At 43.4% G+C, this 231,367-nt stretch overlaps 2 protein-coding genes across 2 annotated transcripts in view; both read left to right on the top strand.

Moving 5' to 3' along the window:
- The window catches only part of LOC112108271 (cyclin-G-associated kinase), an 88,603-nt gene extending 80,937 nt beyond the window's left edge, over nt 1–7,666 (top strand). Inside the window, exons 25-27 of the mRNA XM_024202330.2 lie at nt 1,171–1,319; nt 3,457–3,633; nt 6,916–7,666. Coding sequence (XP_024058098.2) covers nt 1,171–1,319; nt 3,457–3,633; nt 6,916–7,017 — 428 coding nt within the window. The 3' untranslated portion in view covers nt 7,018–7,666. The remainder of the gene's footprint in view (nt 1–1,170; nt 1,320–3,456; nt 3,634–6,915) is intronic.
- Nucleotides 7,667–78,386: 70,720 nt separating this feature from the next.
- Nucleotides 78,387–199,587, top strand: LOC113409439 (GPI ethanolamine phosphate transferase 2-like). The gene is made up of 13 exons (XM_026663352.1): nt 78,387–78,579; nt 81,057–81,262; nt 97,151–97,360; nt 99,706–99,894; nt 104,732–104,873; nt 109,595–109,807; nt 124,785–125,002; nt 131,376–131,657; nt 142,018–142,472; nt 152,979–153,170; nt 165,184–165,493; nt 169,830–169,993; nt 199,161–199,587. Exons 1-13 carry the CDS (start codon nt 78,420–78,422, stop codon nt 199,384–199,386), a joined length of 2,967 nt encoding a protein of 988 aa, XP_026519137.1. The 5' UTR covers nt 78,387–78,419; the 3' UTR covers nt 199,387–199,587.
- Nucleotides 199,588–231,367: the final 31,780 nt, after the last annotated feature.

The following is a 231,367-nucleotide window of genomic DNA, read 5'->3' as shown; positions in this document are numbered from 1 at the left end:
CCACATTTCAGGAAAGATGTGGACAAATTGGAGAAAGTCCAGAGAAGAGCAACAAAAATGATTAAAGGTCTAGAAAACATGATCTCTGAGGGAATATTGCAAAAATTGGGTTTGTTTAGTCTGAAGCAGAGAAGACTGATAGGAGACATAACAGTTTTCAAGTACATAAAAGATTGTTATAAGGAGGAGGGAGAAAAATTGTTTTTGTTAACCTCTGAGGATAGGACAAGAAGCAATGGGCTTAAATTGCACCAAGGGAGGTTTAGGTTGGACATTAGGAAAAACTTCCTGTCAGGGTAGTTAAGCACTGGAATAAATTGCCTAGGGAGATTGTCTAACCTGCTCTTAAACATCTCCAGTGATGGAGATTCCACAAACACCTGTCCGGGATGGTCTAGATCAAGCGTGCAGGGGACTGGACTAGATGAGCTCTCGAGGTCCCTTCCAGTCCTACGATTCTGTGATTCTACACAATTCTTTATTGGCATAGCAGTACCTCCCCCTGTCTACATGGCTGCCCACCCTGACTGCCCCCCTCAGAACCTCCCACCCATCCAACTCCCCCTGCTCCTTGTCCCCTGACTGCCCCTTCCCGGGACCCCTGCCCCTAACTGCCCCCCGGGATCCCACCCCCTTATCTAGCCCCCCTGCTCCCTGTCCCCTGACTGCCCTCTCAACCCCTATCCACATCCCAGCCCCCTGACAGGCACCCCGGGACTCCCACTCCCAACCCTCCCTGTTCCCCATCCCCTGACCGTCCCCCCAGAACCTCCGCCCCATCCAACCACCCCCTCCTCCCTGATGGCCCCCCAGGATCCCCTGCTCCCTTACCCAACCCCCTCCCGCTCCCCGCCCCTTGCGGCTGCGAGCTCCTGCTGCTGGTGACACCCGGCCAGAGCCAGCTGTGCTGCCCAGCGGGAGCGGCAGGCCAGAGCACGGCCCATGTGGCTGCAGGGGAGGGGCCAGGAACTAGGCTCCCCAGGCAGGATGGTCCCGCAGGCCAGATGTGGCCCGTAGGCCGTAGTTTGCCCACGTCTGCCCTACATGCTGCTGTCAGGGAATGTGCAGCGTAGACATACCCATAGTGTGGTACACTTGTTACCTCTGTCATGATCCTGTACCAGTAAGCATTTTCTTCCATTATTTTTTCTTTTCTTTTTCTTTTAACAGGACAAAAGCCAAAAGTTTCAGAAAATGATTTTGAGGATCTATTATCTAATCAAGGATTTTCAGCTAAATCTGACAAAAAAGGAACCAAGACAATTGCCGAGATGAGAAAGCAAGAAATGTCTAAAGACATGGACCCCTTAAAATTAAAGGTTTGATGTTTAATAATAAAAACCGTTGTTTTGATTCAAATATAAACATAATTCTGTTACTTCCTACTATTGATGGTAGAATGGGGGAGGATACAGTGAAGGATAAAAGAGAAACTGAAGGGATACAAAGATGGTAAAAATTGATAATAAAATTTTACATGTGTTTCCACCCATGTGCGGAATAACTCGGAGGAACCTACTGGTCTTAATGCATGAATGTATATCCTAATTGGTTAGCGTAACCAAGATACAGTGGACAACTGGGGTATCAGTACAGAAGAGAATGATTTGCTCAGGAGAGAGGGTTTGTTCTGTATTGGCATGCTTTGAAGTGCAGATGGTGGTAAAACTCCTCTCTCAAGTGTATGATAAGATAAAAAGGAGCAAAAAAAGAAAGGGTAACTTATGCTGTGGCTCATCTGTTACAGGCCACCTAATCCAGAAGGGGAGGTGGACAAGGTAATCCTAGAACAGATCTAACGCCCGTTTCACAAGAAATGATTGTAAAAGGATTTTGAGACTTTGAAAATGACTAGGTAAAATCTCATGGAGAAATTGAATATGGGGGAGAAGAGTGTGAGAGAGCTGGACAGTTCTAAAGAACATAATTACGAACTCAGCTGAAAACAAACCAAGATACAAACAAGTAAAATCCTGATGTGTGTGAACTGAAGTTTTACATCTAATGCAGGATTTTCTCCCATAGGGAGTACAAGGGCCTGGGTTTCCCATTTCATTAAAGAGCACGTCTTGGTACAGACTTGGCTAGACAAGCACAACTCACTTTTTGACTATGGAGAAGATGGGAGGGTGCATTTCTGGTCTGTGCCAAACTGGGAGAGCTTGGGTCAAAAGGTTTTCATTGCTGTCAGGTCCACTCTTTGGCAGCTAGAGCCTTGTTTTATTACCTTTTCTCCAATCAAGTGCAGTTTCACTAGTGCCCTTTCAGCGAAGGGGTTCAGGGCTATGGTGCTGTGATGGCTGTGTCTGATAATACAAAATTACGGCTTGTGGAGAACAAAAACTACTTGAGAATCACTTTCTTAGGGCAGGTCATTCATTCTCCTCCCAGTGGCTCTCTGCCCCTTTATCAAATCCACTGAAAATGGACTATTTCAACTTGTATTAAAATTACTCTTTCCAGTCTCCAGGGTGGCATCACCCCCATGTGTATTCTGATCCGATTTTGTATTTCTTCCTGGTACATTACTTGCAGATAAGGTTAAATGGTAACATTTACTATTTAGTTTTGTAAAACATTGTGAGGATAAAGTACGTAGTTCTGAACAATATTAATAGAAATAATCTCTGGGAGGAAGTGGGGAAATCAGCGTATTGATGGCATATTCCAACTCGTGTCCATAGGTTGGGTTGAATGCTTTTTTATGTAAAATACTATAAATAAAAAATAGAGCCTTTTACCTGCCATCACCGGTGTTAGTAGGGGAGCTGGGAGATATTCCATACTGTGATATTACAATTTAGAGAGACTCCCCTTACTGCCATAAGGATTCTATATTGATTGATGTAAAGATCATTCTATAAAATCAACTAAGAAAAGGGCATTGTTAGCCAATTGTAGTTCAAGGGGCAATCTAGTACAGAAAACTTCAATTTACTCAAGCAAGCCATATGAGTGTACAAGTCTCAAAACAGCTTAAGATCCTTACCTGAAATTTACAAGTAAAACAAGATTTCTAGCACTGGAATGGACAACCTGTGTTACCATGGGATTAATTAGTGTAACTAAAATGAATATTCTGCCATGGTTACTTTGTTCAGATCACTCCTTGTCATCTATTATACAGTTTTTACACTTAACTTGTTAATAATTCAGTTCTCTTGGAATGATTCCTATCTAAGAAAGAGCCAAATAAATAACTACATATAAACATGCTGGTCCTCGGCTAGCAGACTTGATATATCACTGTTGGGTTCCAAGGCTAAGCATGGTGTCCACTCTGTGGAATTTGGATGCACGATTAAGATCATATTTGTAAAGTGCTCTCAAAACTTTTGAAGCCCAAGGTCCAATTGTCTTGTTTTCAATGATGGGAGAGTAAAGTATCTTCAAGCGAATTGGAAGCACCATTTAAGGCAGCTGCAGTCAGTTTGAATTTTTCTAATTTTGTTTCAGATTCTAGATTGGATTGAAGGAAAAGAGAGAAATATAAGAGCATTAATATCCACTCTTCACACTGTGCTCTGGGAAGGGGAGAACAAGTGGAAGCCAGTTGGCATGGCAGACCTAGTTACCCCTGAACAAGTAAAGAAGTACTATAGGAAGGCAGTACTTGTGGTTCATCCAGATAAGGTGAGTAGTTTTCTTGGGTATGTTAAAGGCTATTTATCAAACTGGTATTACCAAATGTGACAGACCCAGACCAGTGGGGTACAGGAGTCTGGTAGAGGGCAAATATACTGGTCACTGGATGAGTAGTTTTCTGTTCCCTGAGTGACCAGAGCAGGGACTGCACTAGAGTAATCAGGAACCTGCTAGAACCAGTTAAGGCAGGCAGGCTAATTAGGACACCTGGAGCCAATTAAGAAACTGCTAGAATCAATTAAGGCAGGCTAATCAGGTCACCTGGGTTTTAAAAAGGAGCTCACTTCAGTTTGTGGTGCGAGTGTGAGGCGCTGGGAGCAAGAGGCGTAAGGAGCTGAGAGGGTGAGGGTGTGCTGCTGGAGGACTGAGGAGCACAAGCGTTATCAGACACCAGGAGGAAGGTCCTGTGGTGAGAATAAGGAAGGTGTTTGGAGGAGGCCATGGGGAAGTAGCCCAGGGAGTTGTAGCTGTCATGCAGCTGTTACAGGAGGCACTATAGACAGCTGCAGTCCACAGGGCCCTGGGCTGGAACCCGGAGTAGAGGGCGGGCCCGGGTTCCCCCCAAACTTCCCAATTGACCTGGACTGTGGGTTCTTCCAGAGGGGAAAGTCTCTGGGCTGTTCCCCAACCCTAATGGTGAATCTCTGAGGCAAGAAAATCCGCCAATAAGCGCAGGACCCACCAAGATAGAGGAGGAACTTTGTCACACAAATTAATTCTGCAATCCTAAAAGGAAAATCTGCTAAGCTTCCTGCTTTTGAACAGACACCCGCGCAAGCACGGCAAGGCTCGGTGGGGAAGGGTTTGATATTGGCAGGGACAATAGGCTAGTTTCTGGGCATTTTTTCAGTCCACTTTTCTGCTGTACGGTTATTGTGTTGAACTCTGGCACTTCTAAGGTGGCAGCATCAGACTGTGGAGATAAGGATCTCCAGGGAAAGGAGAGAGAAGAGGGTCTCCAGCAGCTGGGCTGGACAGTAGTGCTTAGTGCTGCCTTACCCATCAGCACCTGTTTGGTGAAGGAGGAATGAAGTGGAATGGATTCCCTTCAGATGCAAAGGTTGAGAAGCACTTTTACCACCACTCATATTATCATTCACTAGACCCAGCTACATGGGTGCTTGGCCAGCCACATGCTCTGCCTTCCTTCCGTTTGTTCTGTTGTCTTCTGAAGTTAGCACACCAATGAGACCGTACAGTACAGGAATTCAAGTCTCACTCCTCATCCATAACACAGTGATGAGGTGTCAGAGCAGCCGGGGCTGAGTCCTGCCCTCACCTGAACTCCTGCCCGTCTGGGTCCCACTCGGGTCAGTCTGAGAAAAGCCCAGTTACTGGAGCAGAGTTCTGTTAGGTTCTGGACATCTGCCAACCAAAATGCAGATCAGTGTAATCGGTGCTTAATCTCTACTTCTTGAATGGGTCTTGGGGAGGGTCCTCCAACTCCCAGGCCTCCCAGAGATTTCAATGGTCCCATGTAAGCCACAGCAAACTGGATATAAAATCTGCTGAAAGGTCCTGGTGGGAATTATGTGGCAGCTTCCAATTAAAAAAAAAAAAATACAAAAAAAGAATAATCCAATAAGCACAGTAGTCCCGATGTAAATGGTGATTATATCTACAATATCTGTAGTGTCAGCAATAACACTCCTATAAAAAGCAACAGAGGCTCTAGACCAGCAACACCATCACAGGACCTAACCAGATCAGCTCCATCATCACCGGCTCATTCACCTGCACGTCCACCAATGTTATATATGCCATCATGTGCCAGCAACGCCCCTCTGCTATGTACATTGGCCAAACTGGACAGTCACTACGCAAGAGGATAAATGGACACAAGTCAGATATCAGGAATGGTAATATACAAAAACCTGTAGGAGAACACTTCAACCTCCCTGGCCACATGTAAAGGTAAATGTAAATGTAAAGATGTAAAGGTAGCCATCTTACAGCAAAAAAACTTCAGGATCAGACTCCAAAGAGAAACTGCTGAGCTCCAGTTCATTTGCAAATTTGACACCATCAGATCAGGATTAAACAAAGACTGTGAATGGCTTTCCAACTACAGAAGCAGTTTCTCCTCCCTTGGTGTTCACACCTCAACTGCTAGCAGAGCACCTCACCCTCCTTGATTGAACTAACCTCGTTATCTCCATGCTGATTTATACCTGCCTCTGGAGATTTCCATTACTTGCGTCTGATGAAGTGGGCATTCGCCCACGAAAGCTTATGCTCCAATACTTCTGTTAGTCTTAAAGGTGCTACAGGACCCTCTGTTGCTTTATACAGATTCAGACTAACACGGCTACCCCTCTTTTACTTGACTCCTGTAAAAATATTAGGGCAGTTCACCCCTTTCAGGCCTCCTGTTCGTGGCTGTGTACAGATGTAGGAAGATAACATTGCATCTCTTGCACTTGGTTCACATTTTCATTCTTTTCTAACAACGAGAGCAAGAATTAAGAAATTTTTAAAAAAAGAAAACTCCGATTCTGGAGCATAATCCCGCAGCAACGTCTGGGGTTGCAGAATACACGGGGCCTTGTGTTTATGCCCATCTGAGCCAGGATGAGTTAAAATGGAGCAGGTGGTGTATCTGCAGTATTGCTGTGCACGCACTGGTTCCCCAGACCAATTTAGATTGAGGTCTGTGCTGCGACAGCAGAACTTCCTCCATGACTTGGTGTATTCCTTTGAGGGTAAAAAGCCTAGGAGTGTTCATAGTCAGCAGTGCATGTTCAACTAGGAAAGTCGGACTCCAGCATAAAAGAATTTAACAGCGTTCTTGGAAATCGCTCTTCAGTTGCATTGTGGGGTACTAATGTAAGAGCTGCCGTGCAGTAGTTTCTACCTAAATTAGTTTTTATTTCATTTTTAAAGAGCCACTTGCTGAAAATGAAGATCATTAGCTATTAACTCCTTTAATACAAGATGGAAACTTTAGTACGACTTCAGTTACACTGAGCAGATTAGACTAAAAATTTGAAGCGATGCAGGCAAATTATAATCCCTCAGTGCCATTTAAACTCTGACTTTGGTATATATGAGGATTTGGGGGAAAAGGGAATTACAGGTTCTGGATGAAAAAGCCACACAAACTTACAGCACTATATAACAAATAAAAGTAAACAGAAAGAGGCTAAACAAGAGACTGTGTGTGAATTTCACTGTTAGTAAAATGCAGTTTTTTCTCAAGCCCTGCTGCAACTCTTCACATTCTTTAGACTTCTGCAGTAAGCTTCTAATACCTGCTCTGTTTGTTTACAGGCCACAGGACAGCCTTATGAACAGTATGCCAAAATGATCTTCATGGAGTTGAGTGATGCATGGTCAGAGTTTGAAAACCAGGGATCAAAATCCCTTTTCTAAAACTTCATCTGTACGGGATTTTCAAAATGTATGTGCAGCAAAATGGAGTGGAGTATTGTTAGTCTGAATTTCTTATCTCTAGGATTTAGGAAAGATTTTTGCATGATTTCAGCACAGTTTGAAATCATACACTCAGAAGTGGGTGATACATTTTGTAAGATGCAGAATCCAAAACATACACAGATGCACTCAGAAAACAGCTGCTCAGTGCTTCAGAATCTTAGCCTGAGAACAGATCTTTCCATTCCGGTTTAAATATGGTGAAATAGAAATAACTTTAATGATGTCCACTGATTTTTGGCGTAATGGTATCAAAAGCGTAAGCCATTCCAAATCCACTGATTTTTTTTATTTTTCTTTAAAAGAAACACACAACCTCAATTTGTACTTTATATTTTCAATAGTTATATGATTTGATTTTGATGTTTGGTGCCGTCGCCTTATTCTAAGTGCTTTAGTTATATTATCAGCAGTGAATTTGCTCAGCATATCTTTTTGTTGAATCTATAAGAGGTGTACATTTTCATCTGTATTTTGTGTAATCATTCAGATAATCATTCTGTAAATAATTAAAATATTTTCTGACAATACCTGTGTTCCTTACAATGAATTGACAGTTGCTTAGCCAAAAAGCTCCCAGTTATGGGAAAGTCAGCCAGGGTTGTTCTTGATTTTTTTTTTTATTTTATTATTATTTTTTTAATGCATATCATGAACCTGGAAATAAATCTTAGCTTTAATATAAGGACTGCACATTCTAACTTTTTGTTATTTATTATGAACTTTAGAAAGGCACAACTATGACTAGCGTTTATTTTCCTACTCTGTGAATTTCAGCTTTTACTCGTATTTTTTTTTCCAGTGGAATGTGCCTTCCATTGGCGTTATAAATACCATACTAGAAAAAATGTTGACAGTCATTTATTCCGAAACTTGAAATGTGAGCACAAAACCGTTTACTCTGCTTTGATTTGTCTGTTTTAACTGAGTCAATGTTATATTGTTAGCTATCCTCTTGAAAGCATTTCCTGTGCTTATGCTGACAGTGGGATACTTATGTTGCATGTCTGAGAACTTGATTTTTAGAAGCCTGCATGCACATAGCTATGTATGCAAAGAACCAACCAGTGTGTATAGTTAGGACATCATATACTTGATGTACACTGTGAGTGCATTGGCTGGTGCAAGCCTAGTTGAGAACACAGCGTGAGAACACAGCTCACTGCACTGTTTCTCATCTCTTTAAAAAAGAAACAAAAATTAACATGTACAAGTATATGGATAATTGAATACGAACGACCAATGACTATTGTACAGTATTGTATAACTCCAAACTGTAAATCCCAGTTCCTGGGGCTAGTTTGCAAATGTTTGTTGGAGTGATATTTAAATTTTGGTGACAGTCTCTTGCACTGGAGCTTTGCTACCCAAGTAGCTTAAAAGATGTATTTTTAATCAATTTGCCTTTGCATCCAATTTGGATTCTTAACTGCGAAAGGGGCTGCAGTGACATCAAGGTAGCTGTCTTACAATGAGCATCTTATAATTTTTCTATTCCGATTATCCCACAATTTGCATGAAATGAGGCTTTCCACTGCCAAATCGACATCACAGTGAATGGGTTGGAGAAGAGGTTGGTTGGGGGGGTGGGTACACTTTACAGGCTCCCACCAAACTCAGATACAACACAGTTGAACTGTTACCTCTGTATGTAATGTGTGTACATATATTCGGTCACTGTGAATTTTGAAAGAGTGGAGGAGGATTATTGAACTCTGATCTGAAATGCAAAGTATGGCCTTATGCCGGCACAGCTCTGAATTAGCCTTAATCTCATTGGTTCTTCTTTGAGTGCTTGCTCACATCGATTCCATTCTGGGTGTGTGCGCATCCACATGCACAGTTGTCAGAGAGTTTTGCCTTAGCTGTATCCGTAGGGTTGGCTGTGGTGCCTTCTGGAGTGCCACGCTCATGCATCGGTACATCAGGCACCAACAGCCCTACGCCCTCTCAGTTCCTTCTTGCCGCCTGTGCTGGTTGGTCCAAGTGCCTCGCAGGTGGTCAGTGGTTCTTTCCCTTTGAGTTACAGCTGTAAATAGTTTTGTTTAATGTAGATTAGTTAGTAAGTAGCCGTTAAGTACTGCAGTTAGTCCGTAAGGGTCCCGGTGGGGACTTTGCCCCAGGCAGGGCAAGCCCCAGTCACCGGGTTTTAAGCCCTGCCTGTTAGTGACCTGCATGGCAGCTGTCTGAAGTGCCTGGGGGAATCCCAGGTAAAAGAAAAGTGTTACATCTGTAAGCACTTTTGTCCCAAGACACAGAAAGAATGCGACATTCGTTTGAAGGCCCTCCTCATGGAGGCTGCTCTCCAGCCTCAGAGCTGTCCTAGCTGGATGCAACTCCCAGCACTTTGGGCTCTGTGTGTAGTGCACCCCTGGCACCGGGCTCGACCCGGCACCGATCCCCAAGAAGAAGTCTAAAAAGCAGGAACCAGCACTGAGCAAGATGGACCATGGGGCATTGGGTAAAGGACCCTGTTTTGGCCACTGGCCCATGCCAGAGCCCCAGGGGGACATGTCCCTGAGGAGACCACCTACCCCCCAAGGGATCTGCCACTGATTCCAGGGAGCGGTAGGGGACCCAGACTTATGGCGGAGTTAATGCCTTCCCCGCTCCCAGCGCTGAGAAAGCAAAGGACATCGTGTGTGGCGATGGACCCAGCAAAGGCTCTCTACGAGAGAAAGCCAGCCATGAAAGCCTCCCAGAAGGCGAGTGAATGCTGCCGGTTTCTGGAGCTGAAGCAGAACTCCTTGTTGCTGAGTCCCTGGTTTCCGCATTAGCCCAGGTCAGCGGTTCACCACCACAGATCGCCAGCACTGCCCTCCTGGTTTCCATCCTCTCATTGGCTCCAATTCACTGCGCTTCCCCTTGGCCTCTCCTTGGCACCGCGAGTATTTACAAAATGCCTGGCCCCAATAGTCGCTTACTTGAGGCATCGGGGGGGCCCAGGTCTATCCTTATCTCAACGATTGGCTCATCAAGGGCAGGTCGCGGGATCAAGTGCAGAACAGTCTCTTGATCTGGTGCGTTCCACCAGTCACGACCTGGGCCTGTTAGTGAACGAAAAGAAATCGACCCTCATACCAGTGCAACGAATAGAGTTTATTGAGGCAATCCTCAACTCCACACGGGTTCCTTCTGGAGTCCCTTTTCCAAGCCATTTCGGATGTGATTTCCTGTATAAGGGGCCACCTGCTCACCACTGCCCGCACTTGCCTATGGTGGCTAGGCCACATGGCTGCCTGTACTTACATGGTCCGTCATGCCCAGCTCCACCTCCGGCCGCTGCAGGCTTGGTTGGCATCAGTCTATATCCCCAACAGGCATGACCTCGATCTGGTAGTCAAGGTGCCGGACCACACCCAGTCATCACTGGCATGGTGGTTGGACCCCCTCCATTGGCATTGCAGGGAGTTCCCTTGGCGGTCCCATCGCTAACTCTGGTTTCCGACGTCTTGGACCTGGGCTGGGGGACCCACCTGGGTGAGCTCAGTACACAAGGCTGCTGGTTGGGGTTTGACTGCTCTCTCCACATAAATGTCAGGGAGCTCAGAGCGGTTTGCCTGGCCTGTCAGGCTTCTCGGTCCCACTTACAAGGCAAAGTGGTTCAAGTCCTGATGGACGACATCACCATGATGTTTTATATCAACAAAAGCAAGACGGAGCCAGGTCACCAGCCCTCTGCTAGGAAGCCCTCCAGCTCTGGGCCTTCTGTGTGCAGCATGCTATTCATCTGCTGGCAGCGCACCGCCCCGGAACCAGGAACATGTTAGCAGCTTGCCTCAGCAGAGCCTTGTCGTCTGTCCACGAATGGTCACTCCACCCCGAGGTGATCAGCGGGATCTTCTGAAAGTGGGGATCTCCCCAGGTGGACTTGTTCACAACTGGACAGAACAGGAAATGCCATCTGTTCTGCTCATTTCGGGGGATCAACAGGGGCTCCTTGTCGGACGCCGCCTTACTTCCGTGGTCGGGGCTCTGATGTACACTTTCCCACCAGTGTAGTTGCGTCACAGAGTCCTCATGAAGATAAATGGACAAGGCCAAGGTTATCCTGATGGCCCTGGCTTGGCCTCGGCACACTGATGGACCTGTTGGCGATGTCCCTGCTGCAGCTGCCCCTCTGGCTGGATCTTCTGTCCCAGAATCACGGCAGGCTCCTGCACCCGAATCTGACAGCGCTGCACCTACTGCTTGGTTGCTGCATGGTTAACTGCTGAAGAGCAGGAGTGGTCGGCCCACATCCAGCAGATCCTACTGGGTAGTAAAAAGCCCTCCACTAGAGCAACCTTCCTGGCCAAATGGAAACTATTCACGTGCCTCGGCCCTAGGGGTTAGGCCTGAGCAGGCCTTGCTGCAGTCGATCCTGGACTACCTTGTGCATCTCAAGCTCCATCAATTAAGGTCCACTTAGCCGCCATATCAGCCTTTCACCCTCCGTTCCAGGGCAGATCAGTCTTCGCTCATAACATGACAGTCTGGTTCTTGAAAGGTCTGGAGTGACTTTATCCCCAGGTCTGGGACCAAGTCCCTCTGTGGGACCTGAATCTGGTGCTTGCCAGGCTCAGGAGAGCTCCCTTCGAGCCCTTGGCATCCTGTTCCCTTCTTCTGCTCTCCTGCAAGCTGTCATTCCTGGTGGCGATAACTTCTGCCTGAAGGGTCTCTGAGATTTGGGCACTTACCTCGGGCCTGTCCTATACAGTGTTTTTCATGGACAAGGTCCAGCTGCAGCCGCATCCGGCTTTCCTGCCCAAGGTGGTTTCGCAATTTCACATGAGCCAGGACATATTTTTGCCAGTCTTCTTCCTGAAGCCTCATAAGTCTGAGGAGGAACATAGGTTGCACTCCCTGCAAGCCTTCTACATCGAGAGGACCAAGCCATTCCGCAAGTCGCCACCATGGCCAATAGGATGAAAGGTCGTCCAGTGTCCACCTAGAGAATTTAATCATGGATCACTGCCTGCATCCGATTTTGCTATCATCAGGCAAAAGTGCCTCCACCGGCGATTTGTAACCACCCACTGAACTAGAGTACAAGCCTTGGCAGCGGCCTTCCTGGCCCATGTGCCAATTCTAAACATCTGCAGGGCCGCCACCTGGTCATCCATTCACACATTCACATCTCACTATGCACTTACCCAGCAAGCCCGAGACAATGCTGGCTTCGGTAGAGCAGTATTACAAGCTGCACATCCGTTAATTCTGAGACCACCTCCGGGAATACTGCTTGTGAGTCACTTAGAATGGGATCGACATGAGCAAGCACTCGAAGAATTAAAAATGGTTACCTACCTTTTCACATCTGCTCTTGGAGAGGGAAGGGGGGAGGGATAGCTCAATGGTTTGAGCATTGGCCTGCTAAACCCAGGATTGTGAGTTCAATCCTTGAGGGGCCCATTTAGGGATCTGGGGCAAAAATCTGTCTGGGGATTGGTCCTGCCTTGAGCAGGGGGTTGGACTAGATGACCTCCTGAGGTCCCTTCCAACCCTGATATTCTATGATTCTGTGTGTTGCTCATGTCCATTCCATTACCTACCCACCTGCCCCTCTGTCGGAGTTGCCGGCAAGAAGGAACTGAGAGGGCATAGGGCCTCTGGCGCCTGATATACCGACATATGAGCATGGCACTCCAGAGGGCGCCACAGCTGGCCCTACAAACACCACTAAGGCAAAAGTCTCTGACAACTGTGCATGTGGGTGCGCACAAAGCTAGAGTGGAATGGACATGAGAAACTCACTTTACATGTTTGGGGCCCTTCATACTACTTGTATACAAGGCCTATTTTCATGAAATTTAGGGTCCTCTTGGAAGGGCTGAAGTATTAAGATTATAAGGACTTTTACAAATCTATCTGGGGCAAGGTAATGTAAAGCAATGTAAGTTGTATACGCGGGGGGTGGGGAAGGGTGGTTTGGACCATTAGGCAGTAGTGTATTTTTAAACTTTGTTGGGCCAGGACATTCAGGGACCTTTTTAAAGGGAGGTTGTCCATTTTAAAATCATGTAGCAAAGAAAAAAAACAACACAAGTATAGCAACTAAGATTACTGTAACGGAAAAGGTTAGAGAACTATTTTTTTCTGTTTACTTTGTGTATTTCACAGCACTTCATGTGCAGTCACTTTCACGCTTTCTCTTGTATCATCAGTGTGCGGGTTTTGGGGGCAGCCACAGGGAGCAATTGAAAATAATAAAAATTGGCGAGGTGAGGGAAGGACAAGTACAGGACCAGAAACTCAAGTCAGTTTGAAATGTGGCTAGGTTTCCAGTGTGGTGTCCTTTGAAGTCTAGGAGAGCTGGGGAGTGTGGTAGTGGATTTTTAAGAAAAGACCAGTTCTGCCAGTTACTGTGAAGTCTTTGTGAAGTAATGGAGTATGGAGAGGCGATATGAATAACAAACAGCATAGGGTTTCCCCCTTAACCAATGTGGGGTACTGCAAGGAATGAGTTGCCTGCCTTTCACCCAAGTTGTCTCCATTTAATTGATGGGTGAAGTGATAGAGATGTATGAAGTCTTTGGGGATGGAAGATGCTGTATGGATGTGTAATTAGTAAATCTTGCTAGAGACACTTGATTGCCTTTGACTGAACTTTTTATTATGGGATACAAGAATGTATATAGTAGACAGTGGGTTTCAGTAAAGAACTGTTCATGTTTCCGTTTGTGGGTTTTCAGAAATCACAATCATCATCACTGTTGAAATGCCACAGCCTCTAGTACAAGGAGCAGCGGATCTCCACCATGGCTGGGGACAGGAAGTGCCACCACTGCACACGGTGCTTAATCTTACAAAACCTGTCCCGGGACCTTTTAATGTCAACGCAGCACAGCCATGACTTCTGGGCATCAGTATTTAATCCTGGGTACCTAGAGTTAGGCACCTAAAATAAGTGGCCTAATCTTCAAAGGACTGAGCCCTGCAGTTCCTGTGGAAGTGAACAGAGTGATTAGCACTTGATCTCTTTCACTAAGCTGCCCAGCCTTAGGCACCCCGACTTGAAAACACCAGCCTCTGTTCTTTAGTGTTTCAGCAGAAATACCTCAACTCAGGAAACTGCAGGGAACTTAAATGATGCACCTCAAAGAAAGGAAGAGCTGAGCTGCCCCATCTCAGAATCAGATGGTGGAGGGTGACTTAAATATTTGAGACCAGTGTATGAAACACGTGCCCATTCCCTGCTGGTTTCTGTTTAGAAGTTCAAATGAAGTTCTAGCAAGTTAGTGTTCTGAACTGAGACTGTAAACAGCAGAGTAGCTTCTCCGAGAAAGTGCCATCAACGTAATGATTAAAGGCTAGACAAAGCTAAGTATTCAATAATGATTGGTAGTGTATTGGGAAGGGCAGACACCTGGTGACGGTTCTGTGTCGCTTCTAATTCTGACATCATTCCTTTCCCTAGATGTTATACTGGGTGAGGTGAGCAGGGCCTTTTCAGGCCTAACTGCCATAATGAGCAGCAAGTAGTGAAGTGTCGGGGCAAGACTGACTTTTAGCCCTAATGACCCCCAAAGCGCCAGTTACAGGTCAGGAGACCTTGGTCTGTAACTGGCCCAGATGACCAGCATGCACACAATTGTCACCCAGGAAATAGTTATACTGAAAGAAAAGCCAGTGGGGGAACCCTCCCCCCCCCCACTGGGACACATTCTTTCTATTGGTTGAATGTTGTGATTAAATTAATCTTTGATGAAACAATTACGCATGACACACCCACAGTCCAAAAGATACACATCTAAATACATGTCCTAATTGAAAAGAATGCAGCCATTTTAGTTAGTCTTTTCCTACAGCCAGACACAGTGTGGCTGGAGTGTGTAAGTGGCTAGTGAGTACACGTCTCGAGGAACCGCTGAGTTCAGTGCTGTTTTTCTTTTACCTAGAATGGCATTAGCAGAATAAGTTAGTCGGGTATTTAACAGTTGTATTAAGGAGTAATGGTGATTAAATTAGGAAAAACTGACAAACACTTTGGAAAAGCTATTCCTAATTTTATTGTTTAACCCTGGTTAAAGATTCGATGTACAGTAGAACCTCACTAGGGTCTTGCTTTTCAGAAGTTCTAGGTGTTCCAGTTTCCATTCTCTCCAGAGGAAGTTTTGGGGGCCCACTGATGCGAAGGGGGAGGCATTTGAGCCCGTTAGTGATGTTTACAAGCAGTTAGCGCTAGGGAGCAGGAGTAGTGCTGATCAGTTGCAGAGAACCATGTCACCCTGCTCCCTCTTGCCCCTGGCTGAGGCCTGATCCACAGCTACTTTTATTTACATCGCAACAAGTGTGTGCTAGGCCCTTGAGAAGCAAGAGAAAAACAGCCCTTTCCCGAAAGCTTGCAAGGAGTTTAATGGCGAGAGGATGGAAAATGAAAAATAAATGAGCAATAAATAAGATCTAGCAAGAGCAGGTCCATCAACTTCTGCTCCTAATGAGACTGAAGTGGCAGCAGGAGCCTCTGTTTGCTCCCTCTGCAGCTGGAGCAGAAGTAGACATGTGACACCACTCAGTAATCCCAACCTCACTGGTCTGTAGCCCAGTGCCCTGCAAACCCCTTTCTTCGTGCTTGGAACCTCACTGGTAACTAGGGTGACCAGAGGTCCTGATTTTATAGGGACAGTCCCGATATTTGGGGCTTTTTCTTATATAGGTTCCTATTACTCCCCACTCTCTGTCCCGATGTTTCACACTTGCTATCTGGTCACCTTACTGGTAATGCAAACCTGCAATGAGATTTCAGTTTAACTGCAGCCCTTACAATTCATTACAAAATGCAATGCACTGGATGCACCAGCTAATCCTGCTGGCAGATGCATGCCTTCAGCCATACTGAAATGTTGCGTGTTTACCTTCTCACTTGTTAACTGCTCATTTAAATGTAAACGGTAGCTCTTCTCGCTGGACTGCCCCTTACTGGTTGCGTTGTTCTCTCCCCTTCCTCCTCAGCATCTCATTCCCAAGCACGTTAAGTCTTTAAAATTAGAACAAGTACCCATCACAACTTGATTTTATATGCTCTGTTAGTAACTCAGCATGTGGTGCTTCGTCATCAAAAATATTTAGCGAGACAAGGTGGGTGAGGTAATACCCCTTTTTGGGGGGGGGGGAACCAACTTCTGTTACTGAAAGACAGGCTTTCGAACCCCGCAGAGCTCTTCTTCAGGTTAGTCCAATAAAGGATATTACCTCACCCACCCTGTCTCTCAAATACCCTGGGACCCACACGGCTATAACTACACTACATAAAAAATGTTTAGAGCATTTTAGAGTCTGAGGTAAAACTGAAGGTAACAATGTGCACTTAAGAGTTAGAAACAAACAATTGTCCCCTGAGAAGTTAATTTGATATCCATCACAGATGAATTGAAGTTCATACAGATTACCGGCCTGTTGATGTAGTCATGTATTATGTCTTAAACTTTGCACTTGCTGTGTTTGCAAAAGTGGTATTCCGTCTGGTTATCCACTGTATTTCAGTCTACAAGCAGTGCAGCTTCTAAAGACCACACTTGGTATACTGAACTGTAATGCTTTGTGGTTTGTATCTGGAGTCCTTTCAGGCCTACTGTGAATGAAAAGCAACCATCTTTGTATGTTATCAGTTCATGGCTGCAGCCACAAAGGAGTTAGTCCTTGACAAAGTCAACACTGCTGTAGTGCAGGAGCAAACTTAAGAGGATGTAGCGTAAATCATCGTGGAGGAGCAGAGGTCAACAGCCCGATTCTAAACTCACTTAAAATACTAGTGTAAAAAAGTCACTGCTACTCCATTGACTGCGGTGGAATTATTCATGCCTTGCACCATCATCATCAAATGCAGAATCAGAGGCTAAGACTTATATAGTCTCTGGTCTTCAGCTGTTTTCAGAGCAGCACTGCCTGCCTGCAATCAGTTAAATCCAGGACCAAGGCCTAGCTGCAGGGACCATTTTTGGTGAGTGGGGCAGTGAGGGAAGGGAATATACAATGTGAAAGTGAGGGACAGTTCTAGTCATTTTTTCTGGGGCAATAAACTGTAGACAATAGGAATTTGTCAGCTCTGTAGGGTAGGGCAATTGAGCTGTGACTATAGATCTGACCCAAAGGAGAGCTGACAGTGAAGGCGTGGTTAAGAATGGTTCAGTGTACTTTAAAGATGACCTAAAAGGAGGGCAATATCTTCCTGAAAGTGTGTGTGGTGGTGATGATGAAATCCGCTTACTTTTTCTTTAACTGTAAGAACACCAGGCAAGCCAAGCCTGGCCTTTCCTACTTTGGCTTGAGAACTCTGACATATCCAATAGGAATAGTGATTTAGAATTGAGCATTTTGGTATTTTCATCCATTGCTAGCCATATAGAATCATTAACAGAGAAGTCTTTTCTCCCTAGTGAGTGTTAGCTATGGAGTTAAGTAGGCCACCGAAAGAACAGTCTGATTAAATAGCCCTTCCACTTTGTCACTTCTTTCCTCCAGCAAAGAAGGTAGGCAGGACCTGAAATTGTCATCTTGAGCCATACTGGCCAGGAGGGATGTGAGCATAAATAGCAATAGCAGGGACACTTTCAGTCCTCCTTCATCCATCAGCCAAACAGGCAAGTCGTCTTTCCCTTTGCACTTCTCAGTGTCAAGTGAACTGCTGCTCCTTTAGTGCTCACACTCACTAGATGGAATTGGGGGTTTTTTACCTCCTCTTAGAAGAGCTGGCTTTGTGCCATGAGCAGAATGAGTTCCTCTCCAAGCAGAGTTTGTTCTCTCAAAGTTGTGTTCTGGGCATTAAGATTTTGCACAAATACGGGCCTGACCTGGGAGGTGCTGAGGACTTGCAATTCTCAAAGTCATTGGGACTCTCAAATGTTCAGCGTCTCCGGATCAGGCTTTTAATTTTCCAGCCACTGGCAATGTAGGCCCAATAGTTTCATTTGCTGCCTATGAAAAATAGTTGCAGGGTCTTAGGAGTTTAATTGATTTTAAAAGTGATTCACTTATATAAGTTCTACACTTAGTTTTCCAAGAATTTCTTTATCACAAATACTTTGATATTGTGAACGAGGTTAAAATAAAACTTTAACGTTTTGGTCTTGCACTTTTCTTTGTGGGTCAGCTGATGTTTTTCTGTTGGAGTTGAAGGTAATCAGCCTTCAAAATCACTAATAAGAATGTGTCACTTTTCCACTGCTTTAGTCTACTCCTAGTGCAGAAATCTTTTAACTACCAGAGATGTGTATTCAGAATGTTTAGCAATGGTCATAGAATATTGAAATCTGTGTATTAAGGTAAGAGAATAACAAATGGACTATGGTCCTAATCTCTTTGAATCTTGCATAATTCGCTTAACCCCTGTTTAAGATAAGTGTATTGCCAGACTGGTGGTTATACTGCCTCACATTTTAAAACCGACACTCCAAAAATATGAATGCAATTGTTCTATGAAGGATGCATTTTCTGATTGAAGTTTTTTGATGAAGTGTTGCAAAACAGGATGGAGAGGCATCTAGAAACCTCTCTTTAATTGAATGTACTGTATATTTGCAATTTAGTCTTCTAGCATCTAAATTAGGAAGATTTAAATCACTTGGAGATACTTTGTGTAATTTTATGTAGTTGCTAGTGTACTTTTTATTTGAGTTTTTTGTTTTCTGAGTGGAAGGACAAAGGAAGGTTGTACCTTGTTTTTGGCATCTTTATCAGGAAATGCAATGTATCAAGTCATTTTGCTACTAGTGAAATGAAAATCTATACATGTGTATGTATATAAAGGAAATAGTCTAAGATTAAACCTTGTAAACAAAAAATGAATGGGCTATTAATGTTGGGCACAACGTTTTTGAACAAAACACTTTGTTTGAAATGTGACATGATTCAATCAATGATCAATTAAAACAAAACAAACACAGTTTCTGCCTATTTCTTTGTTTAAAAGAAGAGGAAAGAACTTAACTTTTCCTCACAAAACTTATTTTCGAAGCCTCTTTAAATGTTTCTGTATTACATTAGGCAGGCAAGGTGGGTTACAATTAAGCAAGCCTCATACTTGCAGTTACACCCTTATGTAGACTGTGTGACGGGTTCGGTCACAGAGACCCCCTTGGGACTGTCACCTGATGTGCTGCAATTACCTCTGAGTCCATTTTCCCTGCCACCTTGGGACTCCAGAACCCTGCCTTGTTGAGCCAGACACACTAGCCGGCTGCAACACAGACCCAGGTCTGGTCCATGCCCCCAAAGCTGCAGACTTTAACCAAAAACTGCTCAGCAGGTTACCTGTCCCCAGCACCCAGACACCCAGCTCCCAATGGGATCCAAACCCCAAATAAATCCGTTTTACTCTGTATAAAGCTTATGCAGAGTAAACTCATAAATTGTCTGCCCTCTATAACTCTGATAGAGAGATATGCACCGCTGTTTGCTCCCCCAGGTATTAATCACTTACTCTGGATTTATTAATAAACAAAAGTGAGTTTATTAAGTATAAAACGTAGGATTTAAGTGGTTTCAAGTAATAACAGACAGAAAAAAGTAAGTCACCAAGCAAAATAAAACAAAACACGCAAGTCTAAGCCTAATACATTAAGAAACTGATTACAGGTAAATTTCACCCTCAGAGATGTTCCAGTAAGCTTCTTTCACAGACTAGACTCCTTCCTAGTCTGGGCCCAATCCTTTCCCCTGGTACAGACCTTGTTAGTTCCAGCAGGCATCTTAAGTGGAAAGCAGGGCCTTTCTCATGACTGGAACCCTCTTTGTCCTGCTCCATCCCCTTTTATAGCTTTGGCACAAGGCGGGAATCTTGTGTGTCTCTGGGTCCCCACCCCTCTTTCTAAATGGAAAAGTACCAGGTTTAAGATGGATTCCAGTTTAGGTGACATGATCACATGTCCTGTCAGACCTCATTCTTCATTACCCAGGAGCTGGCTGACACATACACAGGAAGGCTTGCAGGTAAACAGAGCCATTCACAGTTCATTGATTCTGAAGCACCTTTAATGGCTTCCACTTAATATGTCTACATCAGTAATACAATTTTATATCTTATTCTCCTAACTCCAGACATAGAAATAATACATGCAAACAAATAGAATGAACACACTCAGTAGATCATACGCTTTGTAATGATACCTTACAAGAGAACTTTTGCATGAAGCATATTCCAGTCACATCATATTTATACTCATAAGCATATTTCCATAAAACATTATGGAGTGCAACGTGACAGATTGATTGAGTTCCCTGAGTGGATAGGTGAAGATGGGCTTTCAACGATCCAGTTTAAAGATGCTCCAATGGGGGCAGAATGTGGAGGGTCCAGAGAGCTTCCTGCCCTATAGCATGTGAGGCAGAGAGCAGAGTACCTGGTATCCTTGGGCGGGGGTCATCTCTCAGCTGGAAGGGATGGGAGTAACTCCCCTCAGTTCTTGGTTGGCTGTGAAGGGGGGGGGGGTCAGAGTGGTCTGAGGCTGCTTCCTCTAGCACCCGGCTGCAGTCAGCTCCCCACCTTGCTTGGCCTCCTGCCCACTCACCTCCAGGCTCTAAGGGTCTATGGAGCCAGGCCTGGCCTGAAAGCAGCAGCTTCCCTTCTCCCGTCCCCCAACGGCTTGAGGTGCGAGGCACCTGGGAAGGGGGAGCTTCTGGGGATAGGGACACACCACAGTGAGGACTACATGGGCTTGGGGGAGAGGGAAGAGGAGCCCTGGAGGGTCCAGGCAGGGGACGAGGGGTAGGAGCAGCCCTGGAGGAAGCAAGGGACAGTATGGGGGAGGGCAGAGTCAGGAGCTGCTTTGGGGGGGGCAGCTGGATGATTGGTGCAGCAAAGAGAAGGCGAATGGGCTGCTCTGGGGGAAGGGCAACATCTGGATTCCAGGGGAGGCTGCTATGGGAGCATCAGTAGGGGGTCCTCCAATGGATAACTGTGTGAGCTTCACACATCTGTCACAATTAGATTTCTGAGGGGTTTCTCAGAACCTTTCCGTCAATGGTGAAGTTCACATTTCAGTGGAATCTCTATTTTGTTCTATCATGTCTCACTAAGAGTCCCTTGAGTCACTGGCCACGTGCTCTGTGGCTTGTCGGTCAGTGACAGTGGCCTTTCTGATAGCTATAACATCAGCTAGAAGAGTCAGAGAACTGGAAGCGCTTATGGTGGGTCCACCATATACCACCTTCTATTAAGAAAAGGTCTTGCTACACCCCCACCTCAGGTTACTACCCAAGGTAGTTTCCAAGTTTCATATACGTCAGGTCATCCACTTACCTGCATTTTTTCCTAAACCACATGCCTCAGAAGAGGAGAGAAGGCTGCATTCTCTGGACATCTAAAGGGCTTTGGCCTTTTACCTGCAAAGAACAAAAGACAGTAGGAGGACACCTAAACTGTTTGTTTCCATAGCAGAAGGATCAAGAGGTCAACCTATATCAGCTCAGAGACTTTTGAAATGGATCTTGGGTTGTATTATTCTTTGTTACCAACTAGTTGGTATCCCTTCACCATCCCAGAAAGGGTAAAAGCTCATTCCACCAGGGGCAAGCTCCTTCAGCTGCATCTCTGAGAGATGTACCTGTACTAGAAATATGTAGGGCAGCTGCTTGGAGCTCTTTGCATACCTCCCTGAGACACTACGCCCTGGGTCAGTCGTCAACTGCAGCTATGGTTGTGGAGATGGCAGTACTACAGTCAGCTAACACCTGTCTGTGTCCTCACACCCAGGATCTATTTGACCATTGCTTGTTAATCTCCCGTATGTTGAATACACCTAAGGACCATCACTGGAAGAAGAAATGAAGGTTACTTACCTATCACTGGAGGTTCTTTGAGATATGTGGTCCCTATCTAGATCCCAATACCTGCCTGCCGTCCTCTCTGTTGCAGATTTGTTACTCTGCAGTCAGAATGGGAAACTAGAGAGGCATTGGCCCACCCCATCCTTTATGCCCTGGGTTGGGAGTGCAAAGAGAGCTACGGTGCATGTGCAGGTCAATGGATGCTGCTTGCAAGAAATTCTAGACTCAGTCACATGATGTGCATGCATACCCATGTGTGGAATACACACAGGGACAGCACATCTCGAAGAACCTCCAGTTACAAGTACATAATCTCCATTTTTTGATCCTCAATTATTTCCTCCCTTCCCTCCCTCCCCCCCCCACGACTTCTCTAGCACTGGAGTTGGAGAGTGGTGGTTTGTAAAAGATTAATGCCATGACTTGTAATTTTGTAAATGTTTCCTTACCTGATATATTTCCCCCATAACTCCCTTCATTATCAAATCGTAACTCTCTGGGTCAGTCTGTTAAACACCTTTGAAACTGTAGCAGCACCCTTGAACCGCTTCCTTCCTTCGTCTGTCTTGTGTAGCTTGTTCCCATTGACGCAGTCAGTCTCATTGTGATAAGCCTCCCACCAACTTTCCATTCTGCATCCTTTAACATGTCTTCTCCCACACTCCTTGCCTTTGTCGGTAGTCACTTAAGTAGATAATAACTTTTAGTCTTAGTTGATCTTTTGCAGAACATTGTCTTTCTGTCATTCTAACTGTAATCATTTCAGATTCTTTAACATAAAACCCTCCGCCCCTCACATCCATTTAACAAGCCCTCAGAGTTTTGAACCCAGCTGGTTGGCACCCATCTGTTTAAATGAGGACCATCGAGACTCAACCAGCCTCCCATCACAGAAGGCGTTTACAGTGTTCCACAAGTTGTTCTCTCCACAATAGACTTGTCTCCAGTCAATCCTTTCATTATTCATAAAGAATAATCTGCTGAACTCAGCTACGTTCACACTCTTCAGTTCTCCTGCCAGATTCCTGTCTTTGACTCATGTCATTCCTCCCCGCGTTGACTACATGCTATGCAGCATTGCACAACTTAACTAGGGATTTGGTGGATTCTCCAGCTTTTTGTAGTTTTTAAATCAACACTGAAGGTCGTCTTAAGAGAGATGCTACAGCTCAAACAGGTTCTGCGCTTGATGCCCAAAGTTACTGGGTGAGGTTCTTTGGCCTGTGTTATGCAGAGGTAAGTCGGAGTAGAATATCATAATGGTCTCTTCTGGCCTTAGTCTATAGATCTATGTTTGGGCCCACCGTTCGTCGGGGACTGATTCTGCCACTCTCACGCCGCAAGCCGTCCAACTTAAGTCAAGGGCACTATTTGTGAAGTAACATGTTACTTAGCACGTGGGCAGCAGAATCTGGTGCAATGAAAACACACGTGTTCTGCTGAGAGATAGCAACTGAAGTGTTTTTCACAGGTTGGATGGTTGACCGTTCTATATCCTGAGAATGCCCTTATTCTCAAGCAATCCCAAGTATATTTATCCATAGGTAGATTTTAGAGTTTGAGTCAAAAACCTTGTGACAGCAGATTTGATGGACTCAGAATAGTGATTTTCTTTGTGACCTCTAATATGTTTAAGGTATCGACTATGAAACATGCTTGTTGATATTTACTTTACTGAACAAGCTGAAGCAAATATTCAATAGTTAAAGCTGATTATATAAATAATCCACTTTAGTTTTGGAATATGGTGTTCTTGGAGTGCTGAATAAAATATAGTATTCAATAAGCATGCGGCAGTGCCCTGTTATTTCTGCATAGAAATGTTATTTAAAGAAATAAGACAGCTACACTCACTGTATTTGATGCTCATTAATGTAAAATTTGATGTCTTGCAAAGTGCTCCATTTCCATTAGATTAATGCCGTTTGAGTTCAATACTTTCATCTGCCTTTTCTTCAGGTCAGTTCCTGACAGATTCTCAACACATTTCTAATCGGCATTAGTTGGATCTTGTCAATTTCATTATGAATGTCTAAAATGCTAAGTGATGTTGACAGCCTTGCTGGCAATTGCTAATGGAGTATTTGACCCTGAGTTTCTACCATCATTGGTGCTTTCATTTCCAGCATCTTGATTTCCATTTAACTCTTGGAGAATTTCCATGACAATAGCTTTACCAGTCTTGGTTTCAAAACACAAGTCATTATCGGCAAAATGGATGCAAGAACAAGCATCAACTTGTGGTTAGTAGCATTGGAAGCAGATTCATGATTTCCTACTTGTTCTGTTGGGAGTCAAGAAGCTAATGAGAGATGCCTGCTTCACTGACAGAGAGAGTTTTGTGAGCACGATAGCGGTAGTGGTCTCAGCTACAGAGACAGTGTTGGAGACAGAGAGCTCCCCTACAAATTCTAGCACATCAGTAGCATTACATCAGCTGAACCAACACTAGTTGATTAAACCTGGTCCTTCCAGAGCAAAATACTGTTACCTAGCAACTGCTGGATTCTATTGTGCCTTGAGTGCACAGGCCATGGCTGGATGTGATGCAGAGCTGAACTGCTCTGGGGGAAGCACCGGGAGGCATCCTACCTCCCTAATTCCCCCAGCCCTCTGTTACTCATCTTTCTAGTATGCAACATAGACCTTGTCTGCACACCAGTTCCACGCCATATGCCTATGCCTTGGGAGGCAGGACCATCACCTTCAGTGGAATTTCAATATAATGGGCCAAATTCAGACACAGTGAAAGCTGTGAATGTCCTTAGTAATTTTACTCTATCCAAGCAGAAAGAAATCGGGGGTTAAATTCTGACGCCAAATCAGTTGGCCATTCAAACAGGAACACGCTAACCCTGAGAAAGCATCATGAATGTGTGCCCATCCCATACACAGCCCTCTCTGTGTTTCTCTTTATTACCAGCATTTTACAGTCCTTCCCGTTCTATGATCGTTTAATAGATTCCAAGGCCAGAAGGGACCATTGTGATCAGTTTGTCTGACCTCCTCTATAACAGAGGCCGTAGGACTTCCCCACAATAATTCCTGTCTGAACGAGAGTAGATCTTTTAGAAAAACATCCAGTCTTGATTTAAAAGGTGCCGGTGATGGAGAATCCATGACAACCTTCAAATAAGGCCTTTAAATATTAAAAAGTTATGCGGTTGGAGAGAATCAGTCCACCTTCTTCTTTTTCAATACCCCTGCAAGAGTCCTCTTCTGTGAAGCATGCCCGTGTTAATCCACCACTTTAGGAGAGATTTTACTCATTTTAAAAAACACAGTGCCCAGTCCTGGCACCACCACTCTGCCATGACTCCAGCATCTCCTGGTGCTGCATCGCTCTGAATTGTTGTCTGTCATCTTTCGCGTGTAATCCCCTGGGGTGAAGGACCGTCTTCCTCTACTGAGCAACACTAACTTCCCTCTGCTAGGAGGGCAGTAGGCCACACTGTTGCAATGTGCTGGGAGCAATCTACATACAGAATGATTCAGTCCCCTGCCCCAAAAAGCTTACAGTACAGGAAATTACAGCTAAAAAGGCAGAGGCTTAATAGAATCCTGTTCTGTGCTCAGTTTTTTATATGTACAATATACTTTGTTAGATGTGCCACTGCTATCCAGCTGCCCCGGCCTCTCAATTATTAATTGGCCTTGTAGGCCTCAAAGAGTAGCAGCCTTGCAGATCAGTTTGCAGAGAATGTTACATGTGTACAGAGAAAGAAGGTTCAAAGACACTCGTTAGAAGTACACAAAGCTAGCACTGGTGGCAGAACAGAGGGGACCACAGGAAAGATAGCTAGAGAGATAGTCACCCATGCCTCCGAAGGCAAAGCAGATTGAAACTGATACAGTGGAAATGGGGGAGCAAGTACAGGGATTCAAGGTCTGTCAAGCAGCACACATGCTGAAAGACAAAATCTACAGGAGAAACAAAGATAGCCCCTTCCAATTTCTACTGCATGGAAACCCTGATCCCCCACGACCACAAATCTACAGCTATCGACACAAATGGAAGACAGGTGCAGTCAGAGAAACATTGGAGTTTGACAATTCCTTGAATAACAAAGCACATGAATATAAACTGGTATAATATTTTTTTTTAAATGGAATACATTTCTTAGCGTATACTGCCACCTCCTGGCCTGAAAGGGCAAATTCCTATCAATTCTAGCTGGGGGAAAGTCATTGTGCAAAGAGCTGGCTTGCTTTTACTAGCATTTTTCTCTGAGTTTGCACCACATGCATGAACTCCGTTTGACTCCGTAACCTTTTTATAGGAAAGTCTATCACTGTTTGGATGTCTGGTAACTTGGCTCCCATCCTATGAATAGCCAATGGAGTTTCCAGCGAAATCAGCTTTTCTGTTTATTTCCCTGCCCAGGCAGGATTGTTCCTTGTAGGACAGAAGCCCTGGCAAACTTCCGATATCATTTTAAATGTTTCAAGCCCTCGGGTTTCTGCCAACTTTCCTCACAAGTCCACTAAACAATGTAACAGCTTGCTCAGCAGGAAGATTTTATTGTTGAATCTTCCCCCCACCCTCCTTTAAAATTTAATCCCAAAACTCCCAGTCAGGCCCCCTTGAACAACTACATTTTTTCTCCCTCTGTGATGTTTATCAGATCAGATCCCCCTTGTTCATCACCTAGCCCAGCTATACACATTTTGTACAGCAAGGCTATCTGCATTCCCCTGGCCATTTCTGCTGCCTTCTCGGTCATTTGTCTAGCCTGGAGGCATCTGGAATTGAATGCAGTATTCCAGGTGTGATTCCACCGTAGCTGTCGGGGTCGTTTTGGTTGTCGTGCCTATGTCACATAGCACGCAACACGGAAATGTGACAACAGCCTTACTGTCCTCTCATGTACATGAAAGGAAATGGGAGGAAAAGATAAAGCACTTGGGTACCTCCAGGCAAGAGAAACCTCAACAAGTGAAAGGGAGCGAAGAGCAACAGAAATGGTAAGGGAGGGGAGGGGAGACTGAGCTAAGAGAGACTTGCAGTGGGGGACTAAATGAGGAGTAAGGGGGAATATGAGTAAAATCTGCAAGAATTTAAAGAACGTAAAACTAAGGCTGGCGAGCAGCTATTTAGAGTGGTTCAAGGCACAGAGCTATTTGCAATGGGATGAAGTAAAGGGGAAGTGTAGGTTCAACACCAAAAACATTCTTTGGCCAGTGCAAGCTGAAAGCACGGCCGTCTTTTCAGGCAGGATGGCTCAAGCCCTGCCCTTCGCTTCCCAATGGGGTTGTGCAGAGCTGCTCAGAGGGACCGGCTGCTTTTAAGTACAACTTTGACTGTACTTAGGCAATACAGTCACTCATCGTTCAGCTCTTCGTTTCTTGGTCTGCAAGGAGTTTCACCGCGTTCTCCACCGCTTTTGTCTGACTGGGAAAAGTAGGATTAGGAATTTTCCTTTGGAATTTGGCTGTCCCCTCTTCCTCAACGCTTTCCAATCCACTGTATGTCTAAAAACACAGAGGGGCCAGACCATGGCGTGTGATAAGACTCCTTTATGCTGCTCTGATGATGGAAGTGTGGCTATGCCCATGCCCTACCAGTGCAGCTGAGAACCCCCCAACATGGGGGAAATCACTGGGAGACGTAATCAAGCTCTATATCATCCCCTTCTATCCCCCCTGCTTATACTTCTCAAATACTCCTCCTTTCAAAAGACATCATTCTTGACTTTCAAAGTTCCCTACAGTCTAAAAGAATGCTCCCCTCCCATTTGATAAATTATTTACCCCTAAAAGAAACTGAGCTTATTGGAAGTCATGTCCACTAAGAGGCAAAATCCTACAGCTTTTTAACTTTCTTGCATAAATAATTTCATATCCCTCATTTTGGTTGTCACACATTGCATCCCACAATTCAGCCTTGGCTGGCAGAGAGGTATACGCATTCCTGCTATGGGGGCCAGGTCTGAAGGGATGTTGGCCAGAGTGCAGCTCATCAGCATAATGGCCACCGTAGGCAGCCGTAAATTAGAATAGCCTTGAGGCTGCTCTGAATTATGCTGCAAGTTGAACTGGCCCTCAGTTTCTCTGAGGATGGAAGGAATGCAAAAGTGATGGGGTTCAGGCACACATGAGGATCAGGGCTCTGAGTCTCTTCTGTCATCCAGCTGTATTTTTGCTGTGTAGGAAATTAGGAAAAAATAGAATAAAGTTGCATTGGAAGCAGATCCTAAAGAGAAAAGTGGTTAAACTGAAATAGTCAATTGCAAATAGAATAAAATAGATTTAGTTTCTATTTTCTTACACTCCCACTATGAATGCCCCAAGGTTTGCCTATCCCTAGTATTAAACATTTTAGAATAATGAGCACTAGTAACACTATGTAATGATACAAGTACTTGATGAAATCTGCTGTCTGGTAAATTCAGTAACTCCATTGACTCTGAAGGGATTACTCTGGATTGACACTGGTGTAACTGAGATGAGAATCTGGCCTAGTGTGAATAGTTATCACCGTAAGTCATTAATAATGCCTTAAAATCAAACACTTAGAGATTTGCCCAGAGGGAGGGCTGGAAATTCTCCTGCATCATTAATATGATCAAGTATGTTGTGTACAGTAAACAAAATGAGATAAGCTTTAAAGTCTAATTCCGTTGGTGTCAAGTGTAATGTAGCTGCTGTGGCGGATACAGATGATGTGGGTTTTTTAAATTTCAACACTATGCAAATAGTGTTACACGATTATTGTCAAGGGTGAACATCATTTAAGCAGACGGAAAGACAAGTCACTATGATCTATCATGGCTTTTAATGATTTCTTTACACTTGTGGCCAACATTGTGATACAAATACATCTCCCATGACCCCTCTCATAAAACAAGTATTTAGTATTTTATCAAGAATGAGCAGAGATAACAGCAAAAGCAGTCATAAGAGCAGGAGGAAGGCTGACGTTTCTACGGGGATGATAAACTAAACTTTTGAGCCATATGCTTCTGAAGGGCCATCTACTGATTATTACTTAATTTGGTCAGATGAAGGGGAGAGCAGATTTAACTGTTACTTCATTAAAAAACTGAAATATTTTTGCCTTTGTATGTGATTTGACATTATTGTATTCTGCTTTCATTATGGTCACCCTAGCATCTGAAATAGCACGCATATCTTATTACACTAATTAAAAGCAAATAGTCAACACAAGGAGTGCAGGAATTTAAGCGTGAACTTTTTTTTTCAATACCCAGTGGAAGAATAATTGTTTGTAGTTAGAGTTCCAGATGAAAATTCTGTACATCCCTTATTCTAGGGTAGGGCTAGATCCTGGGTATAATCAACACCTTTTGTACTTTATTCTGCCCTCCTGTGACAGGGCAGGCTCCTCTTCCTCACAGGCTTGGATACCTCTGTGAGTTTCCTTAACGTTACCACCATCAAGTCCCCCATCACAATCTCATGCAGTGCTTCTAGTTTAGTGTCCTTCAGCCTTGTCTCCAGGAAGAGGAAGCACTTTCAGCGGCCAGAGACCGACTTTTCCATGGGCTCTGCTAGACTCTCCCTCCATTTTGCACTTCCTTCCTATGCTTTTAACGAGCCTCCCCAGCTGGTGGGATAATTAGCTCCTTGGCTCATCAATCCCCAGTCTGCTTAGGCAGTTTAGTACTCTCCTCCCCCATCAAGCCTTTCCCGGTGGAGCTAATTAATGCTTAAATGATGAGAGTGCTGGGTCAGCGACCGGCTCTCAGCATTCTGTCACACACCGTATTTATATTTGAGGCTATACAGTAATGAAGCAAAGCATGGGATCCACCTTCCTCATGATGCACATCTAGTTGCAACTCACGCTAGTTTGAGGAAAGGACTAGCTCTTAGTCATCAGGAATAAAAATAGCCACACTGGATCAGACCAAAGGCCCATCTAGCCCAGTATCCTGTCTTCCAACAGTGGCCAATGCCAGGTGCCCCAGAGGGAATGAACAGAACAAGTAATCGTCAAGTGATCCATCCCCTGTCGCCCATTCCCAGCTTCTGGCAAACAGAGGCTAGGGACACCATCCCTGCCCATCCTGGCTAATAGCCATTGATGGACCTATCCTCCATGAACTTATCTAGTTTTTTTTTTAACCCTGTTATAGTCTTGGCCTTCACAACATCCTCTGGCAAAGAGTTCCATAGGTTGACGGTATGTTGTGTGAAGAAATACTTCCTTTTGTTTGTTTTAAATCTGCTGCCTATTAATTTCATTTGGTGACCCCTCCCACCCCCCGTTCTTGTATTATGAGAAGGAATAAATAACACTTCCTCATTTACTTTTTCCACGCCAGTCATGATTTTACAGACCTCTATCATATCCCCCTTAGTCATCTCTTTTCCAAGCTGAAAAGTCCCAATCTTATTAATCTCTCCTCATACGGTAGCCGTTCCATACCCCTAATTATTTTTGTTGCCCTTTTCTGAACCTTTTCCAATTTCAAAATATCTTTTTTGAGATGGGGCAACCACATCTGCACACAATATTCAAGATATGGGTGTACAATGGATTTATATAGAGGCAATATGATGTTTTCTGTCTTATCTATCCCTTTCTTAATGACTCCCAACATTCTGTTCGCTTTTTTGACTGCTGCTGCACATTGAGTGGATGTTTTCAGAGAACTATCCAAGATCTCTCTCTCGAGTGGCAATAGCTAATTTAGACCCCATCATTTCATATGTATAGTTTGGATTATGTTTTCCAATGTGAATTACCCCCAATAGGCACAACACTAATGCTTGTCCAGTTGCTCCAGTTCCCAAAGATGCTTTGCTTCTTTTTGGGCAAAACTGAGATCCCCTTACTAATGTTGGAAAGTACTTTGCACCACATGGAATCAGTAGGGCTGCTCTGTGTGAGTAAAGGGATCAGAATTTAGTCCTTTGTAGCTCTCATGGCCTGTCGGTCTCTTTCCTCCAATGACAATTCTCCATTTCTCTCAGCTTCACACCATGGATTCTTTACACCCAAAGGGGACTGAGCTAGTGGTGCTGGTTAGCTGGGAAACCATCCCCCCTCACTTTCTCATCCCCTTGCTGAACTTCCACTGTTTCCTTCACCCTTGAATCACATACAAAATGCTCTAATTCGGTCTGCCCTTGACAGTTCATAGAACCCAAATATAAGTCCATTAAATAGTCCGAACAAACTTGTTAGTTTAAAGTAATCATAGAACATTTACAACACCTATAATGGGTCTAATTCATTCTTAGCAGAATTGATTTCAGTCTAGTTACACCAGGGATTAATTTCCCCCAATGGATAAATATTTTTAATGATTTCGTTTTCACTAAACCGAAGTACGGGCCTAATCCAGCTCCCACTGAAGTGAGCGGCAAAACTTGCACTGAATGCAGTGGGCGCAGAATTGGATTTGGTAACTACTCCACTGTATCTAGCAATGCCGTCGTGCCAACTCTTGGGATTTGTAGAGCAAATTTCACAGTATTTGTTGTTTTTCCTTAAAGCCCCAGCTCTGATTGAGCTAGCAGCTAAAAATAGAAGGTTCGCTGCTGTGGAGCAAGGGGCTAGCTCCTCTGAGTATGTGCCTGAAGTTTAGGCTAGGTATATATCAGCTCCCACTGCTCATGCTGCCACGGCTATAATTCTATTCTTAGCACGCTCGCTCAATCAAAGCTTGCGCGGTACATCTGCTAGAGCTGGGAATTACACCCCTAATTTGACATACTCTGAATCACTGACGTGCTTTGGAAAAGCTCACCCTTCACTGGCCTGCACATGGGTTTAGGAGTCCCACTTTAGGTCCCTATCACTGAAAGGTTTTGCCTGTGTGCGCACTAATTCTGTTCATGTATTAAAGCCCAGATTTTTAAAGGCATTTAGGCGTTGATGTGTTCAGCATTGCACTGCTTAACTGATTTAGAAGCCTAATCTCATTTTCAAAAGTGATTTAGGCACTTCAGAGCCTAAAACCCATCTACTCAATAAGCTGAGCGCAGCAACACCTCATACCTTTAAAAATCTAGTAAAAGTCAAGTTTGCTTTTGTTTTGACGTGATAAAGGTTTTATGATACAGTACTAAGAAAAGTATTAATAAATATCCAATTTTAGCCCAGTGCTGAAAACACTATTTTTGCTTATCTCTCAGCACATGAGTAGTCCCCATGTAGTCAAATGGGATTATTCATATGAGCAAAGTTACATAGCTGCACAGGTGTTTGCCGGATCAGGGCTTTGATTGTCAATTAAATGATTTATGTATTGTCTACGGGAGTGTGAAAGATTCAAGTGGCACTCTACTAGTAGTATCATTTAAAACACTGCATTTATAATTTACTTAATTATAAATCTTCATCCGAAGTTGCAATAGCTCAAGTTTGTTTTACAAAGCTGCAACTGGATTTAAATCCACGAGGAGTGGTTTAAATCACTGATATAAAGCCCTCTACCCAGCTTCAATCCCCAAACTCCTCTCAGCCTTCCTCGTGCTGCCCCTGGTCCTGCTGCTGCGTTGTACCATAGAGGATCCGAGCAAAGGAAAACCAAAACAAGCGTGTCCCATTTAAGAAGGTCTCACGGACGGATCATTCTTAATGGACTTCGTAAGGCTCTTTCCTCAGGGCTCCCAGACTTAGTCAGCAAACAAAAGTCTCTGGACCCAATCTGGGAGTTGCGGGGAGAACCTCGCAACATGCATAACTCCTAGTCTCCTCTTCCTGTTCCTGCTTAACCGCCCAGCCCCAGGGCAGAGCAGGAGGCTTCCTTGGCTGGTTGTAGGCTCCAGCCTCTTGGCCTCTTCCCCTCCCTCTCACCTGCCTCGGGAGGAGTTCTCAGCTCAGTGAGTGGCCCCCTGCCTGCTGCATAGCCCTGGGACAGTACATTCTCAGTCCCAGCCAAAACCATACTGTTGGGAAGTACCATATGCCATAGTTGGTGTAACCCCGAAGCTAAGCAGAAGCGTTCAAGCTGAGAATGAACCCTGCACTCAGGGCATCTGTCATCTTCCCAACATGTAGTTTCTTACAGCCATGTATTTATTTCTTAATGTCTAATATCATACGGAACTGGAAGTGACAGCCAATGAAGGGTGCTAGTCAGTCACAGTACTCCCCCAGTTCTTTGCCCCAGCCCCCCACAAGTTATTCAATTCCCTGCACTCTGGTTGTGAGGGCCTGATTTGCATAATCAGTGATTATGCAAATCCCTGTCCTCTGATTTGCTGACCGTCACTATTACCCAGTCAAATTACAGGGCTTTGCATGATCACGGCATGGTTTTTGAGCCATCTGTGAAAATGTAAATCTTGGTACTCTGGCTATTTTAATCCCTTCACTCCAGCGGGCAGAAGTTGCTGCTCTAAGTAGAAGTGAGTCAGTCATTGCTTAAACCAGAGGTGGGCAAACTACGGCCCACGGGACTGTCCTGCCCGGCCCCCGAGCTCCTGGCCTGGGAGTCTACCCTGGCCCCTCCCCCGCAGCCTCAGCTCGCTCCGCCGCCGGCGCAATGCTCTGGGCGGTGGGGCTGTGAGCTCCTGGGACAGCGCAGCTGCAGAGCCTGGCCTGACCCGGTCTCTCTGCTGCGTGGTGGCAGCAGCGTGGCCCAGCTCCAGCCGGGCGGCACGGCTGTAGTGCCGTCAGCCACCGGTGCTCCAGGCAGCGTGGTAAGGGAGCAAGGGGGGTTGGATAGAGGGCACGGGAGTTCGAGGTGGTGGTCGGGGGAGGGGGTGTGGATAGAGGTTGGAGTGGTCGGGGGGGAACAGGGGGTTGAATGGGGGTCGGGGTCCTGGAGTCAGGAAGGAGGGGGGGGTTGGGGCGGCAGGGGGCAGTCAGAGGCAGGGGTCCCGGGGGGGAAGGGGCGCGTGTCAGGAATGAGAGGAGGGGTTGGATGGGGCAGCGGGGGTACGGGGGCAGTCAGGAGATAGAGAGCAGGGGTGTGTGTATGGGGCAGGGGTCCCAGAAGGGCCATCAGGGAACAGGTGGGGTTGGATGGGGCAGGAGTCCTGGGGGGGCAGATAGGAGGTGGGGGCCGGGCCATGACCGCCTCCCCTAACCGGTCCTCCATACAATTTACGAAACCCAATGCAGCCCTCTGGCCAAAAAGTTTGCCCACCCCGGTCTAACCAGTAAATACATTCTTGTACGACTAATACCTATTTTGAACAAAACTAACATCCAGGTGATCTGGGTTGGGTTCCAGCTCTGAGCTTGTCAGTTCTTAGCTAACGCCTGTGGCCTTGGCCAGAGCTGGGACATTGCCAGTGCAATCCTTGGTCAGTTACTAATGATAGGATTCGCTAGGGTAGATGCCTCTTGCCAATCTGCAAAATCCTGGCTGTCAGACCCAGCTGATGCAGCCTCATCTCTGTCATTAGCACATGCTGATTATCATCCACCCCTTCTCTTCCTTTCCGGAAACAGCTTCTCCTATCTGGCAATACGGAGGATAATTCCCTAACAGACTTGTCAGACTGTGTTGCAGAGGTATTGCTAGTTTTATGGCTAGGAAGGTTTCCATTGCTGTGAAATGCGATAAATGCAACACGTGTACATTAGCATCTGGGGAAAGTTGGAGGTTGAATCCAAAGGAAGGGGTTTGTTACTCTGAATAAGAGATACAGCTAGGTTAAATCGGCTGTTAGATCATGAAGTAATTAGCGTTTCCAAGTGTGTCCTAATTTCAGACACAAGACTGGAAACACAAGATGTGCAGAAAATGATGGGTTATGTTTTTGAAAAAAGACATTTGAATTGAGCCATATAGGAAGAGGCATTCTCTCATCTCCCAGAGCGAAATGATCACCTAGTCAGTAAGAGCAATTTGTACAAAGATGCAAAAGGAAATTTCCCTCAAGGGATGATTACGTTAAGGGGACTTCAGACAACTCTTAGTGAAATAGGAATATGTGGAGGCTGATTTAAAGAGGTGCTTATTTTGCTAGCATTGAATTCACTTTCTGATCTAAGCAGAGCCTTTGTAATAGTCTCTTTGTTCTCAAGTAGATGCCATTTGATGCTATTTGACTTTGGTCACTTGCTCTTTTAGTTTCTTGTCAGAGTTTTGCCAGCATTTCCCTTCATGTTTTAACTTTCTTGACATCATTTTGATTTAACAGTGTGAGGGTTTAAAAAAAAATTTTTTTTTAAGTACTTAGGCGGCGTTTTATTGAAATGAACTGGTTTCAATCATTAAAAATATTTGACATGCTTAACATGTTGAGAGGACTTTGGAGAAAAGCATATCAATTAGAGAACTCCCCAGTTCCCTGCACATGGTTTATAAACGGATGGCAGATTGCCTATGCACAGATGGCACTTAAACCGCACTAACATTTATGGAAAAACAGGCAGGCTTAGCCGCTATTCTAACAGTAGCAGATTGAATTGCATTCTAATGCTGTTGAAGGGAGAGGGTCATATTGTCTCCTGCGTGTGTAAAATGCTCACATTCAAGAGTGGAAGCTGAATTGCCCCCTGATTCTTTCAGCTGCTTCGGTGGTTAGCGATCTCCCCTGGAGAACTAGATTGACCTGGAAACCTCTGGCTACCTTCTATACCTCCCCAAATGTGATCATCTCAGAAGATCCAGCAGAGGCCCAACCATCCCGATGGTGGCTGTGTGACCCCATTCTACCGCCCAGCTGCTGTGGAAACACAGGTCCTGCAGAGCCATGTTCCTACAAGTTCTGCAGCCCCAATAAACCCTGTTTATTTGGACAGACGTTGTGAAGGGAAGGGGGAAGACAGTGATGCGGTTATTTCATCTTAGCCCAGGAATCCCCATCGGGGCAGAGAGAGAAGCAAGTGGCCAGGTCTCCTAATATTTATCCCAAATCTTGTAATCTTTCTTTAAAACAGGTACCCATGGTCTCTTGATTCCTGAAATGCAACATGTGAAGGTCTGTAAGCAGACTCACCCAGTGGCGCCTCCTGCTGGTCGTCCGTGGGAATTAGCTCACCAGCCCTCTGTTGGCCAGTGATCCGCTACCGCTGAGCCCCCATGTCCCTCTCCCAGACCCCAGTGCCCCTTTCTCTGGGTTGCTGCCCCCCTGGCAGTAACCCTCTCACACTCAGGTTCTGGGTCTCCCCACCTCGCCTCGGTGACTGGTGCAGTAGCCCAGACTATCTAGCCCCCTTTCACTGGGGCAGCCTGCAGTATAAGCCACTCATCACAGGCAAAGGGGTTCAGGACCTGCTGCCTCCCCATGAGCTGCCCCATTGCAACCCTGCACCTATTCGGCCTATAGTCAGGCCTGCAGCCTGGGGCTTTCCCGGCCGGAGCTCCCGGCTCCCCTGGCCCTTCCCCCAATCTAAGTAGGTCCCTGCAGCCAGGCCCTTCTCCCTCTACAAGCAGAGGGAGACTGACTGAGCTTCTGGTTCACAGCCTCTTATATAGGGGCCAGCTGGGCCTGATTGGGGCATGGCCACAGCTGAGCTTACTTTCCCCAGTCAGTCCAGGCTTCTTGCCCCAGCCACAGCCCTCTCCTGGGCTGTTTCAACCATAGAATTTCAGGGTTGGAAGGGATCTCAGGAGGTATCTAGTCTAACCCCCTGCTCAAAGCAGGACCAACCCCCAACTAAATCCCCAAATCCCTAAATGACCCCCTCAAGGATTGAGCTTACAACCCTACGTTTAGCAGGCCAATGCACAAACCACTGAGCTATCCCTCTCCCATGACTGCCACTGGCACTGAAAACACAGGTGATCTAGGAACCTGAAAATGGACCTCTAGGGGAGGCTGGAAATGGAGCAGCCCATGCACCTTTCTCAGAACACTTTCCAAAAAGATTAAGACATTAATAATAATAATAAAAAAGCCTTGTAAGAGAATAAGAAACCTCCCGGTGCGAGTCTGGATTTAATAATTTGCATTCTCACCAAGCAAAATTTGACAGAGGCCAATAAAGATGCACCAGATCCATAGGGCCCTGACTGCTCATCAAACACACGACGTACAAAAAAAGATTTGAAGAGCCAGCATCGCTGCTGAAAAGAAAACAAAACCGTGTTACCCCTTCCCATGCTCGCCATGACGGAGCGCCCGGTTCTGCCTCCCATGGCCATGTCAACAGTGTCTCTGCTAGATAAAATCCAAGTCTGGATGTGTTGTTACGTAGCGTTCGCAGAAACTATTTTTAAAAACTATCTACCAAGCAGCCCTGGGCTCGGCTTCCCCTGGCAGAGGTGCTGGTTTCCATGGCGGCCCACCTGTTTCAGTTGTTAGCTCTTCAGGGCAGACCCTTGTATTGATGCCAGGGCCATAGTAGAGGGCCGCATGTCCAGTTGCTGACACACGCCGAGCTGGCAGCTGGCGTGAAAGGCAGGCGCGCAGTCTCTGTCCCTGAACTTGTAGCCGTTTTACAGGGTACTGCCACTAACCCTACCTGTGATTGGTAATTTCTCTACGCTGCTCCTCCTCCTTCTTGCCATTGTTTTAGTAGTTTCATTTCAACAAAAGCTTCCCCTTGACAGGGCCCATTTGGTGCTGCAGGCAGGGGACCATGAGCATTGTCCAACTCAGCCATTCCTCACTCCTTTCCTCCCTCCTGGAACCCTGACCCCGCTGCCTGCCTTGGTCGTCTCTCCGCTCGCCAGTGCCCGCCTGGTGCTGAAGGCAGGGGAATCTCTCTCCCTGCAGCACCGAATGGGCACTGTTTAGATGAACGAGACAGTTCTGACTGGGCAAAGGTGGCCGGTTTTGTTTGAGCCAGTACAGTGTGGAGGGAAGGAGCCACAAATCTCCAGCCTCGCGCCTACTTGGCCAATTCAGCCCCTGACCTGAAGCAGCCCCGGTTACTCGTCCTGAACCACCCGCATCCACCGACTCTGTGAAAGTCACCTGCATTTTCATTTGCTGACTCACTTCAACCAATGGGATTAAAGTATGCAAATGAACAGGAGACAGCAAATTATGACTGGCTGAGTGACCCCTGATATCACAGTGCTCATCTGCCTGCAGCAGGAGCGCCGCCAGCTTTTCTGCTGCCCTAGGCGGCGGAAGGACCTGCCCCGAAATGCCGCCCCCCACAGAGGCGGTGGAAGGTCCTGCCGCCGAAATACCACCGCGGTTGCCGCCCTCCAAATTGTAGCATTCTAGGCGACCGCCTAGGTCGCCTAATGGGTTGCGCCGGCCCTGGTCTGCAGCAAAAAAACACTGTGTGGAAATCTGACTTTTCTTGTTTTCTGATTGTCTTGTCTGTGCCTGCGGTGGATCAGCTCCCTGAATCCACCAGCCTCTGGCCACACAGGCTCTGCCTTCCAGGCCTCACGCTCTCTGTAGAGGTTCGCGATAGGCCTACACCAACCCCAGAGTCCTCCACACATTCCCTGTAGTGCCTGGTCCTTGATCCATTGAGCACTCCCAGAACTCTCGGGTTCACTCCTCCCAAAGGAACAGGATCACCACTCTGTTTAACACACCGCACTTCTATAACAGAGTGGAAACAAGAACGCGTTTATTATCAAAGAACAGAGGCTCAACTAATTAGAGAGTGAGAATACTGGAAACAAGCGGTTACATATAAAACAAAATCATAGCAGGCTTTCTAGAGCCTAAACTTAACTTGCTAAACTTTACTTGTCTCCTGCAAGATGGTGTACCCCAAGTCCTTCTGCCAGAGCTTTCAGCGAACTTGGCTGAGGTCCTTTCTCCTATGATCAGGCCTGTTGATAGCCTGTCCTCACAGTTTGATGGTTCAGCTGCACCAACATATAATCATAGAATATCAGGGTTGGAAGGGACCTCAGGAGGTCACCTATTCCAACCGCCTGCTCAAAGCAGGACCAACCCCAAATAATCATCCCAGCCAGGACTTTCTCAAGCTGGGTCTTAAAAACCTATAGTTTCAAAAACTCATTGTTTTACCTCTAAACAGGATAACCACTGCTGGTTTTGTTTTTTCCTACACCCCCTGCAATCTATTGATTAGCATGTCGCTCAGACTGTAAATGGGCATCTACCATGAGCCAGGCAATATTCAATTTGCACATGACCAGCCAGAGCGAGGTAAGTGTCTCTTCTCCCCCTGCCTGACTGGAGAACGTGGTCACCTCTTGGGGACTTGCCTTTGCTCACAGCCCTGGAGAACATAATTTGTAGTATGTATACATAACTAGGGACCTACCAAATTCACGGCCCATTTTGGTCAATTTCACGGTCATAGGATTTTTAAAATTGTAAATTTCATGATTTCAGCTATTTCAATCTGAAATGTCAGAGTGTTGTCATTGTAGGGGTCCTGACCCAAAAAGGAGTTGTGGAGAGATTGCAAGGTTATTGGTGGGGGGAAGGGGTTGTGGTATTGCCATCCTTACTTTTGCGCTGCTGCAGGTGGAGGCGCTGCCTTCAGAGCTGGGTGGCCAGAGATTGGCGGCTGCTGCCTGGGACCCCAGCTCTGAAGGCAGAGCCATTGCCAGCAGCAGCGCAGAAGTAAGGATGGCCTGGTATGGTATTGCCACCCTTACTTCTGCACTTCTACCTGCAGAGCTGGGCCCTCAGTCAGCAGCCGCCCTTCTCCAGCCGCCCAGCTCTGAAGGCAGCAGCACGGAAGTAAGAGTGGAATAGTATAGTATTGCCACCCTTACTTCTGTGCTGCAGCTGGCGGGGCACTGCCTTCACAGCTGGGCGCCCGGCCAATCACCACCGCTCTCCGGCCACCCAACTCTGAAGGCAGCGCAGAAGTAAGGGAGGTAATACCACAATCCTCCCCTAAAATAATCCTTGTGATCCCGCCGCAACTTCCTTTTTGGTCAGGATCCCCCAGTTTGAGAAACTCTGGTGTTCCCTGTGAAATTGGTACAGTATAGGGTAAAAGCACACAAAAGACCAGATTTCATGGTCCATGACATGTTTTTCATGGCCATGAATTTGCTAGGGCCCTATATATAACCCTTCACATGTTTGCCACAAATACATCTTGCAGTGATTTGTGATGACCAGCGTGACATGGGCTTTCAATACAGGCCGTGCATGGCTCTCTTGCGTGAAGTGGTAGATAGATACCAGACCCAGGGGATCCTTGGAACGCTTATGTACCCCTGTGTCCTCTGCCTGTTGACACCAAGAGGTCTTTGGGTCACAGCGATTTATTGTGTTTCCACTGATGGTTGTTAACTTTTCACTCCAATCTCATCTTTTTCTCAGTCCTTTTCAGCATTTGTTTTTCTGCTCTTCCAACACTTCCCTTTTCCTCTTTTTATTTTCTTCTTTCCCATCCCTCATTGTCCCTATTTCTCCATCTTCCTGCTAAATCCACTTATTCCATCTTCCTCCTGGAATGTCTTCATACAGGAGCTGAGCCCAAGTTCCTCTTTCCTAATTGGGTCCCTTCCCTCTCCTGGGCTCTCTCCCCCTTTGATAACCCACTTACTACTTTCTTTAGGGTCTTTCCCCCTTCAGTTTTCACCTTCAAGTCTCTCGGGATAGGCCTCCCCTTGTCATCCTTTCCACCTCCCAGTCCCTTTCCGCACCTCTTCCCTCACCCAGTCTCCTTGTCTCTACTCAGTGTCTCCCTGGCTATCCGCCGCCCCACTGAAATCTCACTTCTCCACATACATCCACGGATTCCAAAGCCAGAAGGGACCGTTATGGTCACCTAACCCAGTGGTGCCCAGCCTTATTACACAGGAGGGCCATATAATAGGGTTAACATCCGTCCGTATTTCCCCGGACATGTCCGGCTTTTGCGTATCTAAATAGCCGTCCGGGAGGAATTGGTAACAAGGTTAAAATGTCCGGGGTTTTTTTCTCCCTCGCCTCCCTCCCTCCTGTTACCACCTGAGGGGCTCGAGGCGGACTTCAAATGGTCCGTTGGCCAGGTGTGCTTAGCACCAATAAAGACACCGAGGGGAGAAAGCAAGCCAAGTTTATTTCAGAGCTCTGAAATGACACTAGGAGACCAGCATGTCTCAAATCCAGTGCAACAAATACAAATAACTTTTACCTTTTTATACCCCAAGCTGTTTCTGTGTAAGTCTTTGTCTATTACTCCCTCTTACTACTCCCACCCCTCCCTTCTCTAGCCGTTACAATTAGAAAAGTTCCCATACGCCTGCTTATCTTTCGGCCTTGCAAGGCCTGTTTACAACAGCTGCCTGCTAGAAAAGCTGACCCTTACATTTCTACTTCAGCCTATAAGCAGTTAGCCTAAAAGTAGGTGAGAGTTCACAAGATGGAGTCTGGGGGTTCAGATAGGCCCAGAGCAAAAGAGCTTCATCGACACTTTGGCCTTCCACTCTCCCGAGTTACCTGGTAGCTATGCCCAGTGGCCCCCAACACTCCCTTCCATGCAGAGTGCGGCTGCTGATTGGGCGGCTGGGCCGATTGACCCGCTCCCATTGGCCTCCAGCAGCCAGAGCCCTCTCTGCTCCCCCCTCCCTCTGTCTGCAGCCCTGTGTAACACACAAACCGACCCACTGGGCAGCGTGTTTTGCAAACATGTGGAGCCAGAATGGTAAGGGGAGTCCGGAGGGGCAGTCAGGGAGCGGAGGAGTGTTGGATGGGTCCCCGGCCTCCACCTGCCACCCCCCCTCCGCGCATCCCCCCCCCCCGTGGGGCCTCCCCTCCCTGCCTGCCTCTCCCTTGCCTGCTTGTACTGCCAGAGCCGGCAGCAACTGCTGTCTGCTGCCCCCGGGTCCTAGCGTCCCCCATCCACTGATGGGAAGACAGGCTGCCCTTACCCTGCCCTTCCACCCTAGCCCCGAGCCTCTCCAACGCCCCAAACCCCTCAGCCCCAGCCCTCATCCCCCCGCACCCTAATCCTCTGCCCCAGCCCTGAGCCCCCTCCTGCATCATGAACCCCTCATCCCCAACCCCAGCCAGAGCCCTCATCCCCCCACACCCTAATCCTCTGTTCCATCCCTGAGCCCCCTCCTGCATCATGAACCCCTCATCCTCAGCCCCACAGCCCTCACCCCTGCATCCCCTCCTATCCCCAAACTCCCTCCCCCCTTCCCACACACACCCTCCTGCCCTTAAACTCCCTCCCAAAGCCTGCACCCCCTCCCTTTGCACCGCCTCCCACCCCCAAACTCCATCCCAGAGCCTGCACCCCTCACCCCCTCCTGCACACCCACCCCCTGCCCCAGCCCGGAGCCTGCACCCAGCACCCAAACTCTATCCCAGAGCCTGCACCCTGCACCCCTCCTGCACCCTAATCCCCAGCCCAGGACCCGCACCCCAGACCTCCTCCCCCAACCAACCCCCCTCCCAGAGCCTTAGGCAGGTGGGGGGGGGGATTCTGGGCACCACCAAAATTTCTATAACCCTGCCACCCATGTGAGTGGATAAGGGTCGGGGCAGTCAGGGGACAAGAAGCAGGGGGGGTTGGGGTTCTGAGGGGGGCAGTCAGGGGGTGGGAAGTGGGAGGGAATGGATGGGGGCGGGGCGGGGCTAGGACGGGGCTTCCCCCCCAGTGTCCTCTTTTTTGATTGTGGAAATATGGTAACCTTACCATATAAACCTAACCACAACCTTGTGTGGGCCAAACAGATCCTACATATTTTAATAAGAGTTAAGGTCACCTGTATTGATTCATATTTTAAGTTCAGCTTGTTTCATATGGAGTTAGATAGGTTGTTTCTGTTGTGGAAGTGGAAAAAAGCGCAGACATCTTAGTCTTCTAGGAAGAGCAAGAGTCGGGCTAACTCTAACAGCTAATAACGCGAGACTTCCAGGCAGGGCCTGGACGAGTGGAAAAGAACTGTAAGAGAGGTTGTTTTGACCTTGTGTTAGATAAGAATGGAACGCAGACTATAGCAAGAACTGCTGAGAAAAGTGAGATATCAGGAAGGAATATCTATAAACAAAATGCATGATCATTACTGTGTGTAACAAAAGGTATAAATGCTTGCCTTCACTGTTTATCTTTTGGGAGACCTGCTGTTGTGCACTCTCCCCCTTCCAATATTGCTTGAGAATAAACTGCCTCTGACCTGTTGCAACCAACCTAAGAGCGAAAACAGTTATTCTCCCACACTGTGTACAATATTGTCTGTTTACACACTTGTGTAAACTAAAATGAGGTAAACATGATGCCAAAATGCTAATAAATCCGCCATTGGTATTTGTGCTCAAGATGGCTGGTACTTACACGGGTGCAGTGAATGAGGCTATTCATTTAGTAACCCCATGAGCATTCATTTTTCTTAGCTTGCAAATCTGAAAATAGTGCTCATTGCCCTTTAAGAAATACAGCATTATGAGAGTGTGGGATTACGTACTGGTGTGAGTGTAATTAAGGTGCAGGTATTTTCATTACTTTGTCTCACTCAGATAGAAATGTTTGCAGAGTTGCCAAAGGGATCAGTCATTTCAGTGAATGAAACCCCAATTTATCTTTTTGCAAATTTAAAAAAAAACAAGACGACGACGATTTGGCAAGATTGAAACTTCCAACCTAGTTTCTCAATTTTCCATAAAAAGCAACCTGGTAAAGTAGTCCCACTATCATCAAGGAGTCTGCCCTTGTTGCTGTCTTAGCCTTTCTGGCATCTGGATTCTTATCTTGAGTGGGTTAAGTGAAAGCAGAGATCGAAGTTTTGATTCCTTGAAAAATAACAAGGGGAAAGTTGCTTTAAATATCACTTGGTTACCAGTGTTACAGCAACAAACTAACAGGAACCAAGCTGTAAGAAATGAGACTAGCTGATGTTAACTTGTCATGGAAGTGCTAGAGCAAGCTAGCAAATATTTCAAATAACTTGATGTACAAAAAGACTCCTCTTCATTATTATCGCAGAGCGATGTCATCGGAGCCAGTGCTTCAGGAACTGCTCCTAGGTAATTGGAGCCGTTCACTCCCACAATTATTCTCCTCACGCTCTGTGTTCCAGGATTCACAAAATCGCACTGCTTCTAATATTCTAAAACTATGCAGCCTCGAGCCTGGGGAATTGGGCTCTGCAGACTGTCGGCAGCAGTCTGCCTCATTTGGCTATTCTGAGAGCCCAGACCCAGTGCCCTCCTTAAATAAAATGTATTAAGATAGGCCCATGTCTTACTTCTAATTGGCTAGTGGCTAAAGAACAGGAAATCGTTCCTGCAGGGCACTTCCTATTGAGAGATTCTTGGCCTATATGTAAATCCTTTCGTTTTCAGTTTAAACCAATTTTTACCGAAAAAATCCTGGATTTTACAAAAAGTATTATTCATTTTTTTTCGATTTTCACCCTACTTTTGTATCATTCAAATATATAAAAAAATAACTTGTTTTATTGGGAAAATACAATTAATTGCATGAGAAATATGTATTATGATACATTAGTCTGTGTGTATGTGCAAAGCTGCCCGTTGAAGTCAGGCTCTGTGTTAGTCTAGAAGATACACCCAATAAACAAATAGGCAGCATGCAAGCTCTGAAGAGTGCGTGCATCTGAACGTTCTGATGAATCTCATGCCCACCACGGACACGTTTCAAGCTGTTAGCAGATAAGTGTTTAAAGATCTGACACACTAAAATGGGAAGAAAACGAAATCTGTGTCAGAATACGTTTCAGAACACAAGGAAGTATTCGAAAGTTTGAAAAAAACAAAAACAGGAGAAGAGGATGAAGATGAGTGTACACACTGCAAATATGGCCCAATTATTAAATGTAAATATTTATAGGCTAATAGTTTGAAGTCTACAACAGTAAACTGTTGATTCAAATGAAAAGTTTTATTTGGGGATTAGAGATGTATTGTTTTCTTAAACTCAGAGTTGGCATTGTGTTTGGAGTTCTATTTTAGTTCTGCAGCAAACCACATTGAATTCCATTCATCAAATTATTAATCTACGGAATACTTCCCCCCCCCGTCCTTTTGTCCACCAATATAAAACCCAATATTTACCCAGAAAAATTAATAGTTTTTTTGCTCCGATTTTCATTATTGTAATAATAAACACCTATAAATTCCTGGGGAAAATTAAATAAAATAAAATAAAATTAAAACTGAAAATGAAGGACCCTACCTATATGTTCCATGCCTCATATGAGCAGGTTGTGTGTTGTGGCACAGGATAGCAGCTTGGCTTTCAGTGCTAAAAGACCCACTTGGGTATGTGTTTTTCAGTGTAGCTTGCTTCCGTGGTCTTGGGTGAGGTGTCTATTTCATGTTCCCTGTTTGGAAAATGGAGGTGACAATGCTTACCTTTCTTTGCAGCGCACTTTGAGATCTACAGAGGAAAAGTGTTGTATACGTGCTTATAAAGGCTCTCTACTGGTTGCTAATAACCTTGCTGCATAAATTGATCTAGTCTGATACCACAACGCACTTCAGTCCAGCAATGACATAAAATCCAACCGCTCAAAGTTTAAAACGGTGAAGGGAAACATATGAAAGTAATTAACCATTGTAGCAGACTGGCATGTGGTAGATTCTCCGTCGCTTAGTCTTTAAATCGAGATTGGATGTTTTTCTAAAAAAGATGCTGCAGTTCAGCCATGAGCTATTGGGCTTGGTGCAGGAATCACTGAGTGAAATTCTAGGTCCTGTGATGCAGGAGGTCAGCCTACACCATCAAAATGGTCCCTCCTGGCCTTGAAATCTAGGCAATTAATTTACATGGTTAGCTCTGTTGTACTGGGGTTTAGTGGCTTGCAAGAGCCACATATTTGTGCACAAAAAGAGGCTGTGCATATGCATCTTTGAAACTCCAGGCCCCTTTCTATGTGCACTGCTGTCAGGTAGGTGTGTGTGTGCTCTCTCTGTGTGCTGTCCAAACCCTGCAAAGATTCAGCAGACCTTGACAGTACTACTCGGAAAGAATGACCACTGGCATGGTTCAGCGACAAAGGCGCTCAGCCAGATTTATTGCCCACAAGATACTGGCTCCATGGTAACGGGTACACTAAGACAAGAGTCTTCAGTGGCAAGGAACATCTCATCCTTGGGGGAATTTCTGCTGTTCCCAAGGCTGCACAAATGGTAAAGGCGAGGCATCCTAATATTTATAGACTGAGATAAACAACTCTCATGCCATCTTACATGTTTCAAGACAACTGCTTGTGACCTCCCCTTGTATCATGCTCCAGGTGTCTCTGGCACAAAATCCCTATTCATTACTTCTAGTAGACCCTCTTATCTGGCACTAGGCCAGCATGTCCCTGGGCTAATCTTTTGGAGTATGTTCTCACACATACCCAGTATCCGTCGCTTCTTCGGAGTGCCTGTGTTTCAGCCGTGCTAGCAGTACCTTTGCCAAGGTCATGTAGTGAACTTGTAAACATCTGCTTTAATACACGGCCCAACTTTGGTTCACAGCCTCAGGTTCAGGCCTCAGCTCTTGCCCTAGGCGCTCTCTTTCTCCTCTGTGCATCTAACGAGAAATGAAAGCGCTTGGGGCCCCGCTGATTTCCATGAGTGTGTGTTGCTCTGATTGGGATGCTTGCCCCACTGTGAAGTTTTCCGAGTACAGAATTTGAACCCTTTTATCCTGAAAATATTTTAAGTCTTATAAGTGCAGGAAATTTCTCTTGCTATTTTCAGATTTTTCTAGAGGAGGAACCCTGGAGACAACTGACTTTTTTTTTTTTTTTTTGAGTCTCCCCAAAATTTCTTACAGCCTCCCAATCTCTCCTTAGTTAATTACAGGCCTGGGAATGAGGTGCCATGTCTCCTGGCTGCATAGAGCAGGGATTGGCAGTAAGCACATCACTAAGATTGAGCCTGGCCTTTAAGATTGTATTGCAGTGTGGACGTGTCCACAAGCAGCTCTCTTATCTCACCCCCCACCTTGGGTAGCCCACATAAGAGATGTCCCTGTGATCAAGGCAGGCCCGCTGACAGGGGGCAAAGGGGGCAATTGCCCAGGGGCCCAGATGATTTAAAAGGGCCCAGTGCTGCCACCGCTGTCAGTGCAGTGGGGCTAAGCCAGGTTTCCTGCCTGCCCTCACTCCACACCATTCCCGGAAGCGGCCGGAACGGCCCTATGGCCCCGGGTGGGGCAGGGAGTCTCTGCGCACTGCCCCCACCCCCAGCGCTGACTCCGCAGCTCTCATTGACCAGAAACTGCAGACAATGGGAGCTGCGGGGGTGGTGCCTGTGGGCAGTGGTGTGCGGAGACCCCCTGAACCTCCCACCTAGGAGCCTCTGCCAGAGGGGTGTGCTGGTCGCTTTCGGGAGCCACGCGAGGTAAGTGCCGACTCCCTGACCTCCTCCTGCACCCCAACCCTCTGCCCCAGCCTAAAGCCTGCACCCAAACTCCCCCCCAGAGCCTGCACCCCCCCGCACCCAAACACCCTTCCATAGTCCGACCCCTCACCCCCTCCCACACCCAAACTCCCTCCCAGAGCCTGCACCCTGCACCCCCTCCCGCATCCCAACCCCCTGCCCCAGCCTGGTGAAAGTGAATGAGGGTAGGGGAGAGCGAGTGACAGAGGGAGGGGGGAGGGCGTGAACAGGGGGTGGGGCCTTGGAGAAAGGGCGGGTCAGGGGCGTGGTCTCAGGAAAGGGGTGGGGCAAGGGTCCTTGGGTTTGCGCAATTAGACAGTTGGCAACCCTACGGGGCGGGCACGTGGGAGCCGTGGCCGTGCCGGAAGAGGGTGCCCAGCAGCGCAGCCGGCCGCTCGCTGGGTACTAGCCAGCGCAGGCGCAGCGCCGCCCAAATGTTAGGTGGACTGCGGGCGTGGCTTGTGTGTGCGTGGGGGCCCATTGGCTGTTCTGCCCTGGGACCCGGAATTGCTGTCGGAGGGCCTGTATCAGGGGAAAACAGGGTCTTCTCCCTTCCTTCACCCCTGGGGGTATATATAGCACCCAGAGGGGATGGGACAAAAGCAATGCCCTTTCCACCCAACACCAGTGTCCTGAAGGGGACTGAGGTAGCAAAGGAAGTAGGCCGTGACCTCTGAAGGGAGGCAGCAGCTGATGTGCTCACCTTCTTCGCCAGCAAGCTCAGAAATTTTGCCTCCTTGAGCTCCCACAGGGACGGTGCAGGTCTGCACTGCCCCTGGAGAAAACCCGGTGCAACTGTGGGCCTTTTTGCTACGCATTTTTGAGAACTCTTGTTCACATCTGGCAGAAATGTAGTAAGTCACATGTTGTTAAGTGGTTTTAAATGTATGTAAGGCAGCCTAATTTGATGTAATTTAAATGCCAAGAGGCTGGAAGGCATAAACTACAAGGGCTTAAACTCCAGTCTGAATTTGGTTTTCGGTGTTCAGGAAGTCATTAAGTACAGCTGGATGAGTCAGACCTTGAGTATGAGATTGACGGATTCTGTAGCTGTCTAGACAGCAACCAACTATATCACTGAAGTGAGAAGGTCATTTAGAAATGTGCAAGGTTTTTCTTTGACCTCGACTCAAAACTACATTGTCTGGTATGTTTCTTCCACCTTTATTCTTCAGTAAGGATGGTGATGATTTACTCCAAAGTCAGTGCAAAGAGTGTTTACCAGGGGAGGACATCTTTTAGCTGTAGCTTAGACTCCATCCACATTCCACCGCTGAAGAGTTAAAGTTGCAGTCTATAGTAAATGGTGGATTTATTGTTAGATCCATAGTTGTTCCTCATTATTGAACATTTGCATCTTATTTCTAGTCTGAATAGCTTAGCTCTAGCTTCCAACCACTGGATCTCAATCTACTTTTTTTTGTTCGATTCAAGAGCCCTCTAATATCAGAAATCTCTATCCCCCGGGGGAACTTGTAAACTGATCAAAATACTTCAACCGTCTCTTACACTGAGGGTATGTCTACACTACGAGGGTAGTTCGATTTCACTTAAATCGAATATGTGGAATCGATATTACAAAGTCGAACGTGTGTGTCCACACTAAGGACAGTAATTCGACTTTGTGAGTCCACACTAACGGGGCAAGCGTCGACATTGGAAGCGGTGCACTGTGGGCAGCTATCCCACAGTTCCCGCAGTCCCCGCTGCCCATTGGAATTCTGCGTCGAGCCGCCAATGCCTTCTGGGTAAAAAAATGTGTAGAGGGTGCTTTTGGGTAACTGTCGTCATCCGTCCATCACTACCGACCTCCCTCCCTCCCTGAAAGCGCCGGCGGGAAATCAGTTCGCGCACTTTTCTGATCAGTGACAGCGCGGACGCCACAGCACTGCGAGCATGGATCCCGCTGCGACCATCGCTGCAGTTGTGGCCATTCTCAACGCCTCGCAGCTTATCATACACCTTTCCCTGAGGCAGATGCAGAGAAATCAGGCGAGGAGGCTACGGCACCGCCGTGATGGCCTGAAGTCGGAGAGTAGCACAGAGCTGTCAGAAACCATGAGACCCAGTGCCCAGGACATCACGGTGGCAATGGGTCATGTGGATATTGTGGAACGGCGATTCTGGGCCCGGGAAACAAGCACGGACTGGTGGGACCGCATAGTGCTGCAGGTCTGGGATGAATCCCAGTGGCTGCGAAACTTTCGCATGCGGAAGGGGACTTTCCTCGAACTTTGTGAGTTGCTGTCCCCTGCCCTGAAGCGCAATGACACCCGGATGCGAGCAGCCCTGACTGTCCAGAAGCGAGTGGCCATAGCCCTCTGGAAGCTTGCAACGCCGGACAGCTACCGGTGAGTCGCAAACCACTTTGGTGTGGGCAAATCTACCGTGGGGGTTGTTGTGATGCAAGTAGCCAACGCAATCGTTAAGGTACTGCTCTCAAAGGTAGTGACCCTGGGAAACGCGCAGGTCATCATAGATGGCTTCGCCGCGATGGGATTCCCAAACTGCGGTGGGGCTATAGATGGGACTCACATCCCTATCCTGGGACCGGACCACCAGGCCAGCCAGTACATTAACAGAAAGGGCTACTTTTCAATGGTGCTGCAAGCACTGGTGGACCATAGGGGACGTTTTACCAACATCAACGTCGGATGGCCGGGCAAGGTTCATGATGCTCGCGTGTTCAGGAACTCTGGTCTGTTTAGACGGCTGCAGGAAGGTATTTACTTCCCGGACCACAAAATAACTCTTGGGGATGTGGAGATGATCCTCAGTGATCCTCGGGGACCCAGCATACCCGCTAATGCCCTGGCTCATGAAGCCCTATACTGGCGCCCTGGACACAGAAAAAGAACTGTTCAACTACCGTCTGAGCAAGTGCAGAATGGTGGTGGAGTGTGCTTTTGGCCGTCTCAAGGGGAGATGGAGAAGCTTACTGACTCGCTGTGACCTCAGCGAAACCAATATCCCCATTGTTATAGCAGCTTGCTGTGTGCTCCACAATCTCTGTGAGAGCAAGGGGGAGACCTTTATGGCGGGGTGGGAGGTTGAGGCAAATAGCCTGGCTGCTGATTACGCCCAGCCAGACAGCCGGGCGATTAGAAGATCCCAGCGGGATGCGCTGTGCATCCGGGAGGCTTTGAAAGCTAGGTTCCTGACTGAGCAGGGTAACCAGTGACTGTTAAGTTTGTGGACACAGAAGCTGAACCTGCCCCCGTTTCTTTACCCAGTTTATGTTGACTATCCTCTCCAGCTACATACCCCCTTCACCCCCTTCCCAAAAAATAAAATCTGTTCTGTTTTGTTAATGAACACCGTTGTCTTTATTACTGTTTTCGCGGGAATGTTTTAAACCGGGGACGCAGACTGTGGCGGGGGGCGGGTTTAGTGTTCTGATGCAAATGATGCTTCTAAACTCCAGGAATGACAGGCTCCGCAGTGGTGGACTGGTTGTTTCAACGGAGCCTGCCAGCACTCCTGGGGGGGACTGCGTGTATGTGTCGGCTAGGTGACTTTCTGGCAGTGGGAGGAGGGTTACAGATCCCCTGCTGCGTGGCTCTGTGATCCAGGATAAGGACCGCTGCATAAGATCAGTAACTGCCCTCCCCCGCCACAAAGTCACAGAGCAACCCCCCTCCCCCACAGAACATGAAAACCACCTCCCAAACTGACCAGGGTAACTAGTGACTGCACTGTGTATGTGTCCTGATGCTGGACCTGCCCCCGCCTCTGTACCCTGCTAAAGGTGACTGTCCTGTCCAATTACCAAGCACCTTCCCCCCCTTCAGACAGACTCTCCTCCAAAAGAAAATCATGGAAACAGTAATTAACAGAAACGAATATTTTATTATGAACCACACATGAAACGGGGGGGGGGGAAACTTGTGTGAGGTGGGTAGGAAAGGACTTTTCAAATTTTGAGCAGTCTGCAGGGGTTGACTGAAAGTTTTAACGGCCCTTGCCGCCCCTCCTTCTTTGGACTTTGGGTGAGGGGGGTATGGGACTTGGTGGCGGGGGAGGGCGGTTAGAGAGAGACTGCAGCGGGGCTCTGTCCTCCTGCCTCCGGTCTTGCAGAACATCCACAAGGCGCCGGAGCATGTCCGTTTGCTCCCTCATTAGTCCAAGCAGCGTTTGAGTCGCCTGCTGGTCCTCTTGACGCCACCTCTCCTCCCGTTCCATGATTGCTCGGTGCATTTGGGACAAGTTCTCCCTCCACTGTGTCTGCTGGGCTGCCTGGGCTCGGGAGCAGCCCATTAGTTCTGAGAACATGTCCTCACGCGTCTTCTTCTTCCTCCGCCTAATCTGCGCTAGCCTCTGGGAGTGTGATGCCAGGCTGGGTTGGGAGACAGTCGCAGATGTGTCTGTGGGAATGGGAAAAAGGGAGTGAATTCCTGAGACAGATAAATTTTGTTGTGAACAAAGAAAATAGTCTTTCTCTGTGAACAAGACCATGCACTGCACCTCTCACATGCGCACTCAGGACAAGGTCGAATTTTCGGCCCTCGCCTTCAGTGCCTGGGGTCTTGCACTGCCGATCTGAGAAGCGGGGCAGGACACCTGAACTTCTGTAGCAGGCAAACATGGTAAGCCGTAGACTTGTGGCTGCTTAAAACTTTAATAGTAGCACTGGCCTCCTTTCACATTGAAAGCAATGCCAGTCTCTGCTGGCAGCAATTAGGCTAGCATGAACTCTGCCCCTGTCCCACCCCCTCGCGGCTGTCCCAGGGAAAGATCCCTGTATGCTGCCTCTCTCCCTCCACCGCGTGGCTGTAAAGCAGTCCCAATACTAACATTCCCCTCCCTAATTCAAAGCAGGGCATCATAAGCGACATCACCCTCATGAGGATCTCGGACAGCGAGAAGGAACGCATGCTTAGGGAAAGCATGCAAAAACCAGGGCCGTATGCTGCCATGCTCTGCCGTGCGATGATCCCAGAATACTTGATTGTGTCGTGGCGGGGAAACGTCTCGTACCATGGGGGACCAAATAAGATCGCCCTACCCAGGAACCTGATGAACAGGCTGGAAAAGTACCTCCATGAGACCTACGAAGAGTTCTCCCATGAGGATTTCGCCTCTATCCCCGGCCATATTGACCGGATTTTGGCGTAGGTGCACTGGCAGGAAGTAAAGAGTGGAGCGTCTTTGGCTGGAGAATCATGAAAAACCGGACATTGTTTGATTTTTTTTAAATAGTTGGGACTAAAGTTAAGCGCCTAAGGCAAAGAAATCATGAAAAACCCACTGTTAATATTATAAATATTCCAGTTCTGTTGTACATAAAAGTTTAGATGTTTAAATCACTTCATGAAAAACACATTGTTAATATTATAAATATTCCAGTTCTGTTAAAAAATAAATGTTTAGATGTTTAAAGCACTTACTGCTTGATCCTTCCCCTGATTCTGTGTCCGGGCTAACGGCTGGGGACGGTTGGTAGGGGATCTCGGTAAGGGTGATGAAGAGCTCCTGGCTGTCGGGGAAATCAGCGGTGCCAGCGCTGTCGACTGCCTCGTCCTCCTCATCTCCTTCTTCATCTTCCCCGTCCGCTAACATGTCTGACGAGGAACCGGCCGCGGACAATATCCCATCCTCAGAGTCCACGGTCAGTGGTGGGGTAGTGGTGGCGGCCGCACCTAGGATGGAATGCAGTGCCTCGTAGAAACGTGATGTGTGGGGCTGGGATCCGGAGCGTCCGTTTGCCTCTTTGGTTTTTTGGTAGCCTTGTCTCAGCTCCTTGATTTTCACGCGGCACTGCGTTGCATCCCGGCTGTATCCTCTCTCTGCCATGGCTTTTGAGATCTTCTCGTAGATCTTAGCATTCCTTCTTTTGGAGCGCAGCTCTGAAAGCACGGACTCATCGCCCCACACAGCGATGAGATCCAAGACTTCCCGATCAGTCCATGCTGGGGCCCTCTTTCTATTCTGAGATTGCACGGGCATCTCTGCTGGAGAGCTCTGCATCGTTGCCAGTGCTGCTGAGCTTGCCACGATGTCCAAAGAGGAAGTGAGATTCAAACTGCCCAGACAGGAAAGGGAATTCAAATTTTGCCGGGGCTTTTCCTGTGTGGCTGGTCAGAGCATCCGAGCTCGGACTGCTGTCCAGAGCGTCAACAGAGTGGTGCACTGTGGGATAGCTCCTGGAGCTATTAGCGTCGATTTCCATCCACACCTAGCCTAATTCGATATGGCCATTTCGAATTTAGCGCTACTCCTCTCGTTGGGGAGGAGTACAGAAGTCGAATTTAAGAGAGCTCTATGTCGAACTAAATAGCTTCGTGGTGTGGACGGGTGCAGGGTTAATTCGATGTAACAGCACTAAATTCGACATAAAAGCCTAGTGTAGACCAGGCCTGAGATTCTTTAGTCTCTCACTGTGCGGCATGTTTTCCAGCTCATGAATCATTCTTGTCACCCCTTCCTGAACACCCCTTCCAATTTTACACCCTTGTTGAAGTGTGACTACCAGAGCTGAACACGGTGTTCCAGTAACGGGCTCACTAACAGGAGCGCCGCCAGCTTTTCTGCCGCCCTAGCCGGCGGAAGGTCCTGCCCCGAAATGCCGCCCCCCCACAGAGGCGGCGGAAGGTCCAGCCTCCGAAATACCGCCACGGTCGCCGCCCCCCAAATTGTAGCGCCCTAGGTGACCGCCTAGGTCGCCTAATGGGTTGCGCCGGCCCTGCTCACTAATGCCATGTGATAGCAGAGCAGCCACTCAAGGTTGAGCCTCGCTTACTGGTTAAAGGAAGACCAATTAGAAATGCTCTGAAATTCATATGCTGACTCTGATTGCCCTGAAAATTGCTGTGCCTCATGGGGATGCAGGGTAGAGCTGGTGGCCCAAATTTAGGGTCATTTGAGCAAGGGGTTCCCAAAATACAGACCCCAAATCATGTCTTTACAAAATCACGTGTTTCTTAGCTTTCTTTTGTGGGTGTGCCTATCTGGGGCTCTAAGGCTCTGATCCGCCTCAAACGGGTTTCACCCACTCAGGATTGAGTTCAGCTAGGATGGCAGCTCCAGCCCCTGTGGGGAAGCAAAAGTTATTGACAGTTAAATTTAGAACTCCAGCTTGGTTTGAGCCAAACTGACATGCCAGAGGGTGAAATGCTCATGTGCAGCAAGTCTATGGCTCTGCTAATGCCATATAGGGTTTGCAGCCAGGCTCTTGTTACAGTAACTGCGGTTCAAGGTTTTTGCATATTGGGAGCTCAAGTCCTATTCTTGGCAGTTTTCAGAGAATGTGTGTTGTGCACATTAATTGCTCTGTTTGCATTCTGCGGGGGCTCCTTTTGGACACTGTGTCTTGGGACCAAAGTTTCTAGTTTGATATTTTAAAGTCCTCTGAAATCCACATGCAGACTTATTTTACTTTAGATGAGTGTTGTCAAGGAGGGAGGGACAGCTCAGTGGTTTGAGCATTGGCCTGCTAAACCCAGGGTTATGAGCTCTAATCCTTGAGGGAGCCACTTAGGGATCTGGGGCAAAATCAGTACTTGGTCCTGCTAGTGAAGGTAGGGGGTTGGACTCAATGACCTTTCAGGGTCTCTTCCAGCTCTATGAGATAGGTATATCTCCATATATTATTTAGGCGGGGAGGTTTGAGCACTGGCCTGCTAAGCCCAGGGTTGTGGGTTCAATCTTTGAGGGGGCCATTTAGAGATCTGGGGCAAAAATCTGTCTGGGGATTGGTCCTGCTTTGAGCAGGGGGTTGGACTAGATGACCTCATTTTTCTATGATTAAAAAGATTAATTCTGATTAATCACACTGTTAATCAATAATAGAATACCATTTATTTAAATATTTTTGGATGTTTTCTACATTTTCAGATATATTGATTTCAATTACAACACAGAATACAAAGTGTACAGTGCTCACTTTATATTTATTTTTGGTTACAAGTATTTGCACTGTAAAAAACAAAAGAACTAGTATTTTTCAATTCACCAAATACAAGTACTGTAGTGCAATCTCATTATCATGGAAATTGAATTTACAAATGTAGAATCATGTATACAAAATGCATTTAAAAATAAAACACAGTAAAGATAAGATAAGAAAAAATAGGGAAATTAATGCTTAAAAACTTAACAGGGTTGCCCAGTGGTGCCTTGTGCCTTTCCAGAGCATCAGGTTCAGTGACACTCAGACCTCTGAAAACCAGGAAACGAAGAGTTAAAGTACATGCCTTCCTTCAATGCAAACTTATGTCTGCCCCATGGAGCTGGCACTAGTCACTGGGTGTGGGTCAGTAAAGGTGGTGCCGTCATAAGTAGACATGAAAGACTAAGAATCTGCCGTTGTTTGTGTTGCATTCCCTATGGTTGAACTGCAGCATTTACCGGTTGCATTCACTGTGTTAGGTGGGGCTGTACCAAATGCTGAGGGGGGAGTGATTGGAGCAGGTTGGAGCAGTTGTCACTGTGATGTGAGGACAGGCGCACATGTACCTTGAGAAATCAAGCATCCCTCCTTTCAGCCCTGAATTCTGTAGGTTGTGTCAGTAGCAGTGCATGGGGTTGTCTTGTCTCGGGATCGTCAGCACTTTGGTGGTATATGATTGATCTCTGGGACTTAGTGAGGGGTAAGTGAAGGCCATGTCTCAGATGAAATTGTCAGGGCCAGGAGGAAGGGATGGTAACGTTTTGCAAGTCTGGGGTGGGCTGTGTTTGTCTGAGTGTAGGCCAAGAGTAGGTAACTGCTGTTCACTATGCCTGACCTAAATGTGAGTTTTGCCTTTGCAAAGAGAAGGTGTGTCAGACCAGTGGCTCTCAACTTTTCCAGACTACTGTACCCCTTTCAGGAGTCTGATTTGTCTTGTATACCCCAAGTTTCACCTTACTTCAAAACTACTTGCTTATAAAATCAGATATAAACATACAAAAGTGTGCCTGCACGCTATCACTGAAAAATTGCTGACTTTCTAATTTTTACCATATAATTATAAATCAATTGAAATATAAATATAGTACTTACATGTCAATGTATAATATATAGAGCAGTATAAACAAGACATTGTATAAAAACAACAAGGAGTCCGGTGGCACCTTAAAGACTAACAGATTTATTTGGGCATAAGCTTTCGTGGGTAAAAAACCTCACTTCTTCAGATGCATCGAAAAGTGAGGTTTTTTTACCCATGAAAGCTTATGCCCAAATAAATCTGTTAGTCTTTAAGGTGCCATGGGACTCCTTGTTGTTTTTGTGGATACAGACTAACACGGCTATCCCCCAATACAAGACATTGTATGACATTTTAGTTTGTACTGACTTTGCAAGTGCTTTTTAGGTAGCTTGTTGTAAAACTAGGCTAATATCTAGATGAGTTGATGTACCCCCTGGAAGATCTCTGCTCGTGTGTTCTGTTCCCAGAGTGTTCTGTAGCATCTGGATGGGCAAAGTGCTAACATGTGTGATTGGCATGGTGGGAGCGGTGTGTACTGTAGCTTTGTATTTTGTGATTTTTTTCAGAACTTTGTGTTACCTTCACTTCTCGTTTCTTGGTTTTGAGAGGTTTGAGTGTAGCTGAACTCAATTTTCTGGAAAGGTTTGAGGCATGCCTGGGCAGTCTTAATTCTATGTTAATGACGTTGGACAGTTAATACAAAGCTAATGTCACCTTCCTGTTTCTACTTGATAATTTCCCTGCTTATGCATATTTGTCCTTTTAGATATAACATCACACTGGAAGCTCGCGTTCAGTCAGTTACCTACTGTTATTCCCTAGTCCCTTTCAGTGCCAGTACGTTGCACGATACTCTCTCCCCATCTTGTATGTGCAACCAGTATTCTGTGCTCCTAGTCGTATGACTATGCATGTCCCACCTTATCAAGTGTTTCAGATCTACCGGCAAAGCTGACCTGTCCCTACTCCACCAATTGCTGTCAGCTGCAAATTATACCAGCACTGATGTTATATTTTCTTCCACACCATTAATAAAGATATTGAATAGAATTTGGTCAAGAACAGATCCCTGTGGGACCCCACAAGAAACACCCCAATTGGATGCCAATTCCCCATGTGAAATTACTTTTTGTGATTTAGCTAATCAGTTTTTAATCCACTTAATATAGGCTATATTCATTTTGTATAGTGCAAACTCCTTATCAGAATATCATGAGGAACTGAGAGAGACAAGGCGGGTGAGGTAATATTTTACTGGCCCAGCTTCTCTTGGTGAAAGAGACAAGCTGAAGAAGAATAGCTCTGTGGAACTTGACAGCTCGTCTCTTTCACCAAGAGAAGTTGGTCCAGTAAAAGATATTACCTCACCCACTTGTCTCTCTAATATCCTGGGACCAGCACAGTTTCAACAACACTGCAAACATGAGGTACCAAGCCAAATATCTTACAGAGGTCTAAAAATACTATATCAAGTCATCTACTAAATTTGTAATCTCGTCAAAATGCCATATCAAATTTGTCTGACAAGATGTATTTTCCAGAAAACAACATTGATTGGAATTAATTATACTACATCTATGAATTCTTTACCAATTGCATTCCATATCCGTCTTTCTCTGATTTTTGTCCAGGATCCATGTCATGCGAATCGCCTTTAGCTACCCAGGTTATCCTGTTTGCCCTTTTAAAATATGGTCATGACATTAGTTTATCCCCCAATGTCTGGAATTTCCCCAGTGTTCCAAGATTTGTTAAAGATCAACATTAATGGTTCAGATTGCTTCCCGGCTAATTCTTTTAGTACTCTTGAGTGCAAGTTATCCAGCCTTGCTGATTTAAAAAAAAAATAACTTTAATAACTGCTGTTTAACAATCTCCTCGTTACTGATGGAATGGAAAGTGTTTCTTTATCAGTAAAAGATAAATCATCCTGTTTCTTTCCAAATACAGAACAGAACCATTTATTGATTACTTTTGCCTTTTCTGCATAGTGAAGTCTGTGAGAATTCTTGACTACAGGTGGTTAAAATAGGTTCCTTCTCCTCTCCACGAAATTTTTGATGTAAACAAAACTAATTAGCCTACATTTTCCAAAGAAAATTTTGATTTGTGCCAAAAATCCAAAACACAAAATATTTCAATTCAGAAATGCTACTGTGGTGCCTCATGGGAATTATACATCTGATTCCTCAAGCTTCTGTTCCCACCTATAGGCTGGACTCCCTGGTCAGAGTACAGTCTCTCATGATGCACCATGGTCTCCCCTCTTGGACAAGGGAACAGTTGCCTCATGGGAGATAGTCCAGCCAGAGAGCACAGACCACAGAAAATGGGGCCATAAGGAAAATAAACTACATTTCCCATGAAGCACTGTGACTAAAATATTTTAGTCCGTCAAAAACTCAAATCTCCATCAAATAGTTTTGGTGGACATTTTTCAACCAGCCCTGTTTTTGACATGTGTACAGTCCCCCACCCCCAACTAACTCACTCATTTCAATTAATAGAGTTGTACCATGCAAATTAACTGGAGAAGAATAAAGGTGATTGACTGAGTTACCTTGGTCCCAATAACTATTTACCATCTGAGCTGTTGACCTGGTCCTGTCTATATTGGTGATATATATACACCTATCTCATAGAACTGGAAGGAACCCTGAAAGGTCATTGAGTCCAGCCCCCTGCCTTTACTAGCAGGACCAAGTGCTGATTTCTGCCTCAGATCCCTAAGTGCCCCCCTCAAGGATTGAACTCACAACCCTGGGTTTAGCAGACCAATGCTCAACCCACTGAGCTATCCCTCCCCCCTGGTGCTACCACTTATGCTTAAGGGTGCCTGACACTTTACATTATAAGACTCAGTTCCTTACAATTTTGCCAAACTAACTGTTCAGGGTGACACTTCCCATGCTAGGTGTTTGCCTCTGGCTGAATTTTTGTGTGTGGAAAATTTCAGATAAAATGGTTAAGCCTTATGAGAACATGATTAGGGAGAAATACGTTTTGCCCATGTTTAAAAAAAATATATATATATGATGACCTCTTCTTTGAGAAGCTTCCGTATCTCCATGCTCTGCAGCAGGGACTTGACATTTGGCCAAGAGTGGCCTTTATATCAGGGACAGTCCCTTTGCCGTCCTAGTAATAATCCACCCAAATCTGGCTAGGTTGTCACCCTTAGGAAAGAATCTGTTCGCACATGCTGTGTGGAGATTTAGAGCTTTGCAGCTAATTTCCTCTGATGATCCTGTCTGCACTAAGCATGCTCCAACCCAGGGCTGCAGGGGCTGTCCCGTTTTTTCACAGTTGCTATCTGGTCACCCTACTCCCAGTGCTCCTTCCTATTAGCACCCAGGCAACAGGAAGGAAGGGGTAGGAAGGATGGTTTGCTGGTGCTTGAGGGAGCCTGGCTTGGCGTACTCTCTGTTGTTGGAAGTGCTTCTGCCTTGGGGGTAATAAGACACTGAGGCTATTTACCAGGTTCAGGGCATGGTATAACTGAATCATGATTAGGGTTTTTGCCAACGTCGTGTGTTGGCGGGGGGAGGAGGCAGGGAGCGGAACCCACACACCAGTAAGATATAGCTATGCCAGCAAAAGTCCTCGTGAAGATGCAGTTACACTGGCAAAAAGGGCTTCTGCTCATATAGCTTCTTTTGCGTATTGAACTGTGTAGACCTGCCCTCAGCTATATCTGAATGGAATTGCATGGGAGGAGGAAAAAAGACACTTCTGTAGCCTGAGGTGTGTCCCTTTGCTGAATAGCAAAGGCCTGCTGCAAAGAGCGGGCGTGTTAAGAAAAGATCACAAGAATCCTTTCTAGTGGAAAGTGTTAGGCATTGTCACTGCCGGATCCCCCTCTAGTATGTCCAATATAACTAGCACATCCAGCTGTATTTCATTCTCTCAGCTCCTGATGATGCGTCTATGGAAGGGCTCAGCACATCTTTTAATTTATTAAATTGCTGCAGCTTTAGACTGGCATCCTTCACTGCCCAGTAATTGCCTCCCTAGAGTTCAGACCATTGAACGCCTGTACTTTTTGTGTAGTTCTCATTCCCACCGTGTCGTTGGTTGTCCTAAAGGGCTGGCATTTACTTGAATCAGTAATCTACATTACTGATTACCAGAGGCTTGATGTGATGTGAATTCTATTCCTTACACTTCCGTCTATGAGGCTGCATTTGGTTCATTATTTAAATTCAAACCTAGTAACGTGTGCATTATGGTTCAAAAGCATCCTCAGAGCTATAGATATGCTTGCACAGAATGAGGAAAGTAGCAAAGCAATGGAAACTTTAGGGGGAGACTCAAGCAATTGTTGTATCCTAGAGAAACTAAAGCAGTGAGTTTCCACAATGGGGGTCAGGGGAGTGTAGCCACAAAGCAGCGTACATGGCTCAGAAGATGCTAGGGAGTACAGATTCTCTCTCTCTTTGCCTCATCCCTCATGCAACAGACTGACTTGAGCTTTGCTTGCAATATCAAAACCTGGTGTTACAATCAGGTTGAAGATACTCCTGGAACTCTCCTCTAGCTCATCCCCAATTCAGAGACAACCAGTCTGTCTCTTTCAAAGAGATCTACACGTTGTCCTCGTGCCAGGCACACCAACCTGAAAATCAACCCCCCATTTATATTTTCACCCTTGATGTTTATTGAACGATGAAATTAGACGCCATGAGACTGACAGATTTCAGGCCCAAGGGGAAAGGTCTGTATTGTGAACATTGTCTGTTAATGTATCAGAATCATTCTTTGGTGTCTTTATTTTAATCTAAATGATCAAGCTATTTGGAATGTTCAAATGAGGGGCAGCTGCACATTCTCATTAGCTCCCTAGCTGTATATTTCCTACGCTTCAGGGAACAGGTTGCTCAGGATCATGCAGAGAGTATGGTACAAATTATTATACAACCCGCCTCTTTCAAATAGTTTCATTGACTTTAGTAGCACGACTTGCATGAGAAAGCAGTGCTAGGTTCAGACCACATCTGAGGAAAACAGTTTAGCTTTTAAAGAGTTAAATTTTTTCAGTATTTTAGTTTAAAAAAAAAAAGAAGAGGAGGAAATCTATTGTTTTCAACTGGAAAAAAAAATCCTAAATCCTAATAATTAGGCTTCACATGGTAATGAGAGGGGAGTGTTCTTATGTTAACAGACCTTGCACATTGAAGAACACACTGTAACTTTATTTTATTTTCTTGTGACTTACTCTGATGGCCTCTTAAGGGGTGTATGCACTAGGGGGAAATTTGGACCAGTAATTCTCCACTTCTGGAAGCTGGAGCAGTGTCGTTATGGCTGCGGAGTGTTTTTTTATCACCGACAGGTGAGAGGACAATAGTAAAAATACCTGGGCCCTGTCTATACTCCAGCTTCTATCAGTGCCATTGAAGAGGTGGAGAAGGTACACATGAAAATAAATGTAAATGGTATTGCATGCTAACTGGTGCCATTCCATAACAGTCCTCATGCAAAACTCCCACTGGGAGGCACTTTGAAGTGTTCCGTACAAGCACAGGAAAACAATGCTCTGGAGGGCTTTGTAACACACTACAGTTTAGGTTGGTATAACTTATGTTGCTTAGGGGTGTAAATAAGCCACCCCCCCCGAGCGACGTAAGTTACACCGGCCAAAGCTCCGGTGTGGACAGCGCTATGTCGGCAGGAGAGCTTCTCCCGCTGTCATAGCTACCGCTGCTCACGGGGGCTGGAGTAATTAAGTCAACAGGAGAGCTCTCTCCCGTCGGCTCAGAGTGTCTGCACTCACAGCGCTACGGTGGTGGAACTGCAACAGTGTCGCTGTGCCGCTGTAAGCTCTGTAGTGTAGCAGTAGCCTTGTGAGGTCACTCCCTTTAGTGCTGAAGTTCCCTGTGTTCCGTACAAATATGGTGTCCCCCTCCCTTTTATTGTTGAAAATTATTTCCGCCAGAAGCAAAATAGAATCGCTGCTGACAGTAAGGAACATCAGCTGTGGTTAGATGCATGTTGCTTTCTTTCAGAGCCGTTTTGATTGTTAATTCAGAGCCAGATACTGCAACCTGTGTTCATGCTGATTAGTACCTTGCTCCAATAAGAACACTCACAGAATAAGGTTCTATTCGGTGTGAGTAAGAGCGGCAAAATCTGTCTGAGCTTTATTGCTCCTTTTCTGATGCCATTGTGACAGCCTTACAAGGTTTTTCTTGTGTGTTGTCTTTTTTGCTCGCAACAGTGTATGGTCATTGAAGAAATACTGTATTATTCATTTGAAGATGCAGTTCTTCTTGAGGGAGCTGTTTCAAACAATAAGTGTTGACTCACTGCGCCAAGAATTGACAAATTAGAAACATAAAGGCAGAGTTGCTTCTTGGGAACCAGGTGTAGGTGTTTGGGCTGAGTTTTCTGGAAGAGGGGATTGGCTGTGTGTCATTTCTGACCATCTCTGTCCAAGGACTGATGTATATAGTGCAACTAGTTTATTTGTACAAAGATACCCACATTCTGCATCGCTTATTTCACCTGCAATGAGAAACTGACCTGCGCTGCAGGCCCTGAATTCTGTAACTATTCAGCAGAAAGCATTTAGTGGTATTTGAATGGGTGAACTCAGATTTCACTCCTTGTTCTGTTTAATGCTATGTTAAACAAATATTGTTTTGCTTGGGACTCTGCTGCATCTATATGTCTCCCCAGTACCAGAATTCTGTGGGGCTTGAGGACACCTGTCCTGTTTCTTAATAAGACTATCCACACGTTAGTAAAGCCACTGATGAAACTGAAAGTGAGCTGTTTAAAGCAATTCCCATTTTTAACAATACACTGAGTAGCTAGACGCTTCAGGTCAAAGAGAGACCTAGATTTTCCCTGCTCTGGCTCATTATTTTGAAACTGATTCTCTGCAGGAAGACAATATAATAGCTTGATGCTTAAAGACCTAATGCAAAACCCCTTGAAGTCAATGGGAGTCTTCCCACTGATATTACTGCCTTTGGACCAGGTCCCAAGGGCACACTTCTGAAGCACTGTGTGGTATTTAGGCTGAGTAGATCCCATTAGAGTGCAAACCTCATGTGGTTCCTTAAAAACATTACGGAATTCTACATCAGTCTCCAAAAATACAGTATTCATTCTGTTGCAAGTTACATTGTTTTGGACCATTACTGTTCAGTATACAGAAAATAGTACTCTAAGTAACATACTTCAAAATTCTAATCCATGATCACTTAGCAAGACTCGGACTAGTGAAATTACTTAACCCACCGCTATCTTGTAAAGTCCCAGGATGTTGATGCTAGCATTGCTTTAACCTATGACATTCTTTGCTTGAATGCCGTAAGACCAGCTTGGAATGTGATCTGCTAAATCAGTTAAAATAGCAGAGGTAGGTATTTTAAAGGCACTGACCTAATGAACAATGTAGTTGGGCAATCTAGCTTTTTACGCTGCGGTCGCTTTTCTCAATCTTTGACATGTCGCGGAACAGTGCGCATCAAGTGCTTGCTAACCTCCAGGGAAGGTTTTAGAGCTTTCTTTTTGGCCCAAGAAACCTAGAATTCATATGCCCTTCCTTCTAAAAATAAGTTTTGCAAATGGTAAAGTTGATAAAATAGCTTAACTGGAACCCTTCAGTCCTTGTGATATTGTTAGACATATCGGTGTATTTAATGCTTGTGGAATGTGAAGACGAATCAGCAGCCTTGGAGAGGAGTGATGTGGAGAAGACCTCCTGATGCTTCTATGTCCATGTGTGTTTTGTGCATGGATATCTGCAGTAGCAGGGGTGAATCTAACTGTGGCCAGGTTGATAAATGCCTATCAGGCACCCCACCAGTTTACACAGGAATTTTTGTTCAAGTTCCACTGAAATCGGTGAGAGCCTAGGCTTTGGGACTGGCCCAGAGAGTGCTGCAACCCTTTGATGTATGCTGGGTAGCCCAGCTCAGCTGAGTTTTCTCTAGCTGCACTGTACTGGGGTCCTCCTTCCCCTCCTTTCTCCCTGCAGGCCCGCTCTCCGCTGGCTTGCTCATGCACTCTGCATTTGAATGAGTGCTTGCTTTTTGTTCAGGGTTAACCTTACAAATGTTTTAACATCTAGGGCTGTTCAGATCAGAGAAAGAGATGCCATTTAAATTACATTGCATAAATTATCTGCTAAATAAGCAAGTTTGAATCACATGTAGATGTAAGCAGAGTCAGGATGAGCTCTACCCTGACATCTGGTGGTGAATTGTGGCGAGTTGTGGAAAAGAACTTCAGGGGCTGATCTTGTTTGCATAGGCACACCCACCCCGCCTAGCCTGAGCCCACGGCAGCCCAAATGGTCACTTTGACTGCTGTGGGATCCCCAGTTTCTCTGTTATTGGGGCAGGAAGAATAAAGTGTTGTTACCCTGATTATGTGAATCAAGGGCAGTAGAACTGTACTTGGCATTTTCTGATGGAGGGACTCGCCATCAACTAAGTAGCACTCGCTAGACAAGGGACATGGGTTCCAAAACCCAGAGAATTGAGAGAGGCTGGAGAGAGGTATTTGTACCTGATGGCATGGGTCCCTTTTGAGGGCCTGAGACACCAATTACACCTCCTTCTCTCTCTCTCTCTCTCTCCCTCCCCCCCCCCCCCCCCCTATCAGAGCTAATCTTGATTCTATTAGGAGTCTAGTTACAGGCTGCTGAGCTGAATTCACCTTAGGCCAGTGGTGCACTAGCACTGGGGCTCCCCCTACTACACGCTGAATTCACTGAGTGCTGTGTTAAGTAGTGGGGGGGCCTGAAGATATATGGCTGAGCAGCTGGTGGAGCGGTGCAGTTGGCGGGACAGCTGGTGGAGCAGAGCGGCTGGTGGAGCGGCGCAGTTGGCGGGATGGCTGGAGCGGCTTATGGGACGGCTGGTGGAGTGGAGCAGCTCACGGTGAAGGCTGCAGCAGAACCCCACGGAGAGGTGGGGCAGTTGGCCTTGGACCACGTAAGGTGCCCCTTAACACCCCTGGGTGGGGGGCATTTCCACCCAGGCTGGAAGGTAAAACTCTGCAGATAAACTTTTGAACTCTGGGGCTGCACCGACCAGGGACAGAGACTTTTGGGGTGTTGGACTTTTGGGACTTTGGGGTGATCTTTTGGGTTGTTGGACTTAAGACCCTGAGGGGAAAAGGACACTGCCAGACTTACTTGGGGGTGGGTCTTTTGCTCATGATTTGTGTTATGAATCCTGTTTGAAGTGTTTCCCCAACATAATGCCGCATTGTTTCCCTCCTTTATTAAAAGGATTTTGCTACACTCAGACTCCGTGCTTGCGAGAGGGGAAGTATTGCCTCTTAGAGGCGCCCGGGGGTGGTGTGTAATTGTCCCAGGTCACTGGGTGGGGGCTCGAGCCGGTTTTGCATTGTGTTATTGAAACAGAACCCCTAGACACTGAACCTGGCCCTTGTTGCTGCCAACTCAGACAGGCAGAAGGGTTACATAATAAAGCTCCTGATTCAAAATCTATACACTGGCATCAACCCTAATTTAGAAGGGTCTCAATAGGGAGCCTTAGGAGATATTAATATAAAATAAATTAACAAATTTAAAAAAATCCACAACAGACTAAACATGCTTCCGCTCGGTGGCCAAGAAAGTCAGTTTAATCGTACATAGTGAGAAGTTGCTGAAATATTAACACACTCAGTGATATCAGTGTGCGATGGTTCTCGAGGGACCCAGGACTGTGAGTCACCTGGTTACCCACCGCTTCCCTTGTGAGGGAGACTTGGATGTGCTTCACTGGGTGTCAGCTCGTTAGCCACCCACGCGCTCTCCTCTGTGCTGTGCCAGCCCTTACTTTGCTTTGCAATAACAATAGGTGCACCCCGGTTCTTTTGGAGCTTCCAATCCCTTAGCCACAGAACAGTCACATAAATACCAGGTCTGCTGTCCCTAAGGGGACAGGGCACACATCAGCTCTGGATCAGCACCTTGCTCAGTGTCACAGCGCTGAGATATATTTATAGTGAAAACGAGGATACATTTTTATTACCAAAGATTAAAGAGAGAATGAGTAAGGATAATGGAAATAAAAGATTACATATAAAACAAAATTGTAGCAAGCTTTCTAGAGACTAAACTCAACTAAGAAGTTACTCTTGTCTAAAGAAATTTATCTCGCCCCAAAAATCCTCTGAAGTATCTCAACCAAGGCTGGTTGCGATCCCGTTTTCATGAATGTCAACACACTGCCTGTTTACTTCCTAGGTGCAGGATGATGGGATGTCATCTTTGTTCCCCGAATATAGCCCAGCAAACCTTTGAAGTGTTTCTCCAGATAAGGTTCCTTTTCTGAAATTCTTACAATCCTTCACCGGCATTCAGCTTAAACAGATGATGGGACACTCACTGTGAATGAGACAATACTTAATGTACACTTCAACAGAAAGACAGGTGAATAAACATCTCTTGGACAGAAATCCCGTTTGTCAACTCTGACATGATACAGACTTTGACATGTTTTCAGTGTATACACATAACTCCTTAAATAGTATCTGTACATTCATTTCACAAAGACATTAATGACCATTGTGCCTGGCTTCCATGTGAGAACTCACATGACACACTTTTTGGTGAACCAGACAGCACACACCAGAATCAGGACATTCCGGTAACCCCCTGGCCAGTTGTCCTTAAAAGGTTCTCGGGTCATGTAGTGTAAACATCCTTAGAAATTTATGGAGAAATATTGAAGGAACATTGCTCTCCTGTAGCCCCCTCCCTTTCCCTTCTGTGCATGTCCCGGCACAAATTATTTAGGGAGGTTGTGGAATCCCTGTCATTGGAGGTTTTTAAGAATAGGTTGGACAAACACCTGTCAGGGATGTTCTAGTTAATACTCAGTGCTGCCTCAGCGCAGGGAGCTGGACTAGATGACCTATCAAGGTCCCTTCCAGTCCTACATTTCTATGATTCTGTGCCCATGCTCCCACGAGCTTCCCTCCCTGTCAGTCCATTTTCCCCTACACACTCCCTCACCCCCCACATCACTATCTTTCCCTTTTGATTCCACTGCCCTTCATGTTCACCTACACCTCACAGTTCCTCCAGACTGTTTACGGTACTGCCATTTTTCCAGGGGTGGACAGGCTGCCTTCATTTTTTGGGACATTGGGAGATGATGGCCATCTTTGTTAACTGTAGCCTGTAACTTCTTCCTCGATGAGCTGTAAGGGAATGGCAGCTATCTTAACTGATGGTGGTTTGTGGCCTCAGTTCCAGTGAGAACAATAGGAGATGGCAGCAGTCTTTAAGAATGGCAATTTGTGAGTTCTTCCTTAAGGAAATTTTTGTGTGCCAGCCTTTGCTGAAGGTTGAGCTTTCATTATGAAGCATGATGGCAAAACAGATTGAATCCTAAATCTATTAAACAGCTATTGCACCAGCTTTTCTCCAGACTCACTCCCTCTGCTAAAACTGGTGTAGCTGTCCACAGTTTTAAAGACACACATTGACAAGGAAACAGGGTGAAATCCCGACAAGTTTCAGCCAGAGACTAATTTCAAACAATTCATATTAAAAATCTATTGAAAGAAACCAAATCAAAATATATAGAACGTTCAAAGGACATAAAAACGAACATTGAAGACTCAAACTTGTAAGTCGCCTACACATAGTATTAAAACAGGAATTTATGCTCCATTTTAAGCCCATTTCAGAATGGAACAGCAACTCTGGTCTCACAACCAGCACCTTCATACCAGTCTCAGATAATATCAGTGTCTTTTGTGACAGTTCTAACACCATAGTTTCCTGGTACCGGTATATCAGAAATGTGATTGTTTGACATTTAGAGATATAATATCACTATTCTTTTGCTAATATTCCTGAATTTGGATTATTTATCATACATCTTACTCTCTTCCACGTGAATGTTTTTTTACATAGCCATTGACTATTCTTCTTACTATTAGAATATATTGCTATATAAATTGAATATCAGATTAAAAGATTTGGCTATTGTCAAAATGCTAGCCTATTACAGTTTAACAGAAAACAATTATATATCCAACAAAACTATTCTTGCTGATTAAATGATTAACAATAATTGAACACTTCATCAGTTCCGAAAGCTAAGTATTTTAGCCTTGAAGTTTGTTTTCTGCACATTTTCAACAACATAGTTCTGAATATCTCAATAATGTCCATTCCATTGCAAAATACTTAGATTAGTGGCACACTGAATGGAGAATGAGTGTGGAGCAGAAGACCGGGCAAGCCAGAGAGTGGAGGGGCAGCAAAGCAGAAAAAGGCTCATTTTTTGCATTTAAGGTTGAATTTTGAACCTGAAGTGAGTGCAAACTGTTTCTACCTAAAAGTTCAAAAATTCCAACGTGGACAAACGTGATTTTTTTTTTTAAATACCACAATTTTAGAGCTACTCTCATGATTCAGGAAAATTGATTCATCACTTCTGACATGCAGGTGTTTAATGAATATCACAAGAGTATTACTTCTTACTTGGACAACAAACGGAATGTTAGTGCAATTCCTAGCTTGTGCTACAGAAAAAGTAGGGGGAAAGAAGCTTTCCTGTCAGTCTCCTTTAAACAAAGCATTATGGGAAAGGGGCAGAGCTTAGAAACCCTATATAATGGAGGTGGTTCGGCCATAATCTGTATTTCTGAGAGTAGCATCGAGGCAGTAAGTGCTGTCTGAATGACTTTGAAAGACGAGAGTTCTGAGAGTAAATAGGTAAAGGCTTGAAGGTCCTTCTTGATGAGCATATTAATGCTGTGCTTGCCAAGTCTTTGGCTCATTAAGCATCGTAGGGAACTGGAATATAGGTAAATTACTGTCTTTTCTTGCAATGAACATTTTTGTTTTTATCTACCCCGTGTATGTTTTCCTTTCCTGAAGCAGGGCAGTAATGAGTAGGACTGCAGTTCCCAAACTTTTTGCCTGCATAACCCCATTCTGAAACGTATTGAGTCCCACAACCCTATATGGGGCCTTCGCAGACCCCCACCAGAAATACGTGCTCTACAAAATGGTGTCCTCCATCCAGCATAACCTTGCCCGTATACTAGAGGACCTCTAGTTTGGGAACCACTGGCGTACGACCTACTGACTCACTGCTGCAATCATTGACAAACTGCAGGAAAGAGTCTTATAGGTGTATTGCTTTTCCCTAAGTGGTGATGTGGTTATTGTATGTAAAATATGATTCCCAAAGTGCATACTTTAGTTAAGAATCCTGTAAACAAGTTGCATATTTAATGTGTACTAGCCTCATTCCAATTTTCAATCTGAATACCTAAAAATAGACCAAATAAGAGACTGTATATTAAGATGAATAAACTTCTTATGCTAGAAATCGTACTGTGTTTATTCACAGTGAAAAAGGAGCTGAGAAAAAAACCTGTATGCTAAAAATCAATACGTTTCCTGCATTCATATCTTAGAAATACTACATGATTATGGTGTCACAGAAATCAACAGCTTCTAAGACAAGATAAGTGTCTTAATGTGTTAATATTTTTAAGCTAGAGTTAGCCGTTGTTTTTGGCAGTGGGCTAATATAACATCAGGGCTTTAAGTCAGTCAAGATCAGGGTTATTGAGTACTTGGCTGTTCTTGTATCTCCTTGTGAATTTCAAAAGAAACTAGAAGTCTTAAATGAATAGTTGAGGTAAGAGAAAGGTGCACGTGTGATGGGGAAAACACTTGTCTGTGAGTTATTACCTGGGACTATAATTCTGATGAATTTCTATTTCAGTAATTCATTTATTTAAATTTCTAACTACAGCATCTTAATTGAGTTTATTATAGTAGTGCATAGGGCTCCGTGGTGCCAGGTGCTGTACAGACAGCCCCTGCCATGTAGAACTTGCAACTGAAACAGGCAAGACAGAAAAAGGGCTGGGGAAAGGGATATAACATACAAGAAGAGTAATCACCGTGATGGGGGCAAATATGGGCCATGATTTTATTGCAGTGTGGGTGTTAGTCAGGAGGTGATTAACTAAACAGAAGAACAAAGGAAGGGGGAGGGGTAACAGGTAAGGAGGACAGCAGGGGAGGGGAGGAAGCTAAGGGGCAGCTGTGGATTGAGGCTTAAGCTAAGAGACTGGGGAAGGAGTAGGACGGGGTTTGGGGCAAACAGCCAGTAGTCAGCACAAGGCAGAGCAAGACCACGTCAACACTGTAGGGAAGGTTATCCGTGGCTGTCTGTTCTTACTCATGCTGCCTCTGCAGCAGCTCAGCTGGCTCAGACTCTGGGTGGCTCTTCCCTGCAGTTTCCGTCCTAAAGGCTACATGACTGGAATAATGTTAGTAATTGATAGGAGAGCTGCTGGGTGCTCCGCACTCTTCAAAATCAGGTCACTTATTAAAGGGCCTAGATGTGGATTCGGTGAATAACCTTAGGCACCCATGTTTTTAACCTGTTGTCCTAAGGGCTTTATTTGAAGTTCATTAGAGCCAATGAAAAGACTGACATTGGCCTCATCTGACCTGAAATGCACTTGCTAAGATCAGGTAGAGTACAAGCATATAGATGATTCTTTCCGTTCTGCCAAAATATCTCCATGTGAACCTGCAGTACCACTGCTATTCTAACACAGACAGGGACCCTCGTAAGCACAGACTGATATTCACACCTCAGGACAATTTAGCGCGTACAAATAGGGACCAAGATGATGCTACCAAGCTCCCTTTCCCTTGTCATTTTGACTCCTGTGGCAACTGATGAGTTTACCTACTGCACCATGTAGTTCTTTCAATTTGTTTAATCTACAGGTTTGCTTTCCTTTCTTTTTTTAAAAAAAATCATTCTAACAGCAAGCCCAGGAGCTATGTCTTTTCACCCATTAGTCTTTAGCCTGCAGGACACAAACCAAATGGCTCTCACTTCCTGCAGGTGGTTGTTAGAGGCTTTCACAGCCTTTGATTGCTTCTGAAGCACTCAATTCCAAATCCTATTACGCTTATGTGGGGCCACTTGCCTTAGTATCTGAAACTGAACATGGGGTGTGAGGGGAAGTCACCCTTTGTTTGTGGGTAAAGCTATTGTATAATTCTGCTGCCTCCTTCACTTATGGGATTAAAATGTCCCCTTTGTAGTGGGGTTTAAAATGACAAGCCATGCGCCTCGTCTTTCACCTCAATCACTACAAAGCCTTTGAGACTTCCACTGCAGTACCATGAAGTAGAGATTCGCACTTCAGTGGACTGCCTTAGATAACCCTTTTGATGCTCTGGCTCTGTTTAAACCAGCAGACTTGACATGCATACAATTTGCCAGGTACTAAAGAATGGAAAGATGGTAAAAGTTACCTTATGTCCTTTTGGATTTTCTGATGAAACGGTAATTCTTGGGGATTGTATTGTAACAGCTAAATACTGCCAAGAGTATTATTTCATAAATGTGTCTCTCAACTGATACAGTATATGCCCTGTGTATAAAAGGAGGATGGCTCTCCTGTTCATACTTGATTTTATTCAGAGGCTTGTGCACAGAGCAAGTGGTGTCCTCCCTCCACCCCTATCGCCTCTCCAAGTACATTGTCTAATTTCCTAGTGACAACTTTGCAAGTAGCACTTTGGTTAGAGAGAGAGGATGTTTGTTCTACCAGCAGCATAGGAGACGTCAACTTTTCTGTTGGGACTGAAGACAGAGAATTCCTGTGGGAGTGAAATGCTATAGAGCAAATCCTCGGGGTGTTCAAAGAGCAAGATGGTATAGAGTAGATCCTGACAAGTTATTAACTCAACAGCCGGTGTAAAGATCTGAGAGGAAAACTAAACAGGAGTTTCCAAAGGAGACTAAGCTCTGGAAGGGAAATGCAGAGCAAGAAATTGACAAAAAGGAGAGACATCAGCAAAGCAATAATATTAGGCAAAGATATTTAGACTAGAAGGGGAGGGCTTGTCTACACGAGGGGTTTAATTCACAGCGTGACGTGCATAGTTAATGCACAATACGTAAACCACACTAATAGTGTGCACACGGGATGGCTGTGCCCTCTTTCAGTTCACATCATTGGGTACACACAGTGGGGGCCTTACTGTGTACTATGCATGGGGCATTCTTGGAGGGTATCCCATGGTCCTTTGCTTTGCTGCTGAGCTATGTGCATTCTGCCATATTTATCGCTGCACATTAGGGGATGTATAGTGGAAGCCAGTGACATTCTGGAACTTAAGGTCAAATTTAAAAAAGATCCCATGATTCTGATGGGTTTGGACTTTGCCCGCTATGCCGCTGAGCAAATAAGAGGACTACAGTCGCGGCTTCTCCAGCAGGAGCAGTTTCAGCAGCGCGGAGGAAGGGGGACGAAGGCGAGGATGATAGTGAGCAGCTGCTAGTACAGAAGCTCTTATGGGAGCAGCTTCTCAGGGTACAGCACCATTTCTGGGCTTGGGAAACCAGCATCGACTGGTGGGAAAGGATCATTCTGTAGCCCTGGGATGACCAGCAATGGCGACAGAACTTCAGGATGGTGAAGGCAACCTTATTTGAGATCTGTGCTGAACTAGCCCTGGAGTTGCAGTGACAGCATGCCAACATGAGGTACCAGCTTTGCCATCAGGAAGTTGGCCACCCCTGAATGCAACTTGTCCATAGCCAACCAATTCAGCTTAGGGAGGTGGACTGCTGGAGCCATTGTCACATAGGTGTGTGATGTGATGCACAAGGGACTGTTGTACCAGGTTATAAAGCTGGGTAACAGGAGATTATTGATGGCTTTGCACGTATGGGGCTCCCAAACTGTATTGGGGCAGTTGCTGGGACCCATGTGCCTATCACTTGCTCCTCACACCAGGGCTCAGAGCTTATAAACAGAATGGGATATTTCTTCTTGGTGCTCCAAGAGCCAGTTGACCATTGTGGCAGGCTTACAGGCCTGGAAGGGTCCATGATGCTAGGATCTTTTGGAACTCAACTCTATTTACATCAATGAATGAATACAGGACAGTCTGCCTCCATGATCACTGTGGGCGATGAAATTATTAATAAAAATTATTATGAAATTAATAGGCAGTAGGTTTAAAACAAATAAAAGGAAGTTCTTCTTCACACAGCGCACAGTCAACTTGTGGAACTCCTTATCTGAGGAGGTTGTGAAGGCTAGGACTACAACAGCGTTTAAAAGAGAACTGGATAAATTCATGGAGGTTAAGTCCATTAATGGCTATTAGCCACAATGGGTAAGGAATGGTGTCCCTAGACTCTGTTTTTCATAGGGTGGAGATGGATGGCAGGAGAGAGATCACTTGATCATTACCTGTTGGGTTCACTCCCTCTGGGGCACCTGGCATTGGCCACTGTCGGCAGACAGGATACTGGGCTAGATGGACCTTTGGTCTGACCCAGTACGGCCGTTCTTATGTATGTTCTTATGGGCATTGATGGTGTGGAGACTGCTCTGGATATCCTGAGAGATCTGTCTGATCTTCTGCTTCCCTGGCTCATAAAGCCATTCAGAGAGCACCTGGACAGAAGGAAAGAACTGTTTCACTATCGCCTCAGCATTGGCAGAATGACAGTGGAGTGTGTGTTTGGCCGTCTGGAAGGAAGGTGGTGCTGGTTGTGGAATAAGTTGGACGCTGCAGAAAAGTACTTGCCAAGAATATTGCAGCATGCTGTAGTTTGCACAATATTTGTAGGAGTAAAGGAGAAAGCCTTCATGATGGGTGGGAGGCTGAGGTGCAGAGACTTGCCCAGCAGTTTGAGCAGCCGGCAAAGCATCCAACAGAGAGCCCATTTCTTTGACTTTGAGTCTGAGGCCTAAAGATGTGCAGCTGCACATCCCGCTGCTATCCCAGGGGGCGAGGAGGGACTGGATTGTGAGCATGGCTCTCTCTTTTATGCGTGGTAGACGTGGCCCATGGTGGCACTCTTCCTTTCAGCTTGTGTCTGCGCCTCAATACTTGGTAAAAACCGATGACTTGTGCAAAATTCAGACGTACTATGTAAAATGCATTGCTGAGTCTTTGTGACTGAATTTTTATACGGTTTTTATTATTAAACAATGATTTATTATATAACAACCAGAAAGAGGACTTTAATTAAAACAACAGTGAAATGAAGCTTTAAAGTGACACAGGACATGCCAATGGGGGGGATGCTCCAGTTGACAGGTGAGTACATGCCATGCATCCTTTGCTTCTTGTTCCTGGGCCTTCTGGTTTGGAGTGTCAGGGCTCAAAGTTATCAGAGGCTTGGAAGAACTGCGCTCCCAGTTGCAATTGTTCTTGTTGCCTTGAGTTTGGGCCGGGGAGAGGAATGGCCTCTGGGAGCATGGCTGCAGGAGTACAGTCAGGAACATAGCTCGCATTCCCAGTACCCTGTGTTGTCCAGGAGCTACAGAACATGGCGGGGTCTGGTTGAGGGCACTGGATTGTCTGTGTGCTCACTACCAGCATGCCCTGCAGCAGAGCACGCTAACTCTGTCTTGTCTCCTCGAGTTGCCTCTGCATCTCCCTGTCTTTCTCTACAGTACCATGGCAATGCTGGCTTTGACCACTGCAACGATCTCTGGCCTTTTCAATGCTCTCTTTGGATAGTTCTCTGGGTTTTATCCTCTGTCACGTCAAATACAACCCCCTCCTCTCCAGTATCAATTTTTGCAGGGAGTCTGCAGTGAAGCTGCAAATGTTTCATCCTGAGTTTTCCGTTTCTTCCCCTTCAGATTAGCCAGCCGCTCAGCCATTGGTAAAAGCCCTGTCCGGACATTGCAGGTGCTGTGGCTGTGGGACCAGGACAAAACCACAAGCGGTTATTGTTCACATTCCAGAGAGGCTACAACAGAATTTTTTTAAACAAGCATTTATGACTTCCCATCCCTGATATTCTTCCCAGCTGTGATGGGATGTACAAACCCCACACTGGACAATAAGGGGTTAAGGAATTGCTCTGGGCCCTGACAGCCCCACCCCACTGTAGCAAATGCACAACTGGAGGAGGAGTTAAAAGGCAGGGGAGGGGAGCAGGTCATTTGGTGTCTGCTCAGGGAAGAGAGCAGACCTGCGACTTGCAACTCCAGAAGCAAAGAGCTGAGGAAAGGCAGAATCCCTCCCTAAACAGCTGCCTAGTGGTCCCTCCCTGAGGTGAAGGGAGGACCTGCTGCAGAGACAGCCTGAGAGGGAAGCATTCCCCTCTCCCTTTCATACGAACTCTGCACTTGGTTAATCCCCCTTTATTTTTGTTCAAACTACCCCAGCAGGGGAAAGCCCTTGGCCTAAGCTGGCCCAGGAGGCTGGGCCATACCGCCGGTGGAGGCAGTTGCTGCCCGAGAGGGTGCCTTTTGGTGAGCAGACATCCCTCCCTCACACCACCTAAACCCAGACAGGTTTCAGAGTAGCAGCTGTGTTAGTCTGTATCAGCAAAAAGAACAGGAGTACTTGTGGCACCTTAAAGTCTAACAAATTTATTTGAGCATAATCTTTCGTGGGCTCACTTTAAGAGATGACTCTCATTATAGTGTGTATGGTAACACCCATTGTTTCATGTTCTCTGTGTATATCTATCTATCTATCTTCCTACTGTATTTTCCACTGCATGCATCCGAAGAAGTGGGTTTTAGCCCACGAAAGCTTATGCTCAAATAAATTTGTTAGTCTCTAAGGTGCCACAAGTACTCCTGTTCTTTTTTCTAAACCCAGACAGTGATTTTGGGACAATCATGGGGGGTGGGGGATGTGCTAGAAAGTGGCTCAGAGAGGGCCACCTTGGGCAGCCCCGGTTGTCAGAGCACTGACAGCTCTCAAAGGGCCCTGGGTCGGAGCCTGGTGGAGTGGGAGGGCCCAGGCTCCCCTCCCCACAACCTCCTTGTACGTCACAGGCCATTGTGCCTTGGAGGCTGTGGGGGTTGGAAATTATGTTCCCAGTTTGGTTTTTGCTGTGCCTTGGAGGTGCTTATGTGGTACAGGATAGGTTAGTGGGGGGCATCTGGGGATGAGCTGGATAGTAATCCCCTCTCCATTGCTTCAAGCTGCCCTGGCGCTCCATGATGTTACACTGAGGTGGGTGCCTAGGAGGCAGCCAGTGGCCTTATTCAAAAAGGCAAAGGGCAGACCAGCGAGACTTGGTGAATAACTTCACAGCCTGATGGTTCCCCCGGAAGTGCAGCAGGAGTGGAAGGGAATTGCGAGCCCTACCGAGGACAATGACCTCACACCATCAGACCTAAATTGAGCAATTTCTCCATCTTAGATGCTGCTTTATCTCCACTGCAGATATACTGAAACTGCAGGGAGAAACTGATTGGTTTCTGCACTGACAGTTTGATGCATGAACTGCTCCTAGTCTGTCTCTATGTAAGCCTGCAAATAGCTATTCAGAGTTGTTCAGCTTGGCTAGCCCTAAGGTTTTCCTGTATGAATGCCTATTACAGGCTATTTATGCCTGAAATGGCAGCTGTATGACATGCAATGTCCACACCTACATCCTGTAAACTAAGAACACTAACCAAACTTCTTTTCCTAGAACCACTGTCTCAAACTGCTGAATTTCGCACAATTGAATGTTTTCATTATTCAAATATGCTGAGGAAGGGGAGGGGAAGTGGGGTACAAGTTGCAGCTGCTCTATACTGCTGAAGTTATTTTGAGCAGGTGAATGGGGTTTGGGGATGTTCACCAGGCTGGACAGATGCAGGGAGAAGAAAGGAATTAGGTAGATTGGTATGTGCCCTCCATAGCATGGGCTTGAAAAGAGTCAAGAGTCAGGGCTTTAGCATGAGTCAGAAGTCAACTGCCTGGCCAGGACAGACGCCATTCTGAAAAAGTGTATGGGGTGGGCAGTCTGGGGGTGTAGTGCACGGGCGGACTGCAGGAGAGAGGTGGGGGCTGAGGACTCAGAAAAGCTCCTAGCTTGTATGGAGCATGTGGCACCCAGAACAGAAGTTAGCACAGCAGCACAGTATAATAAATTGTAAAGATAAATACTTAATATACAGACATTCTCTCCACCCAATCTGCCTTCTCAGTCCTGGCCTGGGTTTTGGCTGGAGATTGGACTTGCTTCCTACATGGCTACCTTCACAGAGAGCTCTTCACTGTCTTCCTTGTGTTCCTCCTCCCATGACTCTTGCTACTCATCCTCGGGGGTTTGGAAGGTAGAGAGGGGGCAACAGGGTCCATAATGCTTGGTGGCAGTGTAATTGTTCAAAATCCTGTCCATCTCCTCAAGAATAAATAAATTAATGGAGATATCCTATCTCCTAGAACTGGAAGGGACCTTGAAAGGTTATCAAGTCCAGCCCCCTGCCTTCACTAGCAGGACCAAGTACTGATTTTGCCCCAGATCCCTAAGTGGCCCCCTCAAGGATTGAACTCACAACCCTGGATTTAACAGGCCAATGCTCAATGGAGAGATTACACTTTCACTTCCACCCCATTGCCTGGTTTTAACATAAATCCTCCTGAGGTCTTTGCTCTTTATCCAGCACTGGACAGTGTCCCGGTTGTGACCCCTGGCAGACATCTCCTTAACAATCGTCACAAAAAAGATCTTTATTCTGCAGGGCTGTCCACAAGATCTTGCTGCACCCCCACTTCTCCTCAGGTGGCAACGAGATCCAGGTTCTCAGCATGACTCCAAGCAGCTGCTTGATGCCTGTTGTAGGACTTTTGGAGTAATATCACAGCAATGGAGATATAGCTAAATCCAGGAGCAAATGGGCAAATTCTGGCCTCGTGTCAGTTTTTAAATGAGAGGGGGAATATCTGGTCAACTTGATGCCAGAGCAGCAGCTGGCATGCAGATCCAGACAGGTCATTAACATGTCGCAGCCGGAGGACTGCCAAAGCAATGCATGGCAGCATTGCGTGCACATGAACAATACACAAAACGAATTCAATTCGCATTGAGCAACATCCCCTTTGAAAGAAGATTCCAGTGTGGTGGGCTGACACCGCTGGCTATTTCCTCTAGCCTCTCCTTTCCCAATCCCGTTCCCCGCAGGCCGGGTAGCGTCCAGGGAACTGGGTGCCGCTGGGTTCCTGTCGCTTGACCAGACTCGGCGTTGCCCAGGTTTCTCTGCCCTTGCCGCTGCGTGCCCAGCACAACCCGCTCCCTCGCTTGCCACTGTTCACTAACACATGCTGGGCACGTGGCAGGACCTCCTGCCAGGCCCCGGAAGGCACGTGCGTGTAAATGACCGGCCCTAGCCCCAGGCTGTGCCGGCCTTAGCCTAGATAGTCACACCCATGGCCAGTGCCTTTGGCCACGCAGCCGCTCACTGCCCCCGGCCCCGGCGTGAGGCAAATGTCAGCCGCTGCTGTGGGGCTGCAAGGACCAGGCGGCGACACCAGTGACTCCTCCCAGTCGCTACAAGACGGCTGGGCAAGATTGGGGGGAGGCGGCAACGCGGATTGATCCCTGCACCGCTCCATAGAGCAGGGGGCTGTGGAAGGGGCTGCTGGGAGCTGTAGTTTTCTGAGTGGCTCTTCCGGCCTCGGGCCGGTTTAGCGCTGAGGTTCGGTTTGTTTTGCAGGCGGAGGCTGCCGGTTGGTTAGTCACGAGCCAATCGCAGCGCTGGCTGAGCCGAGCCGGGGCCGCCCCGCCCCCTTCACCTGAGCCGGTCGGGCTGGGAGCGCGGCTGTCCCGGGGCCGCCCAGCGCCGAGGATGCGGCTGCGCTCGGGGGTCTTCGCCGCCGGCTGCCTCCTGGTGCAGGCGCTCGGGGTGGGGCTGTTCCTCCGGGGCTTCTTCCCGGTGCCCGTGAGATCCCTGCCCCGGAGAGAGGCCCGCGGGGTCCCGCCCGCTGAGCCGCCCCCGCCCGGCCCAGGTAACCAGCCCCGGCCCCCGCCGGTCTCCTTCCCCCGCCCGCCCCGGGTAACCATCCCCATCCCCCGCCGGCCTCTCCTTCCCCGGTCCGGCCCTGGTAACCAGCCCCTTCCCCCGCCCGGCCTCTCCTTTCCCCGCCCGGCCCAGGTAACCATCCCCCGCCGTCCTCTTCTTTCCCCGCCCGGGTAATCCGCTCGGCCCGGGTAACCAGCCCCATCCCCCACCTGACCGGGTAACCAGCCCCGGCCCGGCCTCTCCTTCCCCCGCCTGGCCCGGGTAACCATCCCACACCTGAGCTGGATAACTGCCCCCGCTATCCTCTTCTTCCCCCGTCTGGCCCAGGTAACCACCCGGCCCAGGTAACCCTCTCCCATCGTCCTCTCCTTCCCTAGCCCGGGTAATCTGCCCGGGGCCAGGTAACCACCCCCCACCGTTCTCGCTTTCCCCTGTCTGGGTCAGGTAATTGGCCCGCCTATTCCCCACCTGGCCCGGGTATCCGGCCCGCCCCTTCCCCCGGCTGGCCTAAGTAACCAAGACCTCCCACCCCTCTCCCATCCCCTGCTTGGCCGGGGCAGCCCTCAGTCCCTCCTTCTGCTGCCTGGCCCAGGTAATCACCCCACTTAGGTATAATCATCTCTCCTGCCACCGTCCTCCCTGTTCACTCCTTCCACTGCCCTGTCTAGGTAAGCAGCCTGTCCCCCCTTCTCCTTTCCCTGGTCTGGTCCGGTCCAGGTGACCGATTCCCCTCAACCCTTCTTTTTCCTTCTGGCCTTGCCTAGGTAGTCAGCTCCTCTTCCACTTCCCCTACCCCAGCTTGGCCCAGGTAACCAGCCCCTCTCCTGCTTCCAATCCCCTGCTCTGCCCAGGTAACCTGCATAGGTAATCGTGCCCCCATCCCCTGCCTTCCTGGGCCCTTGCTCACTTTTCCTTCTTAACCAACCTTGTCAGATCTAGTTATTGAAAATCCTTGGGTGCATCATTAGCACGTGCACATGGAGAGTCTGCCCTTGCTCCTTGCACTATTTTTGTACATGGATCACACTCATCCATGTTCATTTGAGACATTAATTCCTTTCCATCACAGGTCACCTATGTTTGCCATAGTCCCCGTACCTTTTATTAGAACAGCTCCATTCATATTGTTCTAATTAACAGCTTGACAGCAATTCCATTATTAATCCCTTTTACAGGTGGTTAGAATTTGGCTTTAAAAATTTGCTTTGGGCTGGAAGCAGGAAAACAAGATCCAGGAGCCCAAGTGTTTGGGGTCTTTTTGGTTTATTTGGTTTTATGATTGATGAGAGAGAATAAACCCAGCCGGAGCTGAGGCATTGACAGAGGAAAGAAAATAAAGTTTAATTTGACTGGTCCTTTGTCTTCCTATCAGCTGGACAAGGAGCAGCAGTGGTAGCCTGGGCCAGAGCTGAGCATGAAGCAAGCTGGGTTCAAATGTCTGCTCTGGGCCAGCCATCAGTAAGACCCCCCCGCCCACACACACCTTAGCCCACCAACCCCCCTATTGCCCAGGGGATAGGACTGGCCCACCTCCTCCCTGTGCCTCTCTGGAATGGGACTGGACCACTAGCTCCCCACAAGGAGGTGGAAGTGGGGCTGTTGCCACAGCTTTTTGCTTCTGTGAAACTTGACTGCTCTTGTTACGTTGCCGCTGTCTGTGAAGTGACCATATGATTAGTACTTGTTTCAGTTGAATCCCTATTTTGTTCTTTACATAACCATATATAAAAGCACAGGCACAATAGGATTCCAGATAACCATATTTTCTAAATATACACAACATACAAGGAAGTTGTATATAAAAACTACAAGCTGGCTTCTAAAACACAAAATGCAGTGGCAGCCACTAGAGGGCTCACAAGCCGTTTTACCCAATTTCTACTCACTACATCTAGCACTTCCCCTCAACGATGGGCACCACTGCTGGTCAGTGCATTATTGGGACCTAAGTCAGACTAAAGACCACGTGGACTGAATCTTTTGATTTCATGAAGCCAAGGTGGATATGGATAGACATAGATTCCAGCTGCAGGTGAACTGAAAACAGTACAGTCCTGTCTTGTTTACAGTGAAAACCAGAACATGCCCAGTCAAATACTGGTACACCCCTACCTCGATATAACGCTGTCCTCGGGAGCCAAAAAATCTTACTGTGTTATAGGTGAAACCACGTTATATTGAACTTGCTTTGGTCCCCCGGAGTGCGCAGCCCCGCCCCCCGGAGCACTGCTTTACCGCGTTATATCCGAATTCGTGTTATATCGGGTTGCGTTATATCGAGGTAGCGGTGTATTAGACTGGAATTTCAAATCTTGAAAACGTGGGCTGACTTTCTAACTTTAAATTGCAGTCACTGGCAATTACAGCTATTGCAGAAGTCTTATGTGAAGTGCTGATCATTTTTGTTGTGGACCCTTAACTTGCATTGATGCTTTACACATTTTATGTTTACATTTATTTTAGGAGTGACTTCTAATTGGACCAAGATTCCATCACCCCTTTTCAAAAAAGCGGTCATTGTGTTGATAGATGCTTTGAGAGATGATTTTGTGTTTGGATCAAAGGGTAAACAGTTCATGCCCTACACTACACAACTTGTTGAAAAAGGAACATGCCACAGTTTCATTGCTGAAGCGAAGCCACCCACTGTCACCATGCCTCGAATTAAGGTAAGCAGTCTCATTTTGGTTATCTTAATGTGTTGTAATTTCTTAGTCATTGATCCTGGTTGCTCCCAAGTATCATTGTGTCCTACCCAGCCAGGGATGCAAGTTAGCATGGCACCTTGTTCTCCTTGCCCTAGTGTTACAGAAGTTGAGAATTGAAAGGATGTTATCTTCCCATCGCCTACAGCGATACTTGAACGACTGTAATTGCAGCCTTTATTGGCTGAAGAGGAGGATTGGTGCTCCGGCGGGATTCTCCTTTCTATTTTCAAGATTTGGCAATATCCCTACATTCTCAATCTCACTCCTCTAATAAGCTTAAGAGCACTCTTGCTGCAGTATCGCTATCGGAACTATTTTTTGTTGTAATGGTGACAGAGAAACATGGCCACCAGTAGGTTCTAATTTAGCTCCCACAAGTTTCCTTGCAAGTTGGAGAGGGGAAGCCATAAAGAAAGGCAGAGGATGGTTATGAAGCTGAAGAGACTTGATGGGAGGAGAAATGACAATGGTTACCACTTCTTAAACTAGTGAATCTTTACATATTAGCTCCACAATTGACAATGTAAGAGCTGGTGGTATTACAAGTAGCTTTATTTAGGTAATTTTTACTGTTGTTATGGAGAGGCAGTAGCCTTTCTCGTTTGCCAATTGCTTCCATTTTAAAAGCCTGCTCTCTAGTCCCTCCTTGTCACTTTGGGTGGGAAAACTGATTTGACCTAAAATCCAGATTTATTCTAGAATGTTTTTGCAAAGTTTTTAAAGAAAAATTGATCCAACTGAGTGTCAGGTCACTACAATCAAATTGTGGATGTTTGTTTAATACTTAATTCTCAGTGCGTCTCAGCCATAGAGCTCCGTTCTTTATGAAGTAAGGTGCCACTCGCCTCATTTTACAGAGGGGGGGAAACTGAGGCACAGAGGTGAAATTACTTTTTGTAGGTCAGCTCGCAGGCTAATAGCCAAACAAGGAATAGAACGCAGGTTGCCACAGTCTTGGTCTAGTGGTTTTCATTGCCTCTTGTTTCCTTAGTATAAAACTTGCTTTTCATTACCACTTCAAACTCTTCATATGTTATTAAGTATCTTTTGAAAATGTGCAACAGTGACATTTAAAGAAAATAGCTCGTAAAGTAAAGTTGAAATTTATTGTTGAGTGTTGGGGGCCAGTCCTGCTCCCACTGATTTCAATGCGAGATCTTCTGTCATTGATTTCAGTGGGAGCAGGATAGGGCACTGCTTGAGTATATTATTCTCATACTCTTTCTAAGGTACTAAGCAAGGGGTTTCTCTCTAACTGATAATTAGCAGAGCTTTTTCTGTAGCTTTAGGAAGGGCCTATAGCTTTGGAGCTGTACAACCAGAATTGTAGGCCCAAAGGTGCAGGTTGGTCGATTACTATGAAGAGTATAGCCGCCTTGATGCCTGTTCATTCAGATGCTGATCTAGGTATGGTTATGTTCTTGTGATGGCATGGGTTGTCTTTGGAAACTGAGATACAGTTTGTTGTTTTTGGCATGCTGTTAGCAGCGGGGTCTGTGGTACCTTACTATTTCTTGAAATCATTACTCATAGATATTAAAGCTGGGGAGAGGCAGGTTAGATCTCTCGCTTGCTCCCCAGGTATCTACTTCTGGAGATGGGAACAGTAGTCTATCACCGCTGTCTGGGTCCTGTTGGAAAGAATAACTGAAGTCGTAACACACTGAATAGTTGACTTCCAGCATACTCAATAAATGAGTGAGCAGCACCTTTCTATTGACTGTCTGAGGCTGTGGAGGGAGTTAGTATGAGCATTGATAAATGGCCAGTACCCATTGCAAAGAGGAGACAATCATTAGTAGTGCTAGGATCGTCTGCGCTGTGTCCTGGTCTGAAGCCAGATTCTTCAGCATCCAGGATGCCTGAAGATGTCTTGTTTTTCTGGAGCTTCAGTGTTTCTTGCTAGGAAAGAGAGGCTGAATGTGGGCAATAGTTGGAGAGGTTTGCTCCTCTGAAAGAGGTATTCATTATTTTTCCCAGCACAGGACACAGTTTTTCCTTGCTGGCTTTCACCAGAGAGGGTGTGATGGGAGACACTAGCTCTGTTCAGCAGGAGTGATGACTTTGAATATTTTTCAGATTCTGGGGTTTCATTGTACGTGACAGGCCCAAACTCCATGAGAAATAGCAGAGAGATTAATACTAAATGGTCTAGTTTAGGAAGGTCAGCCTTGGTGAGTTTCTTTCAAATTTAGTTGATCTTTTCTGTAGAATAGGTTGAGAGCTCTCTGCAATTGTCAGTGCTTGGGTCCAGCGATTGGTTAGTTCACTAGACAAAATTGTTCTGCCATCCATGATTTTATGGTTTTGATGGACTAGAAGTAATGTTCTTTACTGTGGCAGCATAGTCTTGCAAAAGTCAGTGTTCATTGTGGGTGCATTCTGATTGGATTGTGGACATAGGTGTACTTGTTTACTTGTGTACTTCAGCTGATTTAATCTGGTGGTGAACCACGCCATGGTGATCATTGGAGCTGATTTGGGGTTAAGACACTGACAGTTTTTGATGCATGGTGATTGTATTACTCTACCAGCTTGTTGCCCAGTGGTCTTATAGTGGGGTGATATTGTTTCCTACGATGATCTGAAAATATCAAAGATAATTGATTCCATCATATGGTGGGGTTAGAGAAACCTCTGATCTTTACCTGGCTGAGAGAGTTTGTTGGACCAGGAGAGCAGTGTACTGGGTCCCCAATGTTCACTCCGACTTTGAAGATCAGATCCAGTGTCACTCCTCAGGTAGTCTGAGTGAAGACCCTGATAATCTTGGGGACAGAAGATTGTGTGCTAGGGAGTTGTGGTTTCTGTTTAAATGTAAGTTACAGTGAGTCTTTGAAACCACAGCCCTATTGTAGGCATGAAGTCTATTACAACTAAATATTAGTTCTACATGTCTCTGATGTCCTGCTTGGGGTACTCAGAACCGTAAGCCACTGCATTACCCCCAATCAACCTCAGCAGGAAAGACCTTTTGCTGCTGCTTTGACACGCCACTTCATCTACCTTGTCAGTCCAAATCTTTCCTTGCAGGTAACAATCAACAAACTCCAATTCACAAGTTCCCCAGAGACATCTCTCTGCAGTGTCCAGTCCCTCTCACTAGCCACTGTTAGAAGTTAAGTTCACTGCCTCCAAAGAGACAGCGCGCACAGCAGCTTACTAGTTTAGTTGAAGACTCAAAATTCACTTCAATGTACGACAGAGATTTTTTTTATAATAAAACCCGAATAAGCTTATTAACAAAGAGCAGAGATTTAAGTGATAAGTAAGAATAAAAGAAACAAGTGTGGTTACAAGTAAAACAAAATAAAACAAGTTTTTCTGGTGACTAAAACTTAATTTCAGCAAGTTACTATCTTTGTTTAAACAGATTTCTGGCCTATATTACTTGGTCTGCTTCAGACTCCCAGGATTCTATATGGATAGAGACCTTTTTAATATTTTTAATGAAATAAATACTTCTGGGAATTGTGTGATTATGGAAGATGTTAATTTCTCAGATATAGATTGGAGGACAAGTGCTACTAATAATGGTAGGGCCCAGATATTCCTGGATGTGATAGCTGACAGATTCTTCACCAAATAGTCACCAAGCCAAGAAGAGGTAATTTTGTTTTGGTAAGTAGCAAGGACCTCACAGAAGAACTTGTTGTAGAGGACAACCTTGATTGGAGTGATCATGAATTAGTTTAGTTTCAGCTAAATGGAAGGATAAACAAAGTAGGTCAGTAACTGGGGTCCTTGATTTCAAAAGGGCAATTAAAAAAAATTAAGGGAATTACTTAGGGAAGTGGACTGAACTGAAGAACTCGAAGATCTGAACGTGGAGCAGGCTTGGAATTACTTTAAGTCAGAGCTGCAGAAACTATCTGGAGCCTACATCCCAAGCTAGGGAAAAAAAATTGTAGGGAAGGGTTGCAGATCAAAGTGGATGAACAAGCATGTCAGACAAGTTACTAAGGCTAGGTCTACACTGGGGGGGGATCGATTTAAGATACGCAAATTCAGCTACGCGAATAGCGTAGCTGAATTCGACGTATCCTATTCGACTCACCCCGCTGTGAGGACGGCGGCAAATCGACCGCCGTGGCTTCCCCATCGACAGCGCTTATGCCTCCTGACGAGGTGGGAGTACGCGCGTCGATTCGGGGATCCATTTATCCGTCTAGATGAGACGCGATAAATCGATCCCCGAGAGATCGATTTCTACCCGCCCGGATCGGCGGGTAGAAAGTGTAGACTAGCCCTAAGAGAAAGCAAAAAGCTTACAAGGATTTGAAGGGATGGTTCAGCGTGGAATGCTCCCTCCTGGAGGTCAGAAAGTCCTCTTGTATGTTCTTGAAAACTGGAGTAATAGAAATGGGATGAAATTTAATAGTGTAAAGTCATGCATTTAGGGACCAACAAGAATTTTTGCTATAAGCTGGGGCGATATCAGTTGGAAACAACGGAGGAGAAAGACCTGGGTGTATTGGTCGATCACAGGATAACTCTGAGCTGCCAATGTGATGCGGCAGTGAAAAAGGCTAATGTAATCCTTGGATGCATCAGTAGAGATAAGGAAGTGTTATTACCAATATACAAGGCGCTGGTGAGACCTCCTGTGGAATTATGGGTGCAGTTCTGGTCTCCCATGTTTAAGAAAGACTAATTCAAACTGGCACAGGTGCAGAGAGGGGCTACTAGGATGATCAGAGGAATGGAGATCCTCTGTGCAGGAGACTTAAGGAGCTTGGCTTGTTTAGTTTAACAAAATGAAGGTTGAGGGGGAGATATGGTTGGTGTCGATTAAATAAAGAGGGATAAATACCAGGGAAGGAGAGCAATTATTTAAGTTAAGGGCCAATGTTGGCACTGGTACAAATAGCTATAAACTGGCCATCAACAAGTTTAGGCTTTAAATTAGATGAAAGTTTCTAGCCAGCAGAGGAGTGAAGTTCTGGAACAGTCTTCCAAGGGTAGTAGTGGCAAAAAAATCTAACTTGTTTCAAGACTGAGCTTGATAAGTTTATGGAGGGGATGGTATGATCAGGTGCCTACAATGATCTATGGCACATCCGTGATGACTATTAGAAAATATCTCCAACCCTTGGTGATGGGACACTGGATGGGGAGGACTCTGACTTGCATCTGAAAATTCTTTCCCAGGTGTCTGGCCCAGATGCTCAATGTCTAACTGATCGCCATATTTGGAGTCAGATTCTCCCCCAGGTCAGATTGGCAGAAACTCTGGGTTTTTTTGCCTTCCTCTGCAACTTGGGACGTGGGTCACTTGCTAATTTGAACTAGAATAAATGGTGGATTCTCTGTAACTTGAAGTTTTTTTAAATCAAGATTTTAGGACTTCAGTAACTCAGCCAAAGGTTAAGGGTCTATTACAGGAGTGGGTGGGTGAGGTTCTGGGGCCTGCGATGTGCAAGATGCCAGACTAGATAATCATGATGGTCCCTTCTCACTTTAAAATCTGGGTCAGTTTCCTGCTATTCTTTCCTTCCAGGCCAAGAGGATCCAGCTTTCATAGGCTCACAGGGCACTGAACCCTGAGTCCCTTCAATGATGGATAACTAAAACATCTCTGTTCCCACTTATATTAGTTAATTGTCTCTGTTTAAAGAGCCATGAAGATTTCCTGGGGTGCAGATTCGGTCCCATGGTGTGATTGTTAAGCGGTCTTCTCCCCTGCTTGTTTAGCTTGATGGCTTTGCTTACCTTTATATATAAAGGTGAATGCATTGTCCTCTGCCTGTGATTACACTGATTAGATAAGTGCACATTCCTTGGTCTAGGGCAGGCTGGGCTTATGTGCTTCGTGCGAAACATATATTAGGAACCTATTTCCAGCGCACGTCTCAAACTCTTTCTATACACTTTGCACCTAGACCACACAATGATTTTTGGAACCAGCATGTTACCAGGTTGCATATGATCCTTCACGTGACACCTTTTAAATACAGATTATGACAACCGTGTGTTGGGGCAATGTGTGTCAGGCCTGATGTGAGTTATAGTATGGTGTGCCATCTGCCAGTTGGTATCTAGGGGTGCCCAGGCTCACTGTCATACTCACTGCTATTAAACTCCCAAAGTCTCAAACAGCAATTGTGAGTACTTCATGAAAAATGTAATCAATTGTTTAAATATATTGTCCGAACAGTATCTGTTAAAAGGTGCTGAAATCAAGATGTTGAAATCTAAGTCAGAGTTCAAGCATTTCTTTGTATTAGAGAAAAATGTGTTTGTGAGTTGTGTAAGCTTTATGTACTTAACTATTCATTTTTTTGCTTTTAGTGCTTAGATTATGTAAATAATTTGGTAAGAAACTCTATAGTCACTTAGCAACCATAACTGTCTTTTGAAACCAAGATTATTATTATTTTTTTAATAATATGACTTTAAAATGTCTCTCCAATACTTTGGTTGCATGATTGGAATGTATGCTGTATAGAAGCTTTGTTTCAAAGAACAAAAGTTAAAATTAAACAGAATAAATATTACATGAGGAGGGAACTAACTTCTCAAGTTTCTTTTCCAGCTGGGTTGTTGAAATTCCTTGTTCTCAAAATTCCATGGCAATTGTGGAATTAGGGTCTTTATTCTTCCGCAGAATCAAATGTTTGTTTAAAAAATGAAAAAGCTTGCATCCCTTCTAGTTGCATAGCTAGGTAGTTAGTTCTCATGCTGTCTATGCAGCATAGACGCCACAGAATGCATTACCGGCCTCCATTATGTTCTGTCCTGAACCAAACCCGGTGTATTACAAGGTAGAATGCCTGCTAGGGACAGATGTCTGATGCTGTCCAACCATCATATTTTAGGTCTTCTGGGGATGCCTGTGTGTGTCTTTTCCATCCTGCTTTCATTGGATTCAAGTCAAAGATGATTCTCACAGGGAAGATTGGTCATTTTCTCTGAATGCCTACCATACTACCTTAGAGAGCATTGAGCGACCGTTTGAGAGAGCTGGACCTAATTAGTTAGAAGATGGCTTTCTTCATTTGACTTGAATTTGAACCATTTTATGTTTTCAGTCCTCAGAGATGCTTCATTTGAGTGGCGTCCAAATGTCTCTTCAATCTAAACAGTGAGGGGCCATGTTTCAGTCCCATAGGTCAGGAATCAGGCCATCGAAGCATTGTATATCCTCGTCCCCATCTTGTCTCTACTGATCAAGATGTTTGGTTTGCAAGACGTTCTTGATGAAGCGCCCCATTACTGATAACACTTTTGCAGTGTAAGCTTCAAGTTCTTTTGCTGCCCATGTTATCCAAAACAGAGCCCAGATAGGTGAAATTGCTGACAATCTGTACTGGGTGGTCATCCACTAAATGCTAGAGCCCACAGCCTGTTCAAAGTTGCCAACTAGAATAATTTTGGTTTTGCCCCAATTAATTTTCAGGCCGACTTTTGCAAGTGAACTTTCCAGGGGTTTAGGTACTGCAGTCAGCTTGTCCATTGATTCAACGACTAGTGCTGTGTTGTTGGCAAAATCAGCGTCAGTTTGGTTCTTTGTATTTTAGGCTGTTACGAACTGCCCTTCCCCCAGAGCAATTCATTCAAGTTCGAGAGAGACCAGGTGGCTTTAACAATTTGTTGAAGACTACAGTGAGACCTAAATACATGATCATAGGCTACAATTATAGTGAGTAAGTAAAATCTCACTTCCTGCCGGGTGGCCTGGTGAGGCATACTGGCTGCAGTCAGATGAATCTGTTTCTCTGTCTAGAGTCTGTCACCACTTCACCATACCCCACAGAGAAGCTTTTAACACACTTTATATACTATAGGCAACACATGCGCCCTATGACAGGCATGCCCTAATCATGGCTCCCCCATTGCTGGAAAACCTGAAACACATACTAAAAAGATAATATTAAAAACAAGAAAGGGTAAAGGTCCTCACCGCAGGGAAAAAGGAGTGTCTCAGGGTGTGGCCTGTTTCGGGGCTATTCCAGTCTCCTAACAATGCGTATGCCTGAATGACATTTACTTAGTGTGTGGTCAAGCTCATAGTCTGTGATGGCATTGAAGAGTTCTGGGGCAGCGACACATCCTTGTTGAGCATCTGACCTAATTTGCAAGAAGGCGATTCTTTTCCTGTTTACAAGAACACAGTCTGAGGTGTTGTCATTTAAGAGCTGGAATGTTCTACAATACTTGTCAGAGAGGCCTGCGAGTTTCAAGGTCAGCCAGATTGATTCCCTGTCAGAGTCAAACTCTGCCTTGATATCCACAAATACAATGTGAATGGGGTGCTTGAATTCTCTTGTTTTCTCAACAAGCTGTCGTGCTGTGAAATTTGTTCTGTCATGGAACAGCCAAGAGTAAAGCCAGCTTGGGGTCTTCTCTTGCTCCTTAATATATCAGCAGCTTGGGCCAACAAGACCAAAGTAAAAACTTTCCCAGCGATGGCTAGAAGAGTTAATGCCACAATAGTTAAAACAATCTTTCTACAGCTGTAAAATAATGCCTTTTTGCCCGTTGGACAGGACTGACGCTGGCCCCCAGATAACATTGGATGGCATCTGGAGCCACAAAAGAACAGCTGGGCCAGGGCTTTTTAACAGTTCCGCAGGAATTCCACAGATTCCTGCTGCCCTAGTTCCATTAACCTTCGTTATGGATTGTGATGCTGTATGATTGAAATAGGACCATGTGTATCATTGATAATTGCCACCGTTAGACAATTGCAACAAAACTTTTGTACAAAGTATATCATGTAAGGCAGGGGTGGGCAAACTTTTTGGCCCGAGGGCTAGATTTGGGAATAGAAATTGTATGGCGGGCCATGAATACTCACAAAATTGGGGTTGGGGTGCGGGAGGGGGTGAGAGCTCTGGTTGGGGGTGCGGGCTCTGGGGTGGGACTGGGGATAAGGGGTTTAGGGTGCAGGAGGGTGCTCTGGGCTGGGATCAAGGAGTTTGGAGGGCGGGAGGGGGATCAGGGCTGGGGCAGGGGGTTGGGGCGAGGGGAGAGGCTCAGGGGTGCAGGCTCTGAGCGGTGCTTACCTCAAGCGGCTCCCGGAAGCAGCGGGATGTCCCTTCTCGGGCTCCTACGCGAGGTGCAGCCAGGTGGCTCTGCACTCTGCCTCATCCACAGGCACCGCCCCTGCAGTTCCCATTGGAGCGCTGGAGGGGGCCATTGGAGCTCGTAGGAGCTGGAGCGGGGCCATGCTGTGTCTTCCGGGAGCCGTCTGGTGCAGCCCCCCACCCTGTGCCCCGGCTGGAGCACCGGAGCGGGGGAACTGCCAGATCCCGCTCCCTAGCGGGAGCTCGCGGGCCAGCTTAAAACGGCTCGTGGGCTGGATTCGGCCCACAGGCCATAGTTTGCCCACTCCTGATGTAAGGTGTCAATGGAAAAGTTACGATGTGCTAAAAATGATTATCCTGTTTAAATCCATGTATCATCACTGTATCTGAAGTTATGAATATTGGCTATATATATCTGCATCCCAGATGTATGTTTGTGGGGGTAACACTCACCAGATAAAATCTACATTGAAGCCAGACAGCTTTATGTTGATGGCCCTTCAAGGGCAATTAACTCTCACAGTGGGCCATAGAAGAAGCTCATCCCGCCTGGGGAGCCTTCCTGTGGATGCCCCAGCCAGAATATGGGTAATGGCTGCCCCTGAGAGTCAGCAAGCCATGTAAGGAAATGTGACTTGCTCACATGACCCTGGACTCCATCTTGTGCCAATAATTTACCACAAACTGAAACCTGTGAGCTTTGTTTGGGACAGTAAAATTCTCTCTGTGACGGGTTAGACACCCTTGCTGGGATGTCACCTGATGTACTGGGATGTCACTGAGCTTGCCTGCTCCACTAGCCTGTGCTCCCTCTCTCTGTTTTGCTGAATTAGGCTCTCCGGCCTCTGGCAGCACACACACACAGGTAGGGACGCACCAGCTGTAGAATCTGACAGAGTCTGCAAACAGCTCTCTATGAGAAGATTCAGCTAGGAAATGGCCCAGCATTCAAGTGCAGCTCCCCTCTGGAAAGTACACCCAAACTGATATTGTCTTGCACTGTAGAGAAATTTATACAACATAAGCTCATAAATTTGCCCCCTCTCTCAATGTGGAGGAAGATACGCTCAACTTCTTACACCCCCCCCCCCCGGTTATAAATTGCACAAACTGAGTTTAATAATAAACAAAAACAAGAACACACCCAATTGTAATTGTTACATAGTCAATATTCCTAACTTTAGATACAGAAATGATACATGCATACAAATTGGAAAATCACATTCAGTAAATTATAACCTTTCCAATTATACCTTACAAGACCCATCTTGTATAAAATATGTTATGCCACATTTGTATCATAAGCATATTTCCATAAGAATATGGGGTGTAACGTCCCACCATCCACATGGCAAAGGCTATGAAAGACCCTGGAAATATCTCCATCTTGCCTGTTTCATGCTCTGGCCTGTGGATTTATAACAGAAAAGAGCATATTGAGTATGACCTGAGGACCTTCCCATCTTTTAGAAGTTACCAGAGATTTTAGAAGCCAGCACTCTGTAACATCATTGTACAAGCTCTGAATGAGTGACCTTTCTCATAGGTAAGGTTGTGCAAATGTTTATATAAGGAAGCGATGTTGTTCCTGGCTGAAGCTTCTTGAGAGCGATAGTCTTGGCTTCCATAAAAGCTTTGCAGTCAGTGTGTGTGGCTTTGTTGCTGTGATGCATAGCCAGAAAGGGTTAAACAGCTTGCAGGCTAATTGACCCAGAGTCAACCATTAGAGACGTTAGAAAAGTGTGTGAATGGTAATTAGGGCCACTCCATGCTAGATAGGCTAGAACTTTGAAATGCAACCCTGTATTGTTAGAGAATTGGAGGTGATACTAATTGTATGTGTATATGTGGTGGGTTGGGTCACAGAAACCCCCTTGGGGACTGCCACCTGACGTGTTGAGACTACCTCTGAGCCTGCTTTCCCTGCCAACTTGGGACTTCAGTGCCCTGCCTGGTTTGAGCCAGACACGCTAGCTTGCTACAAACCCTGACCCATGTCTGAACAATGTCCCACAAACTGCAGGCTTAACTGAAAACAGCTTAAGAAGTGTTCCTGTCTTCAACATTCAGATGCCCAACTCCCAATGGGGTCCAAACCCCAAATAAATCCGTTTTACCCTGTATAAAGCTTATACAGGGTAAACTCATAAATTGTTCACCCTCTATAACACTGATAGAGAGATATGCACAGCTGTTTGCCCCCCCCCGTATTAATGCATACTCTTGGTTAATTAATAAGTAAAAAGTGATTTTATTAAATACAAAAAGTAGGATTTAAGTGGTTCCAAGTAATAACAGACAGAACAAAGTGAATTACCAAGCAAAATAAAATAAAACACGCAAGTCTAAACCTAATACGGTAAGAAAGTGATTACAGACAAAATCTCACCCTCAGAGATGTTCCAGTAAGCTTCTTTTACAGATTAGCTTCCTTCTAGTCTGGGCACAGCAGTCACTCACACCCCTCTGGTTACTGTCCTTTGTTCCAATTTCTTTCAGGTATCCTTTAGGGGTGGAGAGGCTATCTCTTGAGCCAGCTGAAAACCAGATGGAGGGGTCTCCCAGGGGATTAAATAGATTTTCTCTTGTGGGTGCAGACTCCCTCCTCTCTCCTATGCAAAATCCAGCTCCAAGATGGAGTTTTGGAGTCACATGGGCAAGTTACATGTCCATGCATGACTCAGTTTTTACAGGCAGCAGCCATTGCTCACATGCTATCTTGAATGTCTCCAGGAAGACTTCTTATGTGGATTGAAGTCTTCCAAGATCCATTGTTCGTTAAGTGTTTCTTGATTGGGCCCTTAACTTGCAAATTCCTTTCTAAAGAAGCTGACCAAATGCCTTACTAAGGCTACTTAAAATCAAACAAGTACACAGCTAATATTCACAACTTCGAATACAAAAATGATACATGCATACGAATAGGATGAATATATGCAGTAGATCATAACCTTTGCAGAGATGTGTTACATGGCATATCTAGCATAAAACATATTCCAGTTATGTCATATTTACATTCATAAGCATATTTCCATAAAGCATTATGGGGTGCAACGTCACAGGGTACTTATATCTTGTTAAATGTTAGCCATATAAACAGACAGTTTCTGTCTCACTATAGCTATTGATTCAGAGATCAAAAGGGAATATTATTTAAATGAACTGTAAATCTAGGATATCACTGTGTTCGTCTCTCTTTGAAATGTATAGCAAATCACCTGAGACTGATGGAAAATGGGCAATTACTTTATGTTAATCTGTGTAGATAATTTTTGGTGATGCTTAGGAAATGGGTCCTCTTCAGAGGCCCCATGAGTGCCTATTGTTCGCCTATGGACTCCAAGCTGTGCCTCGGGTCCCAATCCTTTTTATCTCAGATTTGCTTGATGCTTCATGCAGGGGAAGCTTAAACGCAAGACTGAGATCTCCAGTCCTAACCTGGAATCACCCTGAATGTGAACATTGGACTATAACCTATGGACTATTTCTGAAATAACTCTTTGCAACTACAAAGCTCACCATCTCCACTATGGATCTAATCTCAAGAACTGTACTCATGTCTGTATGTATATTGATCTTTTAACCAATACTCTTTTCTTTTTTAATACATTTTAGTTTAGTTAATAAGAATTGGGTGTCAGCGTGTATTTGGGTAAGATCTGAAATATCCATTAATCTGGGAGGTAATGTGTCTGATCCTTTGGGATTGGTAGAATGTTTTTATATGATTTGAGTTGGGTGTCTGGGTGGAGGCCTAAGGCTGGATTACTTTAAGGGGACTGTGTTGTTGGCTTCTGGGTAACCAGTGAGGTATTATAGAAGCTGTTTTGTGCTGGCTTGGTAAATCTAAGTATTGGAATATCCACCAGCTTTGGGGATTGTCTGCTCCATTCTTTGCAGTTCACCCTAATTGAGTGACCTCAGCTGTCTCTCCTGGGACTCTGGTCAAAGTTGCGAACGCAGTTTGGGTTACGATATGACCATATCTCTTCTCAAAGAAGCAATGTGATGTTGTTCAATGATGGTTAAGTTAACAGAAATCCAGGGCTGCTTGGCTCTCTTTTTTTGGAACCAGTGATGATCATAGCAGCATTAGTTATCTGGATCTGAAGCCCATACAGGTGGATTTAGCATCGGTATATTCTAGCTGGGTCTCAAACTTGTTCAGTTTCAACTGCGTAGTGATGATTCATTTTTAGGGTAGATAATTTGACTGTTGGTAACCGTGGTGCTTTGCATACACTTTTTACTCTAAAATGGAAATTTGCAGAGAATAACTTGTGTTCGGTGTTGCTGCGCTCAGCAGACCAGTAAGTCTGCAAAACTAACCAACAATATTATAGACTGTAATATAAAGAAAATGGTAGGGTCCTAGAATTTCATTCATAGTAAAACTCTTAATCACTTGAATTTTTCCCTCCTGATTCATGCTATTTGTACACAAACCTGGAGGCTGTCTTAAATTATTTCATCTCCGATAAAAAGTTTGAGTACACTTAACATCAAAGAATCCCACTGCTTCTGCCCAGATAACTATAGCTTTATAAAAGATGCAAACATAAAGAAAACAACATTGCAAGATACAGCAACTTCCTAGCCAAACATGCGTTGTCAATTGTAGACCATTATGTCTGTTCTCAGAATAAAAAATTAAATGCAATAAAATAATTCAGTACATAAATAGTCTTCTGTACCTATATTGGAATCCTTAGTGAGGGCTGTACTTTTCTCTGCTTTGGCTAACAGTCTGATATTTGTAGACCAGCAGAGGCATAAACAATACTTTATCACTGTAAACACTTACTTCCATGAAAACAAGAAGGCTTCTGCTTCCTTGGGCTGAAACTTTCTCACTTTGCAAATTTTTTTTGGCAGCTGTCTCTGGGCTGATGTTTGAAAACTTCTGTGCCCCCTCAAATATTTATTTTTAGACTGTTCTTTAGAAACTCTTGCCATCCATGATTAATACACCTTTCCCTTATTCCTAAATTTTGTTCCCTCTTTTGAATGTATTAGAACTTTTTTTTTTTAATTGAGTCATCCTTAACATTTGGTAAGGTTCCACAAAATCGGTTAAATCAGGAATCTTTTTTGTTGCTACTCAGAGCACAGTTTGTGAATATTCCTGTCCCTAATTGAGGCCGAGAGCTTAGTAGGATTTTTTTTAAATGACATTGTTATGGATTGTAAATTTTTTTATCCTTACGTGATGTAAGTGTAGAAGCTTTTACTATTGGCTGTGTCCGTGTGGGCTTAAACACAACTATTGCCTGGGCTTTCCCCTATGTGAAAATGATCTATTATGGGATTTCTTGTACCTTCATGTAGCTAGTGTTAGAGACAGGGTACAGGACTAGATGCCCTCTGGTATGGCAATTTGTTGTGATGCTGAACTAGCGGTTAAGGAACCAGGAGGCTGGTTGACCTGAAAGCAACCCTTAGGAGGACATATTAGAAGAGTATTGAAATGGTAAACAGGGCATTGCTTGTAGGGGCCATGTTACATAGACTAGAGTCCTAGATATGTAGGTCTGTATTGTTAGAGGATTAAAAGTAGATAGTAATTGTATTTGTCTGTTTACCTATATCTTGTTAAAATTTTAACATGATCTAATTAGCTTGTAGGTGCTAAATTTCTGTTCCTGCCTATAATGTTGCATTGCTGTATTCCATTGATTCAGAGATCAAAAGGGGATATCATTTAAGTGATACTTGCGGTGTAATATTATTGCCTTAATTTCTCTTTGAAATTTGTGATTTTGCATAGTAAAACTACCTGTGAACTGTTTGAATGATTAATTGCCTTATGCTAATGAATGCAACTAGTTACCAGTGTATGCCTAGGAAACAAAGGTTAGCTTCAGAGCAACACTGTACATTATCTATTCTTCATCCAAGGAAGGCCTGCTGTGATCATTTGCTGCAAAGAGGCTTATCCACTGAGCTTCAAGCTATAAAGGAAGTTTTCGGCCTGATCCTTGCTATCTCAGATCTGCTTAAACTTTGACTTGGAAAGTCTAAATCTGTAAGACTGAGGTCTGCAGTCTGCTCTGGATTAACCCTGCGATTTTCATGCAAGAATTTGAACAAATTCTGCACATAGACTGCCTATTGGACTATAACCTTTTAAATTGATTCCAAAATGATTTTTACAAATCAGCAGCCTCACCATCTCTGCTATGAAACTGACCTAAGGACTTTACTCATATCTGTATGTATAATGATCTTTAACCATAGAAACTTTTTTTTCTTTATTAATAAATCTTAGATTTAGTTAATAAGGATTGGCAGTAAGTGTGTATTTGGGTAAGATCTGAAATATTCATTGACCTGATGGGTAATGTGACCAGGTCTCTTCGGGTTGGTAGATCTTTATATATAATAAGGTTTAACCCTCACTATATTAGACTTGGCTGTCTGGGTGGGAGCCAAAGGCTGGATTGCTTAAAGAGAACTGTGTTTTGGCTTCTTGGTAACCAGGAAGGCATTACAGAAGCTGTTTGGTTACTAGCTTGGTGAAACCTAATTATCGATTAAGCCACCAGTTGTGGGGATCGTCTGCCCTATTCTTTGCAGTTTGCCCTGAATGAGCATTCTCAGTATAGACCCTCCAGCGACCACAGTTCGAGACAGGATACTGGACTCTGGTGTGGCAATTCATGGGTTAATTCATTTATTTTTAGGCTTTGACATTGTAAGCCTGATTCTCCCCCCCACTCCACACCTGGCCACTGTTAATTGTACCTCATTATTTTTTCACACAAGTATCAAATACTTCTTTAGCTTCTGCTGTTTACTTTACTTTACTTTATTTTTCTAGGCTTTGATGACTGGTAGCATACCTGGCTTCATTGATGTTATCATGAACCTTAATTCTCCAGCACTCTTGGAAGACAACCTGATATGGCAGGCAAAAACAGCTGGGAAAAGAATAATCTTTTATGGTGACGACACTTGGGTTAAACTGTTTCCAAAGCATTTTGTGGAATATGATGGAACAACATCATTTTTTGTGTCAGATTATACTGAGGTAAGACGCTTTTACAAAGTCAAATTATATATTGAGTGCACACATTTTTCAAACCTTTAGTGAACACTTTCTTCTCAAAAACCATTGGCCATGTTTTGGAGTATGCAAGACATTGGCTACTAATTGAAAACTCGACTGATATACCCTATTTTAAAAAAGTATTCACAGTATGAAACTAGGGATTTTGCTGTTCCCATGAATTTCATGTGGAAGGTGCTTGGATACTATAATCATGGGGGAGCAATAGAAAACCTTTAGTATAGCTGATGTTCAATTAAAAAAACAGTTTTTCCAGGCCTAATTAACTCAAAAAGAGTAAGCATATGCCATTTCGTTTGTCCATTAATGTGCAGGAGGTCTGTGAATAACTCCTCTTTAATATTCATGTGATTTACCCACAAAGCTTTGTCGTGGTGGGAGACTAGATCATTTTGTGGAATTTTAAACAAAGCTAGACATGTTTTCAGTCCACTCACCTATCCCATAGTACAAACCAATATTAAAAAGTCTATTAGTATAGCTAGGATCTCTGATCATGCAGCTATCAAAAATATCCAGTTTTGTCTAGATTGTCATGTGCTCTAACATGGCTGTGTACTGGCATAGGAGGGATGAAGGGTTCCGTCCACTTGTGCAGTCCTGTAAAGGCTACCCATGTTGCAGCTTTGGGTGCTTAAGCAAGCCCAGGGGCTCCCTCCTCTGAGCAACTGGTTGCAGAAGGCCAGGGGTGTGGTAGCCAGCTGGCTGCATGGGGGCAGTGTACAGCTCCTACATGAGTGCTGCAAACTATTCTTCCCTGCACCCATTCCATTGCAATGCAGGAGCCCTGGGAGGAACTGTGGTTCTTAAACAAAATGCCTCTTTGTGCTCCTATGGGGCAGTGCAGTGGCAGATGTAAGCAGGATACTGCACCGGTTTGTTCCTTTTACATAAGCCTGTTTGTGCTAAACTCTCCATCTTGTTCTAAAGGATCAGATTACAGTGGCAGGGATTGAACGATTTCGGGGTTGGAAGTCTGGGACTAGTGGCAAAAGTGCAGTCACAGTGTTGAAGGTTTGATTTCTCACAAATCACCAACAACAGAAATTAATGCAGTTGAACATTAGAAAACAGGGTCTCCTGCCACACACCTATCACCTCCCCCCACACACATTGCCCTCTCCTGGCCAGTTGTCTGTCTTTGCACCTTAAAAATCATGTAAGTCTAATTACTGTGTTCTGTTCCCCCACTTCATTTCTGACATGATTTTAGTGGCTTAAAGGACTACCAAAGCTAGAATCAGTGCTATATGCCATGCCAAATTTTTAATCCCATTGTATAGATAGTATTAGAAAGCATTGATTTTGTATAGCTCCTGTGGCTCATGCGATTATTTTAGCAAAAAGGGAGGAGGGAAGTAATCGAGTTTTGAAGTCACTTGTTTTCATGTGTTGAATGTTACACTGGAAAAACTTCCACAATTTCAGTTAATATTTGGAAATTGTGATTCCTTCTTCCAGTAAACCGTGAGACCGTTAGGTGGCTCCTGCCATAAGTATTTTCTATTTCCATGTTTGAAAAGCTAACTCTCTTCTTTTTTGTTAGGCCTACAGGAGTTAGTGGAAATTGTTTTTTCACCACTTAACTACATTAGATACACATTGCTCCTCTAGAAACGTTGACATGATCTGAAGTTTTCAGTGTGTATTATTCCATTGTTACAAGACCTTGATTGCTCAATAGACAAGTTAGTATTGAACTGAATGTTTACATAGCTTTTCTTTTGAAATGAGAAGAACTTAGAATGAATGTAAAACTCAAAATGGGCTGTCAAACTGAGTAGAAAGTTTAAAAACTTTAAATTGTATCGAGAGTGAATAAGAAGGGCGGGGCTGGGCTCCTCCAATAAAAACCAGTAGAAGCACAAAAGAGTTAATATTAGACAGTACTCCCTACTGACCAGTAGGGAAGGAGATAGAGGTGAAAGACGGGAGTAAGGGAGGAAAATTAGTTAAAAGGTTAAACTGTTCTTTTTTTTAAGAAAAGGAATGCCCTTCAGTGGCTTGACAGCCCTGTTTTCTTTGATTTTTATATATACATCTTATCTGTTTTGGGGTCTCTTCAGCTGAAAGGGGTGAAGCGGGGACCAAGACTTTTAAAACTGGGTACCTACAGTTAGGTTCCGGGTTTCAAGCTGATTTACACAGCAAATATGATTTTCAAAATTGGTGAGCACCCTGCAGTTCTCACTTAACTTCTATGGAACTTGAACGTGTGGTGCCAAATGAAGCAACTTAATTTTCCTTTACTTGTAGTAGAATAGGAAGATGTGATTTTTCTAAAATGTTTTGCTTTCATCTACAAGGTCGATGATAACGTTACCAGGCATTTGGATAATGTCTTAAAAAGAGAAGACTGGGATATACTAATACTTCACTACCTAGGATTGGACCATATTGGTCATCTGACTGGACCAAACAGCCCTTTGGTGGGACCAAAGCTTTATGAAATGGATAACATCCTCAAGAAGATTCATACTTCACTCCTCTCAAAGGTGAAATACTTACTTCTGGACACAAATCTAATAGTGATAGACTAACACAGCTGTAATATTCCCGGAAGACTAAGGTGATAGTTATTTCAGTATACTTCAAATTGGAGTGTCTTACTCTCCAGGAAATATGTACTGCTGTAGCAATATTTCCTGTTTTTAAAGATTTTACTTTCACAACTTTTATTAACAGATGTTCTTGAGTACACTGGCCAAGACTTTGAAAAGCAGATGCCTAAAGTTAGGTGCCTAAAGGCATATTTAGGCTCCTAAATATAACCTGCTTTTCAAAAGTGGTGGTGAGCACCCAGGAGCTGCTATTGAAGTCATAGGAAGAAAAGACTGTCAAAACTCTGCAGGATCAGGTCCTATTTTAAAATGTTCAAGCTATTACAATACTATACAAGCACAATCAGTCAAATGTGATAAAGAGTATCAACCTAAATAACTTGAATTTGGGTGCAATGTATTTCCATTCTGCGATGCTAGCAATAGTGCGTATGTTTCAGATCAATGTTAACACACAAGAACACTCAGTTAAAGTTCAGCTCTAACTAACACAAAGCTACAAAAATGAGGAAATGAAGTTAAAGCATCTAACAGAACTCCACTGAAAGCTGCTACTTTGCTACTAGAACCATCATGTGCTAGGACTCCTGGGGTTATTCTGTGCCAAAAAGTTAAAAATTCTGCGTACCATATTTTATTTGTCAAAATAACACTATCATCATGCCAGTTTCACTCATTTTGGTAATTTATTTCAAAATACCTGTCAGCAAGTATGTCTGTAACAATACAGACAACAAAAAAGATTCAGGAAATGTTTTTTGACAAATAGATTCCTTACTAGGCATCTTAATACAAAATTTTGAGTAATAATTCATTTAATCCACAATACAGAAATGTGTTTCCTGCACCCTTTGGAAGCAGTGAAAAGGCTTGGGGGAGTCAGGGGTAATGGAGGAGCTGAGGGAGAGGAAAATAATTGCTTGGGAAGGAGCCTGGGAGTGAACTTGGAGGGTTGTTTGGTGTGGGTGGGAGAAGTATGGAACAGTTTGGGGGTTTTTGGGGGGGAGGGATTGTTCTAGAGTTGGGGAGCCTCCTCCATGTAGACGCTGGTTGACTCCTAGCCTCTCCCATTCAGTCAGGCACATCTGCCCCTGTCCCCATGTGTCCCTGCATCTCCACTCCCCATTCAGCCAGACATAGCTGCCCCTGCCCCCTTGTGGTCCTGCATCCTCACACCCATTCAGCCCCGGCTCAATGTTAGCCTCCCACTAGCTCCTGTGCTCCTGCCCCAGTCTGTCCTCCCCACTAGCCCATCTGTGTGACCCCCCCCCCCCAGCAGCCTTGTGTGCCCTGCTCTGTCCGTCCACCCCATATGTTGTGCCTCCTCACCTGACTCCGCAGGCAGGGCGCTGCGAGGAAGGCAGCCTCCCTCTCCGCAGCTGCTCTGGCCTGAGAGCCAGCTGCCCTCTCTTCTGGTGTTGCATCAGCCCCTGGTAGGCAAAAGGTGTAACTACAGCATGATCCCTCTTGCAGCTTTCCTTTGCCTTCCTTTCAGAATCAATTATTCAGCAGGGGAGGGGGAAATCTGTAGGGAACATTAATTCTGCGCTTGTGTAGTGGCGCAGAATTCCCCCAGTAGTACATTACTGTAGACATACTGCAACCTTAACTCTGTCCCAGCAGGAATGCCAGTTTCCCAGCACTTCAACACCAGCACCACCACAAATAGCTCTGCCTTCATCACCTCTATCCTTTCTGCACAGTTCTGGGGAATCACACTCCTTAATACATGGCGTGGGAGGGGAAAGTGGGTGCTGGAAAGCTGTTACCCTTACTGGGGCAGAGTTATGGTGGTGTATTGTCTGTGGTGAAGTTTGTTTCTAGGTGGAGGAACTGAGAGTATATACGGTTGAATGACTTGACTTCATTTCCTTGCTCTTATGCTTTTGTTGATATGATGTGTAATGAAATTTGAACTGACAGTTTATGTATTTTCCAGTCTTAAGATTGAGAGGATCTCTAGCCAAAACAGTGTCTACTTTCACAAAGCCCAGGATTTTTGTGGAAGTGCCCAGCAAAAAAGTCAAAATCCTCAAAGCTACCTAGTTGGCTCAGGAGCGCCACTAAAATAAAAGGGACACTTTCACAAAGAATCCCTTCATCATGAAAGTAGTTGCTGCTTTGAAGATTTTCCTCTGTAACACAGCACAAATGCTCATGGACTAGAAAAACAATTTCCTTCCACTCTATAAGGCCCCTGTTTTAGGCAGAGGGCACAGCTGGAAGCATGTGACAAACAGGGCCGGCTCTGGCTTTTTTGCCGCCCTAGGCAAAAAAGCCAGCGGCTGCCCCCCCCCCATTGCGGCAGGGGCTCTCCGCTCTCCCTGGCGGCCAGAGAGCCCCCGGCAGCCAGAGCGCCGGGAGGAGGGCAGCAAGCCCGGCCGGGGCCCCGCTCTCCCCACAGGCCGGAGCACAGGGGAGGGCGGCGAGCCCGCTGCGTATCCGCTCTCCCTGGCGGCCGGAGCGCCGCGGGGAGGGCGGCGAGCCCAGTCGCGGCCCTGCTCTCGGGCCGGGGCGCCCCGCCGTGCCGCCCCCCTCCAGGCGCCGCCCCAAGCACATGCTTGGTGGGCTGGTGCCTGGAGCCGGCCCTGGTGACAAAAGCCAATATTATACTGCAATCCTAATGTTCAAAAGTGCAGCTGATTTTTTTCTGAAAACGAAAGTTGTGTGTTCTACTTAGGTGGTTTTTTGTTGTTGTTTTTTTTGGTTGACTCCAAGGCTAGTAGTTTCGGAAAGGCTCTCCTCCACAGCAACGCCTCCGTTCACGAAGAACAGGACTAACTCCTGAGCTAGCTGATTACTCTAAAAGATCCTAGTATTTGTTAGAGTAGCTATTGTTTTGTCTCGGATCCTTTTCTCTTTTGAAACCATTCATTTGGCTCAAGAGCTCCACGCTTGATTTGGCCGACCAGTTTAATCACATCCAGAATCATCAGCATGGTAGCTGTTGTTTTTAGGGTGACCAGACGTCCCGATAAAATTGGGACTGTCCCAATATTTAGGCGTTTGTCCCGCGTCCCGAGCAATGTTTGGTGGGGACGCAATTTGTCCCAATATTTTGCACTCCTGGTGTGTTTTTTTTCCCCCTCCGCCGGTGGGACTCCGTTGTTGTTGTTTTTTTTGCTCTGCCGCCGGGACCCCGCCGCCCCCCATGTGTCCCAATATTTTCTTCTTCCCATCTGGTCACCCTAGTTGTTTTCAGGAAGATCATTATTTCCATGAAACGGAGTTTATTCAGGAATGGAGTTGCTGAACCTGAAGTATGGTTTCATGAAAAACATAACTTCTCAATGCAGTAGTTAATCCTTTGTTGAAAGTCTTCTAATGCTCACAAGTGCCCCTGAACTGGTAACATGCAGTTTGTGCGCACTGCTTTAGCCTTCAACTTTGGATGCAGGAAAAGTTACTGAGAGCATAAAATAAAGTAGTGTTACACTCTTTAATTGTTATAAAGATTTCTGCATACAGCATCAAAGAGAAGTAGCTATTGTAAATCAAGTTTTCTGTTAGCACTTAAGGATTCAGTTATAAGGTTTTTTTGGGTAAATAATAGTATAACCCCAGAAAGACTCCCAAACTCTGTATGTACAATTTTTCAGTTTTATGTTTATATTTTAAGCTAGAAGGACCCAAAAAATCCTGAGACTCAAAACCGACTTCTTAAGATCAATTTTTAATTGATTAGAACTCAAGCATATTGATTTTCTCTAAGGTTTATCAAAATTCACGCTTGGTTTAGTTTTTGGTGTGAAAGTATCTGCCCCACATTTTCATCAGAGGTTGAACTATTTTCAGTGCAAAATAGAAAACCGACCTTCCATATGGTGTTGGAATGGCCTGGCATAATTCATTAATAGATAACCAATAGAGTTGTTAATATGCAAATATAACCCTAAAAGCTTTAGGACTTTTTGAAAAATATAAAACTTATAAAACCACTTACTCAAACAGAGCAAGTATTGCATTTATCATTGGAGACTACAAATATACCATGTCTGATTTTTACATTAAGGACAAAATAACTTTTCTTCAGTTTTTATTTTAATTTATTAGCTCAACTCATTGGAGGGTTTCACTTAAACTCCCTCTGCTTCTCCCCTCCCACAACAAAAATAAATCGTGTCGGATATCTGCCTGAAGACATCTGAGTCATGAGTGAATGGAAAGAGGATATTGGAATGTAAATACCTTCTAAAAGTTCATTAGACTTCACCTTGATTTTAGGTTCTTGTCCTAATATACAATACATGATTAATATTGACGATTACTTGTTCTGCTAATTCAGTCTGTGTGTCCTTCGAATCTATTTAAATCCTGTTGTTTTTTTTTTCTTACCAGGAGATACAGACTAGATTATATCATCTTTAATTCCTTTATGAACTCTTAAATCCTGATGGGGTACTCCTTGATTTTCTAGCAACATTGTCAAGAGGCTGACTAGACCTTGATCAGTTTTTCTCTTTTGGAAAACAAACAAACAAAAACATTACGTTAAGAAGTAAGTTTTTTCCTCTGCTATCCTTGCTTTAAGACTTCAAAATTAAGGAAAAGAGTGGAAGCAGTGTCAAAATCCGGCATGCTGGCAGTGTACCTGTACTGCAGGCAGCAGTTGCTGAGTGCATCTCTGCTAACCTGCTCTGGAAGCAGAGCCATTTTAAAAACAAATTATTAGAGGAAATATTTTTATTAAAATGGTAAAAATAATAAAATTATTCTGAAGCATGTGCATGTCTGATATTACTGAAGCCTTTTTTTTTCCTGCGAGTTGCAGGAAGAAGAATCTTCTTTGCCCAACTTACTTATTGTGTGTGGTGATCATGGGATGTCCGAAACAGGCAGTCATGGAGGTTCCTCAGAGGAAGAAGTTCAGACACCTCTGCTATTTATCAGCTCTGCTTTTGAAAAGAGAAATGGTAAGTGTCACAGATCCTAGCGAGTGCTCCTTTCTGGCCACCCACTAGGACTGCTGTGAGTAGGGTCACCATATGTCTGGGTTTTCCCAGATACGACCTACCTCTTCTTTTGGTCCTCTGATCTCTGTCCAAGCAGATTTTTGAAATGTGAACAAGTGTCCATAATTTCTTCTTGCTCATCCTTTTTCCAACATTGATTCTGGTAGAACTGCAATTCCTGATGTGCCCTAATAGCAGCATGTGTGTTTACTGGTTTACCACCCTTACTTCCGCGCTGCTGCTGGTGGCGGCGCTGCCTTCAGAGCTGGGCAACTGGAGAACAGCAGCTGTTGGCTGGGTGCTCAGTTTCCCCAGCTCCAGTTCATCCTCTGAGTCCCTTTATAGACTCCTGCTGGGGTCGCCTGCTTCTTTTGTTGTGCCTTTATGTAATTTTCCACAGCTGTCAAACCCCCTTCCCTTTCGACAAGGGGAAGAAGTGTCTTCCATCTAGAACAAACCCATTGTCCCAAGATGCTTTACTCTGAATAGATAGTTGTTGAGTGCAGATCACTTACCATTATCTCTGGCCTGGTGAAGACATGACACAATCATGCTAATTCATGGTGGATCCACATACACGTAGGCTTTCCTTGACACGGTAACTTCATGATACAATTTCATAAAATATCCACACTTCAGAAGTGGTACAGACAGAACCCCCACTTTGTCACGGTAAGGATTGAAGAATTTCAGTCTTATTGTATTAAAAAAACCTATTCAGAACTGTATGATTGTAGGTGATTTTTAAAGTCTTTTAGAATATGCTTTCATCTCTAGTTTAGTTCATAATGGCTCTAAACTTTCAGGTTCAAAGCTTTGTTATACATTGGTGTAGAGCGTTAAGTTACATAAGACACTTTCTCTTTACAGACAGTTTAACAAGGTTTTGCGTTAGTAGAGAAATAAACTGTAACGCATTGGCCATGTGTGTTTACTATCCTTGGTGTGCATTGATGTCCTGCTAAAACATGACCTCTGTGTTTTAGCCTCTTAAGAAACAATCTGTTTTCCATGTGGCCATCACTTTAGGACTGGCTAACTTCCTAAAGGATTCAGGAGTCTATTAAAGGGGTCTTCTCTGAAGAGGTAGGCTGATTATTGGCCACTAGGAGACAAGATTGGAACTGAATTCCTGCTTGAAGTGAGTTCTGCCTAACCTAGCCTTTCCCTGAGAAGAACTTCTTCCTGCCCTTCTCTTGTGCCCCAGATCAGTGGTGGGGGAGTAAATGTCCATTCCTGGTCTGAGTGGGAAGATTAAAGACTGGAGTGGTGGTGTTGGGGAGAGAAGTGGAGCTCTTGCTGTAGAGGCGCAAGAGGTTGAAATACTGACAATGTGGATGCCTGGCTCCAATCCCTGAATGCAGAATGCTGAGCATGAGTGTAGTCATTCTTTTGGTCAAGTTTCTAATTGTACAGCACTAAAGGTTTTTCTGATTGACACCACATTCCACTGTGAAAAGTGCATTGATCCATAGTAAGAGGAAAAGGGAGGGAATGTCATAGTGGCTTGTTTGTGTTTATAAAGATATTTATTCTATGGTTTGCATAACTTTTAATTACATTCAAACACTTTGTCCAAATAATCAATTAAATTAAGTTACAGTGAGATAAATTTGCTCTTCCATATCACTCTGTCCCCTGGCTCCCACCACCCATTTGCTATGACATCTGACTTTCTTGCTTTTAAATCTTGCCCTCAGATACTTGGCTTAGTCCTCTTGCTGGAGGTTACTTCAGCACAGCTGATGCACTTCCATCTGCAGAGCTGGTGTCCAGCTGATGCACTCAACACTGTGTCAACAAGGGCAGTTGGGTTGCTTTCAGATATTGAAATAACCAAATCAAGAGCTGATTGTTGCTCCCAGTTACATTTTATCAATGTCAGCTGCATGACACCTTGAAGAGCCTTGTGAAATTATGGCATTTTGTCCCTTGATATTTGTGTTACTAATAGTGAGTCTTGCAACTCATATGTAGCTTTCCCTTGCTATCTGTTCTCTCTCTAGTTGGAATTTTAGTCACTCTTTTTTTAAATGGTCTTACTCTTGCAAATGAGCAAATAATTCAGGCTATGTTTAATTTGGTAGATCTGGTTTATGCAAATTGGGTAATCCTACTGGCAGTTATATTTGAATTAGTGTGCTGGTCAAGTATTACTTGTGTAACCTATTAGGGAGATGCAAATCCCAATTGCTACTAAATAAGTTTGGTATAATCTACATATCAACCAGTTGTTACCAATCAAGTATACCAGTGGGTAACTTTTTGTCTTTAATGACATTCTGAAAGTTGCTGAGACTAGCGTGCAAGGATTACATGAAAGAAGATTTAAGGATTGTAGGTGGCATTTTGAATGAGCATGGGAATAAATAGGAACGGTCTGTGACATTCTGCTTAGGACTCCCAGAACTGTAAGCCACTGTTATCCCTCTGTCTCAGCAAATGAGAGCTTTGTTGCTGCTAAACTATGCATCAGGCCCCTGACCAGCAGCCTGTCTGCCTTGCCAGCAAACTCCTCAAGGCTCTGCCAGTTTAAATCTTGCCTTACAGGTAACAATCTGTGAACATGAGTTCCCCAGAGATGTCTCCCTGCAGTGTCCATTCTCTCTCGCTGAACACCCACAGAAATTGTTTCCTGCCTCCAGACACATCAGTCTGTTAGATTTGCTGAAGACTCTCACGTAGTTCAATATAACAGTGCTGAGATGGTTTGTAGTAAAACTAAGAAAAAGTTTATTAATGAGGAACAGAGGCCATGTCTACACTTCCACTTATGTCGGCAAAACCTATGTCGCTCAGGGGTGTGAGAAAAGCACCCCCCCCAGGGACATACGTTTTGCTAGCATAAGTGCTCGTATGCACAGCATTATGTTGGTTGGAGACACTCTCCTGCCTACATAGCTACCACCTCTCATTTAGGTGGTTTTATTATGTCGACGGGAGAGCTCTCTCCTGTAGGCATAGTGCAGCTACACGAGCGGCTTTACAGTGGCACAACTGTATCAGTACAACTGTGCTGCTGTAAACTTGCTAGTGTAGACATGACCAGAGATTTAAGTGATTCTAAGCAAGAATAAAAGACAGTTACGGTTACAAACAAAACATGTTTTCAGTCACTAAAACTTAATTTTAGCAAGTTACAATCTTTACACAAGCAGGTTTCTCACTTAGATCAAGTTACCAGCAGCTCCTGCCTTTCAGGCCAAGAGAATCCCCTGTTCATATGCTCAGAGGGTTCTGTTCCCTATGTCTTCTAAGTCATAGCTAACTCCAATGGCTTTTTGCTCCCTTGTATTTTCCAAAGTCCATTGTCTTTGCCTTAAGAGTCAGGGTGATCTGCTGGGAAGCAGGATTCAGACTCTGGGGCCCCCAAGTGTCTGAACTAAGCTGATTTCACATCCTCCTCATAATTTGCTCCTCTTCCGGGTTTGATTACTTTGTTTACCTTCTGTGTAATTGTACACGGAGGGGAGACGGGAGGGGCCGGGGGCTAGCCTCCCCGGCTGGGAGCTCAAGGGCCGGGGAGGACGGTCCTGTGGGCCGTAGTTTGCCCTCCTCTGCTTTAGATACATATTATGGCAACAGTGTGTTGGGGACACTGTGTGTGTGTCAGGCCTGATATAAGTTGCAGTATGGTGGACCCTCTGCCAGTTGGCGTTAAGGGGCTCTTAGGGTCACGCCATCAAAGCAAGACTAAAAATGAGATGAGAACTTCTAATGCTCTTACAAGGAGCTATAAGACTAATAGATACTGTAGTGATCTTTTTTCACGAAGTGTATTTATTTATAGCAAGACCCATCTTGGCTATTCTTGTATACACAAGCACTTCAAGTATCTTTTAAAATGCTGTCATGTAGCTTGCAAGGCGCACACAAGGAAACACTGATAGTTTTCCAAAAAGTCAGAGCCTGACACAGCAAGCGTTTAAGCTCATATGTACGCACACAGTAGCACTTACGTGAGTGAAGTTATTCATGTGTTGAAAGGTCTATGGGATTGGCCTTGAGGCCCTAATCCTGCACGCGGCAGCACGTGATGGTCCCCTGTGCAAAGCCTCATTGAAATCATTAGGCCTGCTTATGTGGAATAGCAGAATTGCAGCCTTAGTTCCTCCTGTTTAAATCTCTTGTGCTTTTTGCCTAGCATGTTGGAGCCCAGATATTAAGTCAGTCTTTGGGTGTCATCTCAATACAGATAAGTTTCAAGAAAACGATGAATATACATTATTTCAAATTATTAGTCACAGAATTTTTTAAATCCGAGAATAGTTCACAGTGTACACTTCAGTGAATGTCACCTCCAACTTCGTTAGTGTTTTATATAGTACAGGGATTGTCATGCACTTTCATAATGTGGACCACAACTTAGTTCCAAGATGGTTTCATGGACCACCCTGTCCTATTCATAATTACATGCATGCTTGCTAAAACTACAATAATTACTAATGTGGAAGAGTAACGTTACGTAAGAATTTAATAACACTTTTGCTGTCCTCTGTTGCGGTGCAGCAGCTGGAAAGGAAGAGGAGCTAGACTGTGACCAACGTTTTTTTTAAGCAGACCCTGGTTTGGGAACATATCTGATCTAGTACATGAGCACATTCAGAGACTACCCAAGCTTGCAGCTCCACCTTCCAAATCAGAATCATTTTGTAATATAAGTATTCTCCTTCTTCTTCTAGGCCCTTTAAAACAGCCAGAACTTGTGCAACAGATGGACTTAGCTGCTACGTTGGCAATAGGTCTTGGCCTGCCAATTTCAAGAAACAATGTTGGGAATATTATACTCTCCATTATAGAAGGGAAACCAATGAGAGAACAACTAAGGTTCTTGCATTTAAATGGGTTCCAGCTTAGTAGACTACTTCAGGAGAACATGCCTACATATGAAAAAGGTAAGTCAATTAAAGTGTCCTGTTTCTCTGTCAGCAGGAGACACTTAAACTTCAATTTGGGGTTTTTAGGAATAAGAACACGACTCACCAGTACAAACTAATAGGTCAGTTGAGGTGAGTTCTGAGAACAGTACATACTAAATTAAGCATATTAGTGTTTGTTATTGCATGCCGTTTTAAATTAAGGTTCATAGATATGGGGTCAAGCTGCTAACCAAAGGGCGAGAGACACGATCAAATAAAGTAGGCATCTCAAGTAAATTCAGATGTGACTGAAGTTCTATATGTAAATCCATGAATTGAGGCACTCTGTGCAGGGGCTACTGACTTACTGATGTAATTAAAGAAATAATACCAAACTTTAGTGTTATGATAGCACATGTTTCTCAATGGAGAAACATTAAAGAAATTAGTAGCTGAGAATATATAGAGGCCTCATTCATCACTGTCAAAGCCAGCATAGAAATCTGTTGCTTGCTACTAGCACCTAGGGTTATTTAAGAGAAGAGACTGTTCTCTAGCAGAGGGGAGAAAACTAAAGCTGTCAAAGAAATGTAGATTTCCCCTCCTCCCACCAACAAAATCCCCAGCATATCAAAGGCAAAGGGAGCATTTGTGTAAGAGACATTATATTTCTTGTACAAGATGCCTCCTTTTGGTCTACCCTCTGCACCCAGTCTTAAGAAATGGCAGATGGTCACAAGTTATGTGTATATATACTCGTTCATGGACAAAAAGGTAGTCAGTGCCCAGTACAGAGAAACAGACCCATGCATAACTTGCTAGCTGTTGGAAAGGATTCAAACACAGCAGTTCAAAATCCGGAACTTTTTGAATCTACTGCAGAGAATTGCTGACTTGGGGTCAAAAAGGCATGACTCTGGCCATAATTATACCATCATGGTAAAAATTTGCAAAGAACAAAAACCTCTTAGTATCAATGATCATCTGTAACCAGTTATCCCCAGTGAATAGCTGGTGCTATGCAATCTCCTGAATGGGATTTCTCAATGTGCTTGCAGAGGCAATGCAAAATTAAGTGTCATTCGTGGATCACACCCAAACGGGTCTTTGTGGGCAGGCAAGTACAAATGTGCTGAAAGCCAGTCCAGTTTTCACTCTCAGCCAATCATGCACACTCACTATGGAAACAATCCTGAATGGAGGAGAGCATACCTAGAGGGTGAATTCCCCAAATCGAAGTACTTATTCCTTCAGCTTACTTGGACAGCTCTATCAGTTGCATGTTTGGAAAAAGAAAACATAGACATGGCCATGTGGGGTCAGACCAGTGGTTCATTGTCCAGTATCGTGTCTGACAGTGGCCAGTAAAGGTGCAAGAGACCCTGTAGTGAGCAGTTATGGCATAACATTCCCTTTGGCAAGTTTCCTCCTACCTCCTGTTAGAGGTTGGCTTCCGAGCTGAAGCACAAGTATCTCTTCCTCCCAAACCTGGGAGTAACCAGAGGTCAAAGCTTCTCTGTGGCAGTGGATATTATGCCCCAGGCACAGAAAGATGTAATGCGTTTCAGGACCATTCATACAAAGGATATAGAAAAGAATTCAGGTCTTCCTCCTACTTCTCCACTGGTCCAGAAGGCATTTCTGTGAACTTCATAGACAGCCCGTGACACCTCCGGGAAAGACTAGACTTTTTATAGCAGGGACCCCATTTCATTAGGACCTGAACCACCTATAATTAACATCCTGTAGCTTTGTACAGTGCTGTTTGTTGTACAGCAATGGGTCCTACAACTAAGCACCATAACAAAGTGGGTAGCTGCCCTTGCTGCTATTAGAGCTTGAGAAACCTTTATGCTCAAGGTAAATTCTTCTTTCCATAATTCCTGGAAAATAGTTATCCCATTTTGTTTCAATCCTTAGCACGCCTTTAGAAGTGGGTGGCATAAATGGGCACTCCAAGAGCAATAAAAAATCTCAAGCATATGAAGTGAACACACCAATTGTTCCTTGTTCATCTCATTCCAACCAAAATGCCAGGCCTTAAGGCCTCAAAGTTGCATCAGGCAAGATGTTAAAATCTTGCACCAGTTTACATGCTAAGTATCTGGGATACCATTCATGGAGGTTTTCAAGATACCTGACAGTGTGGGAGACAAATCTGAGGCTCATCAGAGGAAGTCTTGCAATTTAGGCTTCTATTCCTCTATAGAAGCCTCCTTTGGTAGAAAAAGGTGTGACTGTATTGGATCTCACATACTTTAAGTTACAAGGATTTGCTTTTTAGGGGCAACTTCTGTTTCTGCTGATAATTCTGCCATAATAACGAAGTCTGCTTTATCCTTTATCCCTATGTCTGTGAATCACTGCTCACTGCTTCCCGCTTGTGATGAATGAGAAGAGAAGCTGTGCAGCAGAATGAGAAATTTCTTGCCTGCTAATTTTCTTTCTCTTAGCAGATTCTCTTCTTGTTCAGCCCACTATGGTAGTCTGGTAAATGACTGGAATAGAAAATAATTTTTTTTCTCTAAAGAGAGACTTGAAGGCAATTTATATATTTAGGTTAGTTAATGTAATTTCAAGTTGTCTGAATGCTAATAGGTTGCTGGAGGGCTTCTACAGGTTTTAAAAAATTCTTCTAGTGGCCTGAGTTGAACAGCAGGGCTTAGATCATAAGAACATAAGAACGGCCCTACTGGGTCAGACCAAGGGTCCATCTAGCCCAATATCCTGTCTTCCGACAGTGGTCAGTGCAGGGTGCCCCAGAGGGAATGAACAGAACACGTAATCATCAAGTGATCCATCCCCTGTCTCTCATTCCCAGCTTCTGGCAACTGGAGCCTTGAGTACCAGTTGGATCGCCTCTGAATTCTACAGAGGAGATGCATTTCTTATTTGTGATGGAGAAGCTGCTAACCAAAAATTAGCAGGGATAAGAAACTTTTCATTCAAGGAGGAGATTGGTTGTGAGTTGAAGTTTGCAAACACTGTGTTTTGGCCAGTTAAAAACTATGATGCCTTGAGTAATTTCAGATGATGGATATAAATATAAAGTAACACACTTTTCTAAAAGTAGTCTGAACTTTTCTTGTCCCTTGAGTCCAAAAGCAGTAGGATCTTTTGAAGGGGAAAATGATCAAGGAGTAACTGAGGCTAAGGTAGTGAACTGAAAAAAAATCTGTCCAGTGTGTAGCGTCAGCAATAAATGTATTAAATATGATGCTTGGGTGCCTGAAAAAAGGTAGGTGTGTGTGTGTAGATATGTACGTATATCATCGGGAATTCCTCGAAGTTGAGGATGATTGTCTTTCATGGATTGTCCATTTCAAATGATCTGTGAATCCGTTGATGACTGATAAGGCCTATTCTGGAGCTGCAGACTCTGCCACATTGCAGACGTGTTTCCGAGCAGGGCGGGTGATCTTGGGGTATTAGTTCGGGCCATACCACGCACTCTCTCACATCTGTTCTTCCGTTACATGTAGTCGCATCTAATTTTCAAAGTGCTGAGTTCCCTGTCTCAAGCAGTTCCTCCATTGTTGTCGGTCCTGGGTTATAAATTCCCACAAGTTGACGTTAACGTTGAATTTCCTCCTGTTAGCCTTGAGGACATCCCTGTAACTTTTTTTTTCTGCCCTCCTCTGAGGTTTTTCTGCCTTGGCTGAGTTGAGAGTAGAAGACTTGTTTTGGCAGTCTGGAATCAGGCATCCTGACAAAGTGGCTTGCACAGCGAAGTTGATGATAAATAATAATGGCCTCAATGCTCGTAATATTAGCTTGTGAGAGGACGCTGATGTTCGTGTGTCTATCATCCCATTTGATTGCAGAATGTTATGCATACAGCATTGATACTTCTCCAGCGCCTTAAGATGTGTCATGTATGTTGTCCACCTTTCAGCCCCATACTGTAGGGTGGGGATCACACCGTTTTACAGACCATGAGTTTGGCTTTGGTTCTGATGTCGCAATCTTCAAACACCTTCTTTTTCAGATGACCAAGAACTTGGCTTGCACATTTGAGATGATACTGGATGTCTTCATCAATATCATACCAATGTCTGTGAGAGATGGATTCCAAGATATGGGAAGCGTGCAACATTCCCTAGAGGGTTATTGTGGATCTGTATTGCTGTTGCTGGGAATTGTGCACCAGAAGCTTGCTGATGGAGGACCTTTGTTTTCTGGATGTTAAGTGCCAGTCCCATTTTCTGATATGCTTCAGCAAAGATGTTGATGATGGCTTGAAGATCTGTTTCCGAGTGAGCATGCACTACAGTGTTGTCAGCATACTGAAGCTCGATGACTGAAGTTGGCGATGTTTTGATTCTGGATTGGAAGTGGCCAAAGTTCAACAGTTTGCCATCCATTCAGTAGATTAGCTGCACTCCTACCAGTATCTTATCAGTGATCAAATAAAGCATTGCAGCAAGGAAGATGGAGAAGAATGTCGGGGCAGTGACACGGCCCTGATAAACGCCTGTCTTAACCTTAAAAGGAAGCTGTGGTAGATGCATTACAGAGGATGACAGTTTGTGTGTCATCATGAAGGAGCCGAAGAATGGTGACAAATTTTGGTAGACATCCATACTTTAGAAGGCTTTTCCACAACACTTCTCTGTTAATGGAGTCAAAGGCTTTTGTCAGGTCAATGAATGCCTGGGATAGTGGTCTGTGGTGGTCTCTACATTTTTCCTGCAGCTGGCAAGCTGTGAGGATCATGTCAATAGTGCCTCTAGATGATCTAAACCCACACTGAGATTCAGGAAGAATGTCTTCTGCAAGAGAGAAGAGGCCGGTTCAGGAGAAGTCTTGCGAGTCTTTCCTGCAGTTGCTAACAGAGAAATTCATCTATAATTTCCAAAGTCGGATTCATCTCCTTTTTTGAAAATCGTCACAATCATAGCATCTCTAAATTCAAATAGGATTTTCTCATGGTTCCAGATTTTCAAAGCAAGATTGTGTAGTTGTGAGGTGAGTTCCTCTCCCCCCGCTTGTAAATTTCTGTAGCGATTCCATCAACTCCAGGTGCCTTGTTGTTCTTCATCTGCTTAATAGCTCTGCACACTTCTTCCAGGGTTGGAGGTATTCCAAATTCATCTCTGATCGGGTGTTGTGGGATCAAGGTGAAGACACTGTCATCAACAGCAGAATCCTGATTGAGGAGATCTTTGAAGTGTTGCTTCCAGTGTGCGTTGATGGCTTCCATTTTTTTGATCAACTCCCCTCCATCTTTAGATCTCAGGGGGGTTGGCCTTGGATGCATGGGCCATAAATGGTTTAAACAGCATTAAAGAAGCCATGCATATCATGGGTTTCAGCGAGAAGTTGAAGCTCATTTGATTTATCCAGCCACCATCTGTTCTTCATGTCATTAATTTTTTTGGAACTCTACCTTTGCTTGTTGGTGAGCTGACTTCTTTTGCACAGAGTTGCTGCTGTTCTGCCAGACACAAAAGGTCTTATTTATGATCTGTTTGTAGAATAATATGCCGTCAGCTGCAGTACTGTGTCCTACATTGGTTATTTCATCTTAAAGACAAATGAAAACGAAAAGTGTGTCGTCTTCACATTTTCTTTGGAAGAAGCTATAGTGAGATGGATGGGGGGTAGGGGTACGGAGACATAGCCAGTCTTGCACTAATAGGAGGAGTACACAAGTGTTATCTATCTTCATGTATATTACATCATACAAATTTAATGAACAATATAGGGAAAGTAGATTAGGAACTTACTTTGCTCATAAAATTATATTGAAAGGTGGCACAGAAAACATTCTGACAGCTCTACTTTGTTGTAAGAGCATAGGTATCTGAATAACTCGTTGAAGGACAAAGGAATCTTCAAGCTAAAAATCAATTTTTAGGTACATTAAAGTTAAATGTTAAATGAAAATTCTGAAACTGAACTGCGGAGTTCATCACTTTGAGGGGAAGAGTTAATAGAAACTGACATAGGAGCAATGGAGTGGCTTCTTTTGGAAGAGGGGAGCCCAGACAGTTGATAGAGGACTCTGAACATGCAGTGTCAAGATGGGAAGAAAGAGGAGAGCCTGGAAGGAGTTTAGCTACACATAAACATGTGGTTTGGAGTGAGTGACTTCCTGAACTGAAAGATGACAGCTGTGGGTTGATGGTACACATGAATGCTCACTTCCCAAAGTGTGCATGTTACGAATGACATGCAAGTTGGTTGTTTCTGTACAATGTAAATAACTGTGGGGGAGTGAACTATTTTGCAAAAATACTAGTTTGCTTAAAGCACGATTGCATTTGCTTCAGTGATGAGTTACATTTTAGGCCTAAAACTAAAATGAAACTCTTCAGTTAATGTCTAATATTGACTTTGTTTTAGGTATGTGGATTAAATGAAAACACAAGGGGGGGAGGGATAGCTCAGTGGTTTGAGCATTGGCCTGCTAAACCCAGGGTTGTGAGTTCAGTCCTTGAGGGGGCCACTTAGGGATCTGGGGCAAAAATCTGTCTGGGGATTGGTCCTGCTTTGAGCAGGGGGTTAGACTAGATGACCTCCTGAGGTCCCTTCCAACCTTGATATTCTATGATTTTATGATTCCTAATGGAGTCAAACAATGGTGAAATTGAAGCCACTTTTTATTCTCCGATCCCCTTCTTAGATCTGTCCAGTTTACAATTGGTGCTGGTTGTCACTGGGCCCAAGGAGGAGTTTTGGTAGTTTGATATCAGCCAGATGCCAGGGAAGCCCAGCCATTCTTGTGTCGTAGTCTGAGCGGAAGCCAGGTGTAAAGGATGCTAACATAGTTCTGTGCCGACAAAATATTCCCCTGTGCTTGGGGAATCCATAGAATCAAAAGACTGGAAGGGACCCGGAGAGGTCATCTAGTCCAGTCCCCTGCACTCATGGCAGACTAAGTATTGGCTAGACCATCCCTGACAAGTGTTTGTCTAACCTGCTCTTAAAAATCTCTAATGACAGAGATTCCACAATCTCCCTAGGCAATTTATTCCAGTGCTTAACCACCCTGACAGTTAGGAAGTTTTTCCTAATGTCCAGCCTAAACGTCCCTTGCTGCAATTTAAACACATTGCTTCTTGTCCTATCCTCAGAGGTTAACAAGAACAATTTACCTCCCTCCTTCTTGTAACAACCTTTTATGTACTTGAAAACTGTTATCATGTCCCCTCTTGATCTTCTCTTCTCCAGACAAACCAAACCCAGTTTTTTCAGTCTTCTCTCAGAGGTCATGTTTTCTAGCCCTTGAATCATTTTTGTTGCTCTTCTCTGGATTTTCTCCAATTTGTTTACATCTTTCCTGAAATGTGGCACCCAGAATTGACACAATACTCCAGTTGAGGCCTAATCAGCATGAAGTAGAGCAGATGAATTACCTTTGGTGTCTTGCTTTCAACACTCCTGCTAATACATCCCAGAATGTTGGCTTTTTTTGCAACAGTGTTACACTGCTGACTCATATTTAGCTTGTGGTCCACTATGATTCCCAGATCCCTTTCCGCTGTACTCCTTCTTCCGAGGCAGTCATTTCCCATTTTGTATGAAGACTCTTGTCACTGGGGCAGCTGTTTTTGAGGCAGTGTTTGACCATTGGAGCAGTACAAAGCCACCCAATGTAATGGAAGATGTGGTCATTGAGTGGCCACATACACCCGGTATGCAGAGATCATCTTGGCCTAGATTCCAGGAAGACTTTGTTCCTCCCTGAATCAAAAGGCCTCTTTTCTTCAACTCAGAGGCTAAAAGGCTTGTGTCCTTAATGAGGCCCAGCTGTCAGCCCCTCCCTCCCGACTGACCGCTTATGAACTTCCCTGGGGGACAGATAATTCAAGCTTTGTCCAGGGAAATTCACTAGCCCCTTCCTCCCAGTTTTGGCTGAGGTTTTACATGGATTTCCATTAGTGTGTGTCACTGAAGTGAGTTTTAAGTGTGGATTTGTGTTGAGTGAGCAGGTCTCACTCCAGGGGCAGGATGGATCTAAAGACATAAGCAATAACATGGAAAAGGAACAGGAGAATGGAAGACAAGAGCATGATGAGAAAGGAGGCTCAGGGTGGAGAGAGTGGGAAGAAATGAGAGCTACAGATTAGTCCTCCCCCTTTTTAAGTTAAATAAGACTTTGAAACTCTTTCCTATGATTTATACCATAAAATCGTGTCTTACATAATTATCTCATGGAGCTTGGTCAAAAGCTTGTTTTATATTATTCTTTGAGGCCCTCGATGTTTCAGTGGAAATACAAATGCATTACGTAATGTTACTTCAGTTACTCTAGGAGAGCAATCTTCCTACTGTCAGAAAATGAAATGTCCTAGGGAGCTTGTATAGTGTGTGTGTGTGTGAATGGAAGTACTTAATTCTGAATTAACATGCCTAATTACAGCCACATTAAAGAGCTACCTATTGCTTGAATCCTGCTCTTAACCAGGGGATCTGCAAGACATTGAGACAGCGTAAGCTGCACATTGGGAGTGCATGTTACAAAATCTAGTAAAATAGAACTTGACATGCTCAGTGATCTACAACAAACTGAATTCAGCAGGAGGACCTAAAAGATAAGTGATTAAGGGCCGTGGAAAAAATAACTTCATCTGAAGAAAAGTTAGCCCAGAGTCTTTTAAGGTTATAACCATACCATAATTGCAAATGTAAATGTTTGAACTACCTCAAAAAACTTAAATGAACAAATTGTCTTATGTTTGATGATCATTTTTTTTTCTTGTAAATCTGCTGTATCCAATCCACTATATAGCAGTCAGGAATAAAATCCAACCAGAATTCTTAAATCTCCATGACCCAGATATGTCCACCATAGTGCTGTTACTAATGCATTGAATTTAAGCATTTTCTTCTATCTTTGCTTGAGAAGGTAGGACTTACAGGGCCACAAGGACATTAACCTATATATTAGTTTCTTATATAGCTTCCTTAGAACTGGATTATTTGCAGTTGTCAAATTGTGGTTAGATTCAACTGTTTTTAAAAATAAATTTATTTGGAATAATAAAGATGGAGAATTAATGTTGACATGTTAAAAAATCCAGTGCAAAAATATAAACAATATTGCTCTTAAGCATTGTGACGTTCCCCTCTGGTGTTGGCTGGACCGGTGATGTGCTAGGTCATTCCAATCCTGGACTCTGGGAGCCAAACTTACCCTGCTCTGCTGTGAGAACCCCACTCCTGGGCTGTTCACGCACAATGTTTCATGTCATTGCTGATAAGACACATTTGGGCCGCAATGCAACTGTGAAGAATCACGTCAATTTCCTGCTGATGCTGTTCTGGAATGGTGTGGGCAGAGATTCAGTAGAGGGAGAGAGGAGGTTCCAAAGAAGGAGGCTGGTGAAGGAATAGAATGGAATCTTTTCCTCATTATGTGTACGTGCTTGGACCCTTGGTCACCTTTTCTCAATTCTTCTCCCATCTTCTTTCTGCATCTAGAAGGCTTGGGGTGAGAGGTAAAGTAAGGAGTTCTTGGAGCAGCCAGCACTCCTCTGGGTTCATAAGGAGGAAAGAGAAAGTTTCTTCTCCTTTTCAGCTGCCAGAAGTGAGTGCAGGTTCAGACTGATCATGTATACTAGACGGGCTGATATGAAAGACGTAGCTGTGGTTACAACATTTAGGTATCTGGCCAAGCCTCACACTTAACTAATCCATAAGTCAGCGGTTCTCAAACTTTAGTAACCCGAGGACCCCCGTTTTGATTTAAAAATTTGCCGTGGACTCCGCTCAGCCCCAGACCCCGCCCCCACTCCACCTCTTCCCCCAAGTCCCACCCCTACTCCTCCTCTTCCCTGCCTCTTCCCTCCCCCCATGCCAGCATGCAGGAGGTGCTGGGAAGGAGGGGGAGGAGTTGATCAGTGGGGCCAGCAGCCCCGGACATGATTCCGCCCCCTTCCCCGAGCGCGCCCCGTTCCTCCCCCTCCCTCCCAGTGCCTCCTGCACACCAGGGAATAGCTGTTCCCCGGCGTGTAGGAGGTGCTGGGAAGGAGGGGGAGGAGTTGATCAGCAGGGCCTGCGGACCCCCAGGGGTCCCTGGACCCCAGTCGGTGAAATGCTGCCATAAGTGAAAATGGTACAGAAGGAAAAATTAGCAGAGGAAAAGTTTAATATCTTTGTAGTATTAAGTCTCAAACCAGGCAATGTATATAAATGGAGATTTGTTTCAGGGTAGAAGTGGCTGTACACACCACATAATAAAATGGCTGACAGTGATCACAACAATAAGGGGATTTTGGATGGCAATATAAAGGCCTTCAGTAGTCTACACTGAAAAATAACTGTAAAAAGGGCATTGTGATGTTCCATTTGTTATTCAAGATTCAATATTAAGTAAAGTTTCTAAGTTCAGCCAGTCATGTAAATTGAATCTGGGCTCTTCTGTTCTCATGTATTATTCCTCAAACGATTCCGCAGGCCAAATGAGTGCAGTCAGTTACACTTTTGCAACATTGTCTTCAATAGGATTGCACAGCTGTAACTGACAAACTCACTAAAGAGTTTTGTTGCTGCAGAAGAAAAAGAATTTAGCTCACTCTTCTAGCTGCGGCTCTGCCGGGCTAATGGGAGTAAAAGGTTGTATTAAAAAAAGCAAAGAATCCCTGTCCCTAAAGTAAGCAGCTGTAACTGAATATATACAAGGAGCAGATGGGCCCGAGTGAGCAAGTGCCATTTTTACCCAGTCACTCTTCAGAGTTGAAAAACCCTTTGATTCCAGCGACTTCTATCTTTGTGCTGGAAGTACTGGTTTGAATTGTAACCGCTGGAATAAATTTAGCTGAAATCATCTGTAATCTTAGAAAATTATGCACCAAAAATTCATGGATGGAATTCTTAATTTCACAACTGTTGCAGGCTACTTTAGAAGGTATTTGGTGAGAGTAAGGAAAATACCTTCAAGTCTAACAGTCATTATTGCAAACTTTGCAGGAACTCTGCTTTGAGATGGGAATCTATCCGAGAGTACTAGGCAACTTTAGTGCTTGGTAGCAGGGGCCACGTGGACAGTTAGTTTACAGCAGGCTAGCATGGAATAGACTTGCACTCCAGGTTGCCGTACACTAATTGTTTGTATAGAGGAGCCCTTATTCATTTACTATTAATGCAACAAATACTTCTGCTGCTTATTTCAACTGAAATATTGAGTGGATGTTTCTTTGACACCATATTGTCTGTAACTTTCTTGAAACAAAATTTGATGTAACTTAATAAACTAGATGCTTTCCATCCTAGAGTGTGGAGAAAAACTGAATTTGTAGGGAGTTGGTTAAAATCCAGCGGTAAAGATGGTGGCACTTGTGTCTCCGGGGCGGGGGGAGTACTAAAACTCTTATTCAGATGTTTATAGAGAGTAAATGAGTTTCTACAATGGAAAAACTAGCAGTTATCTTCTGAGTCTCAAATCTTCCTGAGAGCACCGAGGAAGATGAGTCTTGGAATAACAGATCTTCCATTCTCTCTGAAAAAGTCCATTTTGTCTTTGCAAATATCAAATATTTCTTCTTTCAGTCACATTAGCCTTTGCAGTATTGGTAGGTAGTTCAACTCTGTTTTATTTTAAATTATGGTTTGAGATAGCTATTGTTAGGCTTAAAAGCACAGTTTGTTTGAAGAGAAGAAACTACAGGGAGCTTGAAAACCATACACTTAACAGCCTGAAGATTAAGGTGTTACTGGCCAGTATGGAAAAAATTGTCTTGCCACACAATTCAAAACTCCCTGCGAATGGCTAAGATGTATTTTCCTTGTGTACTGCTCACCCTGTACTGAACTTATTGTCAATCAACTTTATATTATAAATACTCTGAAAGCATAACAGAAATAAGAAAAGTAGTAACTTTTTACTCTTCCTGTCTTTACTTCACTTTATATTTTCCTGTAACAGAAAATGTGTTTTACAATAGTGTCTGGAAGTTCCAACAGATTATACAGTGCTGTCCCAAATAGCTCCAGGCCCAAGTGCTTACAAACCAAATGAACAAGACGGGATGGAGGATCACCCCCATTTTATAGATGGGGTTTTAAAGCACAGATTAAGTGACTTGCCCAAGGTTACACATCAAGTCTGTGGATCCAGGAATTAAACCCAGGTCTCTTGTGTTCCAGTTCAGTGTCCTATCTACAAGAACATGGCATATCGTTCCTGTTTTGTCCTCAGTGTTAGTTTTTTCTTTCTCTGCCCTTTATGTCCTCCTTCCTACGTAGTTTCAGAGCTGCTGTATTTTCTGGATCGTATTGATGGCCTGCGAAAGGCTGCTTTGCGCGACTCTGGCCAAAAAAAAACCCTACCTTTTTAGCTTGACTTAGAGTCAGTGGAGTATTCTCCCAGCATGAGATGAATCCTCTGGTCTAGGGTTGCTGTAGCTCTTAAGTCACTCCCCCACCTGGCCCAGGGGTAAAGGGCTGGGCTAGAGGAAAGGGGGCATGGCCCGGGTATTCCAACACGTTGCTGGCCATGGGCACTGATAGAAAATATGGGATGGCCACTGTCCAGAGACAATGACCAGTTGAAAAACAATCTTTTGCAGGCTGCTGGAAGGGACAGCGTGCATAGTTTCCTACCAAAATGTTTGAGGCCTCCATCTTTCATATCAGACTTTCACTAATTAGTGCGTGACACCCTTAAAGCAACACCCTCTGACTTCTTGAAGGGAGAGGGCACGTTCTTTTCCTTCAACAGCTTGGCAGCTGTGTAGGTGCATCTCTGTCACCCTCCTTGTTCCTGAAATTTCTACCTCCTGAGCGGGGTGGCAGTTTCTCTGATAGGATTTTCCCCGCAGCTTCAGTTTGAGTCTTTCACTCCAGCTCTTGCCTTTGCTACTGCTCCTAGATTAGCAGTCAGTTTTACTTTTGCTTACAGGTTTCTGAATAGCAGCAGTTTTCACTTCTGCAGCTTGACAAACCAGCAGGAGCAGGGGCACCAGCTCTGTGTGCAGACTTGGGAGGATTACAGTTCCTCAATTCACAATTCACATTTGGAAACTTATCTTTGCAACCATAAGCGTTAGAAACTTCATTTTTAAAATGAAAACTTAGATTCTACAGAAGATGTTGGTACTTGCCTGATAAAGCATCCTACTTTCCCGAGGGTACGTTAACTTTTTAAGGCCTTGAAAATGCATGTTTTCATGGCCATCGCTTGGGCAAAGCCAGTGACTCTGAAAACCGCCCCTAAAACAATTTTGTTGGGGGTTGTTTCTCAAGTTGTTCCTTTCAAAACTTTGATTTGCTGAAATTTGTTTTTCTTGATACTAGAAAATCGATTGACCCTAGCTAAGAGACTAAAGAAGTTTAGCTTATTTAGTTTATCCAAGAGACATGTAGGAGATAACTTGACTACAGATTGCTAGTACATACATGGGTAGAAGACTTGATAGAGGGTTCTTTAATTTATCAGACAGACATAAGATTCAGTTGCTGGAAGCTGAAGCTAAGAAAACTGAGACTAAAATAAGGTAATGAACCATTGGAGCAATTTACCTAGGGATGTGGTAGCTTCTGTCACTTGAAGTCTTTAAATCCAGATGAAATCTCTCTCCAAAAGATGTGCCCTACCTCAACAAGAAGTGATGGATTGGATGCAGGAACTGAACCATTTAGTGAAATTCTATGGCCTGTGTTGCGCACAAGGTCGGACTAACTGATCATAATCCCTTCACTTTTCACACACTCAGTTTTAAAAGGCTTGACGATCAGGCTGAAGTCTCCATGTCTTGGAAATATCTTGGCTATCGTAGCTTCCTTAATAGTATGCTCCTAAGAAACAGGACTTTTCTGTGAAACTATAACCTTTAAAAGGGATTAATTCCAGTAGAGAACCTTGGGAACTTGCAAACATACAGTACCAAGATTTTCAGAAGTCTAGGATTTTGGGAATCTGTCTTGAAAGGGACCTGATTCTCAGATGGTAGGTAATCTGACAAATCAGGCCACTTGCAGTGTTTCAGGTTGGACACCCTAAAAGTGAGGCATGGAAAATCACTTCTGAAATTATTGACCGCATGATGTAACAGTTCATGTTTCTACTAATTTTATTTGGCTCTATCAGGTGAAATTACAGAAATGTGTATGTTGGGGACTTGATTGCAGAGATCAGGGAATGATACTCAGTGAAAAAAGATTGAATGGCTGTGTGTTTCTGTATTGCTGGCAAATCTGAGTCTATTGAATTCAACAATTTCACGTTTTTATTGATACTAATAAAAAGTGTTTGAAAAAAACATTTTAAAAGGATTTCTTTTCAGGGATGCAGTCTAATATTAGTCTCACAGTACCTATGTCCACTTCTAAATGAGAGATTGGCTTTACCTGTATGCTTTATGCTTGTCCACTGATTAGAGCTCTAACAAACTCGTTCTTTACCATCAATAGTGTAAGTTACATGCTCTATATTGCAAAAAAACATTTCGAATATGCTGCATAGAACCCAGAAAACAAGCCGTGTCTTATTGGACAGTGAGACAAATATGGAAAATTTCACATTTAAATCAGAAAAGGCATTGTTGGCAGTGTTACTGTTTAAAACTAAAATAAAATAGTCCATATCACATTATATACAAATTCCTGCTGCTTTGCCCACACAAGTTGAAGGAAGGAACTGAGGTTCCCTCTAGAGAACCACCAACAGATGATATCCAGCTTGGCCTATACTGATTATGGATAACTAGTGATCCTAATGGAGAACATATGAGTTCTGACAGGGCTTAAGTACATAAGTATATAAGTGAGTGTCAGTTTGGAAAGTTCTTCTAATTTTTTATAGGTTTTTCGTTTTCAGTAGGTTTACTTATTTTCAACTTTGAGGGCTTCACTGTTTCATTGTTCGGGGATTAATCAGTCTTATTCTGGGGTAACTATCTCATTATAGACTTGATTGCCTATTTAGGATTTATATCTTTCTCGGTGTGAAATTACAATTGTTTTAGGTCCTGAAGCAAGGTTTTCCTGGGAAGTGTAAAAATATAATCAGGACTCTGATAATTACTAATTTACTTACTGATACTTTTACCTTTTTTTTTCTTACTAGATCCTGGATTTGAGCATTTTAAGATAGCAGAAAAATCCCATGGGAATTGGATCAAGCTCTACCTAGAGGGAAATAATTCAGAAGTCCTCTTAAACCTTGGCAAAAAGGTCCTTAAGCAATATTTAGAGGCTCTGAAGATCCTGAGTTCTTCACTAAGCAAGCAAGTGGCACAATACGACATGTATTCAATGACGGTGGGGACTGTGATAGTCCTGGAGGTATGAATTGATAAGTTTAGGAAAGAGGTTATATGATGGCATTGCCTGTGCTAGGGGAGAATGGACTTGACCCAGGAGGTCCCTTCCCAATTTATGTTCTTGTGAATTCACATCTCGTTATGAAGCGGCTAAGAACAGAAACTTTCAATTTGCTCTTTTGACTACATATGATTACTGCTGGAAATTGGGAACTGTTTCACAGTGTTAACTCTTTCCCATTGAAAGATGAAGTATAATTTTTTAACACACCAAAATTATTTTATGGGATAAGTGTCAGGAAGCTTTTGGTATAATCTCTTTGGTTTACTCTTTCTATGCTTTGATATTTACAGTAAGTGTGCAGATGTGCTCCAACTTTAACTGCTCTTGTATCCACTAGCCTAGATTGCTTCACGAACAGAGCTGCTCTATATAAAAGCATAGAGCAGCTATGCCAACGTTCTGTTTGTGCCTAATGATGATGTAAAGTTCACATTTCAGGAGTCAGGGTCAAATTCTCAGATGTAGGAACATTTATTCTTTGTACTTAAAGGTGTAATCTTGGGAAAGGAGTGCTTCCTGCAAGGAGCTCAGTGCCCTCAACTCCTGCTTAAGAGCTTCTGCAGGAGCTGAGAGTACTCAGCACCTCACAGGACTGGGCCATAAAAATAGCAAATACCATCTTTGGTATGGAGCCTGGAACAGGCTATTTGTAGGGTTTTTTTTTAATGTGGATAATTATTAGGGCTGTCGATTAATCGCAGTTAACTCACACGATTAACTCAAAATTAATTGCGATTAAAAAAATTTATTGCAGTTTTAATCACACTGTTAAACAATAGAATACCAATTGAAATTTATTAAATATTTTTGGAAGTTTTTCTACATTTTCAAATATATTGATTTCAGTTGCAACACAGAATACAAAGTGTACAGTGCTCACTTTATACTATTTTTTATTACAGATATTTGCACTGTAAAAATGATAAACAAGAAATAGTATTTTTCAATTTGCCTCATACAAGTACTGTAGTGCAATCTCTTTATCGTGAAAGTGCAACTTACAAATGCAGATTTTTTTTGTTACATAACTGCATTAAAAAACAAAACAGTGTAAAACTTCAAAGCCTACAAGTCCTCCTCCTTGTTCAGCCAATTGCTAAGACAAACAAGTTTGTTTACATTTATGGGAGATAATGCTGCCTGCTTCTTATTTACAACGTCTCCTGAAAGTGAGAACAGGCGTTCTCATGGCACTTTTGTAGCCAGCATTGCAAGGTATTTACATGCCAGATATTCTAAACAGTCATATGCCCCTTCATGCTTCGGCCACCATTCCAGAAGACATGCTTCCATGCTGGTGACGCTCATTTAAAAAAATGTGTCAATTAAATTTGTGACTGACAATTCTCCCCCGAGGAGTTATGTCTTCTGCTCTGTTTTACCTGCATTCTGCCATATATTTCATGTTATAGCAGTCTCAGATGGTGACCCAGCACATGTTGTTCATTTTAAGAATGCTTTCACTGCACATTTGACAAAATGCAAAGAAGGTACCTGTGACGAGTTGGATCACAGAAACCCCCTTGGGAGCTGCCACCTGATGTGCAAAGACTACCCCTGCTTCTGTTTTCCCTGCCAGCTCAGGACTCCAGCACCCTGTCTTGCTGAACCAGACACTCCTGTCTGGCTCCAGACACAAACCCAGGGTCTGAATCACTTGTCCCAAAGCTGCAAGTTTACCTGAAAACAGCTCATAGAAGTGTGCTTGTCTTTAGCACTCAGATGCCCAACTCCCAATGGGGTCTAAACCCAGATAAATCCGTTTTACCCTGCATAAAGCTTATGCAGAGTAAACTGATAAATTGTTCGCCCTCTATAACACTGATAGAGAGGTATGCACAGTTGTTTGCTCCCCCAGGTATTAATACATACTCTGAGTAAATTACTAAATAAAAAGTGATTTTATTAAATACAGACAGTAGGATTTAAGTGGTTCCAAGTAGTAACAGACAGAACAAAGTAAGTCACCAAGCAAAATAAAATAAAATGCGCAAATCTATGTCTAATCAAACTAAATACAGATGATTTCCTCACCAGTTCCAGAGCACTCTCTTTTACAGGCTAACCTCCTTTTAGCCTGGGTCCAGCAATCTCTCACACCCCCTGTAGTTACTGTCCTTTGTTTCAGTCTCCTTCATGTATCCTGGGGGGGGTGGGGGGTGGAGAGGCTTCTTCTTTAGCCAGCTGAAGACAAACTGGAGGGGTCTCCCACAGGTTTAAATAGACTCTCTCTTGTGGGTGGAGACCTCCCTCCTATGCAAAGTCCAGCTCCAAGATGGAGTTTTGGAGTCACCCGGGCAAGTCACATGCCCCTGCATGACTCAGTCTTTACAGGCCGACGCCATTGTCCACATGGTATCTTGCATGTCTCCAGGAAGGCTTCTTATGTGGATTGGAGCATTCCAAGATGCATTGTTCTCCAAGTGTTTCCTGATCAGATACTTAACCTGGCGAATTCCTTCCTAAAGAAGCTGACCAAATGCCTCCCAAAGCTTACTTAGAAACCAAGCAAGCATACAGCCCATATTCTTAACCTCAAGTAGAAAATGATATACATGTACAAATAGGATGAATAGATATAGTAGACCATAACCTTTACGGAGATATATTACATGGCACAGGCAGCACAAAACATATTCCGGTTATGTCATACATACGTTTATAAGCACCCTCCCCATAAAGCCTTATGGGGTACACTGTCACAGTACCAATGTGAAATTTCTAAAGATAGCTACAGCACTTGACCCAAGGTTTAAGAATCTGAAGTGCTTTCCAAAATCAGAGAGGGACGAGGTGTGGAGCATGCTTTCAGAGGTCTTAAAAGAGCAACACTCCGATGTGGAAACTACAGAATCCAAACCACCAAAAAAGAAAATGAGCCTTCTGCTGGTGGCGTCTGACTCAGACGATGAAAATGAGCATGTGTCGATCCGCACTGCTGGAGATAGTTATCGAGCAGAACTCAACATCAGTATGGATGCATGTCCTCTGAAATGGTGGTCAAAGCAAGAAGGGATATACAAATCTTCAGTGCATTTGGCACGTAAATGTCTTGCGACTCCAGCTACAACAGTGCCATGTGAATGCCTGTTCTTACTTTTAGGTGATGTTGTCAACAAGAAGCGGGCAGCATTGTCTTTTGCAAATGTAAACAAACTTGTTTGAGCGATTGGCTGAACAGGAAGTACACCTCTACCCTGATATAACGCGGTCCTTGGGAGCTAAAAAATCTCACCGCCTTATAGGTGAGACCGCGTTCTATTGGGTTTGGTCCGGTAGGGCGTACCAGCAAGAGCCGGTACGCCGTGCCGGACTGGACCGGCTTCCCCGGTGGTGATTTAAAGGGCCCGGTGCTCCAGCTGCTGTGGGGAGCCCTGTGCCCTTTAAATCATCGCCAGAGCTACGGCAGCGGGGCTCGGGTGGCGCTTTAAAGGGCCCGGGGCTCCCCGCTGCTTTACCACGTTATATCCGAATTCGTGTTATATCGGGTCGCGTTCTATCAGGGTAGAGGTGTAGTACTGAGTGGACTTGTAGGCTCTAAAGTTTTACATTTTATTTTTGAGTGCAGTTATTTTTTTGTACATAATTCTACATTTGTAAGTTCAACTTTCACGATAAAGGGATAGCACTACAGTATTTGTGTTAGGTGAATTGAAAAATACTATTTCTTTTTCTTTTTTTACAGTGCAAATATTTGTAATCAAAAATAAATATAAAGTGAGCAGTGTACACTTTGTATTTTGTGTTGTAATTGAAATCAATATATCTGAAATGTAAAAAAATCCAAAAATATGTAAATCAATGGTATTCTATTATTATTTAATGGCACGATTCATCTTTTTAATTGCGCGACAGCCCTACCTCCTAGGTTTAAAAAAATTCCATCATGTCGGATCACATTGACACCCACATAGGTCATCACAGTGTTTAAAACCTGTAGATCCACAGCACTTGAGTTAATGGAACAACTGGTGGTAATGGTATTGGATTAGCCATTATAGGGAGATGAGGCAACATTTGGGTTTCACACTATTTGCTGACAGAGGAATGCTGAGGCTCAGGAAATACTAGATTTTATGCCAGGTTCCATAGTGGCATATAATCTAATGTTTATACAGACTCTTGTGCCCCTGGCCTCCCTGCTCCTTCCAGCCTGTCCTTGTCCGTCTCCCTCCTCAGCGCTTCATGCCTCTGTATTAGTCAGGTGGCTTCCTCTTCTATTACCAGTACTGGGGAGTATTGAGAGCCCAGGATAGTCTCCCTGCTTTTAATTCTTCTGCTTGGTGCTACAACAGTCCCTGATTGCCAAGAGAACCAATTGCAAAGATAGTCCTGCTCATCCCCTGCAGTCCTGAGATGAAGTCTGTGCACTGTTGATCTGTGGGGTAGCACATGCGTTGTGCGGTCAGCATGTAGGAACTGTGAGGGGTTGGAGCATGCTCAGTACAGATGAAATCTTCCGAGAATGTAGCTGTTGTACTCTACTAAATCTCTACTGAGCATGTGTGAACTGAGGTTTTGAGGATCAGAACTTGTCCAAATATGAATGAATTTTCACAAAGATGGCGAAAAGCACATCCCTGTCACTAGGGGGACCCTGGCCAAATTTCAAGTCTCTGATCCAAAGTATGGAGGCACTAGAGCTTCTCAACAAAATGGTTAAGAATTTTTTAACATGGGCAAAATATCAATATGAGAAACAGCTGTGATTTTGCTGAGACTTTAAAAAAAAGAAAATTCATCCTGAGGCAAACAGCAAACATGGAAAATTTCAGCCTAAACCATTAGTTTGGTGAGGTTATAAGAAACTGAAAATAGGGCATTAGAATGGAAAGGGCTGGGTAAAACAAGGTCTTAGAATGGAAAACACCAGGCAAGTAGTTGATTGTGCGATTAACTACATAGGCACTTTATAACCACTTTATAATAACCTGCCCTCTGTAAATCTGCTCCTCTCTAACCATAGAGGAGAAAATGGAGGGTCACTGTGGCGTTACGGGTTTGGGTCAATTTCTGCAGGTATCTTAGTTCTTTTGTCCTTAATGTCCATAATGGCAATTTTAGCTCATAACTAGATGAGTGATATATTTTCCAAGCGTTAATTTCAGAAGAGCCGATGGATCAGACATTTCTCCCCACCTTTGTCGGGCTACATTATAAACTCTTTGTTGCAGACTCTCTCTGTTTATGTGTATGTCCAGCACCCACCACCCTGGAGCCCTGATCTTAGTTGGGGTCTCTAGGCACTAAACAACAATTGTAATATTAAATAATGTGGAAGTATATGTGTTAGTGCATGCTAGAGGTGTACACATGAATACACGTGTGTATCTGCATGTAGGTGTGGGAGTCCATTTCCATAGATTTATTTATACAGGTATCTGGACAGGTGCATTTCTGTGGTTTTGCTCTATGGATTTGTATTTGGGCTTCAGGAGTGGGTCTTTAATAGACCCATTGCAGCTGTGTTAATGTGTGGTCCTAATTCCACACATAAAATTACAATAACTTTAGTGAACAAAAAACATGGAGCTAGTTACAAAAAATGAGAAGAGGGCAGGGAAAGAATCATGAAAACCTTTGTGAAATTTGATTTTTTTAAAAATTACCCTTTTTGACTATTTTGCTGCCAGCTCTAGTGTCCTGTAACAATTAAAAGATGAACTTAGCATAACACATCTGTCAAAACAGTAATATGCGTGTTTGGTCCTTGCAGTGAAAATGAGCATGTGAGAGAGGGTGGGGGAGAGCAAGCAACAGAGGGAGAGAGGATGGAGTGAGCAGGGAAGTGGGGCCTCAGGAAGGGGTGGGGCAAGGGCGGGGCCTTGGAAGGGGTGGGGTAGTGGGCGGGGCAAGGGTGTTTGGTTTTCTGGAATTAGAAAGTTGGCAACCCAACAGAAGGGCCGCCAATGCACCTGGAGTGGCGCTCCCATAGGGGGACACATCTCAAAAAACTGCAGTTACTGCATAGGGTGAGCAATCATTTCTTCATACTAGAAACCATATTCTGCAAACCCTCCCTGTTCAGGGATGCCATTGAAATCAGTGGGAGTTTTGTATATTGAGGACTTGCAGGATTTCTGTGCCACAGTTTGTATATCACTTTAAAAACACTATAATATGTAAGTGTATCCTTCAGTTACAATTGGCATAAAGCTGCCCAGTCTGGCATGTACCTTCCATCACACACAACCTTGTTGCAAAATATATTTACTAGCAGTGCAGTATGGAAAACAACAACACTGTTTTCCTTTGAACGTTTGCTCTATACTCTATCTGTAGTTTTGAATCTATCTAGTGACCATCTCAATATTTTTGCTCTCTTTTCTAGGTTCTGCTTCTGCTTTTGCTCAGCATGCCAAAAGCACTGAGCAGCAGGGCTGAATTTGAAGTGCCACTCTCCCCTCCGCTGTTTTCTCTGCTGTTTTACTTGATGTGCCTGATGCTCTGTGCAGTTCATGTAATTGTATGCACATCAGCGGAAAGCTTGTGCTATTTCTGCAGTATATCATGGTTAATGGCAGTTGGAGTGATGATGCTGATTTCTGCACTTATGTGTGTAATTTTATCCGCCTTTGGAAAGATGCTTGAGAATCCCAAACTTCCAGCTAAGGTGAGACCACTCTTCAAGAAATATAGTTGAAGCCTTTTGCTGTTTATGATGTATCCTTGAGCAAAGTCTTATCTGAAGTTCCTGGTGTATGCTAAAGGTATAGTATAATTTGAACCCACTTAAAGAGAGTAACATTGAAATGCGATACAGTCACTATGGCATCATACTGATTACTGTAATGAAGATTGTAAAAAGTGTTCATTTTCACATTACTTTAAGAAATGTTCTAATGAGTGTAATTTTGCATTTGATTTACTAGATTAGAAACAATTTATGCAGCACACTAGTTACATGCCTCGTACGCTATGACACTTGCATATACAACTAAAGCAGTTTGGGTGATGTCAAAATACTGCACACTGAAGATAACTGGTTGTATTTTCCAGATACTTGGAACATGACAACATTTTGAGTAAGAAAACAGGCATCGTTAGCTTTTTAGTTTCATAAAACAAATTCAGAGGTTTTAAAACCACATCAGCTATATGAAACTGACTGCCCCTCCTCAGCAGGTGGTAATAATGGAAAAATCAATTAATATTTAATACAGAAGCTGTATGGTTTCCCTTACTGTCTTGATTGTAAAAAGAATCATTGGTTCTGTGGTCTGATAGCTGGCTGGCAGCAAATACTTGGTAAAGTAATGAACTAATCAACGAATGGACAGATCTGCTGAGCGAGACCCCCGATTGTACAGTCTACTCTTGAAAAGGAATGTTGATCTCAAAATGGCCTATACACACTTCAGTCATCTCTGAATTTTCTTACTTAGGCTTTGACTTTTAGCTTTTATTTTATTTACTATGAAATAAGGAAATATATTTCTTAGATTAATGTTGCTTTAACTAAAAGTAGTCTGATCTTGACACTGCTAACATTTCATAGTGCCTTAATAGTCTCTGCTGAGATGGAAACATTTACTCATGGTGAGCAGTGCTGGGTACTCTTTTTCTTTCTACAGTTTTCCACATTTTTTCATAGTCCCAATTCCTCCTCCTCCCCCCCTCCCCCAATTTTATAAATAGCAACAAGCCAAAAAATAATGGTTAGTACTTGGAGAAAGTTGCTTACCTGTAACTTGAGTTCGTATAGATTATCAGTGAAGATCCCCACACTCCAACAGGTGGAAGGGGCTGAGGATAAGCAGAGAGCCATGTTCCTTTATATAGCATTGTATTAAGCGTTCCGTTACTCAAGGCAAGAATGCCTCTCCCATCTGACGAAGTGGGTATTCACCCACGAAAGCTTATGCTCCAATACATCTGTTAGTCTTAAAGGTGCCACAGGACTCTCTGTTGCTTTTTACAGATCCAGGCTAACACGGCTACCTCTCTGATACTTCTCCCATCCCTGTGGTTGGTTTGCCGGAAGGTTCTTGGAAGGATTAGATTTGTATTGGTAAATGTTGGTGTACACACACAGACACACAATTTCCACTGATGATGATCAAAATTTATAATAGGCAAAGTAAGAAAAATGCTGCTTGAGAACTTTAAATTAGAGTCCCACCTTAATGTATGTAAAATGTGTTATAATCCTGGCATTAGTGGAGCTGGAGCAGTGGCACATTTAGGTAGGTTTAAATTTTCGAATCTCGGCATCTACTGTCATTAAATATATTATCCATTGAATTTATTAAAAGAAATCAAATTCTGCCAAGCCTAGGCATATACTCAAAAGTGTGCATTTGTACTGATCTGCTCAAAGTCAGGTTAAAGGGAACTTTTTTTTTTCTTGAGCCAATGAGTCGCTTCACTTACAAGCACAACACAAATTCATGTAGCTTTAGGGCTGCAGAAGTTCTTCTTTTGCTGTCTCGAGTTTTATGTGTGACTGAAGATGTTTCCTTGAAAATATCCTAAAATGCATAGCAAAGAAATTAGGCAATAAGGTTAAGATGTTAATCTCATGATGACCAGAAAATTGAGTTAAGCTTCGTGTCAGAGTCCTTACTCCTTGCACAAAAGCATTGTGACAAATCTGTCAACACTTAATCAGGAAACACTGGTCATGCTAGTCTGCTCCTAATCTTCCCTCGCCTCTTTTCTTGATTGCTACAGACAACACCACCATTCCTACCTGTCACTCAGGCCATAACCTGGGTGACATGTTCAACTTGGGCATTTCTGTAGGTCCTCATACCCAGGACACATCTCAATCTTGCAGATTCTTTCAGCATAATATAAGTTACAGCTTAAAATTATTGTCCAAGCTCTGTCATCTTGTGTCTCGATTGCTGCAACATCCCTTTCTCTGGCCTTGACAAATCTTGTGCTGCTCATATCCATTCAGAATGCTGCTTCAAATATCATTTTACTAGCCTGTTGCTTTGTCCATGTCCTCCCTCCACATGCTTGCTCTTTTCTATAGCAGTTCGTCTTCGCTTTCAGGGTCCATCACAGTCAGTCCACGCCCTACCTATCATTTCTCATTCACTATTGGGATGTCAACCCCCATCTCTGAATGGTCCATGATGCCAGCCTTCCTTGGTGGTTTTTAGAGGATGCTAATAACTTTGGAGGTGTATGTCTACACCAGTGATGGCTTATGTATGTATAGAGGGCACTGGGGCACCGCCCCTCCTGTAAAAGTCCACACAAATACGTGTGTGTCACTAAATATGAATGGAGAACACAGCAACTATATTCTGTTATCAATTTGTATTTAATAACAGCCTCCAGGTGTCCTTCTCCATCGCCCCCGTGGTACGTGCGCAGACTGTGCGGTGAAGGTCTGACAGGAGGCAAGCCACTGGGATTTTGAATGGGGGCAATTTGAGTGTAACACTTTACAGTGCTGTATAATCACTGCAGCCTGTGGGTTGGGCAGTGAATCCAACGCCTCGGACCCCACTCAAAATCCTTCACTGTGCAGTCTGTGGGGGAAGAAGCTGGAGGAGAAGTTGACCAGGAGCTAAGGAATCAGGAAGAAAGGCCAAATGGGCAGAAGAGCCACCGTTCCGAGCTGGTAAATCTGTTGCTCCCAGCCTAGGGAAGAGGGAGCCCGAAGGACTTGTGGCTAATAGTGAACTTTCGGGGGGCAGGCAGGGCAGTGAGTAAGCACCAGGGTCTGGGGAGAAGGGAGGAATTAGGGTAAAGAGAGGAGGGAGACTTCAGGGGCCAGGGCCAAGCGGGGTGAGAATTGGGGGGGGAAGAGCTCCCAGAGAGCTGGGGCTAAGGGGAGAGTTATGGTGTGGAGAGCCCCAGGCATTTCTACTATACCTCACTTGTGCCAAGGTTGACCAGCTGCCACTTGTCAACACTTGAGCTGGAAGTGAGCCTTCCAGCCCGGGTAGACAGGCTCTCACGCTAGCCAGGCGAGCATTGTGGCTTGAGCAGCAGTTTGGGCTCTCAAACCTCCCCCGCTTCTCCCCTCCAACTGGGTCTGAGCTTGGGTGGCTAGACAAAGTCTCTGCTAGAGCCACAACATCCACACTGCTGTTTTTAGAGTGCTAGCTGGATCCCCGCTTGCATGAGTCTGCGTCTTTTGGGAGGCTTTCTCCCTGCTGCAGTGTAGTCATACCACGAAAAACTGAAAAATAAACATTAAAATGGAATGCGTCTGACGAAGTGGGTATTCACCCACGAAAGCTTATGCTCCAATACTTCTGTTAGTCTATAAGGTGCCACAGGACTCTTTGTCTCATTAAAATGGAAGTTGTTCAACAGTTTCCAGATGTTTGACTTTCAAGTCATGCTGGAAGACTTGCATGTTTTCCCACGCGTTGCCTAAGGGCCTGGGTTAAATGGGGGAGTGGATTTCGCAGGTTGAGGTGCAGCAGCGTCTGTTGGATAGGGACATTTTTGAGACTGTCAATCCAAGGGAAATTTTTGTATATCATGTTTTGTAAAGAAATGTTGAAGGTTTGTCTACACTGCACTTGGAGGTGTGATTGACGCATATGTACATATACCTGAGCTGGCTTTAATTTAGCTAGCGTGATCTCAATAGCAGTGAAGCTGTGGGAGCACAAACTTCAGCACAGGCTGGCTCCCTGTGTAATAGTACCCAGGGGACTGGGTGGGCTTGCAGCAGCATTGGCGCTATTGATAGTCACGCTGCATTAAAGCTAGCTCAGGTATGTCTACACATGCTTCATTCCCATCTCCAGTTGCAGATGCTTAGACAGATGCTTTTAATTGAAATATATAAAGATGGATTGCTAGAGGTGTACACGAGTAGACATGAATTACAAATAGTACTATAAAATCATTTCCTTTCTTCCTTGCATTACGGTATCACAGAGGTTCTCAAACTAGGGAGCAGGGTGCAGAGTATATTCTGGGGCGGGGGGGGCATTGAGAAGCTTTTTGGGGGGAAAATAAAGCTTACTTGCCCCCATTTTATCCACAGCAATGAATAACTAGCAAAGTTGATTCCTCCACACATATCAATAGGGGTCTACTTAAATCACAGTGAAATCACACATTTTTTGTGGGTTGGTTAGGGCATAAAGAGCAAATTCCTTGGATGAGTTCATACAGTTATATATTCCATGCCACTCTTACTTCTGTGCTGCGGCTGCTGAGGGCTGTACTGCCTTCAGAGCTGGGCGCCTGGCCAGCAGCTGCCTGTCTCCACTCTGCCTTCAGAGCGGGGTGGCTGGAGAGCGGCAGCTGCTGGCTGGGTGCCCATATCTGAGGGAAGCACTGCCGCCAGCAGCACAGAAGTAGGGGTGTGGCAGTACCTTACTGTTTTTAATATTTAGTGAAACTTGCATGGTTTTTTTAATTGGTATATGTACTTGTGTGCCGGGAGTGAGGGGCATCCATACTACAGACACACACAAGTGTGGGGCGTGATCAAGTAAGTTTGAGAACCACTGCAATATCTGATCTCAGGATTCTGCAGGAACTGAGATGACATCTCAAATACTGAGAGGGCAAGGAAGGCTGTTCTTTTCCAGTTTCAGAGTTTGATGTTGCCAGTGTAGAGCCTAGAACATGCATCTTGTTAGGTTGAATAAATCCCTCTTCCAAATGTATGCTTTACAATACAAATATATATGTATTCAAGACCATCTGTTAATGGCTTCAGATCTTTTATATACATTATATATATATAAATATATATATTTATATTTTAAATAAAGCATTTCAGTTCATATCTCTGAAGAAAGTCTCTGAAGTACATGTCCTTCAATGTGGCTTTTTTCCTGTGCTTGAATGTAGGAGCTGATTATCAGGTTTATGAATTTTCTGGAGATTATAATGCTCTAGGCAGTGTTAACATCTGCTTCCTGGATGCTATAAATAACTTTTGATTAGTACATCTTTTCACAATCACTTGCTCCCTCAGTGACATGTAAAGCTTTAAATAGTGCTGCAGTCCTTTATAAATCCTAGCAAATCTTCAAAATGTTCACTTATTTGTGTAGTGCCTCAATTCAAAGTTACTGGATTGTCTTGAAGTATAATGCACCGGACCCTCTCTAGAACGCGGGGTTTAGGATCCATGCGCGGGCCCGCATTAACTCGGGGACCGCGTTACTATGGATTCCAATGAAGGTAATTAAATTTGGGATCCATGTGCAGTCCCGCGCTATAAGCGATTTCGTGCTTTATAGAGGCGCGTTCTAGCGAGGGTCCGCCGTATGTAGTTTTCCTGTTTGTAGTCATGTTTTGCTATTTCTCTTAAAAATTGGGGCCAGCCTAAGTAAGGGACATTTTGAAAGTGCAGAGAATGCAACAGCTCTGGAGTATTACTTCCATTAATAAAATGCAATTCAAATAAATTCTATTTCATTGAATTTTTGCCTTCTGCTTAATTTTTATTGGTTTCCCCCATATGGTATTTTTTTATCTCCTGTTTAATTACCAAAGCACCAAATTGCAGTTCACGTTAAGACCTTTTCTTTCATTCTTACTACCTTTAAAAAAAAAAAAAAAAAAAAAAAAAGTATGAATGAGATGGTGCAGCGATTGGTAGCTTTGAAATGTGATCCCAGCATTCCCGAAAAACCTTATTGGGAACAGTGGTAATCAATGCTGTTCCGTGGAAGGTAGCACAGTTGGAAATACAGATTAGCTCACTTTGTGTCCAAATGAGCAGAATCCAAGAACATGACTTCTGGAATGTTAGACTCTTTACTAACATCCCTCAAACCTTATAATTTCTAGTCTGAAAAGTGACTGTGTAAAAATGACTTACTCATTTAGTCACTGATATTTACTTGAGTAAAAAATAACTCTCTATTGTACTGTCAGCCCTCCAGAAGCTGCACGGCTTTGTGAGTGAACTGTATTTTTCTGCCCCACATGTTAACAGAAATGTTCATTTCAATTGCAAGCGCCTGTGCATTCCCATTGTCTAATTATGTCCTAGTTGCCACCATTGGGTTAATCAGTGTAAGAGAATTGCACCGAGAACTTATTTGGGCTGCAAAATTTTTACTACTCGTGGTGACGCACAAACTAGAAAGAACCCGACTTGACTTGCAGATACTAGGTTGGCTTTGCAAGCCTGCTGCTTAGAAAATCCATATTTATAAATTAAGGATTCCATATACAGTTTGCTTGATATAATGAGGGTGTCAGACCTTTATGGTGTTGTGTACCAGCAATGACTAGAACATTAATGGGGGTTGAAGATGCTCAAGAGTTTGAAGGATTGAGCCCTAATCGTGGTACCCCACAATGCTTTTACAAAATCCATTTCAGGGTAGTTTTTATTAAGTCAGTTACTGACACAGAAATCTAAATTTAGTATTCCATGAGTCAAGGCATAGCTAACCTTTAATGATGACATTCAGTAATGAGGCAGAGTTTTATTTTGTACGTGCTTTCTGTGTGAGGGAGTGTGGGGTTGATCACTGAATGTGTCCCTCTCTCAGGAACAGTAGAGTTGTGTGTGTATGGGGGAACTGTCTGCGGGAGCAGAAGGAGAAAACAGGGTTATTGTTATGGAGGTCAGGAGGATATGCCCTTAGGGGAACAGGTCCATTTGACAGTGATGTGTAAAGAACCCTGTTTGCTGATCCTGGTGAGGTAGGTGAACTTCTGTTGTACTCAGTTAGTGCCATTAGCTTCCCATTTAACCATTCCTGCCATTTAAACAACAAAACATATACCAAAGCTTTGTTAATTCACCATATTTATTTATATATTATGTTCCTATCCTCTACCCCATTTTGACTTCTAGTTGTAAGCCTTCGAGAACAGGAATTATCTTACCTAAATCTGTACAATGCCCAGCGCAATGGGGCTCCAGTCCTGATTGGCGTCTTGAAGCACTACCATAATGTTTATTAATAGTCAGAAAAGCCACAACAATGCAACCAGGATTAATATCAGTCCTGATTAATCTATTTTTCTTACTGTTTCCTAGACCTTGAGAGTGCATGAGATGTGCTGATGTGCAGAGGGGTTGTTTGGTTACTAGTGTAATTCTGCTGAAGTAATTGGCGCTGCAACAGGAGTATTTTGTCACACTAAGCTGCTGCACTGAAACTGTATTCACATGGGCATAGAAATGGAGCAAGTTTGGAGAAACACCAGAAACTTTCCCATTAGTTTGATTGCTCCCATAAAGTTGTTTCATGATTCCGCAGTGACTTTACATTTCAGTTGTTTCCAATTTATGAAGCTTACTGTTGTGTCAAGGGCACCTGGGTTGGTGCTGATAACCATAAGGTACGAGACATAAATACATATATATATTTCTGTAAAAGGAGCGTTAAATCTTTAAAAGAAGACACATAAATTGTCTGATAGGAGGGTGAAGGGATCTGAGATTCCTGTAGCTTCTGGGGGCACGGGTTGACGACATTGGTCCCTTAAATACAGAACTGAATGCATTGGCGTTGCTGTGACTTAAATCTCCTGTGGTCTAATGACATGCTTACGCACAATTTGGTCTCAATGCATTTTCACTCTTTGGGTCTCTCTGCTGAGACTGTTAAACAAGAGGTTAGTGCTAATGCTGGTGGTTGTTGTGATATAACCTAATCTGTTATCTGGAATGAGTAAGTATTGTACATAATCCACCAAACAGGCTTCAGATGATAGTAAGTTTAGATCACTGACTTGGGATGTATTTCAGCTGGAAAATCTCATTCAGTTGAAATTTGAAGTCTGTATCATCATCTGTAATTTTAATTTGTAAATGCAGAAGTTTTGGTGTAATGTGCTCCCTTACCCCCCGACCATACACACACGCGGTCCATGCTGTTAGTATGAATTAATAATATCTAATACGTACTTCAGGTACATCACCTGCCCTGTTTACTCAGCTCACGAACTCCAGGCGGTGAATAACAAAGACTACATTTAGACTTTGCACAGCTTGGTTCCCACAAATCAAAACTCCAGATTAGTCTTAATTAGATGCTGAGGCTAAACTTGTTTATTACCTGCTACCTGATTAGATATAGGTTTAATTTTTGGGTGAAAATTCATAACTTGTTAGCAAATCTTACAAGGTAAGCCAACATTTTGGAGTCTGTATTGGAAAACATGGAGATAGTCAACATCATGAGAGTTAAAAATCTGATATACATGGTCTACTTCTGAAGTCAGTACTTAATGGCACATAAACAATAACTATGTCCAATAGTTACCACACAGCAGTATCTGAGATAATTAAGATACTTTGTAAGTACAGGAAAAAATTATGATCTCTCACATACAGTACTAATGTTTAATTGTTGGCAAATGTTTTTCTGATAGAGATTAAACCCTGCAGTGGTTACTAGGACAAGCTATTTAAAGTGAAATCACTGACCATGCAAAACCAAATGTGCTGAGCACAAACTAGTTTTCTTTTAAGCATCTCAGGGTTGAACTGTGTCTCCTCCATGTAATCAGAACTGTCAAATTAACTGTTGGAGGTGCTTGTTCCTGGGCGAACACTTTTTAAATTTAATAACAGCTGCTTAGAGTCGAAAAACTTGATTGCTTAGCTAGGCTGACATGTAACTCTCTTCACAGGGTGCCCGGTTTTCCACACACCACAGCCAGTGCTTTTAGCAAGGTACTCTATGCAACAAAATATTACGTCCTGGGCCACTGCAGCTAGTCACCATCTTTAGATACAATGACTTGACCATTACGTTAATTTTCAACCATGTCAAATAGCACAGTAAACTGTAGTGTGTGCTTTCCATACACACTGCCTTTCTCTTACCCTCACAGCTGTGGCCTGTTGCTTAGGAAATTAAATCCATTCTGAAGTGAGCTACACCAGTGGTCTTCAGACTTCATGATTTTATATGTTTAATAGAATATCACTTTACTTTCCTTGGTTGTCTGTTGTAAGGGAGAGAGGTCTAAAAAAAACCTAAAGCTTAGAAATCATAGTGCAGTATACACAGTTTTGGGGAAAGTACATTTGACTAGTCTGTATAAAGTTCCTGGATATTCAGTGCTTTTTTAAAGTCCGCTCACAAGGTCAAGTGTAGGAGCGCTTAGCTAAGAAAATGAATCTACAGAATATACATTCAGAGAACTTTGTTTTTAAATATAAATAATTTACCATGTTTGGGATTTGGCTTTAAAATGGTCTCTGTACTGAAAAGTATCAATAGTTCGTATTCGCGATAGGTTGTTTCTTTAGTGTATTTCCCAACCGAGAAAATTACTTAAAATGAAAATAAAGCATTGTTCGGGCAGCACTTCTCCCAAAGTGCTCATTGGCATGCTTCGCGAGTATATAGCCCTCTCTTCCCAGCCGTGGGCATTGAGGATAGTTCCGTGTAGCTGCAGTGAGCAGAAAATTGAAATAATGAAGAAATCAGGCCAAGAGTATTGTTGTAGCCACATAGAACATGTGAAATACATATTTAAACACTCACTAGTTAACAGACTCTTTATCATGAAATAAATACACAGTTCCGTTTGCAAGGTAACAATAGGCGGTAAGATGTCTGAAATAGCTGCTGGTAATTTGAGATGATTTTTTCACTTTATCAAGCCAAGAATGGCTAGGGCACTAGAGCGGTGCTTGTTAATGGTATCTCTACTCAGTTTTTGATTGCTGCAAGAGTTCTATTTTTAGATCTACTGATGTGCAACAAGAAAGAGCTGCTCCACGCCTTCTGTCACACGATTGTAGAGAACCTGAAGCTGAAGTGTGCATTGGTGATTATTCAGAGAGACGTTCGTTACCTTGAGGAGATATAAAATGATTTAAAATAGTATCATTAAATGTGTTATGATGCATTCTCAGTGGATTACACTAAAATTAACCTTATTTAAGAGTAAAAAGTGCAGAAAATGCCATTGAGAAAAATTACATAATTTTGTCTTTTTTGCTTAGGATTTGTTGTCACTGAACAAGTCGCTGTAAGCACATTTTAAACACACACTGAAGTAATGATATGTTTTTCAGATTATTTCACCAATGACACATTTTCTGTTCACAGAACCCAGCTGTCTCCAATTCCAGCTGGTCAGAACTAGATGTACTCATGTTGGCAGGAACTGTTGCCCATGCTGTGAGCCTGGGAGCAAGCAGCTTCGTTGAAGAGGAGCACCAAACCTGGTATTTTCTTATCAATACTCTTTGCCTGGCACTGTGCCAGGAAATTTGTAGACACTACTTTCTTGTGAAAGAATGTGATCTTCAGCTTAGTACTGCTGTGAAGCAAAATTTTGAAGATATTGAGGAAACCGCCCAGTGCAGGAATGTTGATATACCATCATGTGACTCAAAACTGGGCAAAGTCACCTCTTCAGGTGAATTTCTAAAAGGCTCAGAAAAGTGGATGGGTTTAGCAAGTCCATGGATCATCCTTATTTGCTGTCGGTTACTTCGTTCATTAAATCAGACGGGAGTTCAGTGGGCTCATCGACCCGACTTTGGACATTGGTTGACAAGGTGGGTATCTGAGTTGGATAATAGTTACTACTTACTTAAAAGGTCATGTCTGTCTTTGTGTTTAGCTAAGGGGATAATGATTTAATATTCTGTTGGAGTAGTTGTCCTGTGTAATGTATTTACCACCACTAGGCTACTGTCCTTAGCCGTAATCAAAATTTATAATCTAATCCTTGAAAAGTTGAAACATGGTTTTTTTTATCAGCGATTTAATGTTCTTCAATAACTAAGTCAACAGTGGCTGGCATAGTATATAGAGACTCGTGTAATAGAATTAATGTATATTAAAGCAGAACATTCAATGCGTAATTCCTAACTTTACTAAGTTAGTAAAGTGGTACATGTAGGTACCAATGACATAGGGAAGTATAAGAGAGAGGTCCTGGAAGCCAAATTTAGGCTGCTAGATAAGAGATTGAAGTCCAGGACCTCCATGGTAGCATTCTCTGAGATGCTCCCAGTTCCACGTGCAGGGCCAGGCAGAACTGCAGAGTCTCAATGCGTGGATGAGACGATGGTGTAGGGAGGAGGGGTTTAGATTTATTAGGAACTGGGGAAACTTTTGGGAAAGGAGGAGCCTATACAGGAAGGATGGGCTCCACCTAAACCAAAATGGAACCAGATTGCTGGCACTTAACATTAAAAAGGTCGTAGAGCATTTTTTAAACTAAGGGCTGGGGGAAAGCCGACAGGTGCGGAGGAGCACGTGGTTTAGACATCCCTTAGGGGAGTATCTATTAATAGAGAATCCCTAGGTCCTAGTGAGGATGAGAGGATGGAAAATGGTAAAATAATAGGAAATAAGCAGTGAGAGGCAAAAAGGCATACTTTAAAAGTGGAAGTTAAATCCTAGTGAGGAAAAGAGAAAGGAGCATAAACACTGGCAAATAAAGCATAAAAATACAATTAGGACGGCCAAAAAAGAATTTGAGGAACAGTTCGCCAAAGACTCAAAAAGTAATAGTCAATGTTTTTTTAAGTACATCAGAAGCAGGAAGCTGCTAAACACCAATGGGGCCACTGGATGATTGAGGTGCTAAAGGAACACTCAAAGACAATAAGGCCATAGCGGAGAAACTGAATGAATTCTTTGCATAGGTCTTCACAGCTGAGGATGAGGGAGATTCCCAAATCTGAGCCATTCTTTTTAGGTGACAGATCTGAAGAACTGTCCCAGATTGAGGTATCATTAGAGGAGGTTTGGGAACAAATTGATAAATTAAACCGCAATAAGTCACCAGGACCAGATGGTATTCACCCAAGAGTTCTGAAGGAACTCAAATGTGAAATTGCAGAACTACTAACTGTAGTCTGTAACCTATCATTTATATCAGCTTCTGTACCAGATGACTGGAGGATAGTTAATGTGATGCCAATCTTTAAAAAGGGCTCCAGAGGTGATCCTGGCAATAACAGGCCTGTAATCCTGACTTCAGTACCGGGCAAACTGGTTGAAACTATAATAAAGAACAATATTGTCAGATATATAGATGAACATAATTTGTTGAGGAAAAGTCAACATGGTTTTAGTAAAGGGAAATCATGCCTCACCAATCTACTAGAATTCTTTGAGGGGTCAACAAGCATGTGGACCAAGGGGATCCAGTGGATATAGCATACTTAGATTTTCAGAAAGCATTTGACAAGGTCCCTCACCAAAGGCTCTTTCACAAAGTAAGCTGCCATGGGATAAGAGGGAAGATGATCTCATGGACTGGTAACTAATTAAAAGATAGGAAACAAAGGGTAGGTATAAATGGTCAGTTCTTAGAATGGAGAGAGGTAAATAGTGTTGTTCCTCAGGGGTCTGTTCTGGGACCAGTCCTATTCAACATATTCATAAATGATCTGGAGAAAGGGGTAAAAAGTGAGGTGGCAAATTTTGCAGATGATACAAAATTACTAAAGATAGTTAAGACCCAGGCAAACTGCGAAGAGCTACAAAAGGATCTCTCAAAACTGGGTGACTGGGCTACAAAATGGCAGATGAAATTTAATGTTGATAAATGCAAAGTAATGCACATTGGAAAGCATAATCCCAACTATACATATAAAATGATGGGGTTGAAATTAGCTGTTACCACTCAAGAAAGAGATCTTGGAATCATTGTGGCTAGTTCGCTGAAAACATCCACTCAGTGTGCAGCAGCAGTCAAAAAAGTGAACAGAATGCTGGGAGTAATTAAGAAAGGGATAGATAATAGGACAGAAAATATCATGTTGCCTCTATATAAATCCATGGTACGCCCACATCTTGAATACTGTGTGCAGATGTGGTCACCCCTCTCAAAAAAGATATATTGGAATTGGAAAAGGTTCAGAAAAGGGCAACAAAAATGATTAGTGGTATGGAAAAGCTTCCGTGTGAGGAGAGATTACTAAGACTGGGACTTTTCAGCTTGGAAAAGAGATGGCTAAGGAGAGATATGATTGAGGTCTTTAAAATCATGACTGGTGTAGAGAAAGTAGATAAGGAAGTGTTTACTACTTCTCATAACACAAGAACTAGGGGTCACCAAATGAAATTAATAGACAGCAGGTTTAAAACAAATAAAAGGAATTATTTCTTCAAACAACACACAGTCAACCTGTGGAACTCCTTGCCAGAGAATGTTGTGAAGGCCAAGCCCATAACAGGGTTCAAAAAAGAACTAGATAAATTCATGGAGGATAGGTCTGTCAATGGCTATTAGCCAGGATGGGCAGGAATGGTGTCCCTAGCCTCTGGAATGAGCGACAGGGGATGGATCACTTGATGATTGCCTGTTCTGTTCATTCCCTCTGGGGCACCTGGCACTGGACACTGTTGGAAGACAGGATACTGGGCTAGATGGACCTTTGGTCTGACCCAATAGGGCCATTTTTATGTTCTTATAATGGAGAATAACGGTGCTTGGAGTGCTTTCTGATTGGTCACATGGGCTATGGGTGAGGGGGGAAGGGGAGAGAATTTTTCTTAAATCTAACACAGTGGGGCATTACATTAGAAATTTGAGGTCATTTATTGGTAATGACTTTAGAAATATTGTGGAGCAGGGTTTTTAGATGTTTTCACTGCATTATTTTAGGTTAATGCAAATTGCAGCAATTGCTTATAGTGAGAAGTAATATTAGGAAAGTATTTGTTTTAGGTTTCTTGCTGCAATTTAGCAGCTGGACAGAGAAGCAGTACTATGTGACCAACCAGTGCTTTCCAGACCACCATTTAGAAGCCTTTGCTGTGCAATGTGAAGAAATGTCCTCACAACACCTCTTTAGCAACACATGAATTAGTGTCATGTATTATTCATCTGAGCATATGACGTGTTGAGACCAGTTTCCTACTGGAAAACCACACTGAGGGAATGTGCATTTGCTGTGACAAAAACTGGGATTTTCTGACTAGCAAATAGATGTGGGCTTTTTTAGTCAAACTTCTCCATCCTGAGACTAGCAGAAAGATTAAGGAATGAACGTTAAATTCGTCATGTAGTCTGAAGTGACACACACAGGGCGTCTCTAGGGTGATCAAGTTTGAGAGGCTGCTTGTAAGAGTTATAATAGACATTGGGTTAGTTACGGTCTAATGAAGTCTATTAACTTCTGAAGTATCTTTCTTGTGTACGTACAAAGGATTAATTTGCCCCTGATTCTGTGGGGTGGTGGAGGTAAAAGGAGACTACTATCCCACCACCCCCTTTTCACGACTATGGAGTTGGGGCACAATGGCAACCCTTGTACTCCTTGGCACACCTTCCTGGGGGTTCTGCGGCTATCCACTCCCACAGATGGGAATATAGAGACCATCTTGGCAGATCACTTACCAATAATGGATGTTCTTCAAAATGTGAATATACAGAACCAAAACATCTGGCCACTTTTTCTTCTCCTCAGTATCCTACTCTTTTAATGACTCCGGGAATTTATGGAAGGAACTGAGCTGGGGCGGATGTAATCTCTCAATTCAATGGAAGCACTACACTAAACTCTTATTGTAGCCAAGCGGGGCACAGACACCCGCAGCAGCACTTTGCCCCAGCACTGCAAACCTAATCCTGGCCTAATGTGGAGTGGTGTGCCCTGCACACACACCCTCCCCCACTATGGTGGGCTCCTGTGCCCTGGGGCTCCCTCTTCCAGGTGTTATGACCTGGCACACAGGCTTGCAGCACCACCAGGGTTGTGGCTTTAGTGGGGGTTCATGATTTCTGTGGGTGCAATTGAATCCATGAAGGCCTGCTAAAACTGCCACTGGAACTGAGACACGTAGTGATTGTACAGTGTCTTACAATTCTGTGAGTGGGAACGTGCGTGATCTCAACAGGCACTGCTTTTCTAGAAGGTTCCTGAACTTTATTGGTACGTGATCTACATCGCATAAGTGTGAACATGAAGACAACATTCTTAAAGAACTACACTCACTAGCAAGTAACCTTTCTTTCTGACTCTTCTTTACCCTCCAGAAGCCTCTTAGCTACTCTGAGGCAGAGGAAAGAGGCCTCTGGTACCCTCTGTCTCCATCACTGAGTTCTGAAGAGCTGAATGAAAATTATACCAATCATATTAATCGTGCTCTGTTTCTGTTTGGAGAAAACCATGAGCAGTAATGGAGATGGTGAAGCAGTTGATCTGCAGGCTAAAGATGGCAATACTTCATCAGTTTACATTTAGTCAGTTTTGATTTTCTTTGCAACTGGTAAGTGCTGGTAGCACCACCTGTTAAGGTTGCCTGACACTTCCTATTCTAAGACCCCATATTCAGTTGCTTGTAACTTTTCCTAAACTGCAACATTTTGGGATGACAGTTTCTATGACAAGTGTCTGCTTCGGGCTGAATATGTTTTCAAAATTTCAGAGAAAACAGTTCAGCAGTTTCTAAGAATGAGGCTAGGGGAAAATACATTTTGGTAATGTTTAAAAAAAATATGGTGACCTTTTGTTAGAGAAGTTCTAATGCCGCCATGTTTTGGAGCAGGGACTTGAAATTTGGCAGGGGGTGCCTTTTGTCATCTCCATGAAACCTGCCCACATTTGGCCAGCTGATAAGCTTTTGAAAAATTGCAGTTTTCACATGCCCAGTACAGTTTTGATAAACCTTAATACCTGAAGTCTCAAAAGATTCCGTCCTCACCGAGCATACTCCAACCTCTCAACTCCTAGTTTTGACCAGACTGTATATGCACCATCCCCATGGAGCAACTGAACAAGCTATGGCAGCTTAGAATGACCTTCTGTGTAGTGGCTGTTCTGGGCCGGGGTGTGGCCAGGTGCCAGAACTGAGCAGGGACCCTGTCTCTCCTATGCTGTTAATGACAACCCTCTCCCACCCTGCTAACACCCAGGTGGTGTGGAGGAGGAAGTAGTCTGATTGAAATGCCAGGGAACACAAGGTGGATCCCGGGGAGAGAGAGGAGTAGATTGGGACAGGGACTCCAGTGAGACTGGAGGTGTCGGGTGGGACTGGCTGGTCAAGGGAAACTGGGAGTTAGTGGGAAGGGCAGGTTGGGACTTGTTGAGCAAGGAGACTGGGATAGGAAGCCATGAGGGCGGGAGAGATGGGGGCTTGTAGTCAGTTGGCTGGGCAGGTCTCTGAGACTGGATGAGGAACTGTGAAGGGGGAACTGGGACTGCTAGGCAAGTTGACTGGCATTGAATTGGGGGGGGGGCACGATTAGGTGGTTCTAGTGGTTAATAAAATTGTTGGTTAAAATAAAAAAATATATATATATATGGAGATATACCTATCTCATAGAACTGGAAGGGACCCCAAAAGGTCATTGAGTCCAGCCCCCTGCCTTCACTAGCAGGACCAAGAACTGATTTTGCCCCAGATCCCTAGGTGGCCCCCTCAAGGATTGAACTCACAACCCTGGGTTTAGCAGGCCAATGCTCAAACCACTGAGCTACACAGTTACAAATTCTCAATCTTAGTGCATTAAAATAGTTTTGTGTGCTGAATAGTTGTAGTTTACCATCTGCCCTCTCCCTTTTTCTGATTTTCTTGGTTTTTATGTCAGAAGCTTCTCTCCAGTGTATTTTTCACCTATCTTGTTTGTCAGCCAAAAAGGGCCTTGAGAGACCCATGCAAGGCTTTGCCTTCTCTATCAGGGAAGTGCATGACCTATAGAGCACTATTGCGATGGCCCAAGGAGCAGGGAGGGCATTTCACTGTAAATATATTGCTGGACTAGCCCTTAGGAAAACCAATTACGCATAATTACAAGCTGCAAAGTTTACCATATATACCCTAGAGTGTCTTTCAAAAATATATTAATCTTTAACCAAAAAAAAAAATCAATTTACTGTGGGAGTGTTGGGTACGTTGTACTAATAGGTACAGCACATTAGCAAAATGAAAGTAAACAAGTGGAAATGGCTTTGCTTGCCTAAAATAAAAATCAAGAGCTCATTTATCATTCCTTTCACTCTACCTGTATTCGCATTGGTAAGAAGAGGTCAACGCTGGTAAACAAATGCATTCTGTCTTCATTGGAACAGCAAGAGACTAGAAACATAATGAAAAGTGGCTGGTGTAATAAGAAACGCATAGAAAGGCATTTTTCAGAATGCCTTTGCTCAGAAACGTTGCATCTAAATTGCATTATGTAGTTTAGGCAAAATGCACTAAATTTCATCTGAGATTAAAACTAGAATTTTCAAGCATGGATGTCTGAAGTTAGAGATCTAAATCATTAAGCACCTCAATAAATGGGCATTGTGTTCACGGGAGGTTTTACCCTGGCGATAGAGGTGTCACTTCGCAGGGCAACGACGACAGCAGCAACATCTCCCTCAGCAATCATTTAGGTTCAACCGATGCTAGCTGGCATTCAGGAAATTTTGGAGTATCTGCTACATCTGTAGTCCTCTGGACTGTGTCACAGCTTGTTGAGGGTCCACTTAGCCATGATCTCAACGTTTCATTCTCCAATGCAAGGGAAGTCAACTTTCTCGAACTCCATTATAGTGAGATTTCTGAGAGGAGTCATTCGTCTTTACCTATCTGTGAAAGAGCCTTTTCTCTTGAGACCTTAATATTGTATTAACTGCCCTTATGGGACCTCTAAGCCCCTGGTAATCTGTTCTCTGTCTCGTCTGCGCCAAACGATAGCCTTTCTTGTTACCATCACATCTGCAAGAAGAGTATAAAAGTTGCCAATGAAACAAAGTTGGGGGGTATTGCCAATACAGAGAAGGACTGGAATATACTACCAGAAGATTTGGATGAACTTGAAAACTGGAATAATAGAAATAGAAATTTAATAGTGCAAAATGTAAGGTCACGCTCTTAGGACTGACTAAACAGGAACTTTTGCTATACGCTGGGTACTTATCAGAAATAACAGGAGGAGAAGAAAGACCTGGGTATATTGATGACTGAGTCGCCAGTGTGATGTGGCTGTGAAAAAGGCTAATGCAATCCTAGGATGCATCAGGCAAGGTATTTCCAGTAGAGATAGGGAAGTGTTGTTACCATTATACAAGTCACTGATGAGACCTCATCTGAAATAGTGTGTGCAGTTCTGGTCTTCCATGTTTAAGAAAGATGAATTCAAACTGGAACAGGTGCAGAGAAGGGTGCTACTAGGATGATCAGAGGAATGGAGAACCTACCTTATGAGAGAAGACTTAAGGAGCTTGGCTTGTTTAGCCTAACAGAACAGATGCTGAGAGGAGATATGATTGCTCTCTGTAAATACATCAGAAGGGTAAACACCAGGGAGGAAGTGGAGTTATTTAAGTTAAGGGCCAATGTTGGCACAAGAACGAATGTGTATAAACTGGCCATCAACAAGTTAAGTCTTGAAATTAGATGAAGGTTTCTAACCATCAGAGGAGTGAAGTTCTGGAACAGTCTTCCAAGGGTAGCTGTTGGGGTAAAAAACAGCACTAGTTTCGAGACTGAGATTGATAAATTTATGGAAGGGATGGTATGGTGAGGTTGCCTACAATTGCATGTGGCCCATCTGCGACTGCTACAAGCAAATATCTTCCACAGCCAGAGATGGGACACTAGAGGGGGAAGGCTCTGAGTTACTACAATGAATTCTTTCCCAGGCGTGTCACTGGTGGGTCTCACCAACATGCTCAGGGTCTAACAGATCACCATATTTGGGGTCAGGAAGGAATTTTCCCCCAGGTCAGATTGGCAGAGACTCTGGGGTTTTTTTTGCCTTTCTCTGCAGGTTGGGTCCTGGATCATTTACTGGTTTGAACTAGAATAAACCATGAATTCTCTGTAACTTGAAATCTTTAAATCATGATTTGAGGACTTCAGTAACTCAGCCAGAGATTAGGGGTCTATTACAGGAGTGGGTGGGTGCGGTTCTGTGGCCTCTAATGTGCAGGAAGTCAGACTAGATAAATCATGATGGTCCCTTCTGGCCTTAAAGTCTATGAGTAAGTCAGCTGACATGCCTTAATGGCAGAGACCCTGTATACTCAGTTTTTCAAAGACAGTGTGGTCATTCTTTAAGTAGACTCTGAGCATCACCTCCTACCAATGCGGCTTGTGAATCACCTGAGTGGAGTACATGTCTGCAACCACCCGAAGAAGAAAAGACTTACCTACCTGCATGGTAACGGTGGTTGTTCGAGATGTGAGTGCAGATGTGTATTCCACTCAGGTGCGCGCACACCCGCTGCACTGAAGCTGAAGAACTTTGCCTAGCAGTGCCTGTAGGGTGGTGCTCATGGTCTCTGACTTTTAGCCTCTCCTTAGGTTATTTAAGGGCAGCACCAGCCTGGCCCACCTGAGTTCCTTTGCACTGAATGTCAAGAGTTAAGACTCTGATGCAGAGGGGACGGAGGTTGGGTTGTGGAATACATGTCTGCACCCACATCTCGAAGAACAGCTACTGTACAGGTAGGTAACTGTCTTATTGCATGCATGTGCACATATAGAGCTGCCGGTGTACATACCATCTTGGGGGTTGCCACAGCAGTCCACACCACCTCAGCAACATTTCCCAGGCTCTTGAGATCTGAAAAAAGGATACCGGGGAAGAGACACGGTAAGATTACATCAAGTAAATGTACTTGCTTCTCCTGATGCTCCAGCATCACCCTTCTTCGCCTCCTTTCCCTGCAAGGAGCAATACCTCCCCTGGAAGCCTACCAAGCTGGATGGGGAGCTGACTGGGTCACATGGAAGGACGAAGAGGGAATGTTTTTCTTTCAGCCCTAGCCTGGCTGACTCCCATCTGTATAGCTGAAATAGCTGTCTTGTGTTTCCTTGTAGAATTCAAAGCAAAGCAGGTAATAAGGAAAGAAAGCACAACCAAATGTAAGAACTATATATTGAATAAATGAAAGAAACAATTGCCTACTCCCATGCTACAATGCGGAGCTCATGCTAATATAGCCTAGGTCCAGTGTCAGTCTGCCAGAGGCTGGCAGTTTTTCCTATAGCATTTCAAAGTGTGAGGGCATGGCAGGGTGTAGCCCCCGGTCCTCACACTGTAGGTGTGATTCTGGCCTGTGCAATCAAAGTCATGGCATTTGGAACAAATAAAAAATATTAACATACATTAACATATGGAGATAGACATTCAACTGCTGGTTTCCTGCTTGGCTTTTGGCTTCAGTTGCAGATGTTGAGTTTCCTATTTATAAAAAAAAAAAAAAAAAGCCTAGATCCCAGTACTGGAAACTTCATATCTCCCCATTTACTATCAGGGTAGCTGAGGTCAGATGAAGTGCTCTATCTAATGTGATTTAGGTTTTTCTATAGTGTCTGTGTGCCAGCACTCCCTATGTTTCAGTATTTGGCAATGGGCAGGGTATTCAGTGTATAGCACTTGCCTATGGAATGCACTCCACCTGCTGGTCTAAAAGAGAGAACTTCTGTGCACCTTTAGGGCATGATGCAAGGCCCATGTCTGTCTTGTTTTCTGTTTATTGTATTACCATAACACTAGGATTCAGAGTCATGGACCAGGACCCCCATTGTACTAATAGGTTTGTTTTGTTTTGGTATTGTTCTTATTTTGCTATTGGAGGAAAACGTGTGTTCTACAGTGTTTGTGTGTCCTTAGATGTGATGGCTAGGGAACATTTTATACACTTTATACATCTAAAATTAAATAAAATGGATATATATGCTGAGTTATCATTTAAAGAGATGCTTGTGAAGTACTGTAACAATCCTTGTTGCCTTATATTAGTTTGAGAAACTAGAATGCTGTAGTAGAAGTGATAGTGAATTTTCCACATGTATATAACTATAAAATTCTGGTTTTAAATCATTAGAATTTTTTATTATATCATATGAAACTTTGTTTTATCCAGTTAAAACAGACCAGCTAACATACGGTGAGACATGATTACTTTTAAACATGCATGCTTGAATAGAAAACCTCATTAAGAAAATAATTTTTCTAAAGATACTAAAATATTTGACCACATCTCTGAGAGCTAGTAACAGATGTCAGTGAAGTGATTAATTTGGAAATTCAGTACAGTAGCCGGAGCTATGTTAAATGTATTTTAGCAGTAATTATAGATTTTTTTTCTTTTCTTTTACAGTTCTGAACATAAAGCTGTACTGTCCCTTCTGGCAGCTATCTCCTTAGTTATGATCTTGATTCTGGTTCAGAGGAGATGCTCCCTGGTTTCGAAAATAGCGATGGCACTTGGGCTCTTGGGAGTCTACAGTTACCGGGCAGCCATTGGAAATGTTGTATTTCCATGGCAACAAGACAGCAAAGATATCTCAAAGTAAGTTCATCAGCAGATATGTAAATCAACTTCTAGAACAGTCGTAACACTTCGGATACTGAAAAATAGCACAGTTATCTCTGTTAGAATCAGGCTGTTATGAGCGAAGGGACGGTTCTTTTAAGGATGTGCACTAACAAGCTTCGTGTTATGTCTTTAGATAATTTTTGAGTGGTATGTTACTGTACTGTATCTCAAATTGGAAACCTGTCAAAGGCTGACACACACACTGACTACCTTGAGGCATAGCTTATTGATCTAGCCAGTTACCATTTTTTTCTATTTCCATTATTGAATCTGTCTTATAAAGATTACTACCTTTGCTGTTTTATTTACTATTGTGTTGATTGGCTACATTTAGTACAGAACAATGCCAAACTGACTTATTTATAACTATGAAATGGTTTACTATTCGACTACAAGGCTAAAAATGCATTTAGGAAACAGTTTCCCTGTGCCTTTCTGTTTCTTACAGCTGAGAGTTGTATAACATATCCTTTTGAGTCTCCTTTCCCACCACGACTGTCAGCAGGTGATATGTTGTTTACCATGTGAGAGGAAACAACCCAATGATGCTTCTAATTCATGAGGGCTTTTTTTCTCATACTCCGCATTAGCTGCTTTTGGAGTGCATGAGAGCAGCTTTGATTCTTTTATAACCTGTCTGATATTTTTCACTTTTTGTTGTGATATAGCTGGATCTGCAGCTCCAATATGTTCTAAAGGGAGCATCAGAATTATGGGAAATCCCCAGGATGCATTCCTGTAGTCTTTTGGGGGAAATTCTAGAAAGATGATTGGCTTGTGGCTAGAATAAATTGTGCAGAGATCACTTAGAATGTGACCTGAGTCTGGGTAGCTTGGGTTCAGGATTTGGGATCAGAGGCCACACCCTCTGTAAGAAGTGGAGATTGGGAATTACCTTGGAAAGCATCCTAGGAAAAGATTTTCAGACTAACTAAGGCCAAGTGTACCAGTGGTGCATATATTTATTGTATATGCAGTAGAGATATTTGAAGCGAACTTCACTTCCTTAATTAGTATTAAGGTATTTGATCTTCTGCATACAAAAATCTCCATTGGCTTTTACTTGGACTACAGAATCTGGCTACGGGCTTGAATGTGTTTGTCTGGAAATTCATCTGATTGCTAAATATGATTTTTAGTTTTATGTTTGACTACAATTCCTTAGGGTAGAATGCAATTCCTTCAGTGAGAGGAAAAATACTGCAATGTGGAACAGAATGTTAACTGCATCAGCTGAGCTGCAAATTAAAAGAATAGTTACAGTAATAAGTGGAGTTCTTAAATTTACAAAGTGACCAAAGCTTTCACTGACAGCTGATTTACACTATAGTCAGCATCTTAATTGCAATTAGAATTGACTAAGAAAATACAGGGCTTTTATACTCTCTCAGCTTAATTTTAAATGTGAATATGGTGATTTGCTTAAACTGCTATGTCAGACCTTTCATTTATAGCTTTGATTATGCAGTGGCTTAAAAATTCTTTGGATTAATAAAACCAAACTTCACGATCAGTTACAGTGGTGGCTGACTGAGTCTCACATTTAAGAGTGAGACTCGCATGTTAACATTAAATGACTATTTAGATGTAGAAATGGCACAAGGCTTTTTAAATTGGAGAATTTTAGTGCTTTTTGAAAATGAGAGCAGGTACACTACAAGCTTTGGTGCACAACTCTGCCAATACACCTCAACCTTGTCTTTACGTCATCCTTAGCATTACGTATCAGGGCTTCCCTGTTACTTGCTTTGACAGGACAGCTACTTTAAAACTGTCTACTACCTTTACCTTTTAAGATAAAAAGACTGCCATAGAGACTGAAGTGCAGAATACATACAGTATGGGCTGTAGTAATATAGGTCTTTCTACCTTGCCTTGCAAATGTGCCTGAACTCTGATTCAGTCTGGTAGAAATATCTGGAAAGGCAACATGGTCCAATACTGGACTGCAGATCAGGAAATCTGGGTACTTTATTTGTAACTCATTATGTGATCTTCGCGAGTTATGCTTTTCCTAATTTTGTAACTTGACCATAATGTGAGAAATATATGTTGTGTATTAGGTTACATATAAAAACTACATTAAAAGGTTGCAAAGTCAAGCACCTAAACTTCATGTAACTTCATGATCACTTACTATTTTTACATCAGGACTCCCTGCCTCATTCAGTGCACAAAATGAATGGTGGTCACTGAACAGGGTAGCTGTTGAATATTTCTCTTTACTTGTGCCTTATTTACTACACACCATCCAAACCCTGAATTCCATACAGAATTATTTCCTCATGGGATTTTCTCAGGAGCTCCTCACCATAGCTGCTGAGTGCTACACAGACATTAATGAATTGATTCAGAGGATCCCTTGTGAGATGATGATATTCCCATTTTACAGATGAGGAACTAAGATGCACAGAGATTAAAGCCAATATTGAAAATTGGGCCCTAGTGGATGCTCTTGACAGAGATGTTACTTTTTATAGCACATACATTAATAGCACAGCTTCCAGTGACTTCAGTTGCACTTGAGTGCCCAGTGTGTCTGCAAATGAAGCCCCAAGTTTCTCAAGCTGAGCACTAAGAAAGTGAGAAACAGAGTGGCCACTTGTGAAAAGTTTGATTTGTGACTTGCCCAGCATCAGTTAGAAGCTTGGTGGCAGAGGCATGAATAGAACTCAGATCTTCAGGGTGTCAATGTATTTCCCGAATCACGAGGTCATCCTTTCAGTTCCTGCAGTCCCCTACATTACAGGCAGTTCTCGACTTTACAATGTTCGAGTTATGACGAATGGCACTTATGACACTTCTACATTGACACCCTGATTCAACTTATGACTATAGGTTTTGAGTTTATGACGCTCGGTCCAACAATGGAGTAGATTGCAGTTCCGACTTACGATACAATTGTAAGGAACCAATCATAGAATCATAGAATATCAGGGTTGGAAGGGACCTCAGGAGGTCATCTAGTCCAACCCCCTGCTCAAAGCAGGACCAATTCCCAACTAAATCATCCCAGCCAGGGCTTTGTCAAGCCGGGCCTTAAAAACCTCCAAGGAAGGAGACTCCACCACCTCCCTAGGTAACGCATTGTGTCATAAGTCTGAGGACTACCTGTATTTACCTCACACCTCCCAGTTTCTGCAACAAATGACACAGGTCCCTCCAGACAAAAGCCTCATCCACTATACAACCTTTCAATTTATGCTAAATGAAGCAGAGGTTCTGTGAGAAAAGTGTGTGATCATGCAATTACGGACTGTATCGTGTACATGCACAAGGGGGCTGAATTAGGATTGCACAGGAAACCTTAATTCTGGCATTTCCTAACGTTTAAGTGCTTGACTTTGCAATCCTAATATTATTTGAACATAGCTTTTTGTGTGTAATTTCCTCATTTTTAAAAAGCAAACTAAAAAAAAAAAATCCACTATTTGGAACCATATTAAGCCCACATGTGGTTTGTCAACAGGGTAGGAACCTTTAGATCTGCAGCCCAGACCTCTGCTATTTGAGGTAATGGGATAATTGGTAGAAAGCATAGGCTCTTAAACTCTCTATTGGCCAGTCACTAAAGAGAGACACATTTGCCAGTGAGTTTCAGACACTGGCTGAAAACAGAAGAATGCTGACTCGGGACTCTTGGCTTCAATCCATGGTCTGGAAAGGAATGTCCTCAAGTGGTTTCAGACCCTTCTGCCTCCTGTCCCCGAGCATGTCACTGTGTCCTTGCTGCATGTCATTCATCTGCATTCCAGTCAGGCGGATTCTTCCTTCTCCAATTTAGCCTGGGCACCACCAAGGGGGAGCACTGAAGGTATAGGAGAGACTGTCCCTGTCCTGTTCTAGTACCCAGCACTAAAGCATCCCCAGCAACTGCTCCTCCTGGATGCTGTTTCTCTCTTTCAGCCCCTTGAACTTGATCTGTGAGCTGTGTGGGGATCGAGCATGCTCAGTACAAATGGACTCTTTGGAGAAATTTGCTGCCAAACTTTCTCTGTTGAACATGGACAAACGACAGTTGTCAGAAATTTAACATTCAGACAAGTTTGAATACATTTTTCACAAGGACGACAAAAGGCATCCCTCTGATCTAAGTACCACCACCTTGCTGAATTTCAAAGCTGCTTCAAAGTATGAAAATGCTAGAGCTTCTCAATGAAATGTTAGGAGAACGTTTTCACATTGGAAAAAAATATTTCCCTAACCTAATCCTTGAAAATCCTTAGCTGAGCTGTTTGCTGCGTCTCTCTCTCTCTCTCTCTGTCTCTCTCAAAAAAAAAATTAGCCAAAGGCAGAGACTAGCATGGAAATTTGGCAGAGTTGTAAACCACCAAAATTAAGTGTTAGGCAACCTTAGTTAAAGCCATTGCTGCCAGTTTTGCCTATAATAGAAATATTTTTGGAAGCTTTTTAAGAAATCCCACAGTTAATCCTTGCTTACATGAAGAAAAATAGAATTCATATATAGCTTCTGACGTGCACGACTTAGAACATATTTGACACTGGAGGCAGTAATGCTCTGATCTCACTTCTTATGTGATCAGTGGAAAAGAAATAGCTCTATTAAAAAGAGCAGCAACAAAATCTTGCTCTTTCTGCCTCTGCACTTCTCAAATATCCCACTGGACAGCAGAGGTGGCCCCAATGTGTCAAGGCATGGATCAGAGGCAGTCTCCTCTATGCTTGACTGCAAAGTGCAGGTAGGTGCCTCATTTGATGACCGTTATTACAAGAGGAAGAAGAATAAACAGCCCAGTAGCTTTCTCCTGCCCTTGGACTCTGCGGGAAAGAGAGTCTCTGGTCTGAAATTTCCCTCTCTCCCCCTCCACTGAAGATAAAACTAGTTTGTTTCCAGTTGTGGCTGCTGCTCAAGGTGGATGAGGAAAAAGGTAATTAAAATATGCACACTCTTCCATGGCTTGTGCTAAGATAGTCTTTAAATTAAAAACCATTGAAGAATAATTTGGCCCTTCTCTTTCCCTCTAATTGCCTATTTAAAAAAGATAAAATGTGGACAGTGGAAAAAATAATTTTAAAAATAGTAGTGTGAAGAAAGTAAGACGATGTTCCATCATCTTAAATGTATGTGGTTGTTTGGGAGAATTTCAAGTTTGAAACTTCATTGGCCAAATAAGTCATAGCTTTTATCTAAGATGTTAATTAAGGGAAACACCTGTTGCTGTTCTCTAAAGATTTTTTTTCTTGTAACTTGTCTCAATATATTTAAATGACTCCTGTGAGGATAATTAGTGAAATAACTTGATACAGTAAAAGCTGTTTTATCCGGCATGTTGGGGGAAATGGGGGTTGCCGGTAGTGAAAAATGCCGGTTAACTAAGAGGGAGGGAGTTTGGGTGAGGGAGAGGGCTTGTGGCAGGAGGTTAGGGTGCAGGAGGGAGTTCGGGGTGCTGGATCTGGGGGGGGTGCTTACCTCGGGCAGCTCCCAGCAAGCGGCAACCTGTCCCTGCTGCTCCTAGGTGGAGGCGTGGCTAGGTGGCTCTGTGTGCTGCCTCCACTCGTAGGCGCCACCCCCTCCACTCCTATTGGCCGTGGTTCCTAGCCAATGAGAGCTGCGGAGCCAGCACTTGGGGCGGGGACAGGGCGCAGAGCTGCCTGCTGCACCTCTGCCTAGGAGCAGGCGGGACTGGTTGCTGCTTGCAGGAGCCGCGCAAGGTGAGCGCCGTCCAGATCCAGCACCCGGAGCCCCCTCTTGTGCCCTAACCCCCTGCCCTGAGCCCCCTCCCGTGCCCCAAGCTCCCTCACAGAGCCTGCTGTCTGCACCTGGTCCCATATCTCCAGCCCCACGCCCCCTCCCACACCCAAACTCCCTCCCTCTTAATTAACCGGCATTTTTCACTTACTGGCAACCCCCATTTCCCTGACATGCTGGATAAAAAAGCTTTTACTGTACTGTCAAGCCCTGGGTGAACTAGTCAATGTCAGCACGATGTGAGACTGGAGCGCTTTTAAAGAGGATTAAGCTTTCTGGAAAGTAATTTGGGATAGATTCTGCTGGATCCTGTTTTTGCTGAACAGGGTTGCCACACCTCTGATTCTTTCCTTTCATGTGGCCTCATGAATGAAATAAGGTTCTCTATCCAGAAACAATATGGAGTTTGCAGGATGCCTTTTTCCCCATCCTGTACATTTTACCGTGGAAAGGGAGCCAGTTGGCCTTAGTAATCTGTGACAGACTTAACACATTATCTACCTTTTGGGCCATATTTTTTAATTTGAAGATTTTAAATAAAATTTCCAAAGACATCCTAGCCTTATTTTTAGTTATAGTTATGAAAGGTGTTTATAATACTGGACACGGTGTTTTCAGATGTTTGGAAGTACCTGGGTAAATTCATGTTTTGTGCGAAAATTGCCTCATTGCCCTGCCTATTGCTTGATTTGACTCGGTTAATGTGATATCGTCATCCTGAATGTTTGCTCTTAAGGTGGTGCTTCTGTGATGCTGAGTTACATATGCTCCTTGATCTAGTTCCACACAGTACTTTGCATTAGATTTTCGCTTCTAATTAAGAGTGAAATTCTTTTACTTCAGACGTAGTATTTTCCAGTTAATTTTCAGTTGGTCGCTTTTTAAAAGACTTTTTTAATTGGACATTTGCATGGAACATGTATTGCACAGTAACAATTGGTTTTCTTACTGAGACTATTCAACCCAGTTGATGTTTGTATAAGTGCTTCCAAGCTGAACAATTATTTGAAAATGGTGTCAAAAAGATGCAATTCCTTGCCTTAAAAAGGGTACTGTCAATTTGAAAAGACCGTTTTCTTCCAGGGTGGATAAAAATCGATGATTTAAAAAAAAAAATCGGATTTTTTTGATAAAATGCTTTTTGAGGAAAAAACCTATCTAAAGATAGTTTTAATTAAGATACATTATAGCTCAAAGATATCTCATCATGGAAGAGGGATTATAAATTCTAATTCTATAGTATGAGACAATATATTTATATAATGTTTAAGAAAAGTTTTGTAAATGAATTCCAATAGTTAATGGATTAGGGATCCAATTTTATGGGGTTCCAGGGGCTTCTGTATAGGTTAATCTTTCTATCTACCCAATGGGACTCAGTGCTCAGTCTAGAAGATACCATCAGAGATGCTTAGTTTTTCAGTTCTCAAACTATGGATTTGTCTCTCCAGAGATAACATGTTTTTTAACAGCAAAAATGTTTTTAAATGAATAAATAAATAAATAATATATAGAGGAGAGAAATAATAGACCTCAACCCTATTGTCTCTCTGCAAATTTGTGTACACCGAGTCAATCCCTGACCCCTCTCTAAAAGTGCAAAGTTTCAAAAAGTTCAATGAATAGAAGATTTTGGGGGCGGAATAGATCTGGACAAGGAGGAGAAGTCTGGAGATAAATGTGAGAAGAGAGGGACAGGCAGTAGAAACAAAAGCGAAACTGTTTGAACAGCATATTCCAGAAGTCTTGAGATCTTTCTGACTGTAGCCTTCATTGATTTGAGATCTACCATAGCAGTCTCTCACTAGAAGGAAAACCTATAATGGCAGCAGGCTGTAAAAGAGACCCAGTTTGGGAATATTTTAATGAAGTTCCTCTACCTGTGGGTAAGACAGGCATGCATGCAAAATGCAAACAGTGCAACGAAGAAATGCAAGGCCTGGTTGCACGAAACAACATCATGAGAAGTGTTTCTTTTCAGGAGGAAGCTGCATTGAAGATGATGAAAGGAACATCACTTAAAAAATGTATAGTGTGTACCTTTTAAAAATGAAACCTACATCTATCTCTGAGTTGTGAAGAATATGCATTAAGGTTATAAAAACCAACAAGAATGCACTTTTATGTAGAAATCCATGATTAAATAGAGTCTTCCTGACTAGTGATTTAAATCAAATCCACCCTGTTTTCTTCTCCAACTTTGTGCCCTGTTTGAACTCAGGTCAGTCCAAAACACACTCCTTCAAATCCTTTAAGACACTCTGCCATGATGCCTGCAGATACCTGCCAGGTGGTGAGCTATGTTGTGAAGACAGCTTTCTTGTACAAATACATGCACATATTGTTAATTTACCTTTCCCCGCCTGTTGCATCTTGTCATTAAACTAGATTTTAAATTCTGAGGCAAGGACTGTATATTTACTACATAAGCAAGGGAGAGAAAAAGCCTTTAAAGGACGACAGACATTTTCAACTGAATTTTTAGGGGGTGGGGAAGTGGAGTGGGGAGAACTCATTTCCAAAAATAGAAATTGTCAGTAGGGTATATATCATGATCACATGGAAAAAAATCTCTTGGCGGGCAACACTGTTCAATAGCTACTAGCTAATTGCTTTGCAGACAAGAAAAAATCAATGCAAGGAAGTTCTGACTTTCATATGAACAGGACATTAAGTGGAAAACACTTAAATACGGTACACCAATGTGCAAGCGAACACTAGCTTGTAGTGTTAGGTTTCATTTGTGTCTCAGCCTTCTAAAAAAATTGCGTTGAAGGCTTAGTGGTAGCTGTGGGTTTTTTTGTCTTTATATTTAGGAAGTCCACATTATTAGTGTCAGGTTTCTTCAGCCTTTATTGGCTTGATAGAACAACATAGGACCACAAATTATTAATGTTGGTGCTACTGGAGCCCCAGATAATCTGCCCAATTCCCCCACCCCCAACCCCTTTACATTTCTAGTCTCTCTGATATGAAAATGTAGTTTTTTGGTCAAGGTTGCCTGCTAAGAGTTGTTCGGGATGCTAGTGCAAATTGGTTTCACAAAGAGTTGAAACATATGCATTTGAAAGGAAAAAGTTTTGCTTTGACTTTTTCCAGGAGATTCTGGCTAAGCTTGTGAATGCTTTCCTGGCTGAAATCAGATTTGTCCCAAGTTGGGTCCGGACTACCACATCTTGAGTACCTGAGAGCTCCTGAATCAGTTTACTTTAAGCTCTGAATTGATTCTGGTATCTATAGAGCAGGGCATGTTTGCACTCCACTCAAAACATATAAAGTAATTAATTGTGGCAATGGGGAAACTCTCTTGTATTTGGTTTCCTAAAAATAATATTTTTGAGCATTTTTCATGTATTTGTATTACATAGCACAGAGGAGCCCTGGTTGTGGACTAGGACCCCATTGTACTATTGAGTGGCTGAGTAGTCCACAGTGAATGTTGACTTTGGTCCAGTTGCCCAATGAACAGAGATGCACCCATTAATTTTTAGTGTGCATCTAGACACCTTCTCTTCCTCCCAGTTCTGCTTTGCCTTGTCTCATGCTCTCTTCTTCTAGAACAGCAGTTCTCAAAATTCTGGAGCTCGGTGATCACTTCAGGTTTTTTCAGAAACTTTTGCTCCCCTCTCAAATGCTTTCAAGCATGATACTGTGGCTGTGATGGTACCTGGAAATGGAGAATAAAGATCAATTTATGGGTGTACTAAAATATCAGTTGTAGGAAGTGCTTAGCATACATTACCTAAAATACTGGTTTTGCTTGAGAAGCGGTGAAATGTGGTGTGTTCTGATATTCTAAAACAGAAAATTGGTAAAATGTTTTTAGTACTACCAATGGTAAAACCAAGAGAATGGCTGCAATCCTAAAGAAGAATGTTGATAAATTGGAGAGGGTTCAGAGAAGAACCCCAAGAATAATTAACAGATTAGAAAACATGCCTTATAGTATTAGACTTAATGAGCTTAATTAATTTAGCTTAATGAAGAGAAGGTTAATGGGTGACTTGATTACAATCTATAAGTACCAACAAGGGGAACAAATATTTAATAATAGGCTCTTCAATCTATCAGAAAAAAGTATAACATGATCCAATGGCTGGAAGTTGAAGCTAGACAAATTGAAAGCATAATTTTTGAACGGTGAGAGTAATTAACCATTGGAACAACTTACCAAGGCTCATGGTGGATTCTCCATCACTGACCATCTTTAAATCAAGATTGGATGTTTTTTCAAAATATATAGTCTAGGAATCATTTTGGGGAAGTTCATCATGAGCAGAAATAACATTTGGGCTGCCACCTACTTTGTTGATTCCAATGTCCTGTTGTATTTATGCCTTTTTTTTTTAATATCTCATGCCTCCTTCCCCTGGACACACTCACATGTCTGGTGACCATATTTGACTGAATCCTGACCCCCATCCATGTCTGGCTGTCTGGAAAACCATAACTGGAGTTCCAATTGCTAACATAGCTGTTTGCATCAATACTGCATTAATACACTTTCCATTGTTTCCAATATGGGAATGAGGTTAATCTCATGGTTTCACATACTAAAAAATCTCCCCAATATTCAATTTGGTTTGTACTTTTGTTGTTAACTTGTTTATTATAAATTGCTAAATTGTATAACTCTAGGTTAAGCACTTATTCTTATGCTAAATGTTAGGCCTTCTGCTAATTATCTGCTGCTTAAGCTAACAATACTTAAACTAACAAATAGACTTTACTAGGCCTCAACTTATTCCAAAGCCTATCTCAAATATTAATTTTTGTTTTCCTACTACTATTACAGCTCTAACTTCTATTTTACTATCTTAAAGCATGTTAATATGCCTTAGCACATGATATACATTTTAATATTGCTCCCTAAAATCAGGTCAGGGGTTACAGGTCAGCAACATTTATTCATGAACTTTATGATGATTTTGAAAAGGTTAGTTTTTCCTGGTTTTCTTAATTCTTTTCCTTTTCTACCATTTGTACCCACCAGTATCCCGTCCTCGACAGCAGATGGTATTGTATGCTTCAGAGGATGGTACAGGAAACCCTATATCAGAAAGTTACATAAAAACCTGACCAGAGAAGCTTCCTAGCCTAATTTTTAGTGGTTTCCTTGTGCCTTGAAACATGAAAAGTGATAAGTCATGCCACTTTGTGCCTAAATACAAATTTCAGAACCTGATCTTAAATAACCATTTTTTAAAATCTTAACCACTCTTTGCACATGTACTTTATTTTCAGTAAGGTATCACATGCAGAAATGTATATGCAAGCAGAGGTGAATTTGTACAATAGTACTTGGGCGGGGGGGGGGAGGGAGAAAAATTACATGTTAACAAAAAACACCACCCAAATTCTCTTAATGAAATATGAAGGTTGAGAAATTAAATACACAAGTTAATATTCATAAAACAGTAAGCCATATTGCTGCTTTCGTATATATTCAAGGTTGATTATACATTTAACTGAATAAAGTGATCTAATTACTTTGTCAAAAGTATAACCTAGTCAAGTTCCTGTTGTATGAACTTCTAACTTTTCAGTTTCCTAAATCCGATGTGCTTAAAATCTCAAGTTTAATGTTAACCTCTCTTCACCTGCTACTAATTTGTAGTTTGCACATGTTTCCAGAGTTTAAGGTGATGTAGTACTATGCATCCAGTGATTCTAGTCAGGTGTATATTGTTTAAAATTGGGAGATTATTGTGAAAAGTCCATACATGCCCACTGTGCTGGATTGTCTAAGGGAACTAGAGATCCTGGTTCTCTGTTTGGCTGAAATAAAAACATGGTTGAGTAATATTTTGATATACCCTTAATGCCTGTCACTTGAAAGAGCTGACGCAACCCAAACAATTAGTTGTTGAAAGTTTCTTTCAACATCTTTTCGGATTTAGGATTTTAAATTTCAAGATAAAATTCATGATGTGTTAAACTGACAAACCATCTGGACATTAATAAGTTTAGATGGAACTGGATAGGAGTAACAAATCATTGCAGTGACTTTAGCTGACTTAGCAATTAAAAAAACTAACGTGTTCTTTGCCAAAGCTATTTCATTGGGGTAGCATGGTTTACATTTGAAATATTTTAAAGCTATTCTATTTGAAATACATTTTATGACACACTTGGCCAGTGATCACACTTGAATTTTGATGCATTTCTCAGAATCATCTTTGTCTCATACCTCTCTTTAAAAAAAAAAAAAAAAAAAAATTGACTTGTGAAAATAGATACTACTAATTAATTTATCTTTCTGGTTTTCCTTTTTAGGGGAATTATTGAAGCTCGTTTTGTTTATGTCTTTGTTCTTGGCATAATCTTCACTGGAACCAAAGATTTACTCAAATCACAGGTTATATCTGCAGACTGCAAGACCAAGAGTATCGGTTTATGGGAAGTGTATAGTGGATTGGTTCTGCTAGCAGCTCTGCTATTTAGACCCCATAACCTGCCAGTTTTGGTGTTTTGCCTGCTGATTCAAATGATAATGACAAGATGTATCTGGAAGCCACTAAAATTTGATGCAGCTCAAATTACTATTATGCATTATTGGTTTGGCCAAGCTTTCTTCTATTTTCAGGTAAGCTCATAATATGGCATCAATGAAAATAATGTGTGTAGTTATTCTACCATGTGTTGTGTTAAATTGCACCATAAGGCCTGATCCTGCAAAGGCTCAAGTCAGTGGAAATACTCTTGCAGGATGAGGCCCCTAGGTTTCAGTTAACTTTATTCTCCACCAACCTAGTATGGAATAATATTTGCACATACATACAGAAAACAAATAAATAGTGCTAACTTGCGCATATATATGTGTGTGTGTGTGTGTGTACAGTGCTATTGGCAAGAACGTGAACTAAGCTAATATAAAATTGCAGTCAATTTATAACTTTTCTGGTCTATTTTAGTCTCTCTCTAAAGGTTACTACTAATAAAATATAATATGGTAAAATCTATCCTGGCACATATGGGGAAGGATAGCTTCTGAAAATAGTGTGAAAACTTTCAGAATGTTTTATTCTTAATATTATAACATCAACTAATTTCTTGAAGGAATAGAGCTTCAGAAATAAAGTATATACAAAAGGAAATATGTAAAGTTCATTTGTGGAGCAGGCGGTATTAATAGTGGTAGTTTTAGTGGGCAATGGGAAAACTCAAGGATTAAGTGGACTAACATGAAAATTTTAAAAGCTTTTGAAAAACGTCTATGGTCCATGTTAATTAAGGTGTTTAATAAATAAGTTGAGATGGTGTTTCGCCAAATTCTCAGAAGTGCTTTGATTTCCTGCCATAATATAAATATTTACCGCCACTGATTTTTTTCAAAATGGAAAAAGATCAGGTAACTCCAGTAAATATCTTCATTATGGACTGTAACATTGGCAAAAACACTGGCATGTAAAATCATGTTCATTCACCCTGCTTGGATCATGCTGGTTTGTATAAAATATTCCACTTTAATATGGAGTCCTAGGTGCTACTGCAATACAAATAATTAATATAAGAATGTTAACTGACTTGATTAATATTTAAAATAGCAACAGACAAATCTAGTTCTGTCCCTGACATGAGGTATACAAAGCCTCTGAACTGGAACTGTATGAAACTTGGATGTAGTTTAGGTGAGATGAAAACTATTTTAAGTGTAATTTCAGTCGAGAATCTGAAGAAGGGCCAAATTCTGCCATCCTTAATCTATACCTTACTCCCTGAGGAGTCTCATTGATTTCAATGAGTAGAGCTGCTCCATTGTGAGTAAGGGTGGCAAATCTAACTCTCAGGGTAATATTGGGGATATAGAATATAAGGATACATTATACACCTCTACCTCGATATAACGCGACCCAAAATAACACGAATTTGAATATAACGCAGTAAAGCAGTGCTCCGGGGGGGCGGGACTGCGCACTCCGGCGGATCAAAGCAAGTTTGATATAAAGCGGTAAGATTTTTTGGCTCCCGAGGACAGCGTTATATCGGGGTAGAGGTGTATATAGACATTGATTTGGGAGGGTGACATTTTTCCCTCTCTTTTTCCTTTTTGTGCTGGTCCCTGGCTACCTCAACCAGCATTTCCATCCCTGTGGAAGGGAGATGTGGATTGGATTGGCTTCCTTCTGAATGAGAGAGACGACGGGGGGGAGTGGGGGGGCGGGGCGGTCATTCATAAGGAATTGCTGTGGCTTTTTCTCCTGCTATATGGGAATATATTCTATATGAGGTGTGAGGGTTGCTGGCCATGCTTTTTGTCAGGGAAATTCTCATGGACACTCTTTCTTAACTTTTATACATGGTATTTTTATTGTAAAATTGGGGAAATCGTTGTCTTTAGAGGAAAGATGTTAATTTGCCAGTGGGTGGATCAGTATAATTAAGGGGTGTTATTGAGATGAAGATGCGAAAGCCGGCTTAATTTGACTCGTGTTGCTTTTTCGCTTTAATTGCTACATTGTGTTAGAAGATGAAGAAAAAATAAATAAAAAAATCAAGCTTATTAATCAACTGTAACAAATTTAATGCGGTTAAATCAGCATCTTTTTTATGTGTCAGGTTGTTACTGTAAGTCAATAGCTTATGAACCTCAATGAATTTTTCAACAACCTTGACTGATTATCATTATTTTCCTGAGCCTCAAGCCATCCACTCCTTCCATCGGATCATTAATTCCCTGGAAGTGCCCTGTGGCTTTATCATTGCTGTTTAATTCAGAGCATACAGTGACAATAAAAGTAAAGGTTACTTTAGTCTTCATTAATTATAGAGAGCCCTAAAAAGTGTAGACCATTGTCTTCATGCTGAAACCTGATGTTTACAAGCAGTGACAGCTTAAAGTAAATAATGTCTTTAAAAAGTCTCCAAAACCAGTTCATAAGTTGAGGTTTCAGTTAGTATTCCACGGTCGGCTTCATAATTAAGAAAATAGCAATTGAAAATATCTGGAGAGGTTCATATTAGTAAAACTTTATTCAAAAGCACTTACAATGTAAAATTGTCAGGAATGGATGACCATTGGCAGATGAGGCTTCCATTTGATTGCATTGGTCAGACTTGGCTACTTTAACTGTCTTTGAAACACTGTGCCTACAAGAGGGAGGAAGGAAATTGTAGGCTAAACCCTTGAATATTGTTCTTGCCTTTCTTCTTCTATTTCATATTAAATTAATGATTGGATTCAAATAATTAGTTAAAATAACTCTTGAGATTTTTCTTGCACAACCTGCTTGTACAGCTATTTATTCTGCATGATGCTCTAGTTACTAAAGAGGGGCATGCGTTTAAGGCCAGGTCTTGAGGAAAAGCGAACAGAAGAACACTAACATTCTGTGTCGTTAAACTAGTGTTAAAGCAGATTGGAAACTCGTTAGTCTGACATACTGCCAGTGTCACAAAATGTCATCAAGGCAATGCAACTGATAGCTTCCAAATAGTGAGAGGTGCTTCTGACCATATGAAATTTCATGTTTTGAGCAAAATGAGTGCTGCTTTCAGAGGCATATGGTTGCCTCCCTTCCGTCAGACTTTTGAACATAAAGGAGTTATTCTCCACAGCATATATGCTATATTAATGTAGTTTTGCATTTGCCAAAGATTTGTTTTAATTCTTGCTTGTGAGAAAAGCTTCATGCTTCAAGGGTTCCAGAGCATGATGGATTACCACTGAATGTTTTCCTGCAACAATGAATTGTCTCTTGCCATTTCTACCATATCGCCATGCCATAATAATCTAGTAAACTAATAGTGTTTGAAAGATTTCAGTAATATTTTTGAATAAAAGCTGACATGCTGTGAATTGTCAAGTTATTTATGTATTCTGTAGAGAATTAGAAATTGTAAGCTTTGGAAATCCAATTCAGTACCATGAAATAATATAATATATATGGTATGAAGTATTTTATCTTCTACTGTTCCTCCTCCTTCTCCCCCCCCCCCCCCCCCCCCGGTCTTATCTCCTTGGCATCAGAGTACAGGCAGAATGTTTCCTTCATTACTACTTATCTGTAGTCCATCCTTTACTGTTCTTCCCTTCCCCCCTCATCTTATTGCCGACCATTAATGTTACACCTCTCCCAAGGCTGGAAGATTAGAGTATGCATGTCCTTCTTAGAACATCTTTGTGGTGCTATGCGAAATTACACTGTAATGGACCCTAATTCAGACCGTTGACTACTATTTCTTATGCGTGTCTCTATTCATAAACATAGACAACTTACAGTAAGTTGCACCCTGTCAACAAAAGTGGTATGAAGTTATAGCACCCTCACCTAGTCTCTTACACTCCCTTAAAGAATTACTACAATGTTGTACAGTAGTGATCAAATGGCTGACTGTGACTTATTCAACAATGAGGAAACATGTAAGACTTAATGAATAATTTAACAAAGGTATTTGTGACAGTCCAGTTAGATAGATGTGGTAAGTTGCATATATTGTTCCTTCGTCCACTAGAACTCTAAATTGGAAGCACCATCTTCTCTTGGGGAAAGAGATAAAATCTCTCTGTGAATTTAGTCCTGAGAATGCTAACTGTAGAACTTTTTTCTTTTTGAATTATGCGTGATGGCAGTTTGATATGGATGACATTCTCCTCAGGACTAAGACTAAAATCACCAAATACAGTTCACTGTGTTGCTTGGGTAAAGTTTTTTGTGTTGATTCATTAAACGAGAGGTAGATGTATTTGAAGAAAACAAAATAGGACAAGCACATAGTCACTTTTTATTTGTTTGTGTTCCTCATTTATGTGCTAAAGTAGAACCTCTTTCTCGTAAATTTCTTCAGTTAAATCCAGAATACTGATTTAGGGCTCAAAGACCTATTAAGCCTTTAAATCTAAATGTTAATTAAACTCTTTGATATGTACTGTTTCATTCTGCCTTTCAGACATCTAAATGATCTCTTTGTTTTATTTTCAGGGAAACTCAAATAGTATCGCTTCAGTGGATATTTCAGCTGGTTTTGTGGGATTGGACAACTATGTGGAAATACCAGCAATTTTTCTTACAGGGTTTGCAACGTATGCAGGACCTTTGCTTTGGGCCATTCACTTGCTGTGCTACTTGAGTTCTGAAGTTAGCAGGTACTAAAATCTGATACAATTAAAAGTAATAAATGATTATCACAGATACAGAAAAGCATCTACATGATGTAAACCCATTTAAGAAACTGGAGCTCATATGCCTTTCCCCCCCTTAACTTAGCCCTTTGTCGCTCTTCCTGCCCTTTTTATCGTTCACTACTCTTACTAACTCCCTGATTCCTCACCCTATTTTTATTCCCATGTTTTCAAAAAGAAAAAAAAAATCATGGATCTGGCACAGGTTTGTTAATCATCTCCATGTTCGTATGTATGGTGTTATATCCCCATTTGTTCACCTGTCACTTAGATTGTGAGCTCCCTGGAGTAGAGACTCCCTCTCTTCATCTGTGTCAATCTATACAGTGCCTAGCACAGTGGGGTAAAACAGCGTTTGGGTCACTGTAGTACCGTGAAGGAGAGAAGTAAGACAAAGCTCCTGTAATTTTTTTACTTCAGTTTCAGGTTTAAAATTTGAGGTTTTAAGACTATTTTGAAAACTTTACATTTGGCCATGTACAGTATTCATGCAGATGGGTATCCGTCTGCTAATGATTTTCCGAAGGGAGAATGGCTTGTACAGCATGTTTTTAGAATGCTTTTATAACAAAGATGAAAACTAAAATTTTGTAACAATGTTTTTGAGGTAGCTTCTTAAATGGAAGCTCGTATTGAATTGGTTGAATAATATGCCTCTGCAGCAGCATAAATATTTCTCAGTTTTAGGTTGGATTTTTGGAGACTGAACAAATTTTTCCTTCCTTTATCAGTGTAACTATAGCAATGGCCCACTGAGTAATCCATTCAGAGTTTAAAGAATTCATTAAAGAAAATGTTGCATGTTTTCTGTAACTATTTATTTTTAGAAATTTTAAAATCTGTCAAAGGGTTTGATGTTTTAGGCCTAGTGATTTTGTATAAATTAGGAACACTTTACACTCAGAAGTTAGCAAAGTATTTAACATAATCATTTTTGTACTGTTGAAAATTTGGAAAGGATAAATCTCCAATTCTGGAATATATTTATACATTTAAAATGCAAATACATTTTAAAATAAAATATTTGAAAATCAACTTCATTTACTTGCCAAGACCCAGATGCAAAGTTCAGTTTGCTTCTGTAGCAGCTGATATCACACATGTACAAACAGTGTGGGAAACACACTTAAAGTTTCTGCTATAGGAAACTGAGATCTCCTTTACTGTTGTCACAGAAACCAGAATCCTAACCTCAGCACATAAGTAAGAGATGTCTTGATGTTTAGCACTTCCACGTCAAGCGTCTCTAAGTGTTTCTTCTAATGTCTGTTTTGCGGATGAAAGTTGGACTAATAGCATTGGTTTGAGCCAGGCATTGTGCTGGCTTACGCGTCTGTCAAACAGCTCTGCCAATGCTTAGTTCTGAACTGTGACATCACTTGGTTGAGCTGTTTTCCCTTTGGACAGCTCTATAGCTCACTTAGATATATGGCCATTGTTTGTTGTCATTGGTTAAGGTCAAATGCAGCAGACCAATGTTTCATCTGAATATATTAGGTAGAACTTGCAGCATCTTTAGCCTTTCAGGGTTTGTTTGAATCTGGGTGCTGCAGATACTGTCAGGTTGGGTCTGTCTGCACTACAGTTAGACACCTATACCAGCAGACTTGTGCTCATGGGGCTTAGGCTGTGGGGCTGTTTAATTGTGATGTAGACATTCGGGCTTGGGCTGCAGCCCGAGCTCTGGGACCCTCCCACCTTGCAGGGTCCTGGAGCCTTAGCTCCAACCCGAGCCCGAACGTCTGCATTGCAATTAAACAGCCACTTAGCCCAAGTCAGCTGGCATGGGCCTGCTGCAGGTTTTTAATTACAATGTGGACATACCCTGTATCTTTTCCTTTTAACCCAGGGTTTTGTAATTAGCAATTCAATGGCTATGTCCTTTGCTCAGATTCCACTTTCCTTGGAATTAAGGCTGGAACACTGGAGACGGGAAAGGGGTCAATGGGTCTGAATCGCTACTTAAACATATTGCAACTCTAGCTGTTAAAAATCTTTTTATGTTCTAAACATTCTTTATATAGACCTCTCGTTAAATATTTTGTGAGGCATTTTTAAATATGCCTAGAGGAGCAGTAAAGTTGCTACTGCCTTTCCAATTTCCTGTTGTGCCACTCACTGATTTTCAAATTCTTTAAAAAGTTTGAATCAATATTTTAATTGGCCTGATGAGCTTGATTTCAGTGTGTACTGCTGGATATCTCCTGGAACCCGGAAATGAAAAATGGTTTTACAACCTTCATCATCTTAGATTTTAATAAATCTTTTGTACTCATATTGGCACAGTAGACATTTAGTTGAATATGAGTGCCTTTTCAGATATTGTAAATGGAAATTGCACAGAACAATAGCATGCTAATAACTATAAAATGTTTAATGTTTTTAACAGTAATGTCATTCAATAAACTAAGTTTGTTGCTAGTCTAATAGGCATGCCGAAATAAATTAAGGGACTTATTACTTAAGTTACTGTAAAAGTATTACAGTGCTGACAAAATAAAACTAGGATATGTTGGCTAGAGGAAATACTGTAGCGCAAGACAGCTCCTTCCCCATTTAACCTTCTGACAGTTTTATCCCTAGCTTGCACCTTATCTAAAGTAATCCTTTTACCCCCTGTATAAATTCAATGACATGCAATGCTCATACAACCCATTTCAAAGTCAATTTTTCGTAGCTATAAAGAGGCAAAGCAAGAATTTTCTCTGAATTGCAGTAATGATACTGCTTTTTAAAATGCTGCTACTGCTGCTCATGTCCATCAGCCTCGGGAGGAAGAATCTAAAGAATTGTTCCCACCATGTTAATGTAATAACATTATAGCGAAGGAGGAATCCATGGTGCTCATCCAGGTCCTGCCTCCTGCAGTAAGCCTGGCCAGTTTTAAAACCTACACCAGAAATATCTACATGTCTCTCTTGTATAGTGCATATGCATGCCTGGAAATAGCTTGAGACTAGGAATAAGTGTTAACAATATGGGAAAGAACTACAAAATATCTTGTTTTCTTTGATCTCTCACAACACATTATGACTACAGGAGAGGCAGGTGAATTTCCTTTGAAGCTAACATTGCACAACTGAAGTCTCCTAGGGTTTGTCCACACTGTGTTTTGGAACTCATGGGAACGAGCCTTCCAGCCAGAGTCGACAGACTTGGACTAGCAAAGCTCCTGCTAGTCCTCTGTTTGAAGTTGTGGCTTGGGCTAGAGCTCGGGCTCTGAAGCCTAGGGAGGGGTTTGGGCTTCAGAGCATGAGCTCTAGCTGGGCTGCACCTTAAAAGTGCTGGCTGTACAGCACTACCCTGAGTCTGTTGACCGAGGCTGGAAGGCTCACTACTGTGGGCTCCAAAACACTGCGTAGACATACCCCTACGAGCCTAGTTCTGCCCTCGCTCTTGGCCCATGTGACCCATTGCTACCAATATTATTACACAGTCTGTATGTTAAGGCAGGATTTGGTCATCTGTTTCTAAGTGAGAACTATGCAGCCAACCAGGGTTTCCTACTATCACTTGTGTCACAAATACATGACAAGTTGCTTCAAAGTTGACTGAAACATAAATGTCATCTTCTCCCCCTGTGGGCCAACTATGCAGCCATACTTCAGGAGATGAAACACACTGCAATTGGCAGTGGGTAGAAGTGAGCCCAGAATTTATAAATATCTGTTTTAAAAGTTTTACTACCAGATACAGGATGTGCATATTCTAAGGGGGTTGGGATTTAAAATAGTCAAGAAATGTAGTCCTGCGTGTCAGAAATAAGTTTTGTACTGTGTAGTGTCTAAGGACCCAATTGTAAGACAGGTCCTCCTTGTGCTACATCCTGTACTAACGCATAACAGATGGTCACTGCCTTAAATACTTGGGTCTGGACTGCCACTCCCAGTCATGCTGAGTAGCACCTTATTATGTGAATATTTCCACCGGAACCAAGAGAACTATTTGTTGAGAGAGGTACTACTTGACAGGAATAAGGGTGGCAGAAGCTGGTGTTCAATATTTGAATGTTGTTGCTGTTCTCTTTCGTTGCATGTGATTTTCAGTCAAAAGCAGAGTGCCTATGGATTACTGGCTTCTGATCTTAGACTTTACAGTATCTCATCTCCTGTTTTTTTCCCTCTTATAGGAAGTATGTTCAGTAGTGCATGGTTTGTTTTGCCAAGCAGTTTCCACCGTCTCTGCAGACCTACTACCTGTTTACTGTGCTTCCGAGAGATTGCCTGTGTAGTGTGGTTCTGTTACAAAAACATCAGTATCTGATCCTTTATTAAATTTCATAAGCTATTTTATGCGACCAGCATTTCCAACTCCAGTTGCAAAGGCTGCAGAAATTAATTCTCATAGGATGAAGTGGTTCTGTTCAAGAATAAATACAGGTACTGACGAGGTCCCATAGCAGAGCTAACTGCAATACTAACAGTTTATAGTCATAAAAACAAGCATCAGAGGGTCACCATGTTAGTCTGTATCCACAAAAACAACGAGGAGTCCGGTGGCACCTTCAAGACTAACAGATTTATTTGGGCATAAGCTTTTGTGGGTAAAAAACCCACTTCTTCAGATGCCTGGAGTGAAAATTACAGATACAGGCATAAATATACTGGCACATGAAGAGAAGGGAGTTACCTTACAAGTGGAGAACTAGTGCTGACAAAGCCAATTCAGTCAGGGTGGATGTGGTCCGTTGATGAGGAGGTGTCAGTACCAAGAGAGGGAAAATTGCTTTTGTAGTGAGCCAGCCACTCCCAGTCCCCATTCAAGCCCAAGTTGATGGTGTTAAGTTTGCAAATGAATTGTAGCTCTGCAGTTTCTCTTTTGAAGTCTGTTTTTGAAGTTTTTTTTTTGTTGAAGGATGGCTACTTTTAAATCTGTTATTGAGTGTCCAGGGAGATTGAAGTGTTCTCCTACTGGCTTTTGTATGTTACTATTCCTGATGTCTGATTTGTGTCCATTTATCTTTTTATGTAGAGACTGTCTGCTTTGACCAATGTACATGGCAGAGGGACATTGCTAGCACAGGATGGCATATATCACATTAGTAGACGTGCAGGTGAATGAACCTCTGATGGTGTGGCTGGTGTGGTTGGGTCCTATGATGGTGTCGCTAGAGTAGATATGGGGAACAGAGAAGACAACGGGGTTTGTTACAGGGATCAGTTCCTGAGTTAGTGTTTCTGTGGTGTGGTGTGTAGTTACTGGTGAGTATTTGCTTCAGGTTGGGGGACTGTCTGTAAGCGAGGATTGGCCTGCTTCCCAAGGCCTGTGAGAGTGAGGGATCGTTTTCCAGGATAGGTTGTAGATTGTTGATGATGCACTGGAGAGGTTTTAGCTGGGGGCTGTACGTGATGCCCAGTGGTGTTCTGTTGTTTTCCTTGTTGGGCCTGTCCTGTAGTAGGTGACTTCTGGGTACCTGTCTTGCTCTGTCAATTTGTTTCCTCACTTCCCCAGGTGGGTTATTGTAGTTTTAAGAATGCTTGATAGAGATCTTGTAGGTGTTTGTCTCTGTCTGAGGGATTGGAGCAAATGTGGTTGTATCTTAGCCATTGGCTGTAGACAATGGATCATGTGATTGTCCTGGATGGAAGCTGGAGGCATGTAGGTAAGTATAGCGGTCAGTAGGTTTCCAGTATAGGGTGGTGTTTGTGACCATCACTTATTTGCACTGTAGAGTCCAGGAAGTGGATCTCTTGTGTGGACTGGTCCAGGCTGAGGTTGATGGTAGGGTGGAAATTGTTGACATCCAGGTGGAATTCTTCAAGGGCCTCCTTCCCGTGGGTCCATATGATGAAGATGTCATCAATGTAGCGCAAGTAGAGGAGGGGCACTAGGGGACGAGAGCTGAGGAAGCGTTGTTCTAAGTCAGCCATAAAATGTTGGCATACTGTGGGGCCATGCAGGTACCCATAGCAGTGCCGCTGACTTAAAGGTATAAGGTGTCCCCAAATCTGAAATGGTTGTGGGTGAGGACAAAATAACAAAGCCCAGCTACCAGGTGTGCTGTGGCCTCATCAGGGATACTGTTCCCGACAGCTTGTAGTCCAATCTCGTGTGGAATATTGGTGTAAAGAGCTTCTACATCCATGGTGGCCAGAATGGTGTTTTCAGGAAGATCACCAATGCATTGTAGTTTCCTCAGGAAGTTGGTGGTGTCTCGAAGATATCTAGGAGTGCTGGTAGCATAGGGTCTGAGGAGAGAGTCCATTTAGTCAGATAATTCTGCTGTAAGAGTGCCAGTGCCTGAGATGATGGGGCATCCAGGATTTCCAGGTTTATGAATCTTGGGTAGCAGATAGAATACCCCTGGTCGGGGCTCTAGGGGTGTGTCTGTGTAGATTTGTTCCTGTGCTATAGCAGGGAGTTTCTTGAGCAGATGGTGTCGTTTCTTTTGGTACTCCTCAGTGGAATCAGAGGATAGTGGCCTGAAGAATGTGGTGTTGGAGAGTTCCCTGGGAGCTTCCTGTTCTTAATCCGACGTGTTCATGATGACTATAGCAACTCCTTTGTCAGCCCCTTTGATTATAATGTCAGAGTTGTTTCTGAGGCTGTGGATGGCATTGTGTTCTGTACGGCTGAGGTTATGGAGCAAGTGATGCTGTTTGTTCAAAATTTCAGCCTGTGCATGTCTGTGGAAGCACTCTATGTAGAAGTCCAGTCTGTCATTCGACCGTCAGGAGGAGTCCACCCTGTTGTTATTGGGAGTGGACCACATATACCCTGACTTAATTGGCCTTGTCAACACCTGTTCTCCACTTGTAAGGTAACTCCCTTCTCTTCATGTGCTAGTATATTTATGCCTGTATCTGTAATTTTCACTCTATGCATCTGAAGTGGGGTTTTTTTTACCCATGAAAGCTTATGCCCAAATAAATCCGTTAGTCTTTACGGTGCCAACGGACTCCTCGTTGTTTTTGTGGATACCGACTAACACGGCGACCCCTCTGATACTTGGCACCCGTTTATAGTCATAATACTGTTAACTGACATTAGGCATGGGTAGGAAGGAGCTGCTTCCTTCACTGACTTAGGTTCTAATGTTCAGCAAACCAGTATTTTTCCAAGGAAAATTAAGAGTTTGGACAGGAACTGTTAGCAGAACTCTAGGGAGACTTGAAAGGCCACCCAGAAAAGCCCTAGAAAAGATTACTTATGATAGTTCTAAGTTATTTCTATCGTTAGTGGAACAGGCTGTTTAAACTACATAATGAAAAAACAAACCCAGGGTTGTAGAACAGATTAACAAAAATTAATGAATGATGTAGAATGTTTTCTAAAAGTTGCATAGTGTTAAGGGACAGCAGTGACAGCTGGGAGCCTGAAACTTTAAGTGGGTGCCCTTGAGGTAGAAGGGGGAGGCAGGGGTCAAAGTTACAGTTAACCCTGAAACTGTGATAGTTATACCATCAGAAGGTGACCTTCCCGCAAAGGACAGAAAGGTGGAAGCCACCCTATGGAGAGACTTTGAGGCTTCTTTAGCAGCTGTAAGAGACTCTTTGGCCCTACCTGCTTCCCCAGAGCTATTGTGGTCTGGCTAGAATACCTAAAGTCTCTAGACAGAAAGGACCATCCTGACTACGTGTCCATCTTTAAGATAATATCCCTAGCATTCACTTCTGTTACAGATGCCTGCATGAACGTTATGTGACTTGCAGCCCAAGCCATGACGTCTAACTTAGTAGCCAGGTGCCAAATCTATTTATGTCCCTGGGTAGCAGAGACCATTTCAGTAAATCCCGGGGACCTCAAAGTTCCCAGGCACTCTCCTTTTGCTGGGAAAATTGGATGAGATAGTTGGAGATAATGCATCTAAACTAAAGCTGGCCTTTTGTTCATCAAACAGAACTCGGACTATAAGGCCAACAGACCGAAACATTCCCTTCACTCATTCTCTGGCTAGAACTGCATAAGAAGGGATAAAAGCTATTCCAGAAGGAAACCTTGGAACTCCTACTTGGATAGCAAGGCCAGTGGTACCAGCAATGTATCAAAAAGCTGGATAATAAAATATTGGTTCATTTTAGCCCAGTTTAAGATTAGTGGACAAAATATCCCATTTCTCAGAGGAATGATCTCTCGACCACAGACAAGTGGGTACAAGAGAGAGAGAGAAGCATTGGTTACTCGAAGTCAGGGCTCCAGCTCATCCATTCACTCCTCTCAGGAAATCCTGTCAGGAAGGAACTTAACCTGTGGAACTCATTGCCAGGGGATGTGAAAGCCAAAACTATAATTGGGCTAAAAAAAGAACTAGATAAATTCATGGAAGATGTCCATCATTGGCTATTAGCCAAGATGGTCAGGGATGCAACCCCATGTTCTGGGTGTCCCTAACTCTGATTGCCAGGAGTAGAAGATAGGGGATGGATCACTGATGATTGCCTGTTCTGTTCATTCCCTCTGAAGCACCTGGCATTGGCCACTGTGACAAGACAGGATTCTGGGCTAGATGGACCATTGGTCTGATCCAGTATGGCCGTTCTTATGTAAGCAGTTCATCACATACTGCAACACAGAATTTAAGCTGTCAGAAAAGCGGAAAACAATTCACCACAATGGAGAGCATTGAAAAACAGGCATACTCCTGTAATTACTTCCCCCTTGGCTCTTTATCACTTTGCACATTCCTTCTTGCCATTCTTCATTCCTTGTAATTGTCCTGTATCTTCTCCCCCTAGGAAGCAGAAAAACCTTTGGCAAAATGAAATTGAGCAGCAACTTTGCCCTTCCTTTCTCTCTCTCCTTTGTGCACAGTAAAAGCTGCATGCTGATACTGAGCTCTTACCAGTATGAGTTCCCGCGCTGGTAGAGAAGCATGCTAGAGCCCTGCGTGGAACTAGTCTTTAATCCCACTCCCACTATTATGGCAGCAGGTCCTGCGGGACCCACGGGGTCCCAGTCCCGCTGCGGGGCTCTACAGCATGCCTCTTAAAAGGAGTATTCTGGATATATTGTACTGTGTGTATCTCTGCACGGCTTTGGATCAGACATCCTCTGACTTTAGAAATGTTGTTTAATGAGAATCTTCTGTGATTACAATTTCTAGATGGCTTTTATGCCTCTTTCTCTAGGTCACATTGGTAATATTCAAGTCCCCTTAAGTACCCTTTTGGGAAATGCTGAATGAAGAATGCAGGCCACAGCCTAGCTAATTATCAAGGAAAGATTGTGAAGTTTTGTGTGTATCATCAAATGAACGAGTCTTTTGAAAATGCCCTCCGGCTATCAGCTCACACCTTACCCCTCCGGTGGGGCTCACAACATACACCCCTGGTTTTCAACCTGTGCTCCCCAGACCCCTAGAGGTCCGCAGATTCTATCTAAGATTTCCAGAGTGGTCTGCACCTCCATTCAAAACTTTTTAGGAGTCCACAAATGAAAATAGGATGAAAACCACTGGCATACACACTTCACTTCTGGTATTGAATGACATCATGCCGTAAAAAGGCTGATACATTGCTTCCCCTTCCACAGAAGTCCCACTTCTGGCCAAACATCATTTGTGCATTGCCTCGTTCACATAATGGTATGGATGGGCTACTGACACCTGCATGATTGGTGCAGTCTTTTCCCACTTGATTCAGTTTCCTGACCGTCAATATGCTTTTGCTCACCTACCTGCTGCCCAGTGCATGGGTACCAAAATAAGTAGGCACAAAGCAATGACTTTCTAGACAACAGACTGGACTAAAGGACAAGAGCAGTTATTAAAACTCCAGCACTTGCAAGGGTTTACAGGGGATTAAAGCATGATTTAGAAGTAGATTTAGAGGCTATTTGGCATGTCTGAATATAATAAAGGTATTTTAGAAAAGTTAATAAAAATGATAGTTGTGGTAACTAGCCATAAAGGTGAACGGAACATTGCATTGATACATACTAGTTTCAGAGGTTGGGACACGGGGGAGATTAGCTAGTGGGTACCCAAGGCTTCATCTCAATTAAAAGGATACCATTTGGTCCTGTCTGTTACTAATTTTGACTGTAACAAGATTCCCCTGATTCTACTATAAAATGTAGTATAGATGGTACTTCATTGTCTTCCCCTGACTTTTTCCTCCTATTAGGTCTTCACCTTAATTTTAAGAAGAAAGAACAGGAGTACTTGTGACACCTTAGAGACTAACAAATTTATTTGACCTTAGTCTCTAAGGTGCCACAAGTACTCCTGTTCTTTTTGCGGATACTGTACAGACTAACGGCTGCTACTCTGAAACCTTAATTTTAAGGGCTTCTTTTGTATTTAGTGTATCTAATGTGCTGAGAAATTATTTATCTTCATTGCAAGGAGCAATGGTGATCTCAAATTGCAGTGGGGGAGATCTAGGTTGGATATTAGGAAACACTATTTCACTAGGAGGGTGGTGAAGCACTGGAATGGGTTACACAGGGAAGTGGTGGAATCTCCATCCTTAGAGGTTTTTAAGGCCCGGCCTGACAAAGCCCTGGCTGGGATGATTTAGTTGGTGTTGGTCCTATTTTGAGCAGGGGGCTGGACTAGATGACCTCCTGAGGTCTCTTCCAACCCTACTCTTCTATGATAACTGAACCAGTTTGTTCTCAAATCTGTTTTTATTGATTCTCAAATATACAGGATAAAATGCTACATATTAATAAAAAGAGGCAAAAGATAAAATATGGAAAAAGATGGGTTCATCTTTTAAGCAAGTACATTGGCCAGCACCTTGTTCAGAAAGAACTTTCAAACCTAATGCTGTGAAACAAATTTCAATATACAAAGGTGAGATTTAAAACTTACCTTGATAAACCCAAGATAAAATCAAATATAGAAAACATAGCTCAAAACTATAACCATTGGTGTGTATTACTAGTTATGGCTAGAGTTCATCAAAGTTTAGATGAAAGTGAAATGTGTTGGGAACCAAATGGGAGCATTCCCATGTGCCTGGCCTGGTTGTGCAGTTACATGTAATACATGCCACTTCCTGTACTGCTTATAAGAGCCAATAAGTCTGGATCCAGCAATGCAAGGTTTTGGGAGCTGGGGGATTGCGTGGGTAGGCTCAACTTGGTTCCTCTTCGGTGGGGTTTGGATGTCCCATCTGGGTCCACTCCTCTTTGGCTTGTTGGCAGCATCACTCATTGAGAAGTGGGCGGAAGAGATAACAATGAGGAGTCCAGTGGCACCTTAAAGACTAACCGATTTATTTAGGCATAAGTTTTTGTGGTAAAAAACCTACTTCTTCAGATGCATGGAGTGAAAATTACAGATACAGGCATAAATATATATTGGCACATGAAGAGAAGGGAGTTACCTTACAAGTGGAGAACCAATGCTGAAAGCCAGTTCAGTCAGAGTGGATGTGGTCCACTCCCAATAATTGATGAGGAGGTGTCAATACCAAGAGAGGGAAAATTGCTTTTGTAGTGAGCCAGCCACTCCCAGTCCCTATTCAAGCCCAAATTGATGGTGTTAAGTTTGCAAATGAATTGTAGCTCTGCAGTTTCTCTTTGAAGTCTGTTTTTGAAGCTTTTTGGTGAAGAATGGCTACTTTTAAATCTCATAGGGGTAACTGCGTTAGTCTGTATTCACAAAAACAACGAGGAGTCCGGTGGCACCTTAAAGACTAACAGATTTATTTGGGCATAAGGTGCCACCGGACTCCTCGTTACTTTTAAATCTGTTATTGAATATCCAGGGAGATTGAAGTGTTCTCCTACTGGCTTTTGTATGTTACCATTCCTGTCTGATTTGTGTCCATTTATCCTTTTACATAGAGACTGTCTGGTTATAGGAGATTGTGCAGGTCTTTTTTTATTATTGTTCCTTTCTTTTACATGCTCTGATCAGCAATAAAATAGGTGAAATTTAAGTTACTGGAATTGTGTTAACACCTCATCGAGATGAGTGGGGGTAATTCATACCTTTACATTGTCTGCAAACAGGTAGTTGTCCCTGCATTAGTTCGCACTCTGTTCACATTTTGAAGGTTTTCTTTACAACCCTAATGGCTAGAGGTTTGTTTCTTTGAGTTTTCATTTAAAAATGAAAACTCAAATTCTGGAATGCCAAATAGCGGTTTTGGGAGAGGAGGGGAGTACCAGTTTGCCAGTCTGGTCCAATGCAGCACACACTGCTTGTTAGTGTGATCTTTAGTTCTTTTAATCTTGCATGGCTAGCCATAAGCAGTGTTTTCTTTAGCTTCCTGATGACATGTTCAGCCATGCAAACAGGTGAAAAGGGTTAATAGTCCACAAATCTAGGCAAGAATCCTTTTAAGTTCAAACATGTCTCTGGTTTCTTGTTTTTCACCTTTGAATGAACTTTAATCTTTCTCTGAACTGTACCCAAGATACTGACATTTTTAATCACTTAGCTGTATATAAGATTAAATACTGTATTGAGATACTGTCCATTGTTACGTAAGGCTTGGGCATCTTCCTTCCCCATGCTACTCTGGCAAGCTATCTCTTGGAGTGCGTAACTTTGAAACTACTATTTATTGTCATATTTTGGGAAGGCAAGAGTGGTCCTTAATTAAAATAAATCAGTATTCAAAGTAATTGGTGCCTGAAAGTAGACTGAACAGCTTGTGTTGGAGGGAATCAGATGTATACTAAATGAGTTTTTCCCAGCCCAAAGGGGAAAGCACTACCTAAAAATCTGCCAGCTATGTGAACTAATTTAACAGTATCTCCATGGAAGATCCTCATTCTCTTGCTGGCTTATTCTGTTACCTTCTTTATTGTTACATTATAGGCTGGTCAATCTCATTTTAACAACTAAGTAACCAAGTAAACAACTATTTTTTTTAAGTCTCTTCAAGGTCACCTTGCACAAAATGATCTTCAGCTGCAATTTTTCTTTAACATCCTTAGAATTTCTCAACATTATAAATGACAAGTTCCTAACTCAAAAAGTGTTGCAGCCAGCAAGGGGGAATTCTTTATTAGACCTTGTCCTGAAAGATAAAGAGAAGCTGATCACAGAACTAAAAATGGATAGCTTAGGTAAAATTGGTCATGACTTGATCACATTTATAATGTGCAAGAAGAATAAAGCCAAAACCAGTTTATATATAGTGCTTTAATAGGGCCAATTTCACAAAGCTGAAAACAACTATGAGCTTCAGCTGGGAGGAGGAATTTAATCAGAAAAATGTGAATGATCATTAGAAATCATTTAAGAACACCTTACTAGATGCCCTAAAAACCACAATTGAGGAAAAAGGCTGTGCTGGTTAGAAAACTGACCTGGCTAAGAGGGAAAGTGAAGGCAGCTATAAAAACAATTTAACAAGTGGAAGAAAGGAGAATTTGATACTCATGAATGTAAATCAGAAGATGGGAATTGTAGAAAATTGGTAAGAGAAGCAAAGGGACACCAGGAAAAATCCATGGCCAACAGAGTTAAGGACAATAAGGAGGAGTTTTTAAAACTATATTAGGAACAAAAAGAATCCTGACAATGGTATTGGTCCATTACTAGATGGAAATGGTAGAATTAACATTAATGATGCAGAAAAGGAAGAAGTGTTCAATAAATATTTCTGTTCTGTATTTGGGGAAAAAACAGATGACATCGTCTTATTGTGGAAATAACACTTCCTCCATTCCACTAATATCTCTGGAGTAGTTAAACAGAAGCTACTGAAGTTAGCCATTTTTAAATCAGCAGGTCTAGATAACTTGTCTCCAAGAGTTTTAAAATATAGGCTATAATTACAGTCCTGGGAAGCAGTGACTCTGAAAAAGATTTGGGGGTCATAGTGAATAATTAACTGAAGATGGGCTCCCAGTGTGACTCTGTTGCCAAAAGGGCGAATGCAATCCTGAGTTGCATAAGCAGGGGAAGTAGAGCGGTTATTTTACCTCTGTATTTGGCACAGGTGCGACTGGTGCTGTAATACGGTGTCCAGTTCTGGTGTCCACAATTCGAGAAAGATGTCAATGAATTGGAGAGGGCTCAGAGAAGAGCTACAAGAATGATTAAAGGATTAGCAAACATGCCTCAGTGGTACACTCAAGGAGCTATTTAGCTTAACAAAGAGAAGATTAAAGGGTGACTTGATTACAGTCTATAAGTACCTACCATGGGGAACAAATATTTAATAATGGGCTCTTCAGTCTAGCAAAGAAAGGTATAACATGATATAATGGCTGGAAGTTGAAGCTAGACAAATTCAGACTGGAAATAAGGTATAAATTTTTAACGGCGAGAATAATTAACCACTGGAAAAATTTACCAAGGGTTGTGGAGGATTCTCCATCACTGATACTTTTAAAATCAATGTTGGATATTTGTCTAAAAAGTGTGCTCTGGGAATTATTTTGGGAAAGTTCTAGGGCAGGGGTTCTCAACTTTTGTACTGGTGACCCCTTTCACATAGCAAGCCTCTGAGTGCGACCCCCCCTTATCAATTTAAAAACACTTTTTAATGTATTTAACACCATTATAAATGCTGGAGGCAAAGCAGGGTTTGGGGTGGAGGCTGACAGCTCGCAACCCCCCATGTAATAGCCTCATGACCCCCTGAGGGATCCCGACCCCCAGTTTGAGAACCCATGCTCTAGGGCCTGTGCGATACAGAAGGTCAGACTAGATGATCACAATGGTTCTTTCTGTCTTGGAATCTGTGAATCTCTGGTTAAGAGGATGTAAAATAATCATTCATTCAGAAAAGGGGAGAGGAGGAAGACACACACACACACACACACACACACACACACACACTTAACAAAGTAAAACTAGACTAATTCCTACCTGTGCTGCTGATGTGAAATGCCTCAGGCTTTTATTCTAGTGAAATTCTTTAGAATTTCTAACTGGATTTTGGAAGAGGAGTTAGACATTTTACTAATGCTGTAGTGTGAAATATTTTGTGTTTCACTAGTTGGGAATTGTAATGATTTGGTGGTTATATCTTAGGGCAGGTCTACACTAACCCCCCAATTCGAACTAAGGTACGCAACTTCAGCTACGTGAATAACGTAGCTGAAGTTCGAAGTACCTTAGTTCGAACTTACCTCAGTCCAGACGCGGCAGGCAGGCTCCCCCGTCGACTCCGCGTATTCCTCTCGCCGACCTGGAGTACCGCAGTCGACGGCGAGCACTTCCGGGATCGACTTATTGCGTCCAGACAAGACGCGATAAGTTGAACCCAGCAGTTCGATTTGCTTGCCGCTGAACTACCGGGTAAGTGTAGACCTACCCTTAGTGATTTAAACTCAGTTGGTGTAAACTGGCATAATTATATTGATTTCATTGGAGATAAGCCGATTTACACCAGCTGCAGATCTGGCCCGTTGTGTTGCATTCACAAAATTAATGTGAAAAGTATTTTATAGTACATGTTTGAAGCAATGGTAACATCTTAATTTGTATAAATTATATTAAAGACAAAAGAATGGCACAGTGCGCAAACGCACATTGACCTCCACCGAAGTAAAGGATAGGTACGTAACAAAATTATAACAAGAATAGTGCCTCTATTCAAGTACCGCTTGGTTTGAAACACGTATACATAGCTGTTAATATGTGTACTGAAAATACTGCCACTGGGTAAGTGAAGGAGCTGAAGGCCAAGTGAGTTCAGATGGACATTGGGATCATTTTTTATTCCTGATCTGTCTGTCACCTAGCCATAAAACATGGACATATAAATCTGGGAAGGAGAACTCTATTATATTGTTTGCATTTAGTTTATTCATACAAAGTTATTTTCTCAAGCCTTCAAAAGGAGAGAATTAATGCATTGGTTGAACTTTGGTGTCACTTTTGCTTTCCATCTTGTTAAAATTAGCCATTTTGCTGCTATCACAGCCTCTAAAAAAACACTTTGTCCCAGAAGAGAGGGTTGTATAAACAGGAATCTGTTGTAACACAAGATGCACAGAGCTCTGTGTAAGCTTGAAAGTTTGTGTCTCTCGCCAAGAGAAATTGGTCCACTAAAAGATATTATCTCACTGACCTTGTCTACCACAAGATAAATCAATTATAAACAAAATTAACTATCATTAGGACCTAGTTCCAGAACAGGGTTTATATAGGTTATTCCCATAACACGTGGTTTCATAGGGCTGTGACAGCTATATACACCAATGTGTGGGAGGAGGTATAGTAGCAAAGCTATTTTTCACCTTGTAGGTGTTGGGTAAAGTCTTGTATTAATGCATGGAATAGCATGTGTACTGTATATAAAGCTGTATATGCAATTTCAGTTTGCACTATTTTATTTGAAAAATACACCCTTGCTAAATACTACCTAGTTTGAGTAAGTCATCTTGTTTTATCATTAGTTTTTATGCTACCTGTCAATCCTCATGGTAAAGGCTAGGCAGGTAGATTCTGTGCCAGCACTGCTACGTTTTCATGACAGTTTTGCAAGGCAGTAATACTATGTAAATTGAATAGAGACAGTATTGTAAGGCATATAAATATGTGGAAATTTTTGAGAGCATGACATGTTAATGTTACAATTAAGCTAGGGTGTTTTGGCATGGAGCTTCCTTTAACAGTAAGACAAAAATGAAGAACAATTGGAGGGAATCCTGCAGAAATCTGTTTTTTTCCTCCCAAAAGTCTTTCCATAAGGTGTCCTAAAAGGGCATGATGGGCAGTATTGACCATTCTCTGGGCATTATCTAACTTCTGACACCAATTTTAATCAATTATTTTCAGGTTCCAATCTCTCTCTCTCTCTCTCTCTCTCTCTCTCTCAATTTGCAACCACATCTTAGTCTCTGGGTCATATCTTTAGCCCTTTTGCTTATACCAATCAAGTCTGTCAACTTTTTGTCAACATTCATTGTTATTGGTATTGTAACAGTGTGAACTTTCATCTGCTTTCCAGCATTTGAGCTCACAGTTGTGGTGGGCCTGCTAGACCCCCATTTTTACACAGTTCACTACTCTTGGCTGCTTTAGAAAATTATTTGTTTGATGCACCTACATGTTCAGAGGCTTTCCCGCTTTGTTTATTTGGCAAATGTCTTACAGACATCATAAAGAGAACTGGGATAAGCAGTCTGCTTCTTCGAGTGCCCTCTGCGTATTCCCACTCTTGGATGTGCCAGCCTAGTGCAGCTAGGATGGTGGAATTTTCTAGTAGCAGTGCCTGTTGAAAGCACCTCATATCTCCCCTCCTCTGCCCCGAGCCTGCATCAGTCTAGTGATGTGTGGTGATAGGAGGGTATTGGCACCACTGCTGCCTTAGTGCCTTCCAACTGTCACTGAGTTAAGATGTGAACCACCTTAGTTCTGTTTCTGTCCGTAGTTAGTTCCATTGCCTACTTGCCTGACTATAAAGAAATAGTAACAGTTGTAGTATTTTAGTAGTTAGACAGTATATTTTATACTTGTTGGTAAAAAGATTAAAATTAGATTAAAAATTAAATTAAAATAACGTAGTTAACTTGACGATCATGATGGGCGACATGAAGAAGCTCAACTTCAAAAAATGTGCATTGTGCCTGGCAGTCTTTCCTTCCTCCGACATGTACTCTGGTGCTTAAAATGTTTAGGCAAAAATCACTTGCCAGAACGCTGTCAGATATACAGCACATTCACCCCCTGAGCCAGGAAGGACAGACAAAATAGACTTCACATTCTTCTGTTAAAGGAGGTGCTGTCTGCTAAGCCTGCAGGATCTGAAAGCTCAAAAGGATCTGGCTATAAAAGCAGGTGACCAGAGTCAGCTTCATCTACTTCTAGATCCAAAAAGTCATCCAGATCAATGACAAGATCTTCAGTGCCAGGTTCCTGTTCAAAGTCAGCTGAGGCCCCAGTGATCAGGTCGTCTGAACCAACGTCGACAGTAGTGCAGTCTGCATCAGTCCTGAATCCGGACAAGCATCATAGAGATCCACATGACACACCTGGAACATTTGCCTTGGTTTTGAGGAAGAGAGTGATTAAGATTGCCTCCAGCAGCTCCTCCAATCAGCCAAATTCCTTGGCTTTATTTCCACTTCCACCCCAGGCCCTGACAGGGTCACCAGGGGAGATCTTTTTCCTGTCTTCTATCTTTAGAATTCCTACATCATGGGCTTCACCAATGGCTTCAGTGTTGGATCCGGGATTGGATCTGAGGTTGGAGTCAGCCAATATGGCCACAGCATCTAAGAAGGCATAGGGTTTGCTGCCAGCTTGCCAAGTCAGGTGTCAATCACCAAAGGATATCCAGGGAATTATCTACTTGAACAGCTAGTCAGTATCTCACAGCAAACTGAAAATCGCCTTAGGGAACCCCTTATGGAATTCCTTTGGGAAGCCATGTGGAACAGCTTTTTGCCTTCCAGTGCCAAATTTGAATGAAAGAAGTCAGGAAGCCAATCGTTACATGCACAAATGGTATAGAGAGGGGTATATGGGATTCACAGAGCATTAAAATGCCTTCTGGAAGCAATTACTTGTACTAGATGGACCTTGGGTTCAAAATTGGGTTGTTTCGAGGCAGCTTTGCTAATGGCAGGGACAGATATCTAGATTTTTTGGCCAGTGCGTGAAACTTTATTAAATCCACAGCAAGGTAGCTTCTCAGGGCCACCTGTCCTGCCCACGATGAAAATGGACCAGGCCCTCTCTGCTCTGCTCTCGCTTGCCTTCCCTGTTTTGATGCTGAAATCCTTAGCAATGAAGTCCCAAGGATTAACAGCCACTTAAAACCATATCAGAGACTGCATTACTCCAAGCCATATCATAGCCTGGGACAGCCCTTGAACTTGTAAAATGGCTTAAGCTAACCCATTTTCCTGAGAAACATGTGAGGCCTAATGCACTGGGGAAAGGCTTCCCCAAAACCTTCTGACCTCTGTGGTTTGAGGAGAGGGCTTGAAACCCCTGCTGCCAGGACCTACTATGATCCTGTGACATGAATTCAAAATAAACTATACAAAATCTGGGCTGATTCATCACCAGTACCAAAGTATCCACACCAGCAGTTTGGAGATGGAAAAGACCTAATGAAGGCATCCAGTCCATCTGCCTGTCAATGCAGGATTATTCCTTACAATTCTTGTTAAATAGAAGTATACAAATAGTGGATGAAAGGCATGCAGTAGAGGTAAATCAGCTGAGGTTTAGATACCAGATAGTATTTCTCATTGTAAAATTAACTGTGGTTAGTCGAATCTGAACAATGTCCTATGGATTGCAGGAATGTCATGTGTGTTACAGGAGGGAGGCCACAGGGATTGGTCCAGGCTTTCACTAATCTGTGAGGGACAGGTTAACAGTACACTGACTGTTTTCAGATAGTACTGACTGGAAGGCGTTGCAGACAAATACAACTGGACCTCTCCAGAGAAGAGCAGGAAATAAAATAAGACTCCGTTTTGAAAAATGCAGTTCAGTACACCAAGGAAAAAGCAATCTCGTAAACACTGATATTCAGTGCGGAGAGAAACCAGGAGAACAGAAATGTCAAAAGAGAGCCAGTGATGGGAGGAAGATGATAAAATAGACACAAACTAGCAATTGTTGTTTTCCGTTAGCTGTTTGCCTTGCATCCTCTATTTCACAGTAAAATCGTCCAGAGGAGAAGTGCATGTTCTTGCTTCAGTAAGTTTACATTGTTCTACAGCATCTTTTTATCTTGTGATCAAGACCTATATTAATGCAAACTAAGAATTTTTACAATTCCTATAGCAATATGTGTAGTGCCAGCTGTCTTTTATTTTAAAGAATGAAATGTGACCTGGGGTCTGCCAAGTTGTGATACTGACAGACTGGTCAATTTGGGAATGACTCATTACATTTCAATGCCTCTTCTTGAGTCATCAAGACAATCTACATGTATGTGAATTTCAAAGAGCTGTCCTAGACCAGCAATCATTAACCCATTTATTTGTAGGAATAGAAATCAAGGGTAGGTGCTAAGGGTATTTGTCTGTGTTCACCTGAATCTTGTTATAAGTTTAACAGTGTGATCTAATTAGCTTGTAGATACTAATCCTGCTCCTGTCTCATAATGCTTCATTACTCTATTCTATTAGAGATCAAAGGGGATATTCTCATTTAGATGGGACTTGTGGTATAATAATATTATTGTCCTAATCTCTCTTTGAAAGTTGTAATTCCACATAGTAAACCACCCGGGAACTATCTCGATAGTTTGCAAGGCTAATTGCCTTATGTGAATGGATGCAGGTAGTCTACCTGTGTGTGCATAGGAAACAGATTAGTTTCAAAACAATCTGCACTGTCCATTCTTCATCGTGGGGAGAAGGTCCTGCTGTGATAATTGTTGTCAAAAGACTTATCAGCTGGCTAGGGGAACTATAAAGAAAGCTTCAGGACTGATCCTTTTTATCTCCCGTCTGCTTAAACTTTAACAGGGAAGGCCTAAGCCTTAAAGACTGAGGTTTCCAGGTTTAACCTGGATTACCCTGAAATTCTCATGGAAGAACTTGAACAGACTCTATACCTGAACTGTTTATTGAACTATAATCTTTAAAATTGATTCCAAAAAGACTTTTACAAATCAGCAGCCTCCCCATCTCTGCTGTGAAACTGACCTAAGGCTTTTACACGTATCTGTATGTATATTGATCTTTTAACTACAGCAACTTTCTTCTTTCTTTTTCTTTTTTATTATTAAACTTTTAGTGTTTTAGTTACTAAAGGATTGGCATCTGCGTGATTATTGGGTAAGATCTGAGACTCGTATTGACCTGGTGATCAGTGTCTGGTCCTTTGGGACTGGTGAACCTCATATGTGATGAATCAGGTTTTCAGTAACCTCTCACTATATTAGACTTGGCTGTCTAGATGGGAGTCGTGGGCTGGAATGCTTAAAGGAGACTGTATTTGGCTTCTTGGTAACTGGTGTGGTATTACAGAAGCTGTTTTGTTACTGGCTTGGTGAATCTAATTCTAGAATAAACCACCAGTTTGGGGATTTGTCTGCCCTATTCCTTGCAATGTGCCCTGAATATAGCATTCTCAGTGTGGTGTATCCAGGCACCTGGTCACACAAGTATTCAGTGTGAATGGGTGTATACTTTTATAAGAAAGTGGTTTTCTTTTCACATTTTTTGCCAGCAAAATGTTTTTATTTTTTAAGTTCACCTCCATACTCTATACCCTATTTTCAGTGGAAATAGACGAGCGAGGCATTGTAGGGTGAAAGATGTGGTGAAGAATGTTAACTGTTGGGATTTGTAAGAGCAAGGCGAGCAGAAAATCCATAACTAGTGTGGGAGTTCCCGACTTTGCCTCCTTGTATGTCATTAAATATTAATTTAGCAGAAAGATTTCTTTTTAAAGCCCCTGCCTGAGCTGGACTATATTTAGTACTCAGAATAGGGAATTTGCAGTAATTGCATCATTCAGTGCAGCAATTTGCTGCGCAAGGGTCTGATAAGCCTTTGATTTTTCTGGTTCTAGTTATCTTCAGCATACATTTAAGTAAGCAAATTCTGATTTGTGTTTCTACACTTAATGCATTTTGAGTACTCAGTAGTGTCGGAAGTTAATCTAGGAAATGAGCTGAACTTTTAAAGAGTAAAAATGGATGCAGCCTCCTGCACAACACTAAAACATGAATAAATATCAACAGACATGTTTCTAGTGGCACTTTATCCACAATATGTTGACTACTTCTCCCTCTTTCTGTACCTTATCCCTTACCTCACCAACAAAGGAAGAAATTGTTGCAGAGTCCGTATGCTAGGAAAGCAGCCATAGATCAGAACTTTAGATGGGGCCTATAACTTGCCTTAGTCCTGCATATGCTCATTTTTAAGGGCACTCTGTGGCTGCCAGGCTGTTAATGAACACAACTGGCTGATGCTTTAAAGTCCCTACCAAAATGTGCACTATATAGACTAGGGCAGTGGAACAGCTATCTCATGTGAATCCTTCACCTAGTTGAACTCATCTGTCAAGTTAAAAGTTTTAAATGGGATGATGGTAAATCACACAATTGGGATGATGGTAAATCTCATTTAATGAGTCAAGGGGGTGTTCTCATGGTAGCGCCTCTGAGTGATCAAATACTGTAGCAGCCCTACTGAAGGGTTTGCTGGTATTAGTATTAAATGCTGAAATGGAAGGTGTATTTTTTTTTATTACTCAAAAACTTTAACCCAACTACCCAAAGATTGTGATTTCATCAGTTAAGCCAACTGGGTCTGAGTTCTATTGGGTTTGGAGACATTCAAAGAAAATCAATCTACTATGGAATAGTCTTCATGCTTTACTAAGGACAGTAGTTGTTCTTGAAGCCATTAGCAGACCAGAAAGCCAGCATTTTTATGGAATGTTGTGCTGCTGAAGGAGCTTTTTAGGAATATGACATTAAAACCATTGTAATCACTTATGCCCACTACACATTTCATGACCCTTTCTTCATGAGTTAGGGGATTAGCTCTTATACCCTATCTAAAATCTATTAAAGATAACTACGTTCTGCTTATTGAAATCCCTTCCTGTCCGCACTAAACTACCTCAGCCTGGATTCCTCACTGCAAACAGTCTTCTTACACTCCTGCATAGGTTCAACACTGTGTGCTTTATTTACAATGTGCTATACAAGGGTTTGAAACCTTTGGGTAAGCTAGAGTTTACTTTACCACCCCTCTCCTAGTGCTTCTACCCAACTCCTAGCAAAGCACATGGAGATTCAGAATTCAGTCACTGAGGATTGTCAGCAAAGATTGCAGAGGGTCAATCTCCTCACAATCAAGTCCAAAAAGAACAAGAGGAATTAACTTAATATTTAGGTGCCAACTTAATAAAATTTTAGAATGATAAAGAAACATAATAAAATAACTTAATTTCTACTAAATAACAAGGCTACTTCATAATCCACATACATTATCTTCACAGTTGTACATAAATATAAAAACCCACGTTAAATCTAAATAAGGTAATCCCCACAGAAACAGAAGAAGTAGTAACTCAGAGTTCCAAATGCTTTAGGTTTAGTTCACTCAAGTCTTTGTTCCTCAGCTCTATACAGTCTGAGAGTCAATTTCCCCTTTATGTAACTAACACTGCCCCTGCTTCCCCGTCAGAAAGCTAACAATATCACTGACCTGCTGCACAATGCTTCAGAGTTAGATGGAAGCAGCCTGTTTCCCAGCAGAGCTGTCGGGGAGCAGGGACTGCAGGTGGGGGCCCTCCCGGCACACAGCCCTAGCTACCCCCTCCTTGTAGCCTGAGCTACCCTGCTGCCTGCACACAGCCCTTAGCTACCCTATGTCTGCACCCTGAACAGTTTTCAAACTTTTTGAGATGAGCACCCTGCCCCTTTGAGTGATAATTTTTGGTTGTGCCCCCACCCCACAACCCAGACAGGCTGGGTGCCTGCTGAGGTGAGTCAGGGGGTGAAGGTGGCGTTCCCTCCCTGGACCCCGCTGGGCAGTGTTGGCCTGAGCCCCACTGGCCCCTGATCCCCCAAAATAGAAGTCAGACTACGCCTATGCCTGAGGGACCCACTGGCCCATAGCCCCGGGTGCCCCTCGCCCCCGCTGGGTCCTGGAGTTTTTATGGCACGTAGGGGGAGCCTCAGAAAGAAAAAGGTTGCAAACCCCTGCTATACAGCATGCCCAAAACTACCACACCCAATTCCAGACATTTCTAGGGGTTAAATGTTAATTGTGCATCTGCAGAGCAGTGACCCAGACACAACTCATTCCTCCCCCTTTCTTCCCTTTAGATTCTTAAAGATCTCTCCCTATTAGGCTTGTGGGTTACACTTGTCCCCCACAACAGGATGGGGACGGGGAATCTCATCTCATCTCTTAGACCTTGTGCTACTCTGGCCCAGCCTTCCCCTCCCTCCCCAGGGCTGCCGAGAGCGGGTTTGGGACCCGGTGAAAAAATTTTTTGGGGCCCCCCAGCAAGGGCAGACTGGCTAAACAGGGCCGACGAGGTGGGGGGGGGAAGCCGGGCCCCCTTCTGGACTGCACCGGCTAAACAGGGCCGACGAGGGGGTCGGGGGGAAGCTGGGCCCTGGGCCCCCTTCTGGACCGCCGGGCCCCGGTAATTTGTACCGGCTTCTCCCCCCCCACCTTGTTGGCCCTGTCCCTCCCCCTCGTCTTTTAAGTGTCCCCAGCTGATGAGCTGAATCACCTTGTTAGTAGTTTAATCATCCAGTCCTTAACCATTTCTCTCTTCTGTTTGGCCCATGTGGGATGCTTGCAAGTTGCACAGAGTGGTGAGTCAGCTTTAGGCTACTCACATTCTGTCATACTTCCATAAAGTGTAGTGCAGTGTTGCTATGAGCGATGAAACAGTTCTCGTTTCTCCCCCACATTGGCTGTATTTCATGTAGAGGCAAGGTGAATCCTACTTTGAAATTGTGGTGAGATCTTTTTGAATTTTATGTATTATACAAATAGAAGGCAATCTGATATTACTGTGTCTGAGTAGTTATGTGCTTTCTATATTACTATTTAGCTTAGATGCTGTTTTTCTAGTCTTGATGGAAAAAGTATTGGCAAGGTTCATCTTTATTTGATAGAAAACTCTATTTTCCTACATTTTTCAGTTTATAGTATGGGATATCAAAATCAGCATTTGTCTCTTTTTGTCAGTCAGTACATGCATAAATACCACCCCGTCCATTAAAAGTTGCTCTTAATCAATTTATTTCTAATCGAGGGAAATGCCATTTTTAGCCCTTCCAACTGATTAATTTTTGAGATTGTGAAAACTTTCACTTAACATAAGGCTATGTCAAATGTATTGGCAGGAGAACATTGGGAACAGAAAATGCCTCTGTTTTAAAAAATAAAGGCTGGGCTTTTTCAAAGGGGCCTAAAGCAGTTAAATGCATAATTACCATTGAGTTGGTCACCTAACTCATGTAGATTCCTTTGACAATCTCATTCATACCTTTTAGTGTTTAACAGACATCAGAAGCATTCAGCCATAAATAATCTTCACCCGGTCACATCCATCCTCAAAGTGTGTGACTCTGAGAATTGACTGTAAAACAAAACCAATAAACAAGAAACAACAATTATCTTCTTACTGAACAGGTCTTGTCTTTTGTTTATTCAGTCAGATTAGTAACGCCTTGTCTACGCTATGGGGGTAAATCTACCTAATTTACGCAACTCCAGCTATGTGAATAACATAGCTTAGGTCGACTTACTGTGAGTCTACACCGCACTGGGTCAATGGGAGACACTCTCCTGTCGACTTACCTTATGTGTCTCGTTCCGGTGGAGTTCCTGGAGTCGACGGGAGGGTGATCTGCAGTCGATTTAGCAGGTCTTCACTAGACCTGCTAAATTGACCCCCCCCCAGTGCATCGATCGCCGCAGCGTCGATCCCCGGTAAGTGTAGACAAGCCATATGTTTAGTGACAAATTTCTGCTACTTTTTACTTCAATTAGCACAAACAACTAGGATTGAGTGAGCTGCAGATTCTGTTCAATCTATGTATTAACAAAATACTGTATTAAATTAGAATCCGTTACATTTGCAAAAGCCAATGAAGACAATAGAAATGTACTGGTGTAACTGAGGTCTAATTTTGCCTACAGAATATTTTATTGGTTATGTGTAAGAAGGGAGAAACCTAGCTTATTCTTCTATCTTAGCTGAGTTTCCTTGGCTTGGCAGTTAGGGAATGACATTTATTTATAAACTGAGCATATTTGTTCTGGAGTTGCTGAGTAACAATGAATATGGCACCTGCCATATTTAATCAATTGCCAGAGTGGAAATACGTTGCAGTGGCCCATTCTTTTTCCCCCTGAAATCAGTAGGAATTTTGCTGTTGATTTCAATGGGAGCAGGACTTGGTCTGAAGTTACTAACTGGACTTAAAGAATAGTACGTTCATGTATTTAGTGGCCCATATAAACCCTGAAAATTTGAGGGCTTGATATTTTGTCACCAATATAAAAAGACTGTGTATCTTAGAGCTACCTAGCCATCTTAAATGATTTTCTGTTCAGAAGAATATCAAGATCCATGTAGTTAAAAACTGAGAGGAATGTCATTCACTGTCCACTCAGAATCTGAGTCTATACAAACTATAATCTATGGATTCTATTGATGGGCTTGGTTACTAACAAAATAAAAATATCTTTGTGGAAAGAAACTTTCTTATGCATGTTATTCCCCCATTCACTGAGCTTTGTTCCATCTACCAACCTGACCAGGCGCCCATAATTTGGAGTGGTTGAGCAATCTCTGCTGAGCTAAATCAAGACACACCCATGTGGAAGGCAAGGAGGGTATGCACCACCGAGGCATCACTACTATAGAGGAAGTGCCTCTGAGTAGTAGAAGCAGTGAGTCTTCTTGCAGTCCTGGGTACTTTCTACAGAGCCTTCCATCTCCACACTGCCTCATTTGGGTGTCTTCTGACTCCTATCATGTGGGTACCAGGATTCGGACCACACAGATTGAGTTGGGAAGAAGCTTGTTGTGACACATTGGGCAAAACACCTGGGCTAAACCACTCTGTCAAAGGAACATCCAGCTGAGCTCTCCAGTGAGTCAGGATCCTGCTAGCTAAAGGGAGGGGAGAAAAGGGGGCAAATGAGAATTCGGGGGTGGGAGGGGGATAAAAGTTGCAGAAGTTCAGAGTTGCAGAAGAGAAGGAAAAGGGATATAGAGTTGCAGTTTTACCAATGGATTTGGGTCATGAGGGAGATCTGTTAAAAACTATTTCGAAAAATGAGAATATACTACTTCCATCAGACTTCTAATATTTCACTGGATTGGCAGATCTGTACTTTATGAGAAGACTAATTTATGGTTAGGATCATGCTAAGCTGTCAGCCTTTATGACATGGATTTAATTGACTGCTTCTCACACTTTGAAATACAATATTTTTCTGGAGGGCATATATAAAACCATGCTTGTTAACTTTTCTAATACTCTAATTTTTACGTTGCTTTAATACAGTATCATCGCTTCTTGGCAGCAGTTCATTTTGAGAGTGCCAACTTTTGTGCACTGCCCAATTACCCTTTACTAATGTTAGAGAGCGCTCACTAAGACATAAATAATCCTTTTCTGTTCTGTACCATCCAGAAAAGAGGGGAAAACTAGTCCTGGGAAAATTGTCATCACCTCTTCATATAGAATGGTTCTGCAGAAAGGTGGGACTTGTGCATCAGAAGGTGAACAGTGCAAAAGACACATCCTTCTTTGTTAAAAGTTGCCAACATAACTCTTTTATGGAGTCTTTACATAGAAAAAATACTGAAAGTAGACATCTGGATATCTATCTCCATACACAGATGACTCCCATCACCATAGTATCAGGCACCTTTATTGTGGTGTTCAGCTGCTGCAGTGACAGATGCTTCAGAGGCTGTACAGAAGAGGGCAAGGACAGTTTTGTTTCTGCTTCCACAAAGGCAATAGAGAAACCTTTTTTAGTTACATTATTGCTGTTGAATAATAAATATGACATTAGTCTTCTAAATAAAGATGATCATGTAAGAGGTGCCTTTATAATAAAACAGTGTTAGATGAAGATATGAAAAGTTGAGAGATCTCTATAACAGGTGTTTGTTCATTTTGCGGGGTGGCGGGGGGCAGAATCCTGACATTGGTACTGGGCTGTTACTAGATGGAAATGATGGAATTATCAATAATAATGCAGCAAAGGCAGAAGTGTTCAATAAATATTTCAGTTCTGTATTTGGGGGAAAACCAGATGACATCTCATTGCATGATGATAACACTTTCCATTCCACTGGTATCTCTGAAGGATGTTAAACAGAAGCTACTAAGGTTCAACATTTTTAAAATCAGCAGGTTCAGATAATTTGCATCCCAGAGTTTTAAAAGGGCTGGCTGAGGTGCTCGCTGGACCATTAATGTTTTATTTTCAATAAGTTTTGAAGCAATGCGGAAGTTCCAGAAGAAAGCTAATGTTCTGCCAGTTTTTAAAAAGGGTAACTGGGATTACCTGAATAATTATAGGCCTGTCAGCCTGGCATTGATCCCGGGCAAGATAATGGGGTGGCTGATATGAGACTCGATTAATCAATAATTAAAGGAGGGTAATGTAATTAATGCAGATCAACATGGGTTTATGGAAAACAGACCCTGTCAAACTAACTTTGATATCTTTTTGTTTGATGAGATTACAAGTTTGGTTGGTAAAAGTAATAGTGTTGACTTCTGTTACTAAGACTTTTGTAAGGCATTTGACTTGGACCACATGATATTTTTTTAAAAGAGTAGAATGATATTAAATGGATTAAAAACTGGTTAACTGATAGGTCTCAAAACACAATTGTAAATAGGGAATCCTCATTGAGCAGGTGTGTTTCCAGGGGGGTCCTGCAGGGATAAATTCTTGACCTTACGCTATTTAACATTTTAGCAGTGACCTGGAAAATAAACATAAAATCATTTCACTGCAGCTGACACACAACTTGGTAAGCTGGGCACAAGCAAACAATCTGTGTTTTAATCCAACTAAATGTAAATGTATACGTCAAGGAATAAAGACTCTGGGCCATACTTACAGGATGGTGGACTCTGAAAAAGATTTGTGGGTCATGATGGATAATTCAGAGAACATGAGCTCCCAATGTGATGCTGTGGCCAAAAGAGCTAATATGATACTTGGATGTATAAACAGGATCTGAAATAGCAGTAAAGAGGTTATTTTACTTCTGTGTTTGGCACTGGTACAACCGCTGCTGATATACTATTTCTAGTTCTGGTGCCCGCAGTTCAAGAAGGATGTTGATAAATTGGAGAGGGTTCAGAGAAGAGCCACAAGAATGATTAAAGAATTAGAAAACGTGCCTTATAGTGATAGACTCAAGGAGCTCAATCTATTCAGATTAACAAAGAGAAGGTTATGGGGTGACTTGAGTACAGTCTAAGTACATACGGGGGAACAGATATTTAATAATGGTCTCTTCAGTCCAACAGAGAGAGGTATAAGATGATCCAGTGGCTGGAAGTTGAAGCTAGGCCAATTCAGACAGGAAATAAGGTGTAAATTTTTGACAGTGACGGTAATTAACCATTGGAACAGTTTACCAAAGGTCATGGTGGACTCTCCATCACTGACAATTTTTAAATCACTAAAGGATATGCTGTATGAGTTTGCAGTTGGAGGGGGGATGTTCTATGGCTTGTCATACAAGGAGGTCATACCAGATGGCTAAAATAATCCCTCCGACTTGAAATCTATAATACGTGAACATTAACTTTTTTTTTTCTTTTAACAGGAATTCGGCAGCAATGGGTCATGGCTGTTTCTGCTATGCACTGATATGTTCGGTTCCAGTCACAGTCTACATCATTTTGATAACAGGTCTACGGTACCACTTGTTCATATGGAGTGTGTTCTCACCTAAACTTCTTTATGAGGGAGTGCGTGTGTTCATCACAGCTGCTGTTTGCATGTTCTTTACAGCCATGGATCAGAACCCATCTCAGAAAATCCATGACTGAAAGTGAATGTATTGTTCCAAAGGCTGTCATCACAGTACCAGTTGGCTAGACTGGAGTCGTATAATGAAAATAATGGTTTTAAATTATCCTGTGAAATGTAATTCTTTTGTTTGTTGGAAAACATGTATGTTATAAAAGGCTTGTTTTATTTAAATGGGTTTGTGTTTCAGAATGTTTAATCAGAGTAAACCCGCCTTTTCATCATTAATTAAAGCTCCCTTATTCTGTATCAGTTATTTCAGAACTCAGATCTTTACTATCTTCACCATTGCAGCCATTACCATCATTACCATTAATGAGGCATCAAATATTAAAAACTTCCTTAGTAATGAAGGCTTATTGGTGTTTTGTCACTGTTACTCATGGACTTGCAACTTATTGCCTTCAATGTTAAGGGCCTGGTCCCGATCAATGGGAGATATATCAGGCCTTAAATGAGGACGTGCTTGACTGTCCTCATTCAACTAGATAAAAACTGTGCTCGTTAAGTTTAATTTCTTCGGTTATTCTAAAATTGCTGGTTTGGGGCACAATCTTTATATAGCTACTTTTAGCTAGACAATAAAATATTAAAGGTAATTCATTAAAAACCACAGTCTCAAAAGCCATTAGAAATTGGAATAACATTATTTTGAAGTAACCTTGTGGATTTTAGTCATAAGATTAAGGTGTGTTTGTAAATTGAAGAATATTATTTTTCTATTGTGTGGAACAAATAATGGTCAAATCTTACTTGTTTATGTATATTTGAGGTTGTTAATGAGAAGGTTACTAGGTAACGGCAATATGTAATGCCAAGCCTACATTGGTAGATATTTTGATAGTTGAAACCTGACAAATCACTGTGATATTAAATATTTTCAATTCTATTAAAACATATGTAATTCTATAAACATGAGTTCATTGAAATTGCAGATTTGTGTAAATATGTATGCCAGTGCCTAACCGGCTTTTATAAAATGAGAAATATGTATCTTACATGCTGTAAATTTATGGTGTTAACTTGGCAGTCACCATAATGTGTAATGACAGTTTCCTTCCTTTTAGATTGTCATTGCAAGATAATGCAGGATTTCTTGGTGAAACTTACAAGATCTTTTATTCTTTAACTGATATTGTGTTTTCCCCTGTATATATTTAACCTTTTCATCAAAATAGTGGATGGGTTATGTATAGTAATTCAGTGTCAGTTTTTCTAGCAGTTTTCTTAATGTATGCATTTTCCCCTATAAATGCAGTATTCCCTCCTGTAGAGGAATGCCATGATTAAGTGTGTGAGACTTCTGTATTCCTTTCTCCTGAGCGTCACGCAATGAATAAGAAGCATTAAGGGCTGACAAAGTAATGAATCTTTTACAGCGTCTGAATGCTCAGTTCTAGAATGTGTTGCTGCTTATTACTAAGTATGTATAATTAGATTTTAACCTGTTGATTTTCACACATTACAGAAGCATTAGAGCTTTGAGCATTAGAAGGGCTAATAGATTCAGTTTCAAGCACTAAGGTGTGTTATGATGTCAGATTCCCTACTTATGCTCTGGATGCACTTGTCTGATAGCCTGAAACCTCACAATGTCCCCCCAGGGAATGCACATCTTGCCATTTTCCAAGCAATCATCAAGAAAACAAATCAGTCTTAACTATACTAGATTTAAATATTCTTTCCATATTTTTTTTAACTCTCACTCTGGCCTGTGTAGTAACATAAGCACAATCAGTATCGCAGTTAAATGTATTAGAGGTATATTGATGGGTTTAACAGATGATGTACCCTCTTGTAATGCATCAGTTTGAAAATAAATGCTTTTGAGACCTCTAATTCACTCCTGAGGCTGTTAGGGTTGCTTATAACCTTCATCTCAACTTTCAGACACAGTGAGTTTCAGAAAGAGGCCACGTCTATTCTGGTATATGGCATCTCTGTTACCAAAAGGAGCCAACAACCTATTTTAATCACTATAATGCGAATTCTGTGAATGGGCAATCTCAAAATGTTGGCCTTCTATAACTGGTGTTCAGCTGGAGAAAACTACATAAGAGACTGATGGCTCTTGAACATCATTAATTGTGACCTGTGTTAGAGTATCTAGAAAATGAAAGTTTGCCCTTTCTTAAATAAAAACGCTTTAACTACGAAGTGTTGAATATTGGAAATGTTTTGTATTTGCTAAAATGTCTCTCTCACACACAGCACATTGAGAATTCTCTTTATACTCAGGTCGAATATTTTTCTGGTTATTTGTTGCTTGGCAACAGCGTAGGGATTATTGCCATCTTCTATACTTGGTAAATTCCTGAGCAACACTTCCTAATTTTAGTATAGAATGTAATTACAGGGGCCTAGAGCCTGATGGGTGGAGGGAGAAATGCTAACACATAAAGATATGGGAAGAGAACTAGAGGGGAAGCTGCCTCTGGGGTCCAGCAAATCAATTTAAAATCCTCCGCTACAGGAATTATTGGTTGAAATTGTATGGATTGTTCTGCAGGAGGTCAGATTGAATGATCGTAGTAGTCCCTTCTGGCCTGAAGATACTAATCTAAGCAATTTATCCTCATATGTTGGGAACTCTTCCTTTGGCCTTGTGGGAGGCGAGATGAGAGATGACACTGCTGTAATATGGCATGCTCAGCTTGGAAGGATCTGATAGTCAACAGCAGTTTGCAAATAGAAATTTTGATTGGACCAGCACTAACTCCCACAGTTGCATTACTTCCGCACAACATGGGAGTGTGTGCAGATCACACCGAGGGGAAGCAGATGGACAACTATTCTACATGTTGCAGTAGGGTGTTTGGGCTTGTCAGGCCTGAGCTGTGAGAGGAGGCATTTTGATCACCCATCCACAGGCCCGAACTCTTCATTTTTGGCTGTATGGCAAGAAAACGTGGTGGCTTCAGTTTTTGAGCTGTGGTTCTCACTCTCGCAACGTTTTTAAAATGAAATATTGTTGCTGCTGTGCTTGGCATTGAGTTCCACCCGCAAGGAGCTGGTGTGGTGAAATGGGGAGTTAGGCCCAAAGCTTGAGTTTAAACAAGGGGAAGAGGCGCGGCAAAGGAATTCAGAAAGGATCAAACATAGGTAAATGGTGGTACCCTTCTTTTTCCTGAGTTCTGGTATTATGGCTTCTAGCTGGTAAGGGGAAAACTGGGCTCCAGAAGTAGGTTCATTCTATAGGAGAGATGAATGGGCAGACTCAGAGTGCATACTGCTTTAGGTATACTTTTCCTATCTCAAATCTACTTTATAATGAACGTTTTTCCAGCTCCACCACTTTTTGCTGCACTTGCACTTGTTCAGAAGGGTCTGAACAAGAATAATAGCAGCACTTCAACAAGAGAAGGTGAGGTTCTTTTAAAGAAAAAGCAGCTTGAAAAATGACATGAGATACTTTTGAACTGGCACCTTGAAGTTCAGGAGATTTGTTGCCGTTCAAACGCACAGTACTCACAGAGGTTTGGAGAGCAACTGTCAGGATATCAGTGGAGCAGCCTGGAATCCTTTTCTCATCGTTTTACAGAGAAATGCCTTTGGAGAGTGGAAAATAGCACAGCTGCTTTTTCAGATATACTGAGGCAAATGTATTGGAATGATTATTATGCAGACTTTGTTGTACCAACTTCAGGAAATCTAATAGTGTTCTGACCACAAGACTTTTTTTTTCTTTTTCTTCTTGCCAGTACTATAAGCAAATAGCTGATTTTTGTCAAGCTTTTCTCGGTTCCCATTGGAGATGTGGCGCATTAGGTCAATCCTCCTTTTTAGTTTGACAGTTCTTGATACTTGCTAGATAAATTTTAAAAACAATGTTGTGCAATGTCCTCTTTCATTTCACTTGCTTGTGTACTCTAAGGCAAATCAGGCTGTCAGTTTTTAAAACCAAATTCCCCCTTCATTTCAGTGGGGAGTTCTACTTAATAACATATGGCATCTGGCTCATTGATTGACATTGAAACGGCATGAGACATTGACACAGGAGTCCTAATTTCGACATGCTACCACTGAAGATGGGTAATCACTAAGTGACAGTTTTGTAAAATAGGGTGTGACCCTAAGAACCCCTCAGTGCCACCTGGCAAGGGGGTTACAAAAATATCCCGATCCTAGTATGTACATTCTGGTTACCAAAGAATGTCATGGGAGGTCTTAAATGAAAGCCAGGCTCAGACTGGTCGTTAATATTCTTGTGAAATGTATGTTCAGATACCAGGTAAGGCGTTATGTATGTACACAGAAAACGTGTTCCTAAAGTCCGTATCAGGGTGGAGTTGACCCAGTGGCAGCCATATATAGAAAGCTAACTAGGGAATGTGAATTTCCTCTGGAACTGGGTTTTAGATCGCAATTGGAGATTAGGCAATTGGGTCTAAAACCTGTGACCGTTGCCCCCTGCACTTTGGGGTTGGGGTCTGTTTCTCCTTTCAGTGTGAAGGACCTATGTTGATGGTCCACCCTCAAAGAAAAGGTTCCACTAACAGGATGTTTCCTCAGTGGTTTGGGAGGACTTGAGAGAGACTTTTGCCCTCCCCCATTGAGGAGGTGGCCAACGGGTGCTCTCTTCAGAGGCTTTGCTGTCACAGGTCCCCCTGGCTTACAGATGATACATGACTTCTGGAGCAAGAGGAAGATGGCTAGAGGGGTAAGGGCTGGAAATCTCACGCTGCGGCTGATTGGTTGAGGCATAGAAAGTTATTGTAATTGGCATCGTGGTTATGCAGGAAGCCAAAAAAAAGAGTGTCTTCCCCTCATCATATTCACAAAATCTTGGCCAGCGGGTGTTTTAGGTTATAGAGAGTCTGGTCAATCTGGATTTTCTCCCCTCGGTAGCTGGACAGAGTCCTCACCATCCCCAAGGAAATGTCATATTTTACAGACAAGGTCAACCTCATTAAGGTGAGTTGTCTGCTTCTGTTGTGGCAGAACAAGGTCTTGAGGGGAGAAAGGCCTTAACTAGTCTGCTACACTTTCAGCCAGCTTCCTGAGGTACAACCAGTGCTTTGGATCTGCCTCCTCTCCTAGCTGGTGAAAGCAAGTGGGGAAGTGATGGGTCCTTAGCTGGTGGAGAGTGTCAAAATCAAGCAATGCCTTCTGGAGCACAGACTGCACTAAATCTTCCTTATCCGTAGGCAAGCCTGCCCTTCATTAGAGGGGGAATGGATGTGATTGTAGAGAAGCTGTAACAGGACAACTCGCTGTTTCTAGATGCTTCTGATGTCCTTGACCCTTGTCAATGTGAATATAAGTCCTAGCGTCAGTAGAGAGTCTCAGTTGGCCCATTTATACTGGTATAAGATCTTTTGGATCCCTTTAATATTGTTGATCACGAAATTTTGTTGACTCACCTGGTGACCTTGACTGCTTTTGGGTGGCTTTGTTCTTTCCTTTGAGAGAACACTGGGTAACTGTGTGCAATAGCTTCTCTTCCTGAAAAGCTCTCTGGTGTGGGACATAACGGTGTTATTCTGTTACTCTCCTGTTCAACATGCACATGGAGTCCTGAGGAGGATTCGTAAGGAGGTATTGGTTACGGTGTGTTTCAGTATGCTGACGACACCCAAATGTGTGCTTCTCATCCACTCATCCAGCTTGGAGAAGAATGCAGCTCAGCACCTCAGCCAATCTCAAATTGAGATTGGGGCATGGATGCGAGTGTGCTGGCTATAGCTCAACCCAGACAAGATAGAGGGGATGTTGGGGAAAACAGCCTGAGGAGATAGCCAAGATAATCTCACTTGTTCTGAAGGAGTGTCTGCCATTGGTCACCAGAGTTTGCAACTTAGAGCAGGTCTACACTACAGCCGGGATTGACGCTCTGAGATCGATCCACCAGCGGTCGATTTAGCGGGTCTAGTAAAGACCCACCAAATCGACTGCAGATCGCTCTCCAGTCGACCCCTGTACTCTACCCCCCCTCCCCCGATGAGAAGAGTAAGGTAAGCCAATGGGAGATTTTCTCCAGTTGCCCCCCTGTGTTGTAGACCCCGCGGTAACTCGACCTAAGGTATGTCGAGTTGCATCGCGTAGGTCAACTTACCGCGATAGTGTAGACATAGCCATTGTAGTGCTTTTTGGACCTCAGCTGTGCTACTGGATGATATTACAGCTGTAACCCTGTTATCCTTTTTATCATCTGCGCTTGGCCCCGAGGTTGCGACCTTTCTGTTCAGATGTGACCTTGCTACTGTTGTTCACCCCTTTAGCGCCTCAGGTTAAACTATTGCAATATGGTCTACCTGGGGTGAACCTGACTGCCATTTTCGGAGACAAAAGCTGGTGCAGAAAGTGGCGCAGCTCTTAGTGAGTAGAGCATCTCCCCAACAACACATGACGCTCGGGTGCTAGCGTCTGTGCTGGCTCCTTATTGGTCTCCAGGTGGAATTTAAGGGGATGTTTTCCCTAAAAAGCTCTAAACAGCATGGCACTGCCAACTTGAGAGCACTTTCCCTGCCATACTGCAACAGCTGAGGTGAGTGGGAGTGCTCAAAGTGGACCCCCTTTTTAATTAAAAAAAGGAAGGGGGCTGCTGGCAGGATACTCACTGAGGGTCTTGGGTCCCCTCTTTGATCTGAAGTAGACCAAACTTGATAACCTAGGCATGCTGCAAAAGCCATTTATTTGGTAGGGTGTTTGGAGAAGGTTGAGGGTCTGTTCCCAGATGTGGTAATGGGATGGGAAGGCATTAGACTTACTGGTTTGGCAAATCTGATTTGTTACCCTTAGTTCAATGCTGTTAGTGAGCTCAGTTTACTCACAATTTGTTAATGTGGCTGGATTAAGGCATGGACATAGTAGGCTCGTGCCTATCTCCGCCTGCTTTAAAAACAAAGTTCCTACTTCGTATGCTTTTGAGTAATGCTTGAAAACATGACTCAAGTGTAACCAACACAGTGAAGAGTAACCAAGTCTGCAGAGAACCTGGAACCGTAGACTGGAGATGTGTGAGCAGCCCCATGCACCTTGATGGAATGTTAAGTCCATGACCCACTGCGGTGGGGTCTTTGCTAGCCCTGCCCAGCACAGGTCTCTGCAAGGCAGGAAGGGCAGAGCCCTGTGCTCCTGCGTCCCCATCCAAGCAGAGACACCCTGGCTGCTGAGGTATGTAATGGGTCTGAATGTCTGCCAACCCTGCTGCTCCAGGAGGGGAAAGGGACCTCCGCTGCTGCTCCTGATCAATGGGAGTTCCTACTGCCAATCCTGTCGGGGTGGACGGGGCCCATACAGTTGCCCTTGACTCTCTGGGAAGGAACGGGGGGGACCCAGGATATTGCCACTTCAAGTACCAACTGGGGCCATGGTGCAAGGGTTGAAACCCTGTGGTGTGCCTGGGGACCCCAGATTGCCTTCATTGGACTCATAGACTCATAGACTCATAGACTTTAAGGTCAGAAGGGACCAATATGGTCATCTAGTCTGACCCCCCGCATGATGCAGGCCACAAAAGCTGACCCCCCCACTTTCCCTTAGCTCTGCTATTGAAGTCTCCAGATCGTGGTCTAAAGACTTCAAGTCGCAGAGAATCTTCCAGCTTGCGACACCTGCCCTATGCTGCGGAGGAAGGCGAAAAACCTCCAGGGCCACTGCCAATCTACCCTGGAGGAAAATTCCTTCCCGACCCCAAATATGGCGATCAGCAGAACCCCGAGCATACAGGCAAGAATCTCTGCTGCTGGGTGGCCATTACGATGTTCAGGTGACTAGAGTTGTCGGTGTTGGTGGGTTCAAAATTAAACCAATACCGTGAATTGACTGAAGTAACTGAATTCTGTTATAAATTAAAACTCCTTGTGTAACTTCATACTGCTGGTAGAATTATTCTAGTTACTAAATGTCATCCATGTGTTGTTGCAATCAGGCAGCCTTTATGCAGGGGTGGGAGAGGTTATTGTCCCCCTGCTATTCATGTCCTCATTAAATCAAATACTGGACAAGAGTATTGAAGACGACCCAGCAAGAGGTTCGATTGTAGGCCGTATTCTTCTGCTCGTGCCTCTAATGATGACATTCTGAAATTGGCTAGTTTATTTCCACCTTCTTTTGTACGTGTGTTTAAAAAAAAAAATCCCTTCCACGGTTTCCCAATCCAGTTCCTACCAATACCCATGAGACTGCAGCCAAAGAAGCCAAACCTTAAGTTTCCCATTGGCTCAGAATCTATCCAGTAGCAGAGCACCAGTGCAAGCAAATATGAACATACCAGCAGGGAGAGTGCAGTATAGTGCACTTTATAGGAACGTAGTTGAGGTGACATGCGTCTTTCCTGACTATGAGCAATGGTAGATGGGTACAGAATTGTGTGGCTTACAAAAAACATGCAGCAGGTGAGTTAAGTGTGATAACAGGACTACACTGTAAATGAAGCAATACTCTCCTCTATACTGCTATTCAGCCAGCAAGAAGAAGGTTTCAAGGGATGTCCCTTTAAGAGGATGGAATGTGTAAGCCAGAAGGTTCTATGCAGTCTGGGCAGATGGAGAGCTGAGGAAAGTGCTGTGAGAGGCATGTTGACCCTTCAGAAGGGTGTCAGGTGTTATACATGTTAAGAACCGTCAGAGGAGCAACAGGGGAAAGCAAATTATAGAAGGTGAAAGTGAGGTGAAGAACAGGGACAGTGAAACAAGAAAACAATAGCAGTAGGGAGGGAAGTGGCTGCTGTTCAGGAAGGTTTTCATCTTGGTTCTCCTAGTGGGCAGGGCCCGGAGAAGAGAGCTCTTAAAAACCATTGCTGCATGTAGGCAAAAATTAAGTTTGAACAAAATGGCAGCATTTTGTGATGCTCTAGTATGAGAAATAAGTTATCTAGACTGGATGTCCTCATCAGAGATAGGTAACCAAAACCAGTGACTACCAGGTTGATTTTCGTCAAGATAGGCTCAACGAGACCGACAACGAGCATTCGCTTTAAAGTGAATGCTGAGATCTGGCAGGCTTACTCGTGTGGATTGATGTTTTCATCTGATTGATTTTATTAACTTTTCTAGAAGAACCTATTCAAGGAGTACCCTACATGGTAGTGCTACTTCCAGCAGACCATCTACTTTCCGAACAGGGGGCCCAATCGATTGCATCGGAGGTGTGTATGTATGAAGCAAACTACAAAACCAATATTGCGTGGTGCACATTTTCAATGTTCTGCACATAAAGAAGGGATGATTGTTGGCCGTCACAGGACGGAAAGAAGCTATTAAAGTGCCATGGTTGAGAGATGAAATATTAACCTATTTTTCCTGAATTTTTCATTTTCTAGCTCTCTCACTCAAACCACTGGCAGTGTCTGCAACCTTAACTTTGCCTTAATGTCTTTTGTTGTGCAGTTGTATTGGTGTGGTCTCCAAGTACCATTGTGAGGCTACTTCACCCTTCTCTGCTTAACAGCATACAGCAATACTACATGGTTGTGTAATCCCCATCACTAGAGGTTTGTAAGAACAGGTTAGACAAACTGCTGTCAGATATAGTCTAGGTTTACCTGAATCTGCCACAGGGGATGGACTAGAGAACCTCTTGAGGTCCCTTCCAGCCCTACATTTCTACATGTAATTATTCTGCTGCCTTCCCCTTCTGGTTTCAGCCTGACACAGTATATTTCACTGGTGCCTGTCCCAAACAATCTTGATTGAAAACCTATTCCAGAGTTTAACTACACTTATAGTTAGAGAGTTTTTCCTAATATCTAACATAAATCTCCTTTGCTGAAGATTAAGCCGATTACTTCTCAATCTACCTTCAGTGGTCATGAAGAACAATCAATCAATTTCCTTTTTATAACATCCCTTAACATATTTGAAGACTGTTACCAGGTCCTCCCTCAGTCTTTCTTTTGAAGACTAAACAGTTTCTTTAACCTTTCCCTGAAAGGTCTGTTTTTTCAAACCTTTTATCATTTTTGTTGCTCTCCTCTGGACTGTCTCCAATTGTCCACATATTTCCTAAAGTGTAGCGCCCAAAACCGAACACATGACTCCAACTGAGGCCTCCCCAATGCTGAATAGAGTGGAATAATTACCTTCCCTTCTACATGCAACACTCCTGTTAGTCCAGGAGGAGTTAATCCTTTTAATACACCCCAGAATATTTGTCTTTTTTGCAACTGCATCATGTTGTTGACTCGTATTCAATTAGCGATCCACTCTAACCCCCAGATCCTTTTCAGCGGTACTGCCACCTAGCCAGCTATTCCCCATTTTATATTTGTGCATTTGATTTTTCATACCTAAGTAACGTACTTAGCACTTCTCTTTATTGAATTTCATGTTGTTGATTTTTAGACTAATTATCAAGGTTGTTTTGAATTCTAATCCTGTCCTCCAAAGTGCTTACAACCCCTCCTAGCTTGATTTGTACTGGACCAAGGACTGACCCCTAAAGGACTCCAGTAGATATGCCCTCTCTGTTTGAAAGTGAAGCATTGATGATTACTCTGAGTATCATCTTTCTACCAGTTGTGCCACCCATCTTATAGTAATTTCAGTTAGACCACAGTTCCCTAGTTTGCTTGTGAGAATGTCATGTGGGACTGTCAAAAGCCTTACTAAAATCAAGATGTATCCACATCTACAGCTTCCCCCATCCACTAGGCCAGTAATCCTGTCAAAGGAGGAAATTAGGTTGGTTTGGCATGATTTGTTCTTGACAAATCCATGTTAGCTATTATATATTACACCTCTACCCCGATATAATGCTGTCCTTGGGAGCCAAAAAATCTTACTGCGTTATAGGTGAAACCGCGTTATATCGAACTTGCTTTGATCCGCCAGAGTGCGCAGCCCCACCCTCCCTGGAGCACTGCTTTACCGCGTTATATCCAAATTCGTGTTATATCGGGTCGCATTATATCGAGGTAGAGGTGTAGCATATTATCCTCTAAGAGGTGCTTATAAACTTATTGTTTAATAATTTGTTCTAGTACAAGGGTAGGCAACCTATGGCACGCGTGCCGCCTTCGGCACGCGAGCTGATTTTCAGTGGCACTCAGACTGCCCGGCTCCTGGCCACCGGTCCAGGGGGCTCTGCATTTTAATTTAATTTTAAATGAAGCTTCTTAAACATTTTAAAACCTTATTTACTTTACATACAACAATAGTTTAGTTGTATATTATAGACTTGTAGAAAGAGACCACCTAAAAATGTTAAAATGTATTACTGGCACGCAAAACCTTAAATTGGAGTGAATAAATGAAGACTCAGCACACCACTTCTGAAAGGTTGCCGACCCCTAGGGTGTTCTAGATATTGAATTTAGGTTGAATCTGGATCTTTTTTGTTCCCCTTTTTAAAGATAGGTACTATGTTTGCCCTTTTCTAGTCTTCAGGGACCTCACCCAGCCTCCATGAGTTCTTGAAGATAATCGCTAACAATTCAGAGATTGCTTCAGCTAGTTCCTTAAGTACCTAGGATGAATTTCATCAGAACATGCCAAATTGAATACGTGTCACTGACTTAAATATTCTTTAAACTGCTCTTTCCAGATTTTGGCTTATGCTCCTTCACCTTTGTTGATTTTAGATGTTGAGTATCTGGTCACAATTAACCTTTTTAACGAAGACTGAAGCAAAATAGGCATTAAACATCTCAGACTTCTTGATGTCATCAGCTATTAGCTCTCTTTCCTCACTAAGTAGAGGACTTACACTTTTCTTTGCCTTTCTCTTGCTCCTAATGTATTTAAAGAACCTCTTATTGCCTTTTATATACCTTGCTGGGTGTAACTCATTTTGTGCCTTAGCCTGTCTGATTTTGTCCCTTCATGCTTGTGCTATTCTTTTATACTCATCCTTGCCAGTTTGTCCATGTTTCCACTTTTTTTGATTTTCAGGTTACTAAAGAGCTCCTAGTGGAGCCATATTGGCCTCTTACTATTCTTCCTATCTTTCCTTTGCATTGGGATACTCTGTTGTTGTGCCTTTAATATTGTCTCTGAGAAACTAATATTATTTTAGGGATAGTTACACACCCCGTAACATTTTTACTCTTACACGCTCTCTGAGAAACAGCACTCTCAAACTTTTTTCCCCTTAGATTTTCTTCCCTTGGGACCATATCTACCAGTTCTGAGTTTGTTGGAGACTGCTTTTTCGAAGTCCATTGTCCTTATTCTGTAGCTCTCACTCCTTCCTTTCAGTAACTGGATTCAGAAAAGTATTAGAGAAGTTCATGGAAGATAGGTCCATCAATGGCTATTAGCCAAGATAGTCAGGGACGCAACCCCATGCTCTTGGTGTCTGTGATCCCAATTGAGTCATAATTTATCTTATGTATTAACACTTCCAGTTCGTCCTGTTTTTCCCCATACTTCTTGCATTTGCAGTACTCCTTCCTAGAACAGCATCCCATAGTCAAGGAAGCCAAAGCTCTCCCATAGACACCATCTAGAGAGGGTCCAGACTTTTTATCCACCTTCAGCAGCAGAGTGCCCTGCCAATACCTTTCAGAGATATGGGATCAGGACAGATACAGGAAGAGAAATTCCAACTGCTGAACTGCCAGCATTTCTTCTTGAAGTACTTGGAAGCCTTCAATGTAAGTGCTAACCCACCTTGACGCTGGAGTGTTTGGAAGAACTGATGTGGTCCCAGCACAAGATGGTATAGCTAGAGAACATGCGTAGTGTACACGAGTTATTTAAAGACTACAATTTTGATAATACAATTGTAGATTAGCAATGTGAAATCACTCAGTTTCCAGTAAATGTGCTCATTTGTATGGAGTGCAGCAAATGTAAATTATCTAAAACAAAGGCACTGAGATCACGTAGTGTTCCTATTTGTTTGATGCAAAGCATTATATTATTCATTTCTGTATGCGACTGAAAAATGCTCTTGTTAAGTATAAAGGAAACTTGGCTTCTCTGTTAATGTTTTACATGTTGCTGAATGTTTAAATTAAAATATTCTTCATTGGTTCAGTTAATTTTCTTGAAACATGTTAATTTATTCTTAAACACACCATTCAAATAAAATACAAATACCAAACATTTGTGTATTTTTAGAATGGAGTATTCTAAAGCACTGCGTGTTGGCCTAATTCCACTCCCAGCGAGGTCCAAAGGAGTTTTACCAGTGATGTCAGTGGGAGCGGCGAGACACCAAGCACTCTTCTTAACCCTCTCCTTAAAGTCTTTTTCTTGTCTGATACTGTGTTGCTTAAAACTTCTTTAAGCCCTTGCAGTAAAGGCTGCAGCAATTTGCTGATGTATCTGATCATGTGAATGCTGGGCTCATTTATGTGAGCTTATAAATGTTGAATAATAATAGAATTAGAGCACAATTGTTCTAAGTAGTGTTGAACATACAAAGTAGAAAACAGGTTCCCTGTCCTAAGGATCCCAAAATCAAAGGCCCCAGCCCTGCAAACCCTTAGGCACATGGAGAAACCCCAGTGAAGGATCTACATGCATGCATTCACAGGGTTGGGGCCTCAGTTAGGCAGACTAAATCCAGCTGCAGCATATTGGAAGGTCTAATCCCTGATGGCGCACACACACACACAGAGAGAGAGAGAGAGAGTCTTTGCAAAGACAAATGAGTTCCCAAGAGGAATAAGAACAGTATTGTAAACATAAGGGGCAGTATGGAGAAGAGCAGCAGGAATCTGCAAGGGCTTGTTGGACGCACTTTGGGTTTGAGTCATCCAGTCCGGGGACATAAACGTGTGACCAAGGGGAGCACAGAGCAAATAGCCACTCAAGAGCAGTTAATGCTTGAAGCAATGATCAAAGCCCATAGGCACATTTCAGCCTGTTGCTTGCTTGCAGAAAGCAGTCATTGACTAATGACCAAATTAGTAGACGGTTGACGTCTGTTCACAAATAACTTGCAAATAGGTTTCCTGTGCTTGACTTGCCCAGTTCTACTATGAGTAAGAGCATTAAGATAACAAGGGAGAAGGATACAAAGGGTACGTCTTCACTACCTGCCGGATCGGCGGGTAGTAATCGATCTATCGGGAATCGATTTATCATGTCTCGTCTAGACGCGATAAATCGATCCCCGAACGCGCTCCCCATCGATTCCGGAACTCCACCAGAGTGAGAGGTGGAAGCGGAGTCGACAGGGGAGCCACGGCCGTTGATCCCATGCCGTGAGGACCCGAGGTAAATCGATCTAAGATATGTCGACTTCAGCTACGCTATTCTCGTAGCTGAAGTTGCGTATCTTAGATTGATTCCCCCCCCCCCAGTGTAGACCAGCCCAAAGGGTGTGATTGGGAGGCTGGCTTGGGCAGAGAAAAAGAAGCAGGATGGTGGTGGTTCAGGAAAGGAGATCAACATAAGAGCAATACTGATCAAAGTGGATTTTTTACTGTGTTATCAATTCAGGCTTTCATGCTTTTAGCAAACTGCCCTTTACTTTCTGCTCTTTAGGGACCCCTCACTGTGTCTTCTTATGATGTGCTTTCTATGAACAGTCCCCCTGAAGACAAACCGTGTTAGTATGGCAAGACCTGAGAACAGTTAATACTTCACACTGATCAGTGCCACAGCAGAGAGCAATTGAAGAGCTAGAATAATGGGAAGAACTGTGAATCCAGTGTGTGCATATGCCTAGAATTCACACCACTTTAGTAAATATTACAGAACAGTTTCCATAATCCCCTGTTTTCACATACACAAGATTATGAAACTTTCATCTTTGGGGCTGTAATTTTCCACACTTGTTCTCTGTAAATTTTGAGCAAAATTCTTTCAGATGTTTGTGAATGAAGAGAAAATAACTTTTTTCTTTAAATGTTTTTTCAATGTATAACTCAAAAGGCCTGAACATGACAGGGAACTAATCCTTTTTGAAGAGACTGTTTGGCTAAATTTGGGGGAGGGGGAATTGTCTTAAGGGAACAGTAATGAAAAAAAACACCTTCTTTGAAAATGTAGCTACTATTGCTAGAACTAACATCATTACTGTAACCGGTTATTACTGTAACTGGAAGATTAGAGGGTTCCCCCCCCCCAATCTTTCCAATTTACTATATGCATTTGACAGCACTTCTTGCTCCAAAGTAATTTCACCTACACACCTTCCAAGCTCTCTTGCCTTTCCTCTCACAGGTTATAAATTCCTTCCATCACCTAGCTGCATATAAGTCAGCTGTATGTAGATAAATGCTGCATATATTTTCAAGGGTGCACACAACTTTTTATAAAGCATACACTCAAGCCTCTATTTTCATACATTGCCTTTATTTCAGACGACTAACGTCAAACTGAAACCTAGCCGTAGCCGGTTCTAAGAAGTTTCAGGTCATACTCCCGGCCTTGAAGCCCCTTGTCAATTTCTGTGGCACATGTTCGTTCACATGTTCCTTTTTTAACACATTTTTGCAATCCTGTTGCTATGTAAAACACCCACATAAGCAGGAAAAAACAACTACTTTAGGATCCAGTCCAGCTCCCATTGAATTAATGAAACCTTGATTAGGCCCAAACTAGCTATAAAAGGCACTAAGTGAAAATGACTCAAAAGCAGCCTGTTTCATAATAAAACTTTGAAAATTACAACTGGTTTGTTGAGCAGTTCTAGTGCCCCCATGCTTAGGAGCAGGAACTTTAAATTTGACAAGAGGTTGCCCTGGTGTCAGGTGTGTGCCTTTTGCTGACCCCATGAAAATCTGCCCAAATTCAGACAAGTTCTAAGCCTTAGGAAAGTTGGGATTTGTATGTGCTCAGTAGAGATTGGTTAGAAGTTGGCAGCATTTTTCTCTGAATATTTCACCCACACTGGGCATGCTCCAGTGGCTCCCAGCTCCGACGTGTGACCAGCCTGTGCATGTGCCCTCCCAACAGAATAATTGAGCATGCTCCATCCCAGGATTGCAGGGGCTGGAACCGGACACTTTCTGCAATTACTTCTCCTGGCTGCTAGGGGTTACGCTGACCCAAGACACCAGAACTGAGAGCAGGGAAGCAGGTTCTCTCCTGTGCTATCAATGCCCCCTCATTAGGGCCCATGGAGCAGGAGGGAGGAAGAGACCTGACTCCAATCCGGAGGGGATGGGGAGAGGGGACTGCCTGATATATATATGCTTAGGGTTGCACAGACTTGTATGGGCAAGTTTTAATTCTGGCACTGAACTTTTGAGTGCTTAACCTTGCAGTCTTAGTGTTCTTTTAATGTGGCTGTGATGTTACACCCCATATTCTTCATAGAAAAAGGTTATGATATGAATGTTATAACTAAGATATACTTTATGCAAGTTGGATCTTGTAAGGTATCATTGGAAAGGTTATGATTTACTGAATGTGTTTATCCAATTTGTCTGCATGTATCACTTTTATATCTGAAGCTGGGAACATTGACCATGTCTCTGTATTCCAAATGTGCTACGTTAGATGAGACCAAACAATGTTAGTGACTTATTGAAGAAATGCACACGAGCATAAGGATGACCCCAGGAACTGTGTGCCATAGAAACCGCTCAGAGATAACACTACACAATGGGAAATCTCTGACCCAGGTCAGATAGCTCTAAACAAGGGGAACTATTTGACCCAGGTCAGATAGCTCTAAACAAGGGGAACTATTTGACCCAGGTCACAGCAAAAAAGCTTTCCAGCAAGTGGGAGGATGATACAGAAGAGGGACAATGACAACATGACTGGACCTCACTCTCCCTACAACACCACACCTGAAATCACCCGAGGAACAAAGACTGACCTGTGGGAAGTGATGGTCCCAGGCTGGAAGGATTTTTAGCCTGTGTAAGAAAACCTGGGAAAGCCAAGGCAACTTGTGCCTTAAGACTCTGCCAGCCTGTTTATCACTCAGGGTGAGAATTTGCTAATTTGTATCCTACCTATCTAGTGGGTTAAGATCAGTCTGTGGCTTTTGTTTATTTACTAAGGTAATCTGCTTTGTTCTGTTTGCAATCCCTTGAACCACTTAATCTACCTTTTGTAGTTAATACATTTATTTTGTTTATTAAACCCAGTTTATGTAATTTCTAAGAGGAGGGAGGAAGTCATGCACATCTTTCTTCACACTGAGGAAGAGGGTGGATTTTTATGAGCTTGTGCTGTGCAGATTTTTCTATACAGTGCAAGACAGTATTATTTGGGGTTTATCTCCCAAAAGGGGTGGGCACGTGAGTGCTGGGGGAGTCCTCTCACACAGAGCTGATTTTGGTCTGTGGCTGCAGGTGGGTGTGGCCCTACCTGTGTGTGGGTGCTGCAAGAGGCGGGAGAGCCTAATTCAGCAAAACGGAGTGGGGACCCAGGCTGGTGGAGCAGGAGAGGCTCAGTGACATCCCAGTACATCAGGTGGCCTCCGAGAAGGGGGATTCAACCTGTCACAATGGCTCTTGTACATAATTCAAAATTATAATACCTGATACTGCCCACTTGACTGATAGTCCTTTAAGAGGATCGTTAGATACTGAATTCGAGGTAACCATTCATTTTTTAAAAACCCTACCAGCCTACAATGAAATGTGTTGTAATGGAGCATGCTTTTGTTGTAACCGATAAGAATGTCAAGTTGGTAGCGTAAGAGTTCTTGTACTTAACTATTAATTTTTAAGTGCTTGAATTCTGTAAACCACGTGACAGGTAAGTAAACTCTTATCTAGTGGCCTTGGCTGGTTTTGGAAACAGTTTTTGTTGTTGTTTGGGATATAGAAAGCAGTAGTGCTGGAAGAGACATGGGTTTCATAGTGGCCAATAAATGAGCAATGATTTTGCGATGAGATATGGCTAGAAAAAGTCACTCTGGTTTTTGGACTGCCTAGGGTGAGCATGGCTACTCTCAGAAGTGTGGTGTAGTGACAAGAATAGGGGGCTGTGACAGGGTTCACTCACCACTCTGGCGCCTCCTGCGGGCTGTCATGGGAATTAGCTCTGCTCGCCAGGGCGCCCTCCTCTGGTGGTGTCTCGCCCCCGGCACTTTTGGTCCAGGATCTGCGCCACTCCCAGGACTGTGGCAACACGGACCCCCAGCTGTGCCACACTCTGTGTTTCCCCGCTTCTGGGGGACCTGCAATCTCTGTCCAGCCACTCCCTCCGTGGCAACGGCTGTCCATTGTCCCGGGGCCACTTCCCACGCAGCTCCAGCGCCCTCCTCTGCCCTTACCCCAGGGCCTCAGCCTGCAGGCCTGAGCAGCCATCCAGGAGCTGTAGCTCCCTCAGTCGCTGCTGGCAGCACTGCTCTGTCCAAGGTGCTGACACGCCTTCCTCCTGCTAGGAGCCTGGTCTTCTCCCCTGGAGCTCCAGTCAGCTACTGAGCTTGCTCTGCCCTGCAGCTCTTCTGAGATGGGCCTGCCTGGCCCTGATTGGCTGCTCCTCTCAGCCCATCTCTGATTGGCTGCATCCTGCACAGCTTCTCTAGGGCTCTATTAACCCCTTAGAGCCCAGTGTGGGGCAGGCGCCCCATCACAGGGGGGAAAAACATCTTAAAAATTACTTTAACCTGGAACAAAATCACTAAAACATCTTAACCATAATGGCACGGTGTCACTGATGTGGGTGTCTTAACTGTGCATCTCCATACCTTATCACGGTTGATTCATTTTAAGTGTAAGCTTAGCCCTGAATTTCTTGAGGCTGTAATGCTTGTTTTAGGGATAGTTACACACCCCTGTAACATTTTTACTCTTACACCAGAATATGTACTCTCAACGGTAACTCCATTTTAATATATGGGGGGGAGGGATAGCTCAGTGGTTTGAGCATTGGCCTGCTAAATCCAAGGTTGTGAGTTTAATCCTTGAGGGGGCCCCTTGGGGATCTGGGGCAAAATCAGTACTTGGTCCTGCTAGTGAAGGCAGGGGGTTGGACTCAATGACCTTTCAGGGTCCCTTCCAGTTCTATGAGATAGGTGTAGAAATCCATTTTAATATAGTTTTTTTTGTCTTGCGATAGGCTACTCTGTTGAAGTCTGCCCACAGCAACAGCATCATGTTGACAAGCTGGAAAGAATTCTGACTAGACAGATGTTTAAAGGGCTGAAGATGCTAACTTGTAAGACCCCTGTTCTGCAAAGAGCTGCATGCAGGCAGACCCCAATGCCAGCACGGAGCCCCACTGACTTCTGCAGAGCTTTATGTAGGGTGTGGGGGGCCTCATGGGTGTGTCTTTGCAGGGTGTGTAACTCCGCTAAATGGTGATTCAATGGGATGACCAGTAAGAAGCATTTTAAAGGTATTTCTGCCACAGGAGAGGGATGGTTCAGGATGTTTGGTGAGTGTATAACGAAGAGCAATGGAATATAATTGTGCTAAGGAAAACCGAATATCTTGTTAAGGAGAAATTCCTACTAGTGATGTGTGCCATTTTGTAGGTGGGGAATATTGTCTCCACAGGAAAGTGGTGGAAGCCCAGTTGCTTAAATTATTTAAAAACAGACTGGACAAAACTCAAAATACCACTTTAGGGAACAATTCTGCATTGACTGGAGCTTGGACTGTTAAACCTAACAGGTTATTCCGTCTTCAGGGGCTGTCGTTCTGTAATGAACGGTGTCAAGCTATGAAAGCAGCAGTCCCACAGGGGAGTTTGAGCAGAACACACCGAGGTGCACTACACAGGACTACCTGGCCGGAAGTATTGAATAAGGGCTAGTTCAGATTCAGGGAATAGTTAGAGCCAGACTGCCTAACGAGCTGAGCACCCAGCAGCTCCAGTTCAGAGTTGGGTACTGAGCATTTTTGGAAATCCGGCAATGTCATGTAAATGCCTAAAGGGGAGCTGAGCTCTTAGGGAAAATGTTGCCCCTTGTCATATATTCCAGGGGTTCTCAACCTTTATCTTTCTGAGTCCCCCCCTCCCCCCAACATGCTATAAAAACTCCACGGCCCACCTGTGCCACAAGAACTGGTTTTCTGTATATAAAAGCCAAGGGGTAGCAAGAAGGGCAATTGCCTGGGGCCCCATGCCACAGCCCTCCCCCCCCCCCCAAAGCTACATTGCTCAGGCTTTGGCTTCAGCCCTGGGTGGCAGGGATCAGGGTCCTGGGCTTCAGCCCCATGCAGTGGGGCTTCGGCTTTCTGCCCTGGGCCCCAGTGAGTCTAATGCTGGCCCTGCTTGGTGGATCCCCTGAAACCTGCTCGCGGCCTCCTCAGATCCCTGGTTGAGAACCACGGCTATATGCTATGTCAACACTGCACTGTATAGTGAGTGACTATTGATTTGGAGCCTCTTACTGAATTCAAACAAGAGTCTTTTATGAGACGTTAAAGGGAACACAAAAATCTTTCCTTAGCTGTGACTTTCGAGTCAGCCGGGAGATGTCTGTTCCAGCAGCACAGGCCTAAAAGAGGAGTAGGATGGAGCTGTAATTGGATGTACTTGTATTCGAAGACACAAGCTGCAAGATGATCAAAAACTCAGGCACATGATCTAACAGTGAGGAAACAGCCTAAATTAGGAGCTCTGGGGGAAGGGTTTTACCAAGAGGGTTCCAAGGAGATGAATAAGTTACTCGGGAAGGCAATTGGAGCTGACGATAAATTTAAGGAATTGAAGGACTAGGGAATGAAAAGGCAGGAACACAAAATAAAAATAAATCATAAAAACACCCTTGCCCTGTTGGGTCAGGGAGCTCAGAAGTTCTTTGGTTGATTTTTGCTGCAGAGGCAATACAAGGGGGGAAACTGTCAATGATTTTCAAGCTGTAAAAGCTCCAATTTGATCACAGGCATTTTCTTGTCAATATTTTAAGACATCAGTACGCTAACTGATTCCGAAATCAAACTGCAACTGTAAAAGCCAGGTGACAGGATCCTCTTATCGTCATTTTGGCTTTTTCTCACAAACATCAATTTTCAAACTTATCTCATAGATTTTGAATAATCACCTGGAACCAGAACATACAGTAACCGAGCAGCCTGTTTATAAGTGTATGGAAAAAAGAATCCAACTTCTCCACAACTGGGAACCTGAAGTTAAGTTTCGGAGTCCATATTTACATACCTAAATAACAACGATGGGACTTTCAAAGAGGCGGAACCACCCACAAATCTCATGGAAATGTGGGCTTAGGAGCTGAATCTATGCACTCAGGCCCTGATTCAGAAAGATGCTTCACCACAGGAGTAACCGGGTTGTTCTCAGTAGAACTGCTCGTGGTCTTAAAGTTAGACACGTGTTTAAGTACCTTGCTGACTTGGGGCACCAGCTTTCTTGCTCAGTGATCTTTGTAGCATATAGTAAAAGATGATTTAGGTTATAGAGATTCAAATTCCCTGTGTGAGGCCTGTCTTGAGATGTGTTGTCAAACACGAAACCTTCCCAAACAGTTTTTATACTCTGTCGACTGTATCTGTCACTATTAATCCACTTAAAATAATTTGACAGCCGTGATCAGAATGAATTAATTTGGGATTTATAGGTTATCACAAGCTTTCCTCCTTGTGTTTCACTGTTGAGTTCGTGGACTTGTGGGAATAACTGCTATTTAAAACAGCAACGTTTGAACAGGCACCATGGTTAATGCTCTCTCTCTGAGGAGAAAACAGAGGCAGTAGCTATCTATTCTGGTGTATGCATGTGCATCAATGGTCTTTCATTGTCAGGCTGCTCTGCTGTGATTCAGCTAACCCTGGTGGATTTTCCTTGCTTATCTGATGGCTTTAAGGTCTCCATATGAGCTGGATTCTGTGCTCTGTGGACAGGCAATGCTGTAGAGAACTTGGGAGCCTGTATTCCCCCAGGGAGGGAGCAGGATGGGCATCTCAGGGCTGGAACTGGTATCAGCCCTCTGCTTCCCTGTAGATACAGAGCCAGTCTTAAAGATGGGTGAGTATTGTAGCCATGTGCGGCACGCTCGGCCGGCCAAAGCTTTGGGGCTGGGATTGGTGGAAGACAGAGGCAGTGGTTGGGCATCATGTAGAGAGGGGAGCAGTGGACATCTCCTGCTAGGGGGGAGAAATGGTCTTTTACTCTTATTTACCGCATAGGATGTAACGGAGCCCTGAGCTTTGCTAGAAGCCTCTAGGCACTACTGCAAATACAAATAAGTGATAAGGTGGGGGGGGGGGAAGGAACAAATATGATCTTGTGATTTCTTGTTTGTCCACATAGGCATCATGTTTCCTTCTATTTTAGTACTTAATTACATGGTGGCTTTGGCAGCAAGGTTGGATTTACACCTTCTTTTTTAATACACTATGGGGCATTGGAGGACAAAGTGGGCATGAAAAGGAGCAAGAGCCGAGTGAAACAAGGCAGACAGGGGAAAGGTGTGGGGGAGGGGACCGCTCCGTGAGAGCAAGGACGCTGAGCCTGGCAGAAGCCGGTGAGTAGGAAAGGCAATGTTAGAGCAGTTGCTGAGTTCGTATTAAGTAGCAGCAAGAAGGAGAAAGCTAGCGATGAATTTACAGGCAGCAGCAAACATTCAGCCAGTTGGAAGGGCTACATTAAGGATCAAGTTAATTGCAGCCAAACAGTCAAAGAAGACCCGGAGCGAATGGATTGAGAAAGTCAAGGTTAGTTAAGCAGCATCTCCCAGAGTAATTGCAAGCGGTCCATGAAAGGGCCGTGATCCCGCAAGCTGACACACTCATTTAACAGCAGGCGGAATGCCGGCTGAGGGGCACTTTCCCCACTGACAAAGACGTGTGCGGGAGCAGTGGTGGAGTTTTTGTTTGGGGAAGTATTTGTTTGGTTTTGGTGGGTAATTTACTTTTCTTTACAACCTTCCCAATAAGTTGTGACCTACTGTAACTTTATTAAAATATTTGCAATGAAACCCAACCCCGCCTGCCCATTTTTCTATATTGTAGTGTTGGCTTGTGATGGAAAGATACACTACCTAGGAGTGTGCTGGAGATTGTTGTTTTTGCATTCACAAGTTGCTATAGAAAACTTTTCAACCTAGGAACATTTTGGTTGGTGCTTATTTAAATTGGATCCTCTTAAAATAGTATGTGTTCTTTTAGAAGCCTTTTCTGTCTTCAATTTCTTAGTAGCTACTGGAAAATATTAAGTATGCATTCACAGTGCTAAAAAGAAGAGAGATCTCAGAGCAATCAGTTCTGTGCGGGATGCTTAGAGCTTTATCATCTTTTGAAGTGATTATTTCCACATTAAGATACCTAGGGTTTGAAGTGATCCTAATGTGATTTCTGCAGTTGAAAGATATCAAGTATGAAAGGATAGGATTGGCCGTGTATGTGCAAAGAATGATTAGCACCAGTGTTTCTATGTGCATTCTCACAGCAGATTGCTGAAGTGCTAATTCCCATCCATATATAATTGGTTTTAAAGCTATTGATTCTGGGAACCTGCTTCTGTCATCTGAGAACTTGTCTGCGGATTAAACCGATGTCAAAGAAAATAAGGTTTGGTACTGTACAGCTGTTTGTTTTTATTGTCTCTCTCTATTGTTAGTAGCAGGAGACTTCGCCTCAGCTGGAGAAATAGTGAGTGCTACCACACACAGCTGGGAAAGTAATCTTGTATCACGTCTTGCTTTGCGAAGGGGACAGCACAGGACTCAGAGCAGTACAGTGTTAAAAGAAAGCTGAGCACAAACACTATTCGACTGAAGGCAGCGTTGCCAGCTCCGCGCAGGAGTTTTGGGAGCACTTTTTACTTGCTTCTCCTGGCAACTCAGGGATTTGTAACTCAGCTGGAGCTGGTGTTTCTCTTCCCGCTTCAGCCAGCAGATGCCTGTCATGGCAGCCTAGGCTGTGGCCTGCCCCCCTTCAGGCTGCCACCATTAGAGGCTGCTGCAGCGCTTGAGCCATCAAGTCCAGCCCCCTGCCTTCACTAGCAGGACCAAGTACTGATTTTGCCCCAGATCCCTAAGTGGCCCCCTCAAGGATTGAACTCACAACCCTGGGTTTAGCAGGCCAATGCTCAAACCACTGAGCTATCCCTCCCACTCCAATGGGGGTGAGAGGGATAATGCTGCACTGGGGAGGAGCAATGGGGAGATGGGGGAGGACGAAGGAACCTAGGACCCCATGCCTCCTCCAACATTGCAGGGCTGCTCTATGGGAGCAGGAGAGGGCCTGGGGAAAGGGACAGGTGCTGAGAGAGGGCAGGGCAGCTGGACAGGGGCATGAGCCGAGGGGTGGGGGCAGAGTCCCCGGGAGGGAGCTGGGCAGAGTTTAGAATGCAGCAGGGAGAGAGCTGGCGGACAGGGGCCAGTCAAATGTAAAAGGGATGTGTCAACTTCCTCAGATTAGTGGCCGTGTTTTTGTGTGTGGCTGGGGGACGTATTAAATGGGCTATGATGGAAGGGGGAAGGCCCATAGGCTACAATAGAGACCATTCCCATTTTCCCATCACGTCTACGGACCTTCTCTTTTCTGTTGTTGCTTTTAGTGTGGTCCCAGTCCTGGCTGAGTTTCCTGAAACATGCATGCACCAACAGAACAATTTATTCCCGCAGCAGCTCAAACGTCCTAAAACGGAGAGAAAAAAACGTTTGGCTTAAAATCATGATTTCTTTAAAATTCTCATGATTTCTTTTTGTCTGCCTCATGATTTTTGAACTTGTGAGGTTGGGAAAACTCTAAATAAATTATTCCAAAAGACAAGAATCAATGGGAAGCCAAATTGTCCTCACGCCACGCTGCCGTTTTGTGACTGCTGCTTGCACAAAATTAGCGTTATATAGTAGCAACTGGAGTAAATAGCTATGTGAATTATGCCATCTAATAGCTCTGGCTGGCTGTACAAACCCATATGGATCTCACACCCATATGGATCTCAAACTACAATTTCAGTCGTAGTTTAAGAACTGACCCTAAGACCATACAGTTTAGTGATTTCCCACCTCATCCCCGCCTTATGCAGTATACTAGAGAAGGTGGGTGAGGTAATACCTTTTATTGGACCTTCTGTTGGTGAGAGTGACAAACTTTTGAGCTTACACGGAGCTCTTCTTCTGCTCTGGGAAATGTACTCAGAGTGTTACACTCTGTGTGAGCTTCAAAACTTGTCATTCTCCACAAAAGATGATGGTCCATCACTCACTTTCTCTCTCAAATCCAACATGGCTACATTAACACTGCTTACAACATTATGCAGTATGCTAATACTGTAGTTCAATTGATTTAGAAGCTGCAGCAACATCTTGGTTTGGGGTTTTATGTTTACACAAGATTACTAAGTGTTATCAGTTGCTTCATGTTCTAATCTTCCCTGTGTGCTGCAACAAAGCTTCTCAACAATGCTTCTTAAAGAATTAAGTTATCAAATGTAAACACTCTTCACATGTTTATAGTAGTATATTGGGTGGAGGTATTAGATTTTTTTAATGTCTGCAATTAACTTATTGTCGGGCTCTACAGCTTTTGAGATATGTTGGAATAAATTATATATTGTGTTAAAGGTCAAGTTGGCAGCCATATTAATAAAAAAAATCTTATCATTGACACCTATTTGAATGGCGCGTAAAAATAAAGAAAACTGGAAACATTTGTGCTCCAGACTGTCACCTGGAACGTGCTGGGGGCCTTTCTCCAAGGAGAAGAAGTAGAATCGCTGACTGGAATTTTTTCATCAAAACACTTTTTTGACGAAAAAATAGAAAGTAAAAATTTGTTTAAAAAAGAAAAAGTCCATCTCTTTGGTTTTTGCAAATGAATAACTGTTCCTGAAAACCAGTTATTTTTATCAAAAATGGTCTTCAAAAATAAAAAAAATAATGTCGCAGAACATTTAGAAAAACTTACAATTTCCCACAAAAATAATTGGCTTTTTGGCCCAGATCTACAAATGTATTTGAGAGAACTTTCTATTCACTAATGAGTCAAGCAGAATGTAACCTTTATAACTGCTCAGGTGAGGAAGTCAAGAAGAAACACTGGAAATAAGAGTTATAGTTAAAATACTAGATGAGCAAGAGAAACTTAGTGCAAGAAGCTAGTGTAAGATCTTTGAGGCAGGTACCTTCCCTTCCTGTTTGTGCAGTGCCTAGCGCATTGACGCCTTGATACTCCTTGGGGCCTCTGGGTGCTAACAGCAATATAAATATTAAAGTGATTAAAATCCTTTAGTAGTTTCAAGTGTTCAGTTCAGCTTTTCAGATGTAGCCCCAGGGGTGCTGGAGCTAGGAGTACAGCAGCACCCCCTGGCTTGAAGTGGTTTTACAGTTTGGTTCAATGGCTCTCAGCACCTCCACTATACAAATTGTTCCAACACCCCGTGTAACACTGTCACATGTGGGTCCTGCTTCTTGCATCCAGCCATGCTGTATTAAACACAGAACCCGAAGGGGATGCAATTTGGCTTCCTCCCAGTTCTGGGTGGGCAGAGGTCAGGTCAGGTCAACCGTCCCAGTGTCAGTGGCATCAGCCTTAGGGTTGTTCTGACCTATGTATGGCTGAAAACAGCTCCAAGGGACAATTCCAACAGCCAAGACTAGCCAGAGCATAATACCCCTTTCCCCCACACCGTGCCTCCGACACCAGGGACTGCACGTGGAGTGGCATACCGCTGCTTTGTTCACTCTTCCCCCTAAATTGGAGCCATTCATGGACAGTTGGTTAATTTGGCCTTTACCATCCCTTTGTGCCACTGAACTCGCACAATCCAAGATATAAGAGAGGAGAGGTAGATTAGTAGGGTGGGTCCTGCTACTGATTCATCATATAGCCTGGGCATGTTGCCTAATCCCTGTGTCCTATTGCTGTTCTCTCACCATTCCCTGCCCCACAAAAAAAAAAAAAAAAAGAAAAAAAGAAAAAAAAAAAGAAAAAAATGAAGCGGGGCCCTCTGGAACAGACAGTATGTGATCATGTAATTAGAGATGGCATCATAAAGCAAGGGCACAAATGGGCTAAATTAGGCCTGCACAGGCTACCTTAATTCTGGCATTTCCTAATAGCTGAGTGCTCGACTTTGCAACCTTAACTTTCTATGAACATCCTGGTTTGGATGCATTATTAATACAGAGGGGAAGCCACTGCTTCGCTGTGATCTTTGTTCCCATCCCTTTCACAGCTGTTCCAATCAGTCTCTGCTTCTAGCTCAATGCTTCCCCTTCCTGCTACCTAGATGCTGCTCCTCCAATCTGCCTGTCTATTCCTGGCACAGTGAGCCCACGGTTGCTGCTTTATTCTCTTGCCGCAGCAGTGCAGGACCTGGCTGAAGGATTCAGCAGTGCTTTTCAGTTCGTTTGCTAGCCTGACAGATTTTAATTGTACCCTGGAGAGGTAACTTAGGCCCTCTAACCTCTGTCAGTCCCTCTTGCTGCTCACACCCTAGCCCAGCAGCCAATCTCTTCTCCCAGGGGCTTGTATGACTCCCTAATCGAAGGACCCAGCTTTTAATCTTAGTTGGCGACAATAAGCATCATCGTTTTCTGTAGGCTGCTGTATTTTGCAGGGAAGCATATGGCACATGGATCATCCTGTCCACCTAGAGCTTCTCTTCCCTGCAGATGGCGGTGGATATCCTGCTCTGCAGTGCGCGCTCCAGGGAGAAACATTGAATTCCCATATGGGAGACACACCCTGCATGCTGGGAAGGAGGGTAAGTCAACTGGACCATGCCACCTTTCTGCCCCTTTATGGGGAGGAGAACAGCATGCATCAGACGTGCCCTCTGTCACAGCCAATTTCTTTCCCGCATCTTTGCTAAGGTACCTGATACAGTTCACAGTAAAGGAACCCTTGCCTGTCTAAAGATTTGATGGTGTCGTGCTGCTCCTGTGTTACCTAACTCTGGCCTCCTCCTGGCCACACCCAGCCTGGGCTAGAAGCTGCATCCAAGACAGTAGAGCCTGAAAACAACACCCTCTGTTGAGAGTGCTGTCCAGAGCGGTCACAATGGAGCACTCTGGGATAGCTCCCGGAGGCCAATACCATCAAATTGCATCCAAACTACCCCAAATTTGACCCAGCAGGGTCAATTTCAGTGCTAATCCCCTCGTCGGGGAGGAGTACAAAAATTGATTTTAAGAGCCCTTTAAGTCGACAAAAATGGCTTCGTCGTGTGGACGGGTGCAGGATTAAATCGATCTAACGCTGCTAAATTCGACCTAAACTCGTAGTGTAGACCAGGGTTGTGCGTGTATGTCCAGTTGTCCCCAAGATATACAGTGTAGCCTCTAGGGCTAGTCTACTTGCTTGCCTATATATCTTTTCGTATAGGTTTCTTATTTCCTTATGGTTTTGATTGTTTGTTTTATTATAATAGGTTTATAGGTTTATATTAAAATAGTTTGGCTATAACACAAGGAACCTACAGGCCAGATCCTGTGTGTTAAGCTAAGGCAAAGTTAGCATACATATGTCTGGGACCTTTCACCCAGATAGATAGGGATAAGTTAAAGCATAAGGTCCATATATGGCAGTGACCCCTAACTTGGATAGATAAAGGATGCGTTGAAGCAGGTTGGCTTAGGGGGCTTTCTGAAGCTCAAGTCCTCTGTAAACAGGTACACCACAAGGAAAGAATCGGGAGGACAAAAATAACAAATGTGAAAATGATCTAATGCTGCGGTTCTCAAACTGTGGGTCGGGACCCCATTTTAATGGGGTCGCCAGGGCTGGCTTAGACTTGCTGGGGCCCAGGGACAAAGCCCAAGCCCACTGCCCGGGCCAATGCCAAAGCCAGAGGGCTTCAGCCCTGGGCACAAGGGCTCAGGTTACAGGCCCCCCTGCATGGGGCTGAATCCCTTGGGCTTTGGTTTGACCGTCCCCGTCTGGGGCAGTGGGACTTGAGCTTTGGCTTTGCCTCTCACCCCACCTGGGGCAGCGGGGCTCAGGCATCAGTCCCCCCCTTTTGGGGTTGTGTTGTAATTTTTGTTGTCAGAAGGAGGTCGCGGTGCAATGAAGTTTGAGAACCCCGATCTAATGTCATGAACATGTGTATGTATATCATCAATACGTACAAACCTACCAGCCTATACAGTAAGTGAACCCCAACATTTTGGTGGGTGAGGAAACTAAGTTGGGACATAGAGGGAGGGCTCAAGCACCCATGCCCTATAAGAGGGGTGACCCACCATACCAAGGATGCGTCTAAGCATCTAAGCACCTAAAAAGCTAGGCATCAACGTTTCTAAGCTCCAAGCGTCTTTCTTAGTTTATTAGTCTGTTAGTTAAGTGAAATTCTAAATTAGCTTCAATAGCTCTTAGCTCTCTCGCTTCTTCGAAGCTCTGCACCTCCCACTCAAGAACTGAGGAACCCAAGGCAAGGCTGGTCCTTTCTCTCTTATTACCAGATCATCAAGGAAGGGTGTGAGTATATTAATCAAAGGGTTTAGAGTATATAATATCATATATACTTTAGAATAATAATATTGCATTTGTAACTCTGATTATTTTACTATTTGATTATAATTCCATTTATCTCAATAAAAGTCTTTAAGTCTCTATTGGTATCAGTGTGAGCATCCTGTCATACCCCCAGGGGACCTTTTGCATATTCTTTGTAGCTTGATTCTGGGACAAGAACCTTCTTATCTTCTGATCAAATTGATTGGTGAGCTATAACCCATACTATCCAAATTCATAAATATTAGCCTCCTAAATCAGGCAACAACAGTGACAGACTTCTGTCTTCTGATGGTTTTTAAGGACAGTGAAAATGTCCGTTTGCATATTTTCCACGTTCCTAAAGTCCAGGGCTTTGGGGAGCTTAGTCATATCCATTGTGTTCTCCTTTTTCCTTTTATCTTCTGGCCTTGGGCATTCTCCGTGGAACAGTATCCTTTCCCTGTGGGTTCTCCCTCCCCCTCCCCCCCCGCATTGTGTAATGAGCAGTCAAGGAGTGATTTAATAAAGTGAGTCCCCAGGAACGTGTAGCGCTTTCCTTTATTGATTTCACAGGCCCTCTAGGCAATGCAGAGCCCACGCTAGTTCAGACTAGCAATAAAGGCAAATCCGTCTCCTAGGAATATGAGGCAGCAGGAGCCCTGAGGGCTTGAGCCAATGGAGAAGATTTTTTTCTGGCTGATTTCCAAGGGCTTTGGATCGTGCCCTGAGAGGAGTGATAGGGGGTGGATGGTTAGGGGGGAGCACATAGCTGATCTCTTAGTAGGAAAGAAATAGGAGAGATTCCATCTCTCTTCCTTTCTTCTTCACACGGCACCCTCTATTAATGGGCAAGGAGACTTGATTTCTGGTGTAATGGATGGGCAGAGCGGGAGACTTCAGCTCTGATTGGATGGGCCAGGTCAAGGCGTGTGCAGCAGACAGAATAATAATTAAAATGTTTCCACCAGTAAAACTTATTGGGAGCCAGTTCGTCTTCACAATGTTGATCCAGCTAAGATCCCTCACAAGCCACACCAGAAGGTTTTTTTTTAACAGCTCAACTTTAGGATCAACTATATAAAGTCAGACAAAACCACTACCTCCCTCTTCCCTGCACCCGCCCCCACCCCCAAATCATAATGGCATTGGACAGGTCTATAGTAACAGATACACACATGTATAGAAAATGAATGGATCCAAACTACAAAGCAACCGAGTGTTCTGGTATAAAGGTTGTGAGCTCTAATGCCTTATGCCTAATGTTTTCCAGCTCTCTGATGATGCTAAAAATTTCAAGTGAGTGAATTGTTTGGAACAACCAGATTTATTAGCCCTTAGCTGATCAATGTTGAGCAGAAAGTGAGTAGGAGGAATTTCTAGAGTAAGGTAAATGAACTGGTATTTTGTCAAGCAGTGTCCAGTAAGTGTTGAATGCACACTGGCTGGTCATCTGCTTGTTGGGGCCCTTTGCCTAGCTAGATTTGCTACTATTATATCTCCCTTATCTGGCTCTTCAAAGCATTGCCTCCAAAAGCATTGCATCGTAGGCCTACGCCTCATGGACCTACTCATTATTATGGCCGTGAATAGCAGCGAGGGTTAGAATTCAGGCATTCCTGGGTTCCAGTCCCACCCTCAGGAGATGAACTGACCTTTCAAAAAATTCTGCTTTTCAGGATAAAAATTGTGCTTTAAAGGGTGGGATTTTCAGAAGCGCTCTGCATGCCCATTGACACCGATGCCACTGATTTCAGTGGGAGGAGAGGGAAGCTGACACTTAGTGTTTCTGAAAATCCCACTGAATTTCTATGAAGTTTAAAGTAACTTTCCTTTCCCGGAAGTCAAATGATTTATTAGCTTCACTGTAGCAGCAAAATATGGCATAAAAATGCACATAGAATTGTGTTTTATAAAATGTTTGCAAAAGTAAAAAGGAAACTCTCTCTCACTGTTACTGGGGGGATTAATTTAGGAATAGAATGGAATAGTTAATCGGAGAAAATTATCTCAATTTGACGTTTTCAGGCTAATTTAAATGTTCTGGTATCTTTCATTGTAGAAAATCTTTACTAGCCCAGACTATCACCATCTGATGTAAGTTTTAGTGTTACCAACAAATATAGCTGAGGATATTTTTAGGAAAACAGTTTTTAGGAAATTGCCAATCGTAAGTGTTCAAATATGAGCCAGCTCTCTCCCCCCCCAAATCATGAGATTGGCATGAAAAAGCATGACATAAATGTAATAAGTTTGATTCTCCATTGTTTTAGTAGAGTTTCACTGTCTGTCTTAGATAGACTTTTGAAATGTGTGAAATTCATCTGGTCAAATCCAGTTTCTGTTCAGGTGATGTTTAAAAAAGGAGACAAATTACATCAGCTTCCCCAAGAGGGTTTCTCATATTTCCACACACACCTGGCCCCAAACTCCCTGGTGGGTGTTCAAAGATCTAAAGGAGGATAGCTGCCTTCTACTCATGCAGATAGGGATAGAAAGGAAATGGATGTTTTTGGAAGAGGAAACTCATCTCCTCAACTCTATGCTAGAGTGTCGCAAATTATCAAGTCAGAGTGGCACACTACCAATGCCAGCTCTGGGAGAAAAGGTTGGTGTTTTGCCAAGTCTTTGCCAGATGACCAGACAAAGGTTGCAAATGCCCTCATTGCAGCAGGTAGCAAAACATGCTGTAAGAGCAACATTTGTTTCTTCAGGTGTGTGGTGGGGCGGCTGCCCCACGCCCGGAGAGGGTGGGCTGCGGCAGGCCTGGGCGCCTGCGTAGACGCGCAGCCAATCCGAGAAGGGCTTACTGGGAGCCAATCAGAGGACAGATTGGGGCCAGC

Source organism: Terrapene carolina, unplaced genomic scaffold (genome assembly GCF_002925995.2).
Source record: "Terrapene carolina triunguis isolate 2854851 unplaced genomic scaffold, T_m_triunguis-2.0 Scaffold33356, whole genome shotgun sequence".
Lineage (NCBI taxonomy): Eukaryota > Metazoa > Chordata > Testudines > Emydidae > Terrapene > Terrapene triunguis.
The sequence above is the reverse complement of the archived record's forward strand: the minus strand, read 5'-3'. Positions and strand labels throughout refer to the sequence as shown.

Excerpts from the sequence above, each read along its gene's own strand:
- LOC113409439 (XM_026663352.1), top strand. The coding sequence starts at position 78,420 with ATGCGGCTGCGCTCGGGGGTCTTCGCCGCCGGCTGCCTCCTGGTGCAG. Across the intron at positions 125,003-131,375 it reads GGACTGTGATAGTCCTGGAG|GTTCTGCTTCTGCTTTTGCT; the intron begins GTATGAATTGAT and ends TCTCTTTTCTAG. Across the intron at positions 165,494-169,829 it reads AAGCTTTCTTCTATTTTCAG|GGAAACTCAAATAGTATCGC; the intron begins GTAAGCTCATAA and ends TTTTATTTTCAG.